Genomic DNA, 288,358 nt, shown 5'->3' with positions numbered 1-288,358 from the left:
GCTTACTAGCTCTGTGATCTTGAGAAGTTTACTTAGCCTCATTGAGCCTCATTTTCCTTATTTTTAACAGGAGAAAATACTACTTAACTTTCAGTAGTGTTATAAGAATTACAGTTAACCTAAGAAAGGTATCTGAGTATGTTCCTGGCACAGAGTAGTACTCAATAAAAGTTAAGTACTATCATTTTTTGTAAATCAAAACAGGAATGAAAATTATTCATGTTGGGTCATATAAAGCAAGTGTGTGTGAGGCTAACAAGCCATTTGAATTGTTCTGTGGGAAATAAACTCTCTTCTAAAACCGGCTGTCTTATTTCCCCAGGTTAGATGTGTTCTGAACCTAAGACTGACCCAGAACTTGGAAGGGTTGGGCCCTACCCTCACTCCCTCTACGGGGCTCTCCTTCCTTTGGCCACTTTCCAAGGAGACATTTTCTCCTCCAGCCCCAGGTCCCCTGAGGAGAGCTGAAGCAATAGGTCACTATCATTTAAACTGCTGCAGAATTTTCAGACCGTGAGACTCCTGTCTCTCCCCACTCTGACTGGCCCATCCCCAAGAAGAAAGGAAGCCAGAGGTGGAGGAGGTTATAAAACCATTTTATATCCATCCTGTTTTTAATTGATTTCACAGCAGGGGAAGAAAAACCAGAGTGTTTCCCACATAACCTTTCTATGCGGGAGTTCTCTTCTGGTCAGGAAACTCATCTGGGAAGAGCCAGAGTCCGTCTGTGTGTTCTCAGTTGTCTTCCTGCACCTGCGAACCCTGATTCTGTTAGTGCCCACCATGAGGGCTGCTCCTGTGTGTCCCTGGGCACCCCCTTTACACATCCGCTTGGGGGGCAGAGGCAGCCCTTCCTTGGCTATAAGCTGCCCTGGTCTCCAAAGGGGCCAACCTTTTCCATTTAATGTGCAGCCCACATGCCCCTGGGGCCTCCCGGTCCCTTAGATCTCTTAGATCTCCATACTCTTGGCTCAGACCAACAACTCATGACCTGCAGGAGCCCAGAGTCTTCTGGAGATTTCTGTGGATTCCTGGGAGGAGGCAGGGGTGGCTAACATTATATAGGCCTCTCAATTTTTCTGCATCTTGGGGCAGGAACTTTGTCCCCAAAATGGTGCATGAAGTATTTTTTGTGAGGATTTGGTTTTGGAGAGTGGCCACAGAATGCACTGAGGATAAAACAATGAAAACATGCATGTTTGACACTTCCACTCTTAGAAAACGGTTCAGCCATCCAGCCATGAGTCGGGGATGCGGTGGGATACTCTGTCTTTGTTAAATATTTTTAAACATAAACTCTGCCTCTAGGGAGGGGAACTGGGTGAGGAGGAACAAGGAGCCAGACTACATATCTTTTTAACTTTCTGGATTTTGCACTATTTACACATATAACTATTATGCATGCATGCACACCCTCGTATACCATATCCCATGTATATTTATGATATCCCTTATGCTGTCTCCCTGCTTCATCTGCAGTGTCCTAGCCCCTGCTCTCTGCTGAACCAATCTTTCAAGGGCTGACTTCAAAGAGTCTTCTTTTCTCATCTACTCAAGCCCGCATCTCTTCTATCCTCTCTGAACCCTGAGAGAATTTCCAGTGGGTCTTGCTAAGCCTGGGATCTACTCACAAACTGCCTCACAGTGTAACTCCGTTTCCTGAGAGCAGCGCTTGCCTCTAGTCAGTTTCTCACGGGTGGAGACTCGGCACGTAGCTGAGTGAATGAATGAGAGGGAGAGGCAGAACGTGACAATTCCTAAGGAAAAGGGCACTGCTAAAACAAAATGCCCTTTGGAGCCTGCATCAAGCAGCTGGTACAAGCTCTCCCTACTCCCAGAACCAGTTGGAATGACGGAAGTGAGAAGCTGTCATGGAGCCCATTAGTGTCTGTCTTCTGTTGTTATGAGAAAGCCAGTGGGTCTCTTCCAGCGGATGCATGTTGGACCAAGCCCCTCTTATAGGAACATGTAATTCTATGGACAAGCATGGGCTAGGTGTCTGAAACGAAGACTTTACCATTTTTTTAAAAAAAGATTAAGCAGAAAATATCCTATGAAATGAATAGTCTTACCCAAACCTTTCCTCTAAATAAGGACAAAGATAGCAAGTGGGAGGAAAAGGCCAAGGAGGTGAGAAAATGGAACAGAGGGAAGGTGAGAAGACCCTAAGGACAGAAGTCCTTCATTAAAAAGGCACTTTCCCTGAGGTCATGCAGGAAGACCACTCCTCTCTTTTGACAATAGAGCCCCAAAAGAATAAGAGTGCCCCCTCCCACAGCTGAGCACCCTCTCGAGCAGGAAAGGTAGGGAGATTCCATTTCCCCTGAAGACCTAGACCCAGACCCCTCCTCCGCCATCATTTCCCACAGCCCCTTCATCTTTAAGTCCTGGGGCATCTCCCCACACTGAAACCTGGATGTCTGCTCTCGTAGCCTAACATAAAGTTTCATCTCTTTTAATGTTCAACCCCCCATCTGCCTGGGACCAGCAGAATAGCTGTCAGCCGCCCAGGTCTCCCTCCACCATGTCTGGGCATCTCTGAGGGATTTCATCACGCACTCCCTTGTAACTCCTTTCCCCAGGATGTGCTTTTCCTATACAGATTCACTGCAAGTGGGGACATGACCCCCAGCCCCACCCCATCGTTGATTCTGGAAACTTAATTCCCCAGCCCAGAGCACATGGCGATGCTTCCTGAATATTTGGGGCATAACAGAAGTGGCTCACTATGTTCTTCCTGGAGCTCACAGGCCCTAAAACCCCAGCTTCAGGGTCACGTCTAGCTCCTCTCAAGCTGTCCCACCTCAGCAAGAATCCTTCGAATAGACCACACCAACCACACCAACCCTGGGTCTATACCCCCATCCCCTTTACACCAGAGAGCAGGAAGCTTTGCCCCTGTCTCCTGACCTAAGGCCTGCTCATGCTGCCCCAGCAAAACTGGCCCTGAAAATCCCCAGGTCTTTCAAGAGCAAACCTCTCTCTGATTCACCAGGGCCCAGATAAGACGATGACACTATGTGACCTTGCGCTTCCCGCATTATACTAATATCAACATCATGTGGGCTGTGGAGGCAGAATAATGGTCTCCAAAGATATACACATCCTAATCCCCAGAGCCTGTGGATACATTAGGCTACGTGGCAAACAGGACTTAAGTTTTCAGGTGAAATTAAGCTTGCTAGTCAGCTGACCTTGAGATGGGAAGAGTACCCTGGACTATCCAGGTGGGCCCAATCTGACCACAAAGGTCGTTAAAAGTAGAAGAGGGGTCAAGCGCCATGGCTCACGCCTGTAATCCCAGCACTTTGGGAGGCCAAGGCAGCCGGATCACCTGAGGTCAGGAGTTTGAGACCAGCATGACCAATATGGTGAAACCCCGTCTCTACTAAAAATACAAAAATTAGCTGGGTGTGGTGGTGCACGCCTGTAATTCCAGCTACTCGGGAGGCTGAGGCAGGAGAATTGCTTGAACCTGGGAGGTGGAGGGTGTGGTGAGCCGAGATCACACCACTGCACTCCAGCCTGGGTGACAGAGCAAGATTCCGTTAAAAAAAAAAAAAAAAAAGTAGAAAGCAGAAGACAGAGTTCGAAAAAGACAGTGGAAGCAGAGCCAGAGACATAATGTGCTGCTGGCATTGAAGACGGAGAGGAGCCATGAGCCAAGGAATGTGGGTGGCCTTAGAAGCAGAGGAAAGAGTCTTACAGCTCCAGAAAGGACTGCAACCCTGCTGACACCTTGACTGTGGTCTTGCAAGAACCAAGTCAGACTTCTGACCTACAGTGCTGGGAAATAATACATTTGTGTTGATTTAAGCCGCTAAGTTTGTGGTAGTTTGTTGCTGCAGCAAACAGGCACCTAATACATGGGGGATACGAATAATTCAGTCTAAGTACTCACTTCAGGAAAACTTTTCACCAGTTCTTCAACATTTAACATCACACTCTGCAGCTGCCACACTCAGGTATGACGTCTTCCCCAAATCAATTTGCTTTACTTTGGCATGACTAGAGGGTTTATCCTGGTAACTTCCTTGAAAACAAGGGAATCTGTGCCAACATTAAAGTATCCATATCCAGAAACCCAAATGACAAGTTCCCTTTGCCAACAGCCCCCAAATGGCAGTGGCTTTGCTAAAATAACACATACTTTAGGTTGCTTTTCTCTAGGCACCCTGATACATCATAGCTATTTCTCCAAGTCATCTTCCCGCATTCCCATTGCCACCATTGAGGTTCAGGCCAGCTCTGTCACTTGCTTGAAGAATTGCCTTGCCCCAACTTTATTCCATTCTCAACACTAAAGTTGGAAGGCTCTTTCTAGAGTCTGATCAGCCTTCTGTTTGTAAACATCAAAGACAGCCCACTGCTCTTAGGATAAAGTACACAACGCTCATGGCCTTCAGGGCTCTGTATGATTTAGCCCCTGCCCCTGTCTCCAGCCTCGTTTCCAGGACGTGGAGAACCAGCATCAGCGTGCTTCAATCAAACATGCAGCCTCTGAGCACTTGACTGTCAAGCTGTGGAGTGGGTGGTGCAAAGCAGATTGCAACGGTTTTGTGGAATCCGGTCTGTGGGGCATAGCTCTAGCTGTTAAGGGTTGAACTGTATCCTCCCAAAATTCATATGTTGAAGTCCCAATTTTCAGTATCTCAGCATATGACCTTATTTGGAAAGAGGGTTGCAGATGTTGTTAGCTAAGATGGAGTCACACTAGAGTAGAGTGGGCCCCTAATCCAATATGACTGGTGTCCTTATGGAGAAATTTGGCCACAGACATGCATATGAGGGGCACACCACGTGGAGATTGGAGTTATGCTGCCACGGACCAAGGAACTACCTGGATCCCAGAGAGAGCCCTGGAACAGATCCTTCCCTAGCACCTTCAGAGGCAGCACGGTCCTCCCGACACCTTGGTCCTGGACATCCAGTCTCCAGAACTGTGAGATCTTACATTTCTGTTGTTCTAAGTCACCCAGTCGTCATACTTTGTTGCAGCAGCCCCAGGAAACTAATCTGGTTGAAATGTGGATACCAAAGTAGGGCTAAGGGAGAGTAGCGAAGCTCGCATTTTCAGAGGTCCACAAAAATTATTAAAGTGAAGAATGAGAGTCCCTGCCCTTTATACAACATCATACTGCTTCTCAATTTCATGAAAACAAGTTGCTAAGAAGAATTTGTGAAAGGGGTTGGATCAGTCAGTTTGCCTTCTATGGGCCAATTTTGTTCTCCTGAGAGATACTGAGGAGGACTCAGTAACAACCCAATATTCTCAAAACGTCGAACTTTCCAATGAGAACAAAGCATGGCTTTAATCTCTTTACTTTGCTCCTGATTCTTCTACACAGTTGACCCTGATCCTCATGTTCTTTTAATTAAGACCAAAACGGACTTGATTCCTTAGTCCCAGTTAACAAGAGGTGAGGTCGGCTTGGCATGTCTGTGTTCCAAAAACTGCCCTGAGCAAAATGTGTGTATGAGAAAAGGCTTTGCCAGGGAAAGAGCATGCCTGAGCAGCTACGCACCCCTTCCCAGTCAGCAAGACTCTCTTCCGCTTGGGACCCAGGAGGCTCATCTGCAGGCAGGTCCCCACCATCTCTTGGGAAGAAGGAGAAGAATGGGCCACAAGGGCCACTGGGATGGGAGAAGCTAAAATGAAGCGCCAGCAACGGGGCCAAGGACTCAAGTTAGACTTGCTTATGGGACTGCAATCCCTGAGGGCCCTATTGGTGAGGCTGATGTGGCAAAGGTCTGGCTTAGCATGAAGAAAAGAGGAGGGGGAGAGAGGAGGACAAAAAAGAAGTAAGGGAGAGACCAAAAAGAAAGATGGAGGGAATGAGCCATCAGGTGCCTGATCCAACAATATTTCATCTGCAGGATCCTCTGTCCTCATCAGTCTGGCCACTCAGGAGTGGGCTTGTGCCCAGGCAACGCTGGCTTTCCATGTAGAAGGATTAGCCTGTACCAGGTAAGGACTTTAGTCAAGGCCAACCCATCCCCCAAATATCATCACAACCAACCTGACATTTGCCTCAATTTTATTATTTGTTCCTATGGATTAGATCTTTGTCTTGGAACAAAAGTTGCATCTGAGACTTCTTGAATGTTTGCATGTTCCAGGCACTGTTCTAAGTGCTCTGCATGAATTAACTGATTTCATCCACAATAGCTTTGTGAGGTAGGTACCATTATCATCATCTCCATATATCAGATGAGGAAACTGAGGTGCAAAGTGGCGGAGTAACTTGCTCAGGGTCATAAAGCTGGTAAGTGGTAAGGCCAGAATTTGAACCCCGTCTGGCTGGCTCCAGAGTTTCCATTTTTTCCATTGCACTACACTAATTCCCAAAATGAAATCCAGTACATCAGGAAATTTACCACCAGGGCTTTCTAAACCATGTGTTGCTCCCTAATTGGGGCTCTTAAGCTGAGAGTCTGTTTTGAAGATAATTAATGAGAAACATTTGGAACCCTGGCCTCTGAGCGCCTCTCTGTAGTCCTCCAAATGGGTTCACTAACAATTAGTGTTCACACTTTTGTGCCTACCCACACACAGCCCTGAGCTGTGACTGTAAATCAATACGGTGGATTCTACAAGTCATAAAACTCAGCCCATTATTTTATAGTACAGTGTGTAAAGGCAGGTGATCTAATGGGCAAAGCTGTTACATCAATTACCATTACCTAATAATTTCTGGAAACCAAATTATAACATTGGATGATAGAAAAACTGGTCTGCTTGCCATTTGAGTTTACTGATACTTTTCTGTCAGTAAAAAGACTAAGCTTCTGAAAATCAGTGAGATTATGTAATAGTATTAATAACAAAAACAATAATAACAAATGTCACAAAAATAGTCCCCTCTTGGGCAACTATTAGGTGTTAGAGTGGATTTCTGGATCTGGAAATTACCTGCTTCATTTGATACTTGAGGACACTAAGGCATAGAAGGAATAAGGATTAAAATGATTTACCCAAAGTCATCTAATTAGGTGAGTGGTTTTCAGTCCTAACTGTACATTGAAATCACATACAGAAACATCCAAATCTAAATATGTAGATATTTGGAACCCACTTCAGTACAGCTGAGTCAGGACCTCAGGTGGGTGGGGTCTGAAGGGCAGCTGGGGTTGAGAGTTCCTGGACTGGTTAGCAACAAGAACTAGTAGCCAAGGGCCCTAATTCTCAGTGCAATGTTCTCTCTCCTACTCCCTGTGGGCTGCTTTCCCACTCTTACTCATTATTCCCAGGATATGCAAAAGAAGACAAACACATGGTCATGTCTGTTTCACATTCACACACAAAATCTTCAAGCAACAGGCCAGGTGCAGAGGCTCACACTCATAATCTCAGCACTTTGGGAGGCTGAGGTGGGTTGATCACTTGAGGCCATGAGGTCAAGACTAGCCTGGACAACATGGTGAAACCCTGTCTCTACTAAAAATACAGAAATTAGCCAGGGGTGGTGGTTCACGCCTGTAATCCCAGGTTGAGGTGGGAGGATCACATGGAGCCTCAGAGGCAGAGGTTGCTGTGAGCCGAGATCACACCACTGTACTGCAGTTTGGGTAACAGAGTGAGACCCTGTCTCAAAAACAAAACAAAAAATCAAAACACAAAAACAAACAACCTTTAAGCAACATTTCCCTGTAAATGCATTGCTCCTAACTCTATTTCAAGTACTTACTACAGGGCACAAAAGTTAGCCCCTGGCTCTGTGCCATAGAAAGTGATGTCTTTCTTACAAGGAAGGGATCTCACTTCATTAAGTTTTCTATGCCAGATAACGAGCTCAGTTCCTTGCAAAAAAATAGATGCTCAGCAAATGTTTGTATTTAAAAGAGTAGAAAGGAGGGCATGGAAAAAGTTGCTAAGTGACTGAATGTATAGAAACAACTGGAATATTTTACTTGCTGAGGTCCAAGATAGTCTGAAGTTAAGTATTCCTGTCTATGTCAGGAAAGAGCATGTGTCAGAATCACTTAAGGGGCCATCAGGAAATCCTGGTCAATGGCACATGTTGAACTGATGTGGGAAGTTCCCATTATGCTGCAAACCCATATAAAAGCTGGGTAAACTATAACAACAAAAAAATGTTACTTTTGTCGTTGTTATCATTGCCATTTCATAACCAAATTCTAAACTAAGTAAGAAAAACTCCTAGGTCCAAAAAAGAAGTAGAAACGCAAACTCATAAAATTGAGCAGGTGTTAAAAGCAAATGGTCCATAGGGATATCAGAAACCGGTGCTAGCATAGGTTTTAAAACCCACAGGAACAGAGGATTAGGCCTCAGGCCTACAGGTGATAAGAAGCTGAACTGACCTCTTTGAATAAAGCTAAAAGCCAGAAAGTAATCTTCCTTCCAGAAATAAGGACTAGAAGAACTCTGCCCACTGGTCTAAGGATGCATCAGGAAGTTGACCATCTGTCCAACATTGTGGGTGGTGAAAGAGTAGACCTCCAAAAATCAAACTTCCAAAATTGCACCCTGTGTGGGTGTTAGTCAGAATTCCTCCAAACCATAGCTAAAGGAAGTTACAGTCAAAAAGTAAACATAAAAATTATCTAAGAATGAACGCAGCAAAGGCAAATAATGAACCAAATGACACATATGCCTGCACAGTACAGCCTCATGGGACAGAGCAGGAAACTATTTCTCCTGAAGATGAGCTCATGGTAAAATATCCCTAATTCCATGAAGAAAGGAATTATCTTAAAATATAGTCAACAGATGAAATAGTTGGGAAAATTTACACCCTACAGATTACAGTAATGTAACAATATGAAAAGGTTTTTAAATGGGTATGTTTAAGATATTCAAAAAGAGAGGAAAAATAAAACATACAAAAGCAATATTAGGACATTATGAAAAAGAATATGCAAATTCAAGAAAGCACCATTTTGGTATATTATATACACCTGAAAAATACAGTAGGCAAAGAGTGGGAAACAATGATGAAACACATTAAGTGGTTGAGACTAGATTAACATAGAGAAATCAATAGTCTTCCTAGATAAAAGCAATAACCACTGAGAACATATAATAAGGAGACCTCATTTATAATAGCTGCAACAACAAAAATACAAAATATTTAGTAATAAACAAAGAAATATTTAAGATCTACATGAAGAAAACTTTAAAATGCCACTTAGGGATGCAAAAAACTTGAAAAAATTGTAAAGACTAGTCCTGTCTTTGCATAGTTAGCTCTGACATAAGAAAAATGCTAATTATCCCTAAGCTAATATATATGTACAATTTTTAAAACATCAACAGAATTTTCATTTAATTACACACTGACTTTAAACTTCATTTGAAAAAATAAACAAGAATAGACTGAAAAGCAGAAGTATTAAAGGAGAACTAACCCTCCTAGATATTGACATATATTAATCTATAATAATAAAAATTAATGTGGTTCTAGAGCATAAATACACAAATAGATTAATGAAACAGAATGAAAAGCAAATTAAATACAAACACCTATGAATATTTAGTGTCCAATAAAAATAAAGTTTAAAATCATTAAGGGAAAATGATACTGGGCCAAGTAGTGGGTTGTCTGAAATGAAAAATTTACTGGTTGGCTTAAGGAGGACTAGACGTTACAGAAGACAAGAATAGTGAACTTTAGTCATAACAATTGAAACTATCCAGACTAAAGCACAGAGAAAAAAAAAAAGCCTTAAAAAATAAACACAGCCTCAGTGACTTGTGGGATAATCTATGCAAATGGAGTCTCAGGAAAGGTAAGGGTGGGCTGGGAGAATTAAGAAATAATATTTGAAGAAATAATGACCAAAATTTTTCCAAATTTGATGAAAAGACACACCCACAGGTCCAAGAAGTTCAGCAAAACTGAAGTGAGATAAAGACAAACACACTAAAATGCATTATAATCAAATGGCTGGAAATCAGTAACAAAGATGAAACCTCAAAGACAGCCAGAAAACACACACATGCACACCATAAAAATATATCTATATATATATATATGAACAAAGATGAAAATTTGACTGACTTCTCATTAGAAACAATGAAAGCCAAAAGAAAATTGAATGACATCTTTAAAGTGCTGAAAGAAAAAAAAACTATTAGTCGAGAATTTATATCCCAAAAAAATCCCTCAAAAATAAAGACGAAATTTAAAAACATTTTCAGGCAAACAAAAGCTGAGTGTATTCATTGCCAGCAGACTTTCACTAAAAGAAATAAAAGAGGATATTTTTCAAGCTGAAAGAAATAGTATCAGATAGAAATTTAAATCTGCATAAAGGAATAAAGAAAACCAGAAATGATAAATACGCGATTAAATATAAAATACTTATTTCTAATTTTTAAACTTATTTTAAAAGACATTTGATTGTTAATACCAGTGTATATGGGGCTTACAACATATGCAGAAATAAACTGTATGACAATGATAATACAAAAGACTGGAAGGGAGAAATAGAAATATGCTGCTGTCAAGTGGTATAATATTATTTGAAAATACGTTGTGATAAGTTTAAGATTCATACTGTAAACTGTAGAATGACCCTATGAAAATAGTTTTAAAAATGAGCTATAGCCAATAAGCCAACAGGAGATAGAATATTAAAAATACTCAAAAAGTCCAAAAGAGGGTAGGAAAAGATGAAAAGAAGGAACAAAGATCAATTGAGACAGATAGGAAACAAATAGCATATTTGAACTCAACCGTATTAATAGTTGTATTAAATATAAATGGTCAAACACTCAAATTAAAAGGCAGAGATTGTCGAACTAGATAAAACAGTGAAACCCAACAAGTGTTATCTGCAAAAAAAATCTACTTTCCCACTTTAAATACAAAAACTCAGAAAAGTGAAAGGCTGGAATAGAAAAAGATATACTAGATAAATAATAATAGGAAAATGGAAATGGCTATATTTATGTCAAATGAAATGGATTTCAAGACAATGATTATTGTCAAAGATGAAAGAAACATTTCATAGTAATACATAATAATACATCAAGAAGGCATAAGACTACATGAGTATACATCCAAAAACAGAACTTCAAAAACTTTATGTAAAGCAAAAACAAAACTGAAAGAAGAAATATAAAATGTTAATACTTCTGTCTTAGTAATTGATGCAAATAGAAATCAGTAGCGATATAGAAGATATGAACCACAGTTGGTCTAAATAACATTTGTAGAACATGACACCCCAAACCAGCAGAATAATGCCTTTTTTCAAATGGACATAAATATTCACAAGGATAGACAACTGCACTGGCCATAAAACAAGTCTCAATACATTTAATAGGATTGAAATTATACTTAATATACTCTGTGCCCTAATTAAATTAGAAATTAATAATCTCCATGGGGCCTGTTATCATGAAGGAAAACCAAAGGAATCGATTGCTAGCAGATATGCTCTAAAAAAAAAAAAAAAAATGCTAAAGGATGTTCTCCAGGCTGAAGATAGACGATATCAGAGGAAAACCTGGAACTTAGGAAATGAAGAAAAAGCAACAGAAGTATAGTAAATATCTGTGTCAATAAATACTATTTCCCTCCTCTTCAGTTACTTAAATTGTGTATGACTATTGAAAGCAAAAATCATTAAATTATATAGTGGAGATTTCAATGTATGTAAATGTAAAGGAATATGATTGGAAGAGTCTATACTTTAGTTGAAGTGGTAAAATACTACCTGTAAGTAGAATGTGGAACTTTAGGTATGCATACTGTAACCCCTAGAGCACCTACAAAATTTTTAAAAACAAACAAAGATATAGCCAGGAAGCCAGCAGGTAAATTGAGATGGAATGCTAATTATTCAAACAAACATTAAATAATATTAAATGTTCAAATAATCCAAAGTAAGGTATGAAATAGAAAACAGAAGAACAAAAATTAGAGGTGAAAACAGGATACAAGATACATCTTTAAATATATTCTATATTTATTCAGATAGGTTAAAAGTAAAAAGATGGAGAAAAATGTACCATACTGGAGTGGCTATGTTATTATCAAAGCAGATTTCAGAGACAAAGAGGAACATTTCATAATAATAAAGGGTTCAATTTGCCAAGAAGACATAATCTTAAACGCATATTCACCTAACAACAATATTTCAAAATATATGAAGCAAAAACTAGAAGAACTGAAAGGAGAAACAGAAAAATTCATAATCATAGTTGGAGATGTAACACTTGGTAATCAATAGAAAAACTAGACATAAAATCAGCAAGGTTATAGAAGACACGAACAACACTATCAAGCAACTTTACCGAAATAATTTTTTTGTTTTTGAGATGGAGTTTTGCTCTTGTTGCCCAAGCTGGAGTGCAATGGCGTGATCTCAGCTCACTGCAACCTCTGCCTCCCAGGTTCAAGCGATTCTCCTGCCTCAGCCTCCCGAGTAGCTGGGATTACAGGCACCTGCCATCACGCCTGGCTAATCTTTTGTATTTTTAGTAGAGACGGGGTTTCACCATGTTAGGCAGGCTGGTCTTGAATCCTGACCTTGGGTGATCTGCCCCCCTCGGCCTCCCAAAGTGCCGGGATTACAGGCCTGAGCCACTGCACCTGGCCCCAAATGATTTTTATGCAGAACACTTCACCCAACAAATGCACATTCTTTTCAAGTACACAAGATAGACCACATTCTGTGCTGTAAATAAACCTTAGCAAACGTAAAATAATTGAAAGCAAAGAAAGTATATTCTCTAAACATAATTGAATTAATTTAGAAATCAACATAAAGATATTAGGAAAATGCTAACACTTTAAATTTATTTTTTGTGTATTTTAAACATTGCACAATAAAAATATAAAATAAAACTTGAAATGTTTAAACTAGCCCGGAATGAAAGATTGGTGAGAACAAAAATAATGATAGTCCCTCATTACTAGACTGTTATCAGAGACTCTGATAAGACTAAAAGTGGTGAGGGGTCATGTGGGAGGGAAGTGAAGTCCCCTCACAAGTTTCCAGAAGGAAAAATCTACAATGATCAAGAACATGATAGGATCGCCCAAGGTAAATGAAATCTGCAATGTAAATCATTAAATTGTGAAATGTAAGTCATGGTTCTATACCTTCTGTGATGTTTGATCAAGGTAGAAGAAAAATTCTGAGAACCTTGCTGTTTCTCCAGCAGCCTGCAGTTGTCACTCCTCCCTTCTCTCTCAACTTTTTCCGACTTCAGAATTTCTGGCAGAGAATGGACCAAAAGTCACAAGGTTTAATGAGCAGTGTCGTTTCAGGCCACGAATCTGTGAGCGCCTGTTTCTGCTCACAGCTCTGCCCACTTCTCTCTCTCTACCATAAAGCTTTTTGGTCAAACTCCACCTAAGCTTAGCAGCTGCCACTATTTCCAGGATCTGGCAACAAGAATAAACTGGTTGAATCCCAGCTGTAGGAATTTGGGCAAGCCACCTGACGGCTTAGCCTCATTTTCCTTAGCTGTGAAATAAAGGCAATTAACCCACCTCACAGGAGTTGTGAAGATGAAATGGAATAATTAAATTATTAAATAGGATAATTTAAATGTAAAGGTGTAAAAGTGCTTTGTCGAGAGGAAAGGCACCTTCCAAGAATTTATTGCTAAAAGAACCCAGTCTCAGGACCTCGCTGTGGTGTTCACCTGGGGTAGTGGCCACAGGTGTGGCTTCAATCAGTGAACCATCCATCATACTTACTAGAGAGAGGGCAGAGGTGGCCCTTGACCCCCAAAATCCCTGCCTCCCCTTTCATGATGTGGCACTGGTGCTGGAAAGAGGCTGACCAGCCAGAGACAGCATTTCCCAGCCTCCTTTGCATCTAACTGTGGCCAGAAGAATAGTTCTTTCCATTGGCCTGTGAGCCACAGTTGTTTTTTAAGAAGCAGGAGTGCCTTCTCCTTGCTCTTTTCTCTTCTTCTGGGTGGCTAGATGCGTATGAAAATAACCAGACCCAGATCATGGTGGAGGAGCCACAAGCCTGAAGGAATCTGAGTCCCAGAATTGCAGCACCTGGAGGAGGAGAGACACCCAGTCACAAGAAACACCTACTTGGGACCATTATAGAAGCACAAAATAAAACATCTATGATGTTAGAGCAATTACATATTTTGGTGTCTATGTAATAAAGCAGTTGGTATGACCTTAACAAGGAGGCTGTATAGTAAGTTCTGGGTGTAATCTCTTTCTCTGCCAAGATTTTGTGGCCTTGGACTCTTTCATACCTGTTACCTCATCTGTAAGTACAGATGATAATGGTTCTTGTCTTATTGGGGTGTTATGAAAGTTAATTGATGTAATGCACAGAAGATGCCAATAACCATATATGTTCAATAAATGTTGGCCATTATTATTAAAAGCATAGAATTATCAGACGTTTAAAAAATTCATTCATTGACTCCAGGAAAGATTTCTACCTCTGCAACTTATCTCCAGGTGACTGTAGCCACTACATGCACACCCAAATATTTTACAAAGAAATTATTCAGGGACTTCGTGTTTTTCCTAGGCAGTTGCGTCTTTATTTGAATATTGTTAACTGGAAACCTCCAAGCCTAAAGTTTTAGGCTCAGTTTGTACCTGAAGAGTCACACATGTGGACTTAATGATAGTGTGTGACTTGACCTACAATGACTCGGAAGCCCAACTAACCTGTCCTCTTTACCTTAAAATCCAGAAGTCAGATGCTGTTGCCTTACAGCTGCAGGTCTAATTCTGACCAGCAGAGGGCAGTGCTGCACACAAACTGCTGCAACTTTTGAAGGTACCCAGTGCCTTTTCATTGTCAAGTTTCGGTGTGGGGGTGGGTTTTCTCCCCAGTTTTATTCCTTGCCTTCAGAAAAATGGCCATGATATTTCAGAAAAGCATCATTATCCTCAGCTCAGTTTTGATAGTTCTGAGTCTGTTGTGTGCTCACTGGCAAATCACATTTTGTGACCCTGCATGTTGATGCTGGTGGCCCACAGGCTAAAGTGAACATCAGGGGAAATATTGAAGGGGAAATAAAGTTATAAAAAGGCCAGCCTGGGAAGGGTGGGGATTGGCCTAGTGATGCTTGGGAGAGGCGTATCTGCTGAATGTGAGAATAGGAGCCCCCGCTCCTTCCCGTATCTGCTGGCACAGCCACCTCCTCCTTGTCCTCCTTTCCTGAGTCACTTACACCCACCTAGCTTCTGCAAATGATTCCACCCCATCTTCTCCCACAACATGGCAAATTCCGGGACTCAGTCCTATGAACCTCAGTAATTCTAAGTTGTGTGATACATTTCAGAATCTCTCCTATATGAAATTTTCTGGAAACACACATGCCCATGGCTCACTCTAGACCTCCTGAATCAGATGCTAGGGTGGGTGAGAGTTTTAAGGAGCTCCTAGGATGATCAAGGTTGGTTCAAGCACCCCACACCCACCCTGAGAACCACTGGTATAGTTAATGAAGACCTGGGAGAGGCAAATGGCAGAAAAATGGAAAGGAGGGGACAGCTGGGGTGGAGTTGACGTGATTCAGTGATCCATTGCTTCTGTTACTATCCCCATTTTCCCCAAAGGGAAACTTGCAGCCCACATATAGTGACAGGTGATCTCACTGCTTTCTTTTTCTTTTTCTTTTTTCTTTTTTTTTTTTTTGAGACAGAGTCTCACTCTTCACCCAGGCTGGAGAGAAGTGGCACAATCTTGGCTCACTGCAGCCTCTGTCTCCTGGGTTCAAGTGATTCTCCTGCTTCAGCCTCCTAAGTAGTAGGGATTACAGGCCCCCGCCACCATGCCCAACTAAATTTTGTATTTTTAGTAGAGACGGGGGTTTCGCCAAGTTGGCCAGGCTGGTCTTCAACTCCTGACCTCAGGTGATCCACCCACCTCGGCCTCCCAAAGTGCTGGGATTACAGGGATGAGCCACCATGCCTGGCCCTCACTCCTTTCTTAATGGACAGAAGGAAAGCTCTTCAACTGTTCTCCTGCCTCCCTCACTCTTGCCCTGGGTTCTTATCCATATTCTCCATCTTTCCTCCTCTCTGACTGCTTGGCCTCTCTCCGCCTCCACCCATGCCTGAGCCCAGCTTCTCTGCCTCCTCCCATTACCTGTTCCCTACCTGCACCTTTGGCGTCGCCCTCTCCAGGGGTGCATTTCCTCCTGCCCTCAGCCCCATCACCTGTCTTCAAAGCTTGCCTCCCTCTCACTGTCTTACGGGCTCTCCCCTCTCCTGTGCTCCTCTCACTCTTTCCCCTCTTCCCTGTCCCCGCCTTCTTTGTGCTGGACTTGGTCACTCCTTTACACGACTATCAACACATCCTCTGAACTGGCCCCTCGGTCTCCCCCAGGCTCCCCTCCAGACTGAGTCCAGAGAGGTTCTTCTAGCACGCTACTCGGACATTGCCTTGCACTAACCTAAAAACCCTTCACTGCCCCTGCCCCACACCCCTCAGCATATCACACAGGCCTCCCCGCCTACTCTTCCCATCCTCTGGACTTTTCGCTCTAGCAGTACACATCTGTGAACCTCTTAAGGAATGTTTGCTTTTGCCTGGCACTCCTTTCCCCATCTTGCTTCCTAAAATGAGCTCCCATTCATTCTACAAAACCCAACCCAGGTACCACCTCCCCTGAAAAGCCTTTCCTTTTACCCTCGGACTGATTTCATCATTCTGTCTTCTGTGATAGCTCTGGCTTAATATCAGCTTCTCATTGTTGTAACTTCCCGCTCTGAAACCTTGGAATCATGACGTATTTCTTCTCCCCATAATTTATTCATTTACAATTATCTCTTCCTTTCTAAGTGTTGAGCTTCTTGAGAATGTAGACTGGGAATTATTAATCTTGGGGTTCCAATTCTAGCACGCGTCTCACTCAGTAATTGTGGGACAGAATTGGGGGAAAGCTAGTCTGTCTGCTTCCTTTCATGGATGGACTTCTTTGAAATAGCAGATGCCTGCCTGCCTTTGTAGTGTTTCTACTCCCACCCATCCCTTCACCCACTAAAATCTGTTTTCCTCACATATTTACAATCTTTGAAAGAAACAAATGACTCAGCCACCATGTCTGAAGTCTGTGCCCATTCAATTCTCTTCTTCATCCTCTCCGTATCATTTGTCACTATTAACTACAACCCTCCCTGAAGTTCTTCCCTTGGTTTCTGTAGTGGATAGTCACTGTCTTGGTTGTGTCAATTTTACCTTCTTCTGGGAGCAGCACCCCAGTGTTCCTCTGGGGAACCAACCCTCTCCCACCCTCAGCATCCCATTTTCAGTGTCCAGGTTGAGGTGCTGCTCTCTCCAAGACCAGCAAGTCAGAGTTGAATGTGGCTTCACATCCGAGCATAGCCACCTCTTGGCCCCAGAGATTGGATCAGAGGTGAGCATGTAATGGCAACCATTGGAACTGTTTGTTCCTCCTGCTGCAGAAGATAGAATGGAGTTCCTGACTGCTAGTTTGTCACCATAAAGAGAAGAGTCCTGAGCCAACAGAGGAAGGTAGAATACAGCATAGGAGTAAAAATAAGTCTCAATGTCTTTGAGCCACCGAATGCATCTGAATGTGGACTACCCTGGACTTACCAGTTATATGAGGCAATATATCTCTTTTTTTATTAAATCAATTTGAATTTTTTCTTATCACTTGCAAAAAAATCTTGACAAATTATGGTTAGGATGATCTGCAGTATCTCAGATCTCTACCTACATTCTCTTTCTCCTTCACTGGTTTTTTATTCTCCTCCTATCTCATGCATGGGATCCTGATGCTAATAATAGAAATTTCCATTGCAGAATACTTTATCACTCGCAACTTACCTGTCCACAGCCCTCACCAGCATTCACATTCTTCCGTATTGAACACACCAACTCTGAAGCTTCAATTCTTATTTCTGTATAACAAACCAAATCGTCACCTCCAATTCCAACTTCTCCACAAATCCCTGCCCTCATTTTTCTAACCACCTGCCACTTATCATCAGAATCCCACCAATACTACCAACTTACCTAAAGTCTAATTTTTCCGTCACAATTTCTCTTTTTCCAAATCCATTACTCTTTCTGATTAGTCTAATTTTGATCAAGGTAGTAACACTTTCCAGTTTCCTCTCGTTTAAAACCCTAGGGTTATCTTTAATCACTCTTTCTCTATACCTCCCAGTTCAGCCCCAAAACACACACAGTTGCAAAGTCCTTTTGAGTTGATTTCTGGAATGTCTTTTCTGTTCCCCCATCCTATCGTCACCACCATTATGTCCTGATTAGGGGCTTTAACTTCCTTTATCTAGATTCTAGTCTGTTACCATGGCCTCACTCCTCCCTGCCCAGCAGCCCGGGGTATTCCTATAGGGCAGTTCTGAGTCCATCAGGCCTCTGCTCCAAATATCTTGAATGGCAGGCTCCTCACTGACATGCAGGCCCTCAGGATTCTTGCTGTCTGCTTATTCCCTACCTGTTCCCTCTCTTTAGGGGCTTCTCTCTCAAGGGTGGCTGCCTTTCCCTCTCTCATGTTTTATACGTGGAGCTCTGACACCTAGAAATTGCCCCCAGCCCCACTCCCCATCTCTATTGAAGTTCCAGCCACTTTCACCCCAGGCTAAAGGTCATCTCCTTTCCTCTAGTGACCAGATAGGGAAGTACAGCATAGATGGCAGCACAGTTTGCGAGCACCAGAGCTGGTCATCCACAGATGCTCACACTGGTGCCAACCCAAGGTGAACACTCTAAGTGTGTGCTGAACCAAGGTGAGCACCCTACGTGGGTGCTATAGCCTTGGCTCGGTTCTGTCACCCTCCTACCTGTGACTCACACCTGGGTCAACGTGCTTCTGACTCCCATTGAGTCAGAGAGCTGACACATGCGTGGCAGTAGGGGGCTCTACACCATCTCTCGGGCTGGAACCAAAGCAAACCAAAATGGAACAACCAGAAAGCTTAGTCAACACGCATATGATATCCTGCATTGAGGTTCAAATTGTGAATTCAGTGGTGTGGAAGGGGGAGGCTAGGTGTTCTGGGGAGGACTTAGGGTTTTGGGAGTTTGGGTGGACTCCGGGCTCTATATGAACCAGCAGAGGGCCAGGGCTGCCAAGAGAGTGAATGTCATCAGAGGCTTTGTGAATAAAAGGTGGTATGCGAAGCAAGGGAAATGGCAGCCCCCCTGTTGCCCATCCGCGCTGTCAGGGATTGAGGTCTGATCCAGGCAGCTCATGTCAAGAAGGAATGGACCAACTGCAGCCAGCCTCAGGCAGGATCACGGCCATGACCCAGTGGGTCAGGAAACCAGAACAACTGAGGCACAGGTAGAATACTGGGCTGAAAAGAAGACTTGGCAGGGACATGACAGCTGTCTTCAAACATTTGGAGGGTGTCTTCTGCTTTCTAAAAGGAGTTAACCTTTGCTATGTAGCTAAGGAAGATGGAGTTAGGGTCACTAGATAAAAACTATAGAGAGGCATTTTAGCTTAGGAACAGGAAGAAATTTTTGAATGCAAATATGTTCATTATATATATGCAGTGGGATTTGGGGGGGAATTTTTACCTTTTTGCTTTATTTTTCCTATGAGTTTTTCTTCTGATTTATAGATGTATGTGTTTTGTACTGAAGGGGACTTGGGTTGTTTTTGACTGGCCAGAACCCATTGCCCCTTCTGGTCTCAGTCCCCAGGTTTTGTTTTCGGAAGCAGCCCCATCCCTACTCTCAGTGATTTGGGTGGAGCTGTGCCTGCTGCCTGGCTCCAGGGGCGTTTCTGTAACAGGCCTGGTCCGTCCGTGACCTCCAGCCCTGGCCACTGTGATTATTCTAGGCACCAGCCCTGACTCCAGCTGGCCTGAGAGTTGCCCAAGGCTAGCAGGAAAGAGCTGCCCTCTTCTGCCTGGGTTGCTGAGCAGACAGGCGCTTTGAGCAGGTGGTGGCTGTCTTGCCTTCACAAGGGGAAAGCCTGCCTAACAAGGAAGCAACACCTGAGGGAAGCAAAGCTGAGAGATTCAGAGGAGATGTCATTTGAGCCCCTACGTTCAGCTCGACTGAAGCCAGGACTATTTTCTGGACATTTCAGTGCTATGAGGCACTCAATTACCTTTTTTGCTTCAACCAGGTTGTAATTTCCTGTCTCTTATAATCAAAGAAGTCCTGATGGATATCGACAGATACAGACTTTGTCTATCATTTGTTTTTGGGATGCTGACCTGTCTGGCAATTGAATGACTACAGATACTTAAGAGAGGTCATAAAACCACTGACAGTTTAGAATCCCATAAGGAACCCCGGATAAGTTGGCCTTAGATGGCCTTTCAGATTCTGAGAATCTGTTCTGGACTCATCTGTGAATGCTGCGTCTCCTCTTTCTAAAACATCTTGTCCGCTTTGCAAAGCTCCCTTCCCTTTGGGAGCATCTCACATTCTACCCTGGGCCAGAGCTCCTGATGCCACCTCCTGTCTCCCCCATTAGATCATGACCATTTTGAGTAAATGTGATGGTAAGTTTTGCTTCTCAGCTCAATTAGTATTATGAAAAGGAAGGGAGGGAGGAAAGAAGAGAAAGGAAAAAAGCAGAAGGAAAAGGAAGGCAAGAAATTTACTTTTTATGGTATTTTAAGCGCTTAATTGTGATGCTTCATCCAGTCTCAATCAAATTCTTGATTCATAATTCCTCCCTGTTGTGTTTGCTTCCTTTAAAATTCAAAATGCTCATCATTTTTTAAAAATAAAGTCTATGGACGATAGTGTTATTTAGCAAAGATGGCTTGTATTGGAAGGTTTCATTCTAAACTCCAGTTCCACCCTCTCTTGACTTGTTCTTCTTACTTACCTCTCTATTTTCTGGTGATTCTGTTAATTTCCTTCATAAACCTTCTTTATCAATGAAGTGCTCAGACCCACAGGTACTTGAATCATAATGGTATATCTAGATAATTGCAGAGGATCCTTCCAGAAGTTTTTAGACAAGGGACACTATTGTCTTGTCTTACTTCCCTAAGGAAAATCTCATAATGAGATAATCCTCCCCAGCAAGTCACAGAAGGAAATAATCTGCCTGTGATGAGGCTTCTCTGTTTTCTTTACCTGAGACTCGTCAAAAACAAAAATTAAATATATATGTGTATATACATATATATATATATATATACACCCTAAACACCTTCTACCTTTCATTGCCTGGAAGGTTTTTCTGTCTAGACATTTCTTTAGCAGTTACAATGGTGCTGAGTGTAATTGTGGCAGCGCCAGCTGGCCCAGACATCCTTAAAGGGGCCTCTGCATTGCAATGTATTTAAAATAGTCGTCACTGCCTCAAGTGGATGAGATTTCTGAGAGAATAATGCTGTTTGCTTATGCATCCAAGCATTTGTATTTAAATGCTTATTGAGAACCCAAGGTGTACAGAACTCCATTAAACCCTGCGGGAGAAGATGCCAAACACGGGGCCCCATCCTTGCTCTCCAGCAGTTTATCATCTAATTAGAGAGACAGGACACAGTGCACACACAAACTCTCTTTTCGGTTGAGGACCTGAAATCTGAGCGTCTCAACCCTGCCCAATTAATGTCAGCAAAAGAGATTTAGAAACAATACTGGATGTCTGAGCCTCACCCCAGACAATTACATGAGAAATATCTGGATAGGTCCCACGCGTTAGTTTTTTAATTGCTCTGCCCCATGCAATTCTAAGCTGCAATCCGATGTGAGAACTGTTGGCCTAAATCCCACCTTTCCTTAAAGATAGGGATCAGTTTGCTGTCCCTGATTTCCCCAGTCAGAAGGAATATTACTGATTGATTTTCAAAGATCCCAGTGCTTCCATCAAAGAAACCCACGGGAAACCTCAGACCGAGCCCTCGTCCCCAGACATCTCAAGGGGGAGGAGAACACAGCGGGGAAGGTCAGTACCCTGCAGCCCCAGTCCACACCTGGAAGGTTTCTTTACTTGGTGTTGATTAAAGGCAAGGTCCCATCAGCCAGGCTCTGGTGATGCTAGAGAATTTAAAAGGCCACAGTCAACCCAAATACAGTTCAACTCTGAGACCAGACATATTTCTTGGCAGCCCCTTGGCTTACTGCAAAGTACCTATGTTCGTAAACTTGGGGTCCAGTGGTTATCTGACCCCAAATGAGACAGATGTTTCACTTCATAAGACTGGAATCTTCTGGAAGCAACAGAGGTTGGCCTAGATTTTCTCCTCTTAGGCCTCCAAATTTGGACCATATTCCTGTCCAATGCAGGTGCAGCATCCTGGCTAATGAGGCAAATTGGACCCTGGCGTCCCAGAACAGACATTCTTAGGCACTGACGATGGCTGCCTGGCTGGGAGATGCCGCTTAGTCTTGATTAAAGTTGTCTTTTATTTCCCTTTGTCTGAGTGAGCCCATCCAGTCAGCACTAATCCATTTGTCCAAAGGATTCTAACCTAATCGCCAGCACTTGCGGCCAAAGCCTCTGATGCTCTGACCCATCTCTGTAATTGTCCTGACCAATATATCTGCCTGTGCTCACTGATGGCTCAGGCCAGGCTCCAAGCTGTACCTCAGAATGTGATTAATCAAGAACATGAGAGGAGGGGAGATGCAGACTGGAAGCTTTTTATATGCTAGGGGGAAAGAAGCCAGACTTTGAGCAAAGGAGACGTCAGCTTCCAAATAAGGTTCCTAAGGGTGCATGCCGATGCATTGCTCAGTAGGCACCGGGTTTTCCAAGGCTCCAGAAGCTTACTCAGGACTTATTGCTGCAGAGGTAACAGAAGCTTTCTCACCAATAGAAAAGTCCGGTCCTCAGGCCCTCATGGATCCCCAGTTTCAGAGCAGTACAGACCTTCCAGAAAGGACTTTGGCACCAGTTCTTCTCCCTGGGTCTCAAGCTGTGTTTTCTGGGAAGCAGTGACACCCGGTACTCTAATCCCTCAACTGCCTCCCAGGCCGTGGGTCTGGGTGAGATCAGACCACATGACCCCCTTCTGCTCTCAGCCCTTCTGCCCCGTGTCTCCAAGGGTTATCATTTTAAATGCCGCCTCAAGAACTCCTCTCGTCTCTGCTGCTGATTAAGCCCACCCTTCTTTCTACGTGCAGCTTCTGCACACAGCAGCCCCTCAGAGGTGTAGCAGCCTGCTGCTGGTATGAGTTACCCCGAGGGACCCTGGAGACAGATCTTTCCAATAGATGTTCCTATCTCTGACCCCATGCTGTCCCCACCTTCAGCTCCAGACAGGCATTGGGCGGGGGGGGGGGGGGGGTCTTTGGAGATCCCCAGGGCACAGTGGCCAGGGTTCACCTCAGCCACATTGCCGTGTCCATCGGCACCACACTGCAGAACAAGGAGCATGTGATCGAGGCCCACACGGGGGTCAACTTCAAGTCCCTGACTGCCAGGCAATCCACATCTCCAAGAAGTGGGGCTTTACCAGGTTTAATGCAGATGAATTTGAAGACGTGGCTGAGAAACACCTCATCCCGATGGCTGTGGGGTTAAATCTGTCCCCAGTTGCAGCCCCTGGACAAGTGGTGGGCCCTGCTATTGTAAGTGCTCCCATTGCACCGCCCCCTCCTTACTCATGCCCACTGAGAAATCCCACTCCTCGTAAAAAAAAAAAAAAAAAAAAAAAAAAGACAGAAAGCTCTTCTAGTCGATTTTGCCTTCTGGTGCCATTTTGGGTTTTCTGTTTTGTTTTGGAGACAGGGCCTCACTCTGTCGCCCAGGCTGGAGTGTAGTGGCGCCATCTCAGTTCATTGCAACCTCCATCTCCCGGGTTCAAGCAATTCTTCTGCCTCAGCCTTCCAAGTAGCTGGATTACAGGTCTGCGCCACCATGCTCAGCTAATTTTTGTAATTTTTGTAGAGACGGGGTTTCACCAGGTTGCCTAAGCTGGTCTCAAACTCCTGGCCTCAAGTGATCCACCGCCCTCCGCCTCTCGAAGTGCCGGATTACAGGCGTGAGAGCCACAGTACCCGACCGTGGCGCCATTTTGAACGAGCTTGGGAGGGGTTTGAAAATGCCTTTCTTGAACATGTCCTTGCAGAGGGTGTTGCCGCTGACATCGCAGCAACAGGAGGTGGGAGCTGCTTTTCTGAGAGAGGCAGGGAATTCTGCTCATAAAGTCACCAGCAACACTAGCTGCATTCTAATCACTCATTCCACCACGTTCACTTAGTTTCTATAGTACTACAGGTTAGTTTTCACTTCAGTAGGTGCTGAACTGTTTGCCCTAAGGGATGCAAACCTGAGTAAGAAGTATCCCACTGCAGGGAGCTTCTGCTTTAAGGAGTGAGGGGAGGGCAATGATGCTGAGGATTCCTGGGCTTGGGTATCAACTGGCAAGTGAGGTGATATTGACATCAAGACCTCATCTCAAATGAAATCTCATTGCTTCTTTTAGCTCAGTCACGAAAGGAGCAATTCCTCATCCCAATGCAGTCTCAGAATGAGGAAAGTGATTTTTTTTTAATCATTCTTATCCCAAGTTGTCTCAGAGGGCAACCCCTCATTCATCCTCTTCCTACCAACTTCCTCTGGTCTTGTGTCCAGTCACCTTTGTGGTGACTGATGTGGGTTTCCTTGTGTGTCCTATTCACAGCCACAGCATTTTCCTTCTTTAAGAGAAAGAGTCATGCCTGTATTCCCAGCATCTTGGGTGGCCGAGGCGGGCAGATCACGAGGTCAGGAGATCGAGACCATCCTGGCTAACACAGTGAAACCCCATCTCTACTAAAAATACAAAAAAAAAAAAAAAAAAAAAAAAATAGCTACTCAGGAGGCTGAGGCAGGAGAATGGCGTGAACCTGGGAGGCGGAGCTTGCAGTGAGCTGAGATCGCGCCCCTGCACTCCAGCCTGGGCGACAGAGTGAGACTCCCATCTCAAAAAAAAAAAAAAAAAAAAAAAAAAAGAAAGAAAAGAAAGAAAACGAGGAAGAGAAGCTTAGGAGTTCTACCTAAAGAGTGTGCTCCCTCAGGTGAGTATTCCTGCCATACCGCTGCTGTGTAAGGCAGAGCAAGGCAAAACCCAAATAAATTGGCAGATTTAGCACATTTTCCCAGCCCTCGAAATGTTTTATTTAGAAGAAAGATTAATTAAATACAAAAAGGCAGAAGATGTTCTTACACTAAACTTTCCAGGGAAGTCCCTCAATTCTCTCCTTTATCTTCACCCATGGAAAGTCAGTCAAAGAGAGACCATCTTCAACCACTGCGTGCCCAGCATTCTGTCCTCTTGAGTTCCTGCATCTTTTGTCCTCAATCTGTTTTCCAGGGGAAGGTTTTGTTTGGCTACCCTCAATCTCATGTCTGAATTTTCCCATTTCAGTGCTTCTTCCTTTCCTCAGTCAGCCTTTTTGGACAAATCTCTTAAAGCAAGGTACTTAACCTTGACTGCATACTAGACGCACCCCAGGAGTGTTAAGTACTGATGCCTGGGTCCCACTCCCAGGATTCTGACTCCATTGTTTGGGGTGGGCTTGGGAGTTGCATGTTTAAAGCTTCCCGGGTGATTCTGATGGGCAGGGAGGCTGAGCACCCATTAGAGGGCTGTGACTGGTTTCCTCCTGCAGGCTTTCCCTTACTCTTCGTGTTCTATGCTCTCATAGTCATTATTGCACCTTATTGTAAAGAAAGAACTGAAGCCAGGGCAATAGGCTCATTCTAGAAGTTAAAATATTATAGCATCACAAGAATTGATCTCCCTGGTTTCAGGCCAGTACTACGGGACCTCTGGCTCCTGGCTCAAATTTTATCCTCAGTGTCACCAGGTCACAGAAGTACTGCCCATATTTCTGCGTAGAGTTGCAAAAACATGACCACACTTTTGTATCCTAAAAAAGCCACACTATGGGGCTATTACTCCCTGTGAGCCTTGGGCCTGTATGGCACTAGAGTATGTCTTTTTGGCTGTTCCTTTGTCTCTACTTACCTCTGCCTCTGTTTTTCTACCTTTAAAAAAACAAAAACACCTTGACTGTATTATAAAATAGAATGAAAATACTTGAATTTTTTACATTTATTTACACAACTTTTTTTTCTGAGACAGAATCTTGCTCTGTTGCCCAGGCTGGAGTGCACTGGCACCATCTCAGCTCATTGCAACCTTCCTGGGTTCAAGTAATTCTCCCTGCCTCAGCCTACCGAGTAGCTGGGATTACAGGTGCCTGCCATTACACCCAGCTAATTTTTTTGTATTTTTAATAGAGATAGGGTTTGGCCATGTTGGCCAGGCTGGTCTCGAACTCCTGATCTCAGGTGATCCACCTGCCTCGGCTTCCCAAAATGCTGGGATTAGAGGTATGAGCCACCGCACCAGCCTCATCTATTTATACAACTTTTGATCCTCATTCTTTTAAAGATACATTTCTTTCCGAAAGAAAAATAAATGAATTGCTACTTAACCTGCCTCCAGTTTGTAAAGGCAGGATGAGGTGGAGAGAGCACTGTACTAGGAGTTTCCAAAAGACCCGAGTCTGTCTCAATCACTCACTGTCATGTACCCTGAGATGCAAGTCACTGATGCCCTCTTTCCTTTCTCTCAATTATAGATTGGAGAATAATGTTTTCATGGCTCATATTCACAGCCCATATCCACAGGTTAATATGAGAACCAAATAAAACAGTATTCGTGAATATTTTTTGAGAAAAAAAATGTAAGCTAGGATTACTTTTAATTGGTCACATTGTGAATCTGAATCTTTCTACAAAGAAATTTTCCATGCTCATTCTTTAAGCTATCATTTTGATTTCTTTGGAAACCTCGCTTGCAGTCATGTGATCAGAGCTGTTGCTGGTCTACAGACTGCTTTTCTTTTTCTAGGAAGGATGTTCTGTGGTCTGTCTGCTGCTTTCTGGAAGTTTCATTTCAGAAGGAAGCCCTGGTGAGGTTCCATCTCGACATCTGCAAGTCATATCCACAGGGAAAATGTGACTCACTTGAGTGACTGTCTAAAGTTTTCATGGATATTATTCAGGGAGTAGGTGTTGTCTTTGGGCCAAATCATGAAATGGCCCAAAGACAACACCTACTCTCTGATTTCACCACTTGAAATCATCATGACATCAGCCCTCTCACAGAAACTGACTATGCACCCACAGGAAGCAGAAAGAAGGGTGGGCGATGGGGCACAAGGTTACTCCAAGAAAGGCCACTGTCCTAGCCCTTCTGAAGTTTAGTGATAATGTAGTCAAAGAATGCAGCAGAGTGCCTGGCGTATGCTAGGAAGGCAATAGAGGGTAGCCAATCCACTACAGTGCTTTTATGAATAACCCTATACAAAATACAACAGCTGAGATGACTCAACCCCTTGCAGAATGAGAAGAGACACAAACGAACCATAGTTTCAGCTGCATGGATGGTAAGTGCATGACATACTTGCTCTCTACCTCCTTTCTTGGCTGTATCTGACACCACTAAAATTGATCATTGCATAGTTTGCTGATGACCCTGCATGTGACTCCAGAATCCTTCTTGACCCAGCCTGAACAAATTGATACCAGTCAAGCTAAAACTGCCAATTGTTCTAAAACTGTTGAACATTCTGGTATAAAGATTTCGGTAACCTAATCAATGCGTGCATGGTCCTTGGTCAGGCACCCAAACCACATCATTATAGTTGACATTTTCCTCTTCTTAGTCTTCGTCATCAATATCATCATTATACATGTCATCACAGTTCAAATTTAAGCTATTTTTATTAAAAGGCCTTTAGTTTTTATTTAGGACTCCACCAGGGCTGTAGAGGGCTTTCATTCCATACTTTTATATTTTAGCCTCAGTGACTAAACCTATTTCCTAATGATTTCAGCATAATCTTTTCTTTTATTGTCCTCCCAATCATAAAAGAACATGTTTCAAAAAAAGAAAAAATGCTATGTGCATTGCCCCTTTTTGTATAGGGTTTTCTCTCCTTTATAATAATAGAGTGATCCTACAAATCCATTTCAGAATTGTAATGAATTATTGAATCCATGAGAATAGACTACTGACATTGATGTAGACTCTAGGGGAAAACATCTGGCAGGCAGAAGTTCTACAATACATTGCAAAGGATCTTAGCCAAAAAGAAAAGTTAAAGGGAAGTACCTGCAAGGAGGGCAACAGTCCATACTGAAGGTGGAACATATGCAATAGCAAAAACAGTCCATTATCTTTCGATTTTCTCCTGGGCCTCTTTGTGCAGTAGCTTGGAAAGGAGCCTTTACCCAGGTCCAAGGTGCCTCCTCTTCTTGGTTTGGTGATCTCAGTTCTGGGAAGCTGGGCTGCTCCAGAGAGTCTGCTGAAAGTGTGCAGATGAGAAGAATAGGCTCTGAAAGGGCTTTCTGGCCCTCAAGAAACAGGATACTCGGCCCTACCTCCTGCAGTGCCAAGCTCTTCTAAGGCAGCTTAATGGGCCCTAGATAGTGCAATCATCAGAGCTGGTGGGCCAGAAACATGACCACCTGCCCTCCTGAAGAAGATTCATGGGAATGTTTCCATGATAGCCTGAGGAAGACATCCCACCCTTGACTCATACCAAGGCTTCTCTAGTGAACCAGTCAGAAACAAATATGTTGTTAAGTCCTGTGTAGAAGACAGACACAAGACAAAGTGAAACTTCAACGAATAGGACAAAAATTCTAAATTTGAATATAATAATAATAAATGAAAGATAAAAATCCTAAATTTGATTGTAAGTCATCACTTCTAGTTACCCCCGGAATTGAGTGCTAGAGAGAAATAATGGACTCAGTCAATTAGAAAAACCCGAGAGGCCTCGATCCATTAGTAAACACAGGCTGCCATTTTGAAATGAGTGAACTCACCATGGACCACTCATCCACTTTCCATCAACAGCCAAGCTGACATGGAATCGAAGCACCCAGGGGGGCCAACCACATGTGTGGGCAGTATGCGTACACATGGTAGGCAGTTCGGTCTAACACAAACCTGAAGGAACATGACAAGACTCAAACTCAGATGCACCTTTTAGCTCCCAGTCTCATCAACTGCTGTGGCCAACGATTCCCAGGGCAGGGAGTCTCTAAAGCCAGAAAAATCAGAGAGGCCAGACATTATCCCCATTTCAAGAGTAGCATGTGATCAACCAAGAAGCAGGTTGTGAGCAGACTCCCACCTACTATTGAAGGTCCTTCCCCCAGTTATCTGAGAAATGGCCATGAAGGCGGGACTTAAATGCTCTACGCTTGCTCCCCAGAGCTGTCCATGTGGGGGTGTGGAACTAGGACTCCGACACCCTAAGCCAAGAGGCAATGGTGACTCCCAGCTCTGGCTTCAACAGGCTCTGTGTTATAGATGTGTTGGAAATCAAGGCAAAGGTGCAAGAAGAAAGGAACTGAAATGATCTTGTGACTGGGCCAAGATCCTTACTTGTGTTTATGTTTTGGATGTGGGAGGAGACATAGAGTAGAGAAGGGAGGGACAAAGCTGATGAGACAGGGTGGAAATGCAGTTGACATTTCTTCACTCCCCAGCAAGGGGAGTTTGACTCCATAGTTAGCTCTCCTTCCCCAAGTAAACAGTCAACACATCCCGACAGCCTGGGTCTGTATTTTCCTGAGTATAACAACCCCATTCCACACAGAACACTGTTAGCCCGCGTGAATCTCTTGAGTCCTCAGGAACACGGTGGTACTCCCAGAATGTGAATACTGTTGTAAACTCTCACTCAAATGTTAAGGAAATATTTCCAAATATTAAGGAAATGTTTGTCTCCCTGACCTGATTCCATGCTAATCCGAACAGACTTCCTAATCCTGATGCTCTTTGGTGTCGCTTCCTGCCCACTGTGCGGCGTCCATTAGACAGTGAGGTTGCTGAGGGCAGAAGCTGCACCTTGCTGCTGCTGGGTCCCCAGGGTCTCATTCAGGGCCAGGCCTACGCCATAGTTCGTTAAATATTTCTAGAAAGGAAAAGGGGCATGGAATGACCAACTTGTGCACATTTGCCTGAGGCATCTCTGGTTTTAGCATTGAATATCCTGTGTCCTGGGAAACCACCTCAGACTTGGCAACCCGAGACAATTGGTCACCTTGGCTGGAAGGAGGGAGGGAAGAGTGAAGTACATTAGTCCAAGCCTACCTGGGGCAGAACCCTGCATGCTCTGACTTGCTGGCATACGGAAGGGGCGGCTGAGTAGCAGGTGCGCTCATGGGGTCCCTAAGGAGATGCGGTGAGCCCATCCCTTCAAAGAAGCAGAGGGACCATGAGCCAGACTTTCATCCCATCATCACTGAGTCCTGAAACTGGGAAACATCTGGGAAACATCTGTTGTGAACCTACCCTTTGTTGGGTTCTGTGCCAGATCCTGAGAGTACGGAAGAAGCAAGAACAGGTCTTCCTTTCAGGAGTGCAGAGGAAGCGGGGCATGCTGGGGAAGTGTCCCGTGGGCTTCCTGTGTTATGCATGCGAGTAAAGCTCTGCACACAAGTTGATGGACAAACACATACGGGGCAGTTTGCCTGCTGGGCTGGCACACACGTGGTCTACCTTGGGAATCCTAAAGGACAAAGAGTTACAACCTCCACAACAGGCCTTTGCCATGTATCCCCAGGTCTGTAGAACCCACGGTGGCAGAGAGCTGTTGGTTTGTTTGTTTTTCAGCAACACATAGGCCTTCCCAGTGGGCTGTGGAAAGGATCACCAGGTCCCTGGCTTAAATTAGACCTGACATCATGGCCAGGTGGACATGAGGCTGCCAGGGACTGCTGGGGGCAGGCACCAGGATGAGGCCCAGGGAAGAGGAAGGATGCAAGTTTTCCACTGCACTCAGGGCAGATGGAGCTAATCCCCCAGATATGAGCCCTGCCTGCTCCTTCCGTGGCCCTGTGTTTTCAACGGCCCAAGGGCCAGTGGCCAGGCAGCTGTCTCCCAGCCCAGAGACATGGCACAACCAGGGCTGTGCAACTGGACATGAGGCCAGTCCTGCCCTGTTTTTGCTTTACTCCTGACTTGCCACTCTCAGCAATAGGTCCTGGCCCCACAAGAACTGTTTTGGTGACTTTCCATTAGGGCCCACAGAATAGAGACTCGGCAAATGTTCAGTGGAGTTGACCATTTAACTCGTTGGTCTCAGATCTATCCTTAGGTTCAGCTTCCACAGATCGGACACTGTGTCCATTTGGCTCTTCATAGCTGCTGACTGATTTTCTTTTTTAAACTCCCACCCTACCCTTACCCACTACAGTACATTTAGGAAATGTGTTGTCTTATAGCAAAGAGAAATATCATCTTCCTGAGTTATGAAACAACTCAGAACCATTGTAGAAGGCATTTTGTTTTACAGATCAGAGGGAAATAGACATGGATTAAGTCTTCTCAGAATTAAGTTGAAATCACCAAGCCTATAAATAATGTCTCTCCCTCTCCTCTGACCTGTTTACAGAATTTGTCCTCCGATTTTTTTCTCCCTCCTTCCCTTCCTTGTTTCTGGCCGTGGCCTGTGCATATAACAGTTGTTTTCTGCCTTCTGAGAGCTCTGAAGTAATTGGGCTTGATTATTATCACAAGGCAAGGACTAGGAGCTCAGCTTCTTAATAAGCAGACTCACAGAGAAAGCCCTCCCTTAACCACCTGCCCCCTGTAGCCCATGTTAACAAATTATTTAGACATAGTATGCTCCTTAGAGAGGGAAATAACTGGGAGGGCCTGAGGGAAGAAAGGAAAAAGTAATCAGGAAGGCTTCATGGAAGAGGTGATATTGAATTGAGATTTTGAAGAGTGAATAGGAGTACACAATGCCGTTAAACTTTAACAAAAATGCTCAGTAACCCATGGTTAAAATGAAGCTAAATCCCTAAAATAAAGCTACATCATAAAAACATGAAAAAGCAAGTTTATGTCAAGGATTTAGCTTTTAGGATAAACAGAGGAATTCAGCATATATTTAATCCAGGTTAGGATACTTCCCTCCACTATGCAATTGGTCTTCCTGTCCAGACTTCTGCCCTTTGAGATGCCGTAAGATCTCATAGTCCCCATCTGTAACAGAGATAAGAAAGCGAAGTCACATTTTGTGGAAAGCTTTTCTAAACTAAGGGGTTAAGACAAAAAAGATTTTGGCTCCATTCACAGTTAACTAGAAACTTCCATTAACCATAATGCCCCATTCCCCAAGCTGGCTGGCTAATGGAGGTTCTGCTGCATCCGTCTTTTTGTTTTGCTTCCTTCCTTTCCTTTGCTCCCAGACTTCCTGTCAACTCTGGGTTCCTGTGCTCCTATCTCTGCAGCAGCCTTTTCTTCTCTCCTCTCCCACCCTCTCAGTTGTCAGTGCTTGATTCAGCCGGGGCTGTGTGGGAATCGGCGGGGAGTGCATCAGGGAGTCAGGGCTCAGAAGGAGACTCATTGTGGATTTACCCTCACTTGATGGAGAACCCCCAGCTCCTGCTAGGCTGACCATTCCATGGAAGCTATTTTTGTGGGTGAGCCCCTAATCCTAGACTCTAGAGTATAAAAAGCAATGCACCTGGGGTGGATGGTCAGAGAGATTTGTTTCTCAGGGAGGAGGTTGGAGCTTTGACAAGACACAGCTGGTTGAGGGAGGGAGCTGGAAGATTCAGCCCTGGGGTGAGGAAGAAGAGGAGGAGGGTGCCTTTATGAAGCAGGTGGCTTCACTGTTTCTATAAATGAAAATGGCACGTTTTCACTGAACACTGATTATGAAAATGGTCTTTTATTAGGCAGCGGTACCAGCCCATAGGACAGCCCTTGAGGCTCTAGTGGGGAACTTTCCCTGCAGTTCATAAACATGGTTGGCTGCACCTCGCTGCAGAGCCTACAGTGTTTGTTATTTCTTTCTGCTCAAGGACTGCACAGGCCAGGAATGAGTGCCTGTCGGGGTAGAAGGACAGAAAGAGGCCAGGGCTTTACCTCAAACACTGCCAGATTTAATTATCCCTGCCATTTGTGTACTTATCTGAGAGTCCTTCATCCTCCTTTTGAAGAGACTGAAAAAGAGACCCAGTCTTCTGTCTAACAAGGCTGGGGAGGAAGGTGCTGGAATGAGGCTGGGCTTGCAAAGACACTGATGGGTCTCCTCTCCTTGCAGCAGAGGTGAATGTAATTGGTCTCCCTTCTCTTTAATTAACAGAAAAATCCCTTCTGAAATGGCGAATGAATAGGGCAGGAGACTGAGGAGCACTTCACCCCTGAGCAAATCACCTGCCTTCCAGCCTCCTTGCTTTTAGGAAGCTGAACCCCGTGTCTCATGGCGGGTTAAGCAGTCCACTCCACTCGCCAAGGTCGCTGGAAACATGGTGGCCCAAGTGGTGGGGAAATCACAGGGAGAATCCAGACCTCACTGGTCAGGTCCCCACACAAAGCCAGGGGTTCCACTGTGGTTTCCCAAGGAGAGGTAAATAATAACAGCTAGTATTTATTGAGCACATACTATGTGCCAGGCTCGGTGTTATTCATTTAACACCGTGTTTTCTATTAACTAATTTAATTCTAACAATTCCATGATGTAGTTTTTATTTTCAGATGAAGTCACCGAGACTTGCTCACGGAGACACAGCTGGAAAGCAGAAGCACCAGGATTCAAACCTGGGCCGGTGGGACGCCTGAGGCTCTTACCCACCCTCCCTTCAGTGCTGCCTCCCTTGATGCTGCACTGCTCCCTTCCCAATGTCCCGGCTTCTCCTGCCCTCATTTCAACTGCTCATCCAGCTTCCCAGACTTTTCTACAGGCATGCGGCATTACAGTACTGCTCTTGCTGCAAATGTCCGATTTCCTTGGTCAGATTTGCTTAGTGTGGGACTTTCTGCTGAGATATATCAGAGATGTTACAACTGCTAGAAATGCAGGCAGAAGCTCTCTGCAATCCATCTGCCATGCAATGACAAGAGATGCTTAAAGGCTATCTGGTAGAACTGCCTTCTTTAGAAACCTGAGGGCTGGGCGCGGTGGCTCACGCATGTAATCACAGCACTTTGGAAGGCCGAGGCAGGCAGATCACGAGGTTAGGAGATCGAGACCATCCTGGCCAACACGGTGAAACCCCGTCTCTACTAAAAATAAAAAAAAATTAAAAAAATAAAAAAATTAGCCAGGCGTGGCAGTGGGTGCCTGTAGTCCCAGCCACTTAGGAGGCTGAGGCAGGAGAATGGCATGAACCCGGGAGGCGGAGCTTGCAGTAAGCCGAGATTGCGCCACTGCCCTCCAGCCTGGGCAACAGAAAGAAACCTGAGAGCACCAGGAGCCCCGTAAAAGGAGCCAAGACAACCCCATCGAATCTAAGCCCCTCCGAGAGCGCAGTGTCAAGAGGTGCATTATTCAAGAAGCCTCCTGCAGAGTGAAGTCCTCTCCGAAATGAGCACTATGTGAACTCATTTCAGCAAAGTCAGGAAAATTGATTTCTCAACATGAAAGGATAGCTTTGACAGTAGCCCTGGGGTGGGGGACAGGGGGAACTAACTAAAACACTAGGTCTTGGATACTTAATCAAATACATCAACTTGGAGGCTCAACTGGATTCCCCAAGCAAAGAGTGCATGTGAAACTTATAAAACTTTCCTTCTCCCCCTCGGAGGGACAGTAGCCTGGCAAAAACCCAAATGTTCCAGGAGCAGGACTCACAGGTATCTTGCGGTGCGCCCATTCCCCAGGGGGAGCAAAAGGCGAGCATGCTCACTTCCCAGATGGCTGGTTTGGGAAGACAGGGGCTGGCTGCTCCCCAAACCCTTCCCTGATCACCTGGCCTTGGCTTAGGGAGCTGGAGTGGAGGCTGCTCCTCTGAGAAATACATTTGCCCTTTGGTTACAAAACATCTCCAAATGATTGATGAACCAGTCTCAGGGAAGAAAGAAATGTCACCAGCACATGAAATACAGCCACCTTGAGAAAAAAATATTTCACCCTTTCTGGAGGCCCTAAGCCACAGGGACATTCATTAGAACAGGAGTGAAAGAGGATCAGATTCAGTTGCAGTTGCAGGGATGTGAGGCAGGCTGACAAAGAAGTCATGGTCCCACGTAACAAGATGATAAATTTGCTCACAATAAACTGTGACATTTGTTTTCTTCTTTGGCTAAGTGCCCCTAGTACTGGATCCAGCCCTCAGCTGGGGCCATAACTCTTTCTCAGCAGATGGTGTCCACTGGCCTCAGGAATCTGGGTGGAGGCCCTCCAGACTGCAGGTGGAAATGTCGCAGGCCGTGTTGACCTTGGGCACACTCTGGCTCGGGACAGAAGCCGGTTCAAAGTTAGCCTCTCTTGGGGAAGCTACCAGCTTTGTGACCACATATTATTTCACCTCTCCAGGCCTTTGATTCTTCTTGTATAAAAGGTAGGGATCAGACTAGGTATGTTTTGTAAACTAAAAAGAAAATCCTAGGTGTCTCACTGACTGAACGAACCCCCTTGTGGCCAAGGGGGCTCTAGAAAAGCCTTAAAACTGAATTCCTGGCCATGACGAGGCAGGGGGTCAGACATGCCTCAATATTCCCCCTCTCTTTTATGGTTTTAACACAACTGACCAGCGTTCAGGTTAAAATAGAGACCATAAGTTTGACAGAACAGACTTTGTGACAATAAGATACCAAATTGTACGCAGGATCTAAGGCTATGCCAGGCAAGGGTTAAGTCACACACGCCTTAAAGAATAAACTGTGGGCCCAGTGGGTGGCTCATGCCTGTATTCCCAGTAATTTGGGAGGTCAAGGCGGAGGGATCACTTGAGGTCAGGAGTTCGAGACCAGCCTGGGCAACATGGCAAAATCCCATCTCTACAAAAAATAAAAAAATTAGCCATGCATGGTGGCACACGCCTGTAGTCCCAGCTACTCAGGAGGCTGAGGTAGGAGGATCAATTGAGCCAGGGAGGTCAAGGCTTCAGTGAGCCATGATTGTGCCATTGCCCTCCAGTCTGGGTGACAGGGCAAGATGCTGTTGCAGAAAAAAAAAAAAAAGAATATGTTCTAACTGCCACGGGGTCCCTCCCCTCCCCCCGGTAGCTGCTGAACAAGAACTGGACTCAAGATAAGCAAGATTAAAACAATTACAGCTCATCCAGCTCGCAGACACTGACTAACTGATCCGCTGTTCTACCAGCCGTATCGTATCTGTGATTGAATAAGAGACTGATTTCTGTGACTTTCTCCCGATAGGGAGACCACCAAACATGGACTGGTCCCGGCTGGCTTACAGAGGCTGTGCACTTGAGTGCCATCATGTCCTAAAAAGACCTTTTGACATATAGGGCCTAGCTGTAATACATTTCAATGTTCAGTCTCCATCCCAAGGTGAACATGGGTCATATGTTATATACATATTTTTTCAATACGCCCGTGTCAGGACTACCTTCATGAGTATACATGGCACTTCCTGCAACCTGTTGAATATGTGTGTTTAGCCAACCAGGTTGGCATAAAGCTCCTACCTCAACTTCTCTTCCTTCCAAGTGCCCGTCGCTCTGGTCTTGGCTGGAGGCTGTGCTTCCCAGTCTGTGGGATGGCTACCTTGCGGACTATAACACCTTATAAAAAATAAAGTCTGCTTTCCTTTTTTTTTTTCTTTTTTAATTTTTTAAGAGGGGGGTTCTCACTATATTTCCCAGGCTGCTTTTGAACTCCTGGGCTCAAGCAATCTGCCCACCCCGGCTTCCCAAAGTGCTGGGTTTACAGGTGTAAGCCACCATGCCTGGCCTCCTCTCCTAAATTTATAAATGGTGTGTGTGTGTTTTTAAGTTAATATTTTCAAATTTGTATTAGCAATAGAATACGTTCTGTAGACAAGGCCCCCAATAACAGATAAAACAAATATAAGTGGAGCTTCTTCAAGGTTAGTATGACATAATGGGAAGGAGTTTCAGAATTCGAATTCCAGCTCTGCCGCTTATAAGGTGTGTGACCTTGGACAAGCTACTTATCCTCTGAGCCTTAGCTTTCTCATTTATAAAATAGAGATTGTAATAAAACCTACTTCGGGCCAGGCGCGGTGGCTCAAGCCTGTAATCCCCACGTTTTGGGAGGCCAAGGCGGGCGGATCACGAGGTCAGGAGATCGAGACCTTCCTAGCTAATACGGTGAAACCTCGTCTCTACTAAAAACACACAAAAAATTAGCCGGGCATGGTTGCGGGTGCCTGTAGTCCCAGCCACTCAGGAGGCTGAGGCAGGAGAATGGCGTGAACCAAGGAGGCGGAGCTTGCAGTGAGCCCAGATGGAGCCACTGCACTCCAGCCTGGGCAACAGAGCAAGACTCCGTCTCAAAAAAAACAAAAAAACAAAAAAACAAAAACCTACTTCATAGGGTTACAGTAAGGATTAATGAGATAATGCATGTATAGTGCCTAGTACAGAAGGGTTTAGTGAGCATTTGCTACCATGATTCACCATTATCAGGTTGCAGCAGGGGTGGGGGCCTTGAGTTTCGCACACTCATCCTTCCTTCCCACTTTTATGCAACACCTGTAGTGTTGAAGAATCCTTGAGAGACCTCAGGGCTCTGTGGGGTGCAGCTTGAGAACCACTGGGTAGAGGAGTATTTCCTAGACTTTCCTCGGGTCAGAGTCACTGAGGAGCTTGTTAAATACCCCCCGCAACCAAGCTCAGGCCCCGGGGCTCTGTGCTTAACAAGCACATCAAGTGTTTCCTATCTTCAGGCACTTTGTGGGGACCTAGGAAGATGATCCTGAAAGTCCCTCAGGTCTGATAGACCCAGATTTTATCTCTGCCTCAATCAGGGGCAGGACCCGTTCCCAGATGACCCCTGTAGCCTCGAGGCCACCTGCACCAGGCTGGTAGGGAAATGGCCTGTGCCCGCCTCCGAGGTGCCTGCCCGGCGGCTGGAACAGCTTGGGCCTGCCCTCTCTCTGACCCCCTGGACTCTGGATCCTGGCCTCTCAGGCCGTCCTCTCAGCCTCAGCTGACTTTTCTGGCCCTCAGCTGGTGCCTGCCTGGAACTAAGGGTCCTGCTTCGCCTCCCTCTGGCCTGCCCGTGTCTGTGATTGCCAGCATCCTGGTAGGGCAATTTCACGGGAAGATGGGATCAGTACGTTAGAGTAAGAAATTTAAAGAGATGCTGTTTTCTGCCTAATCTGTTACTCCCCATGGATCAATTTGGCTGCACTTTTATTTTGAAATAAAAGAACCTAGGAACAAATGAGCAAACACCTTATTATTAAGAACCATTTGCAGAAACTCCTGTGGAGCAGCTCCAAGGTCAAAGCTATCTGTTCTGCCTCATACACAAAACAGCCGACAGGCAGGCAGAATAGGAAATCATAGAATCATAAAAAGTTTGGGCAAACCATAGTACCTTCTTTTCAACTGAATATGAAAGTAAGAGTTCTCTGTGCAATGCAGAGAGAATCTTCAAACTCAGGACATTTGTGTGTTTAACAGAAACAACAATGATCACGTTGAGTTGGCTGGGGCGGTCAGGGAAAATCAACAGCAGCCCTGAGACTCATTCTTGGCTCTTTCCTTCTCTTTGATCCCAGATTTTCATTTTTCAAAAAGTGCCATCTGTTCTTCCTGTAACTTTCGTGTTGGAGAAAAATAATTTCAATTCTTGAAATGGTGTGTTTTCTCCTTCTTTCCCCATGCCTGATCCCTCTGTCTGCGCAGATGAGGGAGGGATTCAAGAGGTGAGTTTCTATTAATAAGCCTGTGTGACTAACTCCCACCAGGAGAGGATGGGCCTGTGATGCTGGGCTATTAAGCAAAGTTATAAGTAAGATATACCATGGGATTTGCTTTAGGTTGCCAAGAGACCTCTCTGTGGTGATGGAAATGCTCTCTATCTCTGTGGCCCAATACTGTGGTTACTGAGCCATGGGTGGTTACTGAGCAATCGAAATGCAGCTAGTGCAGCTGAAGAACTATGTTTTTAGATTTATTTCATTTTAATTAATTTAAATTTAAATGTAAGCCACCAAATATCTAAATAGGTGTCACAGTTTAGGGGATTAATTGTGCACGCATGTGTGTGTGCACACTCTCCTGTGCACCTGAACACATACACTAGGGGAGGCTTCAGGGGAGATGAGCAGTAGGCTCAGGGATCCTACAGCAGCAGGCTCTGACCCTCTCCCTCCTCTACTGGTCTTCACTTGGTCCATGGTCCTTCCACAAACCACCACCAATTGCCCAAACCCCTCATGAAGCAGTTTCTTCCAGCATATGGCCACAAAGCTTTTTTTTTTTTTTCCTTAATGAATGTAGCTTCCATGTACTCTTGTTATGTGGGCTCTCCTGATCTAACTACAGTCTTCAAGCCTACTAGCTTAAAAAAATTAGCTTCATCTAAGAGGCCAACTCCAATCCAAACCATTAAGCATTTTGTTGAGAAGCAATGGGAGGTCAAGTGTCAGCCCAGAGAGAAGAGTGCTATAATCCATTAGTAATGTCTGCTGTGGCTGCAGGCAAGGGCAAGGGCAAGGGCAAGGGGGAATAACTGTCAACTCCACAGTCAATCCTTGCTGTAGCTTTGCTTCACAAGCTAGTGAACTAATTAGCTTCATTTATCCAGTCTATTCTGTATAGGGACTGCTGGGCCTACATGTTTTGATTTATTTTACAGCACGTAGCCTCTGATTTTCTTTCCCTTTTTCCCTGAGTGCCTTCCCACCTAGGCAATCCTTCACCATACCCCACCCCCAGTATCTGTGACATTTTTAAGTCTCTTGGCAAGATACCACTAAGATATGTAAGTAATTCATGTAAGGTTTAATCTTTTGTTAAAGAAAGCGTAAACAAGGCCAGGGAGATGTAATTCGGGAAATGGAAATCAACTCTCCCACGAGTTTACCACTCTGGGCTGAAAGAACTCAAAGCAATCAATTCCTGGTTTTCCCCAACTCAGCATCATCTATGACTTTACACCTTTCAAAAGTGCTTGGTCATCATCTCATTGGATACTCATTGCTGACATTAAAAGGGCAAGTCACGTTTTCTAGATGAAGAAACGAAGGCTCACGATGGACAAATGCTTCACTCTTAGTCACAGGGTCAATTTTATGTTTGGAGGAAAACTCCCAGATAGGATCCAGCACTAGGGATCATTCTGGTTGACTGACAGAGGCCCTGCTAGGAGATGGCCTGAATGAGGATCATTTTTGTTGAAAAGAATGGGGAGAGGGTACATTCCTCTTGGAGGACAGCATGGTGTCTGTGTCATGTGTTAGCCCTGGAGCTGACTCCATGGCTCTGTGTCCAAAACTTAGGGAGGAAAGGGCTCCAAGAAGAAACTCAGGAAAGCGCTCAGCACACGGTTTCTGAGTGCAGGTAATGAAATGTGTCCACCGTGCAGGAAGTGGGTGTTCTTCCCAAATTTGTGTGGAACTGAGGGAGCTTGTTTGCCCCCTCCACCATGTGAGTACTCAGCAGGAAGGCACCATCTATGAAGCAGAGAGTGAGCCCTCACGAGACACTGAATCTGTTAGCACTTGGATCTTGAACTTCCCAGCCTCCAGAACTGTGAGCATTAAATTTCTGTGGTTTGTAAATTATCCAGTCTCAGGTATTTCGTTATAGCAGCCTGAATGAACTAAGACACACAGTAATAAACAGAAACATGAAAGTCAGAGATTAATTTTAAAATGTCATCCAAGCTCTTACAAGAAGATCCTACCTGCCGCCGCTGAGGCTGTGTAATCAGACCTGCAGCATGGTCTGAGGCAGAAGGATGCAAGTTAAGGAGTAGATATAAAGCACAGCACTTCCACGGAATCCCCACTTGCTTGCGGTAATGATATCTTCTCAAAGAAAAACAAAAGAAACAAACAAACAAACCTGGACGCCTTAGTAGTGGGCCAAAGAGAGATCCTAGAGGAACAAGCATCCACAAACTATATTGTTTGGCTATCAGACTGATGAAAAGCAGGTCACAGTAATGAACACCAGCCTGCACTCAGCTCGTGGCCCTCTGTGCCCAGCTGAGGCCAGGAAGTCTGTCTTCATTGCTTCCAGGGAAGTTTGCCAGGCTCCCAACACAGGATACTCAACAAATACTTGTTAGCTGATTACCTAATTTTAAATTTTCACGCATATACATTTTTCAAGGCAATTTGGCAAAGGAAATCAAGTAACTATTTTTGGTTTCTCTTTAGGTTACACTTTATTCTGCACAATTTTGAGCCAATACAGTAAGAATATATAATTACATATGGGATAGTTTTAGCAACTTTGCAGAAGATGAACTTCCTGCCACTGGTATTCAGGTTCTGATGCAGAAGACACGAAAAGAAGGCGTTTGAAGTGAATGGTTCACAGTTCTAGACAGTGTACCCTCAATCCATGTTTGATTTTCTCTCCACTCATTTCCATGTCTTCTCCTTTTTCCTGTGGGGAGGCGGGGCAGGATCTAAGCAGGATCTAAGACAGTTTCCCCTGACTCATGGCTGCAGCAGCTCTGAAATATTCTTTTCCTTCTGCACCTTCATGAATGGAGGAGCAAGGAGAATTACCATGACAGTCAGACCAAGCCGTGAGCCTCTGGGGACGATGTCTAGGACAAGGAGGGGAAGAGGAGCTCTTGATTTCCTGCCTCTTGACTCTTCACCCCACAAAATAAATGACCCCCCATTGCCCTGGAGGCAACTCCCCAGGAGAAGCAGGAGTGCCTGGGACCTGCACACCCTGGAAGGCGTTGTCTGCTGCTTTGTCCTCCGCCTGTTGGTCTCTTACCCTGTCTCCAAATTTAAAAACTCTTCACTTTCACTTTATCTTGGACTTTTTTTTCCTTTTATTTCATAGTGTTTACAATTCTTACGATATTGTTAGCTTCACTTACTAACATGTTTTTAACTTTCGCCTCAATGGCTCTTGGTTTTTATTTTAATCATGTATAGCTTCATTTTTAGGTTTTTAATCTCTATTGGAGTCCAGCCATTTATCTTATTTTAAATCTCATCTAGTTGTATGTTGTCTTAAAAAAAAAACAAAAAAACTCAATGTTCTTTCATTGGGATTTTAACTCTTCTTCCAACTTCATAGATTAAAAATTTCTTAAATTTTACTTTTTGAACTTGAGGCCTTTTATTTCTCTCATTTTAAAAAGCAAACTTATTTTTAGTTTTTTTCTTCCTTTTTTATATTGAAATATTAAACAAACTGGCTTATGTTAAAGCTTATTTTTAATTGTCTTGTTTAAAATGTTTGGCTTTCAGCCCATTTTAACCTCTTAGTTTTCTTTGATTATAGGATTTAAATCTTCCTTATTACCTTTGAGTTTTTTTTTTTTTTTTTTTTTACGTTCCATGATGTCTCTTTCAAATGGTAGGCAGAAGGTACAGCCTCTGCAGTGTCAATAGTGGGGAAGCCCCAACACAGAAGGCCACTTTCCCTCCAGCTGCCTCTGCAGGCTCCTCCCATTCTCCTAACACAGAGACCAACCCAGTTCAGGGGATTTAACCAAGTTCCTCTCCCCAGTTGGCTGGAGAGACTCTCAGGTTATTCCCCCACCCTGCCCCCAGGCAGGAAGTCTCATTGTACAGATGGAACCTCAGGAAAAATAAGCCCATGGGCCCCCTTTCTGCCTCTCCTGTGAGGATCTATGGGGCATGGGATTATGTCTGACTCAACTTCCCAATCTTCTCTGCTCTGCCAGGGTTGAATAAAATGCCTGGGTCAACTCTCAGAGCCCTACTGGACTGATAAGATGTTGACCCTTGGAGAGTTCCCTCCAAATCTCCTTTGAGTCCCTTTGAAGGAAAGCCCCAGGGAAGGCTGTCGTCTGTCTGAGGGGATCTGCCCCACGATTGCAAATCAAACACTCTGCTCTCCTGCCCTATTTCAAGAAAGTCTCTTCCTTAGACCCTGAGACCTTAGAGACTGGCCATTCAAACTGCCCTCCTCCCCTTCTAAATCCACTGTCCTGACAGTGACCCTTGGGAATTCTCCTTGGGCTCTTTTACCAGTGAACCCCACCCTAGTGCATTACCTGGTTGGGAAATCCTATAAGCCCCCTTGATTCTAGACACTGTTTAAACATAAACTGCCATAGCTTGAAGGAGCTTAGCCCATCTGTGAGCCATCTAACCCAGAATAGTCCAACCAAATTCTAGTCTAAATCACTTGAGCTGAAGACCCCAAAAGGATCTCTACCCCAGTGGAGAAGCAGGTAAACAATAAGTTGTGATTTGGGCATATTAAGCTCCTGGAATTTTCTACTTAACCTGGGTAGAAGTCATCCTGCTAAGAGATGCCCTCAGGATCCATTTCGTTTTGGTACATTATTCTCTGGAGAGCCAAGAGTTGAAAAGATTTTTTTCTCTACTAAACACCCAGGTTTGCATTTGCCACGGTCCAATCTGCTTCTGCTCATGGTTCTGAGGAGCGAGCCCATGGTGCTCCTTCCCAGCAGAGTCCCCTGCCTGTATCCAAGGACTGAGCAGATGGGTCAGAATGGGAACGGGTTCCGTGGAACCACTGCCATAAGCAGCTCTCAACAGAAATGAGATCTTGTCTTTCCTCCAGCACTTAGTGCTGCCTGTTCCAGGATAGCTGCTGCTTAAGATGTGCCGCGTGGCACCGTCCAACCCAGGCCTGCACCTCCCCTTGCCGCCTCTGGAGGGCTGGTTGGAGACCAAGACACAGCCCAGCACCCACATCAGTGATGCTCCTTGGCCTCCAGACGAAGCAGGTCCTTCCAATCCTGAACAGTGGGGTAGACAGAGAGAGAAGGGGGTGCAGGGAGGAACAAAACCAGCATGCTCCAGGCATCCAGACAAATGCTGTGCCTGCCGCTGCCTGGGCAGTGCTCGCTCCGTGGTGCCTCCTTGCCATGGGGAAGCCATGGGTGTAGACAGAGGGAAGGCTGTCTGTGGGCGCTTCTTTGCCTGCTTTGGCTGTGGGATTGGCAAAACCACTCTCCACGTCAGCCAGCCTAGCCTAGCAGCACACTGTATGGTACCGTGTTGGATCTGGCGGCAAAGCTTGGCGACAACAGTGAGCATGCGTGTGTGCTTGACCCTGTCCTCTGTGCTTATTCATTTTCTTCCAGGACGCTCTGGACTGAACTTGAAGGAGGGAGGGTTGACAAGGAGTGACAGGATAAACATTAAGATGGACAATCTTCGAATCTGTAAAAAGACTAGCCACCTTATAACAGAGCCCTATCATATTCAGAGCTGCCGACTGTGCTGAGAGACAATTCTCAGCACGATTACCTAAGAGGATTCTCAGGCAATGCCGATGAGAAGTTAAGCTGGATAACTTCTTTGGGGGACAATATGGACATAGGAAGCCAAGAGATTTAAAAAGTCTGATATGCTGAAGTGGAGGACCTATTATTAAGGGGAAGAAATCATATTTGGAGCAATGATTTAGACACAAGGAAATTTATCTACAATACTAAAACCAAGCAAAACAATAACTTAAATGCCAAGGAGTAGAGATGAGTTGAGTGTATTCTAGTACATTCAGATGATGAGACATTTTGTAGTTATTATACATCAAGTCTTCACTACTTATTGGCACGGGAAGATGCGCTAGTATAATAGCTATCTTTTAAGAAAAAATTAAATTTACCATATTTCTTTATTTCTAAGATACTAACAACGCAAAGAGGCACTGGATGCTTAACAAAAGTCTTTTAAGAAGAAATAATAATAGAATATTAAACATGCATCAATTGTAAAACCTATCCTGATTTAAGAAACATGATAAAGTAAGAGATATGTGCCTTAGAATAGAAAAAATATAGTATATCTTACAATTTTTATTTTATTCTTTTACTTTTTTTGTATTTCTCAAATCTTTTAGCAGTAAACATGATTGGGTTGGGGGAAATGCCTGGATTCAAGTCGGATGTTTCCTGCCTTGGGAAGGTAACACTGAGGTTTTCCTAGGCCCCTGACTCACTCTGCCCTGGGAGGCTGAAGGAGTTACTAGCTTGGTGGTGTAGGAGAGACGCTGGGATTGCCCAAATCCCGCCACTCCCCTTCCTCTAGGGAGTCAACCTACCAGCCAAGAGCAAGTTTTCTGGGTTGTCCTAGCTCGTGGTAGGATTAGAGGGTAGGGCCCTGCCCTGTGGGAGACGGGGAGGATTGGAGGGGCTGTTGTTTGGGGGGTTAAATTCCATTCTGGAGTTCAATATTAAAAAGCCCCCTTGCCTGCAGACACAAAACTCATTCTGCAACATCAGCTTTATTAGGGAACTGGTCATATTTACTTTGCCAAATGCCTCCCTTTTGGTCTATTTCTCAGTACAAAACCCAGGCATAGAAGAAGATGCTATTTATTGAACTCCCTCAAAACTTCCAACAAATAGGTTGAATTTTATACTTAGAAAAAAACAGTTGTACAAAGAAGCAATCTAGTAAAGCATAGCCAGGCCCCTTGGGGAACGATTCTCCCAGCATGGCGAGCTCTGCACGGGCTCTGGGTATGGGAGAGGGGCTGGGACATTCAGGACCAATCTCTTTGGAGACCAGAGAACAAGCAGTAGCCCCTAGGCAGGGCTGTCCCCTCTCTCCTCTCTGTACTCCAGCATCTCAGTTACAAGACGCCGCTGCTTTTTTCTTCTCCTTGCAGCATCTCTTCGTTGCTAAGCAGATCCCTTGGGTAACTATGTGGGCATAAAACCTTTGCAGAACTGCCAGGAATCTGCTTCACCCAATTGTCAAAGTGAAAAATGAAATCATTCCTCTCACCTGTCACTACTTTGCACAAAGCTTCCATTATTGAATGGTGATGGCCCAGAATGTTATTCTCACCTACTTGTGGGAATATAAATGAGTTTTGCATATTTTACCCCCGAGAGAGTAGGAGGGGAAGAAGGGGGCGTTGGGACCTCTCAAGCTCATACTCCTGTGAGTCAATGATTGGGGAGAAGCAGGTGGAACAAACCAGCAGTGCCCTCTGTCCTTGGCAAAATGGTGCCTCACTCAGGTAAAGACAGACCTTCTTCAGCATAAGCTTTCCTTAGGCTCAGAAGTGTCTGTGAAACCCTCTGATGCCAGCCTACTGAAGCAGAATCTTTGAGGGTGAAGCCAAGGAATTCTGCATTTTAAAGAAATTTCTTGGATGAGTCATACACTGGATAAGTCTTAATGCAAACTATATGCATTAAAGTTTGAAAACCACTGATTTCTCTAACATAAATTTGTATATAAATAAGTGCAATAAAATATTATAGGTGTTATAAGTGTGCAAGAAGGAGTGAAACATCATCATAGGGATGATCGGTTTTAACTGGGAGTATGAAGAAAATCTTTTTTTTATTAAATATAGAGATGGGGTCTCCCCATGCTGACCACGTTGGTCTTGAACTCCTGACCTCAAGTGATGCTCTCATTTTGGCCACCCAAATTGCTGGGAGCCACTGGGCCCAGCCTGCTTTGAACCTCGAGCATTGAGGTGATGTTCTCTAAGTAGAGAAGGAAGGGGAGGAGGACATTCTAGGCAGAAGAGAGCTGCTAGCAAAGACAGAGATGAAGCTGGCCTGATGAGTTAAGGTAAGAAGCAGTCGTTAGAGCTTGCATGTCTGTGTTAGGAGGGGAACTACTAGAGAGAAGGACAGAGAAGAGGACAGGGATGCTAAGGAGTTTTGAATCTATGCTGTGGTCAGTGAGTTGCTACCAAGAGTTTCAGCAAGAGAGTGATATGATTAGGTTGTATTTTAGAGAGGTCACTCTGAGGCATAGTGCAGAAGATGGATTGGAAGAGGGCAAGACAGGAGGCAGGAAGTCCAGCTGAAGGCTCTCATAGCAGTCCAAGCTAGGCCCAGGCTAGAGATGAGGGCGGCAGGGGTGAAGGCCCTTGTCTTCCTTGGCCCTGATCCATTCTGCCTCTGGTATATAGCATTGAATTTGCATGTCACAACACTGTTCAACTAGCATATCTATTTTTTTAAAAATTAAAATGTATGGAACTTTTGATTAAGCACCAGACATGATGATTTTTCTTTCTTTTCTTTCTTTCTTGTCTTCCTTCCTTCCCTTTCTTTCTTCCTTCCTTTCCTTCCTTCCTTCTCTTTCTCTCTTTCCTTCCTTCCTTCCTTCTCTCTCTCTTCCTTCTTTCTCTCTCTCTCTCTCTCTACCTTCTTTCTTTCTTCTTTCTTTCCTTTCTTTGTTTCTTTCTTTCCTCCTTCCTTCTTCCCTTCTTTCCTTCTTCCCTTCCCCTCCCCTCCCCTCCCCTTCCCTTTCCTTTCCCTCTAGCCCAGGCTGGAGTGCAATGGTGTGATCACAGCTCACTGCAGCCTTGAACTTCTGGTCTCAAGCAATCTTCCCACCTTGGCCTCCCAAAGTGCTAGAATTACAGGTGTGAACCACCACTCAGGGCCATTATTTCTTTCAAAAGACTTTAAAACAACATTTAAAACAATCTCTGGCTGGGCCCGGTGGCTCACGCCTGTAATCCCAGCACTTTGGCAGGCTGAGACAGGTGGATCACTTGAGGTCAGGAGTTCGAGACCGGCCTGGCCAACATGGGGAAACCCTGTCTCCACCAAAAATACAAAATATTAGCTGGACGTGGTGATGCATGCCTGTAATCCCAGCTACTCGGAAGGCTGAGGCAGGAGAAGTGCTTGAACTCAGGAGGCAGAGGTTGCAGTGAGCTGAGATCACACCACTGCACTCCAGCCTGGGCGACAGAGCGAGGCTCCATCTCAACAAAACAAAACAAAACAAACAAAAAAAAACCAATTTCATGAAACAAGCTGTGGCCTAGGGCAAGATAATGAAACTGGTGCTTCTCAAACAGAGATCTGATGGTGCTAACTGTTACATAAAACCATGAGATTTTTAAAAAGCGTATCTTCTAGGACTATACAATTTCTTTGAAGACTGGGGGCATTATCTTTTTTTAGTTCAAATACAAACATATTATACTTTGGTAGACTAGTCTGGACCCATGGCTCATTTTTCTCAGCTGTTGGCCATCCATAAAACACAGGGTGGGTTCTGCAATCTCTAAGGTCTTTTCATACCCCAATCTGCAATGACGTTTTTTTCCTAACTAGCTAATATCCTCATCGTTTCTCTCTAGATTTTAGAGAGAGGTCATTTTTTCTATGTCTGTAAGGTCACCCTCCTTAATTCATATTCCTGCTTTTTGCAGCTTTTTGCCCAGTTCTCAGACCCTTTTAGCCCAAGGTGGGGCCTCTCGGCCTCTGCCCCTGCAGCTCTTGCTCAGCCAGCAGATTGCCCTGCCCTCCTTCTATCTATCTTCTCTAGGCTTTATCACCTTCCTCATCCCCAGTTTAAAAAGGCAGGAGACTGGGGGAGGCAATAAAGACAGAGTAGCCCTTTGCTTCTGAGAAGGGAGACTTCCACCCTCCATTTGACTTTTCCTTCAATTACTGCTGGTTTGACATTTTTTTTCCCTTCATTCTGAGAAGTCCCTCCTGAACTCTCTCACTTGGAGTTTGAATTATTTTGCATTCAACGACTTTTCAGCTTTTGATTTAACATTTAACAACTTTGCCTGTCAGCCTCCCTTCCTTTTCCTCCAAAATGCTATAAGATAGTTTCCTCCACTTAAAGTCATATCATCACTTAAAGTGGAATTTTGCTGAAACTTGAACAGAAATTTGACTGGTTTCATCAAGCAAGGGAGGCAGGAATATAAGCCTAATGTTGCATGTTGCTAAGTGAGTTCATGATTTGAACTTTCCCAACCCATTGACCTAGTCACACACATACACACACACACACACACACACTTAAAGATTGTATTTTTAGGGGTTGTGGTTAGGAATTGGAAAGTTTTGTCATGAATAGTACACAAATTTAAGAAAGCAAACAAAGGATAGAGACAAGTAAATGTATCTCTCAATGGAGAATAGGCCCCAGCAGGGTCTTGGGATCACCGTAGGACAACTCTTATTTAAAAATCTAAAAGGGAGTATAACCAGGGAAATCACTGGTTCTGAAAATAAGGAAATCTCCAGTTTTCGGGTGTCTTTTCAGGTAATTAAACTCTAATTTGATCAGGGCAAACCACAGAATGCTCTCTCAAAGACAGGTGAATGGGTAAGATCCTTGAAAAAAAATCAGTGTGAAAAGTGTTCAGTTATATAATTAGGGAGAAAGAATTTAAATTATAATAATAATATCTGAGTTTTCTATTATGTCCTAAGAAGTGTACAACATTATTATAATCCACATCATTAATCATCAGGGAACTGCAAATTAAAACCACAATGAGATACCTCAATGCATCCACTAGAATAGCTAATATGGAACCTAGGAATCATTGTTAAATTTATTGAAGAAGTTAACGTGGGATAATTGCTGGGACCAAAACTAGAGTGAATGGCTTTATATATTTTGGAAAGATGTTGGAAAGCAAACTGCATTTGCGTCAATGACAATGACAATAGTAAGAGGAAGAAAAGCTACTCTTTCTGTGCTCACTTATGTGTCAAGCACTGTGCCTTACACCCATACACACACATGCATGCACACACACACACACACACACACACATTACACACCCAAAGAAAACACATCCGGAAGAGAAGCAATGGAATAAAGAACCACTAAAATAATTATCAAGACTCTAGATAGGGAAAATGTAAGAAAAAATCAAGACTTCTCAGTCTATAGAGACAAAGGCTAGATAGGGTTTCGATTAAAGTTTGCAAAATTCTAAAAAATTGGAGGCCAGGATAGTGGCTCATGCCTGTAATCTCAGCACTTTGGGAGGCTGAGGCAGGAGGACCACTTGAAGCCAGGAGCTTGAGACTAGCCTGGCCAACATAATGAGACCCCATCTCTACAAATAAAATAAATGAACCAGCCATGGTGGCTTGTGCCTGTAGTCTCAGCTACTCAGGGGGCTGAGGTGGGAGGATTGCTCGAGCCCAGAAGGTCAAGGCTGGAGTGAGCTATGTTCTGCCACTGCATTCCATCCTGGGGGACAGAGTGAGATCCCATCTCTCAAAAAAAAAGAAAAAGTTTGGTAGGCTTCATATAAAAAATAATTAGAGGAACAGATTTCAAACATTATAAAGTAATTAAGTAAAATAAACTATATATATAAAGTTTAAACGTAATTTAAATCATGTGGTACTGGCACAAAGATAGACATAGAGATTAATGGAACAGAATGGAGAATCCATACATATATGGCCAATTGACTTTCAACAAAGATGCCAAGACATTTTCAGTGGAAAAGGATAATCTTTTCAATGAATGATGCTGGAACAACTGGGTAGTTATATGTTAAAAAAAGAATCTCAACATTTATCTCACACCATATACAAAAATTAACTCAGAATGGATCATAGACTCAAACATAAGAACTAAAATTATACCATTTCTAGAAGAAAATACAGGAGAATGTCTTAGTAACTTTGGATTATTAAATGGGATATAAGTAGGAACTATTAAAGAAAAAATCAATAAACTGGATTTCAACAGAATAAAAACCTTTTGCTCTTTAAAAGATACTGTTATGGCTGGGCACGGTGGCTCATGCTTGTAATCTCAGCACTTTGGGGGGCTGAGGCGGGTGGATTGCTTGAGCCCAGGACCAAGCTCAGACCAGCCTGAGCAACATGGTAAAATCCTGTCTCTACAAAAATTAGCTGAGTGTGGTGGTACATGCCTGTAGTCCCAGCTACTTGGGAGGCTGACACAGGAGGATCACCTGAACCTGGTAGGTGGAGGCTGCAGTGAGCTGAGATCACGCCACTGCACTCCAGCCTGGACAACAGAGTGAGACCCTGTCTCAAAAAAAAAAAAGGATACTGTTATGAAAAAGAAAAAGACAAGCAACAGATTGGGAAAATAATATGTGAAAAACATATCTTGGACAGAGGACTTTTATCTAGAATATTTAAAAGAAACTCTTACAACTTAATAACGGCCAAATAATCCAGTTTAAAAATAAACACTTCACCAAAAAAAAAAAAAGCAAATGGCACACAAAAAGATTATCAACATCATTAACCATCAGGGAAAAGCAAATTTAAACTATACGTCTATACATCCACTAGAATTTCTAAAATACAAAGACTACTGACCAAGTGAAATGTTGGCAAGAATATGGAAAAACTGGAGCTCTCATGCACCACTAGTGGGAATTTTAACTAGTTTAACCACTTTGGAAAATTTGTCAGTTCCTTTAAAACTGTAATCACACATCTATCACATGATCCAGACATTCTACTCTTAGGTATTTAACCAGGAGAAATGAAATCATCTGTCTATGCGTAGATTTGTACGTGAATGTTCACAGCAGCCTATTTGTAATAGCCCAAAACTAAAAGTAACCTACATGCTCATCAACAAGTGAATAAACAAATTGTGGTACAGCCGCACAATGGAACACTACTCAGCAATGAACAGGAATGAACTATTGGTACACACAATGCCAGGGATGGCATCTCCATGGAATGAAAGAAACTAGGCCAAAAAAAAAAAAAAGAGTGTATATTGTATGATTCTGTTTATATTAAATTCTAGATAATGCAAACTAATCTGTACTGATAGAGGGCAGATCAGTGTGGACAGGGTTGTGTAGGTAGTGAGGATTCATTATAAAGAGGCACAAGGAAACTTTTAGGGTGATGGATATGTTTACTATCTTAATTGTGGTGATAGTTTTACAGGTATGTCAAAACTCACCAAACTGTATACTGTAAATACGTGCAGTTTACTATATGTTAATTATACCTCAATAACAAAATGCAAAAAAAAAGTGGGAACCTTTTGAAGCTTCTAATAGGTGGTCCTCTGGACAAATGAATTACTATATACTACATAGTTGATAATAAACCAAGAGAATTCTTTATATCCAGGCTAAAACTGTAAGTCCTTCAGGGATCTGGATTAGTGCATTCTTTGTTATTAAGGAGAACTTGAGAATGTTGCACCTTCTGTCTTCAGCCACCATCTTCACGCATGCCAGGAAGGACAACGATGCCCCCATGACAGTGACTGCTGCCAAAGACAGAATATTGAGTGAGACGGACAAAGGTCCTCACACAAGAGGCATTTATTGCGGTTTTGTGGATTTTTAGCTCATCGTGGCAGATAACTTTTGCATGAGGTTCATATGCCAAAGACTTATTTTATGAGTTATAACCCAGAGATACTATAAATCAAAAAATAAGCTGCATTTGTCATGTTGAATTGCAGCCAACCTCCCAGCAATCTGTTGTGTACTCTCAAAAGGCCATCTCCCTAAATCTTGTTTTAGACATGAGAATCAATGATGTTAATGAAATCACTCCTATGTGTGGGGTCAGCATTTTCCAGGTCTACTCTAAGACTTAGTTAAGGCAGAAGCAGCACAAGAACAGTGCACTTGGAGGAAATGGGGAAACTCAAGATCCGGCCCCAGCTTTGAGACTGGCCAGTGGCTGGACCAACTTCAATCACATGTTCTTTCAGGGATGCTTTCCTATCACCTATAAAATGGATGAGGTCTGTGAGTTCTTTAACCATCTGAACTCTTGAGGATAAAGATGTTATATATATGTAGGTAGGACTTGATATAATTTACCTTCCAAACCACAACACTTTTGAAAGCATTATTCATAATTAGACTGGGTAACAGGTGTATTAGTCTGTTTTCACACTGCTAATAAAGACATACCTGAGACTGGGTAATTTATACAGGAAAGAGGTTTAATGGACGCACAGTTCCATGCAGCTGAGGAGGCCTCACAATCATGGCAGAGGGCAAAAGGCACGTCTTCCATGGCGGCAGAGAGAATGAGAGCCAAGTGGAAGGGGAAACACCTTATAAAACCATCACATCTTGTGAGACATATTCACTACTATGAGAACAGTATGGGGGAAACCTCCCCGGTGATTCAGCTATCTCCTGCTGGGTCCCTCCCACAACATGTGGGAGTTATGGGAGCTACAATTCAAGATGACATTTGGGTGGGGACACAGCCAAACCATATTTACAGGTATGTGCAAAGACTATCATGGGCAAACTAGGAGAAATAGTCAGTCTGAGAATGACTAAAATGAGTGCCAGCGTTGGTGGGTGGGGGATGTGATTCTGCACCAACAATGTGAGCTGGGGCATGGTTTTCAAATGCTAGCCCAAGACGAGAAGAAACTTCCATCAGCCCATGGCAAAAACAGAAAACTGAGGGTGTGAAATGTTACATATTTTTTTAAAAATTATAAAATAGTTAATGCAAACAAAAGGAGATTTACAATCTATGTATAAGGTATAAAGAATAAGACAACAGCTAAAGCCCTCATAAACTCTTTCCTGAACCCATTCTCCCCTCTTCCCTTATAAAGAATGAAATAAGGCCAGGCATGGTGACTCACACTTGTAATTCTAACACTTTGAGATGCTAAGGTGGGAGGATGGCTTGAAGCCAGAAGCTCAAGACAAGCCTGGGCAACATGGCAAGACCCTGTCTCTACAAAAACATTTAAAAATTAGGCCGGGCATGGTGGCTCACATCTGTAATTCCAGCACTTTGGGAGGCTGAGGTGGGTGGATCACGAGGTCAGGAGATCGAGGCCGTCATGGCTAATATGGTGAAATCCCATCTCTACTGAAAAAAAAAAAATACGAAAAATTAGCTGGGCCTATGGTCTCCACTACTCAGGAGGCTGAGGCAGGAGAACCACTTGAACCTGGGAGGCAGAGGTTGCAGTGAGCTGAGATTTCACCACTGCACTCTAGCCTGGGTGACAGAGAGAGAGACTCCATCTCAAAAAAAAAAAAAAAATTAAAACTTAGCCAGCTGTGGTGATGTGCACCTGTAGTCCCAGCTATTCAGGAGGCTGAGGCAGGAAGATCACTTGAGCCCAGGAGTTCCAGGCTGCAGTGAGCTGTAATTGTGCCACTGCATTCCAGCGTGGATGACAGAGTGGAGACCCTGTCTCAAAAAAATAAAAATAAAAACCAGAATAATAGTTGAAGCCCCCAAATATTCTGATATGGTTTGGCTGTGTCCTCACTCAAATCTCACCTCATCTTGAATTAGCTCCCATAATCCCCGCATGTCATGGGAGAGACCTGATGGGAGGTAATTGAATCATGGGGATGGGTTTTCCTGTGCTGTTCTCATGATAGTGAGTAAGTCTCACAAGATCTGATGGTTTTATAACTGGCAATTCCCCTGCACATGCTCTCTTGCCTGCCACCATGTAAGAAGTGCCTTTGCTCCTCCTTTGCCTCCGGCCATAATTGTGAGGCCTCCCCAGCCATGTGGAACTGTGAGTCCATTAAACCTCTTTTTCTTGATAAATTACCCAGTCTCAGGTATTTCTTCATAGCAGTATGAAAATGGACTAATACATACTCCTTCTGGAAGTATGTATTCCTCTCCTTTTCCAGAGCTTATCATTATCCTGAATTTGTATTTACTGTTTCCTTGTTTTTCTTGATAGCTTTACAAAACGTTGTTTAGTATTATATGCTTTTTTAACATTAGGTAAATGGAATCATTCATTATGTATTCTTCTATAGCCTTTTTTGCCCAAGATATTTATTTTTCAAAGGACAGCCACACTGACTGATTTTCAGCCTGTTGTTGCTCTCTTTCTTCCTTTTTTGGTACTCTATAATATTCCACTGTACCACTATCCCATAATTTATGCATTGTTGTCCTATTGATGGACACTTAGGTTGTTTTCTGTGAATATTCTTATACATGTCTCCTGGTACATGTTCATTTGTTTTTCTAACAATGTATCCAGGAGTGGAATTGCTGGTTATAGAGTATGCACGTTTTTAAATTACTAGGGATCGCCAAATTACTCTCTAAAGTTATATCATATTATATTCCTCTCAGCAGTGTAAAACAGCTTCTCTTGCTCCATATCCTTGCAAATATTTGACATTATCAGACTTTTCGATGTTTGTCAGGTAGGTGAGTTTAAAATCATATCTCATCTTAATTGAGTGATCAAAGTTAACATCAATAATGAAACAAAATCAAAATTGTGTGCCACTTTATAGAATACATCAGGGAGAAAGAATACAGCATTGCTTTTGCAATATTCCTATCAAAAAGGAAATAACTTGAATGGAATTGTATGAAGACATAAGGGAAATCCAAATACAAAATGAATCTACAAAACAACTTGCTTAAAAGGGTCAAGGTTATCAAAGTCAATTCTATTGGACCAAGGTAGGATTTAAAAAAAAAAGATTATTGGCCAGGCGCGGGGTCTCATGCCTGTAATCCCAGCACTTTGGAAGGCTGAGGCCGGCAGATCACCTGAAGTCAGGAGTTTGAGACCAGCCTGTTCAACATGGCAAAACCCCGTCTCTACTAAAAACACAAAAATTAGCCAGGTGTGGTGGCAGGCATCTGTAATCCCAGCTACTCGGGAGGCTGAGGCAGGAGAATCGCTTGAACCTGGGAGGCGGAGGTTGCAGTGAGTCGAGATTACGCCACTGCACTCCAGCCTGGGCAACAGTGAGACTCCATCTCAAAAAAAATAAATAAAATAATAAACAAATAAATAAAAGATTATCAAAGACAAGAAGAAACTTGGGAATTGTTCCAGATTAAGAAGGACTAAAGAGACATAACTAAATGCAATGTATGATTCAGAACTGTATTCTTTTGCTATAAATGACATTATTGGGACAATTAATGAAGCTTGAATGGGACTCTGAGCATTATTAGATGATAATAATATATTCATATTCATTTCATAATTTTGGTGGCTGTATTGTGGTTATAAAGGAAAATAAGTGTTCTTGCTTGGATTAAGTATAAATGAGAACTTTGTAGAATCTAATTTTTTTCCAGATAGATAAATGTCCTAGTATTATTTATTGAATAGGCGATCCTTTCCTACTGCCATCAATGCTACTTTCTATCATATTTCAAGTTTTCATATCGGGTCAATTTCTGGGCAGTTGATTCCACTCCATTGGTCTGTCTGTCTATCCCTGAGCCAAAAGATCATTTTCATTTTTCTTGAATAACATTTTGGTGTGAGAAAAATTAAAAGACACTTACAATCCATTTATATCATGATGGAGCCACCAGGTCTCAGAATTGCTTCCCCCACCCCGAGACTTGGCTCTCGCCATAAACTTTCTTGATTGTGATGCCCCCATGGCTTTGTTCCGGACCTCCTTCAGGACATTTGACACTTGGAAATAAAATGCCAGAGAGTTCTTTTCTCAGCATCTTTGAAAATAAATATCTGGTCACCCTCTGTTAAAATAGTGCTCAGCAATAAGAGAAGCATGTGAGCAAGGCCTCTCCACACAGGAGCTGATACACCCTGGGGCATGGATGAGGTGCTTGCTCCAGGGGCTCCCTAACAGCCTAAGGCAGTGGTTCTGAAACCACTCAAAGTGTGGCCTCCTGACCAGCTGCATCTGCATCTCAGCATCACTTGGGAACTTGTTAGAAATGCAAGTTCTCAGCACACATCCCAGACCTACGGAATTCTGATAATTCTGATGCACAAAAAGTCTAAGAACCTCCAGCCTAAGGGTCTTCAGCATAGAGATGATCTCTAAACCTCTGGTGACTACGTGTGGTCTACTGTATTATTTTTCACGAACATTCCATGCTGCTCTCTGGGGGAGGATTATCTTTCCCCACTCCACTGACAGCAGATTTGGCCACATGACTTACTTTGACCAATGGAATCTGAGCAGAAGAACCTTGTATCACTTCAAACAGAAGTTTTAAGAGCTAATAAGTGGTTCACTGAGCTCTCCACTGCCCACCCCCCACCCCTTGCCTTCTGCCATCACCTTGCAAGAGATAGTGATGTTCTGGTTGGAGCCTGCTCTATCAGCCTGGGTTCTAGAGTGAGGATGACATGAGACAGAGCCACAGCCAACCCACAATGGACGTACGGCAAAAGTAAGAAAACAGCCTTTGGTCTGTGAGCTATTGAGCTGTCCAGGGCTTTGTTGCTGAAGTATAACCTACACTATCCTAACTAAAGAAACAGGGACTTTTCCCCCAACATACTTTTAATAGAACCAATTAGCTCTTGTCAGCATCACTGAAATCAAAAGCAGTGGGACTGGAACTACAGGGTGGGGGTGTCTCGTGTCATGAGAAGATGCTGGACCTGACTATGTCTTGGTCCCTCCCTGGGCAAGTGACTAGATATAACCCCATCTAGTCAGGCCACAGTCTAGACAAGTAATCATTATCCCACCCACCAATGCCATGTCCAGGAGCTGAGCGTCGTCTATGAGATGTCTTACCAGAGGATATGATAGAAGAGTGCAGGTCTGTGTCTGTGCTGCTTACTTCCAACAGGCCCTGGCTGATGAGCCTCAGTGTCAAGAACTCCAGGCAACTGACTGAGGGGGCTCAGACAGGAAGAACTTTGTATGGGGAGAGAGGAGAGGAGAGGAGAGGAGAGGAGAGGAGAGGAGAGGAGAGGAGAGGAGAGCGGAGGGAGGGGAGGGAGGGGAGAGGAGGGGAGGAGCGGGGAGGGGAGGAAAAGAAAGAGAAAGAAAGGAAGAAACAACAAAAGAAAGCTCAGACTCAGAATGCTGAGCAAGATTGACAGCCAGGGGACCTCTCCCTGTCCCCCTCCATACCTATCTTGGTTTGTGAGGTTCTGCACACCAACTGAGATGGAGCTCAGAATAGGCTGCAAGAGTCCTCCTTGATTTGGGACATTTTAACTGCTGGCTTCCTCAGGGATGCCCACTTGTGCTTTTTGCCTAAGTCCTTTGATCCAGTGATCTCCTCTGCACTTTCTATAGTAACCAACCCAGGATTGCCTACAACAGCATAGGACTTCTTCCTGAAAGTCAACACTATTAGCACTTCCTCCACAAAACCTTTCTTCATCCAACTGTCAATTCTTTCCTCAGTCTAGAAAGCAATCGGCATTGTGCCAAATTGATTGAATTCTATATCCCATTGTCCACAGCAGAATCCTTGAGAGTCACAGCATTTATCATAATGGGGCAAGAAGTTCTACATGGCCTCTATTTTTTAACCTAGCATTGATTGACCAAAGCCAATTTAACATACAATTGCAAACAAACACATGGCATTAGCTTCAAGCGTAGTTGCTAAGAGGTGATCTCATTACAATTCCAAAATCCAAAAGTTCGTATTAACCTCTTTGACTCAGTGTAAACCTTGTACCCTTAAGAGAGAGAGAATCATTCGCTAAGACTCAGGCTTGTACTCAGTGTTTAGGGAATGAAGAAAAAGAACAATTGTATGACAGTCACTTTAAGAAAATGACAATAGCAAAAGAAAGGGAAAAAAAAACTAATCTATGAACTAAAAGAGAAAGCAGAAATAATGTGTGGCATGTGAAAACAGCCTGCCTCCAGTGCTCACATTCTCAGCTTCAACTACAAGAAATAAATAGGCAGGCATTTATATTGAAATTGTTTTTGGGATCCCTGGACAGCCAATCTCACTTTTAGGTCAAGTAATTTCCAATCTGATGACTTCGGTTGTCATTAGAAAGGTAAATAGTAGAAAAATTCAGTAAAGTTGTTTGGAAAAAGTCAAATAAATATATTTATATTTTAAAGTGGTATTATTGGCTTCTCAGCTGCAGAATTAGGCACTTCAAGTGCACATTCTCCCCATTTTTTCAGGTAGTGTTTAACTCTATGCTGATTTGGCAGTATCTACCAAAAGCCTTTAACATTTTGTACATTTTAACCCATAATTCTATTTCTGAGGAAGATGAGATGCCTGTGCAAAATTTTTTTTTTTTTTTTTTTTTTTTTTTTTTTTGAGACGGAGTCTTGCTCTGTCACCCAGGCTGGAGTGCAGTGGCGCGATCTCGGCTCACTGCAAGCTCCACCTCCCGGTTTCATGCCATTCTCCTGCCTCAGCATCTCCGAGTAGCTGGGACTACAGGCGCCCACCACCACGCCCGGCTAATTTTTTGTATTTTTAGTAGAGACGGGGTTTCACCGTGGTCTCGATCTCCTGACCTCGTGATCCGCCTGCCTTGGCCTCCCAAAGTGCTGGCATTACAAGCGTGAGCCACTGCGCCTGGCCTGCCTGTGCAAATATTTATGGACAAGGTCATTCATTTTCAACTCATAATAACCAAAAGTTGGAAACAACTTAAATATTCAGCATCAGAATATTTGTTAGATAAATGATGGTACATCAATACAAGGAAACATTAAGCACATATTAAAAACTATATTCTTTAACAGTATTGAAGTAATCAAGGAGAACATATGTGTATACATGCTCATACACATATATGTACACATAGAGCAAATATGATTGGCTGCTAGTAATAACAAAAAACTATTTGAATAGCTGAAGCATTTGTGACAAAGGTGACATTAAGATGCATTGGAGAAGAGGTGTCTTTTTATAAATAGGATCAGATCAATTTTTTTCCATGAGGAAAAAAAATGCATTTTGACCTCTACCTCACACCACACACAAAAATCAATTATATAGCTTTTATGTATATCAATTATTTATGTATATATACATACAATATATAAAACCTAAATGTGAGAACTAAAATAAAATATTTAAAAGGAAACACATGAAACTATCTTCATGACCTTAGGATAGGCAAACTTTCTTATATTGAACACAAAAGTTTCTAACCATAAAGGGGAAAAAGGATAAATTGAATTTTACTTAAAAACTTCTGTTTATCACAAAAATTATTAAGAGAGTGAAAAATTAAGCTACAGAAAGGGGAGAAGATAATTGCAAAACATATATCCAACAAAAGACTCATATTCAAAATATACAGAGAAACCCTACAAAAAAAACCCCAGATAACGTAATAGAAAAATGGCCAAAATATTTGAATAGGAAATTTTTAAAAAGATATCCAAATGGCTGATATACATATGCAAAGATGTTCAACTTGCATAACCATCAAGAAAACACAAATTAAACTACAGTGTGATACTACTACAAATCATTAGAATAGTTAACATGAAATAGGCAATTTGTATGAAGTAGTAGCAATGCTATGAAGCAACTGAAACTCTCATACACTGCTGGTTGGAGTGTAAATTGACACAACTTTTGAAACTATTTGGATACCTGTAGTATCTACTAAAATTGGACATACCCATGTCATGACCTAGGAATTCTGTTCCTGGTTACTTACCCCACAGAAAGTGTACATGTATTCACTAAAAGATATGTACAACAGTGCTCATAGCAGTACTACTTGTAAATAGCTCCAAGCTGGAAACAGCTCAGATGTCTATGAACAGCAGAATAAATAAATATATTGTGGTGTATTTATAAATTATACTATCACACAACAAGCAGAAGGAACAAATAGTGTTATACACAGTAGCATGAATAAATCTCACAAATAGAATGTTAATCAGAAGAAACCAGACAGAAAGGGAAAACTATGTGATTTGGTTCATATAAGTTCAAAAACAGGCAAAACTAATCTATGGTCACTTTCAGATACTGGTTACTTTCAGAAATGGGAGTGACAAGAAGTCACTTCTCAGGGATGATAATGTTCTTTTCCTTAGTTTGGGAACTGCCTACACGTGTATTAGCGATGAAAAACTCCATCGTGCTGTAAACTTGTGATGCACTTTTCCAAAAGTGTGTTATACTTCAATAGAAAGCTATTTTAATGGCTTCAAATGATAGAGGTTTATTTAACTCAAGCAACAGAAAGTTTAGAGGTAGCAGTAGAGAACCAGAATGGTGCTTCAACAATGTCTTTGAGAACCCAGGCTCCACCTTCATGCTCCTTCATGCTCAGCCTGTGAATTATGTCTTCAAGGTTGTAAGATGCCCCTCACATTTCTAGGCATTACATCTGCATTATGGGAAGAGAGGAGGCAAAAGGCCAAAAGCCAAAGAACATGCCAACTGAGACTAACTCTGTGGAATTGAGGGTACTTTTTTATTTTAGGCCTCATAATTTTCTAGTTTCCAAATGTTCCACAATGATATGTATTAATGTTATTTTAAAAAGAAGGTTCTGCTAAATGGACTGCAATAAAGCAAAATTCTTCTCTGATTTTGAACTTCAAGCCCTGTAGAGGTCCTACTGGGCTGAATAATTGGAGAATCCTTTCTATGCCTATAGGGGCAGAAAAATAGCCCTGGTCTTATTCTCGAGAGGGTGCAGAACAATGAGCTTCTCCCTGATTCTCATATCATAAGATGCATAGAGACCTTGTGTGTGTGGGTCCCTAAGCAGTATTCTTTGGGAGCAGAGGTGTTTCTGACCTGAAATGACTTGGGGAAAATGGCAGCATCCCACACAGCCAGGGTTTGGTGTGTAGGTGTCTGCCGCTGCTGTTCGACACTCAAATGCATATTTTATCCATTTTCTGGAGCTCTGCAGGGTAGAGCTTAGCTCAGAATAATTAAGGAGAAATGTAAATCAAGAAATAAGCTTGGTTATAATTTAATTCACTGAAAGAAGAGAAAGTAAAAAGCAGTATAAATTATATTTCAACACAGTTGATTGCCTGAAAGATACATTGATCAACATTTTTTCTAAAGATAACGACCTTTGAGATATCTTGTGCTTTGAACAGAGTCAAGTTTATTCACCCTATCTAAGGGATAATTCTTGGCCCTAGGCTTCAATCCCTTACTTGCCTTCAATTGTTACTATCTGGGGAAACGTGGTTAGCAGCAAACAAACTCCATGAGAGCTTCTACATGAAGAACCCAAAAGAGCTCTTTCCCTCTGATTTCCGAGTCAAGAACCACTTGAAGATGGACCTAAAATTTTCCAGTGAATAAAAGCAGAAAGTTGATGCATGATGGTTTTAAATTGTGAGAAGGGAAATTGTGTTAAAGAAGAATGAAAAACCTATATAGTTTGTAGACTTCACTTTCAACAGTATTTATTTCCTGCCCACTTTGTATGAGGCCCTGTGTTAAGACCTGCCATATTCAGAGAAGAACTCTCATACCACAGGAACCTCCACAATTCCACAATTACAGGCACACACATTACCCCCCCCCCCCACAGACATTCCTCTCCACTACCAGCCCCATAGCCACACCCTCCACAGTCACCCCCACAGATATCTCCACAATCACCCCACAGCCCTCCCACAGCCACCACCCAGAGTCACCTCCCACAAGCACCTCCGCAGCCGTAAAGATCCATCTTTAGTTCCTCCAAGACATCAGGCTCTCACCCCGTCACCTTTACTGTATATCAGAAACACTCTCCTCTCCTTCCTCCTGCCCTTACAACGCACTTCCCTCAATCTGGTCAACTTCTACTCAGCCATCTGGATTTTGTCCAGACGTTTCTTCTGAAAAAGGCATGCCACCTGAGTCCTCCTGAGTTTCTCTGCCTACATTTTTATTTAAAACTTCTCCCCAGAATAACCTTTAAAGGACAAAGGAGACAAAAATAAAATGTCTTTTAAGACTATATCTAAAGAGTCCTGCTTAATCAACATGCTGATCACGTAAAGCAAACATTTAAGTACATATTACATGCCAGGCATTGCTCTATGTGCCTGGGGGATATTAAATAATTTATTCTTCACAACAGCCCTAACAGTGGGATGAGTAGGCCTTCTATTGTTCCAATTTTACGGATGAAGAAACTGAGGTATAAAAAGGTTAAATAACTTTTCCGCAAGTTCACAATGCTGGTAAGGGAGTCTTGGAATGCAGAAAATGCCCAAATATGGACCCTTGACCTTGAGTTTGTCCATGAGCTTGAGACTTGATGGACAGCTCCACTTGGATGACCCCAAACTCAACTAGTCCCAGCTGAAATGATGTCTCTCCCCACAAGCCCGCTGTGTGTTCTTTGTTGCCTCTTTTGCTAGTAGCACAGTCATGCTCCCAGGAACCCAGATTCAAAAGTCTGTGTACTCTGGGACTTTTGCTTTTCATCTCCCCTTCTAGCCTTTAGATTCTATACCCTAGTCTTCTGGGGTCTATTCCCTGCTTTCCCTTCCCTTAGCCAATATTCCACTTCAGAATTTCATAACCACATAACTCTCCTGCTAGTTGGCAACTCACATCTATAATCACTCCTACTTCATCCACTTTATTCACAGGTCAAAGATCTTTAATAACTCCCCATCGTGTACTGTGCTAAGTAAAAACACTCCTGCCTGTTATCTCAACAGCTATTATCAACTGGGCTCAAGGTACCTTCCAGGTTTGCTGCTCACTGCTTCCTTACTTGTTTCCTGTGTCCGATTGGATGGTTCCCCAAACTCATCCTGTTTCCCATTTGTCTCATACTCTTGCCTCTGTCCTGACTTCCCTAATCCTCACCACCACCTACTACAATAAAAGCATGTCCCAAATGCCCTGAACTCTGCACAATCTTTCATGAGAACACCAAACCAATATGTTCTCTCTCTACTTTGAAACGTCATGATTCTTCTGACCTATATACCGTATCACAGATGTCTGTGTATCTGTCACGGCCTCCTTGGAGACAAGAATTATGTCTTACTCATCTTGGCTTCCAGCAGGAGCCAGTGTGGTGTCCTAACATGGTGAATGTTAAAAATATATGTAAGTTGAATATGATGACATTGAATTGACTGTAAATGAAAGTGGGCACCAAGCTTGCCCTATAAAAGAGTTCTACTCAATCTTCCCTGCTGGGTTTACAAAAACTGATTAAAGTTCACAGTAAATATGGAAACAACATACACTTTCCCATGATAAAAATCAAGATAAACTTGGGGCCAAATAGTGAAGCTAGTGCCTTTAAAACCAAAGCATTTTCATAGAAATGAAAACTTGGGATGTCAATTTGATATGTATCAATCAGTGAGGGAGCAGTTGGAAGGTTTAAGGTTGACCTTTTCAGTGGACTATACCTGGGCATGAGAATAATGATGTGAATCTATGCTTGTTGACAAGAGATATTCATAACAGCGTTAAGTGATCAAAGCAGATTAGATAGCAGGGAGTTTATTTGCATTTTTAAAAACGTGTGATGTGTGTCTAAAGAAAAAAGAAGAGCCTGGGAAAATATACATCAAATGTTAATACTAGTTATCTCTGAGTGGTGAAATTAAGGATAATTTATGTGTTGTTCTAAATACTTTTCCTGAATTTTTGCCCTGAGCAAAAATAGAAAAATATTCAACTTTCACTGGGAATATGGTCGTCATGGGTAGCCTAACTATATGCTGAGGTGTGGGAGAGGACATTGTGCCATTCCGAGGGGTACGCCAAGCTCTATAATTGTAGTTGAATTAGTAAGAACAGCCAAAATGTTTGCTGTTGTTTTATGCCAGGCACTCTGCCAAGAATTTACATACATTAATTTTTTCATTTACTTGTCATAACAGCCCTTTTCTGCTTTATTTTTCTTTACAGCATATGTCGCTTTCTGATATTAAACACTTTATGTATTTATCTCCTTCATTGTATGCTCCTCTCACTAGAGCATAAGCTACCTGAGGGCATGAATGTTTGTTAAATTTGGTTACTGCTGTATGCCTAGTACCTACTGCAGTGCCTGGCATCTTAGTAATTGATTAATATTTGTTGTCTGAATGAACCACCTATCTTAGTCCATTTTGTGCTGCTATAACAGAATATCTGGAACTGGGTAATTTATAATTGAATTATAATAAAGAAATTATATAATTTTTATATATACAATTATATATTTATTTATATAATTATATAATTATAAAGAATTACAGTTATATAATTGTTTATAATTAAAAGAAATTTATTATTAATTATTAATTAAAATTATTGGCATTCAGCTCTTGGTTCTGGAGGCTGGGAAGCCCAAAATTGAGGGCTCACACATCTGGGGAGGGCCTTCTTGCTGCATCGTCCCATGTCAGAAGGCAGAAAGGCAAAAGAGTTCACAAAAGAGAGCAAAAGGGGGCCAAACTCACTTTCATACTAAACTTGTTCTCACAATGACAAACTCGCTCCCAAGATAATGACATTACTCCATTCCTGAGGCCAGAGCCCTCATGACGTAATCACTTCTTAAAGGTCTTACCGGGGTGGAGCCAAGATGGCCGAATAGGAACAGCTCCGGTCTCCAGCTCCCAGCCCCAGCGACACAGAAGACGGGTGATTTCTGCATTTCTGCTTGAGGCACTGGTTTCATCTCACTAGGGAGTGCCTAACAGTGGGTGCAGGACAGTCGGTGAAGCGCACTGTGCGCGAGCCGAAGCAGGGCGAGGCATTGACTCACTCGGGAAGCGCAAGGGGTCAGGGAGTTCCCTTTCCTAGTCAAAGAAAGGGGAAGCAGACGGCACCTGGAGTATCGGGTCAGTCCCATCCTAATACTGCGCTTTTCCAACGGGCCTGGAAAACGGCACACTAGGAGATTGTGTCCCGCACCTGGCTCGGAGGGTCCTATGCCCACGGAGTCTCGCTAATTGCTAGCACAGCAGTCTGAGATCAAGCTGCGAGGCGGCAGCGAGGCTGGGGGAGGGGCGCCCGCCATTGCCCAGGCTTGCTTAGGTAAACAAAGCAGCCAGGAAGCTCGAACTGGGTGGAGCCCACCACAGCTCAAGGAGGCCTGCCTGCCTCTGTAGGCTCCACCTCTGGGGGCAGGGCACAGACAAACAAAAACTCTGCAAGAACTTCCACAGACTTAAATGTCCCTGTCTGACTGACAGCTTTGAAGAGAGTAGTGGTTCTCCCAGCACGCAGCTGGAGATCTGAGAACAGTCAGACTGCCTCCTAAAGTGGGTCCCTCACCCCTGAGCAGCCTAACTGGGAGGCACCCCCCCAGTAGGGACAGACTGACACCTCATTCAACCTGGTACTTCTCTGAGACAAAACTTTCAGAGGAACTATCAGACAGCTGAATTTGTGGTCTCACGAAAATCCGCTGTTCTGCAGCCACCGCTGCTGACACCCAGCCAAACAGGGTCTGGAGTGCACCTCCAGTAAACTCCAACAGACCTGCAGCTGAGGGTCCTGTCTGGTAGAAGGAAAACTAACAAACAGAAAGGACATCCACACCAAAAACCCATCTGTACATCACCATCATCAAAGACAAAAAGTAGATAAAACCACAAAGATGGGGAAAAAACAGACCAAAAAAACTGGAAACTCTAAAAAACAGAGCACCTCTCCTCCTCCAAAGGAACGCAGTTCCTCACCAGCAACGGAACAAAGCTGGATGGAGGATGACTTTGATGAGTTGAGAGAAGAAGGCTTCAGACGATCAAACTACTCTGAGCTACGAGAGGAAATTCAAAACAACAGCAAAGAAGTTAAAAACTTTGAAAAAAAATTAGAAGAATGGATAACTAGAATAACCAATGGAGAGAAGGGCTTCAAGGAGCCGATGGAGCTGAAAGCCAAGTTTCGAGAACTACGCGAAGATTGCAGAAGCCTCAGTAGCAGATGCGATCAACTGGAAGAAAGGGTATCGCTGATGGAAGATGAAATGAATGAAATGAAGAGAGAAGGGAAGTTTAGAGAAAAAAGGACAAAAAGAAATGAACAAAGCCTCCAAGAAATTTGGGACTATGTGAAAAGACCAAACCTACGTCTGATTGGTGTACCTGAAAATGATGGGGAGAATGGAACCAAGTTGGAAAACACTCTGCAAGATATTATCCAGGAGAACTTCCCCAATCTAGCAAGGCAAGCCAGCATTCAGATTCAGGAAATACAGAGAACGCCACAAAGATACTCCTCGAGAAGGGCAACTCCAAGACACATTATTGTCAGATTCACCAAAGTTGAAATGAAAGAAAAAATGTTAAGGGCAGCCAGAGAGAAAGGTCGGGTTACCCACAAAGGGAAGCCCATCAGACTAACAGCTGATCTCTCAGCAGAAACTCTACAAGCCAGAAGAGAGTGGGGGCCGATATTCAACATTCTTAAAGAAAAGAATTTTCAACCCAGAATCTCCTATCCCGCCAAACTAAGCTTCATAAGTGAAGGAGAAATAAAACACTTTACAGACAAGCAAACGCTGAGTGATTTTGTCACCACCAGGCCTGCCCTAAAAGAGCTCCTGAAGGAAGCACTAAACATGGAAAGGAACAACCGGTACCAGCCACTGCAAAAACATGCCAAATTGTAAAGACCATCGAGACTAGTAAGAAACTATAGCAACTAACGAATAAAATAACCAACTAACATCATAATGACAGGATCAGATTCACACATAACAATATTAACGTTAAATGTAAATGGGCTAAATGCTCCAATCAAAAGACACAGACTGGCAAACTGGATAAGGAGTCAGGACCCATCAGTGTGCTGTATTCAGGAAACCCATCTCATGTGCAGAGACACACATAGACTCAAAATAAAGGGATGGAGGAAGATCTATCAAGCAAATGGAAAACAAAAAAAGGCAGGGGTTGCAATCCTAGTCTCTGATAAAATAGACTTTAAACCAACAAAGATCAAAAGAGACAAAGAAGGCCATTACATAATGGTAAAGGGATCAATTCATCAAGAAGAGCTAACTATCCTAAATATATATGCACCCAACACAGGAGCACCCAGATTCATAAAGCAAGTCCTCAGTGACCTACTAAGGGACTTAAACTCCCACACAATAATAATGGGAGATTTTAACACCCCACTGTCAGCATTAGACAGATCAACGAGACAGAAAGTTAACAAGGATATCCAGGAATTGAACTCAGCTCTACATAAAGTGGACCTAATAGACATCTACAGAACTCTCCACCCCAAGTCAACAGAATATACATTTTTTTCAGCACCACACCACACCTATTCCAAAATTGACCACATAGTTGGAAGTAAAGCTCTCCTCAGCAAATGTAAAAGAACAGAAATTATAACAAACTGTCTCTCAGACCACAGTGCAATCAAACTAGAACTCAGGATTAAGAAACTCACTCAAAACCGCTCTACTACATGGAAACTGAACAACCTGCTCCTGAATGACTATTGGGTACATAATGAAATGAAGGCAGAAATAAAGATGTTCTTTGAAACCAACGAGAACAAAGACACAACATACCAGAATCTCTGGGACACATTCAAAGCAGTGTGTAGAGGGAAATTTATAGCACTAAATGCCCACAAGATAAAGCAGGAAAGATCCAAAATTGACTCCCTAACATCACAATTAAAAGAACTAGAAAAGCAAGAGCAAACACATTCAAAAGCTAGCAGAAGGCTAGAAATAACTAAAATCAGAGCAGAACTGAAGGAAATAGAGACACAAAAAACCCTTCAAAAAATTAATGAATCCAGGAGCTGGTTTTTTGAAAAGATCAACAAAATTGATGGACCGCTAGCAAGACTAATAAAGAAGAAAAGAGAGAAGAATCAAATAGATGCAATAAAAAACGAAAAAGGGGATATCACCACCGATCCCACAGAAATACAATCTACCATCAGAGAATACTACAAACACCTCTATGCAAATAAACTAGAAAATCTAGAAGAAATGGATAAATTCCTCGACAAATACACCCTCCCAAGACTAAACCAGGAAGAAGTTGAATCTCTGAATGGACCAATAACAGGTTCTGAAATTGTGGCAATAATCAATAGCTTACCAACCAAAAAGAGTCCAGGACCTGATGGATTCACAGCCGAATTCTACCAGAGGTACAAGGAGGAACTGGTACCATTCCTTCTGAAACTATTCCAATCGATAGAAAAAGAGGGAATCCTCCCTAACACATTTTATGAAGCCAGCATCGTCCTGATACCAAAACCTGGCAGAGACATAACCAAAACAGAGAATTTCAGACCAATATCCTTGATGAACATTGATGCAAAAATCCTCAATAAAATACTGGCAAACCGAATCCAGCAGCACATCAAAAAGCTTATCCACCATGATCAAGTGGGCTTCATCCCTGGGATGCAAGGCTGGTTCAACATACGCAAATCAATAAATGTAATTCAGCATATAAACAGAACCAAAGACAAAAACCACATGATTATCTCAATAGATGCAGAAAAGGCCTTTGACAAAATTCAACAACCCTTCATGCTAAAAACTCTCAATAAATTAGGTATTGATGGGACGTATCTCAAAATAATAAGAGCTATCTACGACAAACCCACAGCCAATATCATACTGAATGGGCAAAAACTGGAAGCATTCCCTCTGAAAACTGGCACAAGACAGGGATGCCCTCTCTCACCGCTCCTGTTCAACATAGTGCTGGAAGTTCTGGCCAGAGCAATCAGGCAGGAGAAGGAAATAAAAGGTATTCAATTAGGAAAAGAGGAAGTCAAATTGTCCCTGTTTGCAGATGACATGATTGTATATCTAGAAAACCCCATTGTCTCAGCCCAAAATCTCCTTAAGCTGATTAGCAACTTCAGCGAAGTCTCAGGATACAAAATTAATGTACAAAAATCACAAGCATTCTTGTACACCAATCACAGACAAACAGAGAGCCAAATCATGAGTGAACTCCCATTCACAATTGCTTCAAAGAGAATAAAATACCTAGGAATCCAACTTACAAGGGATGTGAAGGACCTCTTCAAGGAGAACTACAAACCACTGCTCAATGAAATAAAAGAGGATACAAACAAATGGAAGAACATTCCATGCTCATGGGTTGGAAGAATCAATATCGTGAAAATGGCCATACTGCCCAAGGTAATTTATAGATTCAATGCCATCCCCATCAAGCTACCAATGACTTTCTTCACAGAATTGGAAAAAACTACTTTAAAGTTCATATGGAACCAAAAAAAACCCCGCATCGCCAAGTCAATCCTAAGCCAAAAGAACAAAGCTGGAGGCATCACGCTACCTGACTTTAAACTATACTACAAGGCTACAGTAACCAAAACAGCATGGTACTGGTACCACAACAGAGACATAGATCAATGGAACAGAACAGAGCCCTCAGAAATGATGCCGCATAGCTACAACTATCTGATCTTTGACAAACCTGACAAAAACAAGAAATGGGGAAAGGATTCCCTATTTAATAAATGGTGCTGGGAAAACTGGCTAGCCATATGTAGAAAGCTGAAACTGGATCCCTTCCTTACACCTTATACAAAAATTAATTCAAGATGGATTAAAGACTTATATGTTAGACCTAAAACCATTAAAATCCTACAAGAAAACCTAGGCAATACCATTCAGGACATAGGCGTGGGCAAGGACTTCATGTCTAAAACACCAAAAGCAATGGCAACAAAAGCCAAAATCGACAAATGGGATCTCATTAAAATAAAGAGCTTCTGCACAGCAAAAGAAACTATCATCAGAATGAACAGGCAACCTACAGAATGGGAGAAAATTTTTGCAACCTACTCATCTGACAAAGGGCTAATATCCAGAATCTATAATGAACTCAAACAAATTTACAAGAAAAAAACAAACAACCCCATCAAAAAGTGGGCAGAGGACATGAACAGACACTTCTCAAAAGAAGACATTTATGCAGCCAGAAAACACATGAAGAAATGCTCATCATCACTGGCCATCAGAGAAATGCAAATCAAAACCACAGTGAGATACCATCTCACACCAGTTAGAATGGCCATCATTAAAAAATCAGGAAACAACAGGTGCTGGAGAGGATGTGGAGAAATAGGAACACTTTTACACTGTTGGTGGGACTGTAAACTAGTTCAACCATTGTGGAAGTCAGTGTGGCGATTCCTCAGGGATCTCGAACTAGAAATACCATTTGACCCAGCCATCCCATTACTGGGTATATACCCAAAGGACTATAAATCATGCTGCTATAAAGACACATGCACACGTATGTTTATTGCGGCACTATTCACAATAGCAAAGAGTTGGAACCAACCCAAATGTCCAACAACGATAGACTGGATTAAGAAAATGTGGCACATATACACCATGGAATACTATGCAGCCATAAAAAATGATGAGTTCGTGTCCTTTGTAGGGACATGGATGAAACTGGAAAACATCATTCTCAGTAAACTATCGCAAGGACAAAAAACCAAACACTGCATGTTCTCACTCATAGGTGGGAATTGAACAATGAGAACTCATGTACACAGGAAGGGGAACATCACACTCCGGGGACTGTTGTGGGGTGGGGGGAGGGGGGAGGGACAGCATTAGGAGATACACCTAATGCTAAATGACGAGTTAATGGGTGCAGGAAATCAACATGGCACATGGATACATATGTAACAAACCTGCACATTGTGCACATGTACCCTAAACCCTAAAGTATAATAAAAAAAAAAAAAAAAAAAAAGGTCTTACCTTTCAACACTGTGGTACTGGGGATTAAGTTTTTAATACAACCTTTAGAGAACACATTCAAACCATAGCAAGTATTATTCCTGTTTTACAATGATGACTCTAAGAGACGCTAAACAGTATGTCTAAAGACACATAGATGTGAACGAGCAGAGCCATGTCTCAGCCCAGATCTTCAAGTGGTTCTGGTTCTGAACTGCTCTCTCTCATCAATCACACCAAATCCTTGAATGAAAATGTCCTCCTCCTCCCACCTGTAGTCAACCCATGGGAGATGGTGAAATGTGACACGTGCATTTGCAAGAATGGTTTTGAGTATTAAGTTAGCAGGATCGTCACATAATAAATGAAATTCTATCATCCACAAGGGTTACCATAACAGGCACAATAGTTTTCAGATCAAAAGCAGGAGGGGGAGGGCCCAGAAATCTAATCAAGTATTCACTAAATAAAAAAGAAAACTATAGTCTGGGAAATAGTCCTCAGACATCTTTTTTTTTAGGGAATTGTGAATGTAAGAAGTCAGACTGAACAGATAGACCCCGGCAAAGTATCAGGATTTCTCAGGGAAGCCCAGTGCTGATGCAGGAAGAAAGTACTCCGACCAGTAAAACCAACTATCTGGGCCACATGGTTGGCCGTGCAGTTCAATAATATTGGCCATTCACACCATCCACGTGCCTTGTCTTGATCACCAAACAACCTTTTGACTGTCACAGGCTTCCCTTGTGAAGATACATCTGTTCTTTTGAGAATGTGGAGTTTGACAGGTAGCCAGCCAGCCTCAAGCAGTCTGTGCAGCCCAGCCCCAGATGTGGGTGCCTGCAGGTCCTGGAGCTCAGGGTCCTAGCGAGAGGATCCCCTGACTAGCAGATACACATTCCCCAGCCCCCTTGGCAATTTGATCTCTCACTATAAATTAAGCAATTGGCATTCTGAATTATTAATTAGTCTTTTGTGAGCTTGATTAATGTGACTGAGTACCACGGATCTGACAACCTTTAAAAGCTCTCCCAAGTCCAGTTTTGGACTCTTTAACGGGAAAACCATCCCTAAATTGTCATTATAATTTACCTCTTCCCACCCCTCTACCTCCCCACATGAGTGCACACACATATACATATAGATACACACAAACATGTTCATACATATGAAATATACACACACACTCACATGCATACATAGATACACACATATGAGGCCTGTTTGGCCAGAAAGTCTCCCTAGTTTATGTCATTATCTCATCTTCTCTGTAACTGTAAAATCACACAGTTAAAAAGATATGAAACATTCAAATGTGCTTGTATTTTTCTCCACTCTTGGTGGTTGCCAACGTTTCATAGTGGACAAACAGACTCAATTCAGCCCAAAGTCAGCCCAGGTAAAATAGCAGGGATTTTTCCCCCACAGTTTGGCTCTAGGCTGGTCCTAATAGCAACCAATCAGCAGCAGCTGCTCCCCTTGAAAGCAGGAAGTGAGCAGGGCCACAGGGATCCTGGACAGAGCTAAGAATGAGACAAAGAATTCCCGTTCTTCTCTCCCACCCATACAGCCCTTTTGGCACTTCTCTGCAGAAGCTGAAAATGGCAGAAGGCCAGGCCAGGAGGCCCTTATAAAACCCCCCATTTGCTATTGAAAAACATGATACCCAAACACTGGAAAAGCCAATTCTTTTACTGCCATTGCCTCTGCTCCTCATGACTGTAACTTCTTTCCAACTCACTCAGAATATAACAGAAAGGTTTTACTTGGCCTTCAAGGCCATTGTGAACCAGTCCCCAGCTACTCTCGGACTGTATCCACTACCATTCTCTCCCCCTTGTTCCACTGCAGCCCCGCTGGGATCCTCACTCTTCCTCTAATGCACCCGCATCCTGCTTCCTCAAGACCTCTTTGCTTTCTATTCCTCCTGCATGGGATGCTCCTCCCTCACACACATCCACAGGGCTTGCTCCCTCACTTCATTTAGCTCCTTAGCCAAATATCATCTTATCAGAGATACTTTCCTATCATACTTAAAATATACAGCACCCCCTACCTGCTATTACTTTTAAAAAATTTTTTATTTTACTTTATTTTATTTTATTATAGAGACAGGGTCTCACTATGTTGCCTACACAGTTCTCAAACTCCTGGCCTCAAGTGATCTTCCCACCTCAGCCTCCCAAAGTGCTGGAATTACAGGTGTCAGCCACTGTGCCCAGCTGGTACTTCCTATTATTCTTTATTCTCTTCTCTGATGTATTTTTCTTCCTAGATCTTATTCCCCACTGACATACAATACCTGTATTTATTGTCTGTCTTCCTCCACTAGAATGCAGGCTCCTTGAGAGGAGGGAGTTTGTTTGATTTAATGACTGCCATTTCCTTAAGGCCTAAATGGTGCCCAACCCATAGTGAACACAACTACAGATGTGCTGAATGATTGGTGCTTCTCCTTCACCACTTTTTCTTTTTCTTAATTATTTTAACCACTTCCCCCTAAGTTATAAAATCTTAAAGTAGCATGTTGACTCTAGACAGATATCATTTCTCCTTGAAATCCTTCAAAGAGTAAAGTTCTTCATGGTATTGGGGCAACCCAGAATGAAGTTCAGTTAGGTTGAAAAAGAATTTTTAATCATTGGCTAGTTCTACAGAAAACCACAAAAGGGGAGATGCTAAGGGGATTCTAAAACCATCCTCAGAGGCAATGACCAAATTCATCTTGGGAGAGGAATGTGCTTTGGTTGGGAGAATTGCTTTAATGGGCCTTTTAGTTCTGCAGAGAGAAGCCTAACATTTGGGAAGGGTAGCAGAGACACAGATAAGGAGTGCAAAATTTTGCTGTCATAAAATTATAAAAGATGTCTATACTGGTAAGAGAGGTGTTTTTATGTTTGGTGTTTTCTAATTTCATTGCCTGCTCTGAAAAACAAAGCTTGAGTAGAGGCTAAAACTTACAGAATAATATAAAATGGAGTAGTCTGTTCAATATGCAGGAAAATGGGGTGGAGAGAAGTTCAGAAGGGGCTCCTCACAATGCTGGATGTTTTCCCTCCAGCTTCATGTTTATGTATGAAGTTTTATGTATGAAAACTTGCCCTCGGTCACCCCAAGTCTTCAACAAAAGCCATGTTAACCACTAACAATGGCAGCCTTGTGTTAGCCCTTCCTTAAGGAATCAAAGGAGCACCATGTCCATATTTTGGGATGATGCAGACCAAATGGGCCTAGGGGAACATTAAGAAGTAATGGTGAGATTGCTAGGGGTGAGGAGGAGCATTTGGAAGCAGGAGGTCAGAGGTATTAACCAGGAAAGTGTAATTGCCTACAGGAATTCTTGGAAGTTTGGGATAGGAAACAGAATGTCTTGCAGTCAATATCACATCAGTATTTAAATAGTAAAAGAAAGCAGACTCTGAAAGAATGGAGGACTTGTAGGCTTTGGGGTCACCCTGGGTCACATATTCAGACTTGAATCTTAGAGGTTTTCTAGTTTTCAAACATTATTTAACCACAGAAGGCATTTTATCAAATAAATTAAAATATGGAATCTAATGTGTAATATAGATAAAAATTGAGCTACTGTGATGAAATGAGATAGGGGTTTGAATTTATGCTCACTTGGCCTTCCTGTTGGATCCCACATTGACCTTCAGGCACCTCCATGGAATCCCAGTACTCCAGAAACACAGTTGAAACACCATCAATCTAGAACCTAAAGCAGGAATCCACTCTGATATTCCAGACAGTTGATCGTTCTGCCTGAGTGCTCATAAGCCGCTAAGCAACATGCCCCTTAGCCAGCTGTCACTGATGGGTGTTCTTCCTTCTCTTCAACTGAATTTCTCAACTTCTACCCATTGGTGGGACGTCTACCCACTGCTCTTAGTAGAAAAATCAAACTAAGCTTAATTCCTTCCGTGTAACGGCTCTTCAAATCTTCGAAGACCTCTCATATCCTTCCCTAAGATGTTTTTGTTCCAACCCAAATAGTCCTCATTCTTTTAACTATTCTCAAACTATCATAAAGCTCATATATTACTTGGGGATCTGAAATTACTGATATTAATAGTAAAAACAAGTTCAGCATAGAAAGAGAGTTCACTTAGGACCAAAACAGGGGCACGTGAAAGAGAGGCACACTTCGAGGGTAGTAGAGGAAAATGAGACGCATTGATCTCCTGCTCTAAAAACAGCCCAGGATGTATGTTCCCTCGTGAGCACTGTGAGGGGTGGAAATCAACTCCAACTTCACTCAGCTCAGGGATGTGCCTGGACTCACACCCTAGCCCTAGAAGTCACCAAATCAGGGACCTAAAAAGGATGGCTATTGGCAGCAGAGGCACTCAGCTCTTCCTAATAGTATTCTTGAAACACCCCTTAGCAGCTGGGCTCAGGAATTCAAGCCAAGAAGTGCTTAGCGTGAGTTAATTTCACCTGATGTTAATTGGCAATTTGCATGTCTAGAGAGCTTCTGAGGCTTGGACAATGACACGGAATCCTTTTTTTTTTTTTTTTTTTTTGAAACAGGGTCTCATTCTGATACCCAGGCTGGATTGCAGTGGCACGAACATGGCACTACAGGGAGTGCTACTATACCTGGCTAATTTTTTTGTATTTTTAGTAGAGACAGGGTTCACCCCATTGCCCAGGCTGGTCTCAAACTCCTGGGCTCAAGCAATCAGCCTGCCTCAGCCTCCCAAAGTGCAAGGATTATAGGTGTGAGCCACTGTGCCCAGCCCATGGAATCTATTAATCGGCAATAAGTGACATTCTATATTATGGATCCATCCGTTGTTTCAGAGCAGGTTGTATCTGCCTGTTAGCACTGTTTAATAAAAATCATTGGATTGATGTTGCACCTGGTTTTGGTGGCGCCTGCAGGAGTGAGGAAGATGAGTTTCAAAGGTTACGCCTAGCACACAGCTAGAAAGTGTCTGTGACCAGCTCACCTTCTATGACAGACCATCACCACCACAGACAAAAGTTGAGCTTCCTGGCATCAAGCTGCAACACACATACACTGCTGGTAGTTAGAGGCCTGGAGACAATGTGCACACTGTGCAACCAAGTAGTGGGAGGCCAAAGGAGCCTGCGCCTGAGATCTCAGGACCCCTTTCCATGCCTATCCTTCTTCTGTGTGGCTGTACTGTTTCCTCTGCCTGTAATAAAGCTGTTCCACCAATGTAAACTGTTTTGAGTCCTGTGTAAACTGTGTGGGTTCTTTCAGCAACTCAACACTTGGGAATGATTAATGGGTAATGAGCACAGTGAGGATGAGAAGGGACTTCAGATACAGCCCTCAGAGGCCTTAAGGATGCTTCTGTTGGGAGAGTGTTGTGTTTGGACTTTAAGCACAGCGTCTTCGTAAGTGTGTGTGATGAAGTACAATACTTTAATTCTGTTGGACTTTGAGGAAACACCTCCAGAAAAACAACAGGAACATGTTCTGGTTTGCTCCAATAGAAAAATATTTCCGACTTTAACAAAGAATATGTCCATCTAATGTTGCCAGGTGTGTATGCAAACAGAGAATGACCCCAGTGTTAAGCCTCATTCCCCCGCCCCACAAACTCCTTTATTTTGACCTCATATCTTCTAGAAGCAGAATTGTGTTTCATGTATGATAAAGTATTTTCTCCACAAAGAGAATATTATAGACTCTTTTGAACTCCCAAACAACCATGTGAAAATAGTGCTGGGCATACATGAATTAAGGTCACATTGCTATTGAAATAAAAATCAAAGTAACCCCATGTCTTCCAAGAGTTATGACAGCACCAACAACAAAACAGAAGCTTAGGAAGGAAGTCAGTTCCGGGGGGGAAGAGAAAGTGTTTATATGCATGCAAGTGTGTGCACACACATAATTCTCACACACCACATATATGTGGGGAAATGATCTATGTAAGGAATGAAGCAAAATATAATCATTCTAGTCTTAGGTCAGAATTTGAGCTGTATCTAAATCCGCACTCTGTCACCTGCCAGCTGTGACTATGAACAAGTTAAGTTATTTAACTGCTCTGAGACTAATTTCCTCAGCTATAAAATGGCAACAAATTTTATTCTGCAAAGTTTTGATGACGACTAAAAGAGAGAATTCATGTGCTGTACCTGTTATTAAATTAACAAACATCATTGACAGATTTCCAGGAGAGAAATTTTGACCAAAATTTGCTGACTTCCTTCCCTCCCTCTGAGGCTCTGTGTTATATGAAGAGGAAGGAAAAAAAGGAGGCAAACGAAAATCAGAGAAGGGCCAAGGAAGAAAAACATTGCTTGACAATTCTCTAATACAATGTGGAAATTGTATTAATTTAGTTCTACTTGTCTGTACTAGACTAATGCCCAAGGACCAACCAAGAAATCTCCTGTCACTCGGCAGACAGAGGCTGCTAACACATGGATCTCCTGACCCCAGAGCCCTACCTTCCACCGTCCCCTTGCCACAGAGTCAGAGACAGGAGGGTCACTCACCGGGGAGTGGAGCGCTGGACTTAAGAGGATTTCTGGCGTCCTTTGTCATGTCATATAAACTACAAAATGCTGTGCCATTCCACATGCTCATTTAACCTGGTGTTTATAATTATCCTGAGAAAAGGCATAACTATAGGATCTGAATTGCCCGAAGCGATTATCTATTAGGGGATCAATCAAGATTCAAACCTAGTTCTTCCCATTATGGTGGTTTTCTCCTTTATACCAGAGCTGCTTCCAACCTGATGGCAGATGCTGCTGGCACTTGGTCCCCTTCACCCCCGGCTAGCGAGGGTGCATGCGCAGTTGTATTAGACAGTTTTCGCCATACCTTCTCAGGTGTCTGTGTTTCTCATTTACTCTTGATGAGGGCTTTCTCAGGACCAGGAAATGCAACTTGGAAAGGTGGGGGATGGGAATGACTCCAGGCCACCTTCAACAATAGGGGTTGGACAGGAGTTGAGTGCCAGCTTCTGGCATGTTCTGTGTGGTTTCCAGAGAGTCCTCCAGCATGGGAGAGCCCAGCTGCCCACAGTGGTAGTAACCCACTCGTAACACATGTCCTTTAGTGACTTTACCCGCTTCCTCAAATGTTCTTCCTGGAATCACCTCCTAGGTAAACAACAGGCACTGAGTCTTGAAGTTGGTCTACTTTTGGAGGAAGCCAAACTGAGACACATTCTAAAATTCGTGTGGTTACACATTCACACCAAAACAACAAGAACAACAACAACCAGTAATAATGACCATGGGTGGCTGAGCAGTCAGAACCTGAGGATAACATTTTCAAGGATGAAAAAGTGAAGCTAACATTCTCCACAAAGCAGCAACTTACTTCTCCAGTTTCACCAAGACTCCATTTTGCCAGCAACTGCGGGAACTGCAATCAAGGCGGTAATGGCCTCCAAGGGCTCTAATAAGGCAGTTACAGATCCAGTTAGGATTTTCTAGCTATTAAACAAGAGATGTTAAAATATATTTAGAAAGGAGGATATTATTTCTCAATTCAAGAAAACATCTGGGCGGGGCACGGTGGCTCACGCCTGTAATCCCAGCACTTTGGGAGGCTGAGGCGGGCAGATCAACTGAGGTTAGGAGTTCAAGACCATCCTGGCCAACCTGGCAAAACCCCGTTCTCTACTGAAAAAGAAAATATAAAAATTAGCCAGTTGTAGTGGCGCATGCCTGTAGTCCCAGCTACTCAGGAGGCTGAGGCACGCGAATCGCTTGAACCTGGGAGGCGGAGGTTGCAGTGAGGCGAAATCATGCCACTGTACTCCAGCCTGGGCAACAGAGTGAGGCTCCATCTCAAAAAAAGAAAAGAAAAAGAAAGAAAGAAAGAAAAAAGAAAAAAAAAAAAAAGAAAACATCTGAATTCAAGTTTTGAAGTGTTTTTTAAAAACTACAAGTATGATCAACACATTTACATTATAGAAGACAAGCACAATCATCTCGACATACATTCTAGATTTATCCACTTTGCACACATATTTTAGAAAGATTTTGAGGGATTCAATATAATATCTTAAAATGACCACTTAATTTTAGTAAAAATAGATTCCCAGCTTCTGTTAATTGACTATAACTATGGTCTGTGAGTGATTAGATTTTAAAGTGTGTGTGTGTGTGTGTGTGTGTGTGTAAAATTCCCACAGGAAAATCAATAGTAGTGCACCGCACTGAAGTGTAATGAGTTTTACTCTGCAGTTTGTCCTGCCCCAGAGATGCCAGACCAGTAAGTCACATGGAGTAAGTTCACATAACGCGACTGGTTTTATAGACTCTAACCATTTATTTAACAAAATGGAAATTTCTAACATATAGCACTTTTCTACATTTAAAATTTTAGGGAGGAAAGACTCATGTTCTACAGTATACATTATTACAAAAGAGTTCATTATAAATTTAAATCAGCTGAAACACTTTCTTTAATGATTAGGATTCATCATCCTTTAGTGCAGCGAGGTGACATTTTGTGGAAAGCGTCCACGGCTCTTCGTCAGAGGAGATGTCTTACCAGCACAACCTTCCTTCACTCTGACCTGTCCATCAGAGGACCTCCTTTACCAGTAAAACAGATGGAAGTCCATTTCTCTCTTTTGGTTCCCAACTCAAGTGTAGACCTTTTAATTTAGGAAAGAACTCAAACTTACATAAACTGAAGAGTGGAGGTTGTTGTTTTCATTCTGTTTACTCACACACTGCTCTGTAAAGTCAAGGTTCTCTTGCTGATTTTGCACATGTGCTGATTGCTACGCGTGCAGCCATCATTAGTGCAAATGTGTGGGAGACTTTTTGAATAATGTATAGCACCCAGAGGAATGAACAGCAGACCCCCCCAAAATTTAAATCACTGCTCTCGCAAATTCTGAAAGCCAAAGATCACTTGTGCCTTACAGAATCCGGGGGCTCTATCCCCAGGTGCAAAGTACATTTTCCAGGTTTCTCCAGGGCAAAGGCAGGGTGGACACTCTCATTAAACCTGTGCCTGACGATGAAGAGCAACTGCCCGCTCTCCGCGTTGATGAAGATAAGTCTCTGGTTGTTGTAGTCCAGCAGGATGCCCACTCTGGCTGGACGCTCAGTCACGTGAACATCACTCACAATACCACTGTAGAAAAATGTGTATCTGAAATGAAAGAGAATGGGAAACATAAAACTCTGGAAATCTCAAAGAATTTGATAAGGAAAGTCACTTGGGAATAACCAATTCTTCAGTTATTAACTCCACTTCACAATAAGGAGTTGCAATAATGCTGTCCCAAATACTTTCACTCGATTTCGTCTAGATGCTAAAATGCAGAGCTTATCCCAACAGATGAGCATGTTTAATAATTTTGTTCCTTCTACATTAGGAGGCAGTCCCAGAATAGCCAACATATGCCTCCTTTGTGATTTTTCTCCACATTCTAATTCTCTCCCAGCTGCCCACATGTTTTAACTACCGCATTCATGGCGTGTCATTCTTTTGAATAAAACTCCTTTGAGGCTGCCATGTATTTTTAAAAGTACTGCAAGCTTGCCTTCCATACAATGTATTAATTTTACAGTTTTAAAATTTTATAGGTAACTTACATAAAGGCCTTTCTGAAGTTTAAGGAGTATTTCATTATTTTTGCCAACTTCATCCTTTGTTTCCACTCCCCGTTCCCCAAACCAACTTTCCTTTTCATTTTCTCAAGGTTTTCTGCAGCCTTGCCACCAGCGGGGTTGCCTTTGATTCCTCTCTTTAATTCAGACAAATTCGACTCAACAACTATTCCTTGTGCATATCCGTGTATCCAGCACTTTACTAGGCGCTCTGGGGCATGTGAAGGACATGAAGTGCTGTCCTTGCCCTCTGGGATCCCATACTGTATGGGGCAGGAAGGAAAAACTGCCCACATTTGAAACTCGGACCACAGCTGGGAATGCCTCTCAGGGTGTAGATCTTCAAGTGTTTACTAGACACATTTAATGAAGCTGTTTTGGTTGTGAAGGGAAAGGTTCAAGGCCAGGCTGGAAGGGAGAAACTGCTGACCAGAAAAGCTAAATTGCTCTATGTAAAAAAATAACACAGGTTTGGGGTTTTCTCCTAGTAGTCTTAGAAACTGAGAATGGGGCCCTGAAAGTAGGGGAAGGAATGGAATGAGAGATGGAAGAAGAGAGATGAGGGAAAGGTGTGTGGATGTGTAGGCTGGAGGGGTGGGAGCACAGCAACACCGGGGCAGTTTGGACCTAAGAATCTGGGTAAGTGATGGGTCTGGCAGGGAGGGCTGAGTATCTTCAAGACTTGCAACATCTGTCTTAAGGCCCAGAAGCTCAAGTGCAAGTATTTAGGGGATGGCAAGTTGGCAACTTCATTGCAGAAAGAAGCTCACGTGGAAGGGCAGAGGTTCATGGTGGTGGGGAGGTAAGTGAGACTTTTGGGTTGATAAAGGACCTTTTCAATGCCTTGCTAATGAGAGAGATGCCAGAATACTATGACGTTCTGGAACCTGCAAGACAGACTAAACGTTTCAAGTAGCAATGATGGGGACCGGCAGTGTGAGCCGGGCTCTTACAGAAGGCTTTGGGCTTACACTCAGCCAGAAAGGACAGGCAGGACTTGAATAGGTGAAAAAGAAGGAGAAAAGTCCACACAGTAAGGGCAGCAGCAGTGACCGTGAGGTGGCTGAAGAAGTCCGTATGTGGCAGAGAACATCACCATTGCCCTGTTGGGTTTGGACAGGACACAGGGTGACTTTTAGGATGTTGCGTGGATGAGTAAGTCAGGGGCCAGGCTCTAGACTTGTCCTGTCTAATATAGTAGCCACTAGACATGTGTGGCCACTTCCATTAAAATTAAACAAAATTTACAATTCAGTTTTTCAGTCCTACCAGCCACACTTCAAGTGTTTAATAGCCATGTGTGGCACCATTTTTCTATTATTGCAGAAGGTCCCATTGCATAATGCTGGTCTGGAGGGTTCTGAATGCCTAAATGAGTAATTTCTCCTCCCCTGTTTGGAAGTCCCCCAGTCCCTGCAGGCCCAGCGTTGGTCATTCCTTGAGCCAGTCCCTACCTGGGAGGCCAAGTGAGGAAAGGTATACCCTGAATCCTTGTCTCCACCAGTTCTGCAGGATGCAGAACCTGACCAGCCCTGCTTCTGTCTCCATTTCTGGCTGAGCACACATTCCACTGACCTCACCTCTGGCCTGAAGCCAAGCCTGCCTGCGTGGGGCCTGACTCTCTGCCTGGCTGGCTTTGAACAGAGACCTGGCTGGTCTCTGTTCAAAAAAGAATCATCCAGAAGCCTGGCTCTAAACACCTGCATGATCCTGGAACTGCCTCCCCTCCCTCTGGTGGACTGAGGACCCTTACTCCCTTGAGTCCCACCTCTGGCCCACACTCACCCCAGACCCCTTTGGACACTGGTGGTAACTCCCCTCAGGGCTTCTTGCCCCAGCCTGGCCACATTCTTCCTGGCTGCCCCTCTTCACTGTGTCCTGCAGGTGGCCCCACCCAAGTTCTGACACCACTGTAGATGTCTGTAGATTTCCGAGCAGAAAAGGCAGGGACATGATGAAAATGATGTTTTAGAAATGTTTCCCAGTTGCGAGTGGGTAGAGACTAGAACTGAGGGTGCAGGCTGGGTGGCTGCTGCTGAAACTGCAGAAGAGGTGCAGAAGCTTTGAGCTAGCGTGGCAAGTTTAGGAATGGACAGGAAGGAAACCAGCAGACTCTCCTGAGATGATCTTCACGCCTCCTTCCCAATTGTGACATCTGAAAACCTAGATTCTGTGAGTACAATCAAGAGTGATATAGGTTGATTTAAAATCATTAAACCAGAAAAAGTAGAAGACAGGAGGGGCTGCCACAGGAGAACTCTCAGAGTCCCAGAGGCCAGGGTGCCCCATGTAAAGCCCTCGAAGGATGACATGAGGGCCCCGGGACCCTGCCTCTCTGTGCTGAGACCACACAAAGGGACACGCTCTTTCCCCCAGAATCTATGGCAACCACTCCAAGCCTGAAAGAGCCAAAGGCCAAAGCTGTAGGTTGAACTTGTCAACAAAATATACAATTTTGTTTTCTAGAGCCTAGGAATTTGTTATTGGAGGTTAGCCCTCGGTGTGGGTTTTTTAAGGATTTGAGTGTGTACGGACATTTTCATGAAATTAATATGTAGTTTCAGCTCTGAATCTACTAACTGTAAACTGAGTTTGCGTGATTTCAAACTCTGGGTAGGGGCTGGGTCCTTATGCATTGCACAGCACGAAATATCAATTAATCATAATTGTTCTGACTTAACGAAATGTGACTTTAAGTAGTGCTTGGAGATGGTGTCCTTATGAACCATCTCAGAGAATCAAACTGTCAAGTAGGATGCAGGGAGAAATGTGCAGCCAGAGATATGCAAAATCCCAATCTGTGGGCCTTTTCTGGGAACTTGCAAGCATTGAAGGCTTCTTTTTAAAGCATTACATTTGAATAATGCCTCACATTTGTATGATACTTTACCGTTCCTAAGCTCTTCCCTGTACCTGATTTCATGTGATCCTCACAACCCCAAAAGGTAGCAAGCCAGGCATTACTGTCCCCTGCAGAGCTAGATGATATAAGGTATGCTCAAAGGGTTAACCCACTTATGGCAAACAGCCAACAGGAGGCTAATCGAGGATGGAGCCAACCTAAAATTGGATTCCTGGCTCCTAGTCCAGTGTTCTTTCTATTAAACCATACTGTGAGCATATTCAGATCATAATATGCCTGCCTGATCGCTCTGAGACTAACACAGGCTAATGGCTTTTTCACATCAACCAACCAAACAATACAGGTAACACAGAACAGAGATTGGCAAACTTTTTCTGTAAAGGGACAGATGTAAACATCCTAGGATTTGGCAGACATCTGTCAGCTCCGCCATTGTAGTGTAAATACATAAACAAATGAGCATGACGGTGTTTCTGCAAATTTATTTACACAGACAGGCAGCGGGTTATATGTGGCCTATGGGCTATAGTTTGCCAACCCCCGATATGGACCAATGTGGAGGGAGGTGTTGGAGATCCACTTCTTCCTCACTCCTGTTGATTCCTTCTCTGTGGAGGGACTCCTCTTAGCTTTACCCTTGTGGTCTCTCTCCACTCTGTGGTGAGTTCAGAAGGAAAAACTGTGATGCAAAGCCCAGCTGCCCCTCCCTCTTCCCTATCTCTTACTCACTAGCTACCAGGGAGACGCACATCCTTCTCTGCTTCTCCAGGCACCAACTCTGCTCTGCAGAGCAAGGAAGCTGACCTGGCCCAGGCTCTGGTTGGGTAAGTCTGCCTCATAATAGGGTTTAATATAAGAAACCCTCTTCAGGTACGATTCACACACTCTAAAATCAGCTTCCTCAGTAATCAGAGTCAGAGTTTCATCTCCATATACTTGACTCTTGTTTTCTTTCTTAGTTGGCTTAGAAGTTGAGCATGGAAGTGGGTGCTATTTATCAGGTCCCTCAGAAAGCCCTGCCTGGACACCCAAGCATAACATTTTGATGAAGAGGGGAGGGGAAGGGCTCGCTTACCTCTGTGGCTCAGAGCAGTGCATGTACCATGAGGTCTCCCCTTGTCCCAGGGCACCTGCCCGCACGGCCGAGCTGGAGCAGATGCCAAGTCGATATGCTGGGCAGTCTGTGACTGTGGTTTCCCAGTAATGCTGGCCACAGGAAGGCAGCTCCTCACCCAGCACTGACGGGATTCTGCGGGCGAAGTCAATCAGAGTATGCTGAGCGCAGGAATCATCGGCCAGTATCTCATGAGCATAAACGTTCACAAACTCACACAGTTTAGGCAGGATTCTGCCCTTGGAAACTGCTGGAAGTTAACTAAAGATACTCTGTTCATTGTATCCCTAACCTTAACCAGATTATCACAGAACTCTCCAAACTCTCAACAGGCATTTGACCTATTGCCAGTCACATACATACAACATGCGTGTTGTACGCTGCATCTCTTAAAAGAGATGGGAATCAGGAAATAACTAGAATAATGGTAAGACAAAAAGAAATGCTGCAGTCTCTGCCTTTAAGGCAACTTCTCTTCATAAATACAAGGGAAGCAGGTAGGAAACAATTTGCATGGTTTTCTTCCAAAACTTGCAAAAAAAGAAATCTCCAAAACCTTAACCATGAGTTCTATGCCTCCTGACCTTACTGGACACAGCCACCAAATGAGATGCAGCTCTTAAATGACAAGGCAGCTAGTGCTGGCCAGAGCCAAGTGTGAAATTAACTGAGTATGATTAGCGGTCAACAGTCTGCAAGATTCTGGCCTCTTTGAATTGTAGTAGGTGCCCCTAAGAGGTTGGTTGAAGGTTTTTTTTTGTCTCACCTTAGCTATTTTTATAAGCACCTCAGTGAAATGAACCAAAAGCAGTTTCAACTGCTGATGGGTGACCTTGTTTGCAAGAATTGCTTAGTTTTGCTTGGAAATGGCTGAGACAGCAAGGAAGCATTTTTAATTTACGCAGTGTTAATATTCAGTCAGCACTCTCTCCCTCTCCCCTTTAACAGATGAGAAAATGATTAATGCAAGGGAATGTATTTCACTTTTCACGTCTCTACTCAACCTCATTTCAGAGAGGTGGCTACTGACAAGCCCTCACTCTGGAGCAAGGCCCAGCTGCCTGATATTTATGAGCTAATTTTCAGGTTAATAATAAATAAAATTCTATAAAACACATTACAGTTATCATCGGTTATTATCTGTGAACTCTTACCCTCCTCCAGTCTATTTATTTTCTTTTTGATTTTTTGAGGAATCCAAAAGACAGAAAAGCTCAATCTATTTCTTCAATCTATTTTTTTCCCTGAATCACTCATTTGTATATTTTTAGCACCTGCAATGTTCCAGGCCCCATGCTAGATTTGAGGGATTCAAAGATGCACAAGACAGGGCTGCTGCTCGAAGATGATGATGAGTAAGTGGCTGAAAAATGACCCCACAAGTTATCTGTTCTTTTACACAAATAAGATCAAAGGGTGCCAGGGTCCAGAGAAGCCTTGGCCAGAACTAGGAGCAGGTAACACCTGAGCTTGGCCACAGACAGGCAAGTAGCAATGTGACAGGGAAACAGTGCAAGTCACTGCTGGCTGGCTCAGTGCCTTCTTGGGAGCACCTGCCAGCCACCGACACCAGGGCACATCAGCACCATCAGCAGCCTGTGTTTCACGTGTGTTACAGTTTTCAAGAGTTTCACAGACCTTCTCCCATTTTGCCATTTTGATCTGCAAAATAACCCCCAGAGCTTGCAGGCAAATCGCAGGGCAGTTTCCTCCATCTGTCCTCCGCCTTTGCCTCTTCTTTTCTTTGATGCTTCCTTTTGCGGGAGCTACTATGGAAGCAAGATTCTGTGGCCAGAAACTAGGAACTCAATAAAATGTCCTTCTCTTCTATGCCTTTTTTATTTATTTATTTATTTTTTTTGAGACAGAGTCTCGCTCCCAGGCTGGAGTGCAATGGCACAATCTCGGCTCACTGCAACCTCCACCTCTGAGGTTCAAGTGATTCTCCTGCCTCAGCCTCCCGAGTAGCTGAGATTACAGGCGTGCACCATCACACCTGGCTAATTTTTGTATTTTTAGTAGAAACGGGTTTCACCATGTTGGCCAGGCTGGTCTCAAACTCCTGAACTCAAATGATCTACCTGCCTTGGCCTCCCAAAGTGCTGGGATTACAGGAGTGAGCCACTGTGCCCAGTCTCTTCTATGCCCTTTCAAGAGGGTTGATAAAATATCTGGTTTGCTATAGAAAAATAATAAAAGAATTACTGGACCCTTTTTTTCCCCCCACTGAACCAGAGATCATACCTTAAAATAGCCGATGTTTTAACCAAACCATCTGTGCTTATATTTCCAATAAAAATGTTGACACTTGCTCCAAGTGATGAACTATCACTCGGTAGGGAACCACAGCCGAACAGTGTGGATGTGCACACATTGATATTTGAGACCACATTCCGATATGTTCACTGCACCATGAATATGCTCAGGGGAGGCCACCCTGAGGCGACACACCCTAAGACCCTACTGCTGGGCCATCAGCCCACTTGTGCTTTCTACTTACTCCGTCAGCCGTCTCCTCTCAGCAAAGCTGATCACTGTCCCGCTTGAGGAAATGTGTAGAGCAGGATGAGCTGTTTCTCTCAACAAGAGAAATCTGGTTCCTATTGCAGGTGAGAAAATAGGATTAAAACATTGCCACGAGGACCAGTGCTGTCCCTAGGCTAAGCCCCACATTTCAGACCCTAGACTCTCTTTCCTCTGACGTCAAAATCCTCCACGCAGTGTCTTCAGATCCACAGCTGAAAATTTCATTCATGATAAGGCCTTCGTGGATGCCAGTGGCTGGTTACCTCTACGTGGTGCCATAGGCACGTCCTCACGGTGTGCCCTCTATTAGCACTCACCTGCTGTGCAGTGTGCTCCTTGCACCAGCAGCATCTACATCACCTGGAAGCTAGTTACAAATTCAGACTCTCAGACCCCACCGCAGCTCTCCTGACTTCGAATCTGTATTTTAACAAGATCCTCAGGAAATCTATGTGCACACTAAAATTTGGGGATACAGGCCGGGTGAGGTGGCTCACGCCTGTAATCCCAGCACTTTGGGAGGCCAAGGTGGGCAGATCACAAGGTCAGGAGTTCGAGACCAGCCTGGCCAACATGGTGAAACCCTGTCTCTACTAAAAAATACAAAAAAATTAGCCAGGCATGGTGGTGCGCACCTGTAATCCCACCTACTCAGGAGGCTGAGGCAGGAGAATAGCTTGAACCCAAGAGGCAGAGATTGCAGTGAGCCGAGATCGCACCATTGCACTCCAGCCTGGGCGACAGAGCAAGACTCCTTCTCGAGAAAAAAAAATGGGGGATGCACTGGTATAACCTAAAAGAGAGACTATAACAATGGAAGGACAGGCACCATATTGGGACTGCGGGGACAACACTGCTGGGAAGACAGCCCTCGCATCTTCTCTTCATAAACATCAGGCTGGCCCTGACTATCTCACAAATGAGGCAAAAGCACAAGATGTTGCTGGGTAAGCCGATCACTTGTTGCACCCACTCAACCTTGTGCCAGCTCTGGGTCTAGGATAAGATAATAAAATGGTCCTCTTTCCATTCCTCACTTCCTTTCACAAAAATTGCAGAGACAAACATTTTTTATTGGCATCATCTAGGTATTTTCCCAAAAATGTCATTGAATAGTTTTATCACTTCCTTGAATTACCCTTTTAGTCATTCGTTCAACAAACATTAACTATCACAAATTATGTGCCAGGCATCAAGAATAAACAGAACAAGGCTGGTAACTTGTCCACAGAGTTCAAAGAATATCCCCAACCTACCACACATACACACACCATATCCACAAATTATAACACATTGTGAGTCCGATAAAAATCATCTGGAGAGGCCAGGCATGGTGGCTCACACCTGTAATCCCAGCACTTTGGGAGGCCGAGGCGGGCAGATCACCTGAGGTCAGGAATTTGAGACCAGCCTGGCCAACATGGCAAAAACCCATCTCCACTAAAACAATACAAAAATTAGCCAGGCATGGTGGACGTGCCTGTAATTCCAGCTACTCGAGAGGCTGAGGCATGAGAATCACTTGAACCTAGGAGGCAGAAGTTGCAGTGAGCCAAGATCATGCCACTTCACTCTAGCCTAGGCAACAGAGTGAGACTCTGTCTCAAAAAAAAAAAAAATCACCTAGAAAGATTTCTAAAAACATAAATGTTTGAGTCCATCTCCAGATCAATTAAATCAGGATCTTCAGGAGTGGAGGCAGGGCAATGGTATTTTTTAAGCACCCTGGCTGATTGCTAATAGGTAGCCAAGGCTGAGAACCTGTAAAGCAGAAAAACGAAAGAAATATCTTGACCTTTGAGCAACCTTGGGTCCTCAGGACAAAAACCTACCACTGACAGTAGGTTGGGAGTTTATAAAGTTGCCCTCTAGGACATCTCCTCTGAGGGGTGGAAGGGAAGAAATAGCTTGGAAATAGCTCACTGTGTGCAAAGGAGAAAGTACCTCTGGTGGAGATGAGAGCAGCTTCACTCTGTTCACTTGTCCCAAACGCATTGATGGCCCTCACATAGAAAAAGTAGTTATCATTGGGTTGGAGGTTAACTTTCAGCTGGAGGCCTTTGATTCCAGAGAAAGATCTAAATACAAGAGGAAAATAATAATTTTAAATATAATGCCACGTGCTAAATGATTCCTATTTCAATTTGGTAGTGAATGAACATCTTTTATTAGCAACAAATAACTTATTTTCTTCCCCTTTTATGACACTGGATTAGCAAGCCAGGTCCTACAAAATGGCCATTGTCCACTAAGATTACTTTATCAAATAATTTCTATTATGTGCCTTCCAGAATGCTCTTTGGAACAGAACCAGACACTTAAAAAATTTCAGAAAACAGACTACTCTTGTGGTTAGTGAATCTCCAAGAACATATCATTTTCTTTATCAATTTTTGGCCAGAGGGCACTTTTGGATTAAGATGATATTAAACCAGTCTATGATGATTTTGTACATGATCATCACGCTAAAGCCACCAAAGTTAAAAGAAACCAAAGATCTTTAAAGAAGATGAAATCTTTTAAAGCAAACTCGATCTTGGCAAGAAAAGAGAATTCTAACTGCAAAAAAAAAAAAAAAAAAATCCTCAAAGTTGCTATTCCTAAATTGCCTATTTAAATTAAAAGAAAAATGCTGATAGTGGTGTCTAATTGGCAGTGGGCTTGGCATTGTAACAGCCCCACCACTTAATACAAATGGATTTGATGGATTTGAAGATGGAGCTCTCTGAATCTGCCAACAAGCTAGAATAGTTTTGTGCTTCTTTCCTATTCTCTTTAATCTGTTTTATATCATAGCCTAGAGCATGAATTAAGAAAAAAAAAAAAAAAAGCAAGCAGGGCTCTTTCTTTAAACTTCCATTTGGAGAGTCCTTAGAGTTACAAGTTAGATTCCTTGCTAATGAAAGTTCCTAACCTGGGTGCTGGAGAGCCAGAGCTCCCAGGAGATATAATTGTCAATGAATATAATAGTACAATAGCCTTCATGTTCATTCTCAGAAGGGTAGGGTTTTTTGTTTGTCTTTGTTTTTTTTGTTGTTGTTGTTATTAATGAATATACCACAAAAGCATCAGAATCAAAGAGTGGTCACTGTTCATCCATAGATGAATATTTTTCCAGCTTATTTCTACTTTTGATGACTTATTTCATTTCCTAATACCTGCCTTAGAGAATAACATGGAGAACCAGAAAAAGGAAAAAGTGTTCTTGACCCAGAAGACAAACAAATTTCAAACTTCTTAAAAGCAAAACATTTGTACAGAATAACCACCCCACCCTGACCCCATGTCTAAAAGGACAAAACTCATGTGTGCTCCTCAGAAGGCAGCGGCAAGGGGAGCACCCTGGACCTGCTTGTGTAACTGCTATTTAGTGCCTGTGTCTGGAAAAGGTCAGTGCAAACTCCTTGAATCATATTGGTTGTTATTTTAGAACTGATCACCTGACCAGGCCCTCAGGAGAGGACTGTCCTTAGATACACTCAGACTGGATCAATGACATTGAGCCCCATGTCCACGGACAACTAATTAGGCTTCAGTGAATTAATGAGAAACGATGTCCTATGATTGAGAATGTAATTTCTGACTAATATCTAGAATATTATTCTGGGGTAGATGTATTGCTTATCTTATTGGGATTGATGACTTAAGAAATGTTTTAAATGAACATTAATTATAATTAGTAACAAAATTATTGTCTCACTAAGCATAGTCAGCCTGAACTGAATTTCAGACTTCATTCACTCCCTAAATAAATATGTATTGATCACTTATCATGTGCCCAGGCCCTGTCTCTGCCTGTTATTCTGAGGGCTTGTTGAGGAGGCGGGGGTGGGAAGGGGGAAAGTGACAAGGATTCGTGGGGAAATTTTAGCTTTAGAGACAAAGAGAACACACTGGATTCATTTTATAACAACACAGTTGTTAAATAGCAAGGATACTGTTTTTTAGGTAAGTGTTTGCCCTTAAGATGATGAAGTCTGTCAAGGAGAAAATTCCACATATATAGTCAACTGCATGCTCTGTCTCATTGCTCATTTAAAGAATAAAGATTTACATGGTACTGAAGTCAAAATATGGGATCCGTCCTGCTTTCAGTGCCTGAAACAGGTCAGGCAGATTTGACAAATGTGCACAATGTCCTCACTGAATCTGTGAAATAAAAGCAGCAGGCACGCAGACAAAAGTAATATGAAATATGGTGGTGCTTTATTGTTTACAAGTTGCCATCTTATGCTCAAGCGCCAAGAACAAAGCAAAAAAGGTTAGAACAAACAGTTCGTTTCCTTGTCTACTTATTCCAACTCCACTCAGATGTCACCAACGTCTTCATGTCAGCTGTCCCTGCTTTTTAGCCTAACGAAAACTTCAAAAATTCTGGAATTTGAGATCTAAAGAGTAGCACTCTTCCAGAGATTACGATTTTTTTTTTAATTTCAGAAACAAAAATTTGTCATAATTGTAACTAAGTCCACATGACTTATAACAAGCATTGCATAGTTTGCAGTAGAATTCAAGTTCACAGAATACCCAAACTAAGGTGAGTGACCAGACAGCAAATGAAGCCATGATAGTTTGTTGGTGCTTAGTTGGTGCTTAGGGATTTTATACCAGTAAATAACATGACTGATGTGACTATGATTGGAAGTCTACAGCCAATAATAAAATTTGAAAGACAATTAGAAATTTGACTCAAATGGTCTCATTTTGGGCCCTAAGTGTGGGATCCTCCCTACAAGTGCCATAGTGCAATGGAAAGAGATGGCTTTATGTGTGGAGGTCCCAGAGATGCGAGGGCAGTGAGCAGCACAGCACCTAGAGCCTCTGAGCAGCAGCCGTGAAGTTGATTGCTGGTGGATGATAAGCTCTAGTGGAGCTGAAACTTATCACAGAGCATTGTGCCCAGCAGGCTTCAGAGGCCTCTCAACCTGCTCATCTCACCCTTGGTAGCTCCACTGCTACAAAGCAGAGCGAAATGACTTAGAGGAGACTCGCTGTCTCCTCAGAAGGCCTTGGGCTGCCCTGAGAATGAGAGATGGTCTCTTTCTCTGTTGTTTCAGAGGCAAATGAGTGGAAGCCCCCAGCAGCTGATGCCTGTGAGGACGGCCTCTCTAGCTTGGGCCCTTTTATTCTTGAGTTTTGGCAAGGAGCAACTGGAAAGTTTGCCACGACTAAGATGGACAATGGGGTGAGAATCGTTTTTGGTAGGAATTGAAAAGGATTTTTACGAAGTAAAAAATAATTGGGGACATAATGGTTAAGGGGGATATTAAAAGCATTCCCATTAAGTCAGAGAGAAACATGAGGTTAAAAACACTGGGAGGTAGGAGGTAAAATTACTACCATTTGCAGATGATGGGACCATTTATCTAGAGAACCCAAGAAAATCAGCTGAAAAACTCTTACATAATAAGAGAATTCAGTAAGATGGCTAGATATAAAACTGATACAAGAAATCAAAAGCCTTTATATACAAATAACAACTAGATAGGAGATAAAATAAAAAATCTTATTTAGAATAGTGACAGACATAAAAATATATAAAGATATAAGATCTATATAAAGAACATTTTTTAAGATGCTACTGAGGGAAACACAAAAAAAGACTTGAGTGAAAGGAAAGGCACATCAGTTCTTGGATAGGAAAATGAAACATCATAAAAATTTCAGTTCTCCCTAAGTTAATCTATAAATTTAACATGATCTCTAAAAATAACAAATTGTCAGGAGCAGGCTGATGGAGGAGGCTACGCATCCTGATTCTAAAGATCATATCAAATACAAACTAGCAAATAGAAAAAAAAGTCAGGAAGCAGCAACCTAATCTACCAGGAATTCTAAATTATAAAGCTACAATAATAAAACCAGTATGGTCCTGGGGCATAAACAGATGGATCAATAGACAGATTATAAAGGTCAGGAATAGACCCAAACATATAGTCTCTTGAGTGTATAATAATGGAAGTATTTCAGATCAGAAGGGAAAATGATGGGTTTTCCTGATGGGACAGCTAGATAGCCATACTAAAAAAACAAAACAAAAGTAGGATTTCCTACTTCACACAATCTACTGAGATAAATTCCAGATGATAAAATACCTAGTTTAAAAAATGAAATTACTGTATTGGCTACTACAGAAAACATGAGTGAATAAACACACCACACACACACACACACACACACACAGAGAGAAAGAGAAGGGGCAGGGGGCAGGGGGGCATTTTAAAATATGCTACCCAAGTTAAAAGCTATTTTCAAAAGAGATTTATAAATTCAACTCAATTATAAAAAATATGCACAGTAAAAAAATTTTAAAGATTTGAAACTTATATCTTAATAGGAAAGCTAACTTCCTTAAAAAAACAGAGCTTCTACAAATCAAAAAGAAAAAATAACACAATCCAAGAGAAAAAAAATTGCTAGGAAATGAACAGTTTATAGAAAAGGAAGTACTGTACGTGGCTCTGAACCATATGAAAAGATGTTCAACATAATAAAAGAAATGCACAGTTAAACTAAAATAAGATTTCATTTTCTACAAATTGTCAGAAGATCAAAAGTTTTATCATCCCATGTTTAGGCAAGGGTATGAAGAACTAAGCACTCTTGTACACCACTAGTCAGAGTCAAATAAACAACTACAACCTCTATAGAGACAGTTTAGTAATATCTATCAAAATTCACAATGTGCACACTTTTTAACCAGTTATTCCACTTCTAATAATTTAATTTACAAATATATTTGCACATCTGTGAAATGATATATGCATAGGGTTGTTTACTGCAGCATTGTTTGTGATGGCAGGAGAATAGAAACAACTTCAATGCCTCTCAATTGGTAAATAAGTTAAATTATATTCTTTTTTTCTTTTCTCTTTTCTTTTTAGATGGAGTCTTACTCTGTTGCCCAGGCTGGAGTCCAGTGGCATGATCTCGGCTCATTGCAACCTCTGCCCCACCTGGGTTCAAGCAATTCTCCTGCCTCAGCCTCCTGAGTAGCTGGGATTACAGGTGTGAGCCACTGTGCCCGGCCTAAATCATATTCTTAAAACAATACAATAAAACTTAAAAAAATCATTTTTATTTTTATTAATTATTTTTTTAAGATGCAGTGTCACTCTTGTCTCCCAGGTTGGAGTGCAATGGCACAATCTTGGCTCACTGAAACCTCTGCCTCCTGAGTTCAAGCAATTCTTCTGCCTCAGCTTCCCAAGTAGCTGGGATTACAGCTGCCTGCCACCATGCCCAGCTAATTTTTGTATTTTTTTAAGTAGAGATGGGGTTTCACCACATTGGCCAGGCTGGTCTGGCACTCCTGACCTCAGGCGATCCACTCACCTTGGCCTCCCAAAGTGCTGGGATTACAGACATGAGCCATCACACCTGGCCTAAAATGGTTTTTTTTAATTGAAGTAGTTTCATATGTATTGATATGGGATGCTCACCAAGGAATATTTTTAAGCAAGAAAAGCAAAGTGGTGAAACATATATAGTATGCTACCATTTGTTAAAAAACTATAGATGTTTGTATGTGCACAGACTATCTGGAAGGATCAATATGAATCAGCTAACAGTAATTGCTTCTGGGGAGGAGAATTGGGTAGGTAAAGGATAGGTAGAAAGGAGACTTAATTTCCACTGTATTCTCTTTTGTATCTTTTAAATTTGTACCATAATACATATTCTCTATACAAATTTAATTAAATATTTTACTTTTAAGAGCTATATTACCAGCTCAGAAGTTCAAGAGTTGGTTGATGTGCTTGCACAATCTCAAAGGGGACATTAATTTGAACACTGTAAAGTAGCTTCTCCAGGAATTTGATAATTCAGCAATTTGTACGGGATGGAAAAAAAGGAAAGGAGTATGTATGTGCTTAAGGGAACTTGAGGGGTTGGCAATTACAGGGTGTGGTTGTTCTCTGCACCACCATGTCCAACCCCTGGATCTAAGCATGCTTTCTCCCCAGGGGAGCGGGGCGGCCTGCATACAAACAATATGGAGGAATCCAGTGCCGTGATTCCTAGGAGCAGCCTACAGTTAGTGTCGTCACTGCAGTGTACCACAGATGGCTAAGTAGGTATTGTTTTTTTAAAAATACAGTTGGCTCTTACTGACATTCACATTGGCAGCACCAACATTCAGGCAGTCCAGAGGACACCACGTGGTGTGACCTGTGAACAGAGTACATGGCTGGGCCCTAAAGGACCAGCTAGTAAGGCAGTGTTCCCCAAGCCTGCCCAGGCATATTAGATCTTCTGAATCGGAATCTTAAGAGGGGCCTTCGAATCTAAGTGTTTAGTAAGCATCCTGGTTGATTTTTATGATCATTTAGGTTGGGAAAAATAATCATAAGATAATGCGGGGTAAGAAGGGGTGGGAAGGAAAAAAAACTACTTGAGAACATGAGCAACATTAAATATAAAAAACTAACTGGATAGCCATGTCTGTTTGAAGCTACTTATAAAATCTTAACTAACTGTAAATATGGAACTTTTTGTTTAAGGTGAAACACTTGGTTAAATCGGGATTGAGAAGATTTTCTTTTTTAAAAAAGTTGGTAAATAAAAATTTTTGAACAGAACGATTTTTCTTTTGATAAATGATGATATTATGAGACTCGATGGTAAGCGTCTCACTCTTAGTTCATAATAGTGTGGAAAATAACATGGGGGCTGAATGCCCAGGCTGGTCTTGAACTCCTTGGCCTCAAGCAATCCTCCCACCTCAGACTCCCCAGGTGCTGAGATTACAGGTGTGAACTAACATCACTCTTAGTTCACAACAGTGTAGAAAAGTAACATGGCGGCTGAATGCTGACAACCATGGGGCTTAGGCTTTCCTATAATTAGACATTCTTGCAAAATCAGCACAAGCCAAAGGTCCCAGCAGAAAGGTTCTAGATTTTTGTTTTCTCTATAGTTACCCTCCAAAGGCTGAATGGTATCATTCATATTCCAGGCAGAGAATCCCAGGAGCTTAGTAACATTCATTCCTCTGGATTCTCTAGGCCCTCCTTTATCCCTCCACAGTCACACAGGCAAACAATTCCTTGAGATCCTCATAAAACTGCCTGCCCAGAATGGTGACTTCACATTATGCTTTCAGATCCTGTTTAAAATAATGGTTATATAGAGAATGCCTTTGCAGCTTTTGTAAAACTGCTCTTAAAGACAATCGCTATTATCCTGTTCAATAGCCCTTATATAAAGATCTACATGAAAAATTCATCTTAGAGCTGAATGTCAAGAAATATAATTGTCTCTCTTAGTGAAATGTGCTTCCTTTTAAAAAAAGATGAGTTATGTAATCTCTTTTTTTCCTCTTGCTGTCTCCCCCTCTCTCCTGTTTTCTCTTTAGCTGCCAGTAAGTTCAGATTTAAATTTTATGTTCCATTGAGGTTCAGTTCTTCACTTTCAGTCTCCTCAGTCCTGCATTATTTGGCTCTTGTTCTCACAGGATTGTTTTACTGGTTCTACTATGTCTGGGTCTTTCATTGTGGACAACCAGAATACTTTTGGAAATTGACAGGCCTAAGTTAGAAGTGAAGGAACTGATTGGGTTTCCATTGACTGAGGTTTTACTGTACAACTAGGAGGTGTTGTACATGATCAAAGTCAAATAAGGGTCATTTGGGAAGAAAGATTTCATTTAGGAAAAGCCGAATGCCAAGACACTGGGGGGCGTGATGGGAAATCATCTTCGCATAACTCCCTCTCCCAAAGGCTCCCTACAGAGGGATATGACAACTGGGTCAGGAAAACATTTTCACATACAGATTGGTGACTAGCTCTTAATTACTCAAGAGAATTTTGGCCCAATCGTGTCAGTGACCCTCCTGTCCCCCTGTGAAGAAGCAAGGAGCAGGAATGACTGCCTCCTTTAGCCACAGGGTGCAAGGAAGCTCCAATCTCTTGCTGTTGACCACTGGTCAGTCATCACCTATCCATCTGAAGGCTTAGGAATAAAGATTTAAAGAAAAGAAAAATGCTGGGATTCCTCACTCTGCATTAAGTTCATTAGGAAACTTACTCTTATTCGTTCTTATTCTACAGACAGAGCAGTGGGTGTCCCCAGCTGAAAACACCCACCTATGACAGGCAATTCTGTTCCTGCTCCACCAGGTGGGGCCCCACAAGCTGCAAGAAGGAGGAATATGAGTTCACAGGCCCAGCACCCTGAGCCCAACTCCCTGGAAATGCTTGCCCTGGAGGATGGCCCCGGGAGGGTCTCCCCAGCCCATAGCCTCAGCCAGGGCCAGGGCGCAGGAGACTCACTCCCAGCTACTTTCTGGCGTATTGACTCTCACAGATTTGTCGTTCAATACACGGCTTCTCTCGCTGCAGCCCACACGGCTAATCCCTGTACTATATTTCTCTCAGTTTTCCCTCCTCCACCCACACTTCTTCTGACTTCTCTCCACACAGGAGAGACAGAACAGCTGAGGAAACAGCAGAGCTGTGGAAAATTTTTGAAAGTGTTTTGAGCCCACCCAACCTGAGGAGAGCATTCAAAGAAAAACAGGAAGAAGGCGAGTAGGGGCTCCCTCAGCCCCCGCGCACAAGCCGGGGATTGTCACTCCCGCCTACCCCAAACCCAACAGGGGCCGACTGCTGGGACCGAGCCTCGGTGCCCACACGCAAAAATATGCAAATGTTTTCTGTGAGGATTATGGAATGGAGGCAGTTGCTCAGCTATTTCAGACACTGCGTCATGTAACTTGGGGGCACAGTAAGCTCATTCCATTCAAACGCCCACCATAAAAGTTCAACTAGCACCTTTGGTCTTAAATTGGAATCGCCAGAGGCCATTATACCTGGGGAAGGACTGCAGGTCTGAAGATGGATGTGTTTCTATTCTGGCAACCAAAATTAGATTCTCCAATCTAGAGGACAACCAGTGCCCTCTCTCCATGTGTGCGTGTGATTTAATATTACTCATCTTTTTTTGCCTTTTTGTTTTTCATTTCCTTTCAACTTGTCTTCCTACACCATACCAGAGCTTTGAAGCCTGCTTGTTTTATCGCGGATTGGGGGTGGAAAAGCAATGTGAACTCATTTAGCTCTTGCTCCCTGTCTTGTTTGCTGGAGATCCAGCCAGTTAGATGACTTGAAGTGGGCAAGGACAAAAAGAGATTGGCTAATCCCATTCATTCATTCATTCATTCACTCATTCGTGAAACAGACCTTTATTGAGTATCTACACAGATAAGTTCCCCATTCATACCCCATTTACGGTCCAGGCTCAGTTACACTAAGCCACAACAAATGGAAGTAATCTTTGATCCTCCTAATTTCCCTCAGGGACCTCCGGATCAATTTTTGGATCTAGTTTAGTACTATAGAGTTTTTGCATGAAATCCAGAACCTATGTAAGCGTTATATAACCAATGGATAAATAAGCTTGTAAAGTCCTTCCCTATAAGTTACCTGTGGGAAGGTTTCCAGTCCACAGATTAGACTAGTCCTATCTCCTGGTTAAATATCCAAGCACTACAATTAATTCATCCATTCTTCTTTACTTTGCTGGCACAATTTATTTTTTCCCCCGTTTTAAATAAGAGATTATCCTCAAAGCTAGACTAACTTTTCTTACTAGTCAGTGTTATTATGTCTTTGATGCTAATTGATATTTACTCATTCCAGTAACACATATTTATTGAGTAGCTACAATATGCCAGGCACTGTCATGGGCACTGAGATGACAACTTCACACAATGATCCCTTCATGGAGCCAACAAAGGAGTGAGATCAAACAAATCTTGGCTTGCTGTTCTTTCTCAGAGACAAAGTAACTTTATCCATTGCTGTGCAGAGAATCAAAGTGAAGAATGGGGTTCTAATATAATGGACAAAAAGGAGGAATTGTTTACATTTATTGACTAGAGATGACCAAGTTTTGAGCTTCTTTATGTATCAATTCTACTGTAAGACATGTTCTCCACAGCTGACATCTTAGAGATTGAACTACATAGATCGTAGTTAAATAGTTAATCTTTTACAGAATTTTGAAGCATCGGACCGTGTAAAGAATGTTTTAAAGCTGGTTGTGAAAAACAGATGGTCAAAAGAACCACAACACATGGCCACTCCCAAAGAGCAGAATTTGCCTTCTGTCTTGAACTCTTACATTAAAGAACCAAAGAGATAAAAATGAGTTTTGCAGTCCTGGGACTCTGAGATTAAAGATGAATTATTTCAGTCTGTTGATGCCAACCTAGGGAATAAGATATTGAGGGCTGTATTGATGGGGGATGGCTCTGATGTGGTGTGTCAGCAGTAGACTTAGCAAATGAACAGGGTAGCAATTTGTGGCCAATAAATTTTTTCCTCCCTCAAAAAATTACCTATTGTCAGACTCAGCAGGGATCCAGAGGTTGGAGAGTCAAACCTGGGCTATGGACTGAATATATCGTTGCACCTCCTGGCACTGAGGGGCCTCTTAGCACCTAAATGGAAAGCAACTCCATCTCCAACAAAGCATTAAACTATCAACAGGGCTTCACATATGGAATTTCCCTTTTTTTCTAAATTTGCTGGACTATAACCACTCAACAGCAAAGAACCCCTTGTATTGTTCTATAACTACTGTAAATTTTTGCTTAGCCAGCCCCTAATATGCTTTCCTGCAACAAGAAAAATAAAAATGAATCGATTGGCAAGATCTCAAATAGAACAAGCTAATGACAAGCCTTATGTTTTAATAAGCTTGATGTTGGTCTTCATGAAATTGGTGGATGGTCTTTTTTTTCCTACAAATGGAAATGTCATTGGTTTCTTTGGCTTTTGCAAAGGATTTTTTAGAATGCATTGTTGTTATCAGAATGAGCCTTTTCTTTTCTTTTTTCTTTTTTTTTAGTTGCAAAGGCCCCAGGATAATCAGGGAAGGGAAAAACATTAACTAGAGGGGATTTGAATGGTAGTGCATTCTCTCTTCATATCTATGTTTTTCACGGGACAGAGAAAACTAAGGATGCACGGTACCACCCAGTCATCAGGCTATTGAGGGATGCCTCAGTCTATTCAGGGCAGCAGTTTTAAAACCAGTGGAAAGAAGAAGACAGGCCCGGGTTTGAATCCTGACTCCATACCCTCACTCCATCATTTCATACTTTGGCCAGATTATTTAACCTTTCTGAGTCTGATTTAGTGGAGATCACTACCTGCCTCATAGGATGGCTGAGAAGATTCACTGAGAGCAGGCAAGTTCCCAGCCAACTGAAGGCCTTCAATGGAACGCCATCTCCTTGTCCCTTCTCCTTGTAGCCACATTTATGAGATGACATCACTGTTCCCTAGTGAGATGGCTACTAGGTCTCAGGGTTTCCAGATTTCTGCTGATTTAAGTATCCAACTGTGCTGATGTGATTTATGCAAATGCCAACTGGGGACAGATGCCATAAAGGGAATGAGTCATTTCAGAGCCTTCATTAGCAGGCTGATCTTGCCTCTGAAAGAGCTGGGTTTTCCTTACTGATGGTAGAAAATGGTGGGAGAGATTACTCTGGGACTCCAGCACTTCTGATACAGGGTTCTTCTCATGTAGCATCAATGAGTTTTCACAGTTAAGGTCCAGGACTCCTCTAAGTGACGTAAAGCAAGGGTTAAAAGCTTAGACTTTGAAATCTTAGAAAATGAGGTTTAAATCCTGACTGCTAATACGAGCTGAGTAGCCTCTCAAAGTGTCTGTTTTATCTTAGAGTTTTTGTGAGGATTACATGAGGCAACATACCTAAAGTACTTGGGCTAGTGATTGGCACATAGTAAATGCTCAATAAAAGTCTGGTTTGGTTGTTTTTTTTTTTTTTCTCTCTCCCTCTGTTTAGGCCAGAGTTCACCTCTAAGCTATTTGCTAATACCGAAGCCTGCCTTCCAGCAGTTGGCACATTAAAAGAGATGTTGTTTCTTGAACATTTATTATGTTTCACTTCTGCTTAAATGCCTACATCCCACCAAAACGTCCCCCACCCGATATTAATTCATCCTTTGATCATATTTTGTGAAGCCTGTCTTCAACTTGAAACTATCATCATTGCTCAGTCATATAAAATTTCACATCGTAACTAAATAAATAGTTGTTGATCATGAAGATAAACAAGAGCTTAAATAATACACTTTATTTAAAGCTGTCTAGAGGTGGCTGGCAAGATGGCCGAATAGGAACAGCTCTGGTCTACAGCTCCCAGCAAGATCAATGTAGAAGGTGGGTGATTTCTGCATTTCCAACTGAGGTACCCAGCTCATCTCAGTGGGACTGGTTAGACAGTGGGTGCAGCCCATAGAGGGCGAGCAGAAGCAGGGTGGGGCATTGCCTTACCTGGGAAGCACAAGGGGTCGAGGAACTCCCTGCCTTAGCCAAGGGAAGCCATGAAGAACAGTGCATTCCAGCCCAGATACTATGCTTTTCCCATGGTCTTCACAACCCGTAGACCAGGAGATTCTCTCAGGTGCCTACGCCACCAGGGCCCTGGGTTTCAAGCACAAAACTGGGCGGCCATTTGGGCAGGCACTGAGCTAGCTGCAGGAGTTTTTTTTCATACCCCAGTGGCTCCTGGAACACCAGCGAGACAGAACCATTCACTCCCCTGGAAAGGAGGCTGAAGCCAGGGAGCCAAGTGGTCTAGTTCAGTTTATCCCACCCCCAAGGAGCCCAGCAAGCTAAGATCCACTGACTTGAAATTCTCGCTGGCAGCACAGCAGTTTGAAGTCGATCTGGAATGCTGGAGCTTGGTGGGGGAGGGGCGTCTGCCATTACTGAGGCTTGAGTAGGCAGTTTTCCCCTTACCATGTAAACAAAGCAGCCAGGAAGTTCAAACTGGGTGGAACCCACCGCAGCTCAGCAAAGCCACTCTAGCCAGACTGCCTCTCTAGATTCCTCCTCTCTTAGCAGGCCATCTCTGAAAGAAAGGTAGCAGGCCCAGTCAGGGGCTTATAGATAAAACTCCCATCTCCCTGGAACAGAGCACTTGGGGGAAGGGGCAGTTGTGGGCACAGCTTCAGCAGACTTAAACGTTCCAGCCTGCCAGCTCTGAAGAGAGCAGCAGATCTCCCAGCACAGCACTTGAGCTCTGCTAAGGGACAGACTGCCTTCTCAAGTGGGTCCCTGACCCCCATGCCTCCTGACTTGGGAGACACTTCCCAGCAGGGTCTACAGACACATCATACAAGAGAGCTCCAGCTGGCATCTGGCAGGTGCCCCTATGAGACGAAGCTTCCAAAGGAAGGAACAGGCAGCAATCTTTGCTGTTCTGCAGCCTTTGCTGGTGATACCCAGGCAGACAGGGTCTGGAGTGGACCTCCAGCAAACTGCAGTAGACCTGCATCAGACAGGCCTGACTGTTAGAAGGAAAACTAACATATAGAAAAGAATAGCATTAACATCAACAAAAAGGACGTCCACACAGAAACTCCATCTGAAGGTCACCAACATCAAAGACCAAACGTAGATAAATCCATGAAGATGAGGGAAAAACCAGTGCAAAAAGGCTGAAAATTCCAAAAACCAGAATACCTCTTCTCCTTTAAAGGATCATAAGTCCTCACCAGCAAGAGAACAAAACTGGATAGAAAATGAGTTTGACTAATTGACAGAAGTCAGCTTCAGCAGGTGGGTTATAACAAACTCCTCCAAGCTAAAAGAGCATGTTTTAACCCAATGCAAGGAAGCTAAGAACCTTGAAAAAAGGTTAGAGGAATTTCTAACTAGCATAACCAGTTTAGAGAGGAACATAAATGACCTAATGGACCTGAAAAACACAGCACAAGAACTTCGTGAAGCATACACAAGTTATCAATAGCCGAATTAATCAAGCGGAAGAAAGGATATCAGAGACTGAAGATCAACTTAATCAAATAAAGCATGAGGACAAGATTAGAGGGAAAAAAATGAAAAGGAACAAACAAAGCCTCCAAGAAATATGGGACTATGTGAAAAGACCAAATCTACATCTGATTGGTGTAGCTGAAAGTGATGGGGAGAATGGAACCAAGTTGGAAAACACTCTTCAGTATATTATCCAGGAGAACTTCCCCAACCTAGCAAGACAGGCCAACACTCAAATTCAGGAAACACAGAGAACACCACAAAGATACTCCTTGAGAAGAGCAACCCTAAGACACATAATCATCTGATTGACCAAGGTTGAAATGAAGGAAACAATGTTAAGGACGGCCAGAGAGAAAGGCTGGGTTGCCCACAAAGGGAAGCCCATCAGACTAACAATGGGTCTCTTTGCAGAAACCCCACAAGCCAGAAGAGAGTGGGGGCCAATATTCAACATTATTAAAGAAAAGAATTTTCAGCCCAGAATTTAATATCCAGCCAAACTAAGCTTCATAAGCAAAGGAGAAATAAAATCCTTTCTAGACAAGCAAATGCTGTTTGTCACCACCAGGCCTACCTTACAAGAGCTCCTGAAGGAAGCACTAAATATGGAAAGGAAAAACCAGTACCAGCCACTGCAAAAACATACCAAATTGTAAAGACCATCGACACTATGAAGAAACTACATCAACTAACGGGCAATAGAACCAGCTAGCATCATAATGACAGGATAAAATTCACACATAACAATATTAACCTTAAATGTAAACAGGCTAAATGCCCTAATTAAAAGACACAGACTGGCACATTGGATAAAGAGTCAAGACCCATTGGTGTGCTGTATTCAGGAGACCATCTCACAAGCAAAGACACACATAGGCTCAAAATAAAGGGATGGAGGAATACTTACCAAGCAAATGGAAAGAAAAAAAAAAGCAGGGGTTGCAATCCTAGTCTCTGATAAAACAGACTTTAAACCAACAAAGATCAAAAAAGACGAAGAAGGGCATTACATAATGGCAAAGGGATCAACACAACAAGAAGAGCTAACTATCCTAAATATATATGCACCCAATACAGGAGCACCCAGATTCATAAAGCAAGTTCTTAGAGACCTACAAAGAGACTTAGACTCACACACAATAATAGTGGGAGACTTTAATACCCCACTGTCAGTATTAAACAGATCAATGAGACAGAAAATTAACAAGGATATTCAGGACTTGAACTCAGCTCTGGACCAAGCGGACCTAATAGACATCTACAGAACTCTCCACCCCAAATCAACAGAATATACATTCTTCTCAGCACCACATTGCACTTAGTCTAAAATTGACCACATAATTGGAAGTAAAACACTCCTCAGCAAATATAAAAGAATGGAAATCATAACAAACAGTCTCTCAGACCACAGTGCAATCAAATTGGAACTCAGGATTAAGAAATTCACTCAAAACCACACAACTACATGGAAACTGAACAACCTGCTCCTGAATGACTACTGGGTAAATAATGAAATTAAGTCAGAAATAAATAACTTCTTTGAAACCAATGAGAACAAAGACACAACGTACCAGAATCTCTGGGACACAGCTAAAGCAGTGGTTAGAGGGAAATTTACAGCACTAAATGCCCACAAGAGAAAGTGAGAAAGATCTAAAATTGACACCCTGACATCACAACAGAACAAGAGAAGCAAGAGCAAACAAATTCAAAAGATAGCAGAAGACAAGAAATAACTAAGATCAGAGCAGAACTGAAGGAGATAGAGACGTTAAAAAAAACCCTTCAAAAAATCAGTGAATCCAGGAGCTGGTTTTTTGAAAAGATTAACAAAATAGACCACTAGCCAGACTAATAAAGAAGAAAAGAGACAAGAATCAAATAGACACAATAAAAAATGATAAAGGAGATATCACCACTGATCCAACAGAAATACAAACTACCATCAGAGAATACTATAAACACCTCTATGCAAATAAACTTGAAAATCTAGAAGAAATGGATAAATTCCTGGACACATACACCCTCCCAAGACTAAACTAAGAAGAAGTCGAATCCCTGAATAGACCAATAACAAGTTCTGAAATTGAGACAGTAATTAATATCCTACCAACCAAAAAAAGCCCAGGACCAAACAGATTCACAGCTGAATTCTACCAGAGGTACAAAGAGGAGTTGGTACCATTCCTTCTGAAACTATTCCAAACAACAGAAAAAGAGGGACTCCTCCCTAACTCATTTTATGAGGCTAGCATCATCCTGATACCAAAACCTGGCAGAGACACAGTAAAAAAAGAAAATTTCAGGCCAATATCCCTGATGAACATCGATGTGAAAATCCTCAATAAAATACTGGCAAACCGAATCCAGCAGCACATCAAAAAGCTTATCCACCACAATCAAGTCAGCTTTATTCCTGGGATGCAAGGCTGGCTCAATATATGCAAATCAATAAACATAATCCATCACATAAACAGAACCAATGACAATAACCACATGATTATCTCAATAGATGCAGAAAAGGCCTTCAATAAAATTCAACACCCCTTCATGCTAAAAACTCTCAATAAACTTGGTATTCATTGAATGTATCTCAAAATAATAAGAGCTATTTATGACAAACCCACAGCCAATATCGTACTGAATGAGCAAAAGCTGGAAGCGCCAGGCGTGGTGGCTCACACCTATAATCCCAGCATTTGGGAGACCAAGGAAGTCAGATCATGAGGTCAGGAAACTGAGACCATCCTGGCTAACATGGTGAAACCCGTCTCTACTAAAAATACACAAAAAAATTAGCTGGGCTTGGTGGCATGCACCTGTAATCCTAGCTACTCAGCAGGCTGAGGCAGGAGAATCACTTGAACCTGGGAGGCAGAGGTTGCAGTGAGCCGAGATCACGCCACTGCACTCCAGCTTGGGTGATAGCAACACCCCGTCTCAAAAAAAATAAATAAATAAAACAAACTGGAAACATTCCTTTCAAAGCCTGCACAAGACAAGGAGGCCCTCTCTCACCACTCCTATTCAACATAGTATTGGAAACTCTGGCCAGGGCAATCAGGCAAGAAAAAGAAAAAAAGGTATCCAAATAGGAAGAGAGGAAGTTAAATTGTCTATGTTTGCAGATGACATGATTGTATATTTAGAAAACCCCATCATCTCAGCCTCAAATCTCCTTAAGCTGATAAGCAACTTCAGCAAACTCTCAAGATACAAAATCAGTGTGCAAAAATCACGAGCATTCCTATACAACAATAAGAGAGCCAAACCATGAGTGAATGCCCATTCCCAATTGCTACAAAGAGAATTAAATACCTAGGAATACAACTTACAAGGGATGTGAAGGACCTCTTCAAGGAGAACTACAAACCACTGCTCAAAGAAATAAGAAAGAACACACACAAATGGAAAAACATTCCATGTTCATGGATAGGAAGAATCAATATTGTGAAAATGGCCATACTGCCCAAAGGAATTTATAGATTCAATGCTATTCCCACCAAGCTACCACTGACTTTCTTCACAGAATTAGAAAAAACTACTTTAAATTTCATATGGAACCAAAAAGGAGCCCACATAGCCAAGACAATCCTAAGCAAAAAGAACAAAGCTGGAGGCATCATGCTACCTGACTTCAAACTATACTACAAGGCTAAGTAACCAAAACAGCATGGTACTGGTACCAAAACAGATACATAGACCAATGAAACAGAACGGAGGCCTCAGAAATAACGCCACACATCTACAACCATCTGATCTTTGACAAACCTGACAAGAACAAGCAATGGGGAAAGGATTCCCTATTGAATAAATGGTGTTGGAAAAACTGGCTAGCCATATGCAGAAAATTGAAACTGGACCCCTTCCTTACACCTTATACAAAAATTAACTCAAGATGGATTAAAGACTTAAACGTAAGACCTAAAACCATAAAAACCCTAGAAGAAAACTTAGGCAATACCATTCAGGACATAGGCGTGGGCAAAGACTTCATGACTAAAACACCAAAAGCAATGGCAACAAAAGCCAAAATCCACCAATGGGATCTAATTAAACTAAAGAGCTTCTGCACAGCAAAAGAAACTATCATCAGAGTGAACAGGCAACCTACAGAATGGGAGAAAATTTTTGCAATCTATCCATCTGACAAAGGGCTAATATCCAGAATCTACAAGGAACTTAAACAAATTTACAAGAAAAAACCCCATCAAAAAGTAGGCAAAGGATATGAACAGACACTTCTCAAAAGAAGACATTTATGCTGCCAACAAACATATGAAAAAAAGCTCATCATCACTGGTCATTAGAGAAACACAAATCAAAACCACAATGAGATACCATCTCACACCAGTTAGAATGGCAGTCATTAAAAAGTCAGGAAACAACAGATGCTGGAGAGGATGTGGAGAAACAGGAACACTTTTACACTGTTGGTGGGAGTGTAAATTAGTTCAACCATTGTGGAAGACAGTGTGGCGATTCCTCAGGGATCTAGAACCAGAAATACCATTTGATCCAGCAATCTCATTACTGGGTATATACCCAGAGGATTATAAATCATTCTACTATAAAGACACATGCACACGTATGTTTACTGCAGCACTATTCACAATAGCAGAGATTTGGAACCAACCCAAACGATAGACTGGATAAAGAAAACGTGGCACTTATACACCATGAAATACTATGCAGCCATAAAAAAGGATTGAGTTCATGTCCTTTGCAGGGACATGGATGAAGCTGGAAGCCCTCATTCTCCGCAAACTTACACAGGAATTAAAAAACCAAACACCTCACGTTCTCACTCATAAGTGGGAGTTGAACAATGAGAACACATGGACACAGGGAGGGGACCATCACACACCAGGGCTTTTGGGGGTTAGGGGGGTAGGGGAGGGATAGAATTAGGAGAAATACATAATATAGATGACAGGTTGATGGGTGCAGCAAACCACCATGGCACGTGTATACCTATGTAACAAACCTGCCTGTTCTGCACACATATCCCAGAACTTAAAGTGTAATTTTAAAAAAAGCTGTCTAGTTTTATACCATTATTCCTGAGTTCCATAAAGATGCAAGCATTTTGAACTGGGAGGAGATAAGAAGAGAAAGGGCCAAGTGATCCAGTTCTAAGTGTCATCTTTTATTATGAAGACAATAAAATCTTGAGTTTATGTTCACTTCAAAAAAATAAAAATAAAAAATAAAAAAAAAGAATGATCTGAATATTCATCATGGTACACGAAGCTGCTCCACAGCAAGGAGGTGGGAGGCTAAGAAAACACCACCTCAGTAGATAAGTTAACATTTACCAAATGCCTAGTGGATGCACAGCCGCTTATTGATGAATGTCAGCTTCAGCATCTTAGTGAGAGAGCGTCACGTTTCTTTTTTCCCAGAAGAATCTCTTTACATATTTCATGCTTTTGGAGAGGCAGGTATGTCTCCATGATAATATATATGTAATTAGCTCCTTTATGTTACCAGTCTATCATGGAGGCATTCGGATTTACATTATACACAAGCTCACTATTAGTTTCCGGAGTTAGGTGGTACGGATTCTGATATAGTTAGTAAAAAACCCATAAAATATGCATAAATCCTGTCTAATGACCGAAGTTAAATATACCTCAAAGAATGTTCTATCATTAAAATTCACATATATTTTTCTTACAAGGGAGTTATTCTGCATTGTAGCATGTGTTTTATTACAAACTTGGAGTTCATTGATGAACCGTGATAGAGCTGCAAATCAAGTCAGCGGCTTCATTAGCTCAGCAAGATTTTAGGCTGCATTTCTCCCTTGGTGAGCAGAAGCTAGAGGGTAGTTTAGGGCCCAGAGCTTGGTTCCTGGGCTCTGGGCAGTCCCTCCCATGGAGAGGGCCCCTTACCTGAGGCCCTCTCCCTCAGGAGAGTGCTGTCTGCAGTACTCCAGAGTGTAGGTCTCCGTGGCCTCTGGGGTGGTGGGCCGCCATCGGATAGTGGCTGTGTTCCAACACACAGTACAGTCCTCAGCACGGATCACAGGGGTGGAGGGTGCTGCAGAAAGAGAGTCAGGACAGTCATGGAGCAATGCCAGCTTGCTTTCCTGGGACCTGAGAAGCATGTGATCTTCCATGGCTTCGGCATGATTCTGTTTTTAATTTTTTATCAGAAAATGTATTCTGTGTTAAAAACCCAAAAGGGATCAAATATAGATGGTGATGTCTCTCTCTCCCTTCTCTGCCTTCCACATTGCCCTGTTCTCACCCATCCCCAAACAGCCCCTAATAGTAGCTTCCTATAAATCCCACTAGACTTTCTTTATACATACACGAGCAAATCAAAATAAAGATTCTTTCCCCTGTCCCAGTACACACAAGTTAGCGACGATCTTGTCCTCAGTAGGTGCTCAATAAAGGCTTGTTTTAAAAGGCAAGAGGAAAGGATAGAGGGTAGGAGTAAACTATTTCTTCCCCTGAGGCAGGTTACCATTATCTTAAAGGCAGCGCAGCCTTGGTTTAGGCTTTATACCCTGTGAAAAGATTTCATTGTGAGAATGCATTTCCAGTTAAATACCACTGCTTAAAACCTTTTGGGGGTTCCCAGCACCCACACACAGCCCAAGCTTCTTACCTTGCAAACACGGCCTCTCTATGTTAGCCTTTCTCATCTTGTCTTTCCCTTGTTTAAGTCTAAGAAATAATACCAAACTTCTTACAGTGTCCTGCACACTCCATACTGTTTCTTGCCTCGATGCCTCTGCTCATGTCTTTTTCCAGTGGAATATCCTCCTTTAATGCATTACTTCCTATTGATCCTTTAAAGCATTTTCTGAAGGCATCAGTTCTAGGAAGCAGTTCCGATCCTGCCCCTGCCCCAGGCCAACTTGGGTGCCCCTCTGGAGTGTTCTCATAGTAACGTGTGTATATCTGGATACGGCCCTTACCACACATTTTCTATGATCCTCTGTTTTTCCATCTCACCACCTGAGCATGAGCTTCTTGAGAACAGGACCGCAGTCTTAGTCATCGTTGTATAACCAGCACTTTGCACAACACTCAACATATAATAGGTGCTTAATAAACACTTACTGGCTGATCTCAAGAGTCTGTGAAGAATTGAGCGTTGTCTTCTAACGCACCCTTAGCATCCATCTCCTTACCTGTCCTAAAGATTGCCCTTTCACTGGGCAGGCTACATCCAGTGAAGTTCACAGCCATCACCCACACTTGATAGCATCGGTCAGGTTCCAGATCTTCAAAAATGCAGTAGCTTTCTTTCACTGTCAGTCTATATTCTTCTACCAACTCTAGCATAAGACATAATTAAAATCTAAGATGTCTTCCAAAGTTAATTAAAAGTTATAGCTACTGGAGAAAGTCATCTATGATTTTCTTTCAGTGGAAAACGCAAACTGATAACCTTACAGATACCATTATGTGAAAACCAGCTCCTTAGAATACATATGAAAGCAATAGCATTCTGAAAAGAGATACTTAGGATGACATAGTAATACTTGTTAACACTTATCAGAAAATAATAGCATATTAGTAAGATTCTGAGCTTCATATACCACAATTAAAGTAACTTATTTCAGTAGCGAATATTAAAATTACATAAAGTATATGTTAGCTTAAATCTCAGTAACACATTCTCAAGAAAATCTTAAGAACCAGTGCCAATATTTCAGAAGAGTATGTCATAAAAAAAGTACAACTTCATGGTTTTTAAACATCTTTACAGATTAGTAAACTATTTTGGTATTCACTATGACCTTCCAGGTTTCAAATCCTGGTTCCTTCTCATGGATTCCAGAATTCTTTCCACTAGAGATTTCCACAATTTATAGAAATACTTAAATAACCTTGATAGGTCATAAGCTACTCTAAGAAGTAACTTTGTCCAATTAAGACATTTTCCTTCTAAAATTTTAAAAAATATTTTACTTTGAATATTTTAATAGTAAACATTATCCAATACCATTCTGAACAAACCTACCAATTTGGGCCAATTTGATTATTCTTACTGAAATTTTATCTCCTTTAAAACATATGATTTTCTTTGTAAATTTTGCCTACGGTAATTTCAGTTATAACCCCCCCTTGTTACTCTTGAATGTCACAGCTTCAAAACTTTTCCACTTAAGAACCCAGACTGTTTCTTTAAAAGAAAATCGGGAGCTCTTCAACTTAGCAGGTTTCTCAATTGCCTCTCTCCTTTCCAATGAGCTGTACTTTCTGGACAGAAAGTTCAGTTTAGAGAACCTCATAAGGACTTGTACACTGAAGAATATTTCTCCCATATCCCAGAATCTGTGTCTGCAGTTTTCACTGGAATCATTCTTTTAGGCAAGGTCCTATGATATGGTTCGGTTCTGTGTCCCCACCCAGATCTCATGTTGAATTGTAATTCCCAGTGTTGGAGGAAGAGCCTGGTGGGAGGTGATTGAATCATGGGGGTGGACTTCTCCCTTGCTGTTCTCATAAATGAGTTCTCAAGAGATCTGGTTGTTTGAAAGTGTGTAGCACTTCCTGCTTTACTCTCTCTCTCTTCCCTGCCAGCCATGGGAAGATGTGCTTGCTTCCCCTTCACCTTCTGCCATGATTCTGTCTCCTAAGGCCTCCCCTGCCAGTCTTCCTGTACACCTTGTAGAACTGTGAGCCAGTTAAACCTCTTCTTCATAAATTACCCAGTCTCAGGTATGTCTTTATAGCAGTGTGAGAATGAACTAATACATCCTATTACCCTGCCACTCCCTTTAACAGTGCACATAACATATGTGACCAGAGACCCTACTAAACACGGCATGGTATCACAGACTAGATTATCAGATTAGCTAACTGTTATTAACACAGTTCAGGGCACAGAAACAGTGAGACACAGGATAGGGAAGTGTTTGGGGTGGGGGTGAAACCCAGTAAAAAAAAAAAAGTACTCCAAGCAATAACTATTTGATAAGAGGGGTCTCAGAGAGCCATGGTGTTTGGAAAACAGCTAGAAATAGATGGAGATGAAGTATGGTATAAGAAAACACACACAGAGACAAACAAATAAAAGCATAAACTTTGGAGCCTGACAGATGTGTGTTTGACTCCTGCCCCCGGTCACGTACAAGCTGCAAGGCCTTGAGCAAACTACTTAACCTCACATTAGTTTTCTCACTTGCAGATAGGGATAGTAACACTTACTTGGTTGTGCTGTGACAGGCATATGGAAATAGGTCAATAAAACAGGAGTCATTACATTACAGACAGATTTAGCCAACTTTACACTATGCCTATAATTGCTTTTTTAAACTTTTTTCTAAATTAATTATCACATGACATTTCAAAAGACTTAAATATTAGTAATAGTATAATATATTACCATTCATTCCTGATTACAAATTGGGCGCCTGAGTTAGGACGCCAAGCCTGCCACATGCTCATCTGTTTTCCGTAGTATGTGGGTCTGTCTTCAACAAGCAACACAGAATGGCAGCACTCCCAGCTCTGATTCACCAGGAAGCACAACCTCAAACTGCCTGGCTTCCAGGGCTTATTAGAAGTCCTTCTGAGCTGAGAGATACTTACAGAGGCTCAGCTGTAAGACATACCATCCATTCACCCTACTAAGCACTTCCATTTCTATCCACACATTAATTTGGGACACAGGAAGACTACACCATACCTAGGCCCATGCCTTGGGAACTGTGAACACTGAATGAACCTTGTGGCTTTTTGGTGGCTTTTAGCAAAGACAGACTTGAGAAACTGCCACCCATGACATCCCGTGCTTCATTTGCATTCAGACCATTGTGGAGCACACTGTCCTTTCTATGGCTTCTTCCCTAAAAGTGGAACATGTGACACTTGTCTTTCAGGCTTTCGTACTGTTTAAAACTTTATTTTCCTTGAAACTCTGGTATGTTACCTCCTTTCTGAAAATGAGAACCACTTCATTGCTCCTGTTATTCTGAGAGCTCAAAGCCAAATGTGAATCTCAACTACAATATTCGTGTTGACTATTATAATAGTTATGCTATTTTGTTTTCCCTGATCTTGATTCCCAAATTTTGCTTCTGTAGTTATTATTTCATTATATGGTTGTTGGGGTTTTGTTGTTGTTTTGTAAATGGCTATAAATGCTTTGTGGGAAGAGTCATAACACAGGCGTATATTTAAATACTTCACATGAAGATGCATGAATATGCATATGCATTTGTATTTGTGTTAGCAATCCTACCATTTACTTCTTGATCATCTTGTGGATCCTCCATGCAGTAAACCTGAAATGAATCAATGACATCTTCCTTGTTCATGCTCCAATAAACCGCAATCGTTGTGCTGGTGGCAGAATTTGGTTCCTGAGGTTCTAATCTAGGAGGCTGTGGAACTGGAATATAAACAAGATTTATTGTAACTAATGCTGTTTTTATTAATTTTTTGGGCAAAAGTTACTTACGCTTGTTGAAAAAAATTCAAACAATACAGAAATACATGGTATAAAAGTAGAAGGGTTCTCTTGTTTCCCCAAACCCCAAACCCCAATTATATTCTCTTTTATTTTTTTAATTTTTTAATTTTAATTTTAATTTAATTCCATTTATTTATGTTTGAGACTGAGTCTCACTCTGTCACCCAGGCTGGAGTGCAGTGGCACGATCTTGGCTCACTGAAACCTTTGCCTCCCAGATTCAAGCGGTTCTCCTGTCTCAGCCTCCCAAGTTGCTGGGATTATAGGCACCTGCCACCACACCTGGCTAATTTTTGTATTTTTAGTAGAGACGGGGTTTCACCATCTTGGCCAGGATGGTCTCGAACTTCTGACCTCAGGTGATCCACCCACCTCGGCCTCTCAAAGTGTTGGGATTACAGGCATGAGCCACCGCACCTGGCCAATTTTTTTTTATTTTTTATTTTTTGAGACGGAGTCTTGCTCTATCACCCAGGCTGGAGTGCAGTGGCGCAATCTTGGCTCACTGCAACCTCTGCCTCCCGGGTTCAAGCAATTCTCCTGCCCCAGCCTCCTGAGTAGCTGGGATTACAGGCATGCACTACCACGCCCAGCTAATTTTTGTATTTTTAGTAGAGGGGGGGTTTCACCATATTGGTCAGGCTGTTCTTGAACTCCTGGCCTCAAGGATTCCACCTGCCTCAGCCTCCTAAAGTGCTGGGATTATAGGCGTGAGCCACCATGCCCAGCCATATTCTTTAGATGCAGTCACTGCTGCAGTTGAATGTGTATCCCTCCACAGTGTTTTCTATGCATTTGTACATGTGCACATATATAACACACACAGAAATAAACAAAAATGTATTCCAAAATGGGATCACTTGAGAAACTCTTCTATAGTCTTATAGCTGGAGCAGTAAACTTATGTACGTTAGAGGAGGCAACAACTGACTTGCTTATCCTTCAAAACAAAACACATGCTTTACTAGATAACCAAGGTTGTATCATTCTGTATCAATATAGATTCTATATTCACAATAGAGGCAAATGAAACCATTTTAAGATATAGTTGGTATATCTTCAAACCTGAAAAATACTTGTAAAAATAAAATATCAAAATATACTTTCTGAAATGACTATCCCATTTTGTCTTTCCAACATGGCTATCCCTATCAATTTTTTTTAATTATTAACTTTTTAAAAAGTAAAATATATAAAAACTAGAGAAAAAGTAGCCTACTGATTCAGCATACATTTTAGACATCTAGTAGAGCTCTGTTGTTCTGAATTTTAATGACAACAAAATCCTTGAATGTTCTCCTAGAAACTTGTAAAGTTCATGATTATGCATACAAACATTAATGGTATATGCAACGCCATAAATCGAGCTTCTATGCAATTCTCCCCCAAAACTTATGATATAAAATCTTTGAACATATTTTACAAATTAGAGGAAAAGGTTATTCCCATAGGTGGAAAGATAGCATGCTTTTTTTTTTTTTTTTTTGAGGTGGAGTCTTGCTCTGTCACCCAGGCTGTAGTGGTGCGATCTCGGCTCACTGCAACCTCCACCTCCTGGGCTCAAGCAATTCTCCTGCCTGAGCCTCCCTAGTAGCTGGGATTACAGGCGCCTGCCACCACACCCAGCTCATTTTTTTGTATTTTTAGTAGAGACGGGGTTTCACCGTGTTGGCCAGGCTGGTCTCGAACTCCTGACCTCAGGTGATCCGCTCGCCTCGGCCTCCCAAAGTGCTAGGATTACAGGCATGAGCCACTGCACCCGACCCAATAGCATGTTTTTACATTTATTTTTTGTAGTTATTTTTTTCCAGTCAACAATTTCCTGAGAGATAAGTTTACTGAAATATTAATAATATGGGCCAAATTTTATGAGATTATTAAAAGTGGACACCAAAGGAAAAGAAAAATAAAGATCAGTTCAGCAAGAAGGTAAAAATGAGAAAAACATAAATGGGTCTAAAGAATGTAACAAAAAGAGACAAACTGAGAAGATGCAATAGTGACAAAGAACTGAAGAAATACACAGTTGTGAAAAACGAGAAGCAGAAGAGGAGAAGGGCCAAGTTCATGGACTTCAGTGCAGAGCGGCTGGCCCAAGGTTAAACACCAGATCCGCCCTCTCCGTTACCTTAGCCTCAGTTTCCCCATCTTTAAAATGAGGAAACAATAATAATAGCATTAGGAAGCAAATAATATCTATCAAGTGCTTAGCAAAGTGGCTGACAGGTAACCAGTGCTAACATTCAGAAAGCAAAGGGGCCTTGGCAGGAGCACAGGAAACAGAGGGGCAAGGCAGGAAGCTCCTGAAGATGAGGGCTGAACGAGGGACCCATCATCTAGAAAGCCACAGAGGCCACAGACAGAGGTAAGACCTGAGGAGCGAACTGCATGCTAAGGCAGAGGCCGCTGGTGAGAAATGCCTCCCCAGGGAGCTGATCACATGTCAGAGACCCTGATACTGTCTTGGAATTTATTGCTTGTCTTCCCAGCAGGAAATGGATGTCACATTCTAAATGAGTCTGTCCAGATAAACGTAGTTCAGTAAATTTTCATGTTACCCAGGTCTATGAAAGGACCAAGCAGAATGTTTCAAGGATTGTCGATCATCTTTGAAGCAGTATTTGAGAATTACTTGAGGCATGAACAAAGAAAATGCTCCCCCTTTTATGCTATGTATTATACATGGCGCTGTATCTGCTTTTTAAAAAGGAAAACATCTTTCACATTTCTCTCTCTTTCTCGGGTAAATTAACAAACTTAAAAACTGATTAATTGATCCAAGAAAATCACTTAATTTCAAGGAAGAAGCAAAGTATGTAGGTTAGAAATTTTGCTTTAATGTGCTCCTTCCCCCAAAAGCATTAAAGGTAAAACATCTTTTTTTCAGAAACAGGAAATACTTTTACTTTTCAAAGAATTCTAACATGAAAAGGGAATAAGAATATTCCATAGATATAATCTAATAATAATGGCTGGATTTACAGTTCTTATGTGGTAGAACAACATCAGAGACCCGAAGTTAGCAACTCTGTTTACACTTTTACAGTAATAAACTTGAATAAGTGTGATGCCGGCCGGGCGCGATGGCTCATGCCTGTAATCCCGGCACTTTGGGAGGCCAAGGAGGGCAGATCACTTGAGGTCAGGAGTAGGAGACCAACCTGGCCAACATAGCAAAACCCCATGTCTACTAAAAATACAATTAGTTGGGCATGGTGATGCATGCCTGTGATCCCAGCTACTGGGGAGGCTGAGGCATAAGAATGGGAGGGGGAGGTTGCAGTGAGCCGAGATGGTGCCACTGCACTTCAGCCTGGGTGACAGAGTGAGACTCTGTGTGGGGGGGAGAAAGGTACGATACCAAAAAATACCAAAATGAAAGTTTAGGGCTTCATTATAATAGGCTAAGGAATTGGGTAGAAGAATCACCACTCTGCCTGATGAAATGTACCCAAAAAGAGCCACCACACGGGGAGTTAAGCGTTAACCAAACTGGACTTCAGAATCTGTGGCCAGATACAGATTTCCACTCAACCTGGCCTTTGGAACGTCCTCAGGAGAACAGCATTATTCACAATAGCCAAAAAGTGGAAGCAACCCAAGTATCCACCAATGGATGAATAGATAAGAGGAGGAAAAGTTTCACATGTTACAACATGGTAAGCCTTGAGGATATTACTCTAAGTTAAACAAACCAGTTACAAAAAGAGAAATACAGTATGATTCCACTTAGATGAGGTACTTAGAGTAATCAAAGTCACAGAAACAGAAAGTAAAATGGTGGCTGCCAGAGCCAGGAGAAGGGGAGAATGTGGAGAGTCAGTGTTTAATGGATATAGAGCTTCTGTTGTGCAAGATGAAGAGTTCTGGAGAGGATGGCAGTGATGGTTGTACCACAATGTGAATGCCCTTAATGCCACTAAACCATACAATTAAAAGTGGGCAAGATGGTAAATTTTAAGTTATGTGTATTTTACCACAATTAAAAAAAATCCCCAGGTGCCAGCATCAAGGAAGCCTAGATTCATGTTTGTTTATCCATGATCTGTTTCTCTCATCTTTCTCAGCAGCACTCTGCCTTTTCGCTATGGGGCAGACTCTGAAGCCAAACTCCCCTGCCAAGCACACCCCAACCGGCTGTGTTGTCTTGAAAATAGAACATTTTTCTGTTCCTCTCTTTCCTCACCTTTCTTCACCTGTCAAATGGGAATAACAAAACCTACCTCCTTGGGTTGTGGTGAGATTAGATGATTTGATATGCTTAACGGTTTCCACAATGCCAGCCATCGTGTAAGCATGGAATAAATCATATGGGCTGCTACTTCTCATTGGAAAACTCACATCCTTTTCTCATTATATCTGCTTAGTTTAGGTAGGGGGTCATCAGATCAACTTTTCAGGTAAGAGGTGAGGACTTCTGAGAGGTGTCACAAAATGCACGAAAACTATTTAGCAGCAAGTCAACACCCTGGGCTCCAGTTTTGTGAAACAGATGCACAAAGTAACATTTATGGCTCTGAGATCAGTCTCTCCATAAAAGGCTTCCAGCCACAGGGACTGCCATGTGCACTTGCTAATTGTTAACACTTTGTGACATTTTAACTCTGTGACCTCTAAAATATATTAAATGTCCTCTCATTGCCCATTAAGTATTGAAAAGCATATCCTCCGAAATGAACAATGGCATATAATGAATCCCTTAAAAGCAAAAGACCAGCTCTGTTAATCAAACTTTCTTAGTTTGCAATCACTGCCCTAGTCTAATCCCTCTTAAAGACATTACAAGAAAACACTGTGAGACATTTCTAGAGAAAATCCATTAAGATCAATGATTGAGTTTTTAATTTTATAAACGGCTGATGGAGTTTTAGTTTTTGTGTGTTGTGTTATTTTTGTCTTTTTAGACATATAGTAAGTAGCCTTTTTAGTAATTACTAAATTAAAACTCTTTGTACAGGAATGAAAGTTAATCATCAATTTAAACACAACAGCCATCTTTTTTGTTTTTTGTTTTTGGGTTTTTTTTTTTTTTTTTTTTTTTTTTTTTTTTTTTTCAGAGATGGGGGTCTTACTATGTTGCCCAGGCTGGATTCGAACACTTAGGCTCAACTGATCCTCCCGCCTCAGCCTCCTGAATAGCTGTAATCTTTGAGGTGATTTTGGAAGACTATAGCATCTTTTAAGGAGGACATCTGAGCATGTTGTACAGTAAGAAAAACTTGGTAACTTCACTGAAATATGGCAGCTTTGAAAAATCTAAATAAGTTTCATTGTCCTGTTTGTTAAAATAGCACATTAAAAAATATTGTGAAGAGCTGGCAGGATGCTTCTGACAGCTGAGTGGGAGGCTCCTGGCTACAGACCATGGTGCTGAGCTGATAGCTCTCTAAGCTCATCTGTTTAGTTTGAAAAAAGGGGAAAAGAACTGAATTGAAGAGGGGAAAACCACTCATAAAGAGAATCTGTTTGACACGTAGGAAAACATTTGACTTCTTTTTTCTTTTATACCTGGCTGCTGGTATGAGGCAAATGAGAAGAGAGGGAGAGAAATCCTATTTTTAAATTAAAAAAAAAAAAAGAGGAGACCCTTTGGTTCCATGGCTCCTTCCACCTCCTCAATCTCCAAGCAAATCATAAAGCTTCAGATGGAAATGCACAGAAATGGGATGCTCGTCCTATGCTCAATTTCAGAGTCTAGCTGTAACATTTTACAACTAATACTTTTCTTTTTCCAGTTACATGTCTTTACACTCAAAATCTTTTGTATATATCATTACATACAAAACAAACAAGCAAAAACTGCCATATTTCATCTAGGTAATTAATATATTAAAATGCTTACCAGCCACTTGTTTTAACATCTGGTCACTTCTTGCCGAGCTGTCATCATAATGTTCAAAAAGGGAAAACGCAGCAGGCATTTTCTCTAAAGAAGCAGTGCTCTCCATTGCAGAAAGCAACCTATCAGGGGAATAGAGCTCTACATGAGTTAAAAAATTATTAACATACAGAATGAAAGTGAAAAACAATTGTTCAAAATGAAGCTGGTGTTGGTAGTGGTGGTTTGCATAAGGCAGGGCCTCTCACTCTATCCAAAAAGGGATTTAAAGCTTTAAAGTCTTGAAATATATGTCTAAAATCTATTCTTAGGCAACTGGTAATATTGGAAATTTCATTCCTATATCCTCTAGTTAGAAAGATTCTATCAAGCAATACAGTCTTAAGTGTTTTACCTATAAAGTTGGTCCTAAAAATTACTTCATTTTAGTGATTATTTTCTTTATTTCCTAAAGGGGAAGGATTTATATCCAAAGCCTTTCATACCCACTGAGGCTTCAAAGGATAAAAATGCTAAGAGCACATCTAGAAACTTACACACTGTAGATGTCCTTGTTCTCAAACCTCGATATTAAGCTTCTAATCATTTTGTCATTCAAAACATGTTTACTTACTATATCCCAGGCATTGTGCTAGGTCCTGGGGAAAGAGCACTGAGAGGATAAAGCCTACCATTCGTAAAAGACTAAACAAGCCACAATTTCTAAATCAACAGCTTTATGGACTCAACACCCTCATTAGTTGGAACGCCAACCGATGCTAAGTCTAAGTATTTGTATCCAGATGAAATGTGGATTTCAACAAACAATGACAAAAAGGTTAACTCTGAAGGGGAAAGAGGAAACAGAGTTTGCAAAAGAATTTATTTTTAGCATGAGAGGCCTCCAAGTAGATTAGCAGCTCTCCTCTGTGCACCTGTCTCACACAGGACTGGAATTCTCTTCCAGCAACTCAGTCGGCTGCAAGGAACTGCATCGGCTTCATTTCCATGGATGTCTTGGTTTTCCCAGCAGACCCACTGCACTTGCTGTTGGAACTTTGTTCTCCCAGACACTTGCTCAGCTCCTTCCTTGACTTAATTTAGATCTCTGTTCAAATGTCAGCTCCTCAGAGAGTACCCTACTAATACAGCCTTGCCTGCCCCCTCCATTCTTCACTAGGCTTTGTTTTACTTCCCCAGACTTACCACAGCCTCTTCGGTTTTTGTCTGTCTGCTTCACCAGAATACCGTTTATATGCAGGAAAGGACTTTCTTTTGTTTACTACTGTATTCTAATGCATTACTTGGCACACGGTGGGCATTTAATAAACATATTTTGAATAAATAAGAGGCCAATAGTTTTGTGGGGGTGAGGATATCAGGATCTCAGTGATGATGGATTTATGGTCAGTATGAAGGAAAAATATTATAAAATAAAACTGAATCTTTAAAGAGTGACTTCTACACTTACTACTGTCAGAAACAATAAAATTAACTATCATTTGATTTAGTGGAGGTGGTTCCAGAGGGGCTTCAAAGAGGAGGTAACATTTGGGCTGGGTCTTAATGAGTGGGAGTTTCCTAGGCAGAAGAGAGGACAAGTAAGGGCATTGCAGATAGAAGAAGGGCATGAACCCAGGCATGGAGATGTGGCCAAGTACAGCACATTCGAGGGCCAGAGGGCACCGTGGGAGTTGGGAAGCACAGACGGTTAGAGATGAAATAGAAAAGTGGTTTGTGGCTTGGCTATGAAGAGCCTTTCATACCCACTGAGAGTTCAATTTTGTCTTTTAAGGCAAGGAGAGCCACAAAATTGTTATAAAAGGGAAATTTAGACGACTATCTTGGCAATTGTCTAAGGAAGGATCAGGGTAAGCAGAGGAGAGAGGTCTGAGGTCAGGTGGGAGAACCCCATAGGGTCTAGTGAGGGAAGACAGCACGAGCCTAAATTAAGACTGTGGGGATGGAGAGGGTAGAAATGATAGGCTCAGAATGAACAAAAATGGTGCCCCATACATGCACTAAGCCCTCTAAAAATACACATCACTGATGTGTATTAATGTAGGACATTTTGTAGCACAAAAGCTCTGATTGTAGGTACCACGAGCAAAATGTTAGAGTTTTCCCTTATGCACTGACCTATTCCAGTTTAACATCAGCATATGAAAAGGCAAGCAGACATCCTTTTAGAAGCAGGTCTTACAATGGTTGCAACTCGTTTTCATTATCATAACACAGAAGAGCAAAACGGAGAAAAAAAATGAATCCCCTCAACAGACAGCATTTTCTAAGCAAATGTGTTTTTCAAGATATGCAAATGTTGAGTCTAAATATGCCTGACAGCATTCCTTAATTTAAGCATGTTTAGTGTTGAGAAAAATCATTTAATATACAAGCACTGCCTTTAGAGATGTAACATGAAGGGAGGGAGAAAAAGTGGCAAGGTAAAATAAACCACAGCTGACTCTTGAGCAAGGCGGGGTTTAGGGCACTCTCTGCACAATTGAAAATCCATGTGTACTGTTTGACTCCCCAAAAACTTAGCTACTAATAGCCTGCTGTTGACTGGAAGCCTTACTAATAACCTCAAGAGTTGATTAACACATATTTTGTATACGTATTATATATTGTATTCTTAAAATCAAATAAGCTAGAGAAAAGAGAAATTCTTCAGAAAATCATTAAGGAAGAGAAAATACACTTACAGTACTGTACTGTATTTATTAATACCTTAAGTTTACATCATCTCTTCACAAGATGCATCACCTGAAATGGAAGACAACGGTGGCTACAGACCTCAATCTAATGAAAAGATCAAACAATTCAACTTCTTCTTGTAATGTCATGACTTTTCTCTGTTTCTGGGGAGCACATCCAGGATCACTAGTACCACTTCCTATGGATATCATGGCATTATTCAAGGTTTACGGTATCACACTGAATATGGTAAAAAAAAAAATAGGCAAGAACCTTAGGAGATCACTTTTTACTGCAATATGCAATTTACTGGAGAGACTAACTGCTCACGGGGAGATGATTAGCGTGACACAGTGTTTTAAGCAGAGATTCACAACACTTGAGCTCATCACAACAGCAACAGGAGGTGGTTACAAAATTATTAAAGTAGTACGGTAGTAGTATAGTTGTAGAAATTATTTGAGTAGTACAGTATTACTACAGTTAATTTTATGCAGTTATGATTTAATACTGTATCTTTGTTTACATTTCTCCCAACTGCATATGGTGTTTGTGTGCATAAATGTTGATGTTTTTAATTTTTATAATAGATTTGTGTATATTTTATGATAGTAAATCATAAAATAGACTAATATTTACATATATTTTATGTACTTGTGACATACCTAACATTTTCTTAATTTTTCAACATTTCTGGGCTATGCAGTTCATCTTTGAGTTTTTTTCAAATTGTCACAAATCTCAAAAAATTTTTCCAATATATTTATTGAAAAAGAACGACATATAAGTGGACCTGCACAGTCTGAACTCGTGTTGTTCAAGGGCCAACTGCAGATAATTAGCACTTCTTACAGAAAGGAACATCAATAACATTGAGACTTTGAGACAGAAGTTTTCTTGAGGACATGGAAAGCTTTTCAGTGATGGCGCCCAGCTTCATCAAGTGTGTGCACGTGTGCATGCACACGTTTGACAGTGCTTTCTTTAATTGTTCATCTTTCTTCACCAAATCCCAGAATTTTGTTGTCTTTTTTCTTTACAGGAAAATAATGGTTAGCCCAAGTGTACTCTCCTTTAAGTGACAGGCAGCTTTAGCAAAAAATTAATTCACTGTCAACTGGACAATGAAATAGAAACTAATTAAAATGACACACAGATGAACACATTTAAGCACAAAACCGAAGAAAGAGTATTTAGTATTAAGTGGATGTCAATTTATATTTGCAATATTCTGATAGTTAGAAAGGTAAAAACATTCTATTGCATTTTTCAACTTTTCACTCACCCAGTTTTCTTACTGAGCAGTAACTTCCATGAATGGACAAAATATAAGTAAGCAAATATGCATCTACGCTATCCAGTATAGATGGAATGGCACTGTAAATCCATGTACTTTTTGGATAAAAAGAAATGTCAATAATATTTAGAAAAAATAATTTTTTTAAAATAAAAGAAACTGGAGGTGGGCAGATCACTTGGCCTGAAGAGTTCAAGATCAGCCTGGGCAACATGACAAAACCCCATCTGTACTAAAAATACAAAAAATTAGCAGGGCACAGTGGAGTGCACCTGTGGTCCCAGCTACTTGGGAGGCTGAGGCAGAAGAATTGCTTAAACCCGGGAGGTGGAGGTTGCAGTGAGCCAAGATCGTGCCACTGCACTCCAGCCTGGGTGACAGAGTGAGACCTTTGCTCAAAAATAGATAGATAGATAGATAGATAGATAGATAGATAGATAGATAGATAGGAAACTCGGAATAAGGCCTGGGTATCAGTTTCCAGACCTGACTGTGGTGTGTCTTAGACTCGTCTATGAGAACTGGTAACAAGCAGATGCCTGGTCTCACTCTGGAAATTTTGATGTAGTGGATCTGGGGTGGGACCCAAGGATCTTTGGTTAAACAAACTGCACAGGTGATTTAGGCACAGCCAGTCTGGGGAATTACTGGGACAAATGATAGATTGTATAAACCAGAACTTTCAACCCTGGCCATGCATTAGAATCATCTAGGAAGCCTTAAAAATGCTCAGCTACACCCCAGAGCAGTTAAATCAGAATCTCAGAAGATTCAGGCATCAGCATTTTTAAAAGCTCCTTGGGCAATTCTATTCATAACAGAGCCACTGTTATAAAACACGTATTGATTAATGTCAATAAGTCAAATTATTTTCAAAAACTAACTGGTAATATTCTGTTGAATAGAATTTGTTTTAGGTAAATAGGATTCATCTGTGTGATTTCAATTACCTAAAAAAATCATATTTCTAATCTAAATCCTTTTTTATATTATAATACATTATAGATACAAATTTCTGATTTTACTCTATGCTGTATCACAATTTGAATTGGGACGGAAGTAAACTGAAGACGGTATTTACAATTTAGAAATTTACATTTAAAATTACACTAAAAGGAGAAAACATTAGGCTCAAACCAGAAGGAAAGACCTCAGGTCTTGCTATGGTGCAAAAGGAAGAATGTGTCAGATCTGTTGGAGAATTATAATATGAGACGCTCTGAAAGATAAACATAAATCTGATGTTACATGTTTTTATAGACAACATGTTTTCTTGTTGAGTGTTTTGCTTTTGGAAAGAATGAAGAATTCTCTTAGATGAAGTGTTAAAAACACCAACAAAACAAAACAAAATCAAAAGAGGGGGATTCATTTAGGTTAGCTGAGCAGAAAGAGAAGCTAAATGCATGACTATCTTTTGAAGAGAAAATGATAGAACAGTCCATTAAAATTACATAAATCATAAAATTACTCAAGGCAGATATGAATGATTCTTTCAAATACTCATATTTAACCAATGCATCTAAGTATCTACAAAATGTTCTATATGCAGTGACAGGAAAGATGGCCTAGATTAGGCTGAAAATGCAGAATACATCTTGAGGAAGCAGTTAAAAATCTACATTATGATAATTGTTATTGAACTAAAGCACATGCAGTTTTCTTTCAAAGCTGTCATTTAGCTTTTAAAAGCACTGTGTCTAAAAGTGAAAATACTGTAGCCCACTAAATGTATTTTTTAATTGGCAGCTCATTTTCCATAAAGCACCAAAATATTAAAAAGCAAGCATCCAGTCATGCTGTATCATTGTATCATGTTTTATATACCTTTCATTGATTTCCTCAAACGACTTAGGGAGAAAGAGAGAGGAAGGAGGAGGAGGAGAAGAAGAGAGAAAAAGAGAGAGGGAGGGAGAGAGAGAGAGAGAGAAGCTAATTAACAACAGAAAGAAAAAACAACGAGGAGCATTAAGATTACCCACGTTTGAAAATCATAACCCCTCAGCTTCCCTGAGGTTGTTTTTCTCTCAGCCTGGGCAGCAAGGACATAAGTGCTCAGAAGGCGGGGGGTGCGGGGGAGGGGGAGTGGGTGGGATGGGCAGTGTCAGGACAGGGATGGAGGGTGGTTTCATTTGCAGTTGGCTCTGTCTCTGTGATCAGCGGGACTGGCAATGAGTTGCTTATGCTCTGCTTCTCTCTATTCATCAACCAACGGCTTAGCTTCCAGAATAGAATTCTCTAAAGCAGGAAAAATGACTTAAATGTTTTCAGTGAGGGATAGATATCAAAAATGTAATCAATATTTATCTGAGTGATATTTTCTGTGTGCTTTTCTATATTTTCCAATTTTAAAAAATGAGTAATATTACTTTTATAAGTAGGAAAAATGCCATCTTTTTCTATTTTATTTTATTTTTTTTACAGTTTGCTCTTCTAGAGAGAAGTAAATTATTCTTATTCTTATCGAACAAAGATAAGGTTCTCAGGGAACAAAAAGCACTTAATTAACGTTATGCTTCACAAGCAGTGCCCAGTTTATGAATAAGAAGCTTTGCCTTAATTACACACAAAACAATGTAATGAGTTTAGTTCTCTTTGAGAATGGCCACGTCCACTTCACCCAAATTTGCCCTGGCAAGAGCTGTCCCCAGAGGCAAATCAAAAGGCTAACATTGTTCCATTTTGCCTTGCTGTATCTCCAAAGTTTTCTAAAGGGTAGGAGGATGGGAAACTTTGAAAGGGAGGTTCCCAGTCATCCTAAGAGCGGTGCTTCCCGCTGTATGACAGTTAGGCTTAGAACTGCCTTCAGGGAAAACATCTCCACTATTTCTGCTTAATCTTGGCTTCATGGAGATCCAGCATCTCACTGAATATTCTAGGGAATTGCAGGGAGCACAGAGGTGTCTCTGCTGGTACAATTTGAGGAGCACCCAAGGGAATTTCCATGTCTACAAGTTACGTACTTGAATTAAGGAATCCTGTCCCCAAGAAACCCCTTGTAAAAACACCAACATATTTATTACCTGAGAGGGGTACCCCATTATGTCATCCTTTTGCACACCCAAATGTTACTCTCAGCCCCTTGGCCAGGCTCAGAGGGGGAACAGCCCATATGAGTGGTCACTTCAGCTTAGGGAGTGAAGAGGACAGCCCCAGGAGCCAGCCTGAGGATGCCAGCTGGCCCTCACAGGGAAAGCATGGCAGGAACAAGGCTTCTTTCCCTCCCTCTTAGACAGTGACCAATCAATCCAGTGGGACGCAATGGAATGATGATGCTGCGGGCTGTCTCCATGGATCTTTCAGCTGGATCTGGGCATTGAGGCTTTCAGGGTTTGCTGGGCCTTTTCTGTAGGCATCAGGCATGCCCAAATAATGTTTAAATGCCAGAATTATATAAATCCCACACAGAGATATAAATAATCTTAAGGAATAGTGAAAAATGAAGCTTTAAAAGTAGATGTGCCAGAGTGGGCGCAAGGTGTTTGAGCCCATTTTACTTGGCACTTACAGTCAGGAAGACGGCCTCGTCAAGCTCCTCTGCTTCTCTCACGATGGTCTCCAGGGTGTCCTTGGCAGTGTCCATGCTCTGCAGAAAGTGGACCATCTGCTCATGCAGGAACTCCATCTTCTTCTTCTTTACTTCCTCAAAGCTCTGGGCTTTCTCATCATACTGTGCTAAAACCTTCTTCATCATTTCCTCATTCTGTTCTTCTAGCCTTTTCTCATTTTTACTACAGTTTTCCTGAAAACAAACAAGCAGAAAAGCCCACTTCTGAATGAAACAAGAAATGCATGCTTTTTTTTTTTTTTTGGAAACACCAGCCTTTTAAAGAATTGACCTCTGGCATCCTGATCAGAGAATCAGACATCACATGCACAGTTCAAATTTCTAACCTACCAATCCCTTTCCCACAATTAGTTTTGCAATAAAGCAATAGAATTTACTGTAACAGTATCATCAAGAAAGTTTTAGCTACCATAATACAATATATATATATATTCGTATGGAAGTCTTGCCCACCTGCACCCACACATGATGAAACTTGAAAATGGCATCACGTTGAGTGAGGATCCCTGGCCTTCAGATGGTGGAAAGGCATCACTCCACTAAAATCACAGTGCAAGGCAGAAAGCCCAGATATGGAATGGGGGCTACCTCCCCAAATGTCCTCCAGTGAGATGGCAGGTTATCCCACAGTGGGAGAAACTTTGTTGCCTGTCCAGACACATCCAGATGCCTGGCTATCCTCACTAGTAGGGCTAGTAATAAGATGATCTCATAATTTACTCTCTAAAAAGGACACCTGGGGAAGGGGACACCTGAAATAACTAGCATGTACTAGTTGATCTACAACATGAATTAAGCAGACCTCTTACAAGCAAACCAGCATGTGGAGTGGCCCCAGTATTAGGGAAACTGTGCAGCAGCCTCTGCAGTGGCCTCAGGCCCTCTGCCAGTCCTGACTGACTGGTGAGGGTGCCTGGGCCATCTCTGTATAAGGATGGAGCATTGCTAGTCCCTCTCTTCCCTGCAGAAGGGAAAGGAGCCAGCAGCTAGGAGAGCATGAACTCATCAGAGATAGTCGTGCTATGAGAGGCACTCACCGGCCCTGGGCATGGGACACTAGACAGTGACTCAGAGCATTTCTGCAGAGTTAACCCAGTGAGAGGCATGAAAACGAGGAATGTGCTCTAAGACTTGGTTTCTTATCTATAAAATTGGAACAATAATAACACCTATCTCATATAATTGTGAGGATTCAGTCAGGTAAAGCATGTAAAGCATTTGCCCTGTTATAGTAAGTGTCTAATAAATGCATGTCTGTTGTTAAGGGCAAATCTTTTATCCATAGGCAGAAAGGAGTCTCACTCATTGTGCACAGAGAGAAGACTTTAACCATTTTCGCTTTGAATGGAACCTAACCAACAATGGCAAACAACACATGCGCATAAAATCCCCAAGTCAGAGCCCTTCACCTCAGAATCATTTACTTCTGATGCTGTGAACAAGCCAGGTTAAGGTAAAATGGGTGTGTTAACTTACCTCAATGGTATTAAAAAAGGATTCTATCTCACTAACAAAGGCTTCAATCCTCAAGGACTTTTCTTGTAAATTTTCTAGAAATTCTGCTAATTGAACCTGAAGAAAAGAATTAAGATATCCTTAGTATATGACATTTAGGAAGAGAACTTCAACCAGTGAGCTCCAAATTCCTTATCAATTTAGTATGTTTGGTAGAGATTTACTATACTATATCCACTAACAGATCAATCCTTAAATTTTCTTTACTGCCTCATCTGACTATAGATAATTCTGTATGATAAACAATTAGGAGGTTTTGAGTGAAAACCTCAAAACAACTACACCAAGACAGTATATCTTCTTAAGTGAAAAATGGACTTTCTTGATAAATTGATGAGCTCAAAACATACCTGTTTTAATGAACTATGGATTTGAATGCATTCTCTCTAGTAAGGCCTTGGTTTTTATATGTTCTGAGAGAGGAGTCTTTTTGCTAAACTGGTCCAATATACCTGAGTAATTTCTTCACATTTACACCAATGGCCTGAGAAGGTGATCAGAGTGCCACAAGGCCCGAAATTTAGCATACCAACTGAGAGAAACTGTCTACTAAAGGGACCTAAAAGTTCTAATGACCCTCAAAGGGTTAAAATACTCAAGCAGTAATAGCCAACTAGAAAACGTATGGGGTGATAGGGGAGCATGGTACCCACTTTAGCCGTAATTATAAACCTAGCAACAGCCAATCTTGCTAAACCTAAAAAATAACAAAGCAGAAAAAATAGCAGAGCTTCAGCTGTCTGATTCACTACCACAGACTGATGGAGATACAACATTGATGGAGGCCTCTTCAGGATCTGGTCTCTACTTCCCTCTATGGCCCTTACCTTTTCTCTACAGCCCCCAGGCTCCAATCACACAAGCTGACTTTGTCCTTGCACTCTTTCTCATCTGTGTGCCTTCATATGGTATTCCTTGGCTCTAGAATGTTGTCCCTGCCCTTGACTGCTAGAAGAGCTCTATCTCATTTAAAGCTCACCCAAGTGTCACCTTTTAGAGACACCTTTGCTAACATTCCCCTTCCTACCCCACCATTTCACTCCCAAAAGGTTAGTTTCTCAGAACCTTGGGCTTTCACAACATTGTATTGATTTTGGCAATCTACAAGTCCATCTTCCTTTTTTTTTTCACTCTCAATGATTAGCACAGTTCCTGACACACAATGGGAGATAAATAAACACTGAGAATGCAGGAAGGGAGTGAGTAAATGAAGAACAGACAAAAGATAAGCATGTGATGGGGATGGACTGGGGAGGAGACACAAGGACTTGGGTGATTTGTAACTGCAGCCACTGGCTCCTAGAACAGGCACAAATGCCTGCCCTTAAGATGCTAGAAAATTCTCAAGCTACAATTTTTTAAATTGATTTTTATTTTTAAAAAGTTTCCAACTGGCCAGCTGCAGTGGCTACTGCCTGGAATCCCAGCACTTTGGGAGGCCTAGGTGGGAAGATCGCTGGTAGCCAGGACTTCGAGACCAGACTGGGCAACATAGTGACATCTTGTCTCCACTAAAAATTTAAAAAGTAGCTGGATGTGATGGCATGTGTCTCTAGTCCCAGCTACTCAGGAGGCTGAGGCAAGAGGATTGCTTGAGCCCAGGAGGCTTCAGTGAGCTATGATGATCATGCCACTGCACTCTAGCCTGGGCAACAGAGTGAGACCCTGTCAAAGAAGAAAGAAGAAAAAAGGAAGAAGAAGAAGAGGAGGAGGAGGAAAAGGAGGAGGAGGAGGGAAAGGAAGAGGAGGAGGAAGAAGGGGAGGGGGAGGAGGAGGAGGAAGAAGAAGAAGAAAAGGAGGAGGAGGAGAAAGAGTGAGGAGGAGGGAGGAGGAGGAGGAAGGAGGAGAAAGGAGGAGTAGGAGGAGGAATTGCCAACCAACCAACTCTTACTAATCTTCATGGCTGACTTAATGAAATGAAGCTAGCTGCTTGGCTTTAGTCAACTGGGTTCCCACCTTCTCCTTTTCATACTGTTTAGAGAAGATCAAGAATTTAAAAAAACTTTAAAAATGATTTTAAGGCAGGAGACATCATATCTCTCTACTTATAAAATTTGTTTTAAATTGATAATACTTAGATGATTATTTTTTAATATCTAAAACTCATAGACATAAACAAAACATATTAAGAAGACCAAAAAAATTCAGTTTTCTTTCTGCTGGCAGTGCTCAGTAGCTGTGAGTTAAAACAAAGTGTCACCACAGAATGGGGCCCACTTCCACTGTAGCTCATGCATCTGATGTCTGAGATTTCACAAAAGAAGTTGCCCTACTCCCTAACCCCAAACTTTAACAAGTAAAGTTTCAACAAAATTATACCCTGGAGAACTAGAACCAATATCAGAGAAGTTGAGAAGGATTAATTTGGGAGTTAAAAAATGCCAAGATTCTAATATGTTATCCTATTGCATCAAAATGAGTCTGATAATTATTTAACAAGGACCTAATTGAATGGTCATATTGAAAATCACTACCATTAGCAAGGTACTGAGCCAAGCAGTATGCATATATAGTCAAGAACATGAGCTCTGGCATCAGAAAGATCTGGGTACCAGCCCCAGTTTTGCCTTCCATGACCTTGGGTAAATCATTTAAACTCTCTGAGATGATTTTATTATCTGCAAACTAATGACAGTGACAGGGCTGTTAGAAAGACTAAAAGATATCCTGTATATAAAGAACTTAAGACTGGGCATTGTGACTCACACCTGTAATCCCGGCACTTTGGGAGGCCAAGGAGGGAGGATCGCTTGAGCCCAGGAGTTCTGGACCAGCCTGGGCAGCATAGGGAGACCCTGTCTGCATAAAAACAATTTTTAAATTAACCCAGTGTGGCAGTGCATGACTATATTCCCAGCTACTTGGGGCTTGGGAGATTGAGGCGGAGGGATCACTTGAGCCTGGGAGGTCAAGGCTGCAGTGAGCTGTGATTACAGCACTGCACTCCAGCCTGGGTGACACAGTGAGAGCCTGTCTCTAAAAAACAAAAACAAAAACAAAAAATAGTGCATGGCACAGAGTAAATCCTCAATTGTTATTGTTATTGAGTAATTTTAAGATAATTCCAGCTGCCCTATGGAGAATGGATTAAAGAGGTAAGAATGGTGAGACCAGTAGGAGGGTTATGGAAAAGTAGAGGAGAGTCTCAAAGACTACATTCCAATAGTATCTCAGGGAAGTGGAGTATTTATAGTCACTTACAGGAAGATATGTGTTGGGACTAACTTATCTGGAACACTGGGGTCCTACAGACATAGCCAGAAAGAATGCAAAAAAATTTCTGCTTCTAACATGAATTTTATCAATTAAAAGGAAATACAAAGAAAAATTTTTAACTGTCTTAATGTATTATTTATATATAACTTGCAATGAAATGTCTCAATGTATTGTAAATGTGTCTCTTTAAAGGATGATATTGTAGATAATAGGAAGGAAACTGTGCTTTTTGCAATTTTTTGCTCAAAGGTAATTTTTTAAATTTCAAATTATTTGGCATTTTTGGTAATGTTAAGGGCTATCGCCATAAAATACCAAACTCCTCAAGGGCAGTGACCCTGTGTTGTCTCTCTTGCTAGCCCCTAGGCCTAGAAAAATGTGTGGCACACAGTGTATACAGTTGTCTTCAATATCTGCAGAGGACTGGTTTCAGGATGTCAGCAGATACCAAAATACGAAGAGGCTCGAGTCTCTGATATAAAATGGTATAGTATTTTCATATAACTGGCGTACATCCTCTCCTATACTTTAAATCATCTCTAGATTACTTATAATGCCTGATACAGTATAAATGCTATGTAAATAGTTGTACTATAGTTTTTATTTGTATTATTTTTATTGTTGTTTTTATTTATTTATTATTTTATTTTTGAGACAGGGTCTCACTCTGTCACCTAGAGTGGAGTGCAGTGGCGGGATCTCAGCAAACTGTAGCCTTGACCTCCCAGGCTCAACTGATCCTCCCACCTCAGCCCCCGCCAAGTAACTTAAACTACAGGTGTGTGCCACCATGCCCAGCTAATTTTTGTATTTTTAGTAGAGACAAGGTCTCCCCATGTTGCCCAGGCTGGTCTCAAACTTCTGGGCTCAAGCAATCCTCCCACCTCGGTCTCTCAAAGTGCTGAGATTATAGGTGTGAGCCACCACACCCAGCCCCCTCTTACTGTTTTGTGTGTGTGTGTGTGTGTGTGTGTGTGTGTGTGTGTGTGTGTGTTTCCTGGATATGTCTGATCTGCGGTTGGTTGATTCTAAGCATGCAGAACTCAAGGATAAGGAGGGTGGGCTGTACTCAATGAATGTCTGTCAAGCCTACCTTAACTAAATTCTTGGAGAAATATTCTTAGTTTGCTTTCAGACCATTCTGCTTAAAGATCGATGATCAAATATTAATCATCTTTAAAACTGAGAAAATGTAAAAGCAAATTAAATGTGTGTATATATATACATATATTATTAATTTTGTGTGTTCAACATCTATTTACCTTTACAGCACTTATAGCTCTGTCAAGCGTTGAAACTTCATGGTCTTTGTGGGTGCCAAACACCTTGTCAGTGGCAGAAATTGGACATTTGCAGGTGTAACAGTATGTGTCAATCTGGGACTTTTTCAGCTCTTTTTGTGCCTTTTCAGTTACTAACTCAGATGATAATTGGTTTTCTTCTTTCCTCTCGCTGCCCAACTCTTTTTGTTCAGCAGATGTACTTTGTTCTGCCTCACTCACAAATTCATTTTCACTGATGTGCTCAAAGGATTCCTTTCCTTGTGATAAGACATCTTCAGGTGTGGATTCTGAAGACAGTTCTTCTGATAAAATGTCTTGAGGAACCACTTCATTACGCAGGGATTCTGCAAATTCATACTCATCCTGAACAGGGCTATTACGGAGCCTCTCTTCACTTGGCTCAGGTGGGACCAGGATTTTAGGTTCTTCTAGTGGTGTTTCTTGAACATGAGTTGCACCAGACGCAAATTCTTCCTCTGGGAAGGACACTTGTACTGGGACATTCAGATTGACCTCTGGACTTGCATTTCCGACTTCATTACCCTGACTGCCTGCTTCATCTGCACGCTCCAGAACATGATGGGTGTCTTCAAATGGAACTGCATAACTTATTTTCTGGGTAGCCACTCTGACGTCCTCTGTGATGGGAGCTTTCTTCTGCATCACTACGTTACCAGTGGTCTCCACATGGTCTACTGATGCTCCTTCCCCAGAAACACCTTTCTGTTCTTCCAGACTCTTCTCCCTGCAAATAGTTCCAAACTTTCCCCAAATTTCCCCTTCTGCAGCTATCGGTTGGCATGAATCATCCTTACCAACTCGTTTTTCTTCCAGACCTTGGCCCTGGTCCTTTTGAGTTAGAGATGTGTCATGGAGAATGTCATCTTTGAGTATGTACTTCTCAAAATATATTCCTGTTCCATCATCAGTGTCAGAATTTCTGCTGGGAAATGATGCCTCAGAATTCACACTGTCACCTTCAGAAGCTGTCTCCTCTTCCTTCTTTTTCTCTCCAACTGCTTCTTCATACAGATCCTTATATAAAAATGCAAGTGCAGGTGGCTCCTCCAGAAGTTCTGGATTAACGACTTTAATAGTGGTAGGAAATATCTGGGTTCGTGATAGAACTCCTTCCTCTGCTTCAAATAAAGGCATCCCCGGTGACTTTGAGTCCACATCTCTCTTTGTGTCCTTTGAAACATTCCTGTCAGCTGAGTTTTGGCTTTGGGTCTCTGGATGAGATAATATGTCGTGGCCCTTTTCTGGTCCATAAAAACTTTCATCTAATTTCACCAAGTCATATTCATGTTCTAGTGCACTTTCCACTGAACTTCCTGGGAAAGAGATAGTTTCTTCTGTAATTTCCTTTGAAAGTTTCTCTTCAACATTTAATTTCTGTGGAGCTTTCTGTTTTTCTGGGTCTGGGGAGATGTTATAATCAATCAAAGTATATTTTTCAAAATAATCCTCTTCACTGGGAATTGTGGGCTGAGTAAACGATAAATCACCAGTTTCTGAATCTGTGGACATCTCTTCTTTTGTCTTATGAGTTTCCTTTTGTTTATGTTCTTTCAGTGGTGTAACTTTTTCATCTTCTAACCTGCTCTTTAATGTTTTATGACAAGCAACTGTTTCACTATCATCAGGGAGTGGTATGGTTTTAAATGAGGCTTTCTCTTCCAAATATTCTAACTTATCTTGCATTTGTTCACTTTCTTCCTGATCGATTGAAGAAATAAAGGCAGGAGCATGAATATTCAATATCTCACAGCCTTCAGAAATGATACTAAAGGCAGTCTTCTGATCTTCCGCAAGTCCAGCTGGCTTACTAGTCACTGTAAAGTCTTCATCTTTTGCATACGTGTCTTCAGGTTCCTTGGGCATTTCTTTATTAGAAACCATTTTATCAGCATTGCTTGCTGATGTATTAGATATAAATTGAGCATAGTTGCTTTTTGCTGAAGATAGTGGTTCCTTTACACGGGTATCTTCCACAGCCTCCAAGTGGTGCTTTGAAACAAGAACAGATTGTTTAGGCACATCGGATGTGTCATCTTTAGATGTCTGAATAGTATGAACTGTATGCCTTTCTGGAGTCAATTCTGATTGTGGCATTTCTTGTTCCTTCACTGCATTAATTTCTGGAGAAGCTCCTGAAGCAAGAGTTTGTGGTTTTACAGATGACAGCAAATATGGCGGTGTTGCTGAGCTCTTAGTTTCATCAAAAGGACGAGCTAAAGTCCTTTCGGATTCTTTAGATGGAAATCCTTGTTTCATACTTTCTTTTGTGATATCTACTGAACCACTTTTCGATAGCTCTGACTCTCTGAACTGTTCTTTTTCTTCACTGTGATCTGGCATATCTCTGCTTGACTTTTCTAATACTAGATTTCCTTCCTGAGATAAAGAGTGGTTCTCTATTTCATCATGACAAGAAAGAGCCACCGGCAGGAAAGTCTTGGTTTTCTCCACCGAAACTTTACTTTCTTCTAAAGGATGTGGTTGGGTTCCTACTGCCTTTGCTTCTCTGATTTCTGGGTGAGCCTCTGAGAGCATGGCTTCTGATTTTTCAGTAACTGACATAGCTTTAACTAATGAAAATGATTGAGTTTCACCCAAACAATGACCTAAAGAGATATCTGATTCTTTAATCATAGACTCGGCTACATTCACAGAATAAGGCTGATGTTCCTGCTGCTTCTTTCCTTCTGAAAGCACATACACCTGATTTTCTTTTTCTTCACCTTTCTCCTTTTCAGAACCAACAATGATTTGGGGTCTTTCTTTGTAGTCTTCATTTTGATAGAAGTGCTGTGGCATAGCATCAGCTTTTGATTCTTCCGGTTCAGTAGATCTAGATCCATGCGTAATTTGTGTTTTCCCTATTTCATTACTATCTCTAAGCTCTAATGGGGCCACAGAGTTTTGTTTTTCTGCCAGCACCTTCTTTTCTGCCAAGGTGTATGATCTATTTTCCAAATTATCTTTCTTGTCAGTTGGACTAACAGACCTGAGTTTTGTTTCCTCTTCAGAAATTTTCAAGGAAGTAGGATTTTGCATTTCTTTCTTGAGCCTGTCTTCACTGAGATCAATTAAACTGCCTTTTGATTCTTCTACTGGCAAAATAATTGACTCTGGTTTCTCTGATTCCTTTGTGATATTTTTACTTGCAAAGTTGGAGGAAGCTGATTTTGGCTGTTGTGGCACCTTATCTACTACATCAAATGAAAGGAGTGATTTTTGTTTTTGATCACTTCTTGGCTCTCCCTTAAAAATAGAAATATTCCATTTAGATGGAGGAGCGATTGCTGGCTTCTGGACTCTTTTACTATCAGTAACATGAAGAGGAACAATAGTTTTGGCTTCTTCCATAACCAATTTCTCACCGATTAGTGAAGAAGGTTGAATTTCAAGATTCTCATCATCAGCAGAAGTAACTACTGAGTTTATGTTCATTTCCTCTGAATCACCTGAGATTTCTTTTTTCCCATAATCTTCCCTAGACACCTCAGAAATGGATTTTGGCTGTTGCAAATCTTCTACATTTGATAAAATAATGGATTTTTCTTTAACATTTTGACCTTCACCAGATTTTACTAAAGTACCTCTGGGTTCGTCAGCAGTTTTAAGTTTTACCTCTGATAATGAATGATCAGCTGGTTTCTCAGCTGCATTAAAATTGGTGGGAATTGTACCTTTAGGCTCTATCACAGTCACTGCTTTTTCTACAGATGGACTTGGCTGTGTTTCTAAGTCTTCTTGTTCAGCAACTTTGTTATCTGGAGTGCTTGATCCAAAAAACAAGCTGGACATCCACGATTTGAAAGATGAAATTCCTCTCTTTCTCTTTTCCTCAGGAAGGTCTGGCTTAGCCACCTTTGGCTGTGTAGGTGGCTTTTGTGTCACCTCAAGTGACTCTGGGGATTGAGGCTCTTTTGCATGGATTGAGGAGATGGGTTTTCTTTGTGTGGGTATTTTTACTTCAGGTGCTGGTTTCTTTCCCTCATCAGCATCATCAATAACCTTTGACTGAACCATTTTTGACTCTTCCAATGGCTTCCCTTCAGGAAAAGGAGGTGTGCTCCTGTGTGCTCCTTTTTCATTGCCCAATGCAGGTTCCACACCTTCTGCCGGGAAATGGGCTGTTTTGACAGAAGAGGAGATTGTTTCTGACTTCATCTGTTCCACTGATAGGCCAGACACTGGTTTCTGGAAGAATCTTTCAGGAGGTAGTTTAATTTTTTCCTGGCTATCTTCTTTGGAAGGCCAGGAAAACTCTGTGTTTGCTTTCTCCAATAGCAAACTTTCACTCTCCATCAAAGCATGAATCTCCTTCCCCTCTGCTATGTTTCTCTCTACATTTCCAGCTAGGACTAAAGACTTTGGTTCTTCAGCCAGCTTTACTTCTTCAGAAGAGTAGCTTTTACTTGATAAGGTCTCTACATTACCACTGGAAGTATCAAGAGCAGATACTGCTTCTTGTGATGACAAATGAGATTCTTCAGCAGAATGCGGCAGGACCTGCTTTCTCACTTCATATGTATGGTCCTCACTGGACACAGCAGCCTTGAGCTGCCCTGGCCTCAGCTCATTGCTGCCAGAGGAATCCAGCTGCACAGATCCTGCTATTCTCTCTTCGTGTTGACTAGCCACATTTTCTGGCTTTCCCAACATCCAGTTTTCACCCTTTGGAGAAATAAAGAATTCTTCCATTTTTGTTTCTTTGACATCCGCAGGCTTGGTTGTCATAAATGATTTTGATTGTTCCAAAGGCAAATTCTCTCTCATAAATGAAAACTGCTTAATACCCAGATCTTGTTTATCTTCAAAAGAGGTGCTTACATCAGGTAATTTAACAGTTTGATCTGAATGAAGTGCTTTTTCTGTCTTTTTTTGTTCCACAAGGAGGTCAGAAGGAGCAATCTTTGATGGTTCTGTTATACTCTGGAGTACCCGGGATGGAGCTGGGTGGCCTGTTTCTTCACTTAGCTTATCTAAAATATCTCCCATGACTTGTGCCTTCAAATTTCCAGTTGGTGGTAATGGGCCTATTTCTTGATTTCCTCCCTTTTTAAAGTCGGCTGGATGGCTAACCTCCTCTGATAATCCTTTTAAAGAAAAAGTAAATGGCTGAAATTCTTCTGGGTTGCCTCCTTCAGCTACAGAGGCAGGTGGTTCTTTTGACTCTAGGCTGACGATCTTGGGAGAGAAAGGTTTAATTCCTTCATTCTGAGATTCCTCCCTAAGCAATGATGAAAGCTCTGAAATTGCAGGCATTGTAGAAGATGCATAAAGCTCTCTATTTTCTTCTTTTCCTTCTCTGCTCCTAAGCTCAGCTGGGCCTTTTTCTAAAACAGAATCCTCTGTTTCAGTTATGGGAGACTTTGCTTGTTTTGTACCTATGGATCCACTTTGTCTACCTAAATCACTAGAAAATTCTGACCCAGCGTTTGGTAATTCCGACAGTTGGTGTGGCTTGTCTTTCTTCTCAGGTTCCAAAGACAGCTCTGCCAAAGCAATGTCTTGTTTTTCTGATGGGAAGTCTCCCTGGGCTGTAGAAGATACTTCCACTGCCTGTTTGTTCTTATCATCACTGAGGAGCAGTAATGTTGGGGCTAAACCTGATGCTAAATTTTCCAACTCAGGAGGTGAACTTGCTATTTCCTCATCTTTGCCTTTTGGAATTATATGTTTGGATGCAGGTGACACATTTTGTGATGAAGGAAGTTCAGTTTCTTCCTTCTTTATCTCACCCCATAGGCTGAGTGAAAGCTCATGTTCAGGCCCTAACACCTCTGAGGTAGACACCAAGCTCTTCTTCTGTGATGAAACCAAACGTTCAGAGTCACGGACTGTAGAAAATGAAAGATCTTGTTTGTCTTCTACCCTTGCTTCCTCAGATTCATCTGAATGCTGAAAAGATGACGTTTTGATTACTGGCAACCCAGCTTTAGCTTCTTTGGCTTCTACTTCTGGCAAAACAGAATGCTCTGCTATAGAGGAGACACTTGGAGGTGAATCAAATTTAATTTCCTTCTCTGCTTCTGACCAAGCTAAATGTTTGGATGAAGTTTCAATGGGAGAAGCACCTTTAATTGCCACCTTGTCTTCTTCTGCAAGAACTGAATGTTCATCTGCAGATGTTACCAGTGGTGGTAAACCACTTCCTGATTCACCCTTTACTACTTTTGTTAAGACTCGACGATCTACAGGAGTGACAAGAGATGAATCTGTTGAGATTTCTTCTTTTACTACTTTGGTTAAGTTTGAATCAAGCTTAGTTACAGATGCTGTAGTTGTTGAGGAACTGGGTTCAATTTCTTTTTTAATTTCTTCTGACAAAGCTGAAAATGCTAGTGCAGGTGGACCATGTTCAACTTGCTTTTCCACTCCTGAGGAAGCTGAATGAAGCACTGTAGGTGCAGTTGTTATTTTGGAATCATGTTTCATCTCCATTTGCACTGCTGATAAAACCTCAGGTCCAGATAAAGATGTTTCCTTTAGAGGTGAATATGGTTTTATTACTTCAGGCTCATTCTTGGACAACTTTCTCTGTTCTAGTTCAGAAGTCACATTTAGAACTAACTTGGGCTTGACACCCTTCTTTGGCTCATCTACCACATCAGGCAAAACTGAATATTTCATTTCAGACCCTGGAACATTTGGAGGCTGAGGCTCCATTTTTTGATCCTGTGATACATGTGCTGTAGCTTCTTGAGAATCAGGCACAATTTCTTCCTTTCTGACTTTTGACAAAGCCATCTGTTCATCTGCAGCTTTTAGAGTGAGTGCTGCTGTGAGTTCCTGTTCTTTCTTGATTGCGGGGACTGAATCAGGTAAAACTGAATGTGGAGATGCAGGTTTGGTTTCTTCCTTTACTATAGGTGATTGTGCAGGTAAAGAAGCAGGTATTGCAGCTACTGATGAACTTGCCTCCCTTTCTCCCTTCTCCACTTCACTCGTTATATGTGGAGGGATCAAGTCTTCAGACTCAGGCTCTAAATATGCTTGAGCTTTCTGCTTCTGTGCCAAAATGAGATATTCAGATACAGATGTTGAGGTTGTTGGAATCTCTGGCTTAATTTCTGCTTTCTCTGATTTATCTGTTGAAGGCGGCAGACTTAAGTCTTCAAGCGGAGACATCAAAAGGAAAGTTTCAGCTTTTTGCTTCTGTGATGAACTGAACTGCTCAGATACAGGTGTAGCAGCTGTAGATCCAATGTCTTCCTCATCTGCTTCTGAAAAGCAGGAATAACCTGAAGCAGACACTGCAGTTAATAGTGAATCAGGCTCAAGTTCATTTTTCTCTGTTTCTGAGATTCTAAATGGAGGGACTGAAACTTGTGATGCTGAGTCTGGAGAGAATAGTTCCACTTCTTCAGTGTCTTCATCTGACAAAATAGTGTGCTCAGATGGTGATGTTAAACATATTGGAGAATCGCACTCAAATTCTCTTTTCTCTGCTTCCTGGGTTGCATACGGTGGAAATGAGAATTCTGACACAAATGCAGAGTCTGGAGAAAAAGGTCCAATGTCTTCTTGATCTTCTTCTGATAAATTCATGGGTGAGGATGCACCTTTTAGATTTAGAGATCTGTGGACAATTTCTTCCTCCTGTGCCTCCGGTGTTGCATATGGTGGTACTGAAAATTCAGAAGCAGATGTAGAAGAGGGTGTGTACCGCTCCAACTCGACTGCCTCTTCGTCTGATAGAACCACATATTCAGATGGGGTGGCTGAAAGTGGTGGGGCCTGGCATTCAGAAGTCATCTCGGTTGTGTGTGGTGGGAAAGAGTGTTCAGATGCAACAACCAAATCTGGGGAAGATGGTCCAATGTCCTCCTTGCCTTCTACTGACACAACTGTGTGCTCAGAAATACCTTTTGGTTTGAATTGGGATGCCTCATCAATTATTTTCTTTTGAGATTCCTGTGTTGCATTTAGTGGGGCTGCATATTTGGAGATCAACTTTGAATCTGGTGTGAAACGTTCACTTCCTAGGTCCTCTCCTTCTGATGGGACCACGTGTTCTGATGTGGCAGTAGAAGGCAGTGGTGACTGGCATTCAGAAGTCTTCTCGGTTGTGGATGGTGAGAGAGAGGGCTCAGAAGCAGAGGCCACGGCTGGAGTAAACGATCCAGTGTCTTCCTTCTCTTCTGATGGAATCATGTGCTCAGAAACACCTTTTGATATTAACGGGGACTTACGGTCAGTTGTTTTCTTCAGTGACTCTTTTGTTGCCTCTGATGGAACTGAATATTCAGAAGCAGATGTGGAGTCTGGTGTGTAACACCCACTTTCTGAGGCCTCGTCTCCTGATAGGACCATGTGTTCTGGTGTAACTGTTGAAAACAGTGGAGACTGGCTCTCCGAAGTCTTCTCAGTTGTGAATGGTGAGAGAGAGAGCTCAGATGCAGGGGCTGCAGCTGGGGAATAAGCCTCAAATTCCTCATTCTCTTCTTCTGACAAAACTGCATGTTCAGCTATAGCTTCTACATTGGATGGGGAAACTGGCTCACCTTCTTGCTCCTGTAGTTCATGGTTCAAATCCTGTGGTACTGAATACTCTGATACGAAAGCAGAATCAGTAGAAACAGATGCAATTTCCTCTCTTTCTTCCTCAGACAAAGCAACATGTTCAGGAGTTGATGTTGTCAATAATGGTAGAATAAGCTCTTCTTCTTTGTGTTCCAATTCAGGGGACACATGTGGTGGGAAGGGCTTCTCGGAAACTAATGGGCCTTCTGGGTAATCAAGTTCTATGATCCCTTCTTCTACTAAATTAGAATCTTCAGGTTCAGGGGTAATAGCTATGGGTAGGGAAGTTTCTATTTCTTCTTTCTCTGGTTCTTCTAACATTAGAGGTTCAGAAAGAGAAATGGATGCCTCAAGCATGTTTTCCTCCTTCTCTCCTTTGACACTGGGATGGGTAGGGGTCAGTTTTGCAGAGACTGGTTCTGCCCTTTCTATTGAAGTCAGGTCCGGCTGTTCTTGGTCTGGGTCCAAACCATCCTGGGTAGATGCTGCCAGACCTGGTGACGCTGCCTCCAGGGAAATGGAATGGTGAGCAGAATACACATCTTCCTTCTTTACCTCATTAGCAAATGATGGTGAGACTGAAGAGTCATTCTCTGAAGCTGCAGTTCCTGGTGAAGCAAGCTCACATTCTTCCTTTGTTGTTCTCAGGAACATAGTTGCAGGTGTGTCAGGTGTCACAGATGGAGGTTCCACTTCATGTGGTTTTGCTTCATCTTCTGGCTGTTGTGGCACTGACTGTGAATACCTGAGCTGTATTCCTTGTTCTGCTCTGTCACTACTTGAATAAGAGGGAACTGTGTGCTCCAATGCAGACGTGGCATTTAGGGGAGAATCAGCATAAATTTTCTTTTGATCTTCATGAGTGAACATTAAGGTTAGGGACTCTGATCCTTTGGAGAGTGCGCCTCTCCAGGGTGGAACAACCTCTTTTACTTTATCCTCTATGCTTTGGGCTACTAATTTGCTTGTTTTGGACACTGTATTAGAACCACTATTGTCCAAATCTGGCTCTAGACTAATGGATGCATCTTTCCCTTTCCTATAATGTATTTCTTTAATTACATAACCCTTTGGCAATGTTCCATAAAATTGTAGAGGAATTAATTCTTCTTTAACCAAATTAAACATCTTAATTTTATATTGTACTGTTCCTATGTAGACTGGTCTTAACACTAATGGCTTGTGTTCTTTGTATATTGCCCCAGTAATCGGAGGTGTATTTGAAGTGGTCTTCTTTTTTCTTGCTTTATCATAAATGCCAGTATATGACTTCTCCTTCTCCGTGGTTAGTACCTGGCTTGCTGAAGTTAAAGGACTGCCTTTTTTGTTTGTTGGAATACCTTGGGATTCAAAAGACTTTCTTTTTTTGTTGCCTTTCCGTCGTAATGATGGTGAACCATGCTTTGACTTAGGAGTCCTTTTCCGAACCTTTTTCACTTCATCCACAATAAAGGAAACATTTCCAGGAGGAGAATTCACAGTTGACCCTTCCCGACTACACACACCAGAAGTCTGACTTTCTTCTGAAGCCCAAGGAGTAGAAGATCTACTTGAATTGGTTTCCCAGGTTATCCCACTATCTTCCCTTTGGACTGTCACCATGGAAAAGGAGGGGTCAGATATGATACACTCCTGCTTGATCTTTCCCTCTTCATCCTGGTCTGATAACCTACAGCAAATAACAATATTAATTATATATTATCATAATAAAACAATATTAATTAATTAATAGATATATTTTTACCAGGTAAAGGATTAATGTGAAATTAAAATACAGACATCAATATTGCCATCCATGTCAAAAAGAGGGATGTATATCAAATAAAGTTTAAAAACCAAAGTCAGGATACCCAATACAATGACACTTCCCAGGCTGGAATGACTCACTATTCCACAAACTCAAAAAAGCTAAAGTTAAATTTACCACCTTCTCTCATCAGGATTGCCTTCCTGATCTCCTCGGGACTCAGCAGTCACTCAAGCCCACTCTAGTCACCGGGATCTTCATAGTAACTCTTGTATCTGTGCTCTCTCCATTACCACGATCGCCACCTCACCCAGCTTTTCACCGCTTCCCTCCTAGTCACTGCCATTAACTTTCTAACTGGTCAGCTGGTATCACAGGTACCTCATTTTCCCCCACTCTCAGCCCACTGTGCCCCATCCTCCCAGACTGGCTTTACTAAACAGCTCAGTATGCCACCCCCCTGCTTTAAAATCTCAGCTCAGTATGCCACCCCCTGCTTTAATATTCACAGGAAAAAAAAAAAAAAAAAGATGTTCAAAATCCTTAGCTCTTTGATCCCTATCTGATATTCTTTCCAAGTATCTACCTGCACCCTACCCCTACAGGTAAATTCCTGTTTTAACAACAATTCGCTGTTCGGCAAATAGATCTTGGGAACTCTGAGTCATGATAAAGAGAAAACAGGACATTGAATAGAGAGAGGTCACAAAAAATGTCAACCTACTGTGCTTCACTTTCCTCATCTATAAAACAGGGATAATAATAGAACCTATCTCGTGAGCTTGTTGTGAAGATTAGTTAACTCACGCGAAATGCTTAGGGAACATTCCTGGCATGTAGTTAGTGCTCACTCAATAAACGTCATCTGTAGTCAGGCCTTCCTGATGACAGATGATGAAAGGGGCCTGGGCATGATCATTTTCAGCTGCTACAGGATACAGAAGTGTGGAAAGGCTGTGTCCGTGGACTGGTCTCACATCCCTTCCGAGATGGCCGGCTTTGGCCGCCCCTTCATTTGCTATTGGGCCCCCATCTTAGACTCTGTAGCGCTCTTCTCTGAAATTGTCTTCTACCTCTTCCTCACTTGTACTTATGCTGTTCCTCCATTTAGAATGCAGAGCCCCGACCATACCCCAGTTCTGCAATTGTAAATTCTACCTACTCCTCAAGGCTGGGTTTAAATTCCTCTGTGGTTATCATTCCTGACCAGTGCAGCAGCCACGTTTGCCATCACTTCATAAACATATTTTCTCCTAGGAATATGCAAGATGAAGCCCAACTACTGACTGGCTTACATCTGTCTACAACAATAAAAACAAAAAACCCTCTGTTAAAAACACTAAACATAAGTGTTAAATTAAGGCAATTGAAAAAAATCTACAGTTAGATTTATGTCCCTTAGTAAACTGTTTTTATCATCAGTCTCTGCATATATCAGAGGTTCTTAACTCTGAAACATTATAAAAATCACCTGTGGAAACTTTTTAAAAAATACTAATACTGCCCCATACCCTTCTCCACAGAAATTCTGATTTAATTGTACAAGGGTCTGGTCTTCACATTGCTATGTTTTTAGATTTTAAAATCTGCCAAGCGACTACAATATGTATTCAGAATCACTGGCCTGACCAGGCACAGTGGCTCACGCCTGTAATCCCAGCACTTTGGGAGGCCGAGGCGGGTGGATCACCTGAGGTCAGGAGTTTGAGACCAGCCTACCCAACATTGTAAAACCCCATCTCTACAAAAAATACAAAAATTAGCTGGGCGTAGTGGTGGGCACCTGTAATCCCAGCTACTCGGGAGGCTGAGGCAGGAGAATCGCTTGAACCCAGGAGGCAGAGGTTGCAGTGAGCCGGGATCACACCATTGCACTCCAGCCTGGGTGACAACAGTGAAACTCCATCTCAAAAAAGAAAAAAAAAAATCACTGGCCTAAACAATCCTAGCTCTGACATTTAAATAGCACATATCTTTCTTTCTTACTGTAAACCCTTCCTGGTTTGTTAGGTTGGGTGGGGACCAGGACCATAAGTCCTTGCAGGTGCACTCAACTTCCCTTATTAAGCTTCAGAGTTTCCCCAGCAGTCTACTGCAAAGCGGTTATGGCTGTCCTGAGATCCTGGTCTCCTTAGTTCTCAGCACAGCCACGGGGAGCCTGAGGCAGCCGGACCCCTTGGGCCACTAGCCTGCAATAGCAAGCAGCCAGATCCATTCACCCTAGTGTGCTATAAATCATATCATTTTCTATACATGCCATGAGTGAAGGGTCGGGAAAAAGTAGTCTCTCCATTTCCCCGCAACTCTGCTCTCACTCATTTGCTTGGGTATTAAACTGCTGAACTTAATTAGGAATTAATACTGTATCTTGGTCCTGAATGGAATCTTATTTTAAACTGTTTTTTCAGGCTCTTCTACATACCTAATTAAAGCTATTCCACAAAACTTTCAACTCATCCTACATCTTCTCTCTTCCATGTCACTTAGAAATAGGATGAAATTAAAAATTAAGGTTATGACATGCATCTGGGAAGTCAGCATTTTGAATGCCCATGAATGTAGAAGCATTATAAAATTCAATTTTAAGTTCAATTTAGAGTCAACTACTGATTGTAAATTCTATGTGCCCAACCAGAGAAGTTTTCATTACCAGCTAGAATGAGTTCATGAGTGCTGAGAGAACACACATGGTGGTCACAAGACAGGAGAGCCCTACTGATTCACTCACTCAATCGTTGCTTACTCATTTTCATTCATTCATGTATTTCTTTACTTAATAAACTTAATAAACTTTCATTGAGTTCAAATACTAGGAGTACAAATATAAAGCACTTAGAACCTTCTTCTAAGGAATTCAAAATCTAATATGGAGAGACAACAAAACATTCTTTTTTAATTTCCAGTTTTTAAAATTTATTATTTTATTTTATGAGACAGAGTCTTGTTCTGTCGCCAAGGCTGGAGTGCAGGGGTGCAGTCTTGGCTCACTGCAACCTCTGCCTCCTGGGTTTAAGTGATTCCCCTGCCTCAGCCTCGGAAGTAGCTGGGATTACAGGTGAGTGTCAAAACGCCTGGCTAATTTTTGTATTTTTAGTAGAGACGAGATTTCACCATGTTGGCAAGGCTGGCCTCAAACTTCTGGCCTCAAGTGATCTGCCCACTTCAGCCTTCCAAAGTGCTGGGACTACAGGCATGAGCCACCGCACTCTGCCTCCATTTTTATTTTAGATTCAGGGGGAATGTGCAGGTTTGTTACATGGGTATACTGTTTGATGCTGAGTTTGGGGCTTCTATTAATCCCATCACCCAAATAGTGAACATAGTACCCAGTGTGTTTTTTAGCTCTTACCCCTCCCTCCCTCACCCTTTTGTAGTCCCCAGTGTCTATTGTGCCCATCTTTATGTCCATGTGTACCCAAAATTTAGCTCCCACTTATAAGTGAGAACATGTGATATTTAGTTTTCTGTTTCTGCGTTCATTTGCTTAGGACGATGGCCTCCAGCTGCATTCATGTTGCTGCAAAGGACATGATTTCATTCTTATTTATGGCTGCATAGTATTCCATGGTGTATATGTACCATATTTTCTTTATTCAATCCACCGTTGATGGGCACCTAGGTTGATTCCATGTCTTTGCTATTGTGAAGTGCTGCGATGAACATGAGTGTACATGCCTTTTTGGTAGAATGACTTATTTTCCTTTGGGTCTACACCCAGCAATGGAATTGCTGAGTTGAATGTTAAGAACATTTTAATACAGTGTGATAAGTACTATTACAGAAGATAGGCAAGATATAATTAGAACATAAAGAAGAGAAAACTTCAGAGGAAAAATACTTGAGTTGGTTTGTAGAAGAAGAAATAGGAGTTCGCTAAGTGAATGAAGATAGGAGATGGTGTAAGGATGGGGAGGTCATTCCAAGAAAAGGTCATAGGATATAAAAAATGTAGCATGAATAAACAGTCTGGCTCACTGAGAGACCCAAAGTTGAATGACAGAGGCAACGGGAACTAGAGAATGACTATACAGTATTAGCATGTGTAAAACCATGGCAGTATTACACTCAGTCTAAAGAAACAATGTATTAACAGAAGAGAAATGGTCACCATACTATTTAGTGTTCCCATCTATGTACATATCAGCTTTTCATAGTTAAAAGATATTGGCTATGAAAATCATCTCATTCATTCCCCTCTGACTGCATTCTCACAAAGCAACCTTCTCATTATCAGTTAACATCCCACATAGATTTATCTATAGGAGTGTAGTGAGACAAATAATGACTTGGGAAGCTCACTTCCTCCACACTTTCAGCGTTGGGCAAGGAGAAGGTTCAGCTGATCTGAGTTAGATCAAGCAAACAGACTGATACCAGAGATGTCAAAGGCTCCCCTTTCATTTGGAGGATAACCCTCATCTGATGAAGGAAGTTTCCTTCTATTCCTATTTGCTAAGGCAGTTTTTAAAAATGATGAATGTTAAGTTTTATTAAACAATTTTTTGGGTGGGGGATGGAGTTTCACTCTTCTTGCTCAGGCTGGAGTGCAATGGTGCGATCTCGGCTCACTGCAACCTTCACCTCCCAAGTTCAAGCAATTCTCCTGCCTCAGCCTCCCGAGTAGCTGGGATTGCAGGTGGGCACCACCACGCCTGGCTAATTTCATATTTTTTTTAGCAAGGATGGGGTTTCACCATGTTGGTCAGGCTGGTCTCAAACTCCTGACCCCAAGTGATCTGCCCACCTCAGTCTCCCAAAGTGCTGGGATTACATGCATGAGCCACTGCACATGGCTGAGATAGGTTCTTATGTCATTAATTTTCAAACTTTCCCTTTTTCTAACATGTGAAGTCAAGACATGTGCTTCTCTTTAAGCACAAATTTAGATGTATAACCTAAAGGTTGATATATAGCATTTTAAAAGTTATTAATCTCAAAATGTTTTAAAATTTCCTTTGTGATTTCTTATCTGGCCCATAGATTATTTGAAAATGTATTTTGCAATTTCAAAATACATGAGGATTTCCTAGTTATCTTTTTGTTTACTTTCTAGTTTAATTGCATTGTGATCAGAGAATTTATTTTGTATGAAGTTATACTTCAAAATTTGTTGAAACTTTCTTTATGGCTATATGGCCATTTTAAGAAAAATGTTTATGGGTTCATGAAAAGAACATATGTTCTGCAGTTTTTCAACAGTGTTCTATATATGTTAACCAAGTCAGGCTTATTTATTGTGTTATTCAGATCTTTTTTAGCCTTAGTAATATTTTTTGTCTGCCTGTTCTAACACTGAGAAATGTCTTAACATTTTCTAACACAATTGTGGGTTTGTCTCTCCTTATGGTTCTGTAAATATTTGATTTAAACATTTTGAATCTATGTTAATAGGTAATAATACATTTAGAATAGTTATATCTTTCTGGAAATTTTAACTTTTAATAATAATGAAATGTCCCTTTTATCTGTAAATAAAGATTTTTTTCTAGAGTCTAGTTTGATACTATTAAAGCTTTGCTTTGATATTAATAGCATTATGCCAGCTATCTTTTGGTTAATGTTTGCATTATCCATCCATATATATCATTTGCATGATATATCTTTTTGCATTTTTACTTGGAACCTTCCTATATCTTTATATTTTAGATATGTTGCTTATAAGCAGCATATAGTTTTTAAAAAATCCATTCTGACCATTTAAATAGAGCTCTCTGACTTTTAAATGGAGCATTTAGTCCATTTAAATGTAATATAATTGCCAATATATTTAGAGTTAAATTTGCCATCTTATTATTTATTTTCTATTTGTCCTACCTATTCTATATTCCTTTTTCTCTCCTATCTTGCCTTATTTTGTTTTTTTATTTTTTAAAAACAGAGATGGGGGGGTCTCAATATGTTGCCTAGGCTGGTCTCAAACTCTCAGACTCAAGCAATTCTCTCACCTTAGCTTCACAAAGTGAGCAACCACACTCAGCCTTGCCTTATTTTGGATTGAATTTTTTTATTATTCCATTTCCTTTTCTATTAGCTTGTTAGCTACATTCTATTTGACTATTATTTTAGTGATTACCCTGGAAATTACAACATACATCTTTGACTCATTAATGTCTAATATAAATTGATATTTTTACCTATTCCCAGACAACACAAAGACCATGAATCCTTTAATTTCAACTTACATGTCCTTATGTATTTTCAACCTAAATGTTAAGCCACGTGAGATATAATTATTTTTATTGTCAGTATCTATTTAGATTTACTTAGATACAGAAACTTTTTATTGTGCTTCATTCCTTCCTGTATCTCTAAGATTCCATCTGGAACCATTTTCCTCCTCCCTTTAGTATTTCCTTTGGTGTGAATCTTCTGGGGACAAGCTCTTCCTACTTTTTTCATTAAAAGTCTTTTTACATTTTCATTCTTGGAGAATATTTTTTCAGGATATAAAATTCCAGATTGGGCCAGGCATGGTGGCTCATGCCTGTAATCCCAGCACTTTGGGAGGCCGAGGCCAGCAGATCACTTGAGGTCAGGAGTTCAAGACCAGCCTTACCAACATGGAGAAACACTGTCTCTAGTAAAAATACAAAATTAGCTGGGCGTGGTGGTGCATGCCTGTAATCCCAGCTATTTGGGAGGCTGAGGCAGGAGAACTGCCTGAACCTGGGAGGGAGAGGTTGCAGTGAGCTGAGATTGCGCCACTGCACTCCAGCCTGGGCAACAAGAGCAAAACTCCTTCTCAAAAAAAAAAAAAAAAATCTAGATTGGCAGTTATTTTTATCTTAGCACTTAAAAAATATCATTCCATTGTCTTCTGTCTTCCATTGTTTGTATTGATAAGTTGGCTGTCAGTGTAACTGTCGCTTTTTTGAAGATGATTTGGACTTTTTTCCCCCACTACCTCCCTACAGCTGTTTTTGGGATTTGGTGGTTGCCTACAGTTTTCAGAAGTTACTATCATATTCTTAGACATCTTATCCTGCTTGGAGTTTGCATGGTTTCTGGAATCTGTAGATTAATGTCCTTCAGCATTTTCGAGAAATCTTCAGCCATACTCTGTTCAAATATTGCTTCTGCCTCATTGCCTCTCTTGTCATCTGAGATGCCAGTTTTTCACAAATTGAAACATTTCACTGTATCCTGTGTGTGCTTCATTTGGATGTTTCTTCCAGTTTATCAACCAGCATACTAATTCTGTATTCAACTGTGTCTAAACTGCTTACTAAACATAATCAAATGTGTCATTTTTATTATTGTATTTTTCAGTTTTCGAATTTCCATTCTTTTCATTGCTTTCAGTTCTCTGACAAAGTTCAATTTTGTCTTTTATTTCCATATCTGCCATCCCTATAAATAAGTTAAGCATTACATAAGCATCATTCTTCTACAGAAGCCCTTCCCTTCCCATAGTAGTCCAGCTATGCCCTGAGCAAGCATTACTCTTTGTGAGATGAGAGCTTATAGGATTGTGTGTGCTCTACTACTTCTCCATTTCTGAATTTTCCCTGATAAACTCTAATTTATATTTTCATTGTGTGTTCATGTCCCTTTGCATGGTAGGAAGGAAATGAGATAATTTATGAATGGTGCTTTAATACATTTGCTGGTGATCTTCTTATCTCCAACTGTTAAATGGACATATTTTTCTAAATGTGCTTTTTGTGAGTTGTATTAGTATAAACCAGTTCTCAAAAAATGAATTTCATTAAATGTGCTAAAAAATACAACATCTGATATTTCAAAATGAAGGATCAGGTTCTGGAATATGATGACCATGCCAAAAATTCCTGTTTCCTGTTTAGGCTGTGATCAACCTTCCTAGGCACACTTATTTCATCTTAGCTCAGAAACCAGTAACTTATTGAAAATTCAGTTATTAGAATCATGAGTGGAAAGAGCCTTGTGGGTTTATAATATTTCTCATTTTATAAGTGAAAAAATATGAGTGAGGTAACACACATGTACAAATTGAACTTTTAAAGAGGGAAATGGGTAGCCATCACAGAGGAGCTACCAAAATTACAGTTTCCCACATTTCTTCATCAATATCTTTGTTTTGAATTGATTCTCTCATTCTTTCCTTAAAAAAACCCCTACACTTCTGAAGAAGTGAAATGGGTTCTCTATTTTTATCTGAAGGTTAAGTCTGTATAACATGTGTCACTTAACAACAGGGATACATTCTGAGAAATGCATCATTAGGCAGTTTCATCATTGTGTGAACATCACAGAGTGTACTTACACAAACCTAGATGGTAGAGTCTATTACAGAGAGACTATATGGTACAGCCTATTGCTCCTAGGCTACAAACCCACACAGCATGTTACTGTACTGAATACTGTAAGCAGCTGTAATGCAATGGTGAGTATTTGTACAGCTAAACATAGAAAAACTAAGTAAAATATGGCATTATAATCTTATGGGACCACTGTTGTAGATGCAGTCTGTCATTAACCAAAATGTCATTATGCAGCATGATTATATTACTATACTTTGTTTCTACTGAGCTCAAGATTTGTATTCTAGGAACTTGTACTTCCTTCCTCTGATCAGTAGTTAAAGTAACATTAAAGTTCTTTATAGGAATATCATTATGAAAAATACCTTAGATTTGCACGATGCTTTATTCTCTCAAGCAATCACAGTGCACTAACAGGAAGTGTATAAAACAAAAGAACGTAATGGGTCGGATATCTTTCTCATGAAGTCTTTTAAAATGCATTAAATATCAATTATTATTAAAATGGGGAAGTCACATATGATCCTGCTTATATTACAAGCTTTGAAAGATATATTTTAAGCCATAAAACACCAAGAAAGCTTGTGATCTTTTAATACAAACTGTTAGCGTTTTATGTGAGTCTTTTAAAAAATGGAATTCTTAAAAGCAATCATTAACTCTACAATTAATATTTCACCAAGAATTAATTTAATATTAATGTCTTTAGCTGAAAAAAATATGTATTGCTGAATAAAAGTTCAGCAAACTATAATATAAAATAGCTTAGGTTAAAAGAAACTTTTATGCCATTAGGGAGTTAAGAAAAAATTTCATGAAACCATGAATGAATAAATTGTTACATAGCATAATTATGCCATAATAGAAAGTGTTCATTTTGTAGACAGACTAAAGACCATTCAACATCATTGTGGATGGAAAGAATAAGGATCCTGTTATCACAATGACCAGGTATTTTAGAAGCCTGGAAGTTAGGGCCCTCTACTATTTGAAACCTGGTCATCTTCCCATTCATTAACTCTATAATCCAGCCAAACATAGGCTTCACCCTTCATGCCTTTGCTGATATCTTTCTCTTCACTTAGAATGAATCATCTTTGTATATTTTATCTCTTATTTATTTTAGAGACCAGCTCATATATCAGCTTCTCCATGTATCCATCACTAATGCTGCAAGCCAAAAGGAAATTTCTACCTCTGAACTTCTGGAATCTTAATGTAATATTCTCCTATTCATCCTACATTCAAGTTATTTGTATGTATATCTTAGCTCCTCTATAAGACTGTAAACTTTCTGTAAGCAGGAATCAATGTCCTTTAGTGTTTCTTTTGGTGGCTCTCCTCATAAAGTCTTTCTAAAACATTCACCTTTGTTTTCAGAGGAACAACAGCTCTTTTACTTTTGTACTCATATTTCATCAGCTTAAGCAATATTTAATTAAATCATGTTATAGCAATAACAAGTATAACTCGTATAAAAAGGTCCTGGAACAATCACAACTGATCCTTAGTAAAAATACAACTCAAAAGAGTGAGTATGATTATTAGAGAGCAGCCTGCTAACAGGAGTGGTTTGCTTGCCTGGGGCATCATCTGTTTTAAGTCAAGATTTATTCACTCAAGCATGTATTGAGCTCAAATTATGTACTAGGTAGGCACTATGTTAGGTGTGGTCTTTTACAGCAAGACTACCATTTGGTGCAAATTTTTAAAAGGTCTTAAAAGTTCACTTCAAATTAATCAATTTGGTCTGCACTATAGATTTGTGATATAAATATAAACTAACGTTGCCTTATTTTAATCTTCTGAAATCTAGGATGTATATGGATGATGCTACTGAAAGTAGCTCCACAGTAAAACAAACTGAGTGCTTACCTAAGCCCTCACCTGTACAACAGCATCACTGGACACAATCAGTGTTCTCCCAGCTTAATTTGAGGTGTTGTTTGTGAACATTTTCCTGTGTCATCTATACAAGGGTGTAGGAGTAAACTATGTGATGTAAAGATTCATATCTTTTAGCTCGTTAAAATTTCTTAAAATGCATGATAGTAATTTACTTGTTAGTTGAGACACTAACTTCTCATTTCAGATGTTTCTTCTCAAGTAGAAGGACATCTATTAGTACAACACTGCTGGCCTAGCTTCTCTTTATCACTCTTCCCCATTCTACTGTGGCAAAAGCCACAATTACTTTTGCACCAACATAAAATATTCCTTGTGCTATGAAGTATATGAAGAGAGGCTGTGGTTCTCCACAGCCTGTGACTGGATATATAAATCTGTCTATTTCTGAGATTCAGCAGTAGAAATCACATTGTCGTCCTGTATCTAAGCCACATTCTCTGATATCAGCTCTATAAATGATGAAGTTGATATTTTCATCTCTAGCTACCATTCTTTTATCTGTCAATTGTTTCAGAACTTTGTCAAAGAAAAGAGAGTAATTCTACTAGTCAAATCCTAATACAAATAAATGGGCACACACACCATCTATTAGCTGGTAGGAACTAAAGGACACCACTTGACAGTAAGAACAGATACAATAGATAATCTATGTGCTTGTGAGTATCCACCACAAACTGACCTACGGACCTAATCAGATCAAGAGAAATCCACCAGTTAGAACTCAGCGATGCCACGATCCCATACAGATCTCCCTCAGAAGCACACAGCATGTGCACATCGTTATTTGCATAAGCTTTAAGAACTCCAGAACTATAGTGGTTGACACAATGCTCTGTAAGCAACACAGAACAGTTTTAGAGGTATATTACCAGTGAGTGATAAGTCGTATTATATCTACTGCAAAAATGTCTGAGTTGGAAAAATAGGGTTGACAATTCGAACCAGATTATGCAAAAAAGATAAAAGTTGGTATTCTTAAAGGAAATGCCTCAGGTTACTTTAGCTTCAGGCCCTGCCAGCTCTACAGCTGCTTCTGTTACCATCTGCTAACAGGAGTAAGGAAACCTGGATTCTAACCCCTGCTCTGACACTCACCAGGCGTCTAGTTTCCGGAAACAGTAATAATAAGCTATAGTTGGCTGGGCACGGTGGCTCACGCCTGTAATCCCAGCACTTTGGGAGGCCAAGGCAGGTGGATCATGAGGTCAGGATATCGAGATCATCCTGGCTAACACAGTGAAACCCCGTCTCTACTAAAAATACAAAAAATTAGCCAGGCATGGTGGCGAGCACCTGTAGCACCAGCTACTCGGGAGGCTGAGGCAGGAAAATGGCGTGAACCCAGGAGGCGGAGCTTGCAGTGAGCTGAGATCGCACCACTGCTCTCCAGCCTGGGCGACAGAGCGAGACTCTGTCTCAAAAAATAATAATAATAATAATAATTATAATAATAATAAGCTATAGTATAGTTGCATATCACTTAATGACTCTCTAAATACCTGCACACATATTATTGCCTTTGGCTCTTAGATTCATTATTTGATTTAGTCAACAAATATTTAACACCAACCATGGACTATACTGTTCTAGGCAATGAGCATACAGCAGCAAACAAAACTTCCATACACACATACATAATTCATTTTAATTACAAAAGTAAATAAAAACATTCTTGTTATAAAAAATTAATCTACATAGTCTCCCTTAATTACCATCACCTCTATCTCTGTCCCATTACCGGAGATAACCCAGTTAATTAGTAACATTTCACAAATTTTTTAAATGAGGCTTGCAAAATAAATAATAGGAATTCTGTTTTTAAGTTCTAAGAAGTACCCACAATATGCAAAGCAATGGGAATATAAAGAAGAATAATACAATTCCTACCTTCCAGGAAATTAGAGACTAGCATAGAGATATACCTGAAAACAGACTGTTATCATATAGTGTGACATATGCTTCTATAGAATGTGCAAAAGGTGTCCCATGTGAGGCTGCACATGGCCACTCATGCCTGTAATCCCAGCACTTTGGGAGGCCAAGGCAGGAGGATCGTTTGAGCCTAGGAGTTTAAGACCAGCCCAAGCAACATAGTGAGATCCCATCTCTACAAAAAATTCTAAAAACCAGCAAGGCATGGTGGCACATGCCTACAGTCCCAGCTACTCAGGAGGCTGAGGCAGAAGGATGGCTTGAGCCCAGGAGTTCAAGGCTGCAGTGAGCCATGGTCACAGCACTGCACTCCAGCCTGGGAGACAAAGCGAGACCCCATCTTAAAAAAAAAAAAGAAAAGAAAAGAAAAGAAAAAAGACATCAGATGTGGTACAGAGAAAGACATCTTTAAACTTTGGGATAGAGTGGGGCATGCTGTTTGAATACATGTGTGAGAGGAGGGGTCTGGAATACAATCACAGAGTATGACAGACTGATGTGAGGTTTTGCAAGATAAAAATGAGTTTTCCAGGAAAACCAGGATGCAGGTGGTTAGAAGCAATTCAGGTAAAAGGAACAACATGTGCAAAAGAAGAGGGGTGTGAAACCATATGGTGTGTCTGGCTATTCTTTGGGGCACCTTTTCAAGTCTGTAACCTTCCTGAAAGTTGTAAAACCCAGTGATATATATGTTAGTATTATGCAGATGCTTCCAAATGCTATTCCGACCTCCAAGCAGACTGGAAAACGACCATCATTCAGTCTTTCCTAGGGCTTTGGACAGTCCTGATAATTAGCTAATGGTGGGATACACATAGACTTGTTATTAACAGCCAAGGTAACTTGAGTCATTGAGTGACTAAGACATGTGCCTGTCCTTACAACCAGGACAAGATGAAGACGCGATCCATGTGAAGGCAGGAGATTTCGAAGTAGTGAGTATCTTCTTTCCTACCCCAACTCCTCCCAAACCAAAATACTACATGTGGGCCACATGCATAAACTCCATTTATTCCAAGTAGGAAGTATCTACGTAGTAGTAGGTAAAGGTGTTAACATGACCCATTGAGAACTCTGGAATTGCAGAAATCATTTCTCTCTCCAGAGTTAAAAAAAAGAGACATTTGGGCTTTAGCATGCACAATCAATTTATAGATATTTAGGGAGTATCTATCTATTCAGGTCTTGGCCATGAGCTGGGGCTGTTATTCAATTACATAAACTGCAAGCACACATCCAAATCTGCCAGCGAAAAGTATATAACTCAACCACTAAATTCTCCACTATTATAAAAAAACTAAGGACAAAGAGATGCCAGCTCCAGAGAACCAAAATAAATAAGCTATGGCGTGACAGCATTGTTACATAGCTTAGTGACTGCTTCAGACCAAAACATAGGAAACTCAATTATTTGTGGTCTTGGGAGGTGGGCATTCCTCCACAGTGACACTATTGACATTAGGAGCTAAGATAATTCTTTGTGATGGCAGGTAGGGGGGTTGGTGCAGCGGGGTGGGGACTATCCTGTGTGCTGAGAATGTTTAGTGGCCTCCCTGGCCCCTATCCACCAGATGCCATTAGTACCCTATCCCAGATTGTGACAATAAAAAATGTCTTCAGATATGTAATAGTTGAGACCCACTGGTGTAGGCAGACTCAAGAGTGAGAAAAGACACTCAACCATAGGCAACACCAACCCTGGCTAAGGATACAAGTGAAAAACCATGGAGGATGAGAATGTTCAGGTTCCTGGGATTCCCAGCAAATGAGTTAAATAGGCTTAACTGTTTAGTGCTGGAATTCTTCAACAGCTACTGAGTATTAGCACAGAGCAGAAGCCAGCCACTGCTGTCAAATTCCCATGAATGTTGAGTGGTGGTTACTAAGAGACAGAGCACTTCATCTGAATAGAATATGTCAGGTTGGGATCTTTTTTAAAATAAACCAGTGAGCCACAACAGACTTCTCCCCACCTGTTACACTGACTTTTTTTTCCTAATACAATTATAACTCCATAAAAACATGAAGTATGAGGGCAAATTGGTCCAAAAAGTAGGAGAAATCTGATCAGATTTCCTTCATGGCCTTCCAGCAATTTTTTGTATTAAATTTGCAACAGAGAAAGAGCCCTTACATTGTAGCCTTGAAAATAATAATAGTAATACATTTAAAAGTAAAGCCCAGCTCATCTATTAGATGGAAGTGGGGTTTGTCCATATACCTAGTATAGTGTTTGACAACACTTTCTTTTTCTCTGTCATTTTTTAAGAAGAAAAAAAATAGGCCGGGTGCGGTGGCTCATGCCTGTAACCCAGGACTTTGGGAGGCTAAGGAGGGTGGATCATTTAAGGGCAGGAGTTCGAGACCAGCCTGGCCAACATGGTGACACCCCATCTCTACAAAAATACAAAAATTACCCGGGCATGGTGGTGCACACCTGTAATCCCAGGTACTTGGGAGGCTGAGGCAGAAGAATCGCTTGAATCCAGGAGACTGAGGTTGCAGTGAGCCAAGATCGCGCACCACACTCTAGCCTGGGCAACAGGGCAAGACTCCAACTCAAAAATAAATAAACAAACAACAAATAAATAAATAAAACACCAATGCCTCACTCCAGCAGATTCTGCTGGGATGAACAGGAATAGGTGAAGTACATCCCAGCCCTGGAGTTTCAGGAGACAGGATCCCTTTGCCTGGTGCCAGCAGAGAGAATTGGGTGGCAGTGTGTTGGTTCTCCTGGGCCTGTTTGGATAAACCTAAGAGAGAGTCCTCTGGAGGCCCAGTGATAGCACTTTCCAGCTACAGAGAGAAGCATCCTTGAGATACTGCTGTACCATATGCAAAGAGGGAGTGAAGATGGAAGGGGATCAGACTGAAAATTGTGATTGAACAACAACCATACACGTTCTCTTTAATTTCCAGGTGCTCCGCCACTGAATTTCGATCTAGGCCCACAATCAATGCTGCCAATAATTCATCAAGAAAAATTAATCATTATATTTTGGTTACTGACAAATCCTCAAATATTTTCTGCTGGATCAGCTCTGGATGATAACTCATTAGCGCCATTAACTCTGTATTTTCTTCAAGTACAGTATTAGAAAGTATGTTCTTTTGTGCATACATAAAATGTTTAGAAAATTTCCCAGCCCCCATTTTTTTCTTTATTCTCAAACCAATGATCTATAAAGGGTGTATGGGAATCTTTATCTTTTTTTGAAAGTGGTTAATTTCTTTCTCCAGTGTAGCCTTTGCGACCTGAAAGATTCACTTCTCAAGAACATAATTTACAAAGTCTGCTAACAAAACCGATATTGACAATGAAACTTTGCCTCTCTCCTCTTCAACTTTCCAAGCAATTGTCTATGTAGTTTACATTCTTTTTCTCTCTGTACCACCTTTAGTGGCTATTCCACTTTAGACAAATTCTGCCAGGTACGGTTGGTGGCAGGGGTGCCTGGTTCCCCTGAAGTTGAAAGCAGATCAGCAGCAGCCTGGCTATCAGCAGAGTTGCCAATGAAAAGCACCCAGACGACCTACCTGATGGACCCATCATCAGGCTCAAACAGCACCATCAGAAAAACACAAGAAACCTATTACCTAAAACATAATCGACAGTAAAATAGAACTTATAAAAAGAAGTCTCTAAAATTCCACAGGGGGAAAAACAAAGAGATTAAGTAAAATCCTTACTGATACATTAGGAAATAACTTGCCAGTAGCCTTTTGATTTCTGACTTGTAAAACCTCAGAATTGGAGATTCAATAACTTTGTTTGTTTTTATAGAGGACTGTATTGGAATAAGTGAGATTATTGGAAAACTTTGCATCCCCAAAATCATTGTTATAAGACTTTATAGCGCTTACATCTCTTCAGGAGTTCTAAAAATTAAGATGAATTTCCCATAATATTCTTTTATTAATCACCCACAAAAGAGAAAGACAGAAAAACCCATTAAAAATGATGTGCATTTGATCCAGTAAAATGTTTTAAAAACCATAATACAGGCCACTCTTGTTAATACATTTTCCCCCATTCCTCAGTTGAACTCAGGGGAAAGCTCAAGATTTTTAGATCCTATCTGTAAAAATAAAAACTTTTTCTAATTACCAAATATAAATTTCACTGTAGGATATATAGGAAAACAGAAGTACACAAAAAAAGAAAATTAAAACAACCAGTAATCCCAGCACTCAGATGACCACTTTTAATATATCGGCATTCTTCATTCTCGGTCTATCCGGAGATGTGCCTCTTTTACACAAATGATATGTTTTGTAATGTGCTTTTTTTAAATTAAAAAATACATTCTGAACATTTTTCATGCTATTAAATATACTTTTCCACAACAACTATTCTCAAAACTTTTGGTCTCAAAACTACTTTATACTCTTAAAAATTATTGAGGACCTCAAAAAGCTTTTGTTCATGTGGGTTATATTTATCAATATTTAGGGTAGTAGCAATTAAAACAGAACTTTTTAAATTTTTATTAGTTCATCTAAAAATTATAATAATAACCTACTACATGTCAACATCAATAACATATTTTATAAAAAGTTATTTTCCAAAACACACAAACAAAAACATTTAGTGAGAAGAATGGCATTATTTTATATTTTTGCAAATTTTTTAAATGTTTGGCCTAGCAGAAAACAGCTGAATTCTCACATCTGCTTCTGCATTCAAAATGTGAATATGTTCTGTTAGTAGGAATATATAAAGAAAATCTAGCCTCACAGAGATATGTAGTTGGAAAAGGGAGGAGTAATTTTTAGATAATTCTGGATATTTTCTTTTTCTTTCTTTCTTTTTTTTTTTTTTTTTTTTTGAGAGGGAGTCTCACTCTGTCACCCAGGCTGGAGTGCAGTGGCATAATCTTGGCTCACTGCAGCCTCTGCCTCCCGGGCTCATGCGATTCTCCTGCCTCAGCCTCCCAAATAGCTGGGATTACAGGCGCACGCCACCAGGCCCAGCTAATTTTTTTTTTGTATTTTTGTACAGACGGGGTTTCACCATGTTGACCAGGCTGGTCTCAAACTCCTGACCTCAAGTAATCGGCCCACCTTGGCCAAAAAGTGCTGTAGTTACAGGTGTGAGTCACCGCGCCCAGCAGATATGTTCTTTACACCACACCAAAACTGAAAAAGTAGTAGTTTTTTAAAAGATTATTAGTTGTGATGTGGAATCTGAAAAGAAAAAATAAATGAGCTTTTCATCCTCTATACAGTCATGAGAGAATGAAAGTGGGAAATGCAAATAATGTCTTAGAACTACTATAAAAATTGTTTGGATCTTGTGGATGCCCTGAAAGAAAACCACACTTTGATCGCTGCAGCTCCACAACTTCCTATTTAATAGTTAACATAGCATTCCATCATATATCACTTTCTTTACCCAGTACCCCATTGTTGAACATTTAGAGTGTTTCCAAGTTTTCTCTATAATAACTCTGACAAACATCCTTACAGATACATCTTTCAGCACATTTTTTTTCTTAGAATAATATGGCAGTAGAATTTGAGACTCAAAAGCAAAATAATTTTTTCAGGCTTTTTACACATATTGACAATTTTCCCTCCAGAGAGGCTGATTAATTTGCATTCCTATCAGTAGTACGTATGACAGCCACACATTCTTACCCATACTGTTAGCAACACTGGGTACCATGTGAGCCCTGTCTTGATACCTGTTTGTAGAAAACCAAAGTGTCACTGAGCCGGCGCTTATCTCACTTTCTTCTATGAAATAAAACACTTGAGATTTTCTGGAATCCAGTAGAGTACTTCTCTGGTAACTACCATTTTTTAAAAATTAAATTAAATTAAAAAAAAAATTGAGACAGGGTCTTGCTCTGTCACCCAGAGTGACAGAGTGGAGTATGGTGGCGTGATCTTAGCTTACTGCAACCTCCACCTCCCAGGTTCAACCGATTCTTGTGCCTCAGCCTCCCGAGGAGCTGGGATTACAGGTGTGAGCCACCATGCCTGGCTAACTTTTTGTATTTTTAGTAGAGACAGGGTTTCACCATGTTGGCCAGGCTAATGTCAAACTCCTGGCCTCAAGTGATCTACTCGCCTCAACCTCCCAAAGGGCTGGGATTACAGGAGTGAGCCACCACACCCAGCTCCATTTTTTTTAATGTTACTTTCTTTTATTTTGAGACGGAGTCTCGCTCTGTTGCCCAGGCTGGAGTGCAGTGGCACAATCTCGGCTCACTGCAAGCTCCGCCTCCTGGGTTCACACCATTGTCCCACCTCAGCCTCCCGAGTAGCTGGGACTACAGGCACCCGCCACCACGCCTGGCTTGTTTTATTTTTGTATTTTTAGTAGAGATGGGGTTTCACTGTGTTAGCCAGGATGATCTCGATCTCCTGACCTCATGATCTGCCTGCCTCAGCCTCCCAAAGTGCTGGGATTACAGGCGTGAGCCACCATGCCTGGCCAAATGTTACTTTCTATTATTATGATTAGTATTTGCCATGTGTCTTCTACTTAACAATAAGTTTCTTGAGACAGAAACTATGTGTCATTATCTTAATATATGCCACAGCGCTAAGTCCATGGGATAGAAACAGCAAGAGGTAATCGTAGAAACAGCATTTTTGACTTCAGAGCAGCCTAGGTTTAAATCCTGGCTTCATTACTTACTAGCTATGTGCTATGGTCTGAATGTGTCTCATAAAATTCATATATTGAAACATAATCACTAATGTGATAGTATTAATAGCTGGGGTCATTAGGAGATGATTAAGTCATGAGGATGGAGCCTTCACAAATGGGATTGGCAATCTTATGAAAGAGGTTGAAGGGAGCACCCTAGGGCCTTTTGCCCATCCACTGTGTGAGGACTCAGCAAGGAGGCTCAAGCCCTCACCAGACACTGAATCTGCAGTGCCTTGATCTTGGACTTCCCAGCCTCCAGAACTCTGAGAAATAAAGTTCTGTTATTTCTAAATTACTCAGTCTTACATATTTTGGTATAGCAGTATGAACAGACTAAGGCACTGTGTGAGCTCAGGCAAATTACTTCCCCTTCCTTTCTGGGGCTTGAAGGTGATCATCAGTTCAACAGGTGGCTAATATCTACTTTATAAGGTAGTTATGTTGAAATGATATGTAAAACATCTCATATCATACTTGGCAAATGACAAATGAAAATATTTTTCTTCTCTTCCTTTTCAGTGTTGAATTAACCTTGTGAAGTCCAAACTTTGAAGATATGTAAACTCACTTTAATTTATTAATAAGCCTATAATTAAGGCAAAAGGTACCTCTTTAATAATGATTACCTCTGGAAAGTGTAACTAAACAAAATTAATATGTCTTCTAATTATTCTTGCCTGTATCATTCATTATTCATTGAATTCATTGATTCATCATCATTTATTATTCATTAACTTAGTCAACATCTTTGAGTGTGTATTATGTGTTCCAAAGGCAAGCTACACACAGTCCCTAAACAAACAGAAATGTAAAATGAAATCCTTTCTAGTGCCAGAACCATTCATAAAGTTATGCCGAGTGGGCTGTTCCAGTTGTATGTCTCAGTGGCTGCAGGTGCATCATTCTGGCTCTGTTCTGTTCAAAGCTGACAATTCTTGCTGTGGGGCTTTAACACTCGTCATTTAGGACCCTGAAATGTATTCAAATACTAAGTAGAAAGCTTTAACATTTTTTGACAAGCCACACCAAGAAAATTAGAGAAAAGACACTAGTGAGGATAGGTGCAGTCCACACTGGAGTTCACACCTAGTTTTGATTTAAAATTAAAACAAAGCAAAAAGACTAAGAAGAGTTATTTGTACATCTAGGAGTGCAGCTCAACTAAGGGTGCAGGGTAAGGAGTGCTGGCTGAGGAATAGCAATGCTAGAAATGGCAACACGAACCTAGGAAACAACTCATGTTCAGTGTAGGGAGACCCCCTGAAACTACTGCTACAGAATAAAAGATGAAATGCTCCTGATTATTGTAAATACAAAATTGCATGCAGGATTGTGTAAAGACAATGCCGGGTTGGACTGCCAGAATGAGCCAACAGCACGTGATGTGCTTCCCCCTGCAGAGAGCCCATGAATGGACGTGCAGTCAGGGAGGTTTCACATCACCAAGATTCCTATCCCAGAAAAGCAGATGTTCATAGCTCTGGGAATGGAATGAGACCCTTGTGGAGAGCCTATAAATGGACGCATGGTGGGGGTGCCTGTCCATATGGATAAGATAGGGCTATAAACGGCCTCATCTTGCCATGGCTCTTCTAGGCCTCTTTAGGGTTAAGGCATACTCCCTTCTGAGAATTTCTGGTCTAACCGGTTGTCTAGATTCAAGTCCTGTTTCTATGGATTGTTTGTAACCAGCTTTTGCTGCAACTGTTACTGCTGATTAATATCTTGCTAATCATAGGTTATGGAAAGACTGTGTTTCTGTTTTAAGGCTCTGTTAGAAATTACTGATGCACACACTATATTGTAAATTCTTATCTCTATGTACTGTACTTCTGCATACAGATGTTATGTTAAAGAATTACTTCATCCCCATGTGACCATCTCACCTCATAATCAAATGACCCTAAATCCCTCACTAAGCTACCCCCTGCCCTCACTAAACTTAATAATAAATGCTGGTATATCCAGCGCATTGGCGGCATCACAGGACCAGAAGGCGGTGACTCCCCTGGACCCAGCTTTCACTATCTTGTGTGTGTCTATTATTTCTTGACCTGCCGATCTGCCTGGGAACAAAGAAAGAGCCCTGCTGCATTACAGGCTGCTGGCCAGATCCTGCAATAGTTCAGGGTACTAGTAGATGATGGGGAAGGGAGAGAAGAGAAAACTGACACTCACCCATGTCCCACCCTGTGCCAGGAACATACGATGTCCTTGTGCATCTCCATTCTCATTTACCCCCACACGTACCTGTGAAGCAGGTAGTAGTACCTGCTTCTTTCAGAGTCTGAGGCTCAAAGAGGTCAAGTGGCTATCAACAGTGCATTCCAGAGAACTGCTAGTATTCAGTTCTCCAAGAGAACTCCAGGAGAGATTGAAAGAAAGTCCTAGACTCTGATTTGTGAGATCAAACTGAAATTGATCAAGACCTTTTCTCTACCAGCTCCTGGATTATCTATGCTTAAGTTGGTGTTAGGTCAATATAGACCTTTCTTCAGGTCTGTAACTCTGTTCAATCAAGTTTAAAATATTTGCAGTGGGAAGATGTGTGGGTGGGAAGTAAAAATTCTTTCAATTCTGAAGCGGGTTTTTAAAAATTTTCTGCAGGCATGTTGTGGTGATTAAGGACTAATGGTAGCTTTGGGTTTCAGTGTTGGGGTTATTGATGTCCAAAACATTCTTGATTGTAAAAAAAAAAACAAACTACTATATCTGTCTGTCTGTCTGTCTGTCTGTCTATCTATAGTATTTCTGGACATGTAGGGCATAACTCCAGTTTTAGGGGGTTCTTTTGGCTAGCTCTGGGTTAGAGCACATATGTTGCCAAGCCCTGCAAGAGAAAATTATTTTATTTTATTTTATTTATTTATTTGAGACCGAGTCTCGCTCTATCACCCAGGCTGGAGTGCAGTGGCACGATCTCGCCTCACTGCAGCCTCCACTTCCCAGGTTCAAGCGATTCTCCTGCCTCAGCCTCCTGAGTAGCTGCCAGTATGAGCAGGCATGTGCCACCACGCCTGGCTAATTCTTGTATTTTTAGTAGAGACAGGGTTTCACCATATTGGCCAGGCTGGTCTCGAACTCCTGACTTCATGATCTGCCCACCTCAGCCTCCCAAAATGCTGGGATTACAGGCATGAGCCACTGGGCCAAGCCAGGAGAAAAATTTTTTAAAGCTGTTAGAAATGTTAAGAAGGGATTAAGGCACTTGTGGTGGTAAGGAACAAACTCTTTCAGGCTAGGTTAAATAGAGGGTCTTTATTTTAAATAAATAGAGACTTCTCATAGGTTCCAGGGGCCAGAGGTATATTTAGGCCTCCTAGTGAAGGAGAAACAGGAAAACCATCAGGAGTCAAGGGAGCTACTCTATCTCTGATGTGTCCATTTGGCTCTGGTCTCTCCTTGTCTCTGCAAGTATTTTCTCTCTCTCTCTCCCTCTCTCTCTTTCTCTCTTTCTCTCCCTGTCTCTCAACATGGCTATCCCCAAATGGCACCCTCAGTAACAGAAAATTATTTCCCAAAGAGATTAAGAGATCAACCAAGAACAAAGGCAGGGACTCCTGGCTTTCAGAAAAGATATTTTATTGCTTTTCCCTCTTCTCATCTCTATATCCAAGAGAACGAAAATAAAGGGGTAGGAAAACTTCTGCTTGTTGGCATGACTTGCTTTGATGAAGGATGGAGCCTCTCCTGGGTGATAGGACCAGTTTGAATGGCTTTCAGACCCTTGCACACAGGGTCTGCTCACAGGATTCTGGTCGCTCTACTTTGGGTGAACTGTTTTAAGGTTTCAGAAACACACTTGAGTGTGATACAGCATTCAGACCCACAGTGGGGGTCATATCCTTTCCCTATGGATTGTCACCTCCCACCCTTCTACACTCTGGGATTCCTGCCTTGACAGAGAGTTTTTATTTAGCATTAAATACCTTTTTCTTTTTCCTGGACACGATCTTAGATACCAAATTATGCTCAGCAATTTTAGCTAATATTCTTCTTTACCACGTCTTGGACAGTTTGGACAGTTTCACAGAGGTACATTTAGAATTTTTTTTTTTTAACATGGTCTCACTTTGCTGCCCAAGCTGAAGTGCAGTGGCGCAATCACAGCTCACGGCAGCCTTGACCTCTGGGTTCAAATGATCCTCCCACCTCAGCCTCCCAAGTAGCTGGGACTACAGGCACGCACCATGATGCCCAGCTAATTTTTTAATTTTTTGTAGAGATGGGGTCTCCCTATGTTGACAAGGCTAGCCTCAAACTCCTGGGTTCAATCGATCCTTCTGCCTCAGCCTTTCAGTGTTGGGATTACAGGCACGTGCCACCATTCCCGGCCCTAGAATATTTTTTGACTGATAGAAAAATTAATAGTTTTCAAGAAAAGATCAAAATAAAGTTGACTAGATCTCCAAAAAGTTGAGAAACATCCTCCAAACCTCCAAGCTAATTAAAGAGAATTTCTGCCTCCATTTCCAACTTACCAGAGAAGAAAATGTGACACTACCAGAGTCTGATTTCTCCCCGAACCAGGGTCATACATACACTCTATTATAGCCCACCTGTGAGATGATGACAATTCTCCAAAGGAGGATGACCCTAGGCATACAGACCAAAAGGCTTTAGAAGGAATAAACTTCCTGATAAAAGCAAACAGTGATAGGATTTCAAAGGAGTTTTAAAACCCCAAAGCAGAAATACCAAGGTGTGTAAGACAGGTCATATTGAGGCCAGAGTGAAAGACTTCTTTGTTCTTATTGTAAAACGGAACGTCCATGCTGGAATAAACTGAATACTCAGATTCAGCTGATATTTAATGGGGGAAAACTTCAACTTCATATGGTTTTAACTGTTCACTGACCTATGTTGTATTTTCAATTAAATTTCCTTGGGAAATATTAACTAGTTTATTCTATTGCTTAAACAAAGTGTTGCACATCCACAGAAATAGCAAAATATACTGCATCCTGTGTTAAATGATCTGAGGGTCAGGTAACAAAATCTGAAGAAAAAAGCCTAGCCCGGGGCCCCCTGCTGGTCCAGCAGACATCTGACATCCAAAAAGACAGTTGAGCAAATGATCTCCCTTCCCAGTTGGTGAATTGCCCACCTTAGGGGGCCTGGGGAAACAGAGCTGACAGCACTAGATACTCTCCTAGTGAAGACCTTCACATCCGTTTTTAGACTGACTTGAGAGCTACTGAGGAAAGAAATAGATGTGTAGCTCCTTGTTCTCTCTGGCAGTAGCAGGGGTCCCAGTTGCTGCAATATGGAACTGCTGGTGTGGATGTGGCAATAGCACAAATTGTGACATCTAGTGCCCCAGCCACGGCAACAGTTTCCTCACCAGATGATTTTTTAAAAACTGCTTTATTGTAGTATGATTCACATACTATAAAATTCACCGTTTTAAAGTGTACCATTCAATGGCTTTTAGTATATTTACAGAGTTGTGCAATCATCACCACAGACAATTTTAGCACATTTTCATCACCCCAAAAAGACACCCCACGCCCCTAAAGCATCACCCCTAATCCCTTCTACATCTCCCTTCCAGCTCTAGGCAAACACAAATCTACTTTGGGTCTCTACAGACTTGCCTATTCTGGACATTTCATATAAATGAAACGATACAATATGTTTTCCTTTGTATCTGACTTATTTCACTTAGCATAAAGTTTTCAGGGTCCATTCATGTATCAGTACTTCATTCCTTTTTATGGCCAAATAATATTCCATTGTATGAATATAACCCTTTTTTTTGAGACAGGGTCTTGCTCTGTTGCCCAGGCTAGAGTGCAGTGGCAGATCATAGCTTGCCATAGCCTCAAACTTCTGGGCTTAAGCAACCCTCCCATCTCAGACTCCAGAATAGCTAGAGCTATACCATGCTCAGCTAATTTTTTAATTTTTTTGTAAAAACAGGGTCTCACCATGTTGCTCAGAGTGGAAATGATCCTCCTGCCTTGGCCTCCCAAGGTATTGGTTGGGATTACAGGTGTGAACCTCTGCACCCAGCCCACATTTTCTTTATCTCTCTTTTTTGAGATGGAGTCTTGCTCTGTCACCCAGGCTGGAGTGCAGTGGCAAGATCTCAGCTCACTGCAAGCTTTGCCTCCCGGGTTCATGCCATTCTCCTGCCTACAGGCGCCAGCCACCACGCCCAGCTAATTTTTTGTATTTTTAGTAGAGATGGAGTTTCGCCGTGTTAGCCAGAATGGTCTCCATCTCCTGACCTCATGATCCACCCGCCTCGGCCTCCCAAAGTGCTGGGATTACAGGTGTGAGCCACCACGCCTGGCCTCTTTATCTCTTCATTAGTTAATGGACATTTGGGTTGTTTCCATTTATTGGCTATTATGAATAATGCTGCTATGAATACTAATGTACAGATTTTTATGTGGACAAATGTGTTCATTTCTCTTGAGTACATACCTAGGAGTGGAATTGCTGAGTCATATGGTAAGGTAACTCTATGTTTAACTGTTTGAGAAACTGCCAGACTGTTTTCTAAAGTGGTTGTAAAATTTTACATTCCTACCAGTGTTACATGAGGATTCTGATACTTCCACATCCTCTCCCAACATCTGTCTTTGCCATCTTAGAAAGTGTGAAGTGGTATCTTATTGTGGTTTTGTGTGTGTGTGTGAGATTTTAATTTATTTTGAGATATATGTAATAGCTGTACATATTTTCTCAGTACATGTGATCATTTGAGACATTTATATAATCAAGTCAGGGTAATTAGGATATCCATTACCTTAAACATTTATTTTTTATTTACCCCAGGAACATTTATTTTCTTCTAGATATTTTGAAATGTACAGTCAATTAATGTTAACTACAATCACCCTACTGATCTATCAAACACCAGGTATTATTTGTTCTAAGTGTTTATTTGTTTGTTTGTTTGTTTGTTTGTTTGAGACAGAGTCTTGCTCTGGAGTGCAGTGGCGCAACCCCGACTCACTGCAACCTCTACCTGCTGGTTTCAAGTGATTCTCCTGTCTAAGTAGCTGGACTACAGGCATGCACTACCACACCAGGCTAATTTTTTTTTTTTTTTGTATTTTTAGTAGAGATGGGGTTTCACTATGTTGGCCAGGTTGGGCTTGAACTCCTGGCCTCAAGTGATGTGCTTGCCTCAGCCTCCCAAAGTGCTGGGATTACAGGTGTGAGCCACTGCACCCAGCCCTAAGTGTATATTTGTACCCATTAATCAATTTCTTTTCATCCCTGCCTCCCTGCTACCCTTCCTGGCCTGTAATAACCACCAATCTACTCTCTATCTTCATGAGATCTACTTTCTTAGCTCCCAATGACTGAGAACATGTGATATTTGTCTATCTGTGCTTGGCTTATTTCCCTTAACATAATGATCTCCAGATCCATCCACATCACTGCAAATGATAGAATTTCATTGTTTTTTATAGCCGAATAATATTCCATTGTGTCTATATATCCCATTTTCCTTATCCACCCATCCATTAATAGACACTTAGGTTTTGTTGTGGTTTTATTTGACATTTATCTGATGGATAATGATGTTGACCATCTTTTCATGTGCTCACTGGACACTTGTATATTTTCTTTAGAGAACTTCTATTCAGATCCTTTGCCTATTTTTAAATTGGGTTGTCTTTTTAAAATTGAGTTGAAATAATTCATCAGACCCGTTTTAAGGCATGGTTTGAGGGGCTGTTCCTGTTTAATGACTAGTTCTCCAACCTTCCCATGATTTATGAGCTACCAACCAATTTTCTGCTTAAATTGATCACAGTTTACTTCTGTTGCAAATCAAAACCCTAACTGGCGAAGATTCTGGAACCCAAAGCAGCACCCCTCACCTACAGAAAATAACTTACATAAGGCTTTCCTAGCAAACTGAAACCTGTTCGGTGGCAGTGTTGTCACTAAAGCCTGGGTTTCTGAATTCATGACTCTAAAGGGTTAAACTATGCAAACTCAGTCACAGGAAACTTATGAGATTGACAAGTGAAAACTGTAGCAGGTTGAGCAGCAAGTATGAACTGGAACAGAAAGAGAAAGAAAAATAAAAGAGTGGTTGCCATTTCTTGCCATTTCCCTCTAAGGTAAAGTAGACCACTGATTCCAGTCAGTCATTCAGATAAATAAGGCCTGATCTTCAGATGCCAGCATTCCTCTCTTGGGCTTGGCCCTCCAGCCACAAAGGCTGTATTACCCTGCATCTCCCTGACCACCTAGGATGGTGCCCAGGGACTCCACTAGAATTTTCTTCCAAGGAGTTGAGTATGTAAATGCACTAGGGGTCCTAACTCTATCAGATGCTTTAACTCCACATTTGGTTTTCAGGCAGTTCTAGTTTCTAAGTCAACATGGTTAACTCTGTCCATGCTCCTCTTCCCCTTCTGTATCGGATTCTCTGAGGAGTCAGGGAAATAAGAATGTCACCCCCTCCTGCAGTTATCAGTGACTGAGGCCTAGAGTTTGTAGCCAGTTTTCTGCAGTTCCCTGGGTGATACCCTCGGTTCACTCCTATTAGCAGGATAGACTGAGGCACAACTATCGCACCCAGTCGGCTCTGGGTGCCCTCTCCTCTTCTAGGCACCCACTTCCCTCTTTCCACTTTCTGGTATCCTCTTCTCTCAGAAAAGTAACTAGATCCTGTATTTGAAAGGATCTATTCAAAAATGAATTCAATTTAAAGCAGATGCTGATAGGCTTAAACTATTAACCCTCTCACCGCATGTTCTCACTCATAGGTGGGAATTGAACAATGAGAACTCATGGACACAGGAAGGGGAACATCACACACCAGGGACTGTTGTGGGGTGGGGGGAGGGGGGAGAGACAGCATTAGGAGATATACCTAATGCTAAATGACGAGTTAATGGGTGCAGCAAACCAACACAGCACATGGATACATACGTAACAAACCTGCAGATTGTGCACACGTACCCTAAAACTTAAAGTATAATAATAATAATTTAAAAAAAAAAGTATGGGTGACAAGTAAATATTGTATATATTTGAAAAAAGAAAAAAAAACTATTAACCCTCTCAAAGGTGTCTGCATTTCTGTTATTCATCTCTCCCTATGGACTTGCATTTTGCCAGATTCAACGACCACTGCTCAGTTTTCATTCTCCATGCCCTTTATTATCTTGGCACAAGGATAATAAAGAACAGATGATTTGTTAGGAGGGTGGTAATATGAATGGTGTTCATCAGACAGAAGGAGCTGAGATCCTAGGGATAAAATGTTATGGTGAAACCCAACTAGTCATTCATTCAACATCCATTTCTTTTTCCTTTCTTTTTTTCTTTTTTTTTTTTTTTTTTTTTGTTGTTGTTGTTTGAGACAGTCTCACTCTCTCAACCAGGCTGGAGTGCAGTGGTGCCATCTCAGCTCACTGCAACCTCTTCCTCCTGGGTTCAAGTGATTCTCCTGCCCCAGCCTCCTGAGTAGCTGGGATTACAGGTACACGCCACTACACCCAGCTAATTTTTGTATGTTTAGTAGACATGGGGTTTCACCATGTTCTCGAGGCTGGTCTCAAACTCCTGATTTCAAGTGATCTACCCGCCTCGGCTTCCCAAAGCGCTGGGATTACAGGCTTGAGCCACCTCCAGCCACAACCACCATTTATTAGGCACCTACTGTGTAGCAGGCACTGTGTTCCTTCCAGCTGTTGGCAATGCAACAGAGAAGCAAGGCCCCTTCCCTCATGGAGTTTACATTCTGGTGGTGGCAATAATAAATAAAATTTCAGATAACAATAGGTGCTATGAAGAGCAATGAGAAATAATGAATGATGTGACCGTGAAAGACACGAAGGGAGTGAACTAAGCCCATGCGACAGGGCAGTTGAGGAAAGCCTCTTTTAGAAAGTGTCATTTCCACCAAAACCTGAATAGCGGATTTAAAGAAGCATTCCAGAGACAGCAGACAGCAAGAGCAAAGACCTGGATGAGGAACAGGCTCATCAGCCTGCTGGCTGGAATGTTGTGAAAATGGCACAGTGGCTTGAGATGAGCTGAGGGAGGTAGACAGGGGCCAGTCAGGGAGAAAGTGGGAAAGCTGTGGTAAAGACACAGAGAGGGGAAGTATCCTGCCCCATGTCACATAACTAGTAAGTGGCACAGCCAGGATGATAATCTTGGTCTTCTCAGTTCTATCAGGTGTTTTTTTTGTTTTTGTTTTTTGTTTTTTTAATGAAATGTAACCTGATTTATGCCCAAAATGGTGATGGATGACTAGGGGATTTATTGAAGCTCTTCCTGGAGCTCCCAAAATTCTAAGAAGAGCCGAAGTCAGTTGTCTCAATCTCTTCTCATGCCCTCTTGGGAAAAAATAAATAAATAGAAAAACTTCAAAGCTCATGACCCCAAAACTAATATAAATTGTCTTTTAAACAGAGGATCTGAATTTTATACATATTATGGTAAATCACTGTTGCAAGTTTGTTACATGATCTCATACAGCATCTAAGGAAGTTATTTCGTTGCTACTATCTTTGGCCTTATGAAAATGCAATCACACTGGATTGCCTAATGTCTATTTTTAAACATAAGATCTACTCTCCTTATTACACATCAGGAAACTTAATATTGCTAAGATGCTAGTCAAGATTAGCTACTATGCAGATTTTTCGGGTCTTTGATGCTTCTGCCTTTAAAAAAGTTTGAAGTAAATTGAAATGATTATTTAAAAATAGCAAAATTGTACTCAAATATAAAATAAATAAACGGCTAATAAAAACAGGTGTGTATAATATATATGACGTAATCTTGAGGTGAGCCCTGAAAATGATGATGGTTCCAGCACGGGCCCTACCAGTAGACTGGAGTTAGAAGCCTAGTAGTGCTACTTACCAGCTGTCTGAAATTAAGTAAATTACTCAATATGGGAATGAAAACAATGCCTATATCAGAGAGCTATTGTAAAAACAACTCAAAATAACAAGTGATAGTGCTTGGAAGAGATTAGATGTTCCTTGACTAAGCGATGGTTTCCCTCCTCTTATCTGGGCCTCTGTTCACTCATCAGAAGCACGAGGGTAAGGGAGATGATGTCTGAAGTCCCTTCTAGGATAAGAGTCATCAGCAGCCAGACTGTCTGTCTTGCCAGACTCTCTTTACAGGACAGTGAAACCTTTTGCTTTAGGCAGATGGAGAAGGACTAACAAGAGGGACCCAGAGGCTGATGGAAAACTCCCAGGGGAATGAGCAAGGAGGCTTCAGAGACTAGGACTTGAGGGTCCTAGCAGGCCCCTACCTCAGCTTCCTAGCTCTGATTCATTGTACCAATGCATTTGCTTTAGCTAATTACTTATGAGATTTTTTATTTAATACCTGCCCTTCCCAGAGGCTAAACTTTGAAGATTAATAACTTTACCTGTTTTGTTCACTACATGTTTATATTGCCTGGCACACAGTGGGCCCACAGTAAATTCGAATGAAAAAGCTTCTTTTCTTACAGTAAATACATTTTTTTTTTTTTTTGGAGATGGAGTTTTGCTTTTTTTGCCCAGGCTGGAGTACAATGGCGCAATCTCAGCTCACTGCAACCTCCACCTCCTGGGTTCAAGTGCTTCTCCTGCTTCAGCCTCCCAAGTAGCTGGGATTACAGGCACATGCCACCATGCCCGGCTAATTTTTGTATTTTTAGTAGAGATAGGGTTTCGCCATGTTGGCCAGGCTGGTCTCGAACTCCTGACCTCAGGTGATCTGCCCGTCTCGGCCTCCCAAAGTGCTGGGATTACAGGCATGAGCCACCGTGTCCAGCCAATAAAAACATTTCTTTAAATGGAAGAAATTAATTTTATTTATAAACCAACAATTTAAGTGCCCTAGTAAAATCAGCCATTAGGAGGAAATTTGTAGTGAATGTAAATTTCTTTAAAAGTTTTTTTAGGCCGGGTGCGGTGGCTCACGCTTGTAATCCCAGCACTTTGGGAGGCCGAGGCGGGTGGATCACGAGGTCAGGAGATCGAGACCACGGTGAAACCCCGTCTCTATTAAAAATACAAAAACAGCCGGGCGTGGTGGCGGGCGCCTGTAGTCCCAGCTACTCGGAGAGGCTGAGGCAGGAGAATGGCGTGAACCCGGGAGGCGGAGCTTGCAGTGAGCCGAGACTGCGCCACTGCACTCCAGCCTGGGCGACAGAGCGAGACTCCGTCTCAAAAAAAAAAAAAAAAAAAAAAGTTTTTTTAAAATCAAAATTGTATATATTTATGGTATACAACAGTGAATGTAAATTTCTATTTAGCAAGTGAATTTTTCTTAAAAGGAGGCATACTTACCGGAAGAAAACACATTAACAGCTCCCTGAGAGGGCTCTGAGTATTTAGTTTGGTAGACTGAACAGTAGCATCAATTAATCTTCCCACATATCTTGGACTTTATCAGATTAGGATGAAGAATTTTGGAACTGAATCCACTTTGGTTGTCTTAATAGAAAAATTTTCTGAGCAAAAAGCAAAGCCTATTCTTATTTTTCCATCTATGATCTGGCTGAAGGGTCAGTCTAGGGGTGGCTTTCTGACAAGTCACAGAAGGGGGCACTGATGACTGCAGACACCTTAATTGAACAATCCTTCAGTACTTATCACTGTTCCCTCCAAGCTACTGTCTTTCCAGATTCACTGGGCATTGTCAATCCCTGGTAAATGAACTGTCAACAACCAACAAAAATCTTACCTGATCTAACAAGTTCAATATTCCAACTAAACTTGCTTCTTGTAGAAGTCTGGAAGGCTTGCCCTTTACTCACGCACTCATTTATTCATTTATTTATTCACACCATTCACTTATCCAATCAACAAATATTCTCAACCCTAAAAAATCCTGAGATGATTCTGGATAACAACAAGAAAGTTTAGACACAGCAGCAATTAGCAGCACAAGAGCTGGAACCAGGAACTAAAGGAATACCTAACCACATATTGTGCCTGGAATATCTTTCTGCCCAACTGCAGTGTCACTCTACAGAAATCTTTCTAAATCTCATTTTAGGAAGAATGTCTTTGGATATTCCTCTATTAATATCCTTAGTGTAGTGCTTATGATATTACATTGAAATTAACCGCTTCCACTCACCAGACTGAGCTCCTTGAGGGAAAACAACTGTGTCATCCAATCCTCTTTGTGTCCCTGGTATCCAGCACAGGGCCTGGCATATAGAATTTATTACCAATGCAGCAGTTCTCCAGATTCCAATGAAGCTAACAGATTTCTAGGTATTATCAGACCTGCATTGTCCAGTATGATAGCCACTAGCCACATGTGGCTATGAAGCACTCGAAATGTGGTTAGGCAGGATGAATTGAGACGTGCTGTAAGTATTTAAAAAACATCAAATTTCAGAGACTTAGTATTAAAATAATGTAAGATATCACTAATAAGTTTTACACTGATTACATGTTGAAATGGTAATACTTTGGATATTGGGTTAAATGATTACTAAAATTCATGTCACTTGTTTCTTTCTACTTTTTAAAATGTGGCTATTAGAAAATTTAAAATTAAATATGTGGCTCACCTTATATTTCTATAGGATAATGCTGGACTAAATCAAAGGTTATTTTCATGTACAGCCACAACTGGTCTCTTGTACTTGATTCTCTTAAGTCATGTTGGTAGGAAGGGGAATTTGGTTTAATGACTAAAAAAAATTAGGTTTTCATTAAGCCTGTTTTCAGAATATCCAGGGACTATGGACTTTGTGTAAAATTTTATCAGTATGTCCTACACTTTTTAGTAAGTTTGCCTTTTTAAAGAAAAAATAATAATAATTCCAACTCTTGCTGAGTTTAACTCTTCGTTGAGTCAAAGTCTTACCAAGGACATATAATATCCACGCAGCCAACACTTAAATAGCTCTTCAGTTTCTGGCTACAAGTGACTCTGTTATCTTCTATCCTCCCTCAGCCTCTGGCATCCTGAGCAGTCACCCCTCCCATTCTGAGCTCTTTCCACTGACCTCAGAAGAAGGCTGGCTCAAATAACACACTTGTCAAAACACCTAGGTAAGCACATCTGTGGGAGACACCATATAAATAGATATATGGAAACAGAGTGCTCTTTACTGATAACGAAAACCATTTACAAATTCCTTGCACCTTCCAAAAGGTTTATTCCTACAAGGACTAGTTAAATGTGAATGTCACTAATAATTTTAATTCTGTCAGCTTAGACAGATCTGTTTTATAGAAGCACTGGCAAAGCTGCAATTGAAGGTGATTTTTAAGTTTTGGGTACTGCTATGGCAAAAATCCTCTGTGCTTAAATAGAGAAACGAAAATTGATCAACAGAGAATGACCCAAAATAAAAATGCTTAAAAGTTTCTAAGTGATCTGTGGGAAAGGCTGAAAGAGTTGGCTTTCACTGGTCTACAGCAAGAGAAATACAAAAATAACAGTCCTATTTACTTCTGTCTCCTCTCCATACAGGAAACCATGAGTTTGGCACATGGTGTTTAATAAATATTAGTCAAATGAAAATACAAATGTATAGGTGCTTATTATTTAAAGGAATATTGCAATCACTATGCTTTCCTTGTTTTTTTGTTTGTTTGTTTGTTTTTATCCTGACTGGTACAGTAGACAGAACATAGCTTCCAATTTTACTCAGAATAAAATTCATAGTCCTTACGATGGGCTACAAAGCCCTACATGATCTGCAACCCAACTATCTCTTAGCTTTGACTCTGACCACTCGCCCCCTTACCTTACTCTGTTCCAGCATCCTGACCAACTTGCGTTCCTCAAATAAGACACATATCCCTGCCTCAGTGCCCTTGCACCTGGTCATCCCTTTGCCTAGAAACTCATTCCTTCAGTATCTGCTCAAATGTCACCTCATCAGAGAGGCTTTCTTCATGACCTCATCCAAATATACCCCACCCATTTATCCTGCTATATTTGTCCTCATAATTTATTACCACTTGACATACTATATGTTTTATTTATTTGTCTCTCCAAACCGGAGTGAGTTTTAGCAGGGCAGAGACATTATTCATTTTGTTCACAGCTGTATTCCTTGTGCCTAGGAAGTCTCTGTCACATTGTAGGAGTTCAATAAATATCTGCCAAATGAATAAATTAATGAACATTAAATTGGAGTCCAGACACCTGGGGTCTACTCCTAATTCTATTCCAAAAAATTCTGTGGCTGACCGGGCACGGTGGCTCATGCCTGTAATCCCAGCATTTTGGGAGGCTAAAGGCAGATGGATTGCTTGGGCCAAGGAGTTCAAGACCAGCCTGGGCAACATGGCAAAATCCTGTCTCTTATAAAAATACAAAAAATTAGCCAGGCCTGGTGATGCACACCTGTAGTCCCAGCTACTCAGGAGGCTGAGATGGGAGGATCACCTGAGCCTCGTTAGTCAAGGCTGCAGTGAGCCATGATCACGCCACTGCACTCCAGCCTGGGCAATCAGAGTGAGATCCTACCTCAAGAAAAAAAAAAAAAAAAAATTGTGTGACTTTCAACAAACGACTCCTGACAGTTTCTGAATCTAAAATCAGATCGGTTGGGAACAGAAACTTCTAAAGCCTCTGCTAGCTCTAAAATCCTGTGAGTTTTATAATCTGCCTTTCACAAAAGTTCTCCCATGAAGTTTTAGAAACATAAAAATCTTTTTTGATATCCACAAACTACAAGCACTGTGAGGCATTTTATTGTGATTCAAAACACTGCTCCAATGATGAAGCCTTCTCCAACCCTTCCAGGTAGTATGGATCCCAAGACTTTGAGGTGCTTCATACACACCTTTTCTTCCTTAAATCTCTTCTAACAGCTAACAACATAATTATGTTTTTCTGTTTCTCCAACTAGAATGTGAACATGAGGACAGTAATGGATTCTTATTTTTGTATCCCCAGCACCTTGCATTGTCTATGGCAAATATTAATAGTAGGCACTCCATGAATGTTTAGTAAATGAATGAATACAAAGTGAAATAGGATCATTATTTATACTGAAAGCTGAGACCATCTCTCCCTTCGTGGATGAATGGTGGGCAGAAGGTAGAGCCTTCCTGCTAATAATGACTCATCTGATGGAATAAAAGAAACTAAAGCTTAATGGGAACCTACTAAGAACCAAGCACTCCTACACACATTCACATAATTTATGCAATCCTTATGACAACCTTATGAATTAGGAATTCTTATTATTTTACAGATGAGAAAATTGGGCTCAAAGAGGACAGGATTTGCCCATTATGGAAGAACTAATAGGATTCACAGGCCTCTTGATGCTACATGTCACATTCATATCACTGGATGATATATCAGAAGGATAGTTCTCTGATCCAATATCCATGTTGGTGTATGTAAATGATGAGCTTTCCTGCACTACAAAAGCATTTTATAATTAAAGAGAGTTTTCCTCAATTCAGAAAGGTAACTATAGATAACTATATAAATCATACCTGAAAGGGTAAAGGAAAGTTTACAGATTACTTTGTGCCTTTTGAATTTTTAAAAATGAAGGTTTGTAAACCAAAGATAAAATTCTAAGCCCCCTGACCACCTGAATGGACCCCTCCTTTCAGCAAGGGCATTCCAAAGCTTACCTGAAAAACTCACTCAGGCCGTGATGGTGGAGGTGGGGAGATGGAGAGAGGTGGGGAACTTGCCTCACTACACCCCCTCCCTTTTGGAATTACTGATAGAACAACTCTTTCAGTCTGATAAGAAACACTTACAATCTATCCTCTCTCAAGCTGGCTACCTGGAGGCTTCATCTGCATGACAAAACTTTGGTCTCAACATCCCCTTATCACAACGCAGACATTCCTTTCCACTGATTCCAAGTCTTAAGAGAATAACTTAACTCTTCCAAACAATTGCCAATCAGAAAAAACTTAAACCTACCTATAACCTAGAAGCCCTCATGCCCTTCAATTTTCCCACCTTTCTGAACCAAACCAATGTACATCTTACATGTATTTGATTGAGGTCTCATGTCTCCCTAAAATGTGTAAAATTAAGCTGTCCTCCAAACACCTTGGCCACATGTTCTCAGGATCTCCTGTGGGCTGTGTCACAAGCCATTGGTCACTCATATTTGGCTCAGAATCAATCTCTTCAAATATTTTACAGTTTGATGCTTTTTTGTCGATATGTGTTTTTCCTAAATCCAGAAGTTTTGCTGACTTCCTGTTACCCTTGTCATCCAATAAAAAATAAATTGGATGCTTTTTCCAGGCCTCCATTTTCCATATTCCCTCATGTTTCCCTCCACTCTATTTATTCTGACCTCTTTCCCTGGTGTCCACCTTACTGTCTGTAGTGAGAACAGGCTGAAGTTTACTGCAGACAAATCACATCCTTTTCTGAAGGCCTTGATCTTTGTCAAATGGCAATGCAACCCCAAAGTGGTGAATTGTCAGCTGTTCACATTTTAGTGTAAATGAGTTTTCAGATTCTCTTCGTTGTAAATTGTGGTTGGGCAAGGATATGAAGATCCCAGACAACAGTAAGGGAAAGGTTATAAAAGCCGAGGTGGACAGACTTCCCCTTCTCAACACTGCCAAGGGATCACAGGTCCCCTACTCCCTGATCCACTTCCTACAGGTGCCTTCTCCTCTGCTCTTCCTGTTTGTAGTCCCTGCCCACTACTTCAAGGCAGCTCCAGCCCAACACTCCCTCTTCTGCCCTTGCACAGTACCCATAGTCCTCCCTTCCACCTCTATATAGTCTCACACTCCCCATGTTAGGGAAACGTTTCCCCATAGGGGAAAAAGTTAGGGAAACTTTTTCCACAAGGTCCTTGAGGCCAGGGACTGTGCTTGCTTCCCACTTGGTAGTTGTTTGATAAACACGTGACATACATTTGGGACTTCTTGTCTGACCATCCATCCTCCTCAATGCCCCTCTATGGGCTACTTCTTCAACATCTGCTCTGCTGGCTTTGATTAGGTAAGCTGGGCGTTCTGAGATGCTACACACCCACCTGCCACCTTCAAAGCCTTTCTACTGTTACGAACAGACTGAGGAAGAGACATCACTCACTGACACACAGTCAGGAAAAAACCCAAAACCCATACTCAAGGAAAACAAGTGAAGGTAGAAGCAAATCCAAATAGAGATTAGATGATTTCTATTATTCTCATTTTAGGGCCTTCTTAAAGGGACAGAGGGTGGGAGATTGAAGGGTGGGAGGTGCATCTTTTTTACATAGTATTAGTTCATCGCATTCACGGAAACTGATATTTGGGACCAGGACTTGAAGAACAGGGATTACTGAAACTCATGCTTCTTTTCCCCCAAAGAATTTATGGGCCTTTGTATCAAAATAAGGTCACCTTATTGCAGCCTAGCCTAGTGCTAGGCCCCCCGGGGAGACCGCCATTCATCGGAAGGTACCAGTGCGCCTTCACCGCCTCCACCCCACCCCCTTCTTCTCTAGCGCAGGATTTCGCGATTGTTCCTGTGCCTCGGGCCAGATGTACGCGTTCCAGCACATTTCGGCAGTTAGGCAGGACCTAAGTAAATCCTCAGGAATAAACAAGAGCAGCGAGTCACAAGGAGCTGGGGGCGGGGGTAATGAACTCTGCTGCAGGCGGGCCTGTCACTCCAGCTGACAGCGAGCACCTTCACCTTCAAGTTCTTTTAAACGACAGTGCACCCAGAGATAAAGTGCCTAGCTCGAGGCAAACGAACCCCAGAGCTTAAAAACTTAAAGCAAACAAGCAAGAGTGCTGCTAGCTGCCCTGCAGGCCCTGGGCCGAGGAGAGAGGCTCGCGCTACCTGGAGTCTGGCTCCTCCTCCGACTCCGCCGCCGTCTCGACCTCCTCGCCCTCCGACTCCTCCTCGGTCTCCAGCTCCCGGGTCGCCTCCTCGTCCCTGTCGGAGCCGAGAAAGCTCTCGCCAGCGTGGTTGCTATCGCAGCTCGCCATTGCCTCTCCCGGGCCGGAGCCGGAGCCGCCCGCGCCGCGCCTGGTGTTCTCCCTCCGACTGCTCTGGCCCCTGCCCTCCCCAGCCCTGCCCCTGCGGGGGCGGCTCGGGTTCCCGGCGCCGGGGGCGGGCAAGCCCCGCGACTTTAAATAGAAGGCGTCGAAGTTTCGCCACCGAGCTTCTGGGGCCCGGGCTCAGCTTCTCCTCTTCCCTGAGCCCTCCCCCGCCCCCGTTTCGCCAGATCCCTGGCGGGCCTTTCGGACAACCGGAGATCACTTTAAGGGGCGCGGGCTCCGGCTGCAGTAGGGGGTTCAAAGGAGGAAAGGCAACCAAGGCCCGTCTCTTAGTTCCTCCAGAGTGAGTCTTTTCGGTTTTGAGCTGAGCTACTTTTTGGACCCTTTATCCCAAACAATATCCTGAGCTGGGCACTTAACTACCAGGCACTCTGCTAAGGGTCTCGCTTTCATTACGTCGATTCTGCGGTGGTACCTGTAGAAGGTTTTACTGTAGTGCTGGTTTCCCAGATGAGGAAACTGAGGCTCCGAAGAGCTCCGGCAGTCATTGCTAGTAAAATGACCCAGTGAGAAACAAAGCTAGGTGTGCCCTGCTCAAAAGCCCAGTTTTGAACCATTGTTCCGTCCCGGCTCTCTTTATATCGCAATACACTGTGTATTTTCTTGCTCAGTGGTCCCTGTTATTGAGCCAGGAAACTATCCCCACTCATCTTAAACCTTGAGGAGGAGCTATTTCCCCCACGTTAGCAAAAAGCTAAGTTTTGTCTGAAACTGGCCCAAAAGCCCCAAACCTTTCCCCGGATCAAGTTGTGGTTAAAACCCCTCAATGGCTTCCCACTGCTCAAAGACTGAACCCCAACATCCTCACAAAGGTAACGGTTGCCTAACAGGCCATGTTTTACCTGTCTACTCTTTTTTTTGAGATGGAGTCTTGCTCTTGTCGCCCAGGCTGGAGTGTGCAATGGCGCGATCTCGGCCCAGTGCCAACTTCCACCTCCTGGGTTCAAGCGATTCTCCTGCCTCAGCTTTCCGAGTAGCTGGGATAACAGGCACCCGCCACCATGCCCAGCTAATTTTTGTATTTTTAGTAGAGACGGGGTTTCACCATGTTGGCTAGCCTAGTCTCGAACTCCTGACCTCAGGTGATCTGCCCACCTCAGCCTCCCAAAGTTCTGGAATTACAGGTGTGAGCCCCCACGCCCAGCTGGTCAGGTGTCTTTAGAAGTCAGGAGTTCCCAGCATTGTCAATCACTCCACTGTGTCTTTATTAACACAATTCCTTCTGCCCCAAAGGTTGGTCCCACTTTTACCAGGATACCCGTCATTCAAGATCACCACCTTTCTCTGAAATCCCAAAGTTAAACTCAGTACCTCTCTTCCAGGTTCCCACATAATCCTATATTCAAGTTATGTTTGTATCTCCTTCCCCAGCAGACTTTGTAAGTTTACTACTCTTCTTTGTCCCACCATCCCCATCCCTTACAAGCCTACACACTAGCAAAGTAGCTAGCACATAGCAGGTACATATAATGGATGCTCCCTGAAGAGAACAGAACCAGACCTGCTATGTACAAATTGAGGTAACTTTACAATAAAGATATTCATTTCATGAGAATGATTTGATGGCTAGAAGAGTTAACATTTATTTTTAATTATGGCAAGTCACAGAGCTGTTAAATATGACTGTAAGCTGGGGATTATTCACCAGTTAAACTAGCTGGTATGCATGCATTATGTCTGGAGGTAATGAACTGAAAATCGTTGAATTACAGTACAGATACATCAGCTAGTGAGGCATAAGGAGGGAAAACAGCAGAGTCAAGGCTTCCACAGCTCACTAAACCAGGTTTAGGATTAGCAATATTTATTCTCTTAACACCAGCTAGACTTCACCATCAGTAATCCCAAATGACCATGCTCATCCAGGACAAAAGGAATTCAATCGCAGCTGTGGGAATCTGTTAAACACTAATCAAAATCACAGGTAGCCATTCTATGTTCCTTCCATCATTTAATTAAAAATTTCTTACAAACATTAATGTCTGTGAGATTTATTTAAAAAGATCCTAGTTCAAAGCAATTCAAAATTTAGAATTGTAGTACAGATTGCACATTTTAAACACCACTTTAACAACATATGCAAATACAGTCAGCCCTCCGTATCCATGTAGGATCTGTGAATTCAACCAAGGATGAAAAATATTTGGGAGGGGGTAGGGAGAGGGAGGAAGAATGGTTGCATCTGTACTGAACAGGTATAGACTTTTTGTCTTGTCATTATTATTCCCTAAACAATACAGTATAACAACTATTCACATAGCATTTACATTGTATTAGGTATCAGGTAATTTAGAGATGATTTGAATTATAGAAGAGAATGTGTGTGTAGGATATATGCAAACACTACACCATTTTATATAAGGGACTTGAGCATCTGTGGATTTTGGTATCTGAAGAGGACAGGGGTGACCTGGAACCAATCCCTCAATATACTGAGGGACAACTATATACAGAAATGGACAGATCAACACAAACAGAAAATAATTTAGTACTCACCACACAAATAATTGAAATTAATAACTTAAAAGTCTAGAAAATTCTCTCATATATTAACAGTTCACTTATCTGATATATTTGGCCAGTCACATGTGCATAATTTTAGGCCTCAGTCTACTGATATAGAATTGAGTCTAAGTTTAGTGACTTCTTGATCTGTTTTTTTGTGGTAAAACAAATGAAAAGAAGCAGTAGTAAGTGTGGGGCCACTGAAAACTGAGAGAACAGTGAGAGTGAAGGAACCCACACCATGGTAAATTCTGGGGTTTTATTAGGAAATGTCATAATACTGTAGAGGCAGAGGGTACATACCCATCCCTGAAAGTTGCACAGTATTACTGAATGGTACTATGACTAGTGCTTATAATGATTACCCAGTCATCACTAGAATATTAACTGTACTCAGTACATTCTGATTAAGAGATGCACAGTGTAAATTTTAGGAAAAATTCCCCCCCAAAATATGAAAAGCTCAAATGCATAAAAAGTGTTACACATCATGAATCTAAAAAATTCACTATGTGTAAACTTTCATTCCTCATAATGCCAGAGACATCTTATGATATTGATGTGGTTAGCTGGCTAATAAGTAGATTTAGTTCAGCTCTAGATGATAACTACAGCCTCGGTCTCATCTCAAAGCAAAGACTTTCACAGAAAAAAAAAGCACCTCAACAATGTCCATATATAAATTTTATTGCATTTGACATCATACAAAAATTTGAACTTAAAGAAGAAAATGAAAATGTGCACCTTTTACAAGGCAAAGAAAAGCAAAAGTTTTAGCATTTGGTCTGCAAAAAAAAATACGTTAGAGGTACAAACTGTACTACAGCAGGTCTAAAAAATGTTGGACATAGTCCTTTTGAAAAAGTTAAAACTGTTTTCAAGATTACTTTTTATATTTAAATTTACAGGCACTGACCAATTTACAAATACTTACATAAATCAAAAAGAACCTTAATAAACACTGTAGCTTTTTTTTTTTAGCAGCCACCACTTCTTTCATGTGAAAAAAGAAATACTAAAAAAGAGATTTTTTACAAACATTAAGCTTTTATTTATAATAATTTTATTGTGTCTTATCTAAAACATTTTGTAGTGGCTTACTGCCTAAAAATTCCAGTTTAGATTACAATCCTATAATTGTACACAGAAAAATATCTGATACTACAAACAGGATATAATCTTAATTTTGATCTCAGTTTCTGCTGCTTCATGTCACAGAGAAAACAGAGCAGGAAAATGGCAAGTAAAACAGAAGTGCACATTGCACTAAGCTATCATAAAGCACAGGAAACAATCTTTTCAAAATGTCTACACTGAACTGATTCTTTAAAACAATTCACTAACTGTTATGAGTTAGTGCTCCTGTTACTACAGTGCAAAATGTATTGTTGTTTCAATACAAAATTTAAAGCAATCTCAAGAGTACATCAAAAGCATGTGAAGTACTAATGAAATGCTAATACAGACACACGCAAAGCCTCAGTCTATCCCAGTGAGTCAAGCAAAGACTTAAGGCAATTGTTCAGTATTTCATGACTGCAGTGATTTGACTGTAATGAAAGATTTCGTTTTGCTTCAAGTAACTGAACAACTGACTTGAATCTTCACTTTACTAGAACAGACTTTGACAACAAACTATCTAACGTAGGTTATACTTTAAGCATGTATGAATTAGACCCTTTCCAAAATTCTACACATCTCTTCAGGATTAGCATGTGGTACAATTAATTGAAGTTATATCAAAAACTTTTTATTTGTTCAGTTAATTTCCCAAAATATATTTTATCTGATCACCTGAAAACGCATGCAATATTACTCATCATCAATGTAAACATTTTCAAAAATACATTTTTAAATCAAAGGGTTTTATTAGGAAATGTCATAATAAAATATGCAATCTTTATATGTCTTTTAAAAAATAAAACATGAAAACAAGAACTATGAAAAAAGCAACTATGATGGAGGTAAACATAATGTATTATGATGAAACTATTGTTCTTTATTTCTTGGAAGAATTTATTAAGAAATAGAGGCCAGTTATCTTTTCAGGACAGCAACTCTTACAGGTAGTATACTGTTCAAATCTCTCTTGTTTTTCAATCTGTGCCATGACTGGGAGAGAAAGAAAAATCATTCTTAAAACCTAAAATTTATGCAGAACAAAATGAGAGTTTAAAAGAATGTTAATAGTTGGTTCTCTCTAGGTGATAAAATTTTGAATAATTTTTTCCTTCGAGTTTTTTCTTTTTTTGAGATAAGGTCTCACTCTGCCGCCCAAGCTGGAGTACAGTGGTGCAATCTCGGCTCACTACAACCTCTGCCTTCCAGGCTCAAGAGATCCTCCCACCTCTGCCTCCTGAGTAGCTGGGATTACAGGCGTGTGCCATCATGCTCGGCTATTTTTAAATTTTTTTGTAGAGATGAGGTCTCATTGTATTGCCCAGGCTGGTTGAGTTTTTATTTTCCAAGTTTTTAACACAGTGTAAGTATTGTTTCTGTCATCAGAAAAGAAGATGTTATTTAAAAACTCCATATTTTTGTGGTTCCAATTCATTAATAAAGAAATGGGCACATAGGTGGTACTGAAAGATACAACTGACTATATTAATAATTATTCACGGATTAATTCGATCTAAAAATAGCAAGGTAATTAACACAAAACCTTTGGATTTGAGAAAAGAGAATTATTTCAATTATTTGACTGTCTTACATCTTTACTAGCTTTTTCCATTAGAAATAATATTTATGAGACTGGGTACAGTATCTCATGCCTGTAATTCTAGAATTCTGGGAGGCTGAGGTGGGCAGATCACTTGAGCTCAGGAGCTCAAGGCCAGCCTGGGCAACATGGTGAAACCCTGTCTGTACAAAAAATACAAAAATTGGCTGGGTATGGTGGCACACGCCTATAGTCCCAGCACTCAGGAGGCTGAGGTGGGAGGATCATTGAGCCCAGGTTTGAGGCTGCCTGAGTCTGGGTATACCACACAGCAAGAACCTGTCTCAAAAAAATATATAGTATTTATGAAGGAGAGAGTAAATTTACAATAAGGCACTTTATGTATGCCTCTGGAAAATAATCGTGATTTCAATTGATAAGGAGAAGAAAAGAAACTTGTTCACAAGCTAAAAATCTGTCTCACTACTTGGTGACTGCAGATCTTTGTATTCTAGTTCATGTCAGTTATTCAATTGCCTAAAAGTAGTGGTTTTACAACTAAACGATCCTAAATGAAAGCTCACTCATCAAGAACACCAATGTAGCATTGCTATTTTTGAGTTCTCAATTTAATCTGATAGACAAAAATATTCTCTCTTGAATATTTGTTTTAAAATTAAAGAATTTCTATAAGACAAATTTTCTATTCTGGTTGCCAAATTAAGAAAGTCTCATTTGAAGGACAGCTTGTAACAGAATACTTGTATTTTATCTATTTATTTATTTATTTGAAACAAGGTCTCACTCTATTACTCATACTCAGGCTGGAGTGTGGTGGCACAATCACAGCTCACTGCACCCTCAACCTCCTGGGCTCAAGGCTTTTGTCTCCACTCAGCCTCCCCAGTAGCTAAGACACAGGTGCATACCACTGCACCCCAGGGGTGGGGTGAGGTGAGGTGGGGTAGGTGTGCGTGTGTGTGTGTGTGAACTATGTCTTGCTATGCGTTGCCCAGGCTGGTCTTAAACTCCTGGCCTCAAGCAATCCTCCTGCCTTGGCCTCACAAAGTGTTTGGATTATAGGTGTGAACCATTGCACCTGGCCATTATTTTTATTCATTTTTTTTTTTTTAGAGGTGGAGTCTCTCTCTCTGTTGTCTAGGCTTGAAGTGCAGCAACTTGATAACAGCCCACTGCAGCCTCGAACTCCTGGGTTCCAGTGATACTCATGCCTCAATACTTGCATTTTAAATTATCATTAAAATAAACTCCACTTGTATGTCTAGATAATGAAAAAGTATGCCTCTAAAATGATCTTTGCGGTTCTCTCATCTTTTTCTTCTACAAAGCTTTCCCTTCTCTCCATGTCTCAATACATGTATCAAGGCATTTCTACAATGTGTTGTGGAAGTCCCTGAAGATTAAGACCACATCTAGCAACATCACTGATGAATAAATTCATACTATAGACACAGACATATACATAACTTTCCTAAATATAAACAAAGATAAACAGCACTCTAATTCCTGTGACAGTGGGGTATACATTAGAAAAAGCATGGATCAGACATCAGCTTCCTTCTAAGGCCACAATAAATTCCCCAATGTACTAAGGAGGGAAAAGAGTCCATTAGGATTATTCACTCATTTTGGAAATTTAATAAGCTCACTATGAAAATGCTTATTTCGGCAGGGCACAGTGGCTCATGCCTGTAATACCAGCACTTTGGGAGGAAGAGGGGGGTGAATCACCTGAAGTCAGGAGTTTGAGACCAGCCTGACCAACATGGTGAAACCCTGTCTCTACGAAAAAAAAAAAAAAAAATTAGCTGGGTGCAGTGGCACACGTCTGTAATCCGAGCTAGCTGGGAGGCTGAGGCAGAAGAATCCGTTGAACCTGGGAGGTGAAGGATGCAGTGAGCTGAGACTGTGCCACTACACTCCAGCCTGGGCAACAAGAGTGAAACTCCGTATCAAAAAGAAAAGAGAAAATGCTTATTTCTATGAAAGTGAAAGCAATGTGAATAAAAACAGAGCCAGATCTCTTTGAAGGAAAAGTTTAACTAAATTCAACTAATAAGTTCCCTATCATGCTGTATTAATGGATTCACAGAAGAGAAACCATTCTGTCCTATTACATATGTATTTTTTCCTGTTTAAAGCATACTAGTCTACTAATGTTTCTAGGGTTGATCTAATGCATTGTTTACCTTTAAAAATTGATCCTTGATCATATCAAATTTCTGCTTTTCGTGCACTGCTCTGGCTGTATTTGTTCCATCAAAAGGTTCTGCAATGTTAAATGCAAATGTAAAGAAAAAATTATTAAAATGAGAGCTACAGTTTCTTTTTTAGGTTTGATGCTGTCAATATGTTAATAGTTTTTGACCTACAAAAATTGCAATTTCAGATGGGTCAGCCTAATATCTTTATTAGATTTATGTATATAGAAAAGCTTAATATACTATGAACTGCCTAATAAGGTAGATAGAATTCAAGGGAGAGGGTGATCAAAAATGAAAGTCATCAGCATAGGTGTGTTAAGTCTAAATCATAAATGTGGGTAAGGTTTCTGAAAAATTACAGAGGGTCAAAGACCTACCCTTAGGAAAATAATAAAAAGTCATCAAAAAGAAGAAAGCATTATATCGAAAAGAGGCAGTTAATGTTAAATATCACAGAAAGGTAACTTTAATTTAATTTTAACTTAAAAGCTGATTTGTGCTTTGAAGGTAGAGGTTCAATACTGGAGAAAATGGAAGACAATGCAGGGAGTTATGGCCTGAGTGGATGGTTTAGAAAAAGATACAGTGAAGTCTGGCCAGACACAGTGGCTCACGCCTGTAATCCCAGCGCTTTGGGAGGCTGAGGTGGGTGGATCACGAGGTCAAGAGACAGAGACCATCCTGGCCAACCTGGTGAAACCCCATCTCTACTAAAAATACAAAAATTAGCTGGGTGTGGTAGTGCATGCCAGTAGTCCCAGCTACTCAGGAGGCTGAGGCAGGGGAATCACTTGAACCTGGGAGGTGGAGGTTGCAGTGAGCCGAGATCACGCCACTGCACTCCAGCCTGGTGAAAGAGAGAGATTCCATTTCAAAAAAAAAAAAGAAGAGAAAAAAAAGTAACTTGCATAAGAAATTTGACAGAAAAAGAAAAGAGAAAAAGAGAAAAGCAAACAGAAGACAGGAAAAAAACAAAGGAACAGTTTTTATGTATGTGTGTCTCCAATATATATATTTTCCATGTTCACACCACCATCCCACTCACCCTTCACCCACAAGAGAGAAGAATTCATATAGAGAGGAAGAAAACAGAAGAGTACAAGGAAACTGAAGATAATAATGAGAAGACAAGGATAACTAAAGGCATCAGGAATGAGATGAAATGTCTAAAATAATGCCAGCAGTAGGTAAAAATTACTAGAAATTAAGAATTTTAGCACGGAAAAATGAGGAAAAATGCATAGAAGAACCAGAAGGACCAAATAAAGAGTATTTTTCAAGAATGAGAAGATGTATGTATGTCTTAAAGCTGAAAGCGAAAGACTGGAGGCAGAAAGAATGAAGTTGTTGGTAAGAGGAAAGGTTAACTGAGGGGAAAGACCAAGAAAAAGTATGGAAGAATAGGGAATCCGATGGAAAGGTCAAAACTTTTAGATTTGTCATATAATCTACACAGGCCCATAATTTTAAATACTCCTTTTGCTTATATTTTACTGCTTAGAAAGGCTATGTTAAAAAGCAGTTTACTATCACAGTATTGTGGGGTTCTTTTCCTTAACAGAATAAGGTCATATGCCAAATTATACTGAATTGTGTCACCATAGCATTTTAGAACAGGGTTTAGTATTCAACTGAACACAAGTAACTAAAATAATGCCCACCCAGTGCAATTTATTAGCACACCAAAGCAGGAGATTAAATTTCATATTCACAAACTCTTAAAATACTGTATATAATTCAAGATTAAAACATTCGAAATCTGATGTTTTCTACAAATGCTGATTCTCAACTATTTATATTTTTTAACCTCCAGATTTACAAAGGTCTTCAATTTAGCATCTATGAGAATAATTTTGTTCCTTGAAGTCAGTTTTCTACTCACTCAACATGTCTCAAGGATATATTCAACTACATGTAAATTAATCTTAGAGAACATTTTTAAAGCAAAATCAATTTCTATTTATAAAAGTCCAACTTGCACTAATATTTTAAGTATAAAAGAATATAACTCATGTCAGTATAAGAATCACATATAAAGATCCTATTTTCTTCCATCTGTAAGTCATGAAATTGTCCATCAACCACAAGTAAAAGGGATAAAGGCAGCTCAAAGCTTACCAACTAGAAAGGGTGAATGCCTAAAGTTTATGTTTATTATTTCTCACACCTAAAAAATTTTAAATGATTTTTTAAAATTAAAATTTTTAAACTAAAAGACTTACAAATCACTTCAGACATAAATGTATTGCTTTTAACTGAAACACAGCTGAAATTACTCAAGTAATTCTCATAGTACCATGATGATACGTGGATGGTAAACAGAAAACTACCTTCTACACAGATGTATTTATTTCTCCATTCAATACCATCAGGCCTCGGAATGGCTTTGGCTTCACGAACTGAAATCATTTGACTATTCCAGCTATAAGAAGAAAAACAGTAACCATGTTAACTATTTTCATATTTTCTCTTATATTATTTTTATTATATCAATAGTTAAGGCCTACCCCAATTTTCTTGTGGAACACTGAAACCTGTGCCCCAACCCTCAGCACCACAATCCCTATTTCCCACCTCTATTTTTTTTCCACGACACTTATCATCTTCTAAGAATTTGTTTCTTACATTCACTATTTATTACGTTATTCTACATTGCGTCTCCCTCAAGTAGGATGAAAGCTCCAAGATACTGGATATTTTTTTTTTTTCACTCTTCACTTAGGTGCATAGTACATACCAGGTTTTCAACACATATTTATTGAAAAAATGAAGTAACTGGAAAAATAAGAAAGTACAGGCTGGGTGCAGTAGCTCACGCCTGTAATCTCAGCACTTTGGGAGGCTGAGGTGGGTGGAACACGAGGTTAGGAGTTCAAGACCAGCCTGGCCAAGATGGTGAAACCCCATCTCTACTAAAAATACAAAAATTAGCCAGGCGCGGTAGCGTGCACATGTAGTCCCAGCTACTTGGGAGGCTGAGGCAGGGGAATCGCTTGAACCCAGGAGGCGGAGGTTGCAGTGAGCAGAGATCATGCCACTGCACTCCAGCCTGGCGACAGGGCAAGACTCCATCTCAAAAAAAGAAAAAAAAGAAAAGAAAGTACAAGTAAACAAACAAACAAAAAAAACAACTATGGTCATAGCTAACAACGCAGTAACAATCTGTTATTTGTTAAGAGAGAAGTAATCTTCTAGTGTTATCTTCTTGTATTATTAAATAGTTTTTGTTCAGGTACATCTTTATGTGTATGATTTGGGAGAAAATTTTGAAATTTTCCAATAGAAGTAGATGCTGTTTTAGGAAAGCAAAATTAATACTCTATGAAAATATACTTTATTGCTGTATATCAGATGCAGCTGTTAAGAGTAAAATTTTATTCAAGTAAAACAATTTCATCAGCAGGGCTGAAGGTAAACTGTCCAGTCTTTAGTACATACTAACTTTACATTTTTTAAGAAAGGTTTATCTAACAGTTATTACAAGTATTTTCTTTTTTTCAAGGAACATTTCAAAGTATATGACTACCCAGCTTGTATATGAGAGAAAAATAAATTTGAAGAACAGCAGATACCATTTTTTAAGTAGTATTTAGCTTTCTCTACCATTTAAGCAAGCAGAGAAAGACTATCACTTGGGACCTTCCAACACTTACCCTACACTTCTCCTCTATTTATAGAAAAGAGAATTTCTAAGAATATAATCATGGGTCCTGTATGGCATTTGTTTATAGAAATTTAATTAATTTCTATATTAAATAAGCATGAAAAATTTTGCATCTTGTGGATTTTGATTCTTGTAAAGCACACTGAAAGTATAATTTATTTTTGTTCTGATCAAGAGGAGTTTGTAAATATTTTATAAAGAAAGTTTTAAATTCTTTAAATATATATATATCAGGATTTGTGCTTTTTAAAAATTAAGTGGGTTGTCAAATGGAAATACTTAGTATCGGTTACAGGAAAATGTTTTAGATCCCTCATGTATTGCAGTTCCATTAGTACAGACTCCAAACAGAAAGACTACTCTGCTCTATTGTTTCAAATGTCTCTACTAAAAATCCAAAAAGTAGCAGGCATGGTGTCCAGCACCTATAGTCCCAGCTACTCAGGAGGCTTAGGTGGAAGGATCACCTAAGCAAGGGGAGGTTGAGGCTGCAGTAAGCTGTGATCGTGCCACTGCACTCCAGCCTGGCTGACAAAGTGAGACCCTATTTAAAAAAAAAAAAAAAAAAAAAAAAATCCACACAAATGTTTCCAACAGTTTTCTTACATTGTTTCTTTACAATAACAATGTAAAGAGGGGAGTTATATAGCCACAAACCTGAAGCAAACAAGGTTACATACTACAGTTTGCATCACTTCACTTTATACTAGTTAAGTCAAATTTATTAATAAAATGAATTTTCCCTTGAGACTATTTGTTTTCTAATAACAGATTACAGGACAACTAAATCTGCAGAATTAAAATTGTAAACATTATTTTTATAGGGCATAGACTGATTTTTATCTTTCAGAAGAGTTTGATATATTGAAATACTATATCCTGCTGTTAAATTACAACTTTTATTTCCTTAAATCAAAAATTCTATCTTTACCACTGTATTTCTATTAAAACAAATCCTGATTTTACACTACATGCCACTACTTGATTCTAAACTGGGTCACAGAAACAGTATGAGATATACGTTAATACATATATTCATTTTATTATCATCCCTTACCAGATATCATTTGAGTTTCAATGTACAATAAACCCAAATAATGCAGTTATTAAAATGATTATATCATTTGAAGTGCTTCAAAAGAAAAAGAATATTTTGAATCACTACTATTTGGACTGATTCAATCTACTGCACTTTCAAAGAACTCTTAAATATTTCTAGATTGTTAAACATTTCAAATCATTAAAACATGACATAGAATTTTATACTCTTTGTACTCTAAAGGTAGATTTATTTATATATTTTTTGAGACAGGGCTTTGTCGACAAGCCCAGGTTGGGGTACGGTGGCACAATCATGGCTCACTGCAGCCTCAATCTCCTGGACTCAAATGGTCTTACCAAGAGTTGAATTTAAATGGTAATTTAGAAATATCTTCCCTAAATATTTCATTCTTTAAAACACAGCCCATAACCTGAGCCTTTTATCATACTAATCTATTCTCTAACATAATTTGCTTGGCATGTAAAAATCTGTTATTGTCACTCAATAATTAAAGTGTAAAATAAGATACAGAATCTACAGAAGAGAGATGTTTCAGAAAAGAACAGATATGGGGCTTAATTTAATCTAAAATATGCTGATAATACATGATCATCTTTTAAATATAAAACTGAGACAACTAATTATATTAGAAGCAAGTTAGGTACTTGCTTCTTCTCTTCGGTAATGTTAACAGACTGGCATTCATCAATAAACTCTCTTTAGCCATTCTTTTTGTTTATTTATTAGTCAGAGTCTTGCTCTGTCGCACAGACCGGAGTGCAGTGGCACAATCCCAGCTCACTGCAACCTCCGTGCCTCCCAGGTTCAAGCAATTCTCCTGCCTCAGCATCCCAAATAGCTGGGATTACAGGCGCCCACCACCACGCCTGGCTAATTTTTGTATTTTTAGCAGAGACGGGGTTTCACTACTTGGCCAGGCTGGTCTCAAACTCTTGACCTCAAGCGATCTGCCCGCCTCAGCCTCCCAAGGTGCTGAGACTAGGCGTGAGCCATGCGCCCAGCCCCATTCTTTTTGCGACCACAGAAAGTATTTCGAGGCAACTGATTAAATTGGAAATGCTGTCTTAAGCGACATAAAGGAAAATTCAAGTCTAATAAAGTCAAAATTATGAGTCTGATACCATATGGCTGTGTGTGTATGTATATATACATACACACATGTATGTATATATACATACACACACACACACACACTAGTAAAATTAAGTGAACAAATATATATAATTTTGTTTTATTGTTATGGTCTGGGAGGCAAACAGAAAGAAAACTGTTAGGAATTTCACATGTCTTAGGTAGGGAAAAAATTTTACTCTAATCCTAGAGTTCTGTTTTGACTGGCTTCTCATCTTCTACCTGAACCTTTAAATGTTAGTATCCATCAGGGCTCAGCCTCTTTGAATCTTCTAATGCTCTCTTTGAATCTTCTAATGCTAGAGTACACACCTTAGGCTCCAATAATCTGACGTTTCTTTCCCAAATCCTTTCTCCAGCTCTGACCTTTCTATTAAGTTCCAGGCTAACATTTACAACCAGCTATTGGAAACTGTCACCTGGATGTCCTATAGGCATCTTTGTGCCCACATTTTCAAGACTGAATGTAATACATCCCATGCATGGTCAGTTATTAAAATCGCTCCCTTTCACATACTCTCAACTCTTACCCACTCTTGCTGCATTGAACTTAGTTGGCTGAAACACAACCCTGATTAAATCTACTCCAATTCTTTCCCACACAGCTGAACATGGGTGGAGAGATGCAACCACACAGAATGATCACTTTAAATTAATGATCACTTAGCTAAAGAGGGCTCTTAATGTTACTACCCCCAACTGTACTGTCTTTCCATAGTTAATCCACCCTTTTATTCTAGTATATGACAATTCATACTTTCATCTTACTTCTCAAATTTCCACCTTCACAATCATTACCTGCACATGTCCCTGACTCATTGCACTAAAAACCTAAAACAATCCAAAGGTAATTCCTATTAGCTCCAACCACACTGATTCAGCTACACTTACCCTGTGTCCATATATTCTACTTTTAATCATTATTAATGAATTATCTGTGCTCCTATTCTATTTGTCCTCTAGATTCCAACCATTCTTAACTCAAGTTTATTTCCAAAAATTTACTATGCCTTTCTCTGGTATCATCAATTTTTCATCAAGATGGGTTATTTCTCCTCTCCAACAATAAAAACAAAACCTGGACTCCACTTAACACTCTAATTTTACCCTGTTTTTTTCTGCTCTAGAGAATGAGTTCCATTATCCATATTGATTTCTTCTCCCTCTGTCTTCTCTTGAGTCCACACCAATAATGCTATGCTTTTTATCCCCATTATTCCACAGAAACTGTTCCTGTCAAGGGTCCAGAGGAGTCCATATAGCTTCTTACTCAATCTATCAAAAAATAATGACACAGATAATCACTCCTTCCTCCTCAAAACATTTTTTTCTCCTCTGGATTCCCAAGATACCACATTCCATTGGATTTCCTCCTATCTCAATGATTCTTTCTTCCTAGACTCATATATTAGTTCCTTCTCATCCCCAATCTCATTTTTATATCATCTATGTATTATGAAAAATTCCAAATACAAAAAAATTAAAAGTATAAAATTTAAAAACAATTCAACAAGTGTTAACATTTTGCCACATTTGCGTGTGTATTTTGAACTGAACCACTTAGTAACCTGTACACCTCATCAAAGTTCATTTCTATATCCCTCAGTATATATCTCCTAAGAATAAAGCCATTCTCCTTTGTAACACCAACAGCAATTAGAAGATTAACAGTAACTCAAATACCTTTTAGAGTTCCCCAACCCCAATTGGATTATAATCAAGCTTCATGCATTGTATGTGACTGTTCCATCTCTTTAAATCTAATAAAGTTCCCCCCACATTTTGTCTGTTTGTTTGTTTTTTAAGAGGGAGTCTCACTCTGTTGCCCAGGCTGGAGTGCAGTGCCCAGGCTGGAGTGCAGTGGCGCGATCTCGGCACACTGCAACCTCCACCTCCTGAGTTCAAGCGATTCTCCTGCCTCAGCCTCGTGAGTAGCTGGGATTACAGGTGCCCGCCACCACGCATGGCTAATTTTTTTATTTTTAGTAGAGATGGGGTTTCACCATGTTGGTCAGGTTGATCTCCTCCAACTCCTGACCTCATGATCTGCCTGCCTCGACCTCCCAAAGTGTTGGTATTACAGGCGTGAGCCACCACGCCCGGCCTTGTTTGTTTTTAATGATACTGACTTTGGAGGAGATTAGGCCAGGTATTTCCCAGAATGCCTACATTCTGCATTTGTCTGTCTCTCTGTTTATTGTGTCATTTAACAATACATATTCCTTTATCCCCTGCATTTCCTGTAAACTTCTTAACTGTAAACTGTAAACTTCTTAACATTAGAGTACTGAACGCTTGGCCCTTTCCTCTTTTCCATCTATATATTCACTCCCTTGGTTTTTTTCAAAGAGTTTCATAGCTTTAAATACCATCTACCTGGTGACAATTCCCAAATATTTAGCTCTGTGGCCTGTCTCCTGACTCTAGGCTTATATATCCAACTGTCTACTCAGTATCTCCACTTGAATATCTTGAAGTTATCTCAATCTTAAAATGATAAATAAATTCAGTAAAGCTGCAACCAAACCAGCATGGGACTGGCATAAAAACAGACACACAGACCAATGGAACAGAATAAAGAATGCCAAAATAAATCCATACATCTACAGTGAACTCATTTTCAGAAAAGGTGCCAAGAACATATACTAGCACGGTCTCTTCAATAAATAGTGCTGGGAATACTAGATATCCATATGCAGAAGAATGAAACTGGAACCCTCTCTCTCGACATACACAAAAAACAAACCAAAATCGATTGAAGAATTCAATCTAAGACCTCAAATTATGAAACCACCGTAAGAAAACATTGGGGAAACTCTCCAGGACATTGGTATGGGCAAAGGTTTCTTGAGTAATACTCCACAAGCACAGGCAACCAAAGCAAATGGACAAATGGTATCACATCAAGTTAAAAAGCTTCTGCACAGCAAAGGAAACAATCAACAAAGTGAGGAGACAGCCCACAGAATGAGAGAAAGTATTTGCAAACTATTCATCTCACAAGGGATTAATAGCCAGAATATATAAGGAGCTTAAACAACTCTATAGGAAAAAATCTAACAATCCAATTAAAACACAGACAGAAGATCTCAACAGACATTTCTCAAAAGAAGGCATACAAAGAACAGGTATATGCAAAGCTGCTCAACATCACTAATCATCAGACTTAGGCAAATCAAAACTACAATGAGGTGTCATCTCACCCCACTTAAAATGGCTTTTATCCAAAACACAGGCAACAATGAATGCTGGCAAGGAAACCCTCATACCCTGCTGGTGGGAATGTAAATAAGTACAACCACTATGAAGAACAGTTTGGAGGTTTCCCCAAAACTAAAAGTAGAACTACCATATGATCCAGCAATCCCACTCCTAGGCATATACCCAAATGAAAGAAAATCAGGATACTGAAGACATATCTGCACTCCCATGTTTTTGTAACACTATTCCCAATAGCCAAAATTTAGAAGGAACTTAAGTGTCCATCAACAGAGGAATGGTTAAATAATATGTGGTACTTATACACAACAGAGTACTATTGAGCCATACAAAAGAATGAGATCCTGTCATTTGCAACATCATGGATGGAATTGGAGGACATTAAGTGAAATAAGCCAGACACAGAAAGACAAACTTCACATGTTCTCAGTTATCTGTAGGATCTAAAAATTAAAACAATTGAACTCATGGAGATAAGAGACAAGAATGATGGTTACCAGAGGCTGGGAAGGGCAGCGGCAGGGAGAGGGGGAAGTGGGGATGGTTAATGAGTATGAGAAAATAGAATGAATAAGATATACATTTGATAACACAACTGGGTGACTATAGTCAATAATAATTTAATTGTACATTTAAAAATAACTAAAACAGGACAACTGGATTGTTTGTAATGCAAACGATAAACACTTGAGGTGATGGATACCCCATCTACCCTGATGTGATTATTATGCACTGTATGCCTATATCAAAATATCTCACATACCCTATAAATATACAAACATATCATGCACCCACAGAAAGTAACAAATAAAACAGAAGTATTTCAGCAGCAAGGTGAGAGTGAAGTAGGTAAGAAAAATTGTAATTTTTTTTTTTTTTTGAGACAGGGTCTCACTCTATTGTCCAGGCTGGAGTGCAGTGGAGCAATCTCAGCTCACTGCAACCCCCACCTCCCTGGTTCAAGCAATTCCTGTGCCTCAGCCTCCCAAGTAGCTGGGTTTACAGGCATGTGCCACCAAACCTGGCTAATTTTTGTATTTTTAGTAGAAAGCGGGTTTTGCCATGTTGCCCAGGCTGGTCTCAAACTTCTGGGCTCGAGTGATCTCCCCTCCATGGCCTCTCAAAGTGCTGGGATTACAGACATGAGCCACCATACTCGACAGAAACATAGTAATTTTTAAATGACCATATAAAACTTCTGCAACATTTATACCATATACTCAAGCATCCCTAACAGTCACTTAATGTTTTGTCTTTCAGAAAAAAGAACTTTTGGCTAGGCACAGTGGCTCACACCTGTAATCCTAGCACTTTTGGAGGCCGAGATGGGTGGATCACTTGAGGTCAGGAGTTCAAGACCAACCTGGCCAATATGGTGAAACCCCATCTCTACTAAAAATACAAAAACAAATTAGCTGGGCATGGAATCCCAGCTACTCAGGAGGCTGAGGCAGGAGAATTGCTTGAACCCAGGAGGCAGAGGGTGCAGTGAGCTGAGATCGCACCACTGCACTCCAGCCCGGGCAACAGAGCGAGACTCTGTTTCAAAAAAAAAAAAGAAAAAGAAAAAAGAACTTTTTAAATGATAACCTCAAAGTTCAGAAGAAATCCTTACAGACATTTTTAACAATTGCCATAATTCTTTTATATAGCATCTAGTTTATTACCATGACTACATTCTTGGCTGTGATCCCCACATTCAAATTTCTGAAAATATCTCATATGAAATGACAAATGTACTATATGGTGAAGTTCTGAAACCTCTTTCCAAGCATCAGCATCATCTGACCCAGCAGACTAGTTTCCTTTAATATTAAATTAACATACAAACCTACACATTACTATCTTGTTTCTGTTCAACAAAACAGGTGATTTTCAAGGTATTTGTATACAGATGCTCTCATCCTACACTATACATGGGAGAAATGTATCTTTCTTCTCTGAATCCTTTTCCCCCTCCACAAACATCTCCTAGTCCCTAATTTATATAACATAATAAACAATGTCAATACAGTCTAACAATTAAGAATGTTTTGGAGTCCAGCTTGAAAGTGAATCCCAACTCTCCCACAATCTAGCTGTAGATTGCCGTGGGCAAGTTTCATGTATACAAATTCCCTAAGCTTGACAGAGGTTATTGTGAGGATTAACTGAAATCCATGGGAATCACTCAGCTTACTACAGCACACTAGATAAATTCTCACTATACATTAGCTATTGTTATTGCACTATCTTAGAGAACTCTAGAATAACCATTAAACCTTCACAGTCTATTTATGTACTATGTCTCATACAGTCTTTAATCTTTCTTCATCTTAATATAAATGAAAGCTCCGTGGCCAAGCACGGTGGCTCACGCCTGTAATCCCAGCACTTTGGGAGGCTGAGGCGGGTGGATCACTAGGTCAAGAGTTCGAGACCAGCCTGGCCTATATGGTGAAACCCCATCTCTACTAAAAATACAAAAATTAGCCAGGCGTGGTGACGGGTGCTTGTAGTCCCAGCTACTCGGGAGGCTGAGGCAGGAGAACTGCTTGAACCAGGGAGGCAGAGGCTGCAGTGAGTCAAGATCACGCCACTGCACTCCAGCCTGGGCAACACAGTGAGACTCCGTCTCAAAAAAAAAATAAATAAATAAATAAAAGCTCTTACCTTTTTATACTTGTAAGTGTCACAGTTAAGTGTGAATTCTGTGTCAATGCTATCTGAAATCTTTTTTTTTTTTTTTTTTTGAGACAGAATTCACTCTTGTTGCCTGGGCTGGAGTGCAAAGGCGCAATCTCAGCTTACTGCAACCTCCACCTCCCAGGTTCAAACGTTTCTCCTGCCTCAGTCTCCTGAGTAGCTCGGATTATAGGCATGCGCCACCACGCCTGGCTAATTTTGTATTTTTAGTAGAGAAGGGAGTTTCTCCATGTTGGTCAGGCTGGTCTCGAACTTGCAACTTCAGGTGATCCACCCGCCTCGGCCTCCCAAAGTGTTGGGATTACAGGCATGAGCCACCGCGCCCGGCCTGAAATACTACTCTTATTAGCTATGTGATCTTGGAGCACGTTACTTTCCCTCTCTCCATGCTTCACTGGTAAAATGGGCATAATATACCACACACCAGATAACAATTATGTAAATGGAATGAAATGATAAATATAAATAATAATATAATAAATATATGTTTAGAACCATTTTCCTACCTAGTAATAGCAATTTATTATTATTATTACTATTATTACCCTATGCAAACTTCTTCAAAGTGGTATCCAATAGTAACTGTACCTGCCTCTAATACTGTACAATTCCTAAATCTTCTCTCTTCCCCCCTCAAGCTTTTCCAGATTGATCAGAAGAGCTGCAAATAACTCCTAACTCCACTCTCTCTGGACTTAGAACTCACATAAGAACTTTCAGTTCTGTCCAGCCTGATTATACGTTGTTTTATGTTTACATATCATCTTCAAAAAAGAAAAGAAAAAAAAGGAAAAGACACATTCCTCAATTTGCATATCATACTAACACAACTATTTATGAAGATGCCAAGTATTAAATAGATCTTTATTAGTCTTTCTTAGCAGTGTTTTTTACTATACCTTTTAAGTGTATAGAAAATGGATGTTCCAAACTACACAGCACCTGCACAGGACCAACACATAGGGCCTATCACTATTGAAATCAACTAAAACTGGGCCTACTGAACTATAAATGTATTTATTAGCTAAGAATATAAAATCTACTTAGCTTCCAATAATTCATTGTCACATAGGAAATTTTATAAACTATACATTTCTGGACAACTTTACAGCACTAGAAGTGACAAATACAGCTCCTGACCAAATCTGTAGCATTTACTTATATATACATTCATATTCACATACATATATATACACACATATATAAAAGTGAACAAATACAATTTAAAGTTTTACTTACTCAAATTCTGTAGCATAATATTTAAGAAAGCCCAGTAAGAGGTCCCCAAGGTTTGATTCATTCTTTGAGAGGTAAGGAGGAACATTACATGGAGCTTGATGTACAAGGTGCAGCTGTATAGCAGGACTAAAAGACTCCTGTCAAAAAGAAGAAGGGAAAAAAATGTAAAGCCATTTAAAACACACACTAAGAAACTTTATAAATCCTGAACTAGGCTCCTCTTTGAAAAAGAGAGAAGAAATTTACTCTATTTGGCAAGTTGGAAACCTGAAATTTTTCTTCCACTAAAGACTTCACCAGTATTTGCAGTAGGCCAGAATGTACCTGAAAAACTAACATTCTAATCCTTGGCTTGAGTATATCACTCAGTTAACCCAACAGATCGCTATTTAGCAAAAGATTTTCTAACTCATAAATAAAACCTTACTATACATACTAAGATCTACCCAGTACCATATAGATTTCTTCATAAAGGTTATCTCATTCTTAATTATTCCTACAAGGAGCAGTTATACTTCATGTATAAAGGCTATAGCACAAAGTAAGAGTTTTTTCTGTCACTTCAAACTTCTCTCAAAGGCCATAAGAGTACCTTTAGTATAGAAATAGTACTTCTACTAATTTTAAGATTTTACAAATTTTGCTTTGTTTCTGTATCTTAGATGGAAAAGAAGAGAGATGTTCAACCTGAATTAAGCTTGAAAAGACAAAGAAGGCAGGGAAAATGAGATAGGAAACATACCAACAAGCAATATTCAGCAGGCTTTTACCGTAATATTTATAAAAGAGGATATTATTTGCCTGAAATGCAGGAACAAAGATGCCTATTAGAAAGAATACTAATGGGTACTTATTCTGTTTTCTTATGTTATCCCATTAATTTTCATATCAATTTTTCCTCTATTAACAGCAAGTTCTGGCTCTCAAATATACTAAATGTACTATCAAAATTATTAAGTCATTTATATACATCGATTAGAAAATAATGCAAGGTAATTTGCACAGTGCCATCAAGGATGGTTTTCTGTATTTCTCCACTGCCGTCAGAATAGAAATTGAATTTTTTTTTTGGGTTAAAAAAAAAAAAAAAAAAGCAATTAGTTAAGGCAGCAGAATGACAACTATGATTAAGATTCCAAACTACCTCAACCCTTGGCTTATAGATACTAATGTAATTAAAGACATCTAAATAATGCCAAGTTAAAAAATGAAGACTCTCTAAATAATGGTAGTAGAAAAATAGCATAGTGCATCATTTAATGCTAGTGCTCCCAAAATATGAATAAAAACAAAGGAGCAAGAAAACAAAAATATCTCCTCCCTTGTTCCATTACCTAAAATTCTATCAATAATTGTTAACTACTATGAAGTGATTACCTTTCTCTCAGAATAAAAATTCTATTCCAACCAAATTCATACAGTTGATACTCCTCAACATGGGACCTTCCCCTTACATTTCTAACAGCTGTAGTATTAATTACATTTTAAGATTCAAGTAGAAATTTTAATTGTCTAAAAGTGGAGGGGGTAGGAAAGAAACCTCAATTAGTAAAGACTAAAGACAGAAGGAAGAACAGATGCAGTGCCTCTATTCCCCTTTAACTCGTTAGGTATACAACTGAACTCAGGGCAACAATATTTAAAATTATAAAATTTAAATATTATTTTCTGGCAAATCAAACAAAAGGTATAATGTAGATCAAATAAGTAGGTCACTGTTTAATAGCTCCTGCTCTGAAAGCTTCTTAGTAATTTTGATTCCTAGCACCAAGCACAATTAGCATTCAATTTATGAACTGAATATGCTAAAACAGAAGTCACTTTCTTATCTGAAGTCTAAAAATGATTGTACCTCCTTTAAAATTTTTATTTTGTTCAGTAATGTAAAGAAAAAGTTCAGCAATTATGACATTAAGAACTGAAGAGTTGTGAGATCCACTCCATTAAAATGCTGAATGACCTGAGACCAACAATTTGGCCAGTCTTCTCTTAGCTTCACTGTTCTTTTTCATGGTCACACACAGAGTCAGGTCATGCTTACTGAGGGAGAACTGAAGCAGAAATCCAAACCAAAACTGAAAAAGATGAGGACACCTAAAGGCAGCTACCAGTAGACAGTAATTCTATCTATCCTTAAGAAATCCCCTAAGCCAGGCATGGTGGCTCAAGCCTGTAATCCCAGCACTTTGGGAGGCCAAGGCAGAAGGATCAATCTTTCGACAATTAAGCACTTTCTGAAATAAGTTAGACTGGCTAATCTTCTATATGGAAACTGTTCTTCAAAATCTTGAGTGAAAGATGATCACTTTCCATCTCCAGGCAAACAGAAAGAAGTTTAGGTTATCAAATAAAATACTTTAAGTATAATTTCATAGCAATATGAATTATGAAATAGTTGAGCCCAGGAGTTTGAGACCAGCTTAGGCAACTTAGTGAGACCCTATCTCTAAAAAAAAAATAGATTAGCTGGGCATGGTGATGATTGCTGTCGTCTCAGGTACTCAGGAGGCTGAGGCACGAGAAGCGACTGAGCCCAGGAGGGCTCATCATTGCACCACTGCACTCCAGCTTGGGCAAGACCTTATCTCAAAAAAAAAAAAAAAAGAAAGAAAGAAAAGAAATCCCCAGTTTTTAATGATCATTCACATTACAGAGAGATTCTTTGCTTTAAAATTTCAACAAATAATTTCTTTAAGGCCTGACGCGGTGGCTCATGCCTGTAATCCCAGCACTTCGGGAGGCCAAGGTGAGCGGTTCCCTCGAGGTCAGGAGTTCGAGACCACCCTGGCCAACACTGTGAAAACCCGTCTCTACTAAAAATACAAAAATTAGCTGGACATGGTGGCAGGCGCCTGTAATCTCAGCTACTCAGGAGGCTGAGGCAAGACAATCGCTTGAACTCGGGAGGTGGAGGTTGCAGTAAGCCGAATCCATGCCACTGCACTCCAGCCCAGTCTGGGTAACAGAGCAAGACTCCGTCTCATAAAAAAAAAAAGAAAAAAAAAAAAAGAACTTCTTTAAAAGGCAGCTTCCCCACTTTAGTTATGTATTTAAGAAAAATACACGCTACTTCAGATAGGACAAGGGGGTTCAGAACTTAAACTAATATTTTAGAAAGTACATAAAGAGCAACCAAAAAGTCAAAGAGAAAGAAAGCAGCCTTAAAATTACAAAGTAAGTACACAGAATAGCAATTAAACTGGTAACATCCATCTCTTTAATAAATACATTTTTGGGTTACAAATTTTTACTGTTGCTTGTGTGCCTATATAGAGGGAAGATTAATTATATTTTTTAGGTTGATATCTTATTCTGGGCTTCTGATAATCAAATGTATAACCTGTTAACTCCTGAAAACATTTTCCAAATGATTTTTAAATGTTGATCCTTTAGAAGACACGTAATCTTTCATTTCTCTTCAAGTTAAAAAAAATTAAATAGAAAACCCCCTGGAAAACATCTGAGAACTCTCACCACTTCTGCTCATAGAACTGTCTATAATAATGGCAAAAATACCTTTTGCCAGATTCCATCATTTTTTTCTGAGACTGTCCCATGATATCTTATGTTACCTTCAAAGTCTGAAATTTGGACAATTAAGCACTTTCTGGAATAAGTAAGAATGGCTAATCTTCTATTTGAAAACTGTTCTTTAAATGATGAAAGGCTTAAATCAAAGATGATCACTTTCCATCTCCAAGTAAACAGAAATTTACATTATTAAAAGAGATTAAGCATAATTTCCTAATGATATGAATTATGAGATCCTAGAAATATATGTTAAAGAAGGTTACAAGGAAAAGAAGAACTGATAGGGAATACTTCTGCCTGAAAAGAAAAAGAACTAAGTGATATCTTGAAGTTTCTGCAAAGATAACTGAATTGCACACAGGTAGGTCATCATTAATCTGGTGATGTATGTTAAAGATTCATCATAAAATTTCCTTTAATTATATCTGATTTTAGTAGATTTTACAAGTTGTGAGATCAAAGTAAGTATATAACATAGAGGTACTATAATGAAGTGACTAAGAGCATTGGCTTTGAAGTCAGACTGAGTGTGAAGCATCACCCTTCTATTAGCTGCAGGTATTTAATCAAGTTACCTAGCTTTCCTCAGCTTCATCATTTATAATACAAGGAAAGGAAAAATACTCAGATGGCTGTTGTAAGGATTTATTAACTGTTTAGTATATGCCACATATTATTATTGCACATTTATACAATATCGTGTGGTTACCTCCTGAAACTTTTCATGTATTATTTCCAAATTAATTTTTCTATGTTTTCAAAATTAAAGTAATGCCAACTTTAAAACAATGTTTTATAACCATTAAAAAAAAAATCTCCACCAAAATTTTTTAATCTTTTTTTTTTTTTTGAGACGGAGTCTCACTCTGTCACGCAGGCTGGAGTGCAGTGACACGATCTCAGCTTACTGCAACCTCCGCCTCCTGGGTTCAAGCAATTCTCCTGCCTCAACCTCCTGAGTAGCTGGGACTACAGGTACGTGCCTCTACACCTGGCTAATTCTTGTATTTTTAGTAGAGACAGGGTTTGACCATGTTGGCCAGGATGGTCTCGATCTCATTACCTCGTGATCCACCCTCCTCGGCCTCTCAAAGTGCTGGGATTACAGGCATGAGCCACCACGGCTGGCTAAATCTTTTCAAAGGTATTCATTTATAGCCCGTTTCAGGTAATTGACCGATCCCTTCCTCGTATTAGGTTGATTTTTAAAATGAAGAAAGTTTCTATATATGTGTGTGTACAGTTGTACCTTGGTATTCCTAGGCAACTGGTTCCAGGGCTCCAGGGGATGCTAAAGTCCCTTACATGAAATGGTGAAGTATTTCCATATAACCTATGTACACCCTCTCATATACTGTAAATCATCTCTAGATTACTTACAATACCTAATACAATTTAAACTCCATCTAAATAGTTGTTATACTATATTTATTTGTATTTTTATTGTTGTTATTTTTCCTGAATATTTTTGATGTGTGGTCGGTTGAATCCATGGATGCATAACCCACATACAGAGGGCCCATTGTATATATACAGGCACGCCTCGTTTTGTTGCACTTCACTTTACTGTACTTCGAAGATACTGCAGTTTTTACAAATTGAAGGTTTATGGCAATGGTGTATCTAGCAAGTCTATCAGCATTGCCATTTTTCCAGCAGCATGTGCTCACTTCAGGTCTCTGTGTTCCACTCTGGTAATTCTCGTATTTCAAACTTTTTCATTATTATTATATGTTATGGTGATCTGTGATCAGTAATATTTGATGTTACTACTGTAATTGTTTTGGAGTGCCACAAATGGCATCCACATAAGACTGCAAACTTAATCAAAAATGTTATGTGTACTCCGATTGCTCCACTGACTGGCAGGCAATTCCCCTGTCCCTCTCCCCTTCCTTGGGCCTCCGTATTCTCGGAGATGCAACAATACTGAAATTAGGCCAATTAATAACCCTACAATGGCCATCCAAGTGAAAGGAAAACCCACACATCTCTCACTTTAAATGAAAAGCAAGAAATGACTAAGCTTAGTGAAGAAGTCATGCTGAAAACCAATACAAGCCAAAAGGTAGGGTCTCTTGCACCAATGACAGCCAGGCTGTGAATGCAAAGGAAAAGTTCTTGAAGGAAATTAAAAGTACTACTCTAGCGAACGCATCAATGATAAAAAAGCAAAACAGCCTTATTGCTGATATGGAAAGTTTTGTTGGTCTGGATAGATCAAACAAGCCAAAATATTTCTTTAAGCCAAAACCTAACCAGAGCAAGACGCTAACTCTCTTCAATTCTATGAAGGATGAGAAAGTTGAGGAAGCTGCAGAAGAAAAGCTGGAAGGTAGCAGAGGCTGGTTATGAGGTTTAAGGAAATAAGCTATTTACATAACATAAAATTACAAAGTGAACAGCAAGTGCTTATGAAGAAGCTATAGCAAGTTATCCAGAAGTTATCTCGCTAAATTAACATGGCTACACTGAACAACAGATGAATGCAGCTACACTAAATAGCAGAGTTTTCAGTGTAAATGAAACAGGCTTCTATTCGAAGATGCTATCTAGAACCTTCACAGCTACAGAAGAGACATCAATGCCTGGCTTCAAGGTTTCAAAGGACAAGCTGACTCCTGTTAGGGGCTAATGCAGCTGGTAACTTTAAGGTGAAGCCAATGCTTATGTACCATTCCAAAATCCCAGGGCCCTTAAGAATTATGCTAAATTTACTCTGCCAGTGCTCTATAAATGGAACAAAGCCTTGATGACAACACATCTCTTTACAGCATGGTACACTGAATATTTTAAGCCCACTGTTGAGACCTACTACTACTGCTCATTGACAATGCACCTAGTCATCAAAGAGCTCTGATGGAGATGTACAAAGAGATTAATGTTTTCATGCCTGCTAACACAACATCCATTCTACAGCCCATGGATCAAGGAGTAATTTTCATTTTCAAGTATTATTATTTAAGACATACATTTCACAAGGCTATAACTGCCACAGATAGTGATTCCACTAATGAATCTGGACAAAGTACATTGAAAGCCTTCTGGAAAGGAGTCATCATTCTAGATACCATTAGGAACATTCATGATTCATGGGAGGTCAAAATATCAACATGAACAGAAGTTTAAAAGAAATTAATGCCAACCCTTTTGGATGACTTTGAGAGGTTCAAGACTTCAGTGGAGGAAGTAACTGCAGATGTGGTGAAAACAGCAAGATAATTAGAATTAGCAGTGGAACGTGAAGATATGACTGAACTGCTGCAATTTCATGACAAAACTTTAACAGATGAAGTTCTGCTTCTTACGGATGAGCAAAGAAAAGTAGTTTCTTGAGACAGAATCTACTCCTGGTGAGGATGCTATGAATCTTGTTGAAATGACAACAAAATACCAGTACTGCTTGGATCAACCACATAACCTTTCTAAGACTTAGTTTTTTCATTAGTGAAAGAGGGATAATATTTCTAAGTGCATAAAGGATTTAGAACATTACATAAACTTAGCTGGTAAAGCAGTGGCAGGATTTGAGAGGACTGACTTCAATTTTAAAGGACGTTCTACTGTACATAAAATGCTAGCAAAGATCATCATACACTACAGAGAAATCTTTTGTGAAGAAGAGTCAATCAGTGTGGCAAACTTTACTGTTGTCTTATTTTCAGAAACTGCCACAGCCACCGCAACCTTCAGCAACCACCACTCTGATCAGTCAGGAGCCGTCAATATCAAAGCAAGACTCTCCACAACTGGTGCTGAAGGCTCAGCTGATCGTTAGCATTGTGTAGCAATAAAGAATTTTTAAACAAAGGTATGTACATTTTTTAGACATAATGCTATTGCACTCTTAAGAGACTACACGATAGCGTTAAGTGTAACTTTTATATGCACTGGGAAACCAAAAAATTCATGTGACTCACTTTATTGCAGTGGCCTGGAACCAAACCTGCAACACCTCAAACGTATGTCTGCACAGGCTACAAACCTGTACAGCATGTTATTATACTGAATACTGTAGGCAACTGTAACACAATGGTAAGTATGCGTGGATCTAAACATATCTAAAAATAGAAAAGGTACACTAAAAACATGGTATAAAAGATAAAAAACAGTATACCCTTACCATGAGTGGGGCTTGCAGAAGTAGAAGTTGCTGGGTGAGTCAATGAGTGAGTAGTGAGTGAATGTGAAGGCCTAGAACATTACTATGCGCTACTGTAGACTTTATAAATACTGTACACTTAGGCTACCCTGAGTTTATTTTAAAATTTTCCTTTCTTCAATAATAAATTAACCTTAGCTTACTTTATTTTAAAAACTTTTTAACTTTTAGGCTGTTTTGTAACAACACAGCTTAAAATACAAACACATTGCGCAATGATACAAAAATATTTTCTTTCTTTATATCCTTATTCTATAAGATTTTTTTATTTTAAATTTTTTTTCCTTACTTTTAAACTTTTTTGTTAAAAACAAAGGCACAAACATACACATCAGCCTAGGCCCACACAGTATCAGGATCATCACTATCACTGTCTTCCACCTCCACATCATGTCCCACTGGAAGATCTTTGGGGACAATATCATGCATGGAGCTGTCATTTCATATAACAATGTCTTCTTCTGGAATACCTCTTGAAGGACCTATGAGGCCATTTTATAGTTAGCTTGTTTTTTAAATAAGCATAAAGAGTATACTCACAAATAATGATAAAAAGTATAGTACAGCAAAAACCAAGTGACAGGAATATTTCAGCTCTCTTACCATCTTATGAGACCACCATCATGTATGTGGTCTGTCATTAACCAAAACATCATTCTGCAGCACATTACTGTATGTGTATATATGTATAATTTAAGGTGTTTTTTAACATTTAACTACACAGAAAAGCTATAGAATTCTTTATTTCATAACTATTAAAAAGAAGAGGGTAATTTTCTTGCAACTCTATTAACATAAATGTTTCCTAGAGTACAAAGATACTTTCAGGGAAGGAAACAAATAGCTAAAAAACACAAGTTGTATTGATAAATCTACCTAGCATAAATTTAAGTTAACCCTCATAGTAATATGCTTGCATTAAAATAAAGATTCTTGTGGGGGGAGAGGGGAGGGATAGCATTAGGAGATATACCTAATGCTAAATGACGAGTTAATGGCTGCAGCACACCAACATGGCACATGTATACATATGTAACAAACCTGCACATTGTGCACATGTACCCTAAAACTTAAAAGTATAAAATAAAATTAAAAAAATAAAAAAAAAGATTCTTTCATAAGCTCAATCTGTTTATATATTTAACTTTCTCAGCTTCATTTATTCAACTTAATAGTAAATACTCTGCCCTCTATCAGCTATGTTGTTTAAGTCAATAAGAATTTAGTAATACTCAGTAATTCTATACTATAATACAGTTTTCAGAGACAATGATGTCTATGGCCTTTTATCCCTTTCATATCACAACTGAACTGAAATATACCAATTTTAAAAATATTTAAAATGTTATAAATTTTGAAAATATGAAAATGACTAAAAAGCATAGTATACTGAACAAATTTATTCCATTCCAAAATTGTTTTCTCTTATTTTAAAAATAAACCCTATTTTGTATTAGAGAAGCTCAAAATTTAAAAGAACCCTGTGGTTTCCTTTGTAAAGTAACAAAGTTGTTTTTTTGTTGTTGTTAAATTTTCTAAAACTTATTTATACAAGCTGAAATTCTGCCGTAACTGCTGTCCTTAAAGGTATATCTGTATATGAACAATCAGATGTATACAAATAAAATGTAATAAGCAACAGAAATTAGATAAAATGTTAGTGAATACTACTGTAATTTTGCCTTCCCCCAAGAAAGAGTATAATGGAAGAATTGTTAGTATCACTTGGATCAATCATGTAACATTTCTAGAAGTTTCTTCATTAGTGAAAGAGGGATAATACCTTCCAAGTTTATTTGTTCAGGGTTTTTAAAATTGTGTATAAAATGTACAGTATGCTGACATATATAATGGAAACTAAATAAACGATGGCTATTATATATATATATATATTTTGAGACGGAGTCTTGCTCTGTCGCCGAGGCTGGAGTACAGTGGCGCAATCTCGGCTCACTGCAACCTCCGCCTCCCAGGTTCAAGCAATTCTCCTCCTCACCCTCCTGAGTAGCTGGGACTACAGGCACCTGCCACCATGCCCAGCTAGTATTTCAATTTTTAGTAGAGACAGGGTTTCACCATCTTGGCCAGGCTGGTCTTTAACTCCTGACCTCGTGATCCACCCACCTCGGCCTCCCAAAGTGCTGGGATTACAGGCATAAGCCACCACACCCAGATGGTTGTTATTAATAATAGCAAACAAGCTGACTTGTTTGTTCCATCGGACAGACCATTAAAAACGTGTTCTGCTGACCAGCTTACAGGTTTCATATAAAGCAAAAAATCTTGTGTGAGAAGAGGTAGTAAGTCCCTATCCATGTAAACAAAAATCCTATAGTAAAGGTAAATTAATTAAATATTTGTGATGGCAATGTAACCATATGTGAATGCAAATTAGGAGATTCCTAATCTGGCAGGTCTTGCTATTAGTATTTTTTAAGGCCTTGGGGCTAAATCCATTTCCCCATTACAGGTATAGAAATAAGCTTATAAGCAAAACAGATGGAGAGCATAGGGCCAGAGGTAGTGGATATGAACAGAAGTCAGGACTCTGTCATGGGAGAAAGCTAGATAATAAGAAAAACAGAACACAGAAGTGAAAATGGGGCCGTTAGTAAGAACCTGAGTATTATAAAAGCATTCCCTCTGACCCCAACCACAGTACACTGATATTTCGCCAGTCTCCTATATTAGTAAAAAGAGCTTCATGTAGCATAGGGTTTTAAGTGAGACTGCTGCAGAAGCATTTTTCAATACACAATATTATTTTGGGATAAGTTTTTAGATCCTTTGCTAAAGAACACATGCAGCTCTTTCTACACTGACACCTGCGTCTTAAAGCAAGATGAGGTTGGGTCAATAAAATGAAATATGACCTTTCAGTACAAACAAAAGAGTCAATACTTTATGGAGAGGGAAAACATTCAAAATTAAGGCCAACAGGCTGGGTGTAGTGGCTCATGCCTATAATCCCAGAACTTTGGGAGGCCAAGGTAGAAGGCTCGCTTGAGGCCAGGAATTTGAGACCAAACTGGGCATCACAGCAAGACCGTCTCTACAAAAAAAAGAATAAATAAAAAGATTAAAAAGAATAAGGCCAAAAAGTTCAAGTTATCTCTATTTCTGTACTTTCTTTCATTTTTCATAATGTTTAAGAGACCATAAAGACTGATCCTTAGCTATACTGGAAACTCATTATAATAATTTTTCATAATAGCAGAAACTAGTTTTTTTTAAAAAGGGAAGATGAGATAGCCAGATTCTAAAAGGCTCTTGTTATACAGTCTCTTCTAGCAGATGACATTCCACAGAATGTGAGATCTCCACCACAGCAGGGCTGTATTAAAATGAACCTTTATTATCCAGCACCTTGCATGTGTGCATTACAATAATAACTTATGTTCAAAACCAAGAACATTGGTTCTTCTCAATTATCAGATATTAAACTATATTTAATTGATGTTCCATGTCAAGTAAATTTGTTATATTTTGTGTGACACAATAAATAAGTTTTTTGAAAATTAATCATCTAAGCTGGTGTATTTCTCTTTGTAGTATGACCATTTAGTAAGTTTAGAAGACAGCTTTTCTTATAAGTAAATGAAACCAATATGTAAAAATTATGTGGTTTCAGAAGAGTAGTCAAACATTCTAAACAAGTAGCTTAAATATTATTTCCAAATAAACACAGGAAAAAGCATGACTATGGAGGAAAACACTAATGATATAAAACAAAGAAACAATTCTGGAGAAAGAATACACGAAAACTGAAAAAGAAACACAAGGATTCTTATAGATTATGAATACATACATAACCTATGTCTCTAAACTCAAACTAAGTACATACTAAATTTATTCTAGTGGCCACACTTCATTTCTTGAATGTTTCCAATTAATGTCAGCAGGATTCATAGTATTATGCAGACAAGAATAGTGTACTAATATTATCTGTTGTGGTGTATTACTTAGCAAGATCAAATTAAAGAAAGAAAGATTATCCAATTGTTCAACTTCTTTCCCCCTGCTTTTCAAAGTATAAATATACTGGGCCAAAAAATTTCTGAGTTATTAACTAAAGAAATGCTGTGAAGCTATATTTTAAAATAGTAGGAAGAAAACTGGAATAACGCCAAATGGGCAACTGAGTATATTTAATCTCCATTAGTGATAATCTTGAGAATCATGCAAAACAAATTCCACCATTAACACAACTGACCAGACTGCCAATAACAAAATAAGAACTAAGAGAGTTTTCTGAAACAGCATATGAAACATTTTTAATGTTCTCTTGGTATATATAGAAAATGTTATCATGTACTTAGCCTTACTACTTTTATAGTCACATTAATACTACTTATAATAGTTCTACATACACTTGACATAAAATGTATTATAATAATTTATAAGAAACACTTACTGGGTAAATTTTTTGGAGGGATGGAAGGATGGGTTCAGGTAGGGCTACAAAAAGAAAAAGTTTAAAGCTTCCGTGATTCACGTGATTCATTTTACAATGCAATAACTCGTCAGCTACATCCCAGGTATGAGACTATAAGGGTTTATGCTAAAATTCAACAGTTTTCAAATATTTCATGAAATTAATTCTTATCCCTAAGTTTGTATTTAAAATATATTTAAGTTGACAAACTAAGGTTTTATTAATAAACTACATATATCCCTATGTAAATCAGTGTTCCTCAGATGGTTTTAGAATAATAGGCTATCAATAAAGGGACACATATAATTTGTCCAACATCAGACATACACACAAAATAAGCAAGACAAGGATTGCTCTACAGATACTGAATAGACATTATTAAGATGGATGTAGCAATCAAAAACTGTAATTTTAAAAATACAGTTCAATGACACTAGGAGATAAAAATAGTTCTTTCATAGTTGTCCCTTTATTATTTAATTTCCACTGACAATACCAAAATTGAAATCGTTCAGGAAACTGATATACTGCAAATAACAACAAAAAAAATCAAATAAAAGTGAAAGAAAAATCTTCAACCTCATTAGTACATTTTTAAAGAATGCTCAGCAAAAGTTAGAAAACTAAGGGCACCAATCTGCTATTAATAAAATTTCATACAAAGAAATTATCCTCATGTTACCATCATATTTGTGTCATCCTTCACCAATCGTTTTAAACAAATCCAATCTCATTAAATGCATTAACAGTAATTTTACATTGTTTTAATATGAAAAGAACAATATAAAAAGGCTAAGTGCCTAACATTCACAATATAAGAAATAACTATAAAATATAATGTCATGAGTATGGTAAAATACAAGTAATACATTTTCAAATTTAAGAATTAGGAAGGATTTAAGAATTAGGAATACACTATGTATAACAACTACATAAACTCAACAACAAAGCATATTAATTCACTTTTAATGTATGATTTAGCAAAAACTTTAAAAAATGACTTCTGAAATATATTAATGTAAATGTAATGAACCATTATGACCAACTTACACGGTCTCCAACTATAATTAAAAGGGTATAAATTTTTACCACATAGTACAAAGTAGGATGCTTTATTTAAATTTCCTTTATGTATCACATTTCATCCCCATGTTGAAAACTGGCATAAAATGAAATTCCATGGTATTTCTGCATGTTCTCAGTACATGACTGAGAATATCAGTAAAAAAAAAACTCAATCATTACTTACCAGAATCACTCTTAGGAAGTAAGGATATATATATTCCTTTCCCCTAAGAGGCATTCAAATACTCAACATTCTAGAAGACCTGCCAAGTAAACTCAAACCCCACTCACTTTAATTCTAAATGCCTCTATATTTGTATAAGACTTTTTAATAGCTTTCTAGTAATTTTGGTTATAATACAGAAGTCAAATTGGAAAATCTTACAAGAAATTAGTTTACTTAAAAACTTGAATACCTTTCCCATTCAATAATCTAGTATACTAAAAATATAATAAAGGATGAAGAGAAGATTATAGAGAATTAGAATAAAAAACCTTTATCTCATTCTGGTACCATAACTAGAATGCTAGGAGAGAAAAACAAATACTAGCCACTGGTTGAGGATCTTTCCATGGACAAAAAAGCTTTTAGAACTCAATAATTTGGAAGTTTTTGGAGGCAGGGTTATCATTACGTAAATTCTTTATGTTACAACCTTAAAAGATTTATAAACACTAGTCATCAGAGAAGCAATTAGTGTACTGCATAAGTTATTTATTAACAATATCCTGATACTATCAATGAGTTTAGTAGTTCTTAAAATGTTTATCTTATGCCAAAGCAATGTAAATTCTGGAAAAATCTGACTATAACATCTATTTTACTTCAGAATTTTGGACTACGGGTTCAGTCTTTTAAATTTCTCTCTCAAAGGCAAACTAAAAACAAAACAAAAGCTCATTATTAGAGTATATGATTAATAGGTAATGCCTTGAACATAGCTAATCTACAAAATTTTACTTTGCCCATGGTTTCCACAACAGCTTGCTGGTAGAGACCCCACAAATTTATACCCATAAACTTTCCATATAGATGTACCAAAAATTTAAATTTTAAATAGCAGATCTTCAATCACACTAAGAATCATTAATTTGGAAAACCCAAGAACAACTTTATTTACTTATTATTATTTTTTTTTTGAGACAGGGTCTCGCTCTGTCACCCAGGCTGGAATGCAGTGGCACGATTTGGGCTCACTGCAGCCTCCACCTCCCGAATTCAAGTGATTCTCATGCCTCAGCCACCCCACTGGCTGGGATTACAAGTGTGCACCACCACATCCACCTAATTTTTTGTATTTTAGTAGAGACAGGGTTTCGCCACATTGGCCAGGCTCTGCAAGGACAATTTTAAAATGTCTACCAGAAAGCTCTGTATGTCTAGGAATATGGTAAACATTCCATGAATATTCATTAATGTTATTATTTCTAGCCAATTGATAATCTTACCTTTTTCGTTACTTTTTTTTTTTGAGACAGTGTTTCGCTCTTGTTGCCCAGGCTGGAGTGCAATGGCACGATCTAGGCTTACTGCAACCTCTGCCTCCCGGATTCAAGTGATTCTACTGCCTCAGCCTCCCAAGTAGCTGGGATTACAGCCGTGCACTACCACACCCAGCTAATTTTGTATTTTTAGTAGAGATGGGGTTTCACCATGTTGGTTAGGCTGGTCTCGAATTCCTGACCTCAAGTGATCCACCGGCCTCAGCCTCCCAAAGTGATGAGATTACAGGCGTGAGCCACCGTGCCCGGCCTCCTTTTTCATTAGCTCTTAAGTTATAATTAAAATCTTTTCTCAATTCCCCCTCATGTTTGATCAGTCATCTTTCAAGTATCTGTAGTCAATTACTGACTACTGGAATTTATTCTAGGAACTGTGTTAATCTTTTTAACCTTTCTACATACAGAGGACCTATTTCCTTTCTCTGTTTATGGCAGAAAAGATATTAAAGCGTTTAAGAAGTTAAACAAAACATAAAGGTCATTTAATCCAACTGTTTGTGTTACAGGTGAGATTAAGGCCAGTGAGGTACAATAACTTGACCAAAGTCACAAAAACTAGTTTTTTGTGGCAGAGCTGTAACTGCTCAATACACCTTGCAGACTCTTGTTTGCCCTTTTCCCTTACAGTAATGTGATACTGCCAAGAAAAGCGACTATCTATTTTAATCATCTCATTTCTTCTAGGGAGGAGTAGCTTAAATTTGCCAGTGTAGAGTTACACATTAGCCCTGGGTAGCTGATGTCCTTCAAGAAAGACCTAGGAATGGCTGAATGCAGCACCATTAATTACAAACCACTTCAGTAAATGGCACCACTCTGTCAAAAATAAAATGTTTGGCAAAGTCTACACTAAATTTTAATATGATTTTATTAGACTGGCAAAATAGCAATGTTTAATTTTTTTGTTTTATTAAGAGAGAGTCACTCTGCTGGCCAGGCTAAAATGCAGTGGCATAATCATAGCTCACTGCAACCTCAAACTCCTGGGCTCAAACAATCCTCCTACCTTAGCCTCCTGAGTAGCTAGGACTAATGACATGTGCCACCATGCCCAACTAATTTTTTTTTATTTTTTATTTTTGTAGATGGGGGAGTCTCACTATATTGCTCAGTGGTCTCAAACTCCTGGCCTCAAGCAATCCTCCCGCCTCAGCCTCCCAAAGCACTTGGGATTACAGGCATGAGCCACTGCACCTGGCCCTAATTTAAAATTTTTAATTTGCTTTCAATACCACATTGGGGCATCTGTGATTAACGTACATTTTTCTAAAGAAGTCAATCAAACTTAAAATTTCTAAGGTAACCAGTAAGAATTAAGGAGTAGGGCACATATTATCGATGATCATGTATGCTAAATGCTTTAGTCAAATCTCATTTTTAAATCACAACTAAAATATAAATAGTGAATAGTGATGAGTGCTACATATTTTTTATACTTTATATATATATAAGAAATCCTATTCCATTTTTAATGAAAGTAAACTGCAACCCACAAGAGAACAGAGTTCACTGAAAAAAAATACGTTTAGAGTTCACCTGAACATATATTATAAAGTAATATATGTTCGAGATTGACATATATTTTGTAAAATTGGACAAAACTGATTAATGACACATAAAGTAATGTCTAAAACAGCCAATGTCGTATGTTTCAAATTTTTTTAGAGGGGCAAATCAATCATCAAACCAGTATATGTTCAAGACTGGTCAGCAATAAAAATACATGTATTAAGATTAGCCTGAACTACTTTAACATTAAAGAAGATCATCAAACCTCTCTGATGACTGATTCATAAAATGATGGCCCATTTAAACTATTTTGTCTCTCTTGGGGAAGTCAAAAAAATCATTTGAGACCAGCAACCAAAGGAAAATATACTCTCATATATTATAAAACATCTGCAAGTATAGTGAAGTACAGAGAACTTTGCTAAACTGTCCACAAATAACCCCTGATACAATTTTGGCACCTACCTTTTCAGTATTTGTATATATACAAATATATACACAGTTATTTTTAAATAAAATTGGTATTATGATATATGAGAAAATATGAATATTCTCCTGTATCATTAAATATATTAAAAACATGATTGTTAGTGGCTATGTAGATCTCATATTAGGGTATATCGTAATTAATTTAACCATTCCCCTAGTCTAGAAAATTTAGGAGTACTTCTAATCTTCTATTATTTACGTAACACCATAAAAAAATAGCCTTACATGTACATCCATATATGCACCACTCATTATTACATTAGGATAAATTTCTAGAAATGAAATAACTGAGTCAAAGGACAGGAACACAAATATACAACACTGCTTTCTAAAAGAGTTGTACCAAATCAACACTCTCAGCATGATTGTGTATTCCATTTTGTCATTACTAAAAACTGCCAATTTAAGAATATTAACCCCTACATCTGTAATACATGTTCAAGTGAAATTTTATAAGTAACAGGACAGAGTACAAGATTATATTCTGTCAAGAATGTAGAATGCCAATTTCACCCTAGGAGTATACCATAAAACTTTGATTACCAACAACGGACAAGGTTGACACACTACGAAATTAAGAACATTAACATAAACACTTTGGTCAAATAATGGCACCCTATCTCCAGATAAAGATGGGATGAAGATGTGTCTAAAGGTAGAATCAAGATTTTCTTGAGAACTAGCTAGCTCTAAGACTACTCCAATTAAGATAAATATGAAAAAATGCTCCCCATATTCTCCACCACAGAGGAAAGGTTACTAAGCTGTCATAAGCTAAAAAAAATTAAAACGTGTGTGTGTGTGTGCCAAAAGTGGAAAGGGTGCAACAATTAGACTGTTTTGTGATGGTCTGTCCATTATTCTGAGATTATATCATTGCTTTTTTGGTATTCTATACACCATCTTTTATGAAGTAATGGTAGTAATTGGTAGCAGTTTTTTGGTTCTAATACTTAACATAGCAAAATAAAAACTCCAGTTTGATTTTTTTTTTTTTTGGACATTACTCTTCCTTGAAATCTAAAAGTCTGAGAATCATGTAATGAACAGGTAAAAGAAAATGTAAGAACATTATTTAAGAAGACCATGTTTTTGTAGAGGAAAAAAGAATACACACCCTTTAGTTATTTATTTGTCCCCAACTTTTGGAATTAAAAGACCTGAACTTGACATTTATGTATTTATGTTTGGCTAAACATCTTGAAACCTTTGCAAAAAAAACAAAAGCCAGAAAAAATAAAACAAATATTAACAATAACAATCTTTGGGTGTGAAAATACATGGGAAATGTATACTTTTCTGCCCACTTTAGTATATTCTCAGGATTTTCTATGATATGTATACACAACTTATTCAAAATGAATTTTAAAATGTAAAATAACTACTTTAATATCACTACTTTTTAAGTATTATTTTAAACATAATAATTCTGAAACAAAATAGAGAATTCCTGACAACCAATCTTACCTCTGAACTGCTCTTTTTTAAGGCATTGGCAAGACAATCTTTGTTTTTGTCCCAACCACTTCTATTTATCCTCCTATTAGTAAAAGCGACTCACTATAAAGAAATTCTCAATTAGGGTATCATCCTGCAATCCCTATCCAAAGAAGCCCAGTCTACCAGGAATTAGGTTAACAAAATTGTAATCCCCTACCTAACCATTTCTGATCTATATCACAAGGAAAGGGTGCCTTCTTCATTTTCCAGTTCCCAGTATCCTCAGTACAGAAACACAGCTGTAAGGGCATCAAATCATCTCAACTTTCCAAGTCCAAGCTGCTGTTGACAAAATTGCTAATATTATCTGTTACCTCTCTCAGAATCTAAATACAAGGAGCACCAAACAATGCAATAAAAGGATATTTTTCAATACTTTTTTTTTTTTTTTGAGACGGAGTCTCGCTCTGTCACCCAGGTTGGAGTGCAGTGGCGCGATCTCGGCTCACTGCAAGCTCCGCCTCCCGGGTTCACGCCATTCTCCTGCCTCAGCCTCTCCGAGTAGCTGGGACTACAGGCGCCCGCCACCACGCCCGGCTAATTTTTTTTTTTTTTTGTATTTTTAGTAGAGACGGAGTTTCACCGTGGTCTCGATCTCCTGACCTCGTGATCCACCCGCCTCGGCCTCCCAAAGTGCTGGGATTACAAGCGTGAGCCACCGCGCCCGGCCAATACTTTTTTTTAATGACTACACTGTAATAATTAATTTGTTATTGAGCATATCACATGTTGATAGTGCTCCATCAGCAGCTCAATTCACAATGGTGGTAAAAATGTCACATTTTATTAGTAATCTGCGAGTTGTTTAATAATTCACGTTTTGGTAGGTAACGGCTATGAAAATGTGACATTTTACAAGTCAAAAATGTAAGCTTCATGAAGAAGATAATTGTTTTTGTATTTTGTTCACTGCTGTATTCTCAGATCCTAGAATACCTAGCATTTATTTGGTAGGTATTCTATACATATTCATGGAATGAAGAAATGAGTATTACATATGCTAAAATGTTTTCTCCTATTATTGTAATCTTTGGAAACCAAGACTCTAAAATGCAGAAATATCACCAACCCAGAACAGATCAAGCCCCAGACATCCTGGCAAACGGTCTTCTACTACATTCACACCAAGTCTTTCATTTGGTCTTCATGTCACCACATATTCATATGTTCAGTTGGTTAGTCATTAAACATCTCAGTCTCCTGGTCTAATAACTACAAAACAGTAGATGCATCCATCTTTTAACAACTCTTGGTGTCCAGCTAAGTAGAAAGTATAAAGTGGCTTAATGTTTATTTCTTGGATTGTTATATGTGTAAGATATTTTTGAGAAATATGAAAGTAAGGGTTTCAAATAGATCCAGTCAGTCTGTCCTATACATCTAGGAAATTTTCAATACCGTAAAAATTCTCACACTTATGAATGGTCCAAATTACAAGTGTTCACTTATTACTGTTTGCCACTATGCATGCGACAAAAGTATGGCTTTTACCAGAATGGCCTCATGAACAATGACTAACCAGACAAAATTAAAATTTGGGTGCCAATCTGATACAACAGCACTATGAAGATAAAATCTAGTTAAGGAAGGCAACTCAGAGATTAAAAGCTTCTTTAACCAACAGGAAAATCATTTAATTCCTGTCTCAAATTCAAAATTAAAAATATGATGAATAGTACTTGAGCTAACTTTTATAGGCCTTTTGAACATTCGTCTGCTTCAAGATAATGGGTCCACAATACAGTGGTAAAGTTCTTTGAAAACAAAAGTGACTACAGAAAAACTTTCAAAAAATAAAAAAAACAGTGAAACTTCGTAATATTTTCCAAGGAATAACACTTCTAAAACATTTGTCCAAAGCAACAAAACAGGAAATGTGTTTTATGGACCTTAGAAAGAACTTTTAAAACAACACTATTTGAAAATAGGGTCAACAGAGAAGACACCATAATAAAGCTGTCTTTTACTTTTAAAAATTGGGTAAAACCCCATTATACTTACTTTGTAAATAGTGCAAAACCATCAATACAAGACTATAGCTGCTTAAAGTACCACGACTGGCATCATTTATCTGATGGTGACTTGCCCACTTCTTAATCACCAGCACTAACGGACGAACTCGATTTTCAACTGAAAGTAAAATTAAAACTTAACATGGTAAGATACATTATAGTTTCTTTGAAAGTTTACATGATTTCCCAGCTCCATGCCAAAATAAAGAACACTGTCTCCGTGTATATTAAACACTGTGTCTGTTGACTATAAATGTGTCTTCTGTCTAAAACTTACCTTAGCTACCTTTTAAAAATTATCAATTATTAAAATGCCACTTGATTCAACTATAACTGAGGGTATATGATTTTAGTGTAGCAACATATACAATAAGATACATTATACTTAAACACAACTAAAGAGATGTCACTATTTATGCCAAACATCTTTAAAAATGAATAAAGAAAAAAAGGCTAATTTTTAATAAACAAACAACAGACTTACGGTATGCATAAGTTCTGAGAAGGAATGTGTTTCTTATTCCAACAATATTGTTTACATTCAAGTCAAACTCCACACAACTATTTAAGAAAAAAAAACAATAAACTTTAGCTGAAGAACAAAAAAACTTCCTTCCTAATAACTAAATTAATGCTCATCCATCCCATGATGCAAAATAGCATGGGCCCAAAGGCCATAGATCTGTGTTTTTAAAATGACACACTAAAGAAATAAGAATGAACAAATACTCAGTATGTTATTTTAATGTGATCTGATGAGTACTGAAAATATAAAATAAGATTCCAGTGGGAAGATCAGTAACATACTGCTAAGGCTCCAATTACCCAAACAAAATTTTTAAATCTTTTTTTTTTCTTTAAAGAGATGGAGTCTCGCTCTGTGGTCTAGGCTGGAGTGCAGTAGCACAGTCATAGCTTACTCCAGCCTCAAGCTCCTGTGCTCAAGCAATTCCCCCACCTCAGCCTCCCAAATCACCAGTATTATAGGTAGGAACCACCATATCCAGCTGAAAATTTTTAAATTTCACAATCATTTCCAGATAAACAAAACTATGTGACCAAAAACATTTCTGAGCAAGTTATCCCATTAAGTTATACATTCTCAAATAATCTGAATTATAGCATCATATACTTTAAAACAACAGGAATAAAAAGCCAAATTAAATACAGGGGAAAAAATTTAAAAGCTCTGTCTACACATTATATTTCCTCTAAAAAGGCTAGTAAATTACAGCATCATGTCAAATTTGGCTATTGATACCTGGGAAGAGCTATCTATAATACCCAAACACATAATGATTACTTCTTTGAAAGCAAATATATGCAGTTCATAATTTAGAAAATAGGGCAATAATGATGCAATCTACAAAAAATGGCTAAACTCATATAAAATTAAGGATTACTTTATGTAAGTCGTCAGTTCTACTCATACCTATATGAGATCCCAACTTCTAAATACTAAATTTTTGTGTGAAAAGATTGTCTAAAATAAAAACAAAATCTTTATTAATTATAGCTTTTAAGTATAAAATTTGAAATCTACCATTTCAGTCTTTCTTATTTGGTGGAACAAAGGAAATCTTACAATCTTTCCATTATCCATGCATATTAATAAAAATAGATAGTAGTATTAACACTTCAGATATTATACGTTATTTGGCTTTGGGAAACTTACAGTAACAATAGAGTTATTCTCTGTGTTTGTGTAATTCTAACACTGAAGCCAATGTGTACTACATCCACACAGTAACTCAACAGAAAAGAAAAACACATAGATGGCAACTAGTCTGCAGTTAAAAATTTTTCCAAAATTGAATTCAGGGCTTTAAAAAATATCCACAGTTGCTGCTTCAAATACTACTTCTAGAAATACTAAAAAAGTGATCCTCAATATGGAAAGAATTTATGCACGAAATACTTATTTATATTATCTAAAAACCAGAAACACACCAAATGTTCAAATACAGGGGAATGGTTAAGTTAATGACAATTTATTCACTCAATGAAATACTATAAAGCCATTAAAAATGATGCTGTAGAACAATACTTAATGATATAACCAAATATTCATGAGATATGGTTCTGTTGGGAAGTAGGATTTGTCCAGGTGCAGCGGCACACTCCTGTAATTCCAGAACTTTGGGAGGCTAAGGTAGGAGGATTCCTTGAGGCCAGGGGTTCGAGACTAGCCTGGGCAACATGGCGAGACCCTGTCTCTACCAAAAATACAAAAATTAACCAAGTGTGTTGGTGTGTGCCTGTTGTCCTACCTACTCAGGAGGCTGAGATGGGAGGATCACTTGAGTCCAGGCATTTGAGGTTACAGTGAGCTATGATCATGCCACTGCACTCCAGCCTGGGCAACATGGTAAAACCTTGTCTCTTAAAAAAAAAAAAAAAAAAAGCTTAGAAACAAAAAAAGTTTGTATGATAATCTTAAATAGAAAAAGAATACAACTGTTTTTGTAACTATAACTACAACCATATATTATTAAAAACTTATAATTAGCTAGTATTATAACTTTATGTTTTATCTCCCTATATATTTTATATCTGCTTTAGGAAAATCTGACACAATTTACTTGGCAGAAATTTAATAAGTATTTATAGATCTGATTGATGTTTAGATATATAAAGGAATGGCTTGAGCCAAGCATTAAAGTTTGTTTAAAATATATATATTCAGTCAATTTTCATCATTCATAGTAGCTACGTTCTATAAAGTTGCTGCAAACACTGAATTAGTGAATACTATACCATTGCTCCTAGGGTAAGCACAGGGTTAGGTATCTGTCAGCCTGGTCACATTTTCATAAACTCATTAATACGTAACCAAGTTTTATGTTGTGCTTCTGTCTGAAGACATTGTATTTAATATATATGGTTGACGCATTAACAGTGGACTCATGGCCAAGAGTCCTATAACTCATGCCTGAGCGAAGCCTACCTAACACATATTTTCTCCATAGGGCACCATCACAGCCTTCTTGCACTTGGGGACACTAGAAAGTAACTCCACACTATGCTTGGGGGCCATTCTAAACAGCAAAAAAGCACAAAAACGTGAAAAATATGGCATTAATTAGACTGCAAGAAGGTTATTTGTTTACAGTATGAAGCTGAACAAGAAGACAGTGTGTCACCTAATTCTATCTCAGCTGGAAACATGGTACTGGGTGATCTGAAATTTTCATTACTCTGTGTATGCCCAAGAAATGACTGTAAAAGCATATGAATATTCATTGGGGAGTTACAAATAACTTTTAGCAAGTAGGCAAATTCGTGAAAACACAATCTATGAATGATAAGGATCAACAATGTGTGTGTGTGTGTTTGTGGGCAAAATTTCAGTATTAATTTTGTAAAACTGGACAAATTTTATGAAATCTGTCACAATTCTATTTTTAGAAAACAGTAACAAATCAGTTTAACTAATGAAATAATCAACATCTATTTACATTTTGTATTCAAAAGATCCCAATTCCAATGCCCATAAGAAATTCAGAACCCAAGCTGGTAGAATATATAAATGTAAATTTTGAAATGGAACAAGTATATTTTGCTGTTTTTCTTTCATATCTATTACTCTAGCTATTGTATATATCTTTCATAAAAATGAAACATAACTTGTTTAATCATAATTGTATTTAAAACAAACCCCTTGATATTAGTACATATCAAATTTCATTAATTATGTTCTTCAGAATGCATTACACTTCCAAAAGGCAAGAGATCATTTAAAAATCTAAAACACAAATATGTACTCTTTAAATTAGATAATCTCACATATTCAAAATGTCAAGCAGAATAGCTAAGTACAGTTAAGCATAAAGTATTGCTCAATTTTAAAAAACCATTTCAAACACCAAGTCAAATGATTTCTAAAAACTGATTAAAATAAACTGTAATGCTACAACATACATTTCTTAATTATCTTTATCAGATGAGTATCTAAAAATGATCTAAAGGCAAACCTGACAAAAACAAGCAATGGGGAAAGGATTCCCTATTTAATAAATGGTGCTGGGAAAACTGGCTAGCCATATGTAGAAAGCTGAAACTGGATCCCTTCCTTACACCTTATACAAAAATTAATTCAAGATGGATTAAAGACTTAAAGGTTAGACCTAAAACCATAAAAACCCTAGAAGAAAACCTAGGCAATACCATTCAGGACATAGGCGTGGGCAAGGACTTCATGTCTAAAACACCAAAAGCAATGGCAACAAAAGCCAAAATTGACAAATGGGATCTAATTAAACTGAAGAGCTTCTGCACAGCAAAAGAAACTACCATCAGAGTGAACAGGCAACCTACAGAATGGGAGAAAATGTCTGCAACCTACTCATCTGACAAAGGGCTAATATCCAGAATCTACAATGAACTCAAACAAATTTACAAGAAAAAAACAAACAACCCCATCAAAAAGTGGGCAAAGGATGTGAACAGACACTTCTCAAAAGAAGACATTTGTGCAGCCAAAAAACACATGAAAAAATGCTCATCATCACTGGTCATCAGAGAAATGCAAATCAAAACCACAATGAGATACCATCTCACACCAGTTAGAATGGCGATCATTAAAACGTCAGTAAACAACAGGTGCTGGAGAGGATGTGGAGAAATAGGAACACTTTTACACTGTTGGTGGGACTGTAAACTAGTTCAACCATTGTGGAAGTCAGTGTGGCGATTCCTCAGGGATCTAGAACTAGAAATACCATTTGACCCAGCCATCCCATTACTGGGTATATACCCAAAGGATTATAAATCATGCTGCTATAAAGACACATGCACACATATGTTTGTTGCGGCACTATTCACAATAGCAGAGTTGGAACCAACCGAAATGTCCAACAACGATAGACTGGATTAAGAAAATGTGGCACATATACACCATGGAATACTATGCAGCCATAAAAAATGATGAGTTCATGTCCTTTGTAGGGACATGGATGAAACTGGAAAATACCATTCTCAGTAAACTATCGCAAGGACAAAAAACCAAACACTGCATGTTCTCACTCATAGGTGGGAATTGAACAATGAGAACTCATGGACACAGGAAGGGGAACATCACACTCCAGGGACTGTTGTGGGTTGTGGGGAGGGGGGAGAGACAGCATTAGGAGATATACCTAATGCTAAATGACGAGTTAATGGGTGCAGCAAACCAACACAGCACATGGATACATATGTAACAAACCTGTACATTGTGCACATGTACCCTAAAACCTAAAGTATAATAATAAAAAAATAAAAAATAAAGAGAGAAAACTTTTGGGGAAAAAAAAATGATCTAAAGGAACTAAAAAAAGAAAGCTCATTAATTATTTACCTGACTTTATCCTTGAACTTCACAATTGGCACTTTTGCTCGAATCAGCTGAGGTCTCTCAATGTAGCCCGCTGAAAGACAAAAGATAATGTGAATAGCTGCAAATGTTTCTAGAATTCACAATGTTCCAATGCACATTTTTACAAAAATAGTATTTACTAAGCTAAAATAATTTAAGAAAACATCTTTGGAAAAGAATACAAGTGAGGACATTATCAAATTCTTCTAAGGTTGGAGGCTCCAGTAATACCATTTAGGGGGCTTTATATTAAGGTTATTTTCAGGAATGTGGTCTAATATAGTATCTATAGAGAAGTTCATTACACCGCTGTAAGAGTGAAAATATATCTAGGCTAGCAGCAGAGGGAATAGCTAATTTTGGTACAAGACACAGTAAGGTAACATGGTAACTGTAGAAATCATATTTACAGAGTCTTATGTGTGGAAATGCTTTGCAACATGATACATGAGGCTTGGATGCATTTGATAAGTGTGATCTCTATGAGTGAAAAATACATATGTTTATTATACACATGATCTCTACAAGCGAAAAATTCAGATCAGTTTAGTGAACACCAATTATTGTGCTATTATACACAGGAGTATCAGTTGACAGGAAATTCAAATACACATACATATATGTATTACATATATACATATATCATATACAACATATAATAGAATGTACATACATATTTTTATTCCATCAAACTAAAAAATTACTGAGTTGAAAGTAATACATGCTTTTCACAGAAAATTAGGAAAGTACAGAAGTGTGTAAAAATGAAATTCTGAAAATCTTTCCCAAACGAGCAATTTTCTAATTTTTTAACTACAGAAAAAGTAGTACCAGGATTTTTTAAAACCTGAAAATTTTCTGTTATAATGTTTTACCATCAAAATTACAGAATATCTATCAGCTGGGGTTGGTGGTTCACGTCTGTAATCCTAGCACTTTGGGAGGCCAAGGTGGATCTATCACTCGAGGCCAGGAGTTCAAGACCAGCCTGGCCAACATGGCGAAACCCTATTTCTACTAAAAATACAAAAATTAGCCAGGTGAGGTGGCACACACCTGTAATCCCAGTTAATCAGGAGGCTGAGGCATGAGAATCGCTTAAACCAGGGAGACGGAGGTTGCAGTGACCTGTGATAGTGCTACTGCACTCCAGCCTGGTGATAGAGCGAGACTCTGTCTCAAAAAAAAAAAAAAAAGAATATATCAAGCTTCAAAATAGAACTTATGAGCAGGAATTCAGAAAAATAAAATTAGGATTTAAAAGTTTTGAGTAATAAGTACAGGTTCTGAGACCAACAAACTATACTCCAGGCAAGTTACTAAATCCATTGATCACCAGTTTCCTTAACTATTAAAAATAACGAAAAGAAAAAAAAAATTCATGTGAATTACATGATCTTTAAGGTCCCTTCCATTTTTAATATTTTGATTCAAATAGCTATTAAAAATCCAAGTAGGTATGAATTATTCTTTATTTTACAGAATAATTCAGAATGCAGAAGGTCCACTGAAATAAATCACTTCATTTATTTCTCTCCTAGAACAGATGTAAGTTATTCAAAGACAGTGACTTGTTACTTGACTTGTATTTTCCAGCTCAAAGCCTGGCACATAATGAATGTCTGTTCAACAAATGAACAAGTGTCTTTCCAATATCACACAGTATAACTTCAACTTTCTATAAAATTCTATGGAAGTTTAAAAGAAATTATTTGAGATGGCTTAACATGTGGATTAAAATCTGTTTAGAGTCAGTGTATTCAAAAAGTAAAATCGTAAAATAAAATGGCTTAAGTCAACAATTAGCTTTCTGTTGAAGTAATACATTTAGGTCTCATGTTCAGTAATCATATTTTTAAAACAAGTAAAGATGCATATCACTGCAAGCCAGATGAAATTCTCTCTCACACACATAAAGTCCTACAGGGCTTTTAGCTTTTCACAGATACTCTGTATTACAACTATTTATATTCACGCTTTAATTTCCCTAACAACCTATAAACTTTTGAGAAAAAGAACTAAAACTTACATATCTTTGAATCCCCCCACTGCAGCAGGTGGTATATTTTGCAGTAAGTGCAATAAAGATATGCTGAATAAATGATCACTCTTCTTTTTAATCAAAAGTTAAAAGAAATTCATTTGGAAAAAAGGATTCACATTATACTGATCCTGACCAGAATAAACAGTTCTTACCAGAAGATAATGTAAGAGGCATTTTAAGTAAAGTTATGTCAGGTGACATACAAACTTGAGGCATGTCAGACTTACAAAGTCTAGTACAGAAGTGTTTATGGACTAAGGTGAGTATATGCCGTGCTTCAGTCTTCTGATTTACCTGAAAAAAACACTGAAAAGTTAAAAATAAAGTGTTTTTTCATTATCTTTCTAAGCTTAATGTTTCATTTTCCTAAAGTATCTCAACAAAAAGTAAACATACAAGATATACTTTCCTTTGGAGTTATTTTTCAATATACTCAAGGTATATTCAATTTATTTTTCTAAATTACAGAAAAAGTCAACCTTTAATGCTATCTTTCACATCTACATTTCTAAATCAATTCCTGATTTTAAGCTTAAAGCACAATTTTCAAAGAAATTCTGAAATAGCCATCTATGTCATTTTTCCCTTCAGTATAAATGTACAAAAAGAACCACCAACAAAAATAAACAGAATTTTAGCCCTATCTAGATTGTAAGCTGCTCAAGGATAGTTCCATATCTACGGTGCCTCAGTTTGTGTAAAACCTATGACAACATGATTTAGACATGTGAATAAGACTAGAGGATGAGTGGGATGTGCTTGAGTATAATCTAGCAGCACAAAAAAGTTTTAATTACAACCCTTGTATTCTCCACTGTTTATAATGTGAGGTTTTTTTAAACTTTCTCTTTATATGATTTCGAAGCCTAGAAAAATATCATTCTTCCTGGAATAAATCTCTTTCTGATTTGTAGTAACTAGAAGTCATTTTTCCTAGTGGAATAATATGAATAGTAAAAATATACATTAACACTCAATAATTTTTTGTATTTTTAAAGATGTAAAACATAATAAGGCATATTAAAATTACACTGAGCTTAGTTAATCATTGGTAGTTTAGAAGAAACCTCAGCATCTTAAAAAGGCTGCCTCAAGTCAGCTTAATGAATACCAATTACTACAGTATTATACACAGGAGCATCAGTTCACAGGAAATTCAGGTAAACATACTACAGGTTGAGCATCCCTAATCCAAAAACATGAAATCCAAAATCTGAAACTTTTCTGAGTGCTGACATGATACTCAAAGGAAATGTTCATTGGAGCATTTCAGATTTGCATCAGGGATGTTCAAATGTTAACCATAATGCAAGTATTCCAAAAAAAAAAAAAAAAATCTAAAATCCAAAAAACTCTGGTCCCAAGCATTTTAGATAATGAATACTCAACCTGTACTAAATTAACACAATATCATTGCTAAAGAAAAAGAAAAAAAAAAAAAGGCAAAATGTCATAGAGAAAAATATTTTAAATTTAATAAACACGATAGTCTTATTTTAAATTTTAGTGAAATCTATTTTCCCTTAATAAGCATTTTCAAGGAGAAAAAAAGTAAAGATTAAAAATAGAATCACTGAGAATTCAAATGGAAAGGAAATACATCAAGAAGATATTATTGCCACATACTCTTCTTTGCTGCATCCTGATAACATATCCAAACTAATGACATTTCAAAACAGAGGTAGAGTTCTTGAAAAAAAAAACACACACACACAGTGAAGCCATCTCCCTTTAAAACCTTAGAATTAAATTAATGCTATACTTCCTATTATGCTTATTGTGCACATGCCTTAAAAATAAAAAATTACCTAGGTTTCCTGCAATTATGGTAAACAAAATTCAAAGAAGTAATCACAACAAAGCAAGTTTTTTCCCTCAATGACTTTTATGTAAAATTTCTTAACTCATTAACATGAGAAACACAGTTGGAATAAATGTTTCCTTACTTACTGGTTCTTCCTTAACAACTAGGCATAAATCACCATCACTGCTCCGGGTACCAAATCCATTTAAAGAGGACCCAACCAAAAAAAGTCTGCTTTCTAAAGAAACAGAAGAAAGTGATAAGAGTATTTAAAATCTAAAGTAGGTGCACGGTTCTGTGCCTATTAAAAAAAAAAAGATAAAATTTAAAATAGGAATGCATATACCTAAAGGACATGCAAAATAGGGAAACATACGTGGAAATAACAGCTGAATTTCTCTCTGCAGCTGTGTTCGACAGAGTTCTTTCTTCTTTAAATCACTTATTTGCTGCTGACATGTTTCAAATAACTCCAGTATCTGCTGACTCAACTTGAATCCACCGCAAAAAAAAGTAAAAGCTCTGTTCAGCAATGTAAAAGTAATTGCTATATGGAGAAGTAAAAATCAATTATACTGACACTATTTTAAAAAGGAATATGTATTATCTTCTTAATATTTCCCAAAACAAAGCTACTGTTACTCAAGTACAGGAGGAGAATGGTCTGAAAAACTACATATAAATTTTACAAAGTAAAATATACAAGTCACAGAAAAGTACAGTCACAGATACTTCATAATAAAAATAAGCCATGGGTCAGCAAACTGTTTAACACTTGCTCACTTTATTTGTATGACCCCTGAGCAAAGAATTTTTTTACATTTTTAAAGGATTATGAAAACAAATAAAAATATGCAACAAACAACATGTGAGTGGCAAAGCCTAAAGTATTTACTATCTGGCTCTTTAAAGAAGTTTGCCCAATCCCTAGTATTCACACCCACAAATACCAAATATAAGAGATGTCACCAGTCCCCGGTCTTCTGGGTTCATGCAAACCACCCTCTGTCCCATTCTTCTAACAATGCCCTGAACCCTAACTTCATGTTGCCATCTACTTACCACCTTTTTTTTTTTTTTTTTTGAGATGGAGTCTTACTCTGTCACCCAGGCTGGAATGCAGCGGTGCGATCTCGGCTCACTGCAACCTCAGCCTCCTGGGTTCAAGCGATTCTCCTGCCTCAGCCTCCCAAGTAGCTGAGAATACAGGCATGTGCCACCACACCCAGCTAATTTTTCAATTTTTGTAGAGACAGGGTTTTGCCATGTTGGCCAGGCTGCTCTTGAACCCCCGACCTCAAGTGATCTGCCTGCCTCAGCCTCCCAAAGTGCTGGGATTACAGGTGTGAGCCACCACACTCGGCCCTACCACCCTTTTATCTACTGATGTGGTTCACACTTTTCCCTCCAGCCCAACTCTTGCCATCAACATAGGTGATTTCCCTATCTGAAATGGGCTACATATCACAACATACTCCCTTTCTGGACTTTTGTTTCCTCCAGTATTCTTCATCAGTATACACTCCTATAATGTGGTCTTTATAGTAAACTGGAACTGCTCTAGCTCTGAAATTTTAAATTCCAATATACTATCTTGGCTTCAATCTCCTATCCAGTTCACACTTTCTCACTCTCCTCATACCTCCTCTAGAACCACAAGAGATCTAGATTCCCTTGACTCCTCCCTTTTCTCCCAAGCCATCAGCACCTAAATGGTGTTATTTCTTTCCCTATGCAGTCTATACTACACAGTGCATCCCTTGAACCGCTCTCTTATCGTGCCTTAACAACATTATCTCCTTGTCATGTTCTAATACTTGTCCTACAAAACCCTAATCTTAGGTCAATATAAAAAAAAAACACCTTCACTGCTCTTACATCTAAGTTGCTAAGAGACAAAACTGAAAAAAAAATTAAAAATCATAAAATTGGAGTATTTCAAGTTTATAGTCTTAGGTTGGCCCTTAGCATCACTTAGCAATTACTTCCAAGTCTTTGGTTAGATGTCGCTTCTGTTTTTCATACCATTCCAAAATGTTTACTACCTTCTTCAAGCCCTCTAAACTTATCTCCCTTTCTCTAGCAAATACAGTTAAATTAAAGTTTACTAAGAAAATTGAGAATACCAAATGTGATATTCCTCAGCCTCTTAACCACAGACCTAAAAATGAACATATCTTTAAAAAAAAACAAAAAAAAAAACAAAAAAGGCGTCCTTTTCCTCTGTTCAAAGCTAATCTCTCTAACAATAATTTTGTATTCAAGCCTTCTGGTCACCTTAAGGGCACAAACACTTCTACCAGTTTTTCAGTCCTGCTCCTGTATTTTCAATCTCTCCCTCTCTAGGACTGCCTTATAGTCCATAATGAGGCAAAAGTATTACCCATCAGGTAAAATGTTGTCTTTTACATATTTAGAATCCTCATTTTAAGAAGGCAGAGGCATTCTGGGCAATTTGGCAATGAAAGAAGCATAACATTTTTTTAAATCTCTGAATACCCACCCACAAAAGACAGAGCAAGTAGGAGAATAAATCAAAGAGATCAAACCAAACCAAAATGTGGCCAAAAAATAAAACACAATTGACTGACCAAGTATTCATCATGAATACTCAGGAGTGGGACAAATACCAACAGCAGCAAGATTCACACGGTATCAGACACAATAAAAGAAAAGGGAATGGGATTTGAAAGTCTTAAAAGCAGAAAATGCAGAAACCAAATTGCTTATAGGTAATACCTTCTCCCCCTCACTCACCAAATTAAGCAACCCACATCAATGTACCACAACCAAAATAGGCAAGCAGCTTCATAGGCTACAATTCATAGGTAAATGCAAGGGGACCACAGAAAGATCAGAGACCTCCAAACAAAATAAGGTTCCCTTCCAAGAAAAAGCAACAGCAGAAACTGCCAGGAAGAGAAACCTAAACTGGACAGTACAGAGCCATCAGGAGAAAAGGAAAGGTGTAAAATGATTCTGACTCTCAGTGGACATATGCATATGAAAACATTTTTGGTTATAACAGGACCAGGCAGGGCAGGTGAAAGGTTCCTGGCATCTAGTAGGTAGAGGCCAGGATGTCACTGAACATCTTACAATGCAGAGAACAACTCTACCACAGCAAAGATTATCTGGCCCAAAATACCAATAGTACAGAGGGTAAAAAATTCTACTCTAGATAAAAGTAGGAAAGGAAAAAAGCAAAGGCACTCAGGAAGTATATTTCTGAATACTACATAAGAACAGAAGAGGGCTGGGCGTGGTGGCTCACGCCTGTAATCCCAGCACTTTGGGAGGCCAAGACAGGCAGATCACAAGGTCAAGAGATTGAGACCATCCTAGACAACATGGTGAAATCCCATCTCTACTAAAAATACGAAAAAATTAGCCAGGAACGGTGGCATGTGCCTCTAGTCCCAGCTATTCGGGAGGCTGAGGCAAGAGAATCACTTGAACCCGGAAGGCAGAGGTTGCAGTGAGCTGAGATCATGCCACTGCACTCTAGCCTGGGTGACAAAATGAGACACTGTCACAAAAAAAAAAAAAAAAAAAAAAAAAAAAGCAAAAGAGGAGAAGTCCTACAGCCACAAAGCTAGCCTGCTCAACCCTCTCCACATAAAAGTAGCACATGGCTGGGCATGGTGGCTGAGCACACCAATAATCCCAGCACTTTGGAAGGCCAAGGCAGGTGCATCGCTTAAGCCCAGGAATCCGAGACAAGCCTTGGTAACATGGCAAAATCTCACTTCTACAAAAAATTTAAAAATTAGCTGGGCATGGTGGTGCGTGCCTGTCATCTCAGCTACTAGGGAGGCTGAAGCAGGAGGATCGCTTGAGCCTGGGAGGTCGAGGTTGCAGTGAGCCGTGATCACACCACTGTACTCCAGCCTGGGCAACAGAGGGAGACCTTGTCTCAAAAACACTGAAATAAAATAAAATGAAAGTAGTACAGAAAAAGCCATCTCAAAGACAAGTAACAGGAAGAAAGAACTGGAATCTCGAAAGAGGTAAGAATGGGAGAGGACAGAAAAAAAATTGAAGAAATAACGCCTGAAAGTATTCTAATCAATTCCCATACAAAGTATTGGTAAGAAAAATGAAAATAAATTGAGCAACTATTTTTTTTTTTTTTTTGGATACATGGTCTCACTGTGTTCCCAGACTAGAGTGCAATGGCGCAATCACAGCTCACTGCTGTCTTGACCTCCTGTCAAGCAATCCTCCCATCTCAGCCCTGCAAGTAGCTGGGACTAAAGGTGTGCAGCACCACATCTGGTTAATTTTTTTTTCTTGAGAGACAGTTTCTCACTATTTTGCCAAGGCTGTAGAGTAACATTTCTACAGACAATAAAGCACACCAGAAGAATGTGTAAACAAAACTAGTATTTTTAACATAATATAAAAAACCCAGGCCTTTTCTCTCATGTTTTAATTTTCTAAAAAGATAATTCACTACTTAACGCATATATACTATCAACAAACAATTAAAAATTTACTTTTTAAAAACTTCACAATAGCAGCAAAAAGCATGAAATACTTAGAAATCTATGTACCAAGAGATGTGCAGGATTTGTATACTGAAAACTAGAAAATATTGAGAGAAGCTAAAGACCTAAATAAAGGGAGAGATATACCACATTCATGGATCAAAAGACTATTGTTAAGGATGTCAATTCTCCCAGAATTGACCTTTAGATTCAATGCAATCAAAATCAAAAGCCCATTTGATATTTGTTTCACAAGAAATGAAAAAGAAATCAAAAGCCCAGAAGGCTTCTTTCTAGAAACTGACAGAAGAATTTTAAATTTGACTTAGGTAAAAGTCTAATAGCTGAGAAAAAAATTGGAGAATTTAACCTACCTGACTTCTATACTTAATATAATGCTACAGTAATCAAGATAGTATGGCCCTGGCAGAAGGATAAACAAAAAAGATCAACTGAATATCAGAATACTGAAATATTTACAAATAAAATAACTAGAATCTGATTCAAACTAATGAGGGAGGGAGGTAAAGGTGAAATAAGATTAGTCATATGTTGTTAATTGTTATGGTCATATGTTGGCAATTGTTAAAGTGGGCAACATAAGGATTTATGATATGTTTTTCTTTCTAGTATATGGCTTGATATTTCCCATAATAAAAAGCTAAAAAGAAAAGTGTCCAAGTTTGTAACAAATGTGAAAAAGATCTCCAGTAAAAGTGGCTAGCATGAAATTTTAAATGATACGTGGATTAAGTTTTACTAACCTAGAGCAAGGGTTGGCAAACTATTTAGGCCAAGTATAGGCAGCAAGCTAAATAATTTCTACTTTTAGTCATTGTTAAAAAGAAAAGAAAAAAGAATGTGCAACAGAGGACTTACATGGCCCACGTGCCTAAAATATTTACTATCTGGCCCTTCCGCCAACCCCCGATCTAGAGAATCAGGCAGATCAGATCAACATAATCCTAGAATTCACCGTAGGTACTCAGTATTTGTTGAATAGCAAAATAAACAAATTTTTTGGCCGGGCAAGGTAGCTCACGCCTGTAATCCTAGCACTTTGGGAGGCTGAGGTGGGCAGACTGCCTGAGCTCAGGAGTTCAAGACCAGCCTGAGCAACAACGGTGAAACCCTGTCTCTACTAAAATACAAAAAATTAGCCAGGTGTGGTGGCATGCACCTGCAGTCCCAGCTACTCAGGAGGCTGAGGCAGGAGAATCGCTTGAACCCTGGAGGCAGAGGTTGCAGTGAGCTGAGATCGCACCACTGCACTCCAGCCTGGGCAACAGAGCAAGACTCTGTCTCCAAAAAAAACAAAAATTCCTTCACAATGCCCAAGAGAAATGTTATTATATTTATAAAGTTCTTTCATCTGAATGACCTTGTTAATGTAGAAACAGTCACGTTAAAAAATTTACAATGACTTGGAAAATATGAAATTCCATATTCTTGTTCCTCTTCATTTTTTACATGCATGGAAACACTTTTTCTTTCCCAAGGACTACTATAATGGAGATTTAATGAGTTTTTATGTGAAGGAATTTTCCTCATTTTCTACCCATTAACTTGGGGATTCACATTATCAAATCATATTACTTTAGAACCTAGAACAAACATTGAGAGTTCAGATGAGAAAAAAAGAGACATGCACATATATATTGAAACAAGATTTCTGGTGCTTTAATTTAGAGAAATATTCCAGGAGATGGCTCACTGTTCTTATAGTTCTTAAAACAAACAGAAAGGAGGAATGTATAATATGAAATATCCTTGGCTAAAAATCATAAACGATTTAGATCATATATGTAATAACAAGCTGACCATGCATAATGGCACTCCAAAAATATTCTTTAATTCTGGGGTAAATTTTTCCTAATTTTTAGTTTAAAAAAACTATTCCAAGCCAGGTACAGTGGCAAATGCCAGTAGTATCAGCTACTCAGGAAGCTGAGGCAGGAACATGGCTTGAGCCCAGGAGCTCAAGAATAGCCTGGGCAACTTAGCAAGAACCCACCTCAAAAAAAAAAAAAAATCCCTCCAACAACATATATATAAAGTGGATTATTCTTAAACTTGTCTAAATCACTACAATATTATCTGCTTAGGCTATCTACCAAGATCTATCATTACAAAATTAACTGCTCAGGCTACCTACCAAGATCTATCACTATAAAATTAATTAGTCTATTTCTCACTACACAAAAAATTTACTTATACATAGTCTAAAATATTAAAATAAATATTTCTGGCCAGGCGCAGTGGCTCACGCCTGAAATCCCAGCACTCTGGGAGGCCAAGGCGGGCAGATCATTTGAGGTCAGGAGTTTCAGACCAGCCTGACCAAGATGATGAAAACCCATCTCTACTAAAAATACAAAAAAAATTAGCCAGTCATGGTGACAGGTGCCTGTAGTCCAAGCTACTTGGGAGGCTGAGGCGGGAGAATCACTTGAACCTGGGAGGCAGAGGTTGCAGTGAGTCGAGACCACACCACTGCACTCTAGCCTGGGCAACAGAGCAAGACTCCATCTCAAAAAATAAAATAAATAAATAAAAATAAATATTTATTCCAAATGTAAATGCTCATTTTTCCTAAAAAATATTGTAACTTGTTCTAAAAGTCAAGGTCAAATTAAATACCAATAAAATTACCATTGTCTGAAGTCAACACAAGCCATAAGGACACATGAAGTACTGGCTGGGATTCACAAAAGTTTTTTTTTTTTTTTTTTTTTTTGAGACGGAGTCTCATTCTCTTGCCCAGGCTGGAGTGCAGTGGCACAATTCGGTTCACTGCAAGCTCCGCCTCCCAGGTTCATGCCATTCTCCTGCCTCAGCCTCCCAAGTAGCTGGGACTATAGGCGACCACCATGCCCGGCTAATTTTTTTTTTTTTTTTTTGTATTTTTAGTAGAGATGGGGTTTCACCGTGTTAGCCAGGATGGACTCGATCTCCTGACCTCGTGATCCGCCCACCTCAGCCTCCCAATGTGCTGGGATTACAGGCATGAGCCACTGCGCTCGGCCCCAGAAAAGTTTTTATATGTACCAATATATAAAGCTCTCACATGGTATTTAACACTGTATAACCTTCACATGGTATTCTCAGCAGTTCACCACCTGTCCCTGATAGCTGGGCCTTTGAGTAAAAGAAAGTGGGAAAAAAAAAAACCAAAAAATTTTTAGCCTGGCACAGTGGCTCATGCCTGTAATTCCAGCACTTTGGGGGGCTAAGGTGGGTGGATCACCTGAGGTTGGGAGTTCGAGACCAGACTGACCAACATGGAGAAACCCCATCTCTACTAAAAACACAAAATTAGCCGGGCATGGTGGCGCATGCCTGTAATCCCAGAACCGCTTGAACCCAGGAGACGGAGGTTATGGTGAGCTGAGATCGCGCCATTGCACTCCAGCCTGGGCAACAAGAGCAAAACTCTTTCACAAAAAAAAAAAAAAAAAAAACTTTTTAGCTGGAAATACCAAGACCTAATCATACACTACAATGTAATTTTTTTTTGCCTAAGTGCTATCTACGAACAAACACAAATCAGCAATGAGCTTTCAAAATGCAAGAAATAAAATTAAATTATGGTCCAGAAAACAGGTTATTATAGCATATAAACATTGCAATGAAAACTGGCAATTTCTCAGGCTCTCTCACTGCCTTAATCTTTGTTACATGTAGCTATAGAAAGAGCTGGTATTAATTTTCTAAGTAAAATAAAGCCAGATGTGTAATAAAAGTTTAAATTCATTCTTCACAGTCAATTCCCTTTCCCATCAAATTAACCAATTCTGAAATAAAATAGAACCAGAAAAATGTCATGCCTAAAACAACCCACTTCTTGTGTGTTAAATTACTGTGTTTTTGTGTACAGACAAAGTTGGGGTAAAGTTGGAGTATTCTTAATTTATAAACTGGTGGGTTGAGAAGGCAGTTTGGATTACTGATTGTTTTCCCCCTGAAGTCTGATTACTTTAGGGACCTACTATTACCTGAACTTGGCCAAAGAATTGCCCAAAAAAGAAGGATAGGAAAAAAACAAGTTTTTATTTGATCTCTTTTGTCTGAGTTCTCTCTTAGGTGTTCTACGTAAATTTATATCTCAGTGGTTTTCGAATTTTTCTGACAAACACATAAATTAAAAAGACAGAGTCCTTTAGAGATCTGTAAGATAACTATCCCCAAACTGTTCTTCCAAGGATGCCAAGAAGCTCCATAAAATTTGCCCCTTCTCAAATTTAACATTACACAGGAAATTTAACAATTCTTTAATAATCGTCTTTTTATTTTACAATCAATACCAAGAAAAACCTCAGCCTAACCTCATTTCAACTCAAAATTCAAAATCAAATAAGTCAATTCACATAATACCTTCTACTAACCAGAAATTTCAAAGAACAGTTTAATACTGTAGATGGAATTCAGGGGCTTAGATAACTGCTTACATTCTCGTTTTTGTACAGAAAACCATATATTCTTCTAAAACCTAGAGTAAAAACAAAAGTTAAAATTCAGGAATAACTCAGATTTCTACTTTAAAGAGTTGTTAACACAGTAACTTGAAAAAGACAAAAAAAAAAACTGATGAAAAAATTTAAACTCAGAGGGTATTCATTTTCAAAATTCAATTCTGTAGGTTTATCCTCAAAGTACCTAAAAAAACTTCTAACAAAATCTTTCCCTGGAGCTGGCAGATTCAGCTGACTGACTCACTATTATTATTAATGAATTCATTATTACCAATCTTAAGTGAGCCCTCTATACTACCCAGAAAATAATGTTTCAACCTTCTGCACTCTGTTTCTCTGGTCAGTTTGATTCCCTACATTCAGTAAATGGTATCTCATTCAGTAAATGAGCCACTGTGCCCGGCCTATGTATGGTTATTTTTTAATGGCTCCCCCTCTCACTATGCTGTACCTAAATGGTAGAGACCATGTATGTTTAGCAAAACAGTGTATCTCCCATGCCTAGAGCTCACAAATATTTGAATGCTAAATAAATTAAAAATCTTATCTATTCTAGGAGTTTCAACTGTCACTACTGTTTCAGATCTCTTAAGGATCCATATCTCTAGCCTGACCTCACTTCTGAACTCCAAACATATACTGTCAATACAGTTACATTATTCTACAATACCAATTAGCTTATATGTGATTGGTAAAGAGAGGAATGGTATCAATATAACATAGAAGTTGGGTTTGTACGTGATTTGTACATGGAGCTGTAACTATAGAATTATAACCGTCACAAGAAAAAAAACCCCTCAGTATGGAGTCCTTTCAGATCTAACGGAACTAAAAAGCATTTGCATCCAAGATTCCTGCTCAAGAAAGCATACTCAGCCCCAGACAGCTCTGTGCTGGTGTATTTCCTTTTGTCTCTACCTTAACAGCAGCCTCACTGACTCAGAGCTCCCTTTTTAACTGCCTGTGTCAATGCCCAACACAAGCCAGCATCTCAACTCTTTTGTGTATTTCTAATATCCCCTGCAGCAGCATCTAGCCATGCCAAACTGCCTGCCTACCCAAGTAATTTCCCAAGATATCAATTATTATTCTTCATAGTGTTCTCGTTACAAAATTGTTTAGATTTTGAGTAGTCTGTTCCAACCCTATTTCCCATAAGCCCTATATGATTAGTGTGCAATATGCAGAACATGAAGTTTCTCAGGAGCACAAATGTTTTATAGTAGATTCTCTCATAGTTCAAAAAACTCGAGTATTTCCTCAATCAACCTATACACCCCAAATCTAGGTTCCTTATCTCTACTGGTAACCCAGAATCAAATCATTGAAGTCACTCATGTCTCTTTCATCCTCTCTCTTCTACACTCAGTTATTCCACACATTCTCTAAATTTTCCTTATACATTATCTCTCACATCTTTTTCACTACCATCTACCATAACTGAAAGCTTCAGCACCTCTCATTAGGACAGCCTTCAAGGAGCTCAATCATCTTCAGGGTGAATTTAACAGCCTTCAAGGTGATCAGCACCTTCCAAGCTCACTTCATTCTAAACCAAACTCACTAAACAGCAAGGACTTTCTAAAAACACAAATCTGACTGTGCTATTTCTCTACTTTAAAACCTTCAACAGCATTCTACTGTGCATTCAAGGCTTCAAACCACTGCCCCACTTTATCTCACACTGAACCCTTCATTCACTTTATACTCTACAGAGGTAAACAGAGGTAAACCAAACAAACAGTCGAGCACAATGCCAGTAATGACAGATAGTCAATAAATATTAGTTATCACTGTCACAGATTACCTTGTATTAGAGTTAGAATGTCATCTGCCTACCCTTGATTTTAAGTATCTTAAGCTCCTTCTCTTCATATTTTTAGAGACAAAGGTCAAATCTTGGTTTTACCACTTACTAGCTGTAACCTTGACCAAGTTATTTAGCTTCCTGAGCCTCAATAACATTAGGATAATATCCATGTCATGGGGTTGCTGAAAAGACTAAATGAGATAGCATATGTAGAATGCCTAGCAGAAACATCAATAAATGTTCGCTTTCTTAAAAAGCGTTCACTTAAAAAATAAACACAAAACTAACTGCTTGCCTTCTTTCTCCCACAACTTGGCAGGTAGAGAGTAGCAGTCAAAGAAATTGGTTCCAGCCAGGCGTGGTGGATCATACCTATAATCCCAGCATGTTGGGAGGCTGAGGTGGGTGGTTCACCTGAGGTCAGGAGTTTGAGACCAGCCTGATCAACATGGTGAAACCCCGTCTCTACTAAAAACACAAAATTGGCAGGGCATGGTGGCACATGCCTGTAATCCCAGCTACTTGGGAGGCTGAGGCAGAAGAATCGCTTGAACCCAGGAGATGGAGGTTGCAGTGAGCCATGTTCGTGCCATTACACTCAAGCCTGGGCAACAAGAGCAAAACTCTGTTTCAAAAAACTAAAAAAAAGAAATTGGTTCAATTACACAATCTATCTTTAGCCTTCTGCACCTCAAAAAAAACAAAAAAACAAAAACAACAACAACAAAAAAGATAAATCCCTAATTCTAAATATTTAGGAGTATCTCTTTCTATATGACTAATTTTAAAATGTTATTGATACAGAACTGTACTTTACCAGATGGTTTATGCTGACACTAATGTGAATTGTTATTAAATTTACTGAAATTGAAAATTTGCCTACTCCATATGCAGAACTAGTAGTTATTTAGTTAGTTCTAACAGTTAACTATCACAACATACAAATACAAGTAAAAATAGAGAGCTTTCAATAGTTTATCATAATAAATTCCACAGAAAACAGGGCTACCAGCATACATACCTTAAAAAACCAGTAGAAGATTCTTTATTTTTTTTTTTTTGAGACGGAGTCTCGCTCTGTCGCCCAGGCTGGAGGGCAGTGGCATGATCTCAGCTCACTGCAACCTCCGCCTCCTGGGTTCAAGTGATTCTCCTGCCTCAGCCTCTCAAGTAGCTGGGACTACAGGCACCTGCCACCACGCCCAGCTAATTTTTGTATTTTTAGTAGAGACGGGGTTTCACCATATTGGCCAGGCTGCTCTCGAACTCCTGACCTTGTGATCCGCCTCCCTTGGCCTTCCAAAGTGCTGGGATTACAGGCGTGAGCCACCACACCCAGCAAAAAGATTCTTATACGTTCATTCAAAGGTCTGATTTAATTTATACCATAGGCTTTCATATTATGGCATTACACGATAGTCTTTAAAATGAGTAAAAACAGCTAGGTACAGTGGCTCACACCTGTAATCCCAGCCCTTTGGGAGGCCAATGTGGGAGTATCACTTGAGGCCAGGAGTTCAAGACCAGCCTGGGTAACATAGCAAGACCCTGGCTCTACCAAAAAAAACAAAAAAAAATTTAAAAACATTAGCCAGGTGGCCGGGTGCGGTGGCTCACGCCTGTAACCCCAGCACCTTGGGAGGCCGAGGAGGGTGGATCACGAGGTCAGGAGATCGAAACTATCTTGGCTAACACAGTGAAACCCCGTCTCTACTAAAAATACAAAAAATTAGCTGGGCGTGGTGGCAGGCACCTGTAGTCCCAGCTACTCGGGAGGCTGAGGCAGGAGAATAGCGTGAACACAGGAGGCAGAGCTTGCAGTGAGCCGAGATCGTGCCACTGCACTCCAGCCTGAGCGACAGAGTGAGACTCCATCTCAAAAAAAAAAAAAAAAAAAAAAAATTAGACAGACATGGTGGCCCATGCCTGTCGTCCTAGCTACTCAGGAGGCTGAGACAGCAGAATCACTTGAACCTACGAGTTTAAGGCTGCAATGAGCTATGATCCCACCAATGCATTCCAGCCTGGGCATGACAGTAAGAGCCTCGTCTCTAAAGTTTTTTAAAAAACAAAAACTAGGCTGGGCACGGTGGGTCACACCTGTAATCCCAGCACTTTGAAAAGCAAAAGTGGGTGGATCACGAGGTCAGGAGTTCAAGACCAGCCTGGCCAACATGGTGAAACCCCGTCTCTACTAAAAATACAAAAATTAGCTGGATGTGGTGACACACACCTGTAATCCCAGCTACTCAGGAGGCTGAGGCAGAAGAATCGCTTGAACCCAGGAGGTGGAGGTTGCGGTGAACCGAGATCGTGCCACTGCACTCCAGCCTGGGAGACAGAGCTAGACTCTATCTCAAAAACAAAAACAAAAAAAACTAACTAAAAAAACCCAAGTTAATCTTTTCTCAGTTTCCTTTGCCTGATTGTTTTTTCCTTTCTCCCACTGATTTTGCCTGATTGTTTTTCCTATTTCAATATGGTTAAAAAAAAAATTACAGAGGAGAAAAGAACAGTTTTTTCAATAAGCTGCTGGGACAACTGGACCAACAGCAAAAGAATAAAGCTGGACCCCCTACTTTACATCATATACAAAAATTAACTCAAAATGGATCAAAGTCTTAAATGTAAGAACTAAAACTATAAAACTCAGAATAACACATAGGCAGGGCAGGTAAAAAATAATAATAATAAAATAAATAAATAAAATTTAAAAATTAACACATAGGCATTCATCTCTGTGACCTTCAAAATGGTTTCTTAAATATGACACCAAAAGCACAACCAACCAAAGGAAAACAGATAAATTGGACTGCATCAAAATGAAAGGTTTTTGTGCTTCAAAGGATACCAAAAAGAAAGTAAAAGGACAAGCCACATAGTGGCAGCATAAATTCACAAATCATTATCTGATAAGGGTCTAATATGTAGAATGCATAAAGAACTCTTACAAACCAACAGTAAAAAGACAAACAGTCCAATTTAAAAATGGGCAAGGGATCTAGATGAATAGAGATTTCCCCAAGAAGATACACAAATGTCCAATAAGCAAATGAAAAGATGCTCAATATTATTAGGCATTAGGGAAATGCAAATCCAAATCACGATGAGACACCATTTCATCCCCACTAGAATGGCTATAATCAAAAAGACAGACAATAACAAGTTTTGCAAGTTCAGCAAGCATGTAAAGAAAGTGCAACACCTATACACTGTTGATAGGATGTAAAATGGTGCAACCACTTTAGAAAACATTCGGCAGTTCCTCACAAAGTTAAACACAGAGTTACCATATGACCAAGCAATTTCACTCCAAGAGAGGTGAAAACATATGTCCATGCAAAAATCTGTACACAGATATTCACAGCTGCACTATTCATAACAGACAAAAAGTGGAAACAACCCAGAAATTCGTCAACTGAGGACTATATTAACAAAGTGAGGTATATTCATTCAATGGAGTATTATTCAGCTATAAAAAGGAATGAAGTACTGATGTGTATGCTACAACATGGATGAACCTTGAAAACATGCTAAATGAAAAAACAAGACGCGAAAGGCCACATATTGAGTGATTTCATTTATATAAAATATCAAGGATGGGATAAAGACAGAAAATAGATTAGTTGTTGCCAGGGAGCAGGAGAAGTGACTGTTATTGGGTACAAGGTTTCTTTTGAGGGTGAGGAAAATGTTTGGGAATCAGATAGTACAGTTGTACAACTTTGGGAATATATTTAAAAACCACTGAACTATACACTTTAAAAGGGTGAATTTTATGGTACAGTTATAACTAAATTAAAAAATTAAAAAACAAAATAATAATAGAGGAATAAAAAAGCAGCACAACTAAGGAATGAAGCAGATGTTGCTTTTCTGACCCAACAGTTCTGTACACTTACTATGTTTCAGACCTATACTGGTTGATAGGAACCCAAAGATGAGTAAAACAAAGTTGCTATATTTTCTTCAGGGTCCTTCTCCTTAGCCTACAAATGTCTTATTTCTCAAGAGTGTGGCAGCTTTGAAAATGCAAAAACGGCAAGTATAAACCACAGACAACCCAAGAGAATACAGATATTTACATTATAAACCCCTCTCAATTACCTAGAAGGTGATTTTTTAGGTTTCACTAAATATGGGGGAGGGGAGACATATGTTTCTAGTATTAGATGTTAAATAACTCATTGTTCCCCAACGCTGACAATGTCATTTTCCAAGAATTATTATTTAAATAGCTTCAGTTCACTTATTTGAAAATTTTTATAGATGTTTTTGATACATCTTTCTTGATTATATCACTTTGAATGTATTGTTTTTCTCAGTGACTCCTGGATTCTCTATTTTTGACATTCAAAAAACCTCATGTTAAACACAAATATCCCAAAACAAAATGTGTTCTAACGCTGTATTACAATAGCTATATGAAAACTTTTTTTTTTTCAGTAAAAACAAGTAACAAGACAGTTCTCTAAACTCAGAAAGTGTTTGGGTTCTAATAAAATTTTCATAAATCAGGGAAGATCTGATTTCCTGATGGCTGCATTTCTATAAAAGAATAGCTACCAAAAATCAAAGTAATGTTTAGACAGAAAATTAGGCTGAATAGTACTTTAAACATTGCAACAAAAAAGGCACGTTCTACTTAATCCAGGATATTAAATATTTTTGATTAATACTTTATACTAAATTCCCAAAAGGCAAAACTAAAATCTACATTATCATTACCTTATCTTTGGCCTCAGGCAGTGTGATTTCTCTAGGTTCTAAAAATGGAATTTCTCGAAAAGGTGGAACACATCTGACTATATCTGGTACATAATGTGTATGAAACAATGGTGGCATTGAGTATCTTCGTTCACCTGATAAAGGCACAATCTGGTTAACTACAGTTGGCTCTTGGTGGGGTGAATGGAAACGTTGCCGTTTACCGTCAAGAGGAAGGTTTTTTTCATCGCTTAATCTCCTGAAAATAAGCAATATACCTTAGTAATTAAAGATACAACTTTTTGATAACAAATAAAAAGCAATTAAATATATACAAATATCATAAGAGATAATGACAATATTATGATTCTTTCAATAAGGTCACTTTATTAGCTTTATATGGATCTTAAAAATATTCATGTTCAGCACAAGAAATGCCTCTCAACACCTTAAAAAAAAATAGTAATAATGCAGATAGAAAAAACTACATGTATATATTGAGGTTAGTCTCCTGTATTTGAACTACCCCAATGTTTCATTTCAGTAGTTCAAACTTTGTAGGAAAAGTTCTATTTATAGAATTACTAAGAAGATCCAAACTATAACATAAGGAAGATACGACTAAGTGAGCTGAGTGCTAGTTATAAAAAAGGGCTCTTTGAATACACCCATGTTCTGACTCATCAGCAGGAAAGACCAGATTAAGAGACACTTTTCAATAAAGCTATAGTGACACTGGACAATGAAGAAATTCAAAAATGAGCTGCAACTCAGATAATAGTATTTTATTAATATTAAATTTCTAGGGAATAATCAATGTATTTTGCTTATATAGAAGAAAAGCCTTGTTTTGTAGGTGACATGTTTTCAGGTAAAATGGTGTCAACAACTTTCTTTTATATGGTTCAGGAAAAAAAGCAAGTGGGCAAAAAGAAAAAGAGAAAGAAATCAAATGTAAAACTTTTAACTCATGAATCTAGGCAAAAGGCATACAGATATTCACTATATCATTCTTTAAATTTTTCTGGAGGTTTAAGTATTTGCAAAATAAAAAGGGAAAAATCATTAGAGTAAATATTTGTTGGGAAAAAAGACATTTACTTCATCGATACATTAAGTTGTTCATGTAGGTAATACTTTATGCCACAGAAAATGGCCCAATTCCTTTTAAGCCTGAAAATTCTATGGGTCATAGAAGGTTTTTTTTTTTTCTGAGACGGAGTCTTGCTCTGTTGCCAGGCTAGAGTGCAGTGGCACGGTCTCAGCTCACCACAACCTCTGCCTCCGGGGTTCCAGCTATTCTCCTGCCTCAGCCTCCTGAGCAGCTGGGACTACAGGAGCCTGCCACCATGCCCAGCTAATTTTTGTGTTTTTAGTCAAGATGGGGTTTCACCATGTTGGCCAGGCTGGTCTCGAACTCCTGACCTCAAATGACCCGCTCACCTCAGCCTCCCAATGTGCTGGGATTACAGGCATGAGACACTGCACCCGGCCCATAGAAGGTTTTTTAACACTCCTTTGGGATTATGTCAATTCCTCTCTCCTTGACAGATCTGCAAAATAAGTGGAACCTCTACTCACAGGTAAAGTATACAGTGCTAAATGCATAAAAGTATATTTAATATTTTTAAACATAAAAGTATTTTAGAGCTATATATGCTGAGTATCTTCTAATGAGAATGCCAAATTTTAATTTTTAAAAAATGTTTAACTACAAATTAATGGAGTTTTTTGTTTTTGTTTTTGTTTTTGAGATGGAGTCTCACTCTGTTGCCCAGGCTGGAGTGCAGTGGGGGGATCTCGGCTTACTGCAAGCTCCACCTCCCGGGTTCATGCCATTCTCCTGCCTCAGCCTCCTGAGTAGCTGGGATTACAGGTACATGCCACCATGCCCGGCTAATTTTTTGTATTTTTAGTAGAGATGGGGTTTCACTGTGTTAGCCAGAATGGTCTCGATCTCCTGACCTTGTGATCTGCCCGCCTCGGCCTCCCAAAGTGCTGGGATTACAGGTGTGAGCCACCGCGCCCGGCCTAATGGAGCTTATTTTCATTCTTAATTCACAAATTGGCTATAAAGGCAATTTCTAAAAAATAAAATCTGAATAAAGTCAATACTATTAGAATTATTATAAAACTTTTCTCAACGACAATTTTGAAGAACAACCTGTAGTGCTTATAAGCATATGACTCAGAGACATACAACATTTCAAATCCCAGCTATGTCACTTCTGAGTAACTAGTTACTTAACCTTTGTGTGAGTCAGCTTTCTCCTCAACAGGCAAGGGACAATAGTATCTACCTCAGTGTTACGTCATTTAATCAAACCATTAATTGTAAAGGCTTAGAATAATGATTACTACATAATAAGCAATAATTCCTAGCTAGTGTTATTATTTTTTTTTACAGCACCTTGTTCACTGATAGTGTTTTTTTTAATGGGACATAAAGGTTATAAAAGGTTTATATAGGTTTTTAAGTAACAGTGGTGTCTTTTAAATATTGCCAAATGTTATTTTAGTAACTACCTCTCAAGTTCTATTTTTTAATAAATGAATTACTTTTAATCAAAGATTAAAATTAATTGACTCCTGACTTGACTATAGGAAGTTTTATGTCACACAGAAATTTTCACTACAATATTTGTTATCATGGAAACTTACCTGTGTAAGATGTAGATAAATCAAAAGAAAAACATAAAGTTTACTAGAAAGAAAATGTTATAATTGTGTCCCCCTAGAAATTCCAATGTTGAAGTCCTAAACCCCAGTAGCTCAGAATGTGACTGTATTATTTGGAGACAGGACCTCCTAAAAGTTACTTAAGTTAAAGTGGGGTCTTTATGATGAACCTTAATCCAATATAACTGGTGTCCTTAGAAGAAGAGATAAGGACACAGAAAACACAGGGAAACGGCCACATTAAGACACAGTGACAAAGCAGCCATCTACAAGGAAAGAAAAGAAGCCTCAGAAGAAACCAACCCTGCCAACACCTTGATCTAGCCTCCAGAATTGTAAGAAAATAAATTTCTGTTGTGTAAGCCACCCAATGTGTGGTACGTTGTTATGGCAACCCTACCCTAGCAAATGAATACAGAAGGCCATCTCATTTAGTTAAAAAATCTCAATTAAAAAGTGGTTTTCTGAGGAAACAGCTTTATTCTAGAAAAAGAAAACCTGGGATATAGAAAAGGGGAGATCTGATGTAGGGCAGAAATAAACATACAATAAAGCAGGAAAAAATCAACAAAAGAACCCCTAAAATTTTTAAACGCATAAAAATGTTAAAATTCCACGACTGATCTGATCGTACAGGTCCCAGAAAACAAAACATAGGGCATAGGGTCCATACAATATTAATTCAAGATACGCTGTTACAGAGTTCTCAGAAATGCAAAAATTCTTTTAAAATAATTAAGAAGTACTTACTTCCTTCCTCGAAATAATGGGGAAGCTGAGGTCTGTATTGGACTGACATTTCCATATGTCAGCTGCTGTAATGACACAGCTCTAGACAAGCTATCAAAATCAAAGAAAAGAACAGTAATTTACACATATTTTTTCTTTAAAAACAAAACCAATCTCTGAAAAAAAATTAAATACATCCCTATCAAAAAAAAATGTGACGACATATTCTCCACATTCAAAAGTTTAATACAAAAAGGGTTTATGTCAAATAGAAAATGAAATTTACCAACAACATGGGCCAAAATATCACCATACTCACTCTGCATTCTGAAAGTTGAATTGTGCATCTATAAGCTGCTGGTGTGAATAAACAGTAGGTGACAGGGTAAAGAAGTTATTATGTTGTTGATGATTTGGAGTGAAGGGTGGGCGACCCAAAATTGAGTTTGGGAACATGCTCTTGTTCACTGGAAGTGAGCATGTATTCTTCTACCTAGGATAATTTAAAAGGACAATATTAAATTATCATAGCTTAAAGATACTAAACACTTTGATAACTATTATCCACTAACTTAAAATAATTAGTTATCAAGTTACAAATTTTATTTGCAAAGTTAACTAGGTCTCTTAAGTGCCACTGTAGGTAACAAAAGAAAACTAATAATAAATTCTAAATCTAAGATTAACATAATTCAAACAGCAAGATATATACACATTTCTAATTTTCTGATGAATTTACCCTAATACATTTACCCTCATATCAACAAATCTTTTAGAAATCAAGTTATCACCTGACATTAATAAAATTCCACAGATTATTACATTTATTCTCAAACTAATTTATACAAAGGTATAAACCACATGACATCCTGATTCCTAGAATTTGGATCTTACAGTCTGATCAAATAAGGAATGGATTTTATATTGTCTTAACAATTTATAAGATTCTGAGATTCCCCTCAAAGTCTACATAATTTATATAAAAGACTTCCAATAAAAGAGGGCTATGTTCCATAGGAATAGGGAAAAATTATACAGAGCAATCAGAATCCTTCAGTGATCCAGGGAGGAGAGTAGATATTTATTCTTTGCAATGACCGATATATCAAGGCTGTAGTCTTGCAAGGGATAGGATAAGGTAATAAACTGAAAATGAGGATCAGGTAAAGTCTACAAAGAAAAATAGGACTCCTCAGCCCACTTTCTCAAAGCAAGCAATTAGAAAACTCTTCTATGAAAAAACAAAATGAGAGAGAAACTATGTAACATAGTAACAAAAGGACATAATAATATTTGGCAGTCCATCAAGAAAATGTCAAGGTAGCTAACTAATCAACTTAATGTGAAGCCTACTAGTTGACAGGCCCTACCCACACACTTTTAGAGTTTCTAATTAGACTCCTGATATTCTCACTTAAAATAGGCATCCATGGATCACCAGAAGAAAAATAAAACCTGGGAATAAACAGAAACAATGTCAGGAACAAATAAACACTCAAAAAGAAATACCTCAGATTAATGAAAAGACATGCATATATAAAACAAGAATATGCTATTTAAAAAGATAGGGGCCGGATGCGGTGGCTCACACCTAGAATCCCAGCACTCTGGGAGGCCACGGTGGGAAGACTACTTGAGCGCAGGAGTTCAAGACTAGCCTGGGCAACAAAGTGAGACCCTGTCTCTACAAAAAAAAAATCAAAAAAATTAGCCAGGCACAGTAGTGTGTGCCTATGGTCCCAGCTACACAGGAGGCTGAGGTGGGAAGATTGCTTGAGTCCAGGAGGTCAAGGCTGTAGTGAACCATGTTCATACCACTGCACTCCAGCCTAGGACACAAGGCAAGACCTTATGTCAAAAAAAAAAATAAAAAGGCTCTGGGAAATTATAAAATTGAAAGCAGAACTACCCAGCAGAAAGTTAAAAGATAACCTTGAGAAAATGTATTAGAAAGAACGAAAAGGAAAAGGTGGTAGGGGCAGGAAGGAGGCAAGACAACAGAAGAGAAAACAAAAAAGTATTAAACTATGTGATCTAACATTGTAACAGAAGGTCCAGGAAGAACAGAAAAAATACAGGACATTACCTAATAAATAAAACAAAAAAATGCCAGAGACTGAAAGACACCAATCCCCAGATTGAAATGATCTAAAGGGTACAAAGCACAGTAAAAAAGTTACATGTCAAGGTATATTATATTGAAGTTTCAGAATATCACACAAAAAAAGGAAGTTTATAAAATATTCAACAGGGGAAAATGTTACAAACAAAGGTTAAGAAATCAAAATGGCTTTGGATTTCTCAATAGCACAGGACATGGACTCATGACTTCAAATCTCTGACGGAAATGCTCTCAGGCTATAATTCTATACCTAGCTGTACTATCAATGCAAGGGCAACTAGAAACATTCTTAGACATGTAAGTTATCAAAAAAGAAAAAGAAAACCTGGAATCTAGAAAAAGGGAGATCTGATGTAGGGCAGAAACAAAGTAAATTACCCGAGATGACAGTGATGGGAAGCTAACAGTTCAAATTAGAATAGGAGGATGCAGGGCTTCAAGAAGATAGCCAAGAAAAGAAAAATCAGCTGGTAGATTACCTGATGTATTTGACCATAGAGATAAGTTCTGTTAACAGAGTAGAAATAATTTTAGAAATACAGAAATGTAGCTAGTTAAAAATAAATTACCAAAAAAAAAACACTCAACAGGTAATATAAAAAAGGCAATATAATCAGTTACCTGATTCTTACGAAGATTGAATATACTGATTTTTTAAAAACTGAGTTACTATATAAAATTTATTATATATTATTTATTTATATATGACTATATTGTACATTTGTGTTTATATATCACAAGTTTTATATGGAGGATGACAGAGGGTACAAAAAGTGCTAAATTCTCATTTTCAGTAAATATAAATCAAAAGAATGAACTATATAAGCTTTATTCTTTTTTCTTTTTTTCCAACAACAGAGAAAAATAAAACTAGGTAGCCAGAAGAATTGAAGTAGCTGCCTCTGGGGATTGTGACTAGGAGGGCTGGAAAAACTATGAGAGACAATAGGAGAGAAAAAGAAAAATCTGGGAAGAAATTAATAAATCCCTCACAAACATTGTTCCTTGTTTTTTCAATTCCATAAGATTAAAATTCCCTAGGTTGGCCACCGATAACAAGGCTCACCAGTCCAGGGTTCATAATAGATTGTGGACAAAATTCTATGAACCATCATCAGACCTCATCCCAAATGTCTGACTCTAATTTGAACCAGAGACAAGGTTAACCTCCAGAAAATAAGAGTCTGTCAACTTTCTTTAGCAGACCCTTATGTCTTTTTACAAGAGATTTTAAAAAAAGAAATTAATCCTATCATATTTCCTCACCTGTACACCCTAGTTTCTTCAGAGGAAATGGACAAATATCTTGAACTAAGTAGCATTGCAGGGAATCCCCTAGTAAAAATACACACAATAATCCTGGGCTGGGCAGTTGCTCATGCCTGTAATCCTTTGGGAGGCTGAGGCAGGCAGATTGTTTGAGCCTAGGAGTTAGAGACCAGCCTGGGCAACACGGTAAAACCCCATCTCTACAACAAATACAAAAATTAGGCTGCACGCCTATAATCCCAGCACTTTGGGAGGCCGAAGCAGATGCATCACCTAAGGTCAGGAGTTCACGACCAGCCTGACTAACATGGTGAAATCCCTACTAAATACAAAAAAATCAGCCAGGTGTGGTAGCACATGCCTGTAATCCCAGCTACTTGGGAGGCTGAGACAGGAGAATCGCTTGTACCTGGGAGGCGGAGGTTGCAGTGAGCCAAGATCACGCAATTGCACTCCAGCCTTGGCAACAAGAGCCAAACTCTGTCTCAAAAAAAAAAAAAAAAAAAAAAAAAATTAGGCCAGGCGCAACGGCTCATGCCTATAATCCCAACACTTTGGGAGGCCGAGGTGGGCAGATCACCCGAGGTCAGGAGTTCGAGACCAGCCTGGCCAACATGGCAAAATCCCGTCTCTACTAAAAATACAAAATTAGCTAGCGTGGCGCTGGGCACCTGTAATCCCAGCTACTTGGGAGGCTGAGGCAGGGGAATTGCTTGAACCCGGCAGGCAGAGGTTACAGTGAGTGGAGATTGCACCACTGCACTCCAGCCTGGGCGAAAGAAAGAGACTTCGTCTCAAAAAAAAAAAAAAAACAACACAACAAAAATTAGCCAGGTGTGGTGGTCTGCATCTGAAGTCCCAGCTACTCTGGAGGCTGGGGTGGGAGGATCACTTGAGCCAGGGAGATGGAGGTTGGAGTGAGCCGAGGAGACTGTGTCACTGCACTCCAGCCTGGTCAACAGAGCAAGACCCTGTCTCAAAAACAAAAAAAAAGAAAAAAGAAAAATCTTGGATTGCCAGATTCAAGACTGGCAACGAACACTTTTCACCCTTTGCTCAGGCTCACGGTCCTTCTTGGCCTTTTTTACTCTGGTTCCCTAATCTAATTTCCCATAAAACACAGGATCCTACTTCATAGGATTTATGAGAAAATGATATTAAATACAATTCACTGTAACAAATTTTGCTTGATAGTTCATTTTGTTGGAATAGGCACTACAAATCTAGTGAATGGAAAAAATACGTATTCAGAAAAACTAGAATTAAAATCTTGTACTTTCAGGCTTATTTAAATCAGTTCATAGCAAAAAGCCTAGACACTTTTGTTTATACCTATAAAAAATATGCTGTTTTTCCTCTATAACTGAATAAGGTCCATGTATATTAAGATTTGAAGATCCAAAATGACATTAAGAGCCCAGGCCTCACCTTGTTTCCATCCCTTACACAGCCAAATCCAAACTAAGAATAAGTCTAAAGATGACTTGTGGCTCAGAACTACTCTACCAAGTTAATGACCAAATTATCCTCAGCTTAAAAACTTAGAATGAGTCCACAGCCAGATGTTTAGTCTAGGGCAGAAATCTAGTTTAGCCTATCCCAAATTCCCAGAAATATATCAAGCTCTGGAGCCCCTGCAAAACAAAGGATCTGTCAGCCTCTCCTCAGTATGAATTTTGGCCCTCAAGTCAGGCTCTTAAAGAAGATAGGCTTCAAGTAGCGGAAAATCATTCCGAGGCATTCATTCTATGTTCACCAATATAGGTATTCTGAAAGACATCTAGAGTTAAGGAAGTAAATGAAACGCCCATGAATTTCTATGCCTTTTTCTAATACATTTCACAGATTTTGATGAAAATAAAAATGACATCAAAACAATTATCATAAACAACATAATCATTTTTTAAACAGAACGTAGTTTCACAAAATAAAATACAGTAAAACTATTACTGTAACAAATAAGGGGATCTCCACAAAATTTTAAATCATTTTTTTCATACTCTGAATGAAAGTTTCTTCAGTAAGTAGAGATTAGTTACATAAAACATTACTCCACATTAACTATGGTCTTCTACCATCTCCTATGTGACAAATTTTATGATAGATACATAAAATCCAGATATTGGCAATATCCAATTTTCCTTACCTTAAAAGTTATCAGTTCCACAATCTGTACTTGACCGTAAAAGAGTATACTGGTACTTTCCTTACGGAGAAAACCTTAAAGACAGTTTCCTAAGGTGGACCCAATTGGAAATTACACAGGTTTACATGAGACAAGGCAGTAAAAAAGTAGATTAATTCGGCCGTGCACAGTAGCTCACACCTGTCATCCCAGCACTTTGGGAGGCCGAGGCGGACGGATCACCTGAGGTCAGGAGTTGGAGACCACCCTGGCCAACACGGTGAAACCCTGTCTCTACTAAAAATACAAAAATTAGCTGCACGTAGTGGCACGTGCCTGTAATCCCAGCTACTCGGCAGGCTGAGGCAGGAGATCGCTTGAACCCAGGAGGCAGAGGCTGCAGTGAGCCAAGATCGTGCCATTGCACTCCAGCCTGGGTGACAAGAGCAAGACACCGTCTTGCAAAAAAAAAAAAAAAAAAAATTAATTCCTAGTAATTTCTAGTGATAAAGTATTTGGTCCTGGAATTTGCAACCTGGAATTTCTGTCCTCAACTTGACCTCTCCTCCAACAAATTAGAGAACACTCAAGGTTATATATAATTCCTTCATCAGGATTCCTTAGAAAGCAGAATATACCTAGTATGAAAACCAAAACTGTACTGGCTAAACCAAGATACTGTCCATTTTGTCCAAATACCTTTGATATCTCAAACCCACTTCTTTTCTCCACAATACGAAAAATTCAATTCCTAAAGCCTGCCAACCCACTGTGAAAACCACTTCCAGGTTTTGAACAGGATATTCCTTTTGGTTAAGAATTAAATTACACCCGTGTTCCAAAAAATAATCTAGTCCCATGGCTCCAAATGGGTATTTCTTAAACAACTCATAAATGGCCTGTTTCACATGGAACCTGCCACAGGACATTTCCAGAACACACATAATTAGGGCTATTCACACCAACAAAGTAACGTCACTATTACTGGCTATTAATCAGTATAAATTAATATAGCCTTATGGATGTTAATCAGTACGTATTAGAAGCCTGGTGGTACTGAACCATACAATATGAAGACATTTACAAAAGTTACTATGTTACCTGTAATATAAAAACACAGATTTAGTGATCAGTTACAATCTTTCTTCACAAAATCATACACTGCACATGTGTTATTTAGCTTGTGTTTTACAGTTTCCCTGTTTCTTCTCTGTTCACCCTAATGAAAAATATCTGCTACTTTAAACAAAGAGTTGAAAGAGATAAGACAAGTAATTTATAGAATCCGTAAGTTTTGAGACATATAAGCCTTTCGTGTTCTCACCTTGAGACGAAGAGTCTTTCTACAAAGGCTGAACAAGAAAAGAAACGTATACAACAGTCGTAACCTGTGCATTTTCCTATAAAGTGAAAAGCTGAGGCAATTTCATGCCATTTAATTAAGCCTTAAAAGATAAATGCCTTTTAAATTTTTTAACTAATCCAGCTACTTACCTTAGTTCTTCACCACCCTTTGAAACACCATGCAGGAGTCCCAAGACTATCTTCCTCTTTTGGTCCTGGAGTGGTGCACGAGGCAGTACACGAGGAAGAGAAAACGAGTAAGCAAAGTAAGCGGTCCTAAGATTCTTCAAAACGTACAGCAGCCCAGATGCCGCCCATAAATTTGGAATAACCAAGAGATACTGCCGGAACCTCCCACGCAAAACAAAACGCTACCGTTTCGGAAAAGTTTCCCGTGCCCCGCCCCCGACCTGGGCCTACACCGCTGCGTTCCTCTCCGAAACCCCCTAAACTCACAAGTGTCCTCCGGGAAGGGCTAAGCAGGGTCTACCCGCACTGCCCGCTCAGAAGTTCCAAGGCCCGAGCGGGGACGGCTGGGCGTACTCCGTCGTAGCTTTCTCCCGAACCAAAGGAGGTAGTGGTGGCCCGTGCGACAGCTAGGCCCAGCTCCGGCTCCGGCTGCTAACCCCTCGCAGGGCTGCCAGGGGAGGAGCAACACAAGAAAAGGTAGGGGCTGCAAGGATATAGAAGGTTGGGGGCGGTGGCAAAAAGCGGAAGAGCAAAAAGTCGCCGAAAAAGCGGCGTAGAAAACCCTGTCAAAGACACCCGGAAGATCGACGTGACCCCGGATAAGAATAGGCAGCGAGGAGCGAGAGGTCACACTTCCGGTGGCCGCGTCCCTCCCACCCCTCCGCCTATGAGCGCTTTGCTTGAATGCGCAGGCGCAAGACAGCCGGATTTGGAAGGAGTTAGTTTCTAAACTGCTGCCAGCGCCAGTTGGGAAAGGGTTAGGACTGCGCTAAGAGGAGTGGAGCAGGCAGTCGCCGGAGGGCCACCTCTGGGCCCCTTGCGTGAACTCACGTGCAGCCGTTCTAGCTGTAACAAATGTTTTCTGTGGGTCCTTCGTGTGTTGGCCGAGTGACTTGTCCCCAGAGAAGCCTTTCTTTAACCAGTGTTCCCCTATCTTCTCCCCCGGAGCAACATTAAACTTTATCTGTTCTTTTGCCCCTCCAGTAACCTGAGAGCTTCTTTGGAAGGAAAATGCTTTCTTTGGCCGGATGCGGTGGCTCACGCCTGTAATGCTAGCACTTTGGGAGGCCGAAGCGGGCGGATCACGAGGTCAGGAGTTCGAGACCAGCGTGGCCAACATGGTGAAACCCCATCTTTACTAAAAATACAAAAATTAGCCGAGCTTGGTGGCGCGCGCCTGTAATCCCCGCTACTCAGGAGTCTGAGGCTGGAGAATCGCTTGAACCTCGGAGGCGGAGGTTGCAGTGAGCCGAGATCGTGCCACTGCACTCCAGCCTGGGCGACAGAGCCAGACTGTCTCAAAAAAAAAAAAAAAAAAAAAAAGCTTTCTTTCTCTCTAAAGCCTGGACTTAGCGCCTTGCCTATAGTAATAGCTGGTATTCACTAATTCAACCAATATTTATTGATATCGCCTCTTGAGTGAGCTTTCATAATTTGTAGAAACGTCTAAATTGTTTAATAATGCAAATCTGTTAGCTGTATTCCTTTATTGTCCACTTAATGTCTATAAAATCTGACCCCTCAGGTTCTAAAATTGGTAATTTGTGTGTCATCTTTTTTTCTGATCGATCTGGCGAGGGGCTTCTCGGTTTACGGATCTCAAATCTCAAAGCCCGTTTTTGCTTTCTTGGATTTTCTCTACTGGTTTTCTGTTTTCTATTTTATTGATATCTGCTCTTATGTTTATTGTTTCCTTTATTCTGCTGTTTTTTAATTTTTAAATTTCTTGTTTTGTTTCTCTAGTTTCTTAACTCAGAAACTAATGACCACTAATTTTAGATGTCTCTTGTTTCTACAGGCATTTGGTGTGATAAGTGTCCCTCTATACTGTTTTAGCTACGTTCCACATATTTTGATATATTTTATTTTCGTTTTCCTTCATTTCAAAATACTTTGTAATTTCCCTATTGCTTTCTTTTTTTGACCATGGGTTTTTTGTAAGTGTTGATCTGCAAATGTGGAGGAGTTTTCCGGATAGCTGCCTGTTACTGATTTCTGATTTAATCTCATTGTGATCAGAGAAGGTACTTCGTACAGTATTAATAATTTTAAACTTATTGACACTGGTTCTGTGGCCGAGTATAGTCTGTCTCGGTAAATACTCACTGTGCATTTGAAATGAATGTGTTTTTTGCAGTTGTTGCATGGAGTGTTCTATAAATGTCAATCATGTCAAGTTAGTGTCATGGTGTTAACATGGTATATATAAGGAAAACATAATTCCAATTCTAGATAAAGTCCTCCAGAAAATTGAAGAGGAGGGAATACTTCCCAGCTCATTCTGTGGGGCCAGCATTACACTAATACCCCAACTCTAGATATTAAGCAAACTATGGACCAATATCTCTCATAAACATAATATGCACAATTCTAGTCACTTTTATTTCACAGTATATAAAAAAGATAATACATTATATCCAAACAGGTGCTTATCCTAGAAATGCAAGGTTGAATTAGCATTGTATTGACCATAAAAGAGTATACTGGTACTTGTCTTACGGAGAAAACCTTAAAGACTGTTTCCTAAGGTGGACCCAATGGGAAATTACACAGGTTTACATGAGACAAGGCAGTAAAAGAGTAGATTACATAAAAAAGATATATAAATATATAAATACATAAAAAATATGTATAAAAGATAATACATTATAGCCAAACGGGCTTATCCTAGGAATGCAAGGTTGAATTAGCATTGGTAAGTCAAGCAATGTAATTTACCATATTAACAGACTAAAAAAGAAAAACCATTTGATAATCTCGATACATGCAGCAAATGCATTGGACAAAATCCAGTATCCATTCCTAAGATTACAAGGAAACTTCCTCAACTTGATAGAGAGTGTCTATAAAAAGCATCACACTTAATGGTGAAGAACAATGCTTTCACCTTAAGATCAGGAACAAGGCAAGGATTTCTGCTCTGACAACTTTTGTTCAATATTGTACTGGGGATTCTAGCCTGTGCAATAAGGCAAGGAAAAAAAAAAGGCATTCAAATTAGCAAAGAAGAAAGTAAAACTGGTTTTATTTGTTGTATTTATTGAAAACTCTGGCACCAAATCTACAAAAAACTATCAGATCAAATAAATGACCAAGACTACAGGTCATAAAATCAATACACAAATGTCAATTGCAATTGTAGTACACCAGCAATAAACAATCTGAAATTGAAATTTAAAATTCCATTTACAACAGCATCAAAAATATTTGAGGCAGGCATGGTGGCATGCACCTGTAGTCCCAGCTACTCGAGAGGCTGAGGCAGAGAATCACTTGAGCCCAGGAGTATGATGGCATTATGATAGCTCACTGCAGCCTCAGAAAGAGAATGGAAAGACAAGCCAAAAACTGAAGCAGCTATTTGCAAATCACGTATCTGATAAGAATGTGTGTGTGTGTGGTTTTGGTTTTTTTTTTTTTTTTTTTTTTTGAGACAGGGTCTTGCTGTGTCTCAAAAGAGCTGGAGTATAGTGGCATGCTCACGACTTACTGCTACCTCGACTTCCTAGGCTCAAGTGATCCTCCCACCTCAGCTTCCTTAGTAGCTGGGACTACAGGTGTGCACCACCATGCCTGGTTAATTATTGTATTTGTTATAGAGGATGGAGTTTCCCTATGTTGCCCAGGCTGGTCTCAAATTCCTTGACTCAAGCAATCCACCTGCCTCAGCCTCTCTAAGTGCCGGAATTACAAGTGTGAGCCACCATGCCAGGCCCTGGTAAATAATTTACATCCAGGCCGGGCAAGGTGGCTCACACCTGTAATCTCAGCACTTTGGGAGGCCGAGGTGGGCGGATCACAAGGTCAGAAGTTCGAGACCAGCCTGGCCAATATGGTGAAACCCCAACTCTACTAAAAATACAAAAATTACCCTGGCATGGTGGCAAGTGCCTGTAGTCCCAGCTACTTGGCAGGCTGAAGCAGGAGAATCACTTGAACCCAGGAGGCAGAGGTTGCAGTGAGCCGAGATCACGCCATTGCACTCCAGCCTGGGTGACAGGGCAAGACTCTGTCTCAAAAAAAAAAAAAATTATATCCAGAGTGTCTGTTTTTTGAACTCTCATACCTCAATAGTAACCCCCAAAAATGGGCAAAAGATTTGAAGAGACATTTCATCAAAGAAGCCATATAAGCCAGGCGTGGTGGCCCACACCTGTAATCCCAGCACTTTGGGAGGCCAAGGTGGGCAGATCACCTGAGGTCGGGAGTTCGAGACCAGCCTGACCCACATGGAGAAACCTCATCTCTGCTAAAAATACAAAATTATCCGGGTTTGGTGGCACATGCCTGTAATCCCACCTACTTGGGAAGGCTGAGGCAGGAGAATTTTTTAAATCTGGGAGGCGGAGATGGCGATGAGCTGAGATTGTGCTGTTGCAATCCAGCCTGGGCAACAAGAGCAAAACTCCGTCTCAAAAAAATAAATAAACAAAGAAGCCATATATGGATGACAAATAAAGGCATGAAAAGATATGCAACATAATTAGTCATTAGAAGAAATACAGATTAAGAGAAAAATACAAATTAAGACCTCAACAACATACCCTACCTATTTGATGGTAAATTCCAAGAGACTAGTCATACCAAGAATTTGTCAGAACATAGAGCAACTGAAACTCATACACTACTAATGGGAATATGAAATGATGCAACCACTTTGGAAAAAACTTAGGAAGTTTCTTAAAAGGGTAAGCATATATTTATTTGCATATGCTTCAGACATTCCATCCTAGGTATTTACTCAAAAGAAATGAAAGCACATGTCCACAGAAGGACTTGTACACAAATGTTCACAGCAACTGTATTTGTAATTGCCTGTAATCCCAACCCTTTGGGAGGCCAAGGCAGGAGGATTGCTCGAGGCCAGGAGTTGGAGACCAGCCTGGGCAACTTGGCGAAACCCTGTCTCTACTAAAAAAAATAGCAATCTCAGCTACTAGGGAGGCTGAAGAAGGACAATCGTGTAAGCTTAGGAGGTGGAGGCTGCAGTGAGCTGTGACTGGACCACTGCACTCCAACCTGGGTGACACAACAAGACCCTGTCTCAAAAAAAAAAAAAGCAAAAAACTGTAACACAAATACCCATTAACAGGCAAATGGGCTGAGAGTGGTCGCACCTGTAATCTGAGCACATTGAGAAGCCAAGGTGGGAGGATTGCTTGAGGCCAGGAGTTGGAGACCAGCCTGGCAACACAGTGAGACCCCCATCTCTACCTATACCAGGAGTATCCAATCTTTTGGCTGCCACACTGGAAGAAGAATTGTCTTGGGCCACACATAAAATACAATAGCTGATGAGCTAGAAAAAACAAAATTGGAAAGAAAATATCATAATGTTTTAAGAAAGTTTACAAATTTGTGTTGGGCTGCATTCAAAGCTGTCTTGGACCATATACAGCCTGTGGACTGAGGTTTGGACAAACTTGCTCCTACCTACTAGGGAGGTTGAAGAGGGAGGATTACTGGAGCCCAGGAGTTTGAAGCTGCAGTGAGCTCTGATTCTACCACTACAAGCAGAGTGAGACCCTATCTCTAAAAACAAAACTAAAAATAAATTTAAGATAAAAAGTAAAACCAGGCCAAGCACGGTGGCTCACGCCTGTAATCCCAGCACTTTGGGAGGCCAAGGCGGGTGGATCACCTGAGGTCGGGAGTTCGAGACCAGACTGACCAACATGGAGAAACCCCGTCTCTACTAAAAATACAAAATTAGCCGATCAGGGTGACGTATGCCTGTAATCACAGCTACTCGAGAGACTGAGGCAGGAGAATCGCTTGAACCCAGGAGGCAGAGGTTGCAGTGAGCCGAGATCACGCCATTCCACTCCAGCCTAGGAAACAAGAACAAAACGCCGTCTCAAAAAAAAGAGAGAAAATTAAAACCAAGTAAATGGATAATTCATGGTATATCCATACAGTACAATACTGCTCAGAATAAAAATAAATTATTGACACAAGCAATGATACATGGATTAATCTCAAAGTAATTACAATCAGTGAAAGAAAAATTTTTTAAAAAGTATATATGATCATATTTATATAAAATTCTAAAAAATGAAAACAAATCCTTAGTGAGAAAAGGCAGGTGAGTGGCAGCCTGGAAGATGAGGGTGTAGGGGACAGGGCAGGGCAAAGAAGGGCAGGAGGGAGAGATAAAAGGAATACAAAGAAACTTTTGGGAGTGATACCCATGTTCATTATTTTTATTATTCTGGTAGTTTCATTTGTGTATTTATATGTAAAAACATGTACAACCTATTATGTCTCAATTATACCTCAGAGAAGCTGTTAAAAAGAAAAATAGATTTTGGTCCATGTTGCACTTTGGTTTTTGTTTTGGTTTGATTTGGTTTTTGTGTGTGTGTGTGTGGTTTTTGTTTTTTTTTTTTTTTTCAGACAGTCTCACTCTGTCACCCAAGCTGGAGTGCAGTGGCACGATCTTGGCTCACTGCTACCTCCAACTCCTGGGTTCAAGCAATTCTCCTGCCTCAGCCTCCATTACAGGTGCCCACGACTGAGCCTGGCTAATTTTTGTATTTTTAGTAGAGACGGGGTTTCACCTTGTTGGCCAGGCTGGTCTCAAACTCCTGGCCTTAGGTGATCCGCCCACCTCAGCCTCCCAAAGTGCTGGGATTACAGACACGAGCCACCGCGCCCGACCGCGTGTTGCCCTTTGAATAAATCTCTCAAACCATGCATGATTTGTGACATGTTACACTCATCATTTAGCAGTATTGGTTCACTGAGTTATGCAGATCTTCCAAATGTTGACACATTTTACCCTACATTATCAAACACATCACATTTGTTAATATCACTTCCAATCTCATCAGAAGAAGAGTCTTTAATTTTTTTTTTGAGACGGAGTCTGGCTCTGTCGCACAGTGGGGAGTGTAGTGGCACGATCTCGGCTCACTGCAACCTCCACCTCCCAGGTTCAAGCAATTCTCCTGCCTCAGCCTCCCAAGTAGTTGGGACTACAGGTGCATGCCACCATGTCTGGCTAATCTTTTTGTATTTTTAGTAGAGATAGGGTTTCACCATGCTGGCCAGGCTGGTCTTGAACTCCTGACCTCAGGTGATCCGCCCGCCTCAGCCTCCCAGAGTGGTAGGATTACGGGTGTGAACCACCACACCCGGCCAGAATCTTTAAGTATTTGGAAGCAATCAAGATCACAGTGATGGTGCAACCTTTACCAAATTGTTATTTTTGCTTGAAAGTTCAGTTATATCAATGTCAACAAATAGATATTATTTATTTTCATGAAAATGTTTTCCAAGTACCTAAGTGTGAATAACCAGCTTGTCAGTGAATAGATCTTTTAATTAAAACGGTGTTTCATGATAAAATCAGTGAGTTCAGCCTGCAACTCATTCCCACAAGTGCTTAGAGAAAAGCACTTGTTTGAGAGTTCTTTGGTATGCAGCAGAAGTGCTTTATAAATGCTTCTTTTTCTCATACAGAATATTTTAAAAGATGTGTATTCACGAGTCAAGACAATCCAATTTGCAATTTTCATTGCTTTATTAAGAACATTCTTAAATAAAACTGGAAGTTTTTTAAAATTGCAAGTGAATGGCCGTGAAGAATATAAGGACTATTAATTTGTATCAGTGGTATTCAACTGGAGGTGATTTTGTCCTCAGGACATTTGGCAACGACATTTTTGGCTATCACGACGTAAGAGGAGAGAGTTACTACTGACATCTAATGAGTAGAAACCATGGATTCTGCTAAACATCCTAACAATGCATAGGACAGTGCCCCGCCCCCCCACCGAAAAGTATTATCAGCCCAATATTCTATTGTACGGGTATAGCACACTTTGTTTATCCATTCATCAGGTGATGGACATTAGCGTTCTTTCTACTTTTTGGCTATTATAAATAATGCCGCTATGAACATTGACATGGTTAGGCTTCCCTCCTTCCCCCACAAATCTCATCTTGAATTATAATCCCCAGTTGTTGAGGGAGGAACCTGCTGGGAGGTGATTGGATCATGGGGGCAGTTTTTCCCATGCTATTCTAGTGACTGTGAGTGAGTTTTCATGAGATCTCATGGTTTTATAAGTGTTTGGCAAGTTCGTGCACTCACTCCTCTCTCCTGCCAGCACGTGAAGAAGGCTCTTGCTTTCCCTTCACCTTCCGCCATGAGTGTAAGTTTCCTCAGGCTCCTGCACCCATGTGGATCTGTGAGGCAATTAAACCTCTTTCCTTTATAAATTACCCAGTCTCAGGTTTATAGCAGTGTGAGAACAGACTAATACAAACATTCATGTATAAGTTGCTGTTTAAACATGTTTTCAACCATCTTGGGTGTATACCTAGGAGTTAAATTGCTAGGTCATAGGGTAACACTATGTTTAATTTTTTTGGAACTACCAGACTGTTTGCCAAAGTGGCTGCACTATTTTACATTAACATCGGCAGCCTGTGAGTGTTTCAATTTCTCCACATCCTCATCAATGCTTATAACTTTCTTTTTTCTTATAGCGATCTTGGTAGTTGTAGAGTGATAGCACATTGTGATCTGCAATAGTTTGCTTTTGAACCATCAAAGCCAATTTTAACACACAAAAAAACAGTAAATAAACTCTTAGTGTTTTTTTTTTCTTTTTTGGGACGGAGTCTCACTCTGCCACCAGGTTGGAGTGCAGTGGGTCGATCTCGGCTCACTACAACCTCCGACTGCCTGGTTCAAGCGATTCTCCTGCCTCAGCCTCCCAAGTAGCTGGGATTACAGGCATGAGCCACCACACCCAGCTAATTTTTGTATTTTTAGTAGAGACAGGGTTTCACCATGTCGGCCAGGATGGTCTCGATCTCCTGACCTCAGGAGATCCACCCACCTCGGCCTCCCAAAGTGCTGAGATTACAGGCATGAGCTATCGTGCCCGGCCAATTCTAAGTATTTTTGTATAGTTTTTGACATCATGATCCCTGAAAATGTCTGTGGATCACATTTTGAAAATGGCTTAAGTAGGTAGGGTATTGCAGATGCCCTGAAAGAATTGATAGTAGAGAGATTTATTCGGCGCTTACTGTATGCCAGGCACCTTGCTAAGCACTTTACATCAATTACGCTTTATAGTCTAATTAACAGCCCTCTAATAGAGCTACTATAATTATCTCCAGTTTATGGGTGAGAACACTGAATCTCCAGCCAAGCAACTTGTTCAATGTCCCACAAATAATGCCGAAGACAAGCTTTGAATCTAGAGATAGCCTGACTGCGGCGCTCCATGCCTTCTCCCTCAGCAGAGCGTAGCCTCCTCCCACACTCAACCCCAAACCTTGGGGCAGAATCAGCAAAGAAGGGTAGTAGTGAGGGACTTGGGGACTTTTGATGTGGTTTTTGTGATTTTTAATTTTGTATTTGGCATGCGAGCTCTTCTGTGATTTGCAATCATTCTACAGCTAATTCTAGGTTCCTTCATCCTGGATTTATTAATTTACATCCCTATTCCCATATACCCAACATGCTTCTGTTATGTCTGCTGAAAATGTTGCTTTTTCAAAAGGAGATGGGAGTGGGGAGGCAGATTGTTTAGAGAGATGCCGACAATCACCAGCCTACAGGGCTCTCTTGGCCCAGAAGAGAGAAGGTAGAAGAATTTACCCACTGAGAAAACTGGAAGGAATTTACAACAAGATCTGGGAGCTCTACTTCCTTTGTACATGAGTGCGCATTCGTACATTCATATGTCCAGGTCTCTTCTTGGCATTCACTTCATGGAGAACCTGAACCAAATGAACTAACTCAGAGGGTTCAGGGGAACCTTTCCTTGAAGAGTAGAAGTTAGGTGAAAATTTGAGATAAGAAAGAAAACAGTCCTGAGATAAGCAAGAGCTTGGCACAACGCCTGCCACACGGCTGATACTCCATAAACATTGCTCGACCAAATGGGATGCAAAGCACTTTATGTACACATGTCATTATTCCTCACAACCAATTTTACAAAAGGAGTTCCATTATTTCCCGTTTTGCAAATGGCAAAGCTGAAGATAAGAGCTATAAAGTAAACTGCCCAAGGCCTGACAATAGTTTAAAGCTACAGCTAGGATACAAACAGGTTTGTTTGTTTCCAAGCCTGTTATTTTTAACTGCTTAACTACCAAGTTATACTGGCTCCCTTCAGAGCAATTGAAAACAGTCTTTGAAAAGAAAATGGCCAGCCTCAGTGGTCCATGCCTGCAATCCCAGCACTTTGGGAGGCTGAGGGGGGTGGATCACCTGAGATCAGAGGTCGACACCAGTCTGGCCAACATGGCGAAATCTCGTCTCTAAAATACAAAAATTAGCCGAGCGTAGTGGTGGGTGCCTGTCATCCCAGCTACTCAAGAGGCTGAGGCAGGAGAATCGCTTTAATTGTTGTCCAGGCTGGAGTGCAATGACACGATCTCGGCTCACTGTAACCTCTGCCTCGGGAGGTTGCAGTGAGCTGAGATCGTGCCATTGCACTCCAGCCTGGGCAACAAGAGGGAAACTAGGGAAACTCCGTCTCAAAAAACAAACAAACAAACAAACAAAACTGCTGGGCACGGTGGCTCACGCCTGTAATCCCAGCACTTTGGGAGGCCGAGGCGGGCAGATCACCTGAGGTCAGGAGTTCGAGACCAGCCTGACCAACATGGAGAAACCCCCTCTCTACTAAAAATACAAAAAATTAGGCTAGGCACGGTGGCTCACGCCCGTAATCCCAGAACTTTGGGAGGCCGAGGCGGGAGGATCACAGCGTCAGGAGATCGAGACCATCCTGGCTAACACGGTGAAACCCCATCTCTACTAAAAATACAAAAAATTAGCTAGGCGTGATGGCACGCGCCTGTAGTCCCAGCTACTCAGGAGGCTGAGGCAGGAGAATCACTTGAACCTGGGAGGCAGAGGTTGCAGTGAGCCGAGATGGCACCACTGCACTCCAGCCTAGGCGACAGAGCAAGACTCCGTCCAAAAAAAATATATATATATATATATATTTATATATTTATATAAAACTAGCCAGGCATGGTGGCACATGCCTGTAATCCCAGCTACTCTGGAGGCTGAGGCAAGAGAATCACTTAAACCCGGGAGCTGGAGGTTGCAGTGAGCCAAGATCATGCCATTGCACTCCAGCCTGGGTGACAGGGCAAGACTCCATCTCAAAAAAAAAAAAAAAAGTATTCATAGGAATTCAAAACATACTACTGCACAAGCTATCTCTAATGAATTTATTATATAACAATCTCAGCTAATGATAATAGAGTATAAGAGCTACAATACAGTTTGGCAACTATCTGTACTCCTCATTTTACATGTAAAAAAAGATGTATTAAAGATAGAAAAGGAAATAAATTAATATGCACTACATCATTTTAAGTATGTCAGCATGTAATTTCAACTTAGATATTGCCTGAGAATAGACAACACAATCAAAGAAGGCAATTGCAAATTCTACATGACTATACTGTGAACGTAGTTCTCTGTTCATTCACCTGGAAAGAATCTCTGGAAATTTCAAGTTGAAATTACTGCCATCAGGAATTACTATAATAAAGTATAAATCTGAATACTCATTTGTGTGGAGTGATTAATGGCTGATTAGGTGGGGTGGAGGTTAAATAGAATTTATTGTTTTCTAAGACTGTAAAAAGAATGAAGTCTTCTTGTAGAAAAATTGGAAAATACAGAAATGTATTTTAAAAAAAGTAAATAAATAAAATTCAGTCCGGGTGCAATGGCTCACATCTGTAATCCCAGCACTTTGGGAGGCTGAGGCAGGATGATCACTTGAGGCCAGGAGTTTAAGATCAGCCTGGCCAACATGATGAAACCCCATCTCTACTAAAAAATACAAAAATTAGCTGGGCACAGTGGTACACGCCTGTAATCCCAGCTACTTGGGAGGCTGAGGCACAAGAATTCCTTGAACCCAGGAGGCGGTAGTTCCAGTGAGCTGAGATTGCACCACTGCACTCCAGCCTGGGCAACAGAGCAAGATTCTGTCTCAAAAAAAAAAAAAAAAAAAAAAACAAATTCAAAAGATCGTTAGAAACTACTATAAGCAACTATATGCCAATAAGTTGGAAAACCCGGAAGAAATGGATAAATTCCTAGGCACATACAACCTACTAAGGTTGAACCATGAAGAAATCCAAAACCTAAAAAAAAACAATAACAAATAATGAGACTGAACCCGTAACAAAAGTCTCCGAGCAAAGAAAACCCCCAGAGCTAATGGCTTCATTCCTGAATATTACCAAATGTTCAAAGAAGAACTAATACCAATCCTATTAAAACTATTCCAAAAAACAGAAGCAGAGGGAATACTTCCACACTCATTCTACGAGGCCAGTATTACCCTGATACCAAAACCAGACAAAGACACATTAAAAAAACAAACAAACAAACTACAGGCCAATATCTCTGATGAACATTGATGCAAAAATCCTCAATAAAATGCTAGCAAACCAAATTCCAAAACACATTAAAAAGATCATTTATCATGACCAAGTGGGATTTATCCCAGGGATGCAAGGATGTTTCAACATATGCAAATCAGCCACCGTGATACATCATATGAACAGAATGAAGGACAAAAACCATATTATCATTTCGACTGGTGCTGAAAAATCATTTTATAAAATTCAACATTCTTTCATGATGAAATTCTTCAAAAAAAAACGGATGAGGAAGGGACATATCTCAACACAATAAAAGCCATATATGACCTAGTATCATTCTGAACGGGGGAAAAAAAACTGAAAGCCTTTCCTCTAAGACCTGGAGTACAACAAGGATGCCCATTTTCACCACTGTTATCCAACATAGTACAGGAAGTCCTAGCTAGAGCACCCAGACAAGAAAGAAATAAAGGGCATCCACATTGGAATGGAAAAAGTCAAATCATCCTTGTTTGCAGATAATATGGTCTTATATTTGGAAAAAAACTAAAGACTTCACCAAAAAAATTATTAGAACTAATAAGCAAATTCAGTAAAGTTGCAGGATAGAAAATCAATATAGTATGCAAAAATCAGTAGCATTTCTACATGCCATAAATCAGTAGCATTTCTACATGCCAATAGCAAACAATCTGAAAAAGAAATCAAGAAAGTAATCCCATTTACGATAGCTACAAATAAACTACCTATGAATAAATTTAACCAAAGAAGTGAAAGATCTCTAAAATTAAAGCTAGAAAACATTGATGCAAGAAATGGAAAAGGACACACACCAAAAAATGGAAAAAATATTTCATGTTCATGGATTAGAAGAATCAATATTGTTCAAATGTCCATACTACCCAAAGCAATCTACAGATTCAATGCAATCCCTATCAAAATACCTATGACATTCTTTATAGAAATAGAAGAAATAATACTCATATTTATATGGAACCACAAGAGACCCAGAATAGCCAAAGCCATCCTGAGCAAAAAGAACAAAACTGGAGGAATCACATTGCCTGACTTCAAATTATGTTACAGAGCTATAGTAACCAAACAGCATGGAACTGACATAAAAACAGACACATAGACCAATGGAACAGAATAGAGAACCCCAAAATAAATCCACACATCTACAGTAACTCATTTTCTGCAAAGATGCCAAGAACATACACTGGGGAACGGACAGTCTCTTCAATAAATAGTGCTGGGAAAACTGGACATTCATATGCAGACGTATAAAACTAGACCCCTATCTCTCACCATGTACAAAATATCAAATGAAAATGGACTAAAGACTTAAATCTAAGACCTCAAATTATGAAACCACCACAAGAAAACATTGGGGAAACTCTCCAGGACATTGATCTGGGCAAAGGTTTCTTGAATAATACTCCACAAGCACAGGCAACCAAAGCAAAAATGGACAAATGCGATCACATCAAGTTAAAAAACTTCTGCACAGCAAAAGAAACAATCAACAAAGTGAAGAGACAGCCCACAGAATGGGAGAAAATATTTGCAAATTATTCATTTCACAGAAGATTAATAGCCAGAATATATAAGGAGCTCAAACAACTCTACAGGAAAAAAATCTAATAATCCTATTACAACATGGACAGAAGATCTCAATAGACATTTCTCAAAAAAAAAAAAAAAAGGCATACAAAGAGCAAACAGGTATATGAAAAGGTGCTCAACATCACTGATCATCAGACAAAGACAAAACTACAATGAGGTGTCATCTCACCCCAGCTAAAATGGCTTTTATCCAAGACAGGCAGCAACAAATGCTGGCAAGGAAACCCTCATACGCTGCTGATGGGAATGTAAATTAGTACAGCTACTATGAAGAACCGTTTGGAGGTGCCTCAAAAAAACTAAAAAAGAACTATCATATGATCCAGCAGTTCCATTCCTAGGTATATACCCCAAGAAGGGAAATCAGAATACTGAAGAGATACCTGCACTCTCATGTTTATTGTAGCACTATTCACAGTAGCCAAGAATTGGAAGCAACCTAAGTGTTCATCAACAGATGAATGGATAAAGAAAATGTCATACATATACACAATGGAATGCTATTCAGCCAAAAAAAAAAAAAGAGATCCTGTCATTTGCAACAACATGGATTGAACTGTAGGACATTATGTTAAGTGAAATAAGCCAGAAACAGAAAGAAAAACTTCATATGTTCTCACTCATTTGTGGAAGCTAAAAATTAAAACAAATCAATTCGTGGAGATAGAGGTAGAATGATAATGATGGGTAGAAAAGAGTCTGGAAAGGGGAGTGGGGGCAGGAAAGTGGGGATGGTTAATGGATACAACACTATAGTTAGATAGAATGAATAAAAGCTAGTGATTGATAGCACAACAGAGTGATTGCAGTCAATAATTTTTTTTTTTTTTTTTTAGATGGAGTTTTGCTCTTGTTGCCCAGGCTGGAGTGCAATGACGTGGTCTTGGCTCACCACAACCTCCACCTCCCGGGTTCAAGCGATTTTCCTGCCTCAGCCTCCCAAGTAGCTGGGATTACAGGCATGCACCACCACGCCTGGCTAATTTTGTATTTTTAGTGGAGACAGGGTTTCTCCATGTTGGTCAGGCTGGTCTCCATGTTGGTCAGGCTGAACTCCCGAACTCAGGTGACCCACCCGCCTCGGCCTCCCAAAGTGCTGGGATTACAGGTGTGAGCCACCGTGCCCAGCCTGCAATCAACAAAAATTTATTGTACATTTCAAAATAACTAAAAGTGTACGTTGGGACCGGGCGTAGTGGCTCATGCCTGTAATCCCAGCACATTGGGAGGCCAAGGTGGGCAGATCATGAGGTCAAGAGATCGAGACCATCCTGGCCAACATGGTGAAACCCCATCTCTACTAAACATACAAAAATTAGCCAGGTATGGTGGCGCATGCCTGTAGTCCCAGCTACTCAGGAGGCTGAAGCAGGAGAATCGCTTGAATCCGGGAGGCCGAGGTTGCAGTGAGCTGAGATAGCGCCACTGCACTCCAGCCTAGCAACAGAACAAGAGTCCATCTCAAAAAAAAAAAAAAGAGTATGTTGGAATGTTTGTAACACAAGAAATGGTAAATGCTTGAGGTCGTGGATGCTCCATTTACTCTGACATGATTATTACACGTTGTATGTCTGTATCAAAATATCTCATCTACACAATGAATACAAATACCTACTATGTAGCCATAAAAATAAAAGAATAAGAATCAAAATAAATGCAAATTGATATCTCAATTTTTCTTTTTTTTTGTCATCAAGGGATATTTATTGAACATATGATTCAGTGTGGCCCAGAATAATATCACAGTTCTTAACTTTTATTACTTTGAAAACTGTAAGGAATCATACAATTTAAGATAGTATTCTAAAGAATTCAGAGTACAAGACAAATTCTGCAATTAGAAGAACAATTTACTAGGCAATGAGAATCTAAAAAAATCTTTCTTAGTGGTAGGTTCCAAATAACTAGATAGCATAACTGCAATTAATGAAGGTAACAAAAGAGAATAACTGCAATTCAATGAGTTAGTTTGACCAAAATCAGTCTTCTCACTGAACTAATAGTCCCTTTTAGGTTAGCATTTGATTTTCCTAAGCTGAGTCCTAAAATTATACGAATCTGTAGACTTTTTATGGTTATGTAAAGGTTAATAAATTCTAGGGTTATGTAAAAGAATAAAATCAATATTATAAACACAAAATATATCAGTAAGGATATGTTTCACATTTACTCGCTTTTATCTTGTTTCTTTTCTTCCTGAGAGGGTCTTCATTCATTTGTTCATTTGTTCATTCAGACGATCAACAGATATTTAGTACCGAACACCACCAATTCGCCAGATTCTGGTCTATGCCAATAGCTACATCAAGAATATCACCATGTGGGAGGTGGAGGTGGCAGTAATGAAAACCTGAATATAAAAGACAGCTAAATAGAAAAAAGCCCAAAATTCAAGACGAAACAAGTTGTATGTGAACAAGGTTAAACCTCAAGAGCTAGAAAAATGTTATCAAGGAGCAAGGTTTCATTCAAAAAAACCTTTCCTCAAAAGATAAAGTGAAGAAAAGGACTGGGCCGGGCACGGTGGCTCATGCCTGTAATCCCAGCACTTTGGGAGGCAGGCGTATCGCGAGGTCAAGAGATTGAGACCATCCTGGCCAACATGGTGAAACCCTGTCTCTACTAAAAATACAAAAACTAGCTGGGCGTGGTGGCGCAGGCCTGTAGTCTCAGCTACTTGGGAGGCTGAAGCAGGAGAATCGCTTGAACCCGGGAGGCAGAGGTTGCAGTGAGCCGAGATCGTGCCGCTGCACTCCAGCCTGGGCAACATAGCGAGACTCTGTCTCAAAAGAAAAGAAAAGCGCTGGAAGAAGAGTGAATTAATTGTACAGAAAGGTAATTCTCATAGGTATCAGAATTCTTTTTCTTTTTTTTCTTTTTTTTTTTTTTGAGATGGGAGTCTCGCTCTTGTCGCCCAGGCTGGAGTGCGATGGTACCATCTCGGCCCACTGTGACCTCTGCCTCCCAGGTCGAAGTGATTCTACTGCCTCAGCCTCCTGAGTGGCTGGGATTACAGGCATGCACCACCATGCCCAGCTGATTTTTGTATTTTTAGTAGAGACTGGGTTTCACCTTGTTGGCCAGGCTGGTCTCAACCTCCTGACCTCTGGTGCTCCACCCCACTCAGCCTCCCAAAGTGCTGGGATTACAGGCGTGAGCCACCTTCCATGGCCAGGTATCAGAATTTAATGCTTCTGTTTCTAAATGTTTCTATTTGTCTTCTGCCTAGCTTTATACCACACTCTCTTCTCTTAAAATTTCTTCTTAAGGAAGTTCCACTCAAAGAAGAATTTTTTAGGTTGATACTAAGCAGATGGCTTTTTCTAATCTTCCCCAGAAAAATGCAAAGCAGAGTTTGAAACTAACACTGCCACCTACAAGTAAGTACTTTGAAAAGAAAAAAGACTGAAATACCAATCATCTGGGTAGATGTCCAAGCTGCCAGAAATCTAAGAATAGGGCTTTAGAATGGGGTTTACAGAAAATAGAAATGTGATTAAAATAAAATAAGGAAAGAAAAAGAACTTCAAAGTCTTGACATCATTCAAAAACAAAAAGTCTATTTGCCTTTGTATTTTATCTCTATATTCGCTATATCACTGCAGCCATTGCCCCAGATCCTTGGGCAAGTTACTTTTAACATCTCTGCATCTCCCTTTCCTCATCTACATGAAGATAATAATAGTACTTACCTCTTTGTTGTGAGGATTACATTCTTAATCTTATTAAGAATTTAGTGTTAATCATGAATACCTAGTATTATTAATACTGTGTTAATAAGAATTTAGTAGTACCTATTAAGAATGATGGAATTTCAATTCAGAGACCTAGTTCACCTTTTCTTGAGTAGTAGTATGTTTAGCCTTAACCACTACTAATACCCATGACTCCTTAACTCCCACCACCAGCCCCCCCCACAAAAACATTTACCAGATCCTTTGTTTTCCAGTGAAACTGAATATGCATACAATCACCAAGTAGGAATTATTCTCTTATTCACTGTGAAATGTGTACCTGAACAACGTGGTTGCTACCATAAGGAGAGAACCTGAAGTTGGACCTCAGCATTACACTGATAAAGTAGGTCTCTAAGAAATAATTGCTGAGTTGGGCCGGGCGTGGTGGCTCATGCTTGTAATCCCAACACTTTGGGAGGCCAAGGCGGGCGGATCACGAGGTCAGGAGATCCAGACCATCCTGGCTAACGAGGTGAAACCCCGTCTCTAGTAAAAATACAAAAAATTAGCCGGGTGTGGTGGCGGGCGCCTCTAGTCCCAGCTACTCGGGAGGCTGAGGCAGGAGAACGGCCTGAATCCAGGAGGCGGAGCTTGCAGTGAGCCGAGCTCGCGCCACTGCACTCCAGCCTGGGCGACAGAGTGAGACTCCGTCTCAAAAAAAAAAAAAAAAAGAAAAGAAAAAGAAATAATTGCTGAGTTGGCCGGCTGGGGTGGCTCACACCTGTAATCCCAGCATTTTGGGAGGCCGAGGCGGGCGGATCACAAGGTCAAGAGATCGAGATCATCCTGGCCAACATGGTGAAACCCCGTCTCTACTAAAAACACAAAAATTAGCGGGGTGTGGTGTTGCACGCCTGTCCCAGCTACTTGGGAGGCTGAAGCAGGAGAATCGCTTGAACCTGGGAGGCGGAGGTTGCAGTGAGCCGAGATCACGCCACTGCATTCCAGCCTGGGCGACAGAGTGAGACTCTGTCTCAAAAAAAAAAAAAAAAAAAAAATTGCTGAGTTGAATTTTTAGATTTTAGTTTCAGCAATTGCAGAATTCAATGAGTGGCTCCACATTCTAAACTCATATCAAAAATATCTATCTTGATATTAAAATTATAGTTAACGAACTTTGGAGGCCAGTTTCTTTTAGATAATGCGGCAATGAAGTCACATGAGCTTGATCCTCCAGGAAATAACTTGATGTTTTGGGGAGGAGGATAAATAGAACTGAGGGAAAGGGGATACAAGGAATGCTGAATACAACGAATTGTACCAGTGCACTACCCAGATGACACTATGCAGGCGAATCATTAATATTATTAATCAATCAACCTAAACATCATACAGCACTTTACTCAGCATCTAAAAAGTAGATTTATTTAAAATGATAGACAACAAGTGTAGGTGTATAAGGACATGACGAAAAGATACCTTCAAACTGAGATTAAAGTTGAACCCAAAAATCAGGGAAAATAAAAATATAAATATATGTTCAGCTATCTGTAGAATGTATTTATAAAATCCCTGGCAGAAATTTAAAAATAGGCCAATATAAAGTATTGATAAAGATGTGAATCAATGAGAGCCCTTAAAAACTTCTGGTGAAATTATACATTGTTGGGCAGGCACGGTGGCTCACGCCTGTAATCCCAGAACTTTGGGAGGTGGAGGTGGGCAGATCACTTGAGGTCAGGAGTTTGAGACCAGCCTGGCCAACATGGAGAAACCTTGTCTCTACTAAAACTACAAAAATTAGCCAGGTGTGGTGGCGGGCACCTGTAATCTCAGCTACTCAGGAGGCTGAGGCAGAAGAATCACTTGAACCTAGGAGGCAGAGGCTACAGTGAGCTGAGATCGTGCCACTGCACTCCAGTCTGGGTGACAGAGTGGGACTCCATCTCAAAAAAAAAAAAAAAAAAAAAAAAGAAATTCCTACCCAGGAGATGCACAATTATGTCAATGCCAGCATTACTTCAAATATAAAAGATGGTAACTCCTATATTCCTTGACAAGAAACTCAATGAATAAATTGTGCTTTATTTGTAAAAGAGAATACAATAGAGCAGTGAAAATAAATTACAGCTACATATATCAACATGGAGGAACTTCATAAACCTGTATGTTGAGTGTGGGACGAATAAGATGTAGGAGAAAAGATCTACATGATCCCAGTTATATAAGGCTTAAAATACATGCAAAACTAAAAAAGTTGTTGTTTAAGGATACAGCCACTTACGGTAAACTATTTACAAAGCATGGGAATGATAAATACAAAACTCAGAGCAGCAGGCACCCATGGGGAAAGGGAGAAAAGGAGAGGAATGAGAGAGTAAAGAAACAGAGAATGGGACATACTGGTGATATTCTAGTTCTTAAGTTGGGGATGGGTACCTTTGGTGTTCATTTATTATTATAATGAATGTGTATGTTATGCATTAATAACAAAATTCTTTAAAATTGGAAATGACAAATCCTAAGAGATTTTTCAGTTAATGTGTTATTTAAGTTTTACAAGGCAGCCGGGCACGGTGGCTCACGCCTATAATCCCAGCACTTTTGTAGGGCGAGGGGGGCAGATCACAAGGTCAGGAGATAGAGACCATCCTGGCTAACACGGTGAAACCCCATCTCTACTAAAAATACAAAAAATTAGTGGGGCATGGTGGTACACGCCTGTAGTCCCAGCTACTCAGGAGGCTGAGGCAGGAGGATCATTTGAACCTGGGAGGCAGAGGTTGCAGTGAGCCAAGATCGTGCCACTACACTCCAGCCTGGGCGACAGAGCGAGACTCCGTCTCAAAAAAAAAAAAATGTTTTACAAGGCTGGGCACAATGGTTCACACCTGTAATCCCAGCACTTTCAGAGGCCAAAGTGGGTGGATGGCTTGAGTCTAGGAGTTCAAGACCAGCCTGGGCAACATGGGGAAACCCTGTCTCTACCAAAAATACAAAAATTAGCTGACCACGGTGGTGCTTGCTTGTAGTCTCAGCTACTTGGGAGGCTGAGGCAGAAGATTGCTTAAGCCCCAGAGGTCCAGGCTACAGTGAGCCGTGATCGTGCTGCTGCACTCCAGCCTGGGCAACACAGTGAGACCCCGTCTCAAAAAAATAAAAATAAAAAAGTTTTGCAAGCATCCAAAATCCAGTCAAAGTAATGTGAACATAACTTCAGGGGGGCCTCATTATACAGAAAAAAAAAAAAAAAGATACCAAGTGCTTCTGAGGTGGCTTTGATGCAGGGCAGGTTCTTGGCTTCACTCAGGAAGGAACTCAAAAGCAAGCAGACAATAGAAGAAAACAGCTTTACTGAGGCTGAGCTCAGTAACTGCTTTTGCAGAGGAGAGTCTCCCCATGAGGAGTGTGCCCAGAGTAGCAGCCCAGGGGCACTTTCGCAGTCATACTTGCACCTTTTTTTTTTTTTTTTTTTTTTGAGATAGAGCTTGCTCTGTTGCCCAGGCTGGAGTGCAATGGTGCCATCTCAGCTCACTGCAACCTCTGCATCCCAGGTTCAAGCAATTCTCATGCCTCAGCCTCCCGAGTAGCTGGGACTACAGGTGTGCACCACCACACCCAGCTAATTTTTGTATTTTTAGTAGAGACAGGGTTTCAACATGTTGGCCAGGCTAGTCTGGAACTCCTGACCTCAGGTGATCCACCGCACCTGGCCATACTCACTTTTAATGACATGCTAATTAAGGGGCAGGCTGTTCAGAAATAGTGAGAAAATGGGTGGTAACTTCCGAGTGTTGCCATGGCAAGGGTAAACTGTCATGGCACTGGTAGGCGCTTCTTCCTGGCTGTGGCCAGTCTTCAATCTGGTCCAGAGGTAAGTCCCGCCTGCCTCATACCTCAGCTTCACCCAATTACTCTCCAGTAGCCCCATTCTTATTGTTGTCAAGTGACATCAGACAAGCCAAATTCTGTCTTTGCGAACTATAAATGATATACAATAGAGGACAGACTACTCCAGCTTAATTGGCCCAACTGATACTGAGCAATTTATGATTTTTAGTGATACTCGAAGTTGGATTAGGTCCCAGTATAAGGAAATTTGGAACCTGAGACAATTTCCATTGTAAAAAGCCTCCCGCAGAGAATGTAATCTACGTAAGGAGGTTTTCATTTTTTATTACAACAGAAAATGTAATAACTTATTCAAGGCATCTGACTGGTACACTTTTTGGTCATTTTTTCCAGCTGTTGTCTTATATCATTCTCTAAGTTCTGCTTTTCTCTCTACCCAGATACCAAGTTCCTCAAGAGAACTTCCTTGTGAGTTCTCTAACCCCTGGCAGAGTGCTGAGCACACACATAACAAGTTTTCAATAAACTTTTTTAAATTTATTTTTAGAGACAGCATCTCCCTCTCTCACCCAGGCTGGAATGCAATGGTGTGATCATACCTCAACCTCTCGGGATCAAGCAATCCTCCCACATCAACCTCCCAAGTAGCTGGGACTACAGGCAGGTGCCACCATGCCTGGCTAATGACTTTTTAATTTTTTTTTTTTTTTTTTTTGAGATAGGGACTCACTCATTGCCCAGGCTGGTCTCAAATTCTTGGGCTCAAGCAATCCTCTCACTTCAGCCTCCCAAAATGTTGGGATTACAGGTGTGAGCCATTGTGCCTGGCCTAACTTCTAAAAAATTTTAGTAATTCACCAGGCACGGTGGCTCACGTGTGTAATCCCAGCACTTCGGGAGGCCGAGGCAGGCAGATCACAAGGTCAGGAGTTCAAGACCAGCCTGGCCAATGTGGTGAAACCCCGCCTCTACTAAAATACAAAAATTAGCCATGTCTGGTGGTGCGTGCCTGTAATCCCAGCTACTCAGGAGGCTGAGGCAGGAGAATCGCTGAACCTGGGAGGCAGAGGTTGCAGTGAGCCAAGATCACCCCACTGCACTCCAGCCTGGGCAACAGAGTGAGACCCCAACTCAAAAAAAAAATTTTTAGTAATTCAACTTAAAACATTTGATTCACATACAAAGTAATGTATAATGTTATAAAAATGTAAACAATGTAGGTTGGAGTTACACACCTTTTTCTCTCCCACTCTTAACTATCTTACCCAAGGATTGTCATTGCTAAGTTTGCTGTGGGTTTTTCCAGACTTTTTAATGCACAGACATACTAACTTGTAAGTTTTTTTCTTTGTATATGTCAAAAGAAAAATTACAATGCATTTAATTATAGATCTAATTGGCTTTTTTTTTTTTTTTTTTGAGACAGAGTTATGTTCTTGTTGCCCAGGCTGGAGTGCAATGGTACGATCTCGACTCACCACAACCTCCGCCTCCCGGGTTCAAGCGATTCTCCTGCCTCAACCTCCCAAGTAGCTGGGATTACAGGCATGCGCCACCACGCCAGGCTAATTTTGTATTTTTAGTAGAGACGGGGTTTTTCCATGTTGGTCAGGCTGGTCTTGAACTCCCGACCTCAGGTGATCCGCTCACCTCAGCCTCCTATGGTGCTGGGATTACAGACGTCAGCCACGGAGCTGGGGCTAATTGGCTTTTATTTGTAATTCATAAATCAGGTCAGCGTCTCTTTTATACAATAGAAGGAAAGCTCCCCCTGGGCAATGGCAGAACAGTGGGCTTCGGAAGGTGGGAACAAGGTAAAAAACAATAGAAAAAAGCTGATTCGTTAACATCAGGTTACTTTTTTCCATAAGGTTTACAGCAGAGGGGATTTCCTTATATTAACTTAGGTAGACTGAAATCTCACATTTTCAAGGAAATGTGGTCGGTTTTGGGATCTATTTTCTTTTTTTAAGTTTCGATTTGATTATGTGGCATTTAACATGAGTGACTCTGTTACCCACACTGGATTGGTTCCATGACTTGGCAGGTGACAGTCCAATGGCGACAACCAACGAGGACTTTCCAAGGGGATTTTATTACTTGTAACAAGTAAGAACACTGGGGACAATTTCCCAAAGCAGTCCCTCCCCACACAAAGTGGAAAACAGGGCTTATATTAGGCTGGTTAGCTGAGTCATTGTATGTAGCAGTGTAAAGGCAGCATCATACAGTTGCCAATCATGCTTCTACAGACCTCATACATCGCACGTTTAAGCAATGGTGAATAAGCTCCTTTCTGGGTGGAGTTTTTAGTATGGTAATGAGGAGAGATTGCCAGAGTTCATCACCAACTCGGGTATCTCTGGATCTAAGTATTTTTTTTGTTTTGCCAGGGCTGAGCTTCTTCCTTGTTCTTTGAAACAAGAACTCAATGTGCAATAGTTGCAAGGGGTTACTTTTTCACCGTGTGTACTCAAAAACCCAGGGAAGGTTAGGCACGGTGGTTCACACCTGTAATCCCAGCACTTTGGGAGGCTGGGGCAGGTGGATCACCTGAGGTCAGGAGTTCGAGACCAGCCTGGCCAATATGGTGAAAACCCTGTCTCTACTAAAAATACAAAAAAAAATTAGTTGGGCATTGTGGTGGGCACCTGTAATCCCAGCTACTTGGGAGGCTGAGGCAGGAGAATTGCTTGAACCTGGGAGGCAGAGGTTGCAGTGAGCCAAGATCGCACCACTGCACTCCAGCCTGGGCGACAGAGCGAGACTGTGTCTAAAAAAAAAAAAAAAAAAACCCAGGGACTATGGGTTACAACTCCATTCTGGTTTGGTCTAGTCTGTTGGGGCCTAGTGCAGGAGCTCAGTCCAAAACAATAGCCTCCCAGTTTGTGTTTAACACATAAACATGGAATTATACTATCCATATTCTTCTACAACTTGCTTTTTAAATTGAACAATATAGTCTTCCTTGTCACTGTGTGTGTATACCTATATATGTTGTTTTATATAGCTGCTTAGTGTTTCATAACATGGATATGTCATAATTTATTTAAATTTATTCAAATAATCTCCTATGATTGAATATTTAGGTAGTCCTTAAGTTTTCACTCTTATGAACAATGCTACAGTGAATATTCTTGTATATATATTTTTTTGCACAATTGGTGTTTTTTGTAAGCTAGAGCTCCGGATGAACTACTGGGGGAAATACAGTGATGTTTTGAAAAGGACACTCAGGAAGATGCAAGTTCCAGTCTTAACTCTGCGACTTCTGATTTGTGTGACTTCAAGCAAGTCACTTTAACTCTCTGAAATTCTGTTGTTTCCTCTGTAAGAGGAGAAAACATCTCAGTGTGCTTCACAGAACTGTTGTGAAAATCAAGTAATGAAGCAAACGCATCATGGTTGATTCAGATTAGTTTGTTTCATTTTAATAGAATAAGAGTATTTCCTCAGCCTCTTCATATTGTGCTAAATCTCATTAGATGGCATGCCGAATTTTAGTGGTTGATTGGAATGTTCCTCTTTTGAATATATAATAGGGAACCAAGTAGAAGAATATTATTGAAATAAACCAGTGCATTATGGGGAAATAGGTCTCTTTCTTTGGAAGAATGAACTGAGGATCCCAGATATGATCATCCTTAGAAAAAACATGACAACTGCCCATAATAATCTCCAATAAAGAATACGAAGAAAATGCCTGCCCTAGAGTTCTATAAGGTCATAGGCAGGAAAGTCTATAGGACCTTTATCATCAAAGCAGTCTATAAAACACCAAGTGGTTAAGAAAGTACTTGCGGACCTGATGCAGTGGCTCACACCTGTAATCCCAACACTTTCGGAGACTGAGGCAGGAGGATTACTTGTGTCCAAGGGTTCAAGACCAGCCTGGGCAATACAGTGAGAGCTGATCTCTACAAAAAAAGAAATTTTTTTAATTAGCCAGGTTTGGTGGTATGTGCCTGTAGTCCCAGCTACCCAGGAGGCTGAGTCAGGAAGATTGCTTGAGCCTGGGAGTTTGAGGCTGCAGAGAGCCATGACTGTGCCACTGCATTCCAGCCTGGGTGACAGCATGAGACCCTGTTTCAAAAAAAGAAAAAAAAAAGAAGAAAGAAAGAAAAAGAGAAAGAGAGAAAGAAAAAGAAAGAAAGAAAGAGAGAGAGGAAGAAAAAGGAAGGAAGGAAGGAAGGGGAAGAGGAAGGGGAAGGGGAAGGGGAAGGGGAAGGGAAGGGAAGAAAGTATTTGTGACACTAATATTGTTTTCAAAAGACCTGAGCTTGAACTCCGGCTTTATCATTGACCAGTTCTGTGAGCAAGTGATAAGCTCTCAGAGTTTTTTTAAATAACATTGAGATTATAAAAATATCTATAATTCTTAATAATTCTTCTGAGGCAATATACATGAAGAAAGCCAACAGAGATCCTTGCAAATTGTGACGCTTAATAGATGTAATTGAGGTAAAAGGAGAAAAAAAGAAAATTCTAATGGAAATAACATTTCAAGAAGGAAATAACTTTGAGACCTTGAACCAAGAGATGTCACCTCTCTAAACCTCTACTTTCCTCACTTGCAAAATGAGGAAATTGAATTATATCTTTTTTTTTTCTTTTCGAGACCGAGTCTCACTCTGTCGCCCAGGCTGGAGTGCAGTGGTGCGATCTCAGCTCACTGCAAGCTCCGCCTCCCGGGTTCATGCCATTCTCCTGCCTCAGCCTCCCTAGTAGCTGGGACTGCAGGCGCCCGCCACTACTAATTAGCCTGCCCGGCTACTTTTTGGTATTTTTAGTATAGACGGGGTTTCACCGTGTTAGCCAAGATGGTCCTGATCTCCTGACCTCGTGATCCACCCACCTCGGCCTCTCAAAGTGCTGGGATTACAGGCGTGAGCCACCGTGCCTGGCTGAATTAGATGATTTTTAAGGTCCCTTTCATTCAAACAACAATAATAATGACAGCTACATGTAATAAAGTACTTACTATGTTGAAACACTGTTCTAATTGATTTATATTTATTGATTCATTTAATCTTTTAGCTGAACCATGAAGTAGACATTGATACCTGTTGATACTGGGTTTTTTGTTGTTGTTTGTTTGTTTTTGAGAGAGAGTCTCGCTCTGTAGTCCAGGCTGGAGTGCAATGGCGAGATCTTGGCTCACTGCAACCTCCGCCTCCAGGGTTCAAGGGATTCTCCTGCCTCAGCCTCCCAAGTAGCTGGGATTACAGGCGCCTGCCACCACGCCCGGCTAATTTTTATATTTTTAGTACAGACGAGGTTTCACGCTGGCCAAGCTGCTCTCGAACTCCTAACCTCAGGTGATTCGCCTGCCTTAGCCTCCCAAATTTTAAGATTACAGGCGTGAGCCATTGTGCCCGGCTGATAACTGTTGATATTTGAAGGAGTCTTCTTTTCTAAATTATTTTACTTCATTTTATTTTTAAGATTTATTGACTAATAAGTTTACATAGAGACACTTTTTCTCTTTTTTGGGAAAAAATTTAAATACAGAGAAGAACTAATATTAGTTATCTAATGCTACGTAATGAATTATCCTAAAACTTAGCAACTTTAAACAAGCATTAGTCTCATGTAATTTCTGTGGATCAGGAATCTGAGAGTAGCTTAGCTGAATGGTTCCATCTCTGACTCTCTCATGAGATTATAGTCAGATTGTTGGCCAGGGCTGCAGTCATCTGAAGGAGGTAGAGAATCTCCCTCTGAGCTTATTCAGTAAATTTCAGTTCCTCACCACGTGATCCTCTTCATAAGGCTGCTCAGACAACTTGGAAGCTGGTCCCCAGAATCAGAAATCAGAATGAGAGAATATGAAAAAGAAAGAGAGAACCCAACACAGAAGCTATAGTCTCCTAATCTTGTAGGTGTATCCACTCCTCTAATCTTGGATGTGACGTTCCATCATTTCTTTCATTTTCTATCTGCTAGGAGCAAGTCACCAAGTACCCCCCATACTCAAGGGGAGGGAAATTAAGCTCCATCTCTAAGGAGAGAAATATCAAATAATTTATAAATGTATCTTTTTATTTTATTTATTTATTTATTTATTTTGAGACAGAGTCTCACTCTTTTGCCCAGGCTGGAGTGCAATGGCATGATCTCAGCTCTCTGCAACCTCCACCTCCCAGGCTCAAGTGATTCTCCTGCCTCAGCCTCCTGAGTAGCTGGGATTACAGGCGCCTGCCAACACACCTGGTTAATTTTTGTATTTTTTGTAGAAACGGGGTTTCACCATATTGGCCAGGCTAGTCTCAAACTCCTGACCTCAAGCGATCCACCCGCCTCAGCCTCCCAAAGTGCTGAGATTACATGCATGAGCCACCGCACCTGCCAGAATTTATAAATATATCCTTTAAACCACAATGAGTACAAAGAAAAATATAACACATAGTAGTGTACTTACTGCCCCAAATTGACAGTGAAATTATTACCTTATATTTTTCTCAGGAACATTTTCAATTAAAAAAATTAGAAATAGGCCAGTCACGGTGACTCACGCCTGTAATCCCAGCACTTTGGGAGGCCGAGGTGGGCGGATCATGAGGTCAGGAGATCCAGACCATCCTGGCTAACACGGTGAAACCCCACATCTACTAAAAATACAAAAAATTAGCCGGGCATGGTGGCGGGTGCCTGTAGTCCTAGTTACTCGGGAGGCTGAGACAGGAGAGTGGCGTGAACCCAAGAGGCGGAGCTTGCAGTGAACCGAGATTGCGCCACTGCACTCCCGCCTGGGCTATAGAGCGAGACCCCATCTCAAAAAAAAAATAAATAAAATTAGAAATAAAATCTTCTTTGTTTTTATGCCCAGTCCCAATTCTATTCCTAGTCTCCAGAGGTAACAACTATCAAATTGTATGACATATCTTTCCTGTCTTTTTAAAATTGTTATTTTACATATGCATAAGTATAGTGAAATAATGTATAGTATTATTTTGTGAATTTTTAAGAAATTTCATAAATGGTATCATACATATTCTGCAAGTTGCATTTTCACTCAATATTGTTTTTGAGATCTGTGTATGCTGATATATTTAGACTTAAATATTTTGTTGTATAAATACACCACTTTAAATTCATCTATTGATGGAGATTATTTCCTAAATTATAAATCACTATTATAATCAAAGCTACAACAAATAGCTTTATTCACGTTTCCTTGTGCACATGTGCAAGAGTTTCTCTAGAGCTGTTTCTCAGATATTTTGACCCAGCCCATAAGAAATGTCTCATTGTGACCAACCTATATCTCATTGTGACCAGTTATATATACTTAAATGAAACCAAAGTTTCATGAGAAAAGTACTTTTTTTTATTATTATTTTTATTTTTTGCTTTTGTTGCCCAGGCTGGAATGCAATGGCGTGATCTCGGCTCACTGCAATCTCCGCCTTCCGGGTTCAAGCAATTCCCTGCTCAGCCTTCCAAGTAGCTGGGATTACAGGTGTGCACCACCACATCCGGCTAATTTTGTATTTTTAATAGAGACGGGGTTTCTCCATGTTGGTCAGGCTGGTTGTGAACTCCCGACCTTAGGTGATCCACCTGCCTCGACCTCCCAAAGTGCTGGGATTACAGTCATGAGCCACTGCGCCCAGTGAAAAGTACTTATTCTTTCTACAAAAAAATGGCCTTTGATGTTACATATTTTTAATCTGTTACTTATTTATGTACTATGTTGCTCAGGCTGGAGTGTAGTAGCTATTCACAGGTTATCATAGTGTACTGCAGACTCAAACTCCTAGGCTCAAGCCATCCTCCTGCCTCAGCCTCCTCAGTAGCTGTGATTACAGGTGTGCATCATAATCTATTTTATTTTTATTTTTTATTTTTTATTTTGAGACGGAGTCTCACTCTGTCACCCAGGCTAGAGTGCAGCGACACGATCTTGGCTCACTGCAACCTCTGCCTCCTGGATTCAAGGGATTCTCTTGCTTCAGCCTCCCAAGTTGCTGGGATTACAGGCACCTGCCACCACGCCCAGCTAATTTTTGTATTTTTAGTAGAGATGGATTTTCGCCATGTTTGCCAGGCTGGTCTTGCACTCCTGACTTCATGTGATCTGCCCACCTCGGCCTTCCAAGTTTCTGGGATTACAGGCATGAGCCACCACACCTGGCCAAATCTATGTTATTTAAATTGCTAGTTGACATCCACTAAATTGATTTCTAGACCCACTATTGGGGTCTCCATCTGTAGTTTACAAAACAGTCTTCTAAGGTCTATGTGTACCCCTATACAGGTTGTGGCGATTTAAACTTTACAAAATATTGCAAAATTGTTCTTTGTAGTATTTGTATCAATTTACACTTCCCCAGCAACTTACAAGAGTTCCTTTTTGCTCACATTGACACCCACACTCAATATTGTCAGATTTTTCATTTTTGCCAATCTCATTATCAGGTTTCATTTAAGGGATGGATGAAAGCAGGCCTGCATAAATGTATTATTTCTTTTGTGTAGGAGGCACAGGTGTAATGGGAAAATTCTTTCTCCTATGCTTGTTCTCACAGCTGCTGCCTGTCATTACTGCATCCCTTGGAAAATGCAATAATTAAAGGCAGAAAGGAAACACTGTGGGGGCATCCCTCAGAGGAATCATAAGAGCCTTTGGAACAGAGCCAGACCAATCAGCTGTGGTTCCCTCTGGTCTCCCTCGGGAGCCACTTCAACCCATATACCACTTTCCTCAAGCCGTCTACTCTTTCAGCTCCCCGATATGCAGCAGCTACTTATTCTCCTACTACACAGAGAACATGAGACCATTACATGAAAACTCTTCTATACCTTATTCTTCATCTATAAACTTCTGCTTCCATTTTCTCTCCTTTCATCCTACCCCAGAGCAAGTGGTAACCTTCTTCCTGCCCAAGGCTAATTATTTTCTATTGCCTCTACCCTCTGAGGGTTCTTGCTTCATGAATGATCCCCTCTTTTGTATCTGTCTTTCACTCCTCTCCTCCTCCTTCTCTACCTCATCCTTCCCTTCAGCATGTAGGTATGCTCAAGTGTCTCCTTCCTGAACGAGGTCTTTCCTTGAGTCTTTATTTCCTCTCTGTCTGACTTACTCTTAATTACTCTCAGGCCCACCTATCATGTCCTCAGAGAGTCACAAGACCTATTCTTTTCCTTCACAGCATTTACCGAAGCATGTGTGAGACTACAGACTCCTATGCAGTCAGCCCCAAAAGGTCAGAGACCTGGTATTTCTAGTGCCTAACACAGAGTAGACACTCAGTACATATCTATTGAGTAAATAAATGATTTACAGCCTAGAGCCTCACTCTATTATTCTCCACTTCTATACCATATGGATATTCTGAAATTAAAAGACTTTCTCACCTTCCCCCACTTGAAAAACGCTGTTGGCTCCTCAGCCTGCAGAGTAAAGTCCACCCTCCTTAGCACGGCATAAAATGGTTCTTTGAAAACACCTCACTCTTCCCCATCAAAGCAAAATAAATATCACCTCTTCTAGAGGAAGCAGAAGTGGAAAAATTCAGATCAGTTAATATTGTTATTAGCTGACAGAGCTGGAAAAAGAAGTAGTTGTAACCATCCAATGGGTTCACCTTGCCCACTGCCTAGACAGACCTGATTTATCCAGACAGGGGAATTGCAATAAAGAAAGAGTGGAACTCACGCAGAACGGGCTATATGGGAGATGGGAGTTTTATTATTACTCAAATCAGTCTCCCTGAGAATTTGGAGGGATTTTTTGTTGTTGTTGTTTTGTTTTTTGAGACACAGTCTTGCTCTGTTGCCCAGGCTGGAGTGCAGTGGCATGATCTCGGCTCACTGCAACCTCTGCCTCCTGGGTTCAAGTGATTCTCCTGCCTCAGCCTCCCAAGTAACTGGGATTACAGGCGTGTGCCACCATGCCTGGCTAATTTTTTTTTTTTTTTTTTGAGACGGAGTCTCGCTGTGTCCCCCAGGTTGGAGTGCAGTGGCATGATCTCAGCTCACTGCAAGCTCCGCCTCCTGGGTTCACGCCATTCTCCTGCCTCAGCCTCCCGAGTAGCTGGGACTACAGGCGCCCGCCACCACGCCCGGCTAATTTTTTGTATTTTTAGTAGAAACGGGGTTTCACCGTATTAGCCAAGATGGTCTTGATCTCCTGACCTCGTGACCCGCCCGTCTCGGCCTCCCAAAGTGCTGAGATTACAGGCATTGAGCCACCGCGCCCAGCCTAATTTTTTGTATTTTTAGTATGGACGGGGTTTTACCATGTTAGCCAGGATGGTCTTGATCTCCTGACCTCGTGATACACCTGCCTTGGCCTTTCAAAGTGCTGGGATGACAGGCGTGAGCCATGGCGCCCGGCCGAGAATTTGGAGTTTTTAAGGATAATTTGGTGGGTAACCGACAGTAAGTAAGGAGTGCTGACTGGTTGGGTTGGAGATTAAACTCATAGGAAGTTGAAGCTGTCTTCTTTTGCTGAATCAGTTCCTGGTGGAGGCCACAAGATCAGATGA

The 288,358-nt window shown here is 40.3% G+C and overlaps 2 protein-coding genes and 1 pseudogene across 11 annotated transcripts; 1 reads left to right on the top strand and 2 right to left on the bottom strand.

Moving 5' to 3' along the window:
* The first annotated feature begins 22,975 nt into the window (after positions 1-22,975).
* Positions 22,976-23,092, top strand: LOC115831884 (annotated as a pseudogene).
* A 56,012-nt stretch (positions 23,093-79,104) lies between these two features.
* Positions 79,105-180,679, bottom strand: CMYA5 (cardiomyopathy associated 5). 2 transcript variants are annotated; one of them, XM_003261520.3, is made up of 13 exons: positions 180,367-180,679; positions 132,567-142,794; positions 128,050-128,145; positions 126,514-126,747; positions 124,833-124,855; positions 119,036-119,154; positions 112,963-113,112; positions 109,901-110,047; positions 108,648-108,795; positions 88,872-89,005; positions 86,902-87,001; positions 84,363-84,536; positions 79,105-79,963 (listed from the first exon to the last, which is right to left on the bottom strand). In XM_003261520.3, exons 1-13 carry the CDS (start codon positions 180,513-180,515, stop codon positions 79,717-79,719), a joined length of 11,949 nt encoding a protein of 3,982 aa, XP_003261568.2. In that variant the 5' UTR covers positions 180,516-180,679; the 3' UTR covers positions 79,105-79,716. The 2 variants fall into 2 exon arrangements, 1 of the variants encoding a protein (XP_003261568.2); XR_004027088.1 differs by lacking the exon at positions 124,833-124,855 and having other exon boundaries at positions 79,107-79,963.
* Positions 180,680-183,756: 3,077 nt separating this feature from the next.
* TENT2 (terminal nucleotidyltransferase 2) lies at positions 183,757-256,924 on the bottom strand. 9 transcript variants are annotated; one of them, XM_030800588.1, is made up of 17 exons: positions 256,591-256,907; positions 256,285-256,349; positions 249,594-249,767; positions 249,296-249,385; positions 245,888-246,125; positions 230,764-230,878; positions 230,534-230,625; positions 230,210-230,272; positions 228,811-228,877; positions 226,522-226,591; positions 221,668-221,744; positions 221,173-221,301; positions 213,085-213,128; positions 200,978-201,114; positions 190,307-190,398; positions 187,962-188,041; positions 183,757-185,204 (listed from the first exon to the last, which is right to left on the bottom strand). In XM_030800588.1, the coding sequence occupies exons 8-17, from the start codon at positions 230,222-230,224 to the stop codon at positions 185,130-185,132; spliced, it is 786 nt and encodes a 261-aa protein (XP_030656448.1). In that variant the 5' UTR covers positions 230,225-230,272; positions 230,534-230,625; positions 230,764-230,878; positions 245,888-246,125; positions 249,296-249,385; positions 249,594-249,767; positions 256,285-256,349; positions 256,591-256,907; the 3' UTR covers positions 183,757-185,129. The 9 variants fall into 9 exon arrangements, with proteins under 9 accessions (XP_030656448.1, XP_012360963.1, XP_030656419.1 ...); XM_012505509.2 differs by lacking the exon at positions 230,210-230,272 and having other exon boundaries at positions 228,811-228,889; positions 256,591-256,924; XM_030800559.1 differs by lacking the exon at positions 230,210-230,272 and having other exon boundaries at positions 228,736-228,889.
* Positions 256,925-288,358: the final 31,434 nt, after the last annotated feature.

The sequence above is a fragment of the Nomascus leucogenys genome, chromosome 2, assembly GCF_006542625.1.
Source record: "Nomascus leucogenys isolate Asia chromosome 2, Asia_NLE_v1, whole genome shotgun sequence".
NCBI classification, from domain to species: domain Eukaryota; kingdom Metazoa; phylum Chordata; class Mammalia; order Primates; family Hylobatidae; genus Nomascus; species Nomascus leucogenys.
The sequence above is the reverse complement of the archived record's forward strand: the minus strand, read 5'-3'. Positions and strand labels throughout refer to the sequence as shown.

What these genes read in the sequence shown, in the direction of transcription:
- CMYA5 (XM_003261520.3), bottom strand. Translation starts at nt 180,515, where the DNA reads ATGGCGAGCTGCGATAGCAACCACGCTGGCGAGAGCTTTCTCGGCTCC. An exon ending in GAGGAGGAGCCAGACTCCAG is followed by an intron (nt 142,795 to 180,366) that starts GTAGCGCGAGCC and finishes TATTTGCTGTAG; the next exon opens with GTTATCAGACCAGGATGAAG. An exon ending in CACTGCTCTGAGCCACAGAG is followed by an intron (nt 79,964 to 84,362) that starts GTAAGCGAGCCC and finishes CTTTCATTTCAG; the next exon opens with ATACACATTTTTCTACAGTG.
- TENT2 (XM_030800560.1), bottom strand. Translation starts at nt 249,730, where the DNA reads ATGTTCCCAAACTCAATTTTGGGTCGCCCACCCTTCACTCCAAATCAT. An exon ending in TGCCTGAGGCCAAAGATAAG is followed by an intron (nt 230,879 to 245,887) that starts GTAATGATAATG and finishes GGTGGATTCAAG; the next exon opens with TTGAGTCAGCAGATACTGGA. An exon ending in TATTATGCTACAGAATTTGA is followed by an intron (nt 190,399 to 200,977) that starts GTAAGTAAAACT and finishes TTCTTCTTATAG; the next exon opens with CTGGAATAGTCAAATGATTT.